The sequence below is a fragment of the Amblyraja radiata genome, chromosome 1, assembly GCF_010909765.2.
Source record: "Amblyraja radiata isolate CabotCenter1 chromosome 1, sAmbRad1.1.pri, whole genome shotgun sequence".
Lineage (NCBI taxonomy): Eukaryota > Metazoa > Chordata > Chondrichthyes > Rajiformes > Rajidae > Amblyraja > Amblyraja radiata.
The window spans coordinates 91,090,703-91,379,060 of NC_045956.1; the positions used below are offsets into that span (position 1 = coordinate 91,090,703).

The 288,358-nt window shown below is 44.3% G+C and overlaps 1 protein-coding gene and 1 non-coding gene across 3 annotated transcripts; both read left to right on the plus strand.

Moving 5' to 3' along the window:
• The first annotated feature begins 69,398 nt into the window (after positions 1-69,398).
• stim2 (stromal interaction molecule 2) lies at positions 69,399-220,963 on the plus strand. Of its 2 annotated transcripts, none has more exons than XM_033026653.1 (13): positions 69,399-69,884; positions 70,328-70,521; positions 98,102-98,232; positions 164,605-164,719; positions 183,351-183,462; positions 188,912-189,027; positions 195,984-196,161; positions 202,081-202,258; positions 208,377-208,544; positions 209,082-209,182; positions 214,134-214,372; positions 216,391-216,583; positions 219,829-220,963. In XM_033026653.1, the coding sequence occupies exons 2-13, from the start codon at positions 70,371-70,373 to the stop codon at positions 220,289-220,291; spliced, it is 2,145 nt and encodes a 714-aa protein (XP_032882544.1). In that variant the 5' UTR covers positions 69,399-69,884; positions 70,328-70,370; the 3' UTR covers positions 220,292-220,963. The 2 variants fall into 2 exon arrangements, with proteins under 2 accessions (XP_032882544.1, XP_032882550.1); XM_033026659.1 differs by having other exon boundaries at positions 70,338-70,521.
• LOC116983822 lies at positions 100,305-100,462 on the plus strand. The gene has a single exon (XR_004414821.1). It is a non-coding gene; the product is annotated as a U1 spliceosomal RNA (small nuclear RNA).
• Positions 220,964-288,358: the final 67,395 nt, after the last annotated feature.

Here is a 288,358-nt window from a genome sequence, read left to right on the forward strand (position 1 = left end):
AAACAGTCCATAGATCATCAATTAGTGTGGTGTAGTACTCAATGATTGTTGTGAAGAGGCTATTCTTGAACCTAGTAGTCAAGGTTTCCATTGAAATTGCATTTATAAAATATCTTTCCATTCAAATTGTATCTTTCTTCTCACCTTAATCCTATGCCTTCTTGTTTTTGACACTTCTGCCATGAAAAAAGAATCTATGCCCCTTGCAGGCACGGAAATCGCTATCAAAATGGGGGAGGACACAATTTCTTGGTGAGCCCTGTGAACGGTAACATTGGAAGCTAACCTGGTTGGTGACCGACTCCGAACTCCAGCAACAGGAGCTTAGTCCGCCCCGAATCGTGGGGCTTGAATCGGCCCGTTCGTGGGGGCTTTCATCGGCCGGTGGGGACCAACATCGGGAGCCTCGATCACCTCGATGCAGCAGTTTGATTTTAAGCCATGCCGGGTGCTAAAAGGCCCCGCAAACAGGCCGATTCAGCCCTTAGAAAGCGTCTGATAAAGTCCGGATTACAAAACATGGGAATTGTCCCCCACCTCTCAAAGGATGGGGGAGACATGTTCCCCCGTCCCCCCCCCCCAGGATTTCCACCCATGCCCCTTGTAATTATTATATACTCTATTAGATGAACTTTCTGCCTCCTTTGTTCCAAGGAAAACAAACCCAGCCTAGCTGATCTCTTGCCATAACTAAAGTCCTCTAATTGAAGCAACACCTTGACGAGTTGCAATTGCATTCTTATCCCACACTGTGGCGAGAAAAAACAAATCTGCAGACACTGCTTGTAGATTAACCCTTATTAAACCATGTCATTTATAATCTCCACTACACATACATGCATGGTATTACGGTACTACACTAATGAGGACAGCCAGCTGGCAGAAGGTATGCTGAACTTGGAGCTGTGCAGTTTAAATGTTGTGTATTGCTGTATGGAATAAAGACCTATGTTTCACCATGTATGTTGTAGTGGATCATATACAAACATCGTGTCAGAAGTGGGATCATTGTTTTTGAACAGTGGGTCAGATAGAGAATATGTTATGGCTGTCTTCTTGTAGGTGTTGCGATTTTGGCTCTGCTGGTGCTAATATTTCAGTCAGTGCCTCGTGGGAAAGTGTGGGCTCGAACACGTAGAAAGATTGTTGTGGCTGGGCCCTGTTACCACGAGCACGGCAATAACGAATGAAGTGGTTTTTCTTTTTGCAGTTGTGGCGAGTATTGCCGTAAGGGAGGTATTGCTCACAAAATTTCGGGTGTGAGCCGCACATTCACCTCCCTGGGGCTGTTGGTGGTTGCGCGGAGACCTATAGAAGGCTTGGGCATTGTAGGCAGAGTGGCACCCAGTCCATACTGGGTGGCATCAAAAACTCACTCACCACTTCTCTGTCCACGGAGCCCCCTCCAGCTACTCTCAGACAATGGAACTCAATTCTCCAGTCAGCTCTTCAAGGATTTCGCGACCCGCTGGGACTTTCACCACACCACCAGCAGCCCCGAGTACCCGCAGTCCAATGCGGTAAGAAGCGCAAAACAACTAATGGAACGCTCACACAGGGCCGGCTCTGATATCTATCTCGACCTACGTAACATCGTCCGCGACCCTCTCCTGGGATCTTCAGCCGATCGACTCATGTCACAGCGAACCCGCACCACCCTGCCTATGGCCAAGCAACTGTTAGAACCACAATGTCCTGCACCGTCGGCGATCCAATCTCACCCCCACACCGCCGAGACACACAAAGAAAATACTATGATAAATCCAACTCTCCGCTTCAACAAGGGACATGTTGTCTGATTACAGTCACTCAGAGGCTATGACTGCCTCGGTGTCGTTCTGGGGGCAACCGCGGAGCCACGCTCATACCTGGTAAGTGTTGACAACGGCATCTACCGACGCAACCGTCAACTCCTCCTCCCGGTTAATGAACCGGCACCTTCCCGTCTTTACCCTGACCAGTCAGTCGGCTTTCCCCCACGTTCCACGAATTCCACTCCAGCGACTCCTCTATCGGTGCCAGCACCATCCCAGCCTTCCCCGGTGCCCCCATCTCCACCGGTGTCTTCTCCGCGTTCACCCGATTAGGGGCTCGTTTCCTCAGAGAAAGATGAGGGGCACGAGGGGTACTACCGTACACGTGCAGGTCGTGTCTGCAAGTCAAACCCGCTGATTGGAAAATTAACCAGCTATACTTGAACTGTGCATGACAAGCATAAGCTAAAGATGGCTGCAATACAGGCCTGGCAGAGCATCACCAGAGAAGACACCCAGCAACTGGTGATGTCCATGAATCGCAGACGTCAAGCAGTCATGCATGCAAAGGGTATGTAACAAAATACTAAACATAACTACTTAAAGCGGCTGGGTTAGAGAATGGAGCAGCTGGGCTTGTACACTCGAGTTCAGAAGGATGAGAGGGTATCTTATTGAAACATATAGGATTGTTATGGGCTTGGACACGCTAGAAGCAGGAAACATGTTCCTGATGTTGGGGGAGTCCAGAACCAGGGGCCACACTTTAAGAATAAGGGGTAAGCCATTTAGAACGGAGACGAGGAAATACTTTTTCTCACAGAGAGTTGTGAGTCTGTGGAATTTCTGCCTCAGAGGGCGGTGGAGGCAGGTTCTCAGGATGCTTTCAAGTGAGCTAGATAGGGCTCTTTAAAATAGCGGAGTCAGGGGATATGGGGAGAAGGCAGGAACAGGGTACTAATTGGGGATGATCAGCCATGATCACATTAAATGGCGGTGCACCGAATGGCCTACTCCTGCACCTATTGTCTATTTATTGTCTACTTTGGGACACATTGCAGTGTCCCGAAGATTATGGTGCCCTGAAATGTGGGGACTATGTATAAACACTGCTGTAATTTCCTCATGGTGAAATCAAAATGTATAAAAATGGCCTTTATTAAAATCTGACAATGTGCACTTTAACCACGTGATTTATTTCTATCACAAATCTCAAATTGTGGAGTACAGAGGCAAATAAATAAATGATGGGTCTTTTCCCAAAATTTCTATCACAAATCTCAAATTGTGGAGTACAGAGGCAAATAAATAAATGATGGGTCTTTTCCCAAAATTTTATGGAGGGCTCTGTATCTTTGGTTTAAACCAGCATCTGCAGTTCCTTCATACACATATCAACTTTTATATTCTATGCCCCAATCAAGGCAAGCATATTATGCTTTCTTCACCACCCTAACTACCTGTGTTGTGGCTTTCAGGGAACAATGGAGTGACTTAAGATCCCTCTGTTCATCAACATTCCTTAGTGCCCTACAATTTCCTGTATATGGCTTACCCTTATTTAACTTCCCAAAATTTGTCACTTTGACTTGTTGAGATCAAATTCCATTGCCAACGCTCTGCCTAACTTTCCATCGGATCTATAACCTGCTATTGCCTCAGACAATCTTCTTCACTATCCACAGCATCAACTTTCATGTCATCCACAAACTGATAATCATACCACCATACCTATCCTCCAGGTTATTTGCATACAGTGCATTCAGAAAGTATTCAGACCCCTTCAATTTTTCCACATTTTGTTACATTACAGCCTTATTCTAAAATGGATTAAATTAATTTTTTTAAATAAATCTACACACAATACCTCAAAATAAAAAAGCGAAAACAGATGTTTAGAAATTTTTGCAAAATAATTAAAAATAACTGAAATGTCACATTTACATGAATTCAGACCCTTTGCTATGACACTCAAAATTGAGCTTTGGTGCATCCTGTTATAGACAATAGGTGCAGGAGTAGGCCATTTGGCCCTTCGAGCCAGCACCGCCATTCAATGTGATCATGGTTGATCATCCCCAATCAGTACCCCGTTCCTGCCTTCTCCCCATATCCCCTGACTCCGCTATCTTTAAGAGCCCTATCTAGCTCTCTTGAAAGTATCCAGAGAACCTGCCTCCACTGCCCTCTGAGGCAGGGAATCACTGTGAGAATAAGTGTTTCCTCGTCTCCATTCTAAATGGCTTACCCCTTATTCTGAAACTGTGGCCCCTGGTTCTGGACTCCTCCAACCTCACATTTATCGACATTAAACTGCATCTGCCATGCATCTGCCCACTCAACCAACCTGTCCAAGTCACCCTGCATTCTCATAGCATCCTCCTCACAGTTCACACCGTCACCAAGCTTTGTGTCATCTACAAATTTTCTATTGTTACTTTGAATCCCTTCATCTAAATCATTGATGTATATTGTAAATAGCTGTGGTCCCAGCACCGAGCCTTACGGTACCCCACTAGTCACTGCCTGCCATTCTGAAAGGGATCCGTTAATCCCTACTCTTTGTTTCCTGTCTGCCAACCAATTTTCTATCCAAGCCAGCACTCTACCCCCAATACCCTGTGCCCTAATTTTGCCCACTAATCTCCTATGTGGGACCTTATCAAATGCTTTCTGAAAGTCCAGGTACACTACATCCACTGGCTCTCCCTTGTCCATTTTCCTTGTTACATCCTCAAAAAATTCCAGAAGATTAGTCACCCCTTCGTAAATCCATGCTGACTCAGACCGATCCTGTTACTGCTATCCAAATGTGCCGCTATTTCATCTTTTATAATTGACTCCAGCATCTTCCCCACCACCGATGTCAGGCTAACTGGTCTATAATTCCCTGTTTTCTCTCTCCCGCCTTTCTTAAAAGTGGAATAACATTAGCTACTCCAATCCGCAGGAACTGATCCTGAATCTATAGAACATTGGAAAATTATCACCAATGCGTCCACGATTTCTAGAGCCACTTCCTTGGTTGCAGACCATCAGGCCCTGGGGATTTATCAGCCTTCAGTCCCATCAGTCTATCCAACATCATTTCCTGCCTAATGTGGATTTCCTTCAGTTCCTCTGTCACCCCAGTTCCTCTGGCCACTAGTATATCAGGAAGATTGTTTGTGTCCTCCTTAGTGAAGACGGATCCAAAGTACCTGTTCAACTCATCTGCCATTTCCTTGTTCCCCACAATAAATTCACCTTTTTCAGTCTTCAAGCGTCCAACTTTGGTCTTAACTAATTTTTTCCTCTTCACATACATAAAGAAACTTTTACTATCCTGCTTTATATTCTTGGCTAGCTTACCTTCGTTCCTCATATTTTCTCCCCGTATTGCCTTTTTAGTTATCTTCTGTTGCTCTTTAAACATTACCCAATCCTCTTGCTTCCTGCTCATCTTTGCTACGTTGTACTTCTCTTTTATTTTTATACTGTCCCTGACGTCCCATGTCAGCCACGGTCGCCTCTTACTCCCTTTGGAATATTTCTTCCTCTTTGAAATGAACTGATCCTGCACCTTCTGTATTATTCCCAGAAATACCTGCCATTGTTGTTCCACTGTCATCCCTGCTCGGGTATCTTTCCAGTCAACTTTGGCCAGCTCCTCCCTCATGGCCCCATAGTCCCCTTTGTTCAACTGTAACACTGACACTCTTCTCTTCACTGATCTACTCTTCTCCCTCTCCAATTGTAGATGAAACTTGACCATATTATGGTCACTACCTGCTAATTCCTCCATAACATCAAGTTCCTTTATTCATAGAAACATAGAAAATAGGTGCAGGAGTAGGCCATTCGGCCCTTCGAGCCTGCACCGCCTTTCAATATGATCATGGCTGATCATCCAAATCAGTATCCTGTACCTACCTTCTCTCCATACCCCCTGATCCCTTTAGCCACAAGGGCCACATCTAACTCCCTCTTAAATATAGCCAATGAACTGGCCTCAACTACCTTCTGTGGCAGAGAATTCCAGAGATTCACCACTGTGTGAAAAATGTTTTTCTCATCTCGATCCTATAAGATTTTCCCCTTATCCTTAAACTGTGACCCCTTGTTCTGGACTTCCCAAACATCGGGAACAATATTCCTGCATCTAGCCTGTCCAACCCCTTAAGAATTTTGTAAGTTTCTATAAGATCCCCCCTCAATCTTCTAAATTCTAGCGAGTACAAGCCGAGTCTATCCAGTCTTTCTTCATATGAATGTCCTGACATCCCAGGAATCAGTCTGGTGAACCTTCTCTGTACTCCCTCTACGGCAAGAATGCCTTTCCTCAGATTAGGAGACCAAAACTGTACGCAATATTCCAGGTGTGGTCTCACCAAGACCCTGTACAACTGCAGTAGAACCTCCCTGCTCCTATACTCAAATCCTTTTGCTATGAATGCTAACATACCATTCGCTTTCTTCACTGCCTGCTGCACCTGCATGCCTACTTTCAATGACTGGTGTACCATGACACCCAGGTCTCGTTGCATCTCGCCTTTTCCTAATCGGCCACCATTCAGATAATAGTCTACTTTCCTGTTTTTGCCACCAAAGTGGATAGCCTCACATTCATCCACAATATACTACATCTGCCATGCATTTGCCCACTCACACAGCCTATCCGTCACCTTGCAGCCTCCTAGCATCCTCCTCACAGATAACACTGCCCCCCAGCTTCGTGTCATCTGCAAACTTGGAGATGTTGCATTCAATTCCCTCGTCCAAATCATTAAAATACATTGTAAATAGCTGGGGTCCCAGCACTGAGCCTTGCGGTACCCCACTAGTCACTGCCTGCCATTGTGAAAAGGACCCGTTTACTCCTACTCTTTGCTTCCTGTCTGCCAGCCAGTTTTCTATCCACATCAATACTGAACCAATACCATGTGCTTTAAGTTTGCATACTAATCTCTTATGTGGGACCTTGTCGAAAGCCTTCTGAAAGTCCAGATATAACACATCCACTGGTTCTCCCTTATCCACTCTACTAGTTACATCCTCGAAAAATTCTATAAGATTCGTCAGACATGATTTACCTTTTATAAATCCATACTGACTTTGTCCAATGATTTCACCACTTTCCAAATGTGCTGCTATCGCATCTTTAATAACTGACTCTAGCAGTTTCCCCACTACCGATGTTAGACTAACTGGTCTGTAATTCCCCGTTTTCTCTCTCCCTCCCTTTTTAAAAAATGGGGTTACATTAGCTACCCTCCAATCTTCAGGAACTACTCCAGAATCTAAAGAGTTTTGAAAAATTATCACCAATGCATCCACTATTTCTGGGGCTACTTCCTTAAGTACTCTGGGATGGAGCCAAACTGGCCCTGGGGATTTATCGGCCTTTAATCCATTCAATTTACCTAACACTACTTCCCGGCTAACCTGGATTTCACTCAGTTCCTCCATCTCATTTGACCCCCGGTCCCCTGCTATTTCCGGCAGATTATTTATGTCTTCCTTAGTGAAGACAGAACCAAAGTAGTTATTCAATTGGTCTGCCATGTCCTTGTTCCCCATAATCAATTCACCTGTTTCTGACTGCAAGGGACCTACATTTGTTTTAACTAATCTTTTTCTCTTCACATATCTATAAAAACCTTTGCAGTCAGTTTTTATGTTCCCTGCCAGTTTTCTTTCATAATCTATTTTCCCTTTCCTAATTAAGCCCTTTGTCCTCCTCTGCTGGACTCTGAATTTCTCCCAGTCCTCTGGTAGGCTGCTTTTTCTGGCTAATTTGTATGCTTCATCTTTTGTTTTGATACTATCCCCGATTTCCCTTGTTATCCACGGATGCACTACCTTCCCTGATTTATCCTCTACACCTCCCCTCTCACATCGCAAGCAATTGGCCCTGACCTTACTCTCTTATCCCTTCTCGAACTTTCCGTCCCATTAATTCAAGAGTCTTTTGTAACTTTTCCTGTACTCACTTCCCCTTCAACTCCATCTTTATATTTGACGATCCCTCCCTCCCACTATTTAGTTTAAACCCACACGTGTAGCCCGAACAAACCTGCCTGCCAGAACGTCAGTCCCCTTCCAGTTAAGGTGTAACCCGTCCTTTTTGTACTCGTCACCCCTACCCCAGAATAGCTCCCAGCGGTCTATAAATCTAAATCCTTGCTCCCTGCACCAGCCCCTCAGCCACACATTCAGATCCCCTATATCCCTGTTCCTGTCCTCACTAGCATGAGGTACTGGAAGCAATCCAGAGATAACCACCCTAGAAATTCTGCTTTTCAGTCTTCTTCCTAACTTTCTGAACTCACGTTGCAAAATCTCCTCCCTCTCCTTCCCGATGTCATTTGTGCCCACGTGCACAACTACTACCGGCTGTTCACCTTCCCTCTCGAGAATGTTCTGAATTTGGTGCATGACATCTTGCACCCTGGCACCAGGGAGGTAACAGACCTCCTCGAGTCTCGCCTGCCTCCACAGAACCTCGGACAATGGAGTCATCACTATGGCTCTGCCCAACGTCGGGCTCGCCGGTCTCATCTCATCTCATCGATTGGAGCCATCGACGTGTCCACTGCTCGGACTCAAAACTACCCCGACAGTTCCCAAGAGGGCGTACCTGTTTTCATTAGGCACAGCTGCCTGGGTCTCCTGCACTCCACGTTTACGACCCTTTCTCTCAGTCACACACCTTAATTCTTCCCGTATCCTCGGCGTGACCATCTCACTGTAGGTCCTGTCCAGGAAACTGTCGTTTTCCCGGATGGCCCTGAGGTCATCCAGCTGCTTCTCCAGTGCCCCAACACGGTCCATCAGTATCTGAACGCACTTGCCACAGTTGTAGCAGCCAGAGGCTCTATTTGTGTCCATGGGCTTCCACATCCTGCAAGCATCACACTGTCTCATCTTACCTGTCATGTGTTCACCGCATCCCGTCCTCTCCAGCTTTTTGCGTAGTCTCCTCTCTGAAGACTCTCGAGCCAAAGACTCACACTTTTCTCTCAAGGCACTTCCCTCACAAAGCCGCTCCCCTAGAGCAGCCTTGCTGATATTGGCTGATAAATTGCCTAATTTGCCAATTTACAAATCAAATTCCTCAGTTTAAAACTGTTTTCCCCCTCTGACTCACTTCCCACAGGTTTCAGCCAATAAGCTCTTCTCCTTGCTTCTCTTTGATTGATGCTTCTCAGAGCTCCTGTTTCCATTGATTATCCTTGAGGTGTTTCTGCAACTTGATTGGGGTCCACAAGTGGTAAATTAAATTGATTGGACATGATTAGGAAAGGCACAAACCAGTCTATATAAGGTCCCACAGTTGGCAGTGCATGTCAGAGCAAAAACCAAGACATGAAGACGAAGGAATTGTCTGTAGACCTCCGAGACTGGATTGTGTCGAGACACAGATCTGGGGAAGGGAATAAAACAATTTCTGCAGCATTGCAGGTCCCGAAGAGCACCGTGGCCTCCGTCATTCTTAAATGAAAGAACTTTGAAACCACAGGGATGCTTCATAGAGCTGGCCACCCGGCCAAACTGAGCAATTGGGGGAGAAGGGCCTTGATCAGGGAGGTGACCAAGAACCCGATGGTCACTCTGACAGAGCTCCAGAGTTCCTCTGTGGAGATGGGAAAAACTTCCAGAAGGCCAACTATATCTGCAACACTCCACCAATCAGTCCTTTATGGTAGAGTGGCCAGACAGAAGCCACTCCTCAGTAAAAGGCATATGACAGCCCGCTTGGAGTTTGCCAAAAGGCATAAGAAACAAGATTCTCTGGTCTGATTAAACCAAGATTGAACTCTTTGGCCTGAATGCCAAGTGTCACGTCTGGAGGAAACCAGGCACCGCTCATCACCTGGCCAATACCATACCTACAGTGAAGCATGGTGGTGGCAGCATCATGCTGTGGGGATGTTTTTCAGCAACAAGAACTGGGAGACTAGTCAGGATTGAGAGAAAGATGAATGGAGTGAAGTACAGTTTGATGAAAACCTGCTCCAGAGTGTTCAGGACCTCAGACTGGGACAGAGGTTCACCTTCCAACAGGACAACGACCCTAAGCACACAGCCAAGACAACGCAGGATTGGCTTCGTGACAAGTCTGTGAATGTCCTTGAGTGGCCCGGCCAGAACCCGGACTTGAACCTGATCGAATATCTCTGGAGGGACCTGAAAATAGCTGTGCATCGACGCTCCCCATCCAACCTTACAGAGCTTGAGAGGATCTGCAGAGAAGAATGGGAGAAATTTCCCAAATACAGGTGTACCAAGCTTGTAGCGTCATACCCAAGAAGACTTGAGGCTGTAATCGCTGCCAAAGGATCCTCAACAAAGTACTGAGTGAAGGATCTGAATACTTATGTAAATGTGATATTTCAGTCATTTATTTTTAATTACTTTGCAAAAATTTCTAAACACCTGTTTTCACTTTTTTTATTATGGGGTATTGTGTATAGATTGATGATAAAAAAAAATAATTTGATCCATTTTAGAATAAGACTGTAACGTAACAAAATGTGGAAAAGGTGAAGGGGTCTGAATACTTTCTGAATGCACTGTATCACCTGTCGCATGGACGAGGCTGAGATGGTCTATGTCAGGCAAGAACACTCCTTGAGGTAGGAGAAGAAATACTGACTGAAAAAAGGACAAATTTTACTCTCCAGTATTGCAGGCTGTATATCCATTGTGTTATCAATTACATTACTATCATCAAAGCCTGTGCACTCTATCAAGACACATCGATTCCTGTTGTCAACTCACTGGTACTGAATAGTAATCGACTTTCAGCTGACACCATGCAGCATCTAAATGGCCTGCTGTTCCATGAAGACAGGAAGACTTTGCATGATCTCTGCCTGTTGCCCTTTGTAAGTTTCCAGTAGTACAGAGGTTAAAGAAGGGTGAGCTTGAGGCACTGCATCACTGATGTAACTTTGCCTAGGAATGTGCTGGCAGGTGTACTGAAATGCAGTACTAATTGTTGGAACCTTACAGATAGCCTTTTAAGGCAGTGTTATGCACTCCAAATTCATCTGCACATTGCATAGATATGTCACTTGAATCTCAAACTAACGTAGCTTGGGCATGAATATGTGTGGGTTAACTGCATAATGTGGGATTAGCTGTCGTATTGAGCAATTCAGTATCTAGGCCTTTGTGCTAAGAGGAGAGAGCAACAGAGGAGTGATATGACAGAGGAGTGAGAACATGGAGTGATGAGCTCATATGGAAAACAAAGTACAAATTGTCTGATTTTGTTAAATAGTTTGCCCTGACTAAGAAAATCATGTTACACTCCTGCCTGAAAATCTGCATACAAATTGCATTATTCATGCCAGGATATTTGTTTTAAATTTGAGTTTCATTTGAATTTTATCATTCCAGAAAGATGCTGTAGATCTATTGAAGCAACAATTCAATTGCCCTGCACTGAACTGCTTGACAGAATTTGCTGGTTGATGGTTGCATGGTCAAATCAGCAACCCTCTGCTTGACAAAAAGACACATTGGATCACATAGGCCTGAAATTTAAGACAGAAGAATGTAAATTGTAACATTTATGGGAAGACTTAAGAGAGGCAATATAAAAGGTGGATGCAAGAACAGAGATAAAATCGCTAGAAAAACATAAATAATTAAAAAAAATCCTAGCAAAACAAAAACAATAAACCTTTCATTCTTACCTTTCTTCCTTACACCTCTAGAAATCCTCTGCAAGGGCAACCTGACTCAAGATGTAGGAACAGATACCCCAGCAATATTATATTGGATCAATGTGTGGCAGGAGTGTGGTAGGAATTGAAGTAATGGAGGATTCAAATTCCTGTGACCTAGCTACTGCTTCTGGCAAAGGTGGGACCAGCACAAGCTGCAACACTTTGACTATTGTGAGTCTAAAGGGTGAGGGGTAGAGCTTTGGTCGGCAAATTGTTTGTCATGGACACATTGGGCTGAAGGATCTGTTGCCATGCTGTATGACTCGAGGACTCAATGTGACCAATGTCCTTGGTTGTTGGGGAGGGAAGGATGGTATGTGCTTGTGTGGTCTTGAAAGAAAAGCTGAGCAAGGAGACAGAAGAATGGAAGAAACAGAAGTGGAAGGCAGAGAAAACAAGGGTAAGAGGAAATAGCGCCATTGATAGATTGGGTTGATGGTGAAAGGCAATGGATAATATTTAGAGAATGTGTACATGAATCAAGATCAAGTTCAAGTTCCATTTATTGTCACATGCACCAATTGGTGCAGTGAGATTTGAGTGCCATACAACCATACGAATAAAAGGAACACAATACAAGATAGAATTTACCATGAACAACCCTCACGACAGAATCAATGTTTCCCTCTGTGAGGGAAGGCAATAAAGTTCAGTCATCTTCCTCTTTGTTCACCCGTGGTCGGGGCCTTTGAACTATCCGCAGTCGCCGCTACGGACGGCCCGATGTACCGGCCCTCTCGCCGGGATGATCCAAACTCCGATGTCGGAACGGATCGCAACACACTCGTGGCTTGGAGTTTCTGAATCGCCGCTTCCTACCGGAGACCGCGGCTTCCGAAGTCCACAGGCCGAGCTGGGCGGGGCTCCAACACTAGCGATCCCCGGCAAGAGATCCCAGACCTCTGCGATGTTAAAGTCAGCGCCACCCACGGCTAGAAGCTCCGCAAACCACAGCTCCACATTGTTAAAGTCAGCAGGCCAAATCATAATAATTGTCTGGCACAAAAAATGTTCGGGACAAAGTACACAACAGGGACTTACGAAGGAATTAGGCATAGTATTAGATGCAATGAGGAGGCCCATAAAAGATGCAAGGCAGATGCAGTTTAATGTGGATAAATGTGAGGTTATCCACTTTGGTGGCAAAAACAGGAAGGCAGATTATTATCTGAATGGTGTCAAGTTGGGAAAAGGAGAGGTACGATGAGATCTGGGGGACCTTGTTCATCAGTCAATTAAAGTAAGCATGCAGGTACAGCAGGCAATGAAGAAATTGAATGGCATGTAGGCCTTCATAACAAGAGGAGTTGAGTATAAGAGCAAAGAGGTCCTTCTGCAGTTGTACAGGGCCCCAGTGAGACCACACCTGGAGTATTGTGTGCAGTTTTGGTCTCTAAATTTGAGGAAGGACATTCTTGCTATTGAGGGAGTTCCAGCTTAGGTTCACAAGGTTAATTCCCGGGATGGCAGGACTGTCATATGTTGATCGAATGGAGTGGCTGGGCTTGTATACTCTGGAATTTAGAAGACTGAGAGGGGATCTTATTGAAACATGTAAGATTATTAAGGGTTTGGAAACGCTAGAGGCAGGAAACATGTTCCCAATGTTGGGGGAGTCCAGAACCAGGGGCCACAGTTTAAGAATAAGGGGTAAGCCATTTAGAACGGAGATGAGGAAAAACCTTTTCAGAGGTTTGTGAATCTGTGGAATTCTCTGCCTTAGGAGGCAAATTCTCTGTATGCTTTCAAGAGAGAGTTAGAATGAGCTCTTAAAGGTAGCGGAGTCAGGGGATATGGGGAAAGGCAGGAACGGGGTACTGATTGTGCATGATCAGAAATGATCATAGTGAATGGCTCGAAGTTCGAATGGCCTACTCTAATTGTACCTATTGTCTTTTGTCTATTGTCTATAAAATTGCTTATTAAAGCAGCTGTCCAGGAAATGGATGCAGTTTAGAATTCAGTAAATGAAGTCAAAATGATGAACTAAGAGCAGCATTGTTACAAAATTTTGAGATTTTTAAAATCTAGTCTGTAATTTATCCCATCAGATAAAGCATAAAAAGAAGTTTAATTTGACACCTAATTCACTTTCATATCTTCAGTATTAAAAACGTTATGGCCATTTTCATACTCGGAAATTAGCATCTTGTTCCCTATTGCTTTTCCATTGACTTAACACAAAAGCTGTGATCGAGGACAGTCAAAAGCCCATAACTTTCTTATAAATTAAGAGAACTGAAATAAATTTTCAGTTATTATAGATTGAAGCATTCTGAAACAAATATGAAACAATCTTACTTAGATGACTTGAAATTAAAGCATATAATTAGTTAGTTACCTAATTGTAGCTAATTACAAAATTCAATTACTAGATCTAAACATCTATCAATTTCTTAAGAATAGATTAACATTTTTAAATAGCCTAAGTGTCCAAATAACATTCACACAAGAATTCACAATATAACATAATTTTTAAATCTAATTGTCATGGATTTATAGGCCAAATGGAAGGAATTTAATGTTTAATACCTATAAATTAATGGCCATTTTAATCATCTTGCGAGTGGGTTTTTCTGGAACCCAATCATTTGGAACGTTGCGGTTTGTGGTGATTTTATACCCCATATCAGCAGGCAAAATACTGCCGGTTCGTATGGGGAAAAAATCACCGTTTCGCATTTTTAAAATGTGAATTAAAGGCATCTTAAGGACCACTTTTATACATAAAATAAACGGCTTTCTTTTACCTGTCCCGTACCTGAAATCTGTCCCCGTTGTCGGCGTTGACGGCTTTAGAAACTGTTTTCAAAATTACTCCATCGCTGAACTTGTCGGGCGATTTAAAAAAAAAAAATAATAAATAAAAATACACAGAACGCCCGCCGGAACGATTCTTCAGCAAAAGCTTCCACTCCAACCAAATATATTCCTGGACAAGGTAGGAAAAAAACACGTTTTAACCCTGCCCCCCCCCCTCTCAATGACGCCAAAATCGCGCATACGGCCAGTGGCAGAACTACAGCGCCACTGAAGGTAAGTTTTGTAACATACCCATTAAGAGGGAGAAGATGGCCAAGCTGGCCATCCGCGAGTCAAGGCTCCAGACGGTGGAGGGCTCTACCCGAGCCGGCTACCTGCCCCTTTTCCGGGGATACGTCCTTGCCCGGGTGCGGATGGAAAGGGAATACGCCCTGTCTACGGGCACCCTGAGGCAGTTCCACGACCGCTGGGCAACGAGGGGGGTTGAATGTATCCTGGACAAGGATTGCAATATAGTTGTTTAGCAGTTGCTTAGCATATTTGTTCGTCTTGTATTATGGTGGTGTTTTGTTTTATTGTATTGTAAATACTATTTTAATATTTGAATAAATATTTTTGATTAAAAAAAATAAATAAAAATAAAATAAAAATAAAAAGAGGGAGAAGATGGAGTTAGCTTGCAGGGAACATATAAAAGCAGCCTGTACATTTTTGAAGACAAAAGGGATCGTAACAACAAATATCTTAAAGCCAGAAACGCAAATTATATTTAGGAACTGAAATTATAAATGGGAATAATGAAATGTCAGAACAATTGAACACACAGTGTGGTTCTATCTTCACACTGACCTCCCATATATGTTAGGAATCCAAGGTTCCAGAGAGGAAGGAATTAAAATAAATGTGTTTATATTAAAAAATTAGCATGGCGGAAATTATTGAGGTTAAAGATCAACAAATCTGCAGAGCCTAATACTCTAGATTCAATAAAATACTAAAGGATGTGGTTCTGGAAATAAGATATACTTATCTTGGCAGCATGTTCACAGCAGATGGAGATGTAGAGATCGACATCAACTCCCGAATTGGTAAAGCTGCAGAAAAATGCAGCCAATATGGTCCAGTGGCGGGATATCCAAGATGCTAAAAATCAAGCTCTTCCAGTCCGTGGTCCTCCGCTATGCCAGTGAGACATGGAAAATCTATGGAAGATGAAAATGAAATTGGATGCATTCAAACAATGCTGCTTGAGGAAGATCCAGAAGACTAGCTACTGAGACCACATCGGTTCCCAGTACCATCTCAACGAACTCCCTGTATCTGAATCTGGGTCCTCTCAGGGAGAGACCAGCGTTTTTTCTGTGTTGGATGTACCTGCAGACCCTTCAGTTCGTGTAACTGTGAACAACTCGACCTTCACCGCTAAGTTAGATACCGGAGCTGTTGCGAATGTTATGTCAACAATCCTCTTCAATAAGATTAGGTCTAATGAGCAAGTTACTTCTGATCGCTCCACTTTGCACGCATACGGGGGAGGGGTGCTTGTTCCTGTGGGAAAGGCAACTCTGCGCTGCAAGATACTGGAGACCTCTCGGCCTCTCACTTTCTATCTTCTCGATTCCAACTGCATTACCCTGTTGGGCAACCAAGCATGCCAGGACCTGGGCCTGGTCTCCTTCCACCGTGACATCCACAAGGTGCAAGCCCTAATGGACCCGTTGGCTGAATATCCTGACTGCTTTGATGACGAGCTGGGCAAGCTGCTCTACAACTACAAGATTGTCGTCGACCGCAAGGTCGAGCCAGTGGTCCGTGCGCCACAACCTGTCTCCTTCGCCATGAAGAAAAAAGTAGAATCGACGCTGCACAGCATGGTAAAAATGGGCATCCTAAAGGCGGTCTCAGCGAACCCATCAAGTGGGTCTCCACCATGGTTGTTGCCGCGAAAAAGGACAAAAGCGAAATACGCATTTGCATCAACCCCAAAGACCTAAACCTTGCCATCAAACGCCCGCACTACCCCATGAGAACAGTAGAGGACGTCGCTGCACAGGTTGGTCCGGCCACAATCTTTTCTGTCCTCGATGCCAAGAGCTCCTTCTGGCAGATACCGCTTGACGAGCATTCCTCCAACCTGACAACTTTCAGCACCCCCTTCGGCAGATTTAAGTTCCTCCGAATGCCATTAGGAATCAACTCTGCCAGCGAGGTGTTCCAACGGACAATGGAGCAACTGTTTGCCGGTCTACCGTGTGCCATCATCGTTGACGACATCCTGGTCTACGGTAAGGATGTCGCTGAGCACGATTTCAACCTCCGCCAAGTCCTAGACCGGGCCCGGAAGATCAACTTGAAACTCAACCCCAAGAAGTGCCGATTCCGCGTCCCCGAGGTCACATATGTTGGACATGTATTCACAGCCTCGGGGCTGAAACCCGACCCACAGAAAACGGCTGCCATCTCCGAGATGTCATCACCCACTGATGTGCCCAGCCTGCAACGTTTCCTGGGCATGGTAAACTACCTGGGGAAGTTCATCCCCGACCTCAGCGAGCTGAGCGCACCCCTGAGGGATTTGATAAAGAAGGACACGGCCTGGGCCTGGTTCCCTCAACACCAAAAAGCCTTCGACATTCTTAAGTCCAAGCTGATCAGTACCCCCACACTTAATTTTTTTGACCTGCAACGTCCCATTATTATCACCTGCGACGCCTCTCAGTTCGGGCTCGGTGCCGCTTGTCTACAGCTCCATGACGGCCTGCAACTGCCAGTCTCCTACGCATCCCATACCATGACCCCTGCCGAACAGCACTACGCACAGATCGAGAAGGAGCTACTGGCCGTGGTGTTTGCCTGCTCCAAATTCAAGGACTATATACTATGCAACACTTTCACCATTGAATCAGATCACCAGCCACTTGTCACCATCCTCAACAAGTCGATCCACGTTGCCTCATCCCGACTGCAGCGCATGATGCTGCAGCTCCAGCGTTTCACTTTCAACGTCGTTTTCCGAAAAGGCAAAGACATGTTCGTGGCCGACACGCTATCCCGCGCCCCTCTAAAATCCACCGATCGCCACCCCTATGAAATGTCTGACCTGATGGTGCTCAATGTCAATATTGTCCCTTCACAGCAGATGCAGTCCCTGGTCGAGCACACTGCCGATGATCCTGCCCTGCAACAGCTTGCTGCCATCATCCAGCAGGGCTGGCCTGACCGTCGTTCCGCTCTGCCGGCTGGCGCCATGCCCTACTTCCTGGTCCGTGATGAGCTCGTACTCCACGACGGCGTGGTCGTGAAAGGACACAAGGTGGTAGTGCCTGCTGCTCTGCACGACCACTATTTTCAGGCTGCTCATAACGGTCATCCTGGGGCCGAAGCCACCTTGTCTCACGCCCAGAGCCAGTTCTACTGGCCTGGTATGGCTCAATACATCTGGGAGAGGGTCTCCTCGTGTTCCACCTGCAACAGCCTCGCCCCCACCAGCAACGACAGCCGCTTCTGCAGCAGCCTGCACCCGAACTGCCCTGGATGGCGGTTGCCACTGACATTTTCGAGTGGCGTGGCAAACACTTCCTGGTACTTGTCGACTCCTACTCCAACTGGTTCGAGGTAGACCAGCTGCATTCCCTCACCTCTTCGGCCGTTGTCGATAAGCTGCGCCGCCATTTCTCTACCTTTGGCACCCCGGCCAGCCTGCAGTCGGACAACGGCATCCAATTCACGAGCTCCGAGTTTAGGGATTTCGCAACCAGCTGGAACTTTCGCCACTTCACCAGCAGCCCTGAGTACCCGCAAAGCAACGGTCTGGCCGAGCGCGCCGTTCGCAGTGCAAAGAACTTACTGGAACAATGTCGTTTGTCCAACTCTGACTTCTTTCTCGCCCTCCTCAACCTTCGCAACATATCCCGTGACCCTGCCATGGGCTCCCCTGCTCAGCGGCTCATGTCTCGCACTACCAGAGCTCCGATCCCGGTGGCCCAGCGCTCACTCATCCCCTCTGTCCTCAAGCCCGCTGCTGTTCAGGAGCGCATTGCCTTTAAGCGCAATGTCCAGAAACGTTCCCATGACAAGTCCTGCCGCCCCCTGCCGCGCCTTTCCCCCGGTCAGGTTGTCCGCATGCAGACCCCCACTGGTCACTCCCGCCTCGCTACCGTAGTCGCCTCTGCTGGGTCGCCTCGGTCCTATCTCGTCGACCATGCAGGAACCATCTACCGCCGGTCCCGCCAACATCTGCGGCTTGTCAACGAGCCGCGACCACCACCCGCAGATCCTTTTGCTCCCCCGCTGCAATTTCAGCCTCCAGGCAATGCTCGGCCCATCGCTCCTCGCATGCCACGGTCTCTACCCTCCCAGCTCTATCCGTCCGATCCTCCTCCGGTTCACCCTCCCTCGCCTGCCCGCGCGCAGTCCACTGCGAGCCCCGCATCCCCTCATGCCCTTCTGCCCTTGTCTTCTCCGTCCCCTCCCGGCTCACCTGTTCCAGTTCGGCCGTCTGCACCTGTTGCCGTACTGCCTCCACTTGTTCCTGCAGGGAGGGGAGATGGCGAGATGCGAACCTGGTCGGGACGTGTTGTCAAGCCGCCTGTCCGCTATGGCGATTTTGCTTAACCATTTCTAGCGCATGAGACGTGGTCGCCCTGTCACTACTTTGTTTGTCTTTTGTTTCCAAGGGGAAGGATGTAGATGACATATGCATGTGACCCTTAATATAGTTACCTCATCATTACTAACCACTCCCCATATCACAAGTATAATTACTACCTCCCCACCCACATATCGCTCTCTAGTTTCCGTGACAGACCACGTACAGCTAGTGCTCTCTGTAATGCCACAGTATGAATAAAATAAGTAAAGTCACAGTGTGTTGATAACACTTCTTTACAATAGGCAAATAAATATATACAGATAAAAGGGTATAAAAGATAGTTAGCGTCGGGCCTGTGAGTTCAGCAGGGTAATGGTATTTTGGAAGAAGCTGTTCCTCAGCCTGCTGGTGCGAGACCTAAGGCTCCTGTACCGCCTCCCTGATGGGAGGAGGGCAAATAGTCCATGGTTGGGGTGTGAGGGGTCCTTAATGATTTTCCCGGCCCGTCTCAGACACCGTGTGCGGTGACGGACAGCCATGGCAGGGAGCGGGGCACCGATGATGTGATGAGTGGTTTTCACCACCCGTTGCAGTGCCTTCCTGTCAGCTGTTGTGCAGCTGCTGTACCATACCGTGAAGCAGGTGGTCAGGATGCTTTCTATGGTACAGCGGTAGAAGTTGGACAGGATCTGGGGGGACAGGTGAGCTTTCTTAAACCTCCTCAGAAAGTAGAGGTGCTGCTGCGCCTTTTTAATCAGTTTGTCGGTATTGAGGGACCCAGTCGGCCCCTAGTCCGAGCCCTTCACTGTGGAAACGGGGGTCAAACAGGGATGCATCACCCCAGCTTTCTCACTTTTTTCACCTATGGGTGTTTAAAAATAAATGGATGACTTTGGAAATATGTTGTTAGTGTAGCAAACATTAGATTGCTGTCAAGGTAAACTATGCTTTGTCACCAGATTATGTGTTTGTATATACAAGAGAATCATATAACACATCTATCAAAATCAATAATATCTTCCAGAGCCGGGTGAGGGAGCTTAAGAACTCCTGGTGGACAGACAAGGCTCTGGAAATCCAGAGACTGGCATTCTCGGGTGACACCAGAGGCTTCTTCAGCACTACTAAGGCCGTCCATGGTCCAAGCTACCGCGGCTTAAACCCCCTGCGCTCAAAAGACGGACAAGAAGTGCTGAAGGACAATGAGTCCATTAACACCCGATGGAAAGAGCACTTCCAGGAACCCCTCAACCGTGACAGCACAACTGAACCAGGCATTACTCACCACATCCCCCAGAGTCCCATCAGAGAGACATGGAAGAACCTCCCACGATGACAGTGGTTCAAGATGCCATCAAGAGCCTTAAGAACAACAAGGCCACTGGTTCAGATGGGATCCCAGCTGATATCTTAAAGGAAGGTGGACCGGAACTCCAGTACCACATCCACGCCCTACTCCTCAAGGTCTGGGGAAAAAGAAGAACGTCCCTCAGAACTCAGGGATCCTCTAATAGAGACCATTTTTAAGAAGGGGGAGAAGGCTGAATGTGGAAACTACAGGGGCATCTCGCTCCTGCCAACAACAGGCAAATTCCTTGTTCGTGTCCTTGCAAACCGACTTCTACCACTGTCTGCGAAGGTACTCCCAGAATCACAGTGTGGCTTCCGCCCATCCAGAGGTACAGCAGACATGATATTCGCAGATCACCAATTGCTGGAAAAATGCTGTGAACAAAGGCAGCCTTTGTACATGGCCTTCATAGACCTGACAAAGGCTTTTGACTCGGTAGACCGCCAGGCACTTTGGAGCCAACTACCAAGGTATAGTTGTCACGACAAGTACATCAGAATATTGAGGCTTCTACATGATGGCATGTCGGTCACAGTGCTCAGCAACTGCGGCTCCCAGTCCGATCCCTTCACTGTGGAAACGGGGGTCAAACAGGGATGCATCATCGCACCCACCCTGTTTGTCGTCTTCATTGCTGCCATACTTCACTTCATTGGTGAAGAGCTGCCACAGGGGATCCCAATCCTCTACAGAACTGACGGTGGGCTCTTCAACATTAATAGGCTGAAGGCCAAGAGCAAAGTCAGTAACACCGCTATCATGGAGCTTCAGTATGCGGACGACTGCGCCATTACAGCACACTCTGCAGAAGACCACCAGGGCATCCTGAATGCATTTGCCAAGGCATACAGAGCCATGGGCCTAGCCTTAAACATCAAGAAGACCCAGGTCCTACATCAACCTCCATCCAACCAGCCGTCTACCCAGCGCATTATAAAACTGGACCACACCACTCTTGAAAACAATTGAAAACATTGACCACTTCCCCTACATTGGCAGCATTCTTTCCTCAAAAGCTGACATAGACTCTGAGGTCAACCATCGCCGGAGTTAGGCCAGTGGAGCCTACGCCAGACTCAGGAAAAGAGTCTTTGAAGGTTTAAACAAAACTGCTGGTCTACAGAGCCGTTGTCCTCTCCACCCTGTTGTATGGAGCCGAGTCATGGACCAGCAAAGCACGCACCTGAGCCCTGGAACAATACCATCAAAGATTCTTATGAAAGATTCTGAGGATCAGCTAGGAGGACAAATGCACCAACATCAACGTTTTGGAGGAAGCCAACATGACCAGCATCACCACCACAATAATGCAGCACCAACTTCGATGCACTGGCCATGTCATCCACATGTCCAACACACGTCTCCCTAAACAAATCCTGTGCTCGCAACTGAAGGAAGGTCGGCGAGCCCCCGGCGGGTCAAAAAAACGCTTCAAGGACAACATCGAGAACAGTCTGAAGAAATTCCACATCACATCGAACAACTGGGAGCACATTGCACTGGACAGGTGCTCCTGGAGGAAATCCATGCAGGAAGGAGCTGCACCTCGCGAACTGGAACTACGACGTGTCGTAGAAACAAAACGACAGCACCATAAGGAGAGAGAGAGAGAAGGGGGCTCGCCGACTACCAACCACCGCCAGTCTCCACTGCCCACGTTGCACCAAGGTGTGTGGATCGCGGATCGGCCTCTACAGGCAACTGCAGACCCACAAGTAGACGACTCTATGGAGATGAATGTCGTACTCGTTTCAAGTGAGCGCCGATGAATGTGTTGTAAGAGAATCCTATAACACATATATCAAAATCAACAATAGCATCAATGGAAATACCTGTTTGAACCTAGCGCCTCAAACACAACTCCCTGTTTGTAGCTTCCTGCACTGATTTTGTGAGGCCCAAAATAAGCTTGTAAAAAGCACCTCATCTTCAGTTTCAGCCTTCTGGACAACATTGAATTCAAGGCAACTTCATGCTTTGTGCTACTTTACCCAGATAGAGGGGCTCATGTTGTCGACCTCCCCGTGGCAACTGACCTCAGTCAGGCGACAACAAACAGATACAGCAGCTCAGTCGCCACAGCTTGGCACCAACCCGGAGCATGCTCCCTTTTACGGGCGGGCACCTACGGATGTCGAACCGGATGGCATCACCCTGCTGCAGCTGAATTCTGCTGCCTCAAACGCAAGAAGACCCAGACAGTCTATCTTCTCCCTCTTTACAACTTTTAGTCAGACTTTGTAGGTCTAAGTTTTTCCCCCCCAATTTTCTGACCTACTAATTTTTATGGCATTTTATGCTTTATCCTTCAATTATATGTGGCAACTAAACACTTGATTCTGAACTCAGTTGGATGTATTTCAATCTGAAGAAGGGTCCTGATCGAAAACATCGCCTTTTCATGTTCTCCAGAGATACGACCTGACCCGTTGATTTACTCCAGCACTTTCTTATCAACCAGCAACAGCAGTTCTTTGTATCTCCTTGTCACTGTTCCATTGTGAAATCTAGTCAAGGTATGTCTACTTTGAAATTCTCTCTCTGACGGAGGTTCTGTGTGACCCTCTCCCGCTGCTCCCACTGTGATTCCTGCTGTTCTCCAGTTCTATGACCATGTTCTCACGCGGAGTCGCTGCCACTGCCACATGTGTTTCCTCAGCACTCGCCTGCACCTCCATCTTATGCCATGTGGCTTCGTTTCCAGGCCTCCCAGTTCGAGTCCTACCCCGATTTCAGATACTGACACTCAGTTCACCGCTTCTCACAACAGCCCTCCTTCTGTGCCCTGTGTTCTGCAGTCTCCACCATGCACCAGCACCAACACTGTCTCTCCTGCAACTCTGGGCCCACCGACCCCCACACCACTACCAACCCTCACAGCTTCATTGGCCGCTCCCAGGCCGAGGCCATTAACTTTGTAGGTCCTTACCTGCATCCAGGCCACCTGCGAGCCACTGACTAAGCTGATTCTTACCTCCCCTCACGGCCGCCAGTAGCCAGGGTCGTCGACTCAACTGGGTTCCAAACCTAATTCCAGGCCAATGTCTTCACGGATTCCCAGGACCAGGGTGGCTTCTGTTTCCTAGGCCTGGTAATTGTGATCTCTAAGGACCAGTGCCTGGCTTAAGGGTAGCCCTTAGGAGATGGTTTATGTTTACAGCCAGGGGTAGGGGAGGCGAATTCTTAGCTCGAGTCTTCATCTACAGTCTCCGCATTGAGAATGAAAAACTGCAGATCCTGGAAATCCCAGCATCACATACCCCAGTTTGCATTGACGGCTTCCTGAAGTCAATCACTATCTCCTTTGTCTTGCTGACATTAAAAGGTTGTTGTCACCAGGACACGAGGTTCTCGTTCTCCTTCCTGTACTCCGCATCATCATTATTATTTGATATCCGGCCCACAATGGTGGGGTTGTCTGCGAATTTGAACATTGAATTAGATTTGTACATGACTGCACTCAGTGACGGACTGGCCAGGGTGTCAGCGTGCCCGATGGCAAGTGGGCCCCCTTTATCAAGTGGGCCCCTGATGAAGTGAGCCCCCTTTGTCTCCTGGCAACCAATATTTTTAGACCCAGTCCGCTACTGGCTGCACAGTCGTGTACAAAGAGTAAAGAAGGGGGCTGAGAACGCAGCCTTGCAGAGCACCAGTGATGAGGATTATCGTAGAGGATGATGTATCTCAAACCGTGTGTGGATAATGAGATGAGATCTTTTCATTTTTTTACCACTTAAGAGTTTCTACAGTTAACACTCTGACAACCAACTGCTGCAATGCACAAGCTGTAATACGTCATGCTGCCAGTGTTAGCTACAGCTGTGTAGTTTGACATCAGGGGAACAAAACAAATAATTACTGTCCTTGGAGTCATAGAGCACAGACACAGGCCCTTTGGCCCAACTTGCCCATGCCAGCCAATATGCCCCATCTACACTAGTCCCACCTGCCCACATTTGGTCCATATTCATCTAAAGTTGTCCTTATCCATGTACATGTCCAAATCCTTTTAAATATCGTTATAGTGCTTGCCTCAACTACTTTTTCTGGCAGTTCGTTCCATCATGCTCTGTGTGGAAAAAGTTGCCCCACAGATTCCTATTAAATCTTTCTCCTCTCACCTTAAACCTATGCTCTCTAGTTCTTGATTCCCCTATCCTTGGAAAAATAATTTGTGTATTTACCTCATGATTTTGTTCACCTTGAAAAGATCACCCCTCTGTGGTCAAGGAATAAAGTCCTAGCCTTCCAACCTTTCCCTATAGCTCATGCCCCTGAGTGCTGGCAATGTCCTCGTATGTCTTCTCTGTACTCTTTCCGGCTTAATGGCAAATTTCCTATAGCAGGGTGACCAAAGCTGAACACAATACCCCAAGTTCGGCTTCACCAACATCTTGTAAAACTGTAATATAATGTCTAACTTCTCTACTTAATTCGCTGATTAAAGCCAGCATCTCCAAAACTTTCTTCACCGCCTGCAATGACACTTTCAGGGAACTATGCAATTTTTAACCTAGATTCCTTTGCTCTACAACTCCCCCAGGGCCCTACTGTTCACTGCAAATATCCTGCGCCGGTTTGACTTCCCAAAATACAACACCGCACACTGAATTAAACTCCATTAGTCATTATTCGGCCAATTGCCAGTTACACATTGAGTTCAACACTGTTGTGAGAATAAAGCTGTATTTTGTCCTAGCACTGCCCTTCTTTGAGGAATGCTAGGTAAGGACTAGGGGGACTCTGTCTCTGTTGCAACTAGGGGGAAGGGGAGCAAGGGCAGATTTGCGGGGTACTGAGGAAACACGAGTGAGAGCCTCATCTATGATGGGAGAAGGGTTTTATCGCGGCCTGATTAGGTAACTCGAATGCCCAGGAATGAAGAAGATGATAAAATATGGCGGATATTACCTCATCCGTCATGGGTACTGACCCCCCCCCCCCCCCCCCCCCCCACCATTGAAGGATCCTCTAATGGGCAGTCAGCATCATCAATGTTCCACATAACTCTGGCCATGCTCTCATTTCACTCCTGACATTGCAAAGTAAGTATACGAATCTGAAAACTTTGATCTTCAGGTTCAGGAACAGCTTCTTCCCAACAATCATCAGACTATTGAACACTACAACTAGCAACTAAACTTTGAATTGTGAACCATCTTGGTCGCAACTTATTGCACTATAGCTTTTTTATTATCTATTGAAGGTTTTTTTTGTTTATTATGTAATCTATTGCATACTGTGTTTACAAGCCTGTAGTGCTGCTTGTTCTTTCTGCTTGTTGCACCAACATGTTGTTTTCAGTAACTGGTGAACAAGAGCACCTGCTGCACCTCACCACATGCATTTCCATTCAGACAATAATACCTTTTTTTTCATCCAGAGGAGATAAGCTGATATCTATTCTCAATAAAACAATTTGCCAAGCATTTGCATAATCTCCAACCTGTGTAAATTGTATTCTAGCATATTTGATCCTCTTTGCATTCTCTTCATGCTCTCATACACCCTTTCATTTTTTGATGTGAGTTTTGCACCATTCCAAATTTGAAGATGTTAAATTTAGTTCCTGTATCTAAATCATTGATATGTTGCAAATAGCTGGGAATAAAGCATTGAATCCAGTGGTACCTCATGGTTATTAACTCCCACCCAGAAAAATCCTCATTTATTCCTGCCTCCTTCTCAATCAATCAAGCAATCAAGCAAATCACAATTCCTTCAATCCATGTGTGCATTAATTGTGAATGTGGGATGTTAACCAAAGTCTTCTGAAAGTCCAAATACACCACAACTATTGGTTCTCCTTTATCTATTCTATTGGTTGCATCTTCAAAAAAAAACAAAAAAACTCCAGGAGATTTATTAAGCATTATTCCCATTTTAAAAGGGCTTTCTCACTGTGCGACCTGAAGCAAGACTTAACAAGATTTAACATCGTGGGAACCTTCTGCGATAGCAGTACGGCATTCGTGGACCACCGAGGACCTCCGTGGCGCTAACGGCAGGTAGTCGTGTGACTTGGTAAGGTCGGGAGAAAATTCAAACATTTTTGAATTACTCCAAGAGTGCCTAGAGCACTTTTTGGTGAGCGTTGCAACATTGTATGAACGCAGTGGCCCGTGCGATATCCGTAATAACTCTTGCGGGTACCGTGGGAACTCCTGCGAACGGTGAGTAACTGAGCAGTTTGATTGTCAGTGCTTGTTTTACCTCATTGTTAAATAAATATATTTTTTACTATCAGATTGATGTCTGCAATTCTTCATTAACACATCACTACAAGATGAATGTCTCTAATGTTATAATCCCTCTCATGCTGAAACACAAAATAGTTGAAGGGAGGTGAAATAATCACATTTTCATTCTTTTTCATTTTTGAGTGTTCAGGTACCTCACTTGCTGAGCTATTTTACTCCAGCAGTTTGTGTCTCTTTTTGTCTAAAGCAGTTTCTTTTTTTTTTTTCTTTTTTTTCTCTTTTTTTTCTTTTTATTTATTTATTAGAAGTAGACATATTATAAAATGTAGTTACATATTATAGTAAAAAAAACTTTTCATATACATCAGTCATACATTATTAAAATTTTCCATTATCAATTACTTCTGCTTCTAGTGTTTTTATTTTTTATAGAAATAGGGAAAAAGAAAGGGTAGAAAGTTACAAATAAAAAAGAAAGCAAAAAAAAAACACAACAGAAAAACAAGGGAGGTGGAATGGGTTACCTGTAATACATAGGTTCGTAGGTTATAAAGTATAGCTTTTCATCTATTCCTGAGTTCAAGTTTCAGCTGGGTCCTCGTGCTGTACCAATCTATCCCTTCAGATAGTTAATGAATGGAGCCCAAATTTTATGGAAAAGATCTTGTTTGTCCATTAAGACAAGTCTAATTCTTTCTAAGTATAGGGTCTCCGACATTTCCGTAATCCACATTTTAATTGTGGGGGTTGTAGGGCCTTTCCAAAATTTTAATATTAATTTTTTTCCGGTTATTATACTGTAATTGAGGAAGTTTCTTTGGTTTGTTGTGAGTGTTAAGCTTTGTTCTGATATTCCAAGTATTATTAATTTTGTGTCTGGGTCCAGTTTTGTATTAATAATGTTTAAGTTTTATACAGTTTGCAAACGTATGTGTTAAATTAGCCTCTAAATGTAGACATTTATCACAAATAGGAGAGATTTGTGGGAAGATTCTATTTAGTTTTATTTTAGAGAAGTGTAGTCTATGTAAGACCTTGAATTGTATTAAAGTATGTCTGGCATTTAATGAACATTGATGTATTTGTTGTAAACTTTCATCCCACATATCTTTCGTGATAGGATGACCTATTTCATTTTCCCATTTGTATCTATATGGTTCGGTCGGTGGTACCTCGTTATTTAGTAGGGTGTTATAAATATAAGCTATTAGTTTTTCAGTATTAGGATGCTTGTTCAGACATTCATCAAGAATTTCTGATTCCCTATTCCTGTAAACTTGTGTGTTAGATTTAACATAATCTCTAATTTGTAGATATCTGAAGAAATTATTTGAGTGCAGTCCATAAATCTGTTGTAACTCTTGAAATGAAAGAAAAGTACCTTTCCCATAAAGATGTCCTATATTTTTGATTCCATAATTTTTCCATTGTGTGAAACCTTTGTCCATAAAGGATGATTTGAATAAAGGATTATTTACAATGGGAAGGCAGAGTGGTATATTATTCAATTTTAAATCTTTTTTTATTTGTTTCCAAATTCGTATTCCACTATGTATTATGGGGTTTTCTTTATAGGTTTTTTTGTGCCGTTTTGTGGGGGCAAATATGATCGGTCCAATTTCAAAAGGTAGACAGTCTTCCTTTTCCATCATTAGCCAATCTGGTTGTTGATCCATTTCTTCCAGCCAAAAATTCATGTTTTTAATATGGACTGCCCAAAAATAAAATAAGAAATTTGGCAAAGCCAGACCTCCATTTATCTTTGATTCACATAAATGTTTTTTACTTATTCTACGATTCTTATAATCCCAGACAAAACTTGTAACAATGGAATCGACTTTTTTGAAAAAAGTTTTTGGGATATATATCGGAATTAATTGAAGCAGCAGTTGCGGTAAAAAAATCATTTTTATAGCATTTATTCTCCCAAGCATAGAAATGGGGAGTATTTTCCAGTATTGAATATTCTTATGTAGTTTATTCAGTAAGGGTGGGAAATTTAGTTTAAATAAAGAGGTATATGTCTTAGTTACATAGATTCCTAAGTATTTAAATTTATCTTTAACTATTTTAAAAGGGGATTGTTGTATTGTATGTAAATTGAATTTTGTTATTGGCATGATTTCGCTTTTATTCCAATTGATTCTATATCCCGAAAACTGACCAAATTGAGTTATTAGATTTAATAGGTTTGGAATACTAGTTTTTAATTTTGTAATATATATTAGTATATCATCTGCATATAAGGAGATTTTATTCCTTGTGTCTCTAGTATTGTATCCAAATATTCCTGGATGGTTTCTAACGCTTTCTGCTAGGGGTTCGATTGCAAGAGCAAATAATAGTGGGGATAGTGAGCATCCTTGTCTACAGCCTCTAGAGAGATTAAATTTAGTTGATAACATTTTGTTTGTTAATATTCTAGCTGTTGGATTAGAATATAACAATAAAGCAGTTTCTAAGACTGGAGGAACTCCGCGGGCCAGGCAGCATCTACGGAGGGAAATGGACATGCGACCCTTTCTTCAGGCTGCCTTATCTCCCCCCCCCCCCCCTCCCCCCCCAACTCCCACCCCCACACACAAATGCTGGAGAAACTCAGCGGGTGCAGCAGCATCTATGGAACGAAAGAAATAGGCAACGTTTCGGCCCGAAAAGTTGCCTATTTCTTGTGCATGTGTCGGAAGGAACAGCAGATGCCGGTTTAAAGAGAATGCTGGAGTAACTCGACGGCAGGCAGCATCTCTGGGGAGAAGGAATGGGTGACATTTCGGGTCGAGACCCTTCTGATATGCTGCTTGTCCCGCTGAGTTTCTTCAGCATTATTGTGTACCTTCGATTTTCCAGCATCTGCAGTTCCTTCTTAAACACAAATGCACCGAGTTCCTCCAGCACTTCGTGTTTTGCTCAGTATTCCAGTATCCGCTGTCTCCCGCGTCTCCAATAAAACAAAACTACTGTCAAAAGGGTGAAGAATAGGGGCAGAGATAGATACATTCCTGATTAGTGCGGCTGTCAGGAGGTTATGGGGAGAAGGCAAGAGAATGTGGTTGAGAGGGAGTGCCCATCTGTTACTATTAATTGGACAGTTCGGTCTGTGAAACGCAACACGCCAGCCCCGACATCCAGCCCGGTGGTCAGTCCTTTGAAGATAGACACCAGTTGCTTGGAGCAACTCAGCGGGACAGGCAGCATCTCTGGAGAGAAGGAACGGGTGGCGTTTCGGGTCGAGAGCCTTCTTCAGACTGAAAGTTTCACCTCTCAGTAGATAATAAAATAAGACAATCATCACGGTCAATGTGAGACACAGTCTTTATTCCTATTTGACAAAATAAAAAGACGACTTCTTGCACATATTGAGAGAAGGTGCATCACACCAAACAACATTTGTCTAAATAAAAACAGATTATTCTTCAGCTCATTAAAGAGCTCAGGTGAAAAAACCCAATATAGTGTGTGAAAAAAAGTAACATCATTTGTGCCACGTGATTAACAACACTACAGTCCACGATGTTCATTCAAGATTAACGGGAAAGATCGGGAGACGGACAAGTCACTCGCACAAATAACAGAAATGCCGAGTACCGTGGGAACTCTTTATCGTGAGAACTCTTTATCGTGCGGAACTCGTGCTGGACCACGACCACTTCACTCGGGTGACATCTTGCTTCAGGTCGCACCGTGAGAACTGGCCATAAGTGTGGAAGTTGACCAATTGTTCCACTATTTCCAGCGTTGCCTGCTTAAGTTCTTGGGAATGTAGGTTGTCAGGCCCTGGGGATGTGTCAGCCTTTAGCTCTATTCTTTTCCCAGGCTCTATTCTTTACCTATACAGGTCTCCTATTGCTTGATCCAGAGCAGCTGAAGTAAAGCTTCAGAATAGATTGTGTGTCCATTGACTTGCTCAGAAAAAGCACATAATCTTAGATATGACATTTAAAAAAAAACTTAGCAAAAATGTTCATTTCAACTTCTTCAATTAAGGTGTTACTTTTAAATAACTACTTTCATATTCATACAACTTTGCAATGACATTCATTACAGTGACTGTAAAATATGGTTGCTAAATTTGAGAAATGAATAATTTTCCCTGATACTTTTGCATTGGCTAATTGCAGAGATTGTGGGGTTCGGAGAGAGGTTGGGCATTGAGTGGAATTTTATCTTGGAGTTTCAAATATAAATCGTGAACTGTACAATGGAGTGGTGGGATGAAGATAAATAATTCACTTCCTAACAAAGGTACCAGTCCAGTGCTAAGCTGGAAATCTGTAGTCTTGGATGTGCCAAATTAAAGGTACTCCTGAGACTGGTTCCACATTTCCTTGCAATATTCCAGTAGCATTACACGGAGAATAATATTGCAACCCTGACGTGGAAACTGTACCATAAGCGCAAGGAAAATTCACATGTGGTTAACTGCTGATGTGATATGAAATGTCATAGGACTAGTGTGATCATTTCCACTCTTTGGTAAAAAATACTTTTCATTAGCTTAATGCTGAAGAAAATGTTGTGCAGTTAAATTTGTTCGCAATAAACCGATTAAGTTTCATGTTGATGTCTTTTGAAAACTGCCATGAACAATGAAGCAATTTTACAGCCACACAAGGACTTGTTTATTTGAACTGTATTTAACAATCGTAAACAAAAAAGCAAGATAATTTCTGATACAATCATGTATTAAACACGACTTTTTAAAATATGAGTTTCTCTGTAAATAAAAGTTAAATAGTTTTATCTCATGAGAAAATATACATATAAATATAATCGTAGTTTCAAATACAAAGCGTGAATTTCTATTTAAAAAATATTCTAATACAACATTGTCATTATATAACTTGGCATGCCATGGACAATTCTTTTCAACGGCTATTTTCTTCAGTTTACTGTTCAAAGATAGTTTGTCATGTGAATTCTGCTCATCAGATAATTTGTGACAAAAATTATGAGCAGTTTCAGTAATACTATAGTCAGTACTTTCAATATACGCTGGTAACTAGAAATTACTATCATCCGCGAAGAGAGCTCACTGAATGTGGTGATTGGCTGAGAAGGCAATCTCTTGGGGAGTTTGCTAGTGTTTTTTTTCAGGAGCAGCTGATTTAAAAACCGGTCTGGGCCAGCCGATAACACATACCTTCCAGATCAGCAGAGGAGTGGCAGCTGAAGGAGCTGAGGAATTTAATTTGCAAATTGGTAAGTTAACGAATTCATCAATTTATCAGCTAATATAAGCAATGTTTGTTCTAGTGGAGTGGCCTGTTGGGAGGGTCCTTGTCGAGAGCAGTGGCTTGTGAGAAAAGTGCGAGTCTTTGGCTCGAGAGTCTTCGGCGAGAAGATTACGCCAAAAGTTGTAGAGGGTAAGACACTGCGAAGAAATGACAGGTAAGGTGATTCAGTGTGATGCTTGCAGGATGTGGGAGGTCAGGGACACTGCTGGTGCCTCTTGCTGCTACAACTGTGGAAAGTGTGTCCAGGTTCAACTCCTGAAGGACTGTGTTGGGGCACTGGAGAGGCAACTGGATGACCTCAGGATCATCCAGGAAAACGAGAGTTTGTCATGTGAATTCAGCGGGAGGGGGGGGGGGGGAGGAGAGGGGGGGGAGGAGGGGGAGAGGGGGGAGAGGGCGGGGGGAGAGGAGGGAGGAGAAGAGGGGGGGGGGGGAGAGGAGAGGGGGGAGAGGAGAGAGGGGGGGGGGAGAGAGGAGAGGGGGGGTGGGGGAGAGAGGTAGGGAGAGAGAGGAGGGGAGAGAGAGAGAGAAAGGGAGAGAGACAGGGGGGGAGAGAGAGAAAGAGAGGGATAGGGGGGGAGGAGAGGGGGGGAGGAGAGGGGGGGTGGGAGAGGTGAGGAGGGATAGGAGAGGGGGGGAGAGGAGGGGGGAGAGGAGGGGGGGAGAGGAGAGGGGGGAGAGAGAGAAAGGGAGAGAGACAGGGGGAGAGAGAGAGGAGGGGAGGAGAGGGGGGGGGGGAGAGGGGGGGTGCGAGAGGAGAGGAGGGGGGGAGAGGAGGGGGGGGGAGAGAGAGAAAGGGAGAGCGACAGGGGGGGAGAGAGAGAGAGAAAGAGAGAGGGATAGGGAGAGAGAGAGGTGGGGAGAGAGAGGAGGGGAGAGCGAGAGAGAGAGAGAGAGAGAGAGAGGGTGCCTTTTTACTTCAACCCAAACCCCCCAAACAACCATTTGCAGGCAGTGCTTTTTTCCCTCAAACTAACCATATTTTCATTTTCAAACCACATTATGGGTACTCACAGCTGTGGAGACATTTGTTCAGTGTCATTCAGAGCTCTGATTGAGGCACACCACTTGCAGAGACTGATTGAGGCACACCACTTGCAGAGACTGATTGAGGCACACCACTTCCTGGTTTTATAGTCCCTCCCCCTCCCTCCAGCAGGGGCAGCAGAGAGAATGGGGAATTTTGTAAAAACATTAATATCTCTGTCATTTTTCATCGAAGGGAAAAATCCTCGGCACACATGCGGCGGAGGGGGTCTCTGAGCGAGGTGACCAAAAATGACGGCCATCGGTGGCGGCGTTCTCTCGGAAATCGCAGCACAGAAGGCCAAAAGCGGTCAAGAACAGAGATTTAGTAATATAGATAGAAGATACTTAAATGTTTAACAGAGAACTTGTATATATTAAAAATAAAGATAAAAAGTAAAAGAAAAAAAAGAGAAAAAAGAGAAAAACAAAACCCCCAAAACTAAAATAAGCAAAAAAAAAAACAAAACAAAATTTGGGCCGCAAAGAATTTCAACAATTTAGATCCCTGTTTGTCGTCAAGTCCGTTCCACCATATAAAGGTAAGAAAATTATTATAACGGTTGGAGAGGGAACAATTTATATTGTGTGAAAATATTGAATCAAGCTTCCCCAAGTCCTTTTAAATTTAACCAAAGGTTCAACAATGTCACTCCTAATTTTTTCTAAATTTAAACATGATATAATTTCAGAGCACCAATGGAGTGTGGTCGGAAGATTACTTTCCATTTAAATAAAATAGATCTTCTGGCAATTAATGTAGTAAAAGCAATCAACCGATGGGCGGAACGGGACAGATGACTAGAATCTAACATTGGTGGCCCATAAATTGCTTTTAACACTGTCATCCCCGCCAGCTTGATCACCAAACTCAGCGGACTTGGCATCTCCACCTCCCTCTGCAACTGGACACTGGATTTCCTCACCAACAGACCACAGTCTGTTAGGGTCAACAACCTCACCTCCACCACTATAACACTGAACACCGGCATGCCACAGGGCTGTGTGCTCAGCCCTCTCCTCTACTCCCTCTTCACCCACGACTGCATCCCTAAGTACGGATCCAACGCCATCATTAAGTTTGCTGACGACACCACGGTGGTAGGACTGATCAGTGACAACGATGAGTCAGCCTACCGAGAGGAGGTCCAGCACCTGACAACCTGGTGTGCCAATAATAACCTCGTCCTCAACTCCAAGAAGACGAAGGAACTTATTGTCGACTTCAGGAAGGTCAGAGGGGGCAGACATACCCCCATCCACATAAACGGGACTGAGGTGGAGCGCGTCTCCAGCTACAAATTCCTCGGGGTATACATCTCGGAGGATTTGTCCTGGTCCCTCAACACCTCCAAGCTGATCAAAAAGGCACAGCAGCGCCTTTACTTCCTGAGGAGGCTCAAGAAAGCCCACCTGTCCCCCCAGATCCTGACCAACTTCTACAGGTGTACCATCGAGAGCATCCTGACCGCCTGCTTTACGGTATGGTACAGCAGCTGCACTGTTGCGGACAGGAAGGCACTACAACGGGTGGTGAAAACCGCGCAGCACATCATCGGCGCCCCGCTCCCTGCCATGGATGCCCTCCACCGAAAATGGTGTCTGAAACGAGCTGGGAAGATCATTAAAGACCCCTCCCACCCCAACCATGGACTGTTTGCCCTCCTCCCATCAGGGAGGCGGTACAGGAGCCTCAGGTCTCGTACCAGTAGGATGAGGAACAGCTTCTACAATCATACCGTCGCATTGCTGAACTCGGAGTCCCGCCGATAGATTCCACCGGTCCCTCCGTCCCCATTGTTTAATTATTCTGTATTTTTTATTATTCTGTATCCTCTTTTTTTTATTTAATTTTCTATATTGCACTACTACGGACTGACGCAAAACTGCATTTCGTTGTACCCATACTCAGTATTTGTGCAATGACATTAAAGTTGAATTGAATTGAAAATTGCATGTTGTAAATCAATACATAAAACTACAGAAATAGTATCAAAAGTTTCTTTCCAATATTTTTCCAAAAGTGGGCAAGACCAAAACATGTGAGTCAGTGAGGCCACTTCAGTTACATCTGTCACAGGTAGCATTTATATGACCATATAAACGAGCTAACTTATCTTTTGACATATGAGCTCTGTGAACCACCTTGAATTGTATCAGAGCGTGTCTGGCACACATTGAAGAGGTATTAACTAATTGAAGAATCCACTCCCATTTCTCTATAGGTAAAGAAATTTGAAGTTCTCTTTCCCAATCATTCTTAATTTTATCAGATGTACCTACTTGTATTTTCAAAATCAACTCATAAATAGTCGTTATTAAACCTTTCTGATAAGGGTTCAAATGTAAAATTTTTCCCGGGATTTTGGTTTGATGTGGTAACGGAAAAGAGGATAGAGTAGCCTTCAAAAAATGTATAATTTGTAAATATCTAAAAAAATGTGAGTTAGGTAGATTATATTTATTCGAGAGTAGTTCAAAAGACATAAAACAACCATCCAAAAACAAATCACAAAAAACTGCTAATCCCTTCCTCTTCCATAACAGAAAGGCTCGATCAGTACTAGAGGGTGGAAGAAAAAATTAGATATGATAGGACTCGATAAGATAAAATCATTCAATCCAAAAAACTTATGAAATTGAAACCATATTCGCAATGTGTGTCTAATTATTGGGTTAATCATATATTTATTCAATCTCGTAATTGTAAAGGGTAACGAGGCCCCCGAGGATAGGAACCAATGATAGCCCTTGCGTAGAATCATGTTCAAGATTTATCCATCCTGGGGATTGGGTATCTTCTAAATTTTTGGTCCAAAACGTTAAATAACGAGCATTAACTGCCCAATAATAAATCTAAGGTTCGGCAATGCCAAACCACCGTCTTTTTAAAAAATTTCTGTAAGTATTTTTTACTTAGTCTGGGATTTTTATTCTGCCATATATATGAAGACATTTTTGAGTCAATATCAAAAAAAGATTTAGAAATAAAAATTGGTATCATCTGAAATAAATACAAACATTTAGGTAGGATAAACATTTTAATAGCACTGATTCGACCGATTAGGGATAAGGTCATTGGTGACCATTTAGTAAACTGTTGTCTGATGTGGTCAATTAAGGGCGTAAAATTGGCTTTAAATAGATCCTTGTGTTTCTTGGTAATCTTAATGCCTAAATAAGTAACAATCGGTAGTCAATCTAAATGGAAACTGTTCATAATTTGAAATTTGATTGTTTAATGGAAAAAGCTCACTCTTACAGAGATTTAGTTTATAACCAGAAAAACTACTAAATTAATTAAGTAGTGCTACTATTGCAGGAATAGATTTCTCTGGGTTAAAGATAAATAATAACAGATCATCTGCATAGAGAGATAGCTTATCTGTCTTATTCCCACGGACAATACCAAAAATATTGGGGATTCCCTAATAGCGGTGGCCAAAGGTTCGAGAGCGATATCTGTCAGCCCTGTCTAGTACCTCGAAAGAGCCTAAAGAAAGGGGATCTCTGATTATTGGTAAGTACAGAAGCTTGATGTATATGATATATCAGCTTGAACCAAGAGATAAATTTTGGACCAACCTTAAATTTTTCAAGTTTATTGAATAAGTATTCCCATGCTACTCTATCAAATGCCTTCTCAGCATCAAGTGAAAAGACACATTCTGGAGTTTTATTTGACGCTGTATATACAATATTCATTAATCTAACGTTAAAGTATGAGTAACGATTTTTAATACCAGAAATAATTTGCGGTAAAATATTTTCCAATCTCATACCTAATATTTTTGAAAGAATTTTTGAATCTACATTTAACAGTGATATAGGTCTATATGATGTCAATTCAGTAGGGTCTTTATCTTTTTTAAGAATTAAAGAGATAGATGCTTCATAAAAGGATTGTGGTAATATATTCATTAAAAAGGCTTCTTTAAAAAACATGCATAGCCAGGGGGACAGTAAACTTGAAAAATACTTTATAAATTCCACTGTAAACCCATCTAAACCGGGAGCTTTACTAGAATTCATCGAAAGGATTGCTTTCTGTATTTCTTCCTCCGTGATGGGTTCATCTAATACCAGAGACTCAATATGTGGTAAATTTGGCAAGTTCAGTTTCTTTAAAAACTCATGCATTATATTGGAAACAGTAGGAAATTCTGATTGGTATAGGGAGGTATAAAATTCTTGAAAGGATTTATTAATTTCATCATGATCTACTGTCAGTGTACCATCCCGTTTACTCACTTTAATAATCTGATGTTTGGCTAACACAGCTTATCACCATGTATATAAAATTGACTGGTTTTAAGTAGCTGATAATAATAATAATAATAATAATAATAATGATAATAATATATTTTATTGTCATTGCACATAAGCGCAACGAGATTTGGTATGCAGCTTCCATCCGATGTCATAACATAAATAACTAATAAAATATTGATTTAGATATTTAGATACCCCGAGAACATGGATTGTAAAAAGAACAGTAAAATAGTCAAAACAGTTCAAACAGACTAAAGTGCAGATGTGTCTGTGCGACGTGACCATCTGAGGGAGACAGTCCAGGGGGGGTGGGGGGCACTCAGCAGGGTCAGTTCAGAGCCGCTATAGCTCTGGGAATAAAGCTGTTTCTGAGTCTGGAGGTTCGGGCATAGAAGGCCTTGTAACGTCTGCCGGAGGGAAGTAGTTCGAACAGTCCGTTACAAGGGTGTGAGGAGTCTTTATGGATGCTGACGGCCTTCCTGAGGCACCGTGTGTGGTAGATGCCCTCCAAGTCTGGTGGCTCTGTCCCAATAATCTTCTGCGCTCTGTGGACGACGCGCTGAAGAGCTCTCCTCTCCGCCTCCGTGCAGCTGAGATACCACACAGAGATGCCATACGTTAATATGCTCTCTGTGGTGCAGCGGTAGAAGGTTGTCAGCCGCTGTTGGGGCAGACCAGTCTTTTTTAATGTCCTCAGGAAGAACAGTCGTTGCTGTGCCTTCTTCACCAGCGCAGCGGTGTTGGTGGACCATGTGAGGTCCTCTGAAATGAGAGTGCCCAGAAACTTAAAGCTGGACACTCTCTCCACTGTCCCCGTAGATGGAGATTGGGACGTATTCTCCATTATGTGACCTCCTGAAGTCAATAATCAGCACCTTGGTCTTGGAGATGTTTAGTGACAAGTTATTACGTGCACACCAGTCCGCCAGGTTCTGCACCTCCGCTCTGTATTTTGTTTCATCACCGTCGGTGATCAGCCCAATCACTGTTGTGTCGTCTGCAAACTTCACGATGGTGTTGGTGTCGAATGCAGGAACACAGTCGTGAGTGAAGAGGGAGTAGAGCATGGGGCTTAGTACACAGCCCTGTGGTGTGCTGGTGCTCAGGGTGATAGTGGAGGACAGGTGCGGGCCCAGTCTCACTGCCTGCGGTCGCTCCGTCAGAAAATTCAGGATCCAATCGCATATCGGCGAGCTGAGGCCTAGCTGGTAGAGTTTGGTGGTGAGCTTGGTGGGGATGACCATATTGAATGCAGAGCTATAGTCTATGAAGAGCATCCTCACATACGTGCCCTGTCTATCCAGGTGAGTCAGAACAGTGTGAAGAGCCAGAGAGATGGCATCCTCTGTTGATCTATTTGCCCTGTATGCAAATTGATGAGAGTCCAGTGAGGCAGGGATGCTGGATTTGATGTGGGAGCGGACCACCTTTTCGAAGCACTTCATTGGTATTGGAGTTAGGGCAACCGGGCGGTAGTCATTCAGGTTGGTGACTTTAGACTTTTTCGGCACCGGCACTATGGTAGCTGTTTTCAGGCACTGATTCTCAATCGGTGATACTAATAACAAACCATGTCTCATTTGAAGTTCAACTCTATTCTTATAGAGCTCTAAACTAGGAGCTTTGAATATTTTTTATCAATTTCTTTAATCTCATCAGCCATGATCATATTGAATGGCGGTGCAGGCTCGAAGGGCCAAATGGCCTACTCCTGCACCTATTTTCTATGTTTCTATGTTTCTATGTAATATACGTATTTCATTTTTAGTTTTTTTTTTAATCCCACAGAGTACGAAATAATTTGACCATGAATATATGCCTTAAAAGCATCCCAGACTACACCATTGGATATTTCTTCAGTAGAGTTTGTTAAGAAGGCAATCTGATCTTTAATAAAATTAACAAAATTTAGATCTTGAAGCAAAGTAGTATTAAATCGCCATTGTTTAGCACTAAACTAAGAATCAGATAGTTTGATTGATAGTTTCAATGGTGCATGATCAGAAATAACAATTGCATCATACTCACACGCAGTGACCGCAGAACCAGCCGGAAATCTATTATAAAGTAGTCAATCCTGGAGTAACTATGATATACATGAGAGAAAAAAGAAAATTCTTTGTCATTTGGGTGTAGGAATCTCCAGACTTCTAACATTCCAGTCAAGTAAAAAGGAATTGATAAAACTAGCGGATTTATTTGGAAGTGCATGATTAGATGCAGATCTGTCCATCGAGGGATTCAAACAACAGTTAAAGTCTCCACCCATTATCAAAAGATGTTCATTTAGATTGGGAAACAATGCGATTAACTGTTTAAAAAAAACTCAGGGTGATCAATATTAGTTGCATAAACATTCACCATAACAACTTTTTGGTTATGAAGTAAACCAGTAATCATCAGTAATCTACCATATGGATCAGAAATTGTTTCATAATGAACAAACGAGATTGAGGAGTCAATAAAAATAGAGACTCCTTTCACTTTCACCTGTGAATTTGAATGAAATTGCTGTCCTCTCCAAAACATAAAGAAACGTTGATTATCATCCTTCCTTACATGAGTTTCCTGAACAAAGATAATCTGAGCATTTAGTCTACGAAGAGCTTTAAAAAAAAATGTTCCTCTTAATGGGGTGGTTCAAAACATTAGCATTCTATGAGAGAACGTTAATAACTTTATCCATATTGCTTGTAAAAATCATGTGGAATGTAAAGGGTTAATTTCGTAGACCATAGTAGTTCATGATACTGGAAGGAGAAAAATCGAAGGCGGAGCCGGAAGTTACGACATTTTAAATATTTTTGTAGTTCTAATTTTGCCCAGATTGAAAAAACTAAACTAAAAGCAAAAGTCCCCACCCACGCAAAGCCCAAAACTGACCAGTAGGCAGTCAGTACACTAACTAACCCCTCCCCTAGCCCCATCTCTCTAACAGCAGCTCCAAAAGTAAAGGAATGATATATTTACCACTCAATAGCCAAAACAAATTGATATTATGGTTAAAATGTACATGCAAGCTGTGAAAAACAAGAACTGCTTCACATTGTTTATCCAAGGAAAGGAAGAGAAACACTTCGGAAGACATTTTGAAATTGGAAGAACTAACAAAGTAGATCTTAAAAGTTAAAGTGTAATACCATCTCATTAATATCCCCAAAACAAAAACAAAAACAGAAGGGAAAAAAAAAAAATTAACAATATATTAGAGAACTTAAAAGTTATGATATGCTACCGTCATACTAATATTCTAAAAAGTATTAAAAAATAACTCATCCGGTTAAATTCTTAGTCATTTACAAAGCGTTGTATTGTCAAATCAAATTGGGAGCAATAAATCTCAGATTGTTACTCGGGGGGGGGGGGGGACACATTAATCATTGTCCACCCCCAGACACAGCGATGTTGGGAGCAGTGTATAAACTACTCAGTAAATTGTAAGTTCAAGGGATACCAGCAGGATCTTAATAAGCCTCCAGAAAGCGGGAAGTGTCTTGCGGATTGTTAAAGAATTGGCTGTTACCATCAGGGAGTCGTATTCACAGTCTGGCTGGGTAGAGCAAAGCAGGGTGTAGCTGCTTCTTAAATAACTCAGACATTACCTTATAGAAAGGCAGTCTTAGTCCCATAAGTTCACGGCTGTAGTCAGGAAGAATCCGAAACTTGCATTCTTCCAATTCAACCATGCCCGGCTTTTTTGCTGCTCGGAGGATATTTTCCTTCATCTGCAAAAAGTGGAACCGGACAATCAGATGTCTCGGTTTGTCTTTGAAACCGGGTTTTTTCCCAACCCTGTGCGCATTATCCAAAATTGGAAGATTTCCAAACTGCTCGGTCGAAAGTCTCCTTTAACATTCTAGAGACATAATTTATAGCATTGCCACCTTCCCGACCTTCAGGCAAACCAACATTTTGCAGATTCTGCTGACGACTTCTATTTTCCAGGTCCATGTTTTTAGTCTTGTATTGCTCGAGTGCCCGGGAGTTTTCGGTCACTTTCCGTTCCAGTGTTTCAATCTTCGTATCTCTTTCCTGACCCAAGATTAGCAAATTAGCAATTTGTTCCTTCTGTTCACGAGATTCAGCTTGTGTTGAACTTCCTTCAATTTGCTCCAAACTCCTTTCATAATTTCTTCCAAACCGCAGAATCTTCTATCTATTTCTTCACTCATTTTCGATATTGCTTTTAAGGTACTGGAACCAGACGCCGCACCTTCACCACGATCCTTCTTTGGAGAAGTTTTTTTTCCTCTTGTCTCCATCCTTTGCACGGATGAAATGTACAAAAGTGTTATCAACACTTTAAAATAGGTTATTCCGTGTCTTGAAATCAAGTAATATTGAAAGGGTGGTAGCAAGGGGTTAAAAGTTAAGGGAGCAAGCGATATGCAACCTTACAACATGGCGCCACTAGAGAGTCTCCAGACAGGGGTTTCTGTGGCACCCCTTTGGCAAAGGTTGAAGGTTCGGGTGATATTGTTTTTCTCCGGGTGCTCCAGTTTCCTCCCATGCTCCAAAGATGCACAGGTTTGTAGGTCAACAGACTTCAGTAAAGATTGCAAACTGTCATTGGGGTGTAGGATAGTGTTATGTACAGGGATCACTGGTCATCGTGGACTTGGTGGGCCGAAGGGTGTGTTTCCCTGCTGCATCTCCAAACTAAACTAAAACTAAGATCTTGATTTATAATACCAAGGGGGAGTTTTGCAATTTCAGGGCAGCACGACTTGCTTTTATACAGCTCTGTGTAATTGGGTGAAATTGCGAGAGCTTGTGTTCATGAGGATATTTGGAGTGTTCTGCATGCAGAGCTAGTTTTCAGTTTCATGACGGGTCCATTCTGAATGAATGCTTTATTGTCACATGTGACAATTCAGTGAAATTCTTTGCTTGCATACCCAAGGTTTACAATAGTCGCCACATAAAGAATGCTTACAAAGTATCCCGTGCCAGGCCCACCTTTGCTTTCCTCTCTGTTCTTCTCCCTCCCTCACGAGGGTCCCCCACACTGGGTCCTTCATTGTTCTTCCCCCTCCCTCACGGCAGTCCCCCCCACACCGAGTCCACCTTTGTCCCCGTCCCCCCCCCCCCCGGCTGCAGTGAACTCAATTCCACGTGGCCCATCCTCGTCCGTCGGTTGGCGCCATCATCGATCGTCGCACCGACCTTTCCACTATCGCTGTCCAGGTCCCCTCCTGAGGCCTCTGTGGCACTGGCTCAGGCCCCAGCCGCGGGCTCTGTCGACCCAGGCCCTGTTGGCTGTGAGCTCTGTAGTTCCTAATTCTGTAGTTTTCATGGCTAAAATCCCTTCTTCTACATTCATCTTTCTTGTAGACATGTGAATCTTGTTCCATTCTCAACAGCTGCATTACTTTATGAAGAATTACTCTAATGTCAGAGGAAAACACGCAGGGATGTTAGCAGAAAAACCTTGAAATAATCTACATACCACACCATCCCATGAGGAACTGCAGCAGTTCACGAGGGCAGCTCTCCTTCATCTTCCGAAAGGCAATTAAGTAAGGACAATAAATTGCAAACAGTACCCACATCCCAAAAGACAAATAGAAGAAGTTCTGAACTTTGAGCTTTTAAATAGTGTTTGCCAATAAATTAATCAGGGCCTAAAAATAATTGCTATGAGTACTCCACTTTAATTCTTTGAGAGCACATTGATAATTAGAAGTAAACATATGTTTTAACTGAAGCTCAATTGATGAGCTACTCTGAACAAGCATTGCTATCATTCACGACACTCAGTAATTACAATCATTTGCAATGTTTTTGCTGGGTTTTATACTTGTCTTCCAATTTGTTGTTACTTTCCTACCAATTAATCAGTTGGCAGTTTTCTACCATTTCTAATATTGATATATCTATACTCATCTGTTTGGCTGACGACCCAGTATTTTAATTATCAATATTTTGTCTATGAGGAAAGCAATAACAGTTGTGATGATAGCATTGATGGTGTCACTCACTGCTTGTGTATATTCTGTCATTGATCTGCTCAGGATGCTGGAGCAACTTTACCTTGTATATTGTAGAACATAGAACAGTACTAGGCAGTGCAGCGTAGGTTCACGAGATTGATCCCTGGGATGGCGAGACTGTCATATGAGGAAAGATTGAAAAGCTGGGCTTGTATTCACTGGAGTGTAGAAGGATGAGGGGGATCTTATAGAAACATATAAAATTATAAAAGGACTGGACAAGCTAGATGCATGTCAAAAATGTTCCCAATGTTGGGTGAGTCCAGAACCAGGGGCCACAGTCTTAGAATAAAGGGGAGGTCATTTAAGACTGAGGTGAGAAAAAACTTTTTCACCCAGAGAGTTGTGAATTTGTGGAATTCCCTGCCACAGAGGGCAGTGGAGGCCAAGTCACTGGATGGATTTAAGAGAGAGTTAGATAGAGCTCTAGGGGCTAGTGGAGTCGAGGGATATGGGGAGAAGGCAGGCACGGGTTATTGATAGGGGACGATCAGCCATAATCACAATGAATGGCGGTGCTGGCTCGAAGGGCCGAATGGCCTCCTCCTGCACCTATTTTCTTTGTCTCTATATCTACTGCACACAAAGAGGCCATTTGGCCCTCAATGTCAATGCTGAACTATCTCTGCACTGAGCTGTGCCAAGATTATCTCTTATTTCCCTGCGTATCATCCATATCTCTGCATATCCATATGCCTATGCAAAAGCCTCCACGCCCGTGGTTGAGGCAGTGCATTCTAGGCACACCATTCCTCTGTTGTCCCACTCATCTCTTTTAAACTTTGTCCCTCTTACCTTAAAGCTATGCCCTCTAGTATTTGATTTTTCCATCTTTGGAGAAAGATTCTGACTGTCTGCCCTATCTATGCCTCTCATTTTGTGCATTTATGTTAGGTGTCTCTGCAGCCCCTTTTGTCCCTTTTGGCCCATCAAATTGCCCGCTGGAGTTCTTTCCTTTTTTAATATTCCTCAATGGCCCTGCCTGATTGCATTGTCGCAAATCATGCATGTGCTCCATTTTATTATTTTTGACACCATAAAATGATAGCAACATCACAGGAAAAGTTCTGAAACATTTCTATGATCAATATTTCAACGTGTAATTCTGCTTTGAGAAAACAACTCAACTAAATAAATCATATTAACATACATGGTTGAAGTATGACTAAGCTCTAGCATTCTTAGGTTTCTAATATTGCCAGACAGATAGATGTTCTCGATCACTGGATGTCGCTCCAGTTAATATACCAACACTCTTATATTCACTTTTTTTTTTAATGTTACACAATAGCATAATACATTTTTAAGTGAACCGGTGAATTCAAAGGTAGCATAAGAATAGGGGGTTGATGAGTTTAACAGGAGCATGGGCAACAGAGTCCTGCAAAATTTACAGGGGTATAAAGTTGGTGCCTAGTGAGTTTAAAAACAGCGTGGAACTGGGAATAGACACAAAGCTGGAGTAACTCAGCAGGTCAGACAGCATCTCTGGAGAAAAGGAATAGGTGAGGTTTTGGGTTGAGACGGTACCACAGTTAGTTTAACGGGAACAAATGAATAGCACCCTGTTAATCTTAATAGGGCACAGAAAATAGGACCTAATAGTTTTGAAGGGAGACTTGCTGAGTTCGTAAAGAACATGGGAGATGTGACAATGGTGTTTTTTAAAGGGAACGGAGGCAATGGAGGAGGTTAAAGGAGGCTGCAAAAAGAGTTCCACTGAGCTTAAAAGGAGCCTGGGAAACAGGATCCTGGTAAGTTTACAAGGAGTGCAGGAAACAGGATGTGAGCGGCGAGTATAAAGAGACAAGAGAAACAAAACTAGATGAGAGATTCACACCATGGGGATTGAAAAAATGGTTGGCAGATTATGTGAGTTTTGCTGTGTCGCATGTATGATTAAAGCAATGCCTCGCCCCAATTTGTTTAATTCTACAAGGCTGGGTTAAAAGCCAATCAGCTTAGCTGCTTGCAATTTGTAATTTTCATCTGCCAAATCCTCACTATAAAAGGCTCAGGTTCTGGCATGGAATAAAACATAGAAATTAATATTCTTTCTGCAGTTCCATTTCACTGGCCACTTTACTTATATCGCCTGATCACTGATATTTTTCTAAGACTGATATTTTGAAGCAGACAAATTAACAAAACTATTGAGAGTGGATACAGGCTCTTTAATTAGCATTGGAGTGTATTGATAACAAGTAACAACATCTTTGACATCAAAAAGCATTTGCAGGTAACTTCCACAGACCTCGTCCTGCTCCCAGGCTGTGGATTCACTGAAAGCACAGTGGAAATCCTGTTTATATTTGCAAGCAGCCTGTCATCTGCTTGATGCGTTTATGCATCACAGTTTGGCCGCGGTCCCCAACGGCAGGCTGAAAAGATCAGGTCGTAAAAAGACTTAAGGGATAAAGTGATCTCAAATGCCATTGACAACGAAGCTATGGCGGCATTTGCTCAGAAGCCACTTGGTGCCACGGAGCCGGATTTTGTTAGCACCTCTGTTGTGAAATACAGTCTATATCCCACCGCTTAAACTGGCCGATCTCCCAGTGTGATTCATACAGAGTATTTTAGCCAGCATAGGGGCGAGCAATAGTGCCGCTTTGGTAGGGTACGGGAAACGAAACTGGGAATGGAGGAAAATATTGCAGCCGTTACAGTCCTGATCTTGCAGCGACAGTCCTGACTAAAATACCAACGTTTCATTGTTTAAGAACCATTAACATCCCTCAGAGCTTTACAGGGGTACATCAGACAACAATTCTTGCAAATATTATAAGACCAATAGACTCATTCGGCTCATCGGGTCTATGCTATCTGATCATGGCTGATCTACTTTTCCCTTTCAAACCCATTCTGCTGCCTTTCCCCCCCATAACCTTTGATGCCCATCAAATGCTCCTCATATGTTAATGTGCAGGACAATAGCTCCTATGGTGTATTTTATTTCATCAATATAGATGAACAAACGGTGGAAATATTAGGTTACAAATATTCCTTATCTCAGTCTGCAAGGGGCCAATCAACAAACATTAGTGCCAATCAATGTTCTAAAAATACTTCACCAAATGAACGGACACAAAAAGGGAATTACAAACTCTGCAGTAGAAATAGCTGGCAAAAACATTCGTTCTTACACTTTGAGGTTCTAAAATTCTCAGTTTTGATCTGATTAGGGTTGAATGAAATCCAGAGAAATGGTCTATTTAGGTCACCTCTACTCCCTTTGTGGAAGTTCATTTGTTTCCTGACAAAGCATAGTTGTTGACTTTGCAAGATATTAAGATGACCTCACCTGCGTTTCATGGGAAGTTAAAGATTCCCATGGCATCATTGGATAAAAGTAATGTTGATATTGCTCCTGGTGTCTTGACTTAAAACCATGCCATTGATTTTGCTTCTCCATTCAATGCATCACTGGTTCTGGAGTTAAAACTGAAGTGCTTCAGATAATCAGTGGAGCTAATTATTTAAACTGGTGACCATGCATGGAAAAGCTTTCTGATGAAAGAAAGCTTCATCTGAAACAGCTCGTCAAGTTTCTTGCTCCATATTTGCCGTCTGACTTGCTGAGCATTTCCAGCAAATTCCATTTTAATTTTAATTTCCACGATTTCCACAGATTTGTTGCTGTCATTTCCTCTGTAACAACCTTCATTCCACATTAAATAATATCATATTTATAATTCATATATAATAATCCAAAGACTTATTGAAACTTTTTGTATTTTGGTTATACATTTTAATTTTAAACTCCAAATGTGCAGCAGAAAACAAAATTTAAAATAATTCTGCAGGCTAAATAATTTGCATGAGGTAATCGCAATTGGATGTTGCAGCTTCAGTGGGAGAAACATGGAAACCCTGAGGAAATAATGAAGGATTTCCTACCAAAATCATGAGGATTATTAACTATGAAGACCCCCTAAGAAATTAATGCAGTAGCTACCAATAATTGTTGCTCACAGTTCAATTGACAATGCAATAATAATGTGAATGCTGTATTACTATTAAGTTTCTGCAGTTCAATTGTAACCCTCAATCCACTGTCCATAGTGTGCAAAACCCAATTCCATTATTGTTATCACAGTACCATCAAATGCAATTTACTGCTTGCTGTGAAATCAATTAACTCCTTACACCAACCTATATAATCATAAACACGGCTGGTGGTTAGAGGAAGAAATGTGATTTGCTATGAGCATCACAAATAAATGGTTTTATTTGCTTGTTTCATAAGTTAATAACCCTAATATTATGAGAACAGTATTCCCTTATTTACAACATACCATGCCATAAGCAAACTGCAAGCAATATCTTTAGTAAGTGAAATCTACAGTATATCATGAAACTATCTCCAATAAGCATTACTAGTTTGATGGCCTTTCAAATGCTGTGAAACAGTACTTCTGCTTAGTATGGCAAAGATCATAAGTGATAGGTGCAGAATTAGGCCATTCGGCTGATCAAGTCTACTCCACCATTTTATCATGGCTGAACCCCGTTCCTGCTTTTTCCCCATATCCCGATTCCTTTAGCCCTAGGAGCTAAATCTAACTCTCTCTTGAAAACATCCAGTGAATTGGCCTCCACTGCCTTCTGTGGCAGAGAATTCCACAGATTCACAACGCTCTGGGTGAAGATGTTTTTCCTCATCTCAGTCCTAAATGGCTACCCCTTATTCTTAAACTGTGACCCCTTGTTCTGGACTCCTCCAACATCAGGAACATTTTTCCTCCATCTAGCCAGTCCAACCTTTTCAGAATTTTATGTTTCTATAAGATAGCCTCTCATCCTTCTAAATTACAGTGAATACCAGCCCAGTCGACCCATTCTTTTATCATGTCAGTCCTGCCATCCTGGGAATTAACTTGGCGAACCTACACTGCACTCTCTCAGTAGCAAGAATGTCCTTCCTCAAATTAAGAGACCAAAATTGCAAACAATACTCCAGGTGCAGTCTCACCAGGGCCTTGAACAACTGCAGTAGGACCTCTACGGGAGTCAAGATCGCCCCGTCAACGGAAGGTTAGAGGCCCCCGACTGCGGGAGAACACAGAAGGGAAGAGATTGAACTTTTTTTTCGCCTTCCATCACAGTGAGGAATGTGGAGGAGTCACTGTGGTGGATGTTTACATTAAAATGTATTTTGTGTGTTCTGTTGCTTTTTATTTGTATGACTGACTTGGCAAATGAAATTCCTCATATGTTGCAAAACATACTTGGCTAATACGGTATTATTGTGTTGTATTGTATTGTATTAATAACTAATAAGGTGCTGCAATATCGGTTGTATTTAATCATTTTATATAGTGGCCTATAAAAACAGATGTGAACAATAAAGTATTACTTATGTTAACATTTGTGCCATGTGTCATCATTATTTGCTCCTAGTCTGATAACCACCAATTGTTGGCCATTACAAAAATAGATCTCACATTACATAATGCAACCAGGCATTTGTTTTTAAAGGTCCACAATAGTTGGGTAATAGATTGACAAAGGACAGGTGGATTAGCTTTCTAACAGAAAAGAGTAAAGGACAGTGTGGTAACTTTACCAAATCATAATCAGAAGATAGACACAAAAAGCTGGAGTGGATCAGGCAGCATCGCTGGAGAAAAGGAGTAGGTAATGTTTTGGGTTGAGACCCTTCTTCAGGCTGAGAGTCAGGGGAAAGTCTCAGTCTGAAGTGATTTCCTTTCCCCTGATTCTCAGTCTGAAGAAAGATCTCAACCCGAAATGGCACCTATTCCTTTACTCCAGAGATGCTGCCTACTCCAGTTTTTTGTGTCTATCTTTAGTTTAAAGCAGCATCTGCAGTTCCTTCCTACACAGTAACTACAGTGCGCTCCATTATGCTTGGGATAAAGACAATCATTTATTTATTTGCCTCTGTACTCCACAATTGGAGATTTCTAATAGAAATATCATGTGTGGTTAAAGAGCACATTGGCACTTCAAAGGCCATTTGTATACATTTTGGTTTCACCATGTGGAAATTACAGCTATTTATCCATATTCCCCCCATTTCAGGACACCATAATGTTCGGGACACCTGGCTTCATAGGTGTTTGTAATTGCTCAGGTGCGTTTAAATGCCTCCTTAATGAAGGTATAAAAGAGCTCTCAGCGCCTCGTCTTTCCACCACCTTTGGAAACTTTTACTGCTGTTTAGCAACATGAGGACCAAAGTTGTGCCAATGAAAGTCAAAAAAGCCATTATGTGACTGAGAAACAAGAATAATACCGTTAGAGACCTCAGCCAAACCTTAGGCTTACCAAAATAAACTGTTTGGAACATCATTAAGAAGAAAGAGAGCTCTGGTGAGCGTACTAATCACAATGGGACTGACAGGCCAAGGTAGATCTCCCCAACTGATGACAGAAGAATTCTCTCTATAATAAAGAAAAATCCCCAAACACCTGTCTGACAGATCAGAAACACTCTTCAGGAGTCGGGTGTGGATTTGTCGATGACCACTGTCTGCAGAAGACGTCATGAACAGAAATACGGAGGCTACATTGCAAGATGCAAACCACCGGTTAGCCATAAAAATAGGATGGCCAGGTTACAGTTTGCCAAGAAGTACTTAAAAGAGCAACCACAGTTCTGGAAAAAGGTCTTGTGGACAGATGAGATTAACTAATATCAGAGTGATGGCAAGAGCAAGAGAAGGAACTGCCCAAGATCCAAAGCATACAACCTCATCTGTGAAACACGGTGGTGGGGGTGGTATGGCCTGGGCATGTATGGCTGCTGAAGGTACTGGCTCACTTATAGCCATTGATGATACAACTGCTGATGGTAATAGCATAATGAATTCTGAAGTGTATAGACACATCCTATCTGCTCAAGTTCAAACAAATGCCTCAAAACTCATTGGCCGGCGGTTCATTCTACAGAAGGACAATGATCCCAAACATACTGCTAAAGCAACAAAGGAGTTTTTCAAATCGAAAAAATTGTCAATTCTTGAGTGGCCAAGTCAATCACCTGATCAGAACCCAAATGAGCATGCCTTTTATATGCTGAAGAGAGAACTGAAGGGGACTAGCCCCCCAAAACAAGCATATGCTAAAGATGCCTGTAATACAGGCCTGGTAGAGCATCACCAGAGAAGACACCCAGCAACTGGTGATGTCCATGAATCGCAGACTTCTAGCAGTCATTGCATGCACAGGATATGCAACAAAATACTAAACATGACTACTTTCATTTACATGACGTTGCTGTCTCACAAATTATGGTGTCCTGAAATGGGGGGAATATGCATAAACACTGCTGTAATTTCTACATGGTAAAACCAAAATGTATAAAAATGGCCTTTATTAAAATCTGACAATGTGCACTTTAACCTCATTTGATTTTTTTTCTATTACATCTGACGATGTGCACTGTTAAGTACTTCTTGGCAAACTGTAACCTGGCCATCCTATTTTTGCAGCTAACCAGTGGTTTTCATCTTGCAGTGAAGCCACTGTATTTTTGCTCATGAGGTCTACTGCGGACAGTGGTCATTGACAAATCTACACCTGACTCCTGAAGAGTGTTTCTGATGTCGGACAGGTGTTTGGGGGTTTTCCTTCATTATAGAGAGAATTCGTCACACCTGTGAAGCCACATGTCCCAAACATTATGGTGCCCTGAAATGGGGAGACTATGAAAAACACAGCTGTAATTTCTACATGGTGAAACCAAAATGTATAAAAATACCCTTTAATAAATTCTGACAGTGTGCACTTTAACCACCTGTGATTTTTTTCTATTTCAAATCTCAAATTGTGGAGTAGAGGCAAATAAATAAATGATGGGTCTTTATCCCAAACATTTTGGAGGGCACTGTAAGTGGGTTAGTTACAGGGATCATTGCTGCATATGACAACTCTATGATTATAACATGTGTTAGCTAGAGCAGCAGCTGATGCACACCACAGTGTATGAAGTTGGTGCTTGATTAATGAATGGAAAATAATTGTTCCATCTCTTGGAGTCTGGCACCCTGGCTACTCCCTCTTCCATTAGGCAAAACGTATAAAAGTGTGAAAACGCCCACCACACGATTCAGGGGCAGTTTCTTCCCATCTGTTATCAGGAAACTGAATCTTCCTACCAGATCCAGAGGGCAGTGCTAACTACTATCTACCTCTTTGATGACCCTCGGACTATCCTTGATCAGACTTTGCTGGCTTTACCTTGCACTAAACGCATGTATCTGTACGCTGTAAATGGATCGATTGTAATCATGCTTTGTCTTTCTGGTTAGCATGCAAAAAAATCTTTTCAATGTACCTCGGTACATGTGACAATAAACTAAACTGAAAACTAAGAGATTGCTTTAAGAATCTGAAGCAATCAAAATGTATGTAACAAAGCTTTCACCTCGAATTTTAAAATAACTTGTTTAGGACATGTGACTCTAGTTCATTGCTTGCCTAATTTAAATTCTATTTGTAAATAAGCAGTTTTCTTGCACAGTTAGACTATGATGAATTAGTTTATATTATTGAATTGGATAACAGGACTTAGCGTTACCCTAGCCAAATTTGCTGATGATACAAAGGCGGGTTCGTTAGCAAGTTGTCGGGATGACAAAAAAGTATAGAGGTAGGTTTTGTCTTTGGGCCAGAAGTTGGCAGATAGAATATAATATGGAAAAATGTGAGGTTACCCACTTCAATTGTGTAGCAGCGGATTTTTATATCGTTCAAGGGATTACTCCCTCTAGCCACTTTTGATGCGTAAATTCTTTATTGTTGATGAAAAACAATAAGATACTTCCAAACTTCTTCCGACTCGTTACTATAATCTTCATCAAACCAGCTTATCATTTTAAACGTTAGAAAACACCTCGTGTCTCCGTTACACTTCGCATGGTCAAAGGGCATGATCAAACCTTCTCCATGCTGGTTCCAAACTAAACTAACAACTAAGCTTTTGCGCTAGAAATTTAGCTGCAAACACGTCATAAATCCCACCCACAATATAATGGGCGATCTAAAATTTTAAGACGCATGCCATAATTAATTGCTATTAAGAGAGTGCAGCGTAGGTTTACAAGGTTAATTCCCGGGATGGCGGGACTGTCATATGCTGAGAGAATGGAGCAGCTGGGCTTGTACACTCTGGATTTTAGAAGGATGAGAGGATATCTCATTGAAACATATAAGATTGTTAAGGGTTTGGACACGCTAGAGGCAAGAAACATGTTCCCGATGTTGGGGGAGTCCAGAACTAGGGGCCACAGTTTAAGTATAAGGAGTAAGCCATTTAGAATGGCGACGAGGAAACACTTTTTCTCACAGAGAGTTGTGAGTCTGTCAAATTATCTGCCTCAGAGGGCGGTGGAGGCAGGTTCACTAGATGCTTTCAAGAGAGAGCTAGATAGGGCTCTTAAAAATAGTGGAGTCAGGGGATATGGGGAGAAGGCAGGAACGGGGTACTGATTGGGGATGATCAGCCATGATCACATTGAATGGCGGTGCTGGCTCGAAGGGCCAAATGGCCTACTCCTGCACCTATTGTCTATTGTCTAATGACACACAAAACAAGCCAAATGGCCACTACAAATTGAAAACAAAAAGACAAATCAAGAAGTGAATTATTTAAATAGAGTAAACTACAAAATATTACAGTGCAAAGAAATCTAGGCGTCAAAGGTCATGAAAGACAAATTATTTAGGAAGGCTAATGGAACATTGATCTTTATCACAGGGGATTTGAAATACAAAAGTAGGTAAGTTTTGGACATTTTCAGAGGGCACTGGTGAGACTACCATGTGAGTCTTCCACATTAATGGCCGGGTGCTCTTGCTGTGGACTCTGTGCAAAGAAGGTTTTACTATGCTGACTCCTGGGATGAAGGGGTAGATGTACGAAGGGAGGTCAAGCATATATTCGTAATAATTTGGAAGAATGAGAGGTTATGTTGTTGAAAGATATAAGATTTTGAGCAGAATGACATGATAGATGCTGAGAGAACCCAGCAGGGGTATGTAGAACAAGCGGGTCTAGTTTCAAAATAAGGGTTCACCAATTTAAGACAAACAAGGAGAAAATTCTCCTATCAGAGGGATGACGCTCTTTGAAATTCTCAACCCCACAGAACTTTGGAGACAGTTATTGAATTAATTCACAGAGAAATTAACAGTTCAACTAAAAGGGAGTCAAATGGCAAGGAGAGAGACAAGGAAGTGATGTTAAGACCAAGACTGGTTCAGTTATGATTTTACTGATGGTCAGGTATGCTTGGGGTACCAAGTGACCAACCCCTGCCCTTTATTATTTTTAAGTAGCTGCTTGCAGCGTAGCAGCTGCTGCTGGCGCCGCCGATGGCGGCCACGGTGTACTGCTCCTTGCTGTTTTGTATGTGTTTGTTCGTTTGTGTCGTCTGTGAAAAGCCTACAAAGATTACTTTCACGAGAGAGGTACTCATTAACATCGGACATACGGTACCTCCAAACATCGTTCCGGATTTCTCTCACTCGCTGGATTATTTGGTCATACTCGTCAGCGGGGCTGTGGCTGCGTTCAAGGTCTTGAGACGGAGGACCCGTGGGAAGCGCTCTGGAGCACTCACTCGACTCCGGCGACGAGGATCACGCACACCACTCCCGAGCATATTCCTGGCAGACGTACGTTCTCTCAAGAACAAAGTGGACGAACTGCAACTCCTGCGCCGGACAAACAAGGACTTCTCTCGAGCTGCTGCCCTGTGTTTCACCGAGACCTGGCTTTGTGCGTCGACCCCGGACAGCGCGCTGCAACTGGCTGGCTTCCAACATCACAGAGCGGATCACGAAGTGGAGGCAGCGGGGAAATCAAGATGCAGTGGAATATGCTTCTATACCAACCAGGACTGGTGCAGCGACATCACGGTAATGTCAAATTTCTGTTCTCCCAACCTAGAATCCCTCTTTATAAACTGCAAACGCTTCTACTCTCCGAGGGAATTTAACTCCTTTATTCTCACTGGAGTTTACATTCCCCCCCAAGCCTGCGGACGTGAGGCGCAAATGCAACTCGCTGACCAAGTAATAAGGGTAGAGAGTGACTTCCCGGACTCCATGGTCATTGTTTTGGGGGACTTTAACAAAGCTTACCTCAGCCGTGACCTTCCAAAATACGGACTTCATGTTACCTGCCCCACCAGATGGGAGAGAACACTTGACCACTGTTACACGTCAATCAAGAACGCATATCGCTCTGTTCCCCGTGCGGGTCTGGGTCTCTCTGATCATTGTCTAGTTCACCTTATTCCGACCTACAGGCAGAAACTAAAAGCTGCTAAGCCTGTGGTCAGAACAACGAAAAGGTGGACAAGCGAGGGCATTGAGAACCTACAATCCTGCTTTGACTGCACGGATTGGAATGTGTTCAGGGAAGCAACCACAAGCCTTGATGAGTATACAGACACTGTATCATCATATGTCAGCTTTTATGAGGACAGTTGCATTCCATCTAAGACCCGGACATGGTTCAACAACAACAAGCCCTGGTTCACTGCAGAACTCAGACTGCTCTGACGGTCTAAAGAGGAGGCCTACAGGAGCGGGGATGCCGACCTCTACAGGCAGGCCAAGTACAAGCTGAGAAGAGGAATCAGAGCTGCCAAGGAAAGGTACTCTGAGAGGTTGAGGAGCAAGTTCTCAGCTAATGACTCTTCTTCAGTTTGGAAGGGCTTGCAAGAAATTACCAGCTACAAGAGGAAAGCCCCCCGCTCTTTGGACAATCGTCAGCTGACCAACGACCTGAATGAGTTTTACTGCAGGTTTGAAAATCAGAAACGTAACCCAGGTACTCCCTCCCCGCCTCCCCAACAAACACAGCCAGACCCCAGTCTACAAAGAATGGACCCTGCACCCTCTCCTTCCCATTCACCACTTCACACCTACTTAAGGCAAGACTCCAGTATGAAAAGACTGGACCATTTCCCACCTCAACCAACACTTCAATCCACTCACAGCCTGACCTCATTCTGCAAAGACTGGGCCCTTCTACACCCACCCCCCTCCAATCACCACTTCACACACAATCACCCACACCCTCTGTGCTGCACAATATCACATCCAAAATCAACAATAAAAAATAGAGGAGGTGGAGAGGCTTTTCAGAGGACAAAAAAAGCCGGAAATCTCCAGGACCTGACAATGTTCCCCCCTCTACTGTTAAGCTCTGTGCCAAACAGCTGGCACTGGTCTTTACAGACATTTTTAACAAGAACCTGCAAACATTAGATTAGATTAGATTCAACTTTATTGTCATTGCACATAGTACAAGTACAGGTACAACGAAATACAGTTTTGCATCTAACCAGAGTGCAAAGCAGTAAAGTGCTGATTAAGACAATATATACAAATGAGGATATATTGGTGTATGTACATAGTTGTTACGGTGCAAAAGATTGACATGTGCTATATTCTGGTGAATAAGAGCGTAACTATAAATTATATAAACTATAAATAATACTGATGAGGAGGGGGTGGCTAGCGTCGGGCCTGTGAGTTCAGCAGGGTAATGGTGTTGGGGAAGAAACTGTTCCTTAGGCTGCTGGTGCAAGACCTGAGGCTCCTGTACCGCCTCCCTGATGGGAGGAGGGCAAACAGTCCATGGTTGGGGTGTGAGGGGTCCTTAATGAGTTTGCCCGCCCGTCTCAGACACCGTGTGCGGTGTCAGACAGCCATGGCAGGGAGCGGGGCACCGATGATGTGATGGGCGGTTTTCACCACCCGTTGCAGTGCCTTCCTGTCAGCGGTGGTGCAGCTGCTGTACCATACCGTGAAGCAGGTGGTCAGGATGCTTTCAATGGTACAGCGGTAGAAGTTGAACAGGATCTGAGGGGACAGGTGAGCTTTCTTAAACCTCCTCAGAAAGTAGAGGTGCTGCTGCGCCTTTTTAATCAGTTCGGCGGTGTTGAGGGACCAGGACAGATTCTCAGAGATGTGTACCCCGAGGAATTTGAAGTTAGAGACGCGTTCCACCTCAGTCCCGTTTATGTGGATGGGGGTGTGTCTGCCTCCTCTGGTCTTCCAGTAGTCCACAATGATTTCCTTCGTCTTCTGTGTGTTGAGGACAAGGCTGTTGTTGGTACACCAAGCTGCCAGGTGCTGGACCTCCTCCCTGTAGGCTGATTCGTTGTTGTCACTGATCAGTCCTACCACCATGGTGTCGTTAGCGAATTTTATGATGGAGTTGGAACCATGCATAGGGACGTAGTCGTGGGTGAAGACATGTACTGTCCCTGCCTGCTTCAAAGTCTCCACTATTGTCCCTGTACCCAAAAAGGCAAGGATTACTTGTCTTAAAGACTACAGGCCTGTTGCACTGACCTCTGTAGTCATGAAGACACTCGAAAGGCTTGTGCTGGCCAAACTGAAAAATATCACAAACCCCCCGCTAGACCCTCTGCAGTTTGCATATCGGGCCAATAGATCTGTGGATGATGCAGTCAACCTGGGCCTGCACTTCATCCTACAGCACCTAGACCGCCTGGGGACCTATGCGAGGATCCTGTTAGTTGATTTTAGCTCTGCATTCAACACCATTCTGCAGAGCTACTACACTCCAAACATTCCGGGTTGACTGTGCCTGAACCCCTCTGTCAGTGGATCACCAGCTTCCTGACAAACAGGAAGCAGCATGTGAGGCTGGGAAAGCACATCTCGGACCCACAAACGCACAGCATAGGAGCACCGCAAGTCTGCGTACTCTCTCCTCTCCTCTCTCTACAACAACGACTGCACCTCCACTGACTCCTCTGTCAAGCTTATCAAATTTGCGGATGACACAACCCTGATTGGACTGATCCAGGATGGGAAGGAAGCTGCCTACAGACAGGAACTGTCACAGCTGGCATCCTGGTGCCATCGCAACAACCTAGAGCTCAATGCTCTTAAGACAGTGGAATTGATTGTAGACTTTAGGAGAGCTCCCCCTCCCCTCACCCCACTCACCATCAACAACACCACAGTCACATATGTGGAGTCAATTAAGTTCCTGGGAACCATCATCTCCAAGGACCTTAAGTGGGGGGCTACCATCGACTCCACAGTCAAAAAGGCACAACAGAGGATGTGCTTCCTACGGCAGCTGAGGAAGCACAATCTGCCACAGGCAATGATGGTCCAATTCTACACGGCCATCGTAGAGTCTGTTCTCACCTTCTCCATCATGGTCTGGTTTGGCTCAGCCACCAAGCACGACACCTGGTGGCTGCAGCGAATCGTCCGATCAGCAGAGAAGGTTATTAGCTGCAACCTTCCCTCCATTGATGAACTGTACACTGCAAGGGCCAGGAAGCGAGCGGGCAAGATCATCTCTGACCCCTCTCACCCTGGCCACAAACTCTTTGAATCACTTCCATCTGGAAAGCGACTCCGGATTGTCAAAGCTGCCACAGACAGACATAAAAACAGTTTTTATCCATGAGTAGTTGCTCTACTCAACAGCAAAAAATCTGTAGCCTCCCTTTGAACTGGTATTTTGATGGTTCACATGCTTGATCAATGGTGTTTCATCATTAATATTTTATTATTATTAATGTTTAGTGTTTTCTGAGTCATTCGTAACTGTCACTGTATGTCATGTTGTTACTTATGGGTGGAGCACTAATGCAAATTCCTTGTATGTGAATACTTGGCCAATAAACTTACTTACTTTTTTAAACTTGCATTCAAGTTTGTAAAAATGTCTGCATGAAAAATCTAACCCTCCCCAAATTGATCAAATCATATCATATGTTTCTTATTGAATGCAGAACAGGTTTGAGGAGCTTCTGGTGTACTGTCTCAACCAGGCATGAGACAGGAAAAAAAAGAAAAAAGAAGAGAGATGGGGGGGAAAAAAAGAAAAAAAGAAGAGAGATGGCAACGTCCCTGGGGGGGTAAAAAGGGGCAGTACCCCTTTATGTATAATTTTTGGATAATTGTACCTTGAAATTACACTGTTTTCTTGCCTGCTTACCCTTAATTTATACTGTGATTTCTTTTTAATTGTACCTTAAAATAGTAAGATTAAACGAGAACTTACCAGTTTGAAGTTTGATCTGTATTTTATGAGGAGTTACGATGAGGGATTACGTGAAGAACCCGCTCAGCACGCATGTGCGGCATACTTCAAAGCAGCGGTGTGGAATCACAGATAGACAGTTATTGAAGTAAACATAGCAAAGAAAAGGAGACATCAGTTTAACATTTTGACCCATATTAATGAGGGTGGGAGCGGAGGGCACGTAATCCCTCATCGTAACTCCTCATAAAATACAGATCAAACTTCAAACTGGTAAGTTCTCGTTTAATCTTACTATTTTACTTCGTAGTCACGTAAGTGACTACGTGAAGACTTCAAAGCTCTGTGATTTCAAACCGTGTAACAGGTATTATTTCACGCACTGCCGAAGTCCTTGAGGGAGGAAGTGTGTTATCGTAATCAACCAATGAATCTGTTTGTAGAAAAACACAATGGTATTTTTTAACAATAACAACAAAGAAATTAAATAGCTCCCCTGGGCTTAAATTAAATATTTGCAGTCTGTAAAATCTTTTCTACAAATAAAAGAGGTTTTGCCAACGGCTTTTTAAAAAAATTCTGAACGGTCTTTCCCCCGACCATCCTGCTGTAGCCAGGATGTGGTCTATAGGCACGTCCATTCTTTTAGCCGTCGACGTGGATGCTGCCCTGGTGGAATAAAATTTGTACATGTTAGTGTTTATCCCAGCAGCTTTTAGCACCTGCTTGAGCCATTTCGAAATGGTTTGGCTCGTCACCCGACCATAAGGTTTTTTATGACTGACCCACAAGGCTTTTCATCTCCCTCGAATATTTTGGTTGTGTCTATGTAGGATAGTAGGTGGGTCATGGCACATAACCGTGGTTCTGGCGGGTAAGCCCGGAATTCCACGACTGGATTAGGTGTTCCTGGTCTGCTCTGTTTGATCAGTCCCTGGATAACGACAGAGATCTGGTCTGGAGCTGTGAGCATGCTGTCCAGTCGCAATAGGTGTAGCGACTGGACCCTCTGTGCAGATACAAGTGCCATCAACATGAGTGATTTGAGCATAGATTGTTCCAGGTTGAGGGATCTGGCTGGTGGCTATCCCCTGAGGTATGTCAGGACCACACTGACATCCCATATATGGGTGTACCTTGGTCTAGGGGGTTAGAGTTGTAAATACCCTTCATTAGTTTGACCATCAGCGGGTGGGACCCCATGGCCTGTTGTCCTGGAGCTGGTTTTAAATAGACAGGCAGGGTACTTCTAGCTGTGTTGATGGCTCTGTAGCTGAGTCCTTCATCGTGGTGAAGGTTCGCCAGGAATACCAGTACGTTGGTAACTGTAGCGGTTGAGTAGGTGGTCCCTGTATCGAAGCAGTACTTCTCCCATTTTTTGATGCTGGACAAGTGCTGTTTTTAGTGGATGTTCGGAGGGATGCTGACATGGTGTCGACGGTTTGTTCTGATAATCCCAGCCCCAGAAGTGGTTTGTGCAGAATCTGCAACCCAGGAGTTTGATTTGTTCATGGCACGGGTGGCTTGTGCCCGACACTGGGTGTTAATAACTCTGGGTCACTGGGGAATACCATCGGAGTTTCAACAACCATGTCATGGAGTATTGGGAACCATGGCTGCGTAGGCCAGTCGGGTACTATCAAAATACCTGAAGCAGAGTCCATTTGTATTGTATGTAGTCCCCAACTGATGAGGCAGAAGGAGGAAATGCATAGAAGAAGAATTTCCCCAATCCAGCGCGAACGTATCTACCGCTGCTGCCTCAGGGTCTGGTTCCCAAGCGACATACATAGGTACCTGGTGATTTAGCCTTGATGCAAATAAATCGATATCTGGCGTGCCATATTGCTTGATAACTTTTGCAAATTTTTTGGGGTTTAACATCCATTCGATGTTGTCATTAAATTTACGTGACCTGGTGTCTGCCACTGTATTTAGCTTACCTGGCAGGTAAGTTGCTGATAGCCAAATTGCGGGGCCTACATCACCGCCCCGCGCGACTTGGAATGGCTGCGGGACTCTGCGAGCGCCCGCCGGGGGCTCTAACATCAAGAACCCGGTGTGCGGCCTTGCATCATCCGGCGTGGCTTTAATGGCCGCGGGACAATCGCCATCGCCCGCCGGGGGCTCTGACTTTGACTCTGACATCGGGGGGGAGAGTGCAGTGGAGAGATAAGTTTTTTTGGCCTTCCATCACAGCAATGTGATGGATGTTTATGTAAATTATGTTGTGTCTTGGGTCTATTTGTTTGTAATGTATGGCTGCAGAAACGACATTTCGTTTGGACCTCAAGGGGTCCAAATGACAATAAATTGTATTGTATTGTATTGTATGTCTTTCGACACACCATTGCCAAATTGTGTTGACCAACTTGTCGCATGATACCGATTTTATGCCGCCTATATGGTTAATGTAGGCCACCACCGTAGTATTATCTATTTGTAACCATACATGCAAGTGATGCATATTTGTGCATATGCTTTTAACCATACCGCGCATGCGTGCTGAGCGGGTTCTTCACGTAGTCACTCACGTGACTCCGAAGTAAAATAACACATTTTATTTGCTTATCACTTAATTTACACAGAAAATTTGCGATAATCCTACCTTAAAATGACACCAACTCTTTGCTTGTTTACACTTAAGTCATACTAAAAATATTTTATATTACACCAGGGCTCGAAATTAGTGGTTGCCCGGGTGCCAATGGCGACCAAAAGTGCTGCCGGGCAACCTAAATGCCATACCATTTTGCCCGGCTTGGCAAGCAACCGGGGCACCTATCATTTAATTCTGAGCAGGCCTGCTCTCTATCTCTCTCTCTGTGTCACTCTCCGTCTCCGCCCACCATCCATATCCGTGTCTGGGTCCGGATCTCGGGTCTCCGCTCTCCGCTCGCTCCTCATCCGCCGGCTCGGCCGGCCGCCTTACACATGCGCACTGCCGCGGCCTGCACGTCCTCCCCCTGCACATGCGCACAACCATGGCCAGCACATCATCGGCCATGGTTGTGCGCATGTGCGGGGGGGGGCATACTGCATCACACACATTAACCACCCCCACACACACACTAACTACCCCCCCCCCCGCACACGCGCTAACCACCCCCTTGTCAATATGTTAATATTATTAATTTGCTCCTTTTACCCCATAACCGCCCTATCTACTGACGCATAGCCTCAACTCGCAGGCCTGTCTAGAGAGGGGGGGGGGGTAGAGAGTGAGGGCAGAGTGAGAAGGTGGGGAGAGGGAGGGGGGGGGAACGGGAGGGGGGAGAGAGAGGGAGAGAGATGTGGGGGAGAGAGCGAGGGAGAGAGGTGGGGTAGAGGGAGGTAGGGGAGAGAGAGGGAGGAGGGGCAGAGAGAGGGGAGGTGGAGAGAGAGGTGGAGGAGAGAGAGGTGGGGAGAGAGAGAGAGGAGGAGGGGAGAGAGAGGAGGGGGAGAGAAAGGAGGGGGGAGAGAGAGAGGTGGGGGAGAGAGAGATGGTGGAGAGAGAGAGGGGGGGAGAGTTTCCCAGACGCAGTAATGGCCGCCAGGGCCGCCTTCTCATCTCGTGCCCCACCATGTTCTACCATCGACCGGGGGATACGTAAAGGATTGAGAAGCAAGCCGGTGGCCTCCAGTGACCGGCTGTAACCTGCTGTGACCTCCCGATCTGCAGAACGCTCGTTCTTTCCGCGCATCTGTACGGGGGACGGGAGGGGGCGGTTGGAGCGGGCGGGCGAGGGAGTCCAGCTGCGGGAGGCGTGGAGCGAGCGTACTCACACACGGCTTTCTGGACACTCACTCAACGACTCACGACTTTCCGAACTCACTCACGACTTTCTGGACTCTCTCACTCACGGTTCTCTGGACTCACTGACTCAAGGGGAGGAGGGGTGCGGGGGGAGGGGTGCGGGGAGGAAGGGTGTGGGGTGGAGGGGAGTGGGGGTGGAGGAGGGGTGTGGGGTGAGGGTAGGAGGGGTGTGGGGGGAGGGGAGTGTGGGAGTGTGTGGGAGGGGTGTGTGTGGGAGTGGGTGTGTGGACGCGGGTGGGGGGGGTGGCGTCACTCAGCGCCTCCCAGCCGCACTCCCTCGCGGCTCCCGGCCGCACTCGTTCCGCAGCCGCACTCACTCCACGGCTTCGGGACTAAGCGGGTGCCGGAAGGGGCGTTGACAGGCGAGAAGACCAATCGGCTGATTTCACGATTTTTTTAACCTTCATAACTTCACGATTTTTAAAACCATAACTTTTGTAATACTCCACCGATCGGAACAAAACTTGGTGCGCTTGGAGCAGAGAAAGGTGAGTAAGGTGGCGAAAAAATCCTAGAAATATAGCGCAAATTTAAATACAACGCAGACCGGAAGTGGTCAAGATGAGAGTTTTAGTAATAGTATAGAAGATATCAAAGACGGTGGGCCTGCACCCGCGTACCGCTAAAATCGACTTTGCGGATTTCCGCGCACTCAATCATCGGCGCAGCAGCTCAATGTCTCGCGTAAAGCCATTCATAGCGGAGATTTAGACATTTAAAAAAAAATTGTAACCATATTTCAAAATCTGCAGAGAATCTCATGCCTGTCCAACCTCTGTTTCCATGTAGTGTAATTGTAGGCAGTGCATGAAGTTGGTCAATATTTTTGCCCCCAAAACTGAAGCACTTTACCATTAAAATAAGTTTTGTATCACCAAGAGAGATTAATTGAAGAATCTGAAGCAAACCAGTTGATGTTGTAAGGCTTTCACTGCTCAAGTTTTTGGAAAGATAAAGAAAGGCTTATTTGGGATTAGTGGGCCTAATTTTGTTTACTCTATTTCAAAATAAATCGGAGTTTTCTAACACAATGAAATTGTATCTGATTTATTTCCAGTGCAGTGCCACTCTCCCTTTCCCCAACCAGTATAACAAACACTTGAATGGCAGCAACACTTCTTTTGAAATCTACTTGTGGATAACAGTTAAATTGGTATTGGTTTATTATTGTTATGTGTACCAAGATACACATGATACACAACGCACAAGTAATGCAAATAGATAAAAGAAACAGGCTGTCGAATAGTATTATAGTGATGGAGCAAATGCTGCTACAACAACTTGCAAAGGCTGCAAAAAGATAGATTGGAAATTATTTTATAGGATACGGGAGGGAGGTCTGCTCAAAAGTCCGATAATAGTGGGGAAGAATTTGGTACTTTCAAGCTTTTGTATCTTTGTTCAGTGGGAGAAGGGAGCAGAGAGAATGGCAGGGATGTTGTGAGTAGTCCATGATTATGTTGGCTGCTTTCCTGAGGCAGCATGACGTATGAAGTATTGGTGGAGTCATGGGGTCGATGGGGGGGGGGGGGGGGCGTGGCGGTGGTGGCTTGGGGGGGGAAACGAGAGGGGAACGGCTGGTTTGTATGATAGACTGCCAAATCGTTCTCCTGGGTAAAACAGTTCAACAAGGACACACTGTTGGCGATATTCACATCAATAGACAATAGGTGCAGGAATAGGCCATTCGACCCATCGGGCCAGCACCGCCATTCAATGTGATCATGGCTGATCATCCCCAATCAGTACCCCGTTCCTGCCTTCTCCCCATATCCCCTGACTCCGCTATCTTTAAGAGCCCTATCCAGCTCTCTCTTGAAAGCATCCAGAGAACCTACCTCCACCGCCCTCTGAGGCAGAGAATTCCAGACTCACCACTCTCTGCGAGAAAAAGTGTTTCCTCGTCTCCGATCAAGGAACATGAAGATCCTCACCATCTCCACTTCAGCACCATGTTACAGAGCATGTACTCCACCCTGCTTCCTGACAACAGTGACCAGCTCATTCCTTTTGCTGACATTGAGAGGTTGTTTTCACACCCTGCTACTAAGCTCACCATCACCTTCATGTACTGTCTCGTCATTATTTGAGATCTAACCCACCACGATGGGTGTCATCTGCAAACTTGTAAATGGAGTATGAGCAGAGTTTGGCTGCACAGTGGTGAGGGCGTCGAGATATAGTAAGAGGCTGAAATTCCGCTGTTCTTGGACACTGATGTAGAGAATTATCATGGAGACTAGTTTGTTGACATTTTTTATGAGGCGTGATAAGCAGAGGACCTAACACCCTCGACCACTGCTACACCACCATCAAGAATGCCTATCGTTCTATCCCTCGCCCTCACTTCGGTAAGTCCGACCATACCGCGGTGCTGCTTCTTCCTGCCTACAGACAGCAATTGAAGAGCGCACCCCCAGAAGTGAGGACAGCACAGAGCTGGTTGGGGGGGGGGGGGGGGGGGGGGCAGAAGAACAACTCCAGGACTGTTTGGAGTCTGTAGACTGGGCAATGTTCAAGGACTCGGCAACGGACTTGAACGAATACGTCACAGTCGTTACAGACTTCATAAAGAAATGAGTGGAGGACTGCATCCCTACAAAAACCTTCCGAGTGTTTCCCAATCAGAAACCTTGGATGAACTTTGAGATCCACACTCTTCTAAAGTCCAGACACATGGCATTCATGTCCGATGATACAGTGGCCTACATGAAGTCCAGATACGACCTTGGTAAGGCCATCAAAAAGGCCAAAAGGGACTTCTGCTCCAAACTGGAGGATGAGACAGATGTTCTGCAGCTGTGGCGGGGCCAGAATGCAATCACCTCCTACAAGGCGAAACCAGGAGGCAGCTCGAATGTCGGTGAAACATCACTCCCTGACGAGCTCAATGCGTTTTACGCACACTTTGACAGGGAGAATACTGATGTGCCTTCCCGATCCCCCAATCGCTGTGATGGCATTTCAGTCTCAGTCACAGAGGCCGACGTCAGGAAATCCTTCAGAGGGGTGAACCCCCGAAAAGCGCCTGGACCTGATGGTATACCCGGTCGTGTTCTAAAAACCTGTGCGGACCAACTGGCAGGAGTTTTTACGGACATTTTCAACCTCTCACTTCTGAGGTCTGAGGTCCCCACCTGCTTTAAAAGGGCATCAATTATACCAGTGCCCAAGAAGAGTAAGGTGACGTGCCTCAATGACTATCGACCAGTGGCACTAACGCCGGTGGTGATGAAGTGCTTTGAGAGGCTGATCATGGAGCAAATCAACTCCTACCTCGACATAAACCTGGACCCACTGCAGTTCGCTTACCGCCACAACAGATCCAACGGTGGATGCTATCTCGCTGGCCCTCCACTCCGCACTGGACCACTTGGACAACAAAAACTCATATCTCGGCATTCAACTCAATCACCCCCTCCAAACTGATTACCAAACTCGCAGAGCTGGGTCTCTGCGCATCCCTCTGCAACTGGATCCTCGACTTCCTCATCCACAGACCACAGTCTGTTCGTATTGGTGGAAATGTGTCAGCCTCAATAACAATCAGCACGGGAGCACCTCAAGGCTGCGTGCTCAGCCCCCTGCTGTACTCACTCTATACCCATGACTGTGTAGCCAACCACAGTGCGAACTCCATCATCAAGTTCGCTGATGACACCACTATTGTGGGGCGTATCACTGATGGGGATGAGTCAGAATATAGAAGGGAGATCGAGCAACATTCCAAACATTCCAATATGGTGCCAGCACAATAACCTGGCCCTCAACACCAGCAAAACCAAGGAACTGATCGTGGACTTTGGAAGGAGTAGGAGGGGGACCCACAGCCCCATTTATATCAATGGGTCGATGGTTGAAAGGGTCAAGAGCTTCAAATTCCTGGGCGTGCACATCTCTGAAGATCTTTCCTGGTCCGAGAACACTAACGCAATTATCAAAAAAGCTCATCAGCGCCTCTACTTCCTGAGAAGATTACGGAGAGTCGGTTTGTTAAGGAAGACTCTCTCTAACTTCTACAGGTGGATAGTAGAGAGCATGCTGACCGGTTGCATCGTGGCTTGGTTCGGCAATTTGAGTGCCCTGGAGAGGAAAAGACTACAAAAAGTAGTAAACACTGCCCAGTCCATCATCGGCTCTGACCTTCCTTCCATCGAGGGGATTTATCGCAGTCGCTGCCTCAAAAAGACTGGCAGTATCATCAAAGACCCACACCATCCTGGCCACACACTCATCTCCCTGTACCTTCAGGTAGAAGGTACAGGAGCCTGAAGACTGCAACAACCAGGTTCAGGAATAGCTACTTCCCCACAGCCATCAGGCTATTAAACCTGGCTCGGACAAAACTCTGATTATTAATAACCACTTTCTGCTATTTGCACTTTATCAGTTTATTTATTCATGTGTGTATATATTTATATCATGGTATATGGACACATTTATCTGTTTTGTAGTAAATGCCTACTATTTTCTGTGTGCTTAAGCAAAGCAAGAATTTCATTGTCCTATACAGGGACATATGACAATAAACTCACTTGAACTTGATCTGTGGGTCAAAAAGTTAAAGATTCAGTTGCAGAGGGTGATGTTGAGTCTTAAGTCCAAGAGAATGGAGATGGATTTGGTTGGAATTAAGGTGAACGTAGAAATGGGAGCCTGATATAAATGCTCTTGTTATCGCAACATTCCAGGGATGAGTGTGGAGCCCGTGTAATGGATGAAGGCCAGTTGGGAGGCCATGACCTACCTCTTGATGAACTTTATTATGGTGGATGTCAGAGCCACCAGATGGTAGTCATTAAAGCACATGTTTATCTTTGGCACTTGGATGATAGTGATCTTCCGAAAGCAGGAGGAACCCGCACGTTGCTGTAGGGAGGGATTAAAGATGTCCGTGAATACTTCTGGCAGATGGTCTGGGCAGGATCTGAAGACACGACCCAAGTCTCCATCTGGGCCAGTCGCTTTCCACAACAGTGATTTTGAGGAACATTAAGTTATTCTTAAGGCAGGCAGGCTTTAAGGGCCAAATGGCCTCCTCTTGCACCTATTTTCTGTGTTTCAAACAGCCTACTCTAAAAGACCAGACAGGATGTATATATTGCTGCAGGAAATTAAGATTTGCTCCTGTAGCTGACACAAACTGTAGTCACATTCACAGAATTGTACATCATAGACTCAGGCCCTTCAAGCCAACATACATGCTGCCCCTTTTGCCCATCTACACTAATCCTATTCCCCTGCACCAAACAAACCTAAAGATAAATAGGTTTGTACCTTTCTAACTCTTGTCTATTTAAGTGCCTGATGTCTCTTAAATGTAGTGAATTTTATTTTACTTTACCACCTGCTCAGGCAGTCAGTTCCAGATATCAACTACTTGCTGGGTCTAAAAATAATTCCCTCAAGCTTCCTTTAAAATTATTTCCTCTCACCTAAACCTAGTTTCCTGTTTTTGTTATCCTTGCCACAGGAAAACTATTCAGACTATCTACTCTATCCATGTCCCTTTTCACTTTTAATATCCCTCTATCAGATAATCCCTCAGACTACCCCACTCCAGGGAAAATAAACCAAATCTCTCTCCTAAACTCAAATCCATGCAACATTCCAGTGAATTGTTCTCTGCACACACTCCAGTGTAACCAATAGTTGCTATGGTGTAGTGACCAGAACTGCACAACATTCCAAATCCAATCTAACCAGGGATGAGTGTGGAGCCCGTGTAATGGAAACTTCGATTCCAGTTTCTCCCCCCACTCCAATCAGTCCGAAAAAAGTTCCCAACCTGAAACATCACCTACTCATTTTCTCCAGAGGCTACCTGACCCACTGAGTTACTCCAGCATTTCATTTTGATCTTTGGTATAAACCAGCACCTGCAGTTCTCATTATTACATATACCCAACCTCTATTTGATTTCCCAAAATGCATCACTTAGCAGTTTTCAGGATTAAACTTCATCTGTCATTCTGCCCATCTTTCCACATGATCTATGTCCTGCTGAGACAGGCAGCATCTCTGGAGAGAAGGAATGGATGATATTTCGGGTCGAGACCCTTCGTCAGACTGAAATATCGCTTGGGCAGCTTACAGCCCAGTGGTATGAATATTGATTTCTCTCACTTCAGGCAGCCCCGGCATTCCTTCTCTCTCTATCCCTCCCCCAGCTAAGTCACACCAGCTTCTCATTTTCACCCTGCAAACAACTTACAATGGCTTGCTTCCCTCATCATCATCATTACTTTTTTGCATGCCTTTCATTCATTGTTCTTTATCTCTCCACATCACCGTCTATGTCTCTCGTTTCCCTTATTCCTAACCAGTCTGAAGAAGGGTCTCGACCCAAAACGTCACCCATTCCTTCTCTCCAGTGATGCTGCCTGTCCCGCTGAGTTACTCCACTTTTGGTGCCTATCTTCGGTTTAAAACAGCCTCTGCAGTTCCTTCTTACACAACCCTCTCACTATCCACAACACAACTAACTTTCTTGACGTTCACAAACTTACTGGCCATATTTTTGCATCTTCATCCAAGTTGTTGGCATATAGACAGACACAAAATGCTGGAGCAACTCTGCAGGTCAGGTAACATCTCTGGAGGAAAGGAATAGGTGACGGGTGTCTGAAGAAAGGTCTCGTCCCAAAACGTCACCTATTTCCTTTCTCCAGAGATGCTGCCTGACTCGCAGAGTTGCTCCAGCTTTGTGTGTCTATCTTCGGTCTAAACCAGCATCTGCAGTTCCTTCCTACACACTTGATGTTAGCCCTTGCTGTCTCTTCCCCTTCCTCAGCCCTCGGGCTCCTCCTCCTCCTTTTTCCTTTCTTCTCCCCGCCCCCCATCAATCTGAAGAAGGGTTTCGGCCCGAAACGTTGCCTATTTCCTTCGCTCCATAGATGCTGCTGCACCCGCTGAGTTTCTCCAGCATTTTTGTGTACCTCCGTTTTAATGTTGTTGCTTGGCTTGGTCCAGGGCATTACCAATTACTCAACTACAAACAGAAAGCACATTTGCGCACACAAATAACTCAGCATCTCTGAAGAGGTGGAATGGGTGACGTTTCGGGTCGAAACTCGACTCATGTTTTACCTACTTCATACGGAAAGGCAGCTATGGTTGCAAAGGTCACGAGCTGCCAGCAGGATGCAGTGCTGTAGGATCTTTGGTGCTAACCTTCAGTAACCGGGCCGAGCGTTTGGAACAAGACAAACTCGTCCTGCAAGTGGTTCATTTAACGACTCCAGCAACGCCGGTGAAATGCTGCCATGTTACGACAAACCTCGATCTTTAATGATCAGCGGCAGAAATAGCGGAGCCGGTGCAAGGGCTACTATACGCCCGCCCGCCGCATTTACAGAGGGTCCACTCCGGAGCACCCGGGTCGATCTGGGGAGAGAGTGACACGCGCTCTGGGCTGAGCTGGGCGCTCAGGCACAACGGGCTGGGCAAGGCGTATGTCTGTCTGCAAGCTCCTCCCGGAACCGCACAAAGCAGGTGTCGGAGCGCAGCAGAAGTGCAATAAACTTTGCTGAAGCACTCACTCACTCACACGTCACGGTGCCTAATTAAAAGAATCTTGGACCGGGCGGGGGGGACTGAGACGCGCACATTAATTGTCTCAGATTCTTTATTTAAAATAAAGAACTGAGTTGTAACGAAAAGGTTATATTTTAGCAAAATTTAAAAAAGAGTTCAAACAGTTCTGCGCCACGCAGCTGCGCTCGGACGACGGTGATGTCATATTATTTGCATAGTGACTTCCTCCCCCGCCAACACTTCAGCTCAAAGAAATCGGATATGAAAAGTAACGAAGCCGGAGATGGGAGGGAGAAGAAACTTACTTGTCAGATGTTTCTGCTGAAGGCGAAGGCGACGAGACGCTGTTTGCAGAGATGCTGTGTGGGGGTTTGCAGCGTCCAGCTGAGAGGGTGTGAGCCGTTTCCTGCAGCTTTCCAACTGAGCTACTGACTGCGACTTCAGATCCCTGCCGGGGAGGGAGGTACACGACAGCGGCAGGAAATTTTGGGTCTTTTTTTGCTCCGTGAATCGATGCCTTTCAGTTACATTGACGACTAACTTTTGCGGATGAAGACTTGTATTTAAAGTTTTCGAGAGAATAAAATAGCCAACGAAAACTAGAGACCAAGCCACAGACGAGGCATTATTAAGGTGAGGAGCGTATTTTTATTTTTCCTTCAGAAGAAGGCTTTTTACAATAGATCAGTTTTGTTGAAGCTTTCCTTATATGCCGACCGGATCTTCAATAAAACTGACCGATCGACTGAATAAACTGGAGGAGATATTTTTTCTTCAATTGCGTACGTTGAATGGAAATGTTTTCTTATTTCCTCGGTTGCAAGTCATTTTGCCGACGGGAAGCCGGGGTACACGACCGGAGCTTGATCATTTTGTGGTGGAACTAGGAAACGCTCCGGGTGACATTCGAGTAATCGACACAACGGAACAGCCACGTTCCATTCCAGTGGTTACTTACGTGGTGTTTGCAGTTTCACGCTCCAATGTTGCAAACATAATATGCTCGCCGGACATAATTTATTCTCCCCGGAGAGTTTCATGTTTTGATACTGAGGGCCTTTTATTTGCATTTTAGTTTTTTTCTAGGTATCGGGGCGTTTGTCGGTGGTGAAGAGGAGAATGGATTGGAGCCGAAGTGTGTTGCTGTCTCTGATCTGGATTAGTTTCTGCATTCCCACCACATGCCTCAGCTCTGGAGCCGGATCTCCAGCGGATTCAAGCGCCAAAGAATTCGCGCAGCCGGCATCCGGAAATCCAGATACTCCTGCAGGTAAACTCCATACGACACAGTATTTTACAATTCAGGTTCATGAACAACATCACATGTCTCACGATAGGCACAATTGGTTTGTTTGTTTTAGGTACATCTGATAAGGAAAGCAATAGGTTAAATACCAAGATCCGGCAAGTTGTGTTGTATTATTTTTAAGAGAGATTGGTGACGCCAGTTACAACTCATGTTACATGGGATCATAGAATTCTTTTTTACTAATATGTAGGGGTATGAACTCTGCAGTTCTGACCCACTATTATTAATGTAACTTAATAAAATAGATGGAATCAAGCACAAATAAGTTCACTAGAAAGCTGAACGATCACTTTGACTCGGAGAAAAAGTAATCAAGATATTTTCTAGATGGTGACAACGTATACTGTGGGGAAGACTAAAGGGCATTTAGTTCAATATGCACATCACTAAACGCTGTTTCACAGTATTCCGAAAGGTGCATTTTGACTTGAGGGTGAAAGGCTAGCATTTAGAACTGATGTTGAGAGTTGAGTTGCACAGTGCCTTGGTTAGAGTCCAACTGCGGTGCTGCCATCGGCTTTCAGAACCTCAACTTATCTTTGATCCTTGGGGAATGTCAAGTGCTTATTCTCTTAAGTGAGGTCAGAGATTCAAAAGATTAAAACTTGGTCCATATTCTTTTTGGTTTTGGTGATGTGAAATGTGATCTAACTGAGATGTGAAAATAATAAAAAATAGTTCAATTGGGTTCATGCGGACAAATGATTTTGCTGGGGTGGAAAATCCAGGACAGGTGGACATAATGTTGCAGCTCAGCTTTCAGGGAACGAAATCAGGAAGCACGCTTTCACGCGGCGGAGAAGCTGAAATCTGAAACTCACTTCCCTAATATCAGGAGGTGAATTTCAGGTTCGCCATCAATAGACTTTTAACGAAGAAGGATATCAAAGGTTACGGAACCGGATTGATAAATGGAACTGGGTTACAGTTACAAGACACAAGGAACTGCAGATGCTCAAGTTTTTAGCAAAACACAAGTGCTGGCGTAACTCTGCTGGTCAGGCAGCATCTGTGGGGGGGGAATAGATAGGCAATGTTTCAGTTACAGGCCATAGTTTTTTTGCCAACGTGATTTATGAGTGATTTAGTTGACAAGTAAATAAATAAATAGTTAAGGAGATAGGGAACTGAGTAACATGATGTCAGAACAACAACCTCTTCCTCAATGTCAGAAAGATAAAGGAGCTAGTTATTGACCAGGAAGCCTGGTGGAATACATGGCCCTATCAGGTTCAATGGTGCCAAAGTGAAAATGGTTGAGAGTTTCAAGTTCCTTAGCGTAATATTACCAACAATCCGTTGTGGACTAACCATTGATTTGTCAGCCAAGAAGGCACATCAAAGCCTCTATTTCTCGCAAACTGACAGATGCACCATCGAAAGCATATTGTTGGGTTGCATTACAACTTAGTTTGGGAACATCTCTGCCCAAGACTACAAGGAATTATAGAGAGTTGTAGATGTCGCCCAGTCCATTACACAAATTACTCCCCACCATTGACTCCATCTGCACCCCGTGATGCCTCAGAAAACCAACTAATGTAATCGTAGGTACACAAAAATGCTGGAGAAACTCAACGGGTGCAGCAGCATCTATGGAGCGAAGGAAATAGGCAACGCTTCGGGCCGAAACCTTTCTTCAGACCTGTCCCACCCTGGTCATTCCTTCTTCTTCCTGCACCCATCGGGCTAAAAGTACAGAAGCTTGAATTTTGTTTTTATTTTGCTCTACCTATTGCACTGACTTTGACGATTGTATTTATGTATAGTATCTGATCTGATTGGATAGCAATTCTTGGACATTTAAAAAAAATCCCTTTACAAAGGCAACCATTACATTTAAAGTTTGAAGGGTGGGAACATTCCAGATCAGTGGCGGTGCCAATTTATTTTTCACGGATGGGGTTAAACTAAAAAGTGGGAGGGTGGAGTCAACAACGTGGACGCGTATCCGTGCAACTAACGGGAAAGAGAGTGTAGGTTACGTTTAAACTAGCAGGGCAGGGGGATGGGACCCAATGCAAGGAGACAGAGGGATATAAAAGGAGGACAGAAGCAAAAGATAGATGGGAGATTAAAAAAAAACTAACCTGAAAGCTTTGTGCATTCGAAAGAAGGTGGATGAATTGAACGCGCAGTTAGTAGTCAAGGGATATGATATAGTTGGAATTATGGAGACATGGGTTCAGGGTGACCAAGGCTGGGAGCTAAACATGCAGGGGTATTCGATATTCATGAAGGATAGACAGAAAGGAAGAGGAGGTGGGGTGGCATTGCTGGTTAAAGAGGAGATTAATGCAATAGCAAGGAGAGACATTAGCTTGAATTCTGTAGATTCGGTATGGGTAGGTAGAACTGCGATATAGCCAAGAGCAGAAAGCGCTTGTTTAAATTATAATGTTTTATTTTTAATTGTTTACTGTATATCGTGTTGTTACTTGTGAGCAAAGCACCCAAGGCAAATTCCTTGTATGTATACATACTTGGCTAATAAAATGTATTCATTATTCAAGCAGGAAATTAGGGAAGCCTGTAGCAAAGGTACAGCGGTTATCATGGGTGACTTTAATCTACATATAGATTGGGCCAACCAAATTGGTAACAGCGCTGAGGAGGAGAATTTCCTGGAATGTATACGGGATGGGTTTTTAAACCAATATGTAGAGGAACCGACTAGAGGGCAGGCCATCCTAGACTGGGTATTGTGTAATGAGGAAAGATTAGTTAGTGATCTTGTCGTGCAAAGCCCCTTGGGCAACAGTGACCATAATATGGTGGAATTCTGCATTAGGATGGAGAGTGACATGGTTCATTCATAGACTAGGTTCCAGAACTTGAATAAAGAAGACTTTGAAGGAGTGAGATGGGAATTGGCTAGGATAGACCAGCAAATTATACGTAAAGGGGTGACAGTGGAGATGCAATGGTGAAGATTTAAAGACCGCATGGATGAACTCCAGCAATTGTTCATCCCTGTCTGGCGAAGAAATAAAACTGGGAAAGCGGCTCAACCGTGTCTGACGAGGAAAGTCAAGGAAAGTGTTAATGCCAAGGAAGAGGCATATAAATTGGCCAGAAGAAGCGGCAAACCAGAGGATTGGGAGAAACTTACAAATTCAACAGAGGAGGACAAAGAGGGGGGGGGGGAAATGAAAGAAAGCTTGCGGGGAATCTAAAAACTGACTGTAAAAGTTTCTATAGGTATGTAAAAAGGAAAAGATTAGTGAAGACTTACAGTCAGAGACAGGTGAATTTATAATGGGAAGCAAGGACATGGCAGAACAGTTAAACAAGCACTTTGGTTCTGTCTTCACTAAAGAAGACACAAGCAATCTCCTGGAAATACTAGGTGACCGAGGATCTAGTGGGAGGGAGGAACTGAAGGGAATCCACATTAGTCATAATATGGTGTTAGGTAAACTGTTGTGACTGAAGGTAGATAAATTCCCAGGGCCTGATGGTCTGCATCCCAGAGCACCCAAGGAGGTGGTCCTAGAAATTGTGGATACATTGGTGATCATTTTCCAATGTTCTCTCGACTCTGGATCACCTTCTGTGGACTGGAGGGTAGCTAATGTAACTCCACATTTTAAGAAAGGAGGGAGAGAGAGAAATGGGGAATTATAGACCAGTTAGCCTTACTGGTACTGGGGAAGATGCTGGAGTTGATTATTAAAGATGTTATAGCAGCGCATTTGGAATGCAGTGACTGCATCGGTCAAAGTCAGCATGGATTTATGAAGGGGAAATCATGCTTGACTAATCTTTTGAAATTTTTTGAGGATGTAACAGGTAGAATGGATAAGGGAGAGCCAGTGTATGTGGTGTATTTGGACTTTCAAAAAGCCTTTGACAAAGGTCCCACACAAAGATTAGTGTGCAAAATTAGAGCACATGGTATTGGGGGAAGGGTATTGACATGGATAGAGAATTGGTTGGCAGACAGGAAGCAAAGAGTAGGAATTAACGGGTCGTTTTCAGAATGGCAGGCAGTGACTAGTGGGTGTCGCAAGACTCGGTGCTGGGACCCCAGTTATTTACAATATATATTAACGATTTAGACGAGGGAATTAAATGTCACATCTCTAAGTTTGCTGATTACACAAAGCTGGGTGGCTGTGTGAACTGCGAGGAGGATGCTATGAGGCTGCAGGGTGATTTGCATAGGTTGGGTGAGTGGGGAGAAGCATGGCAGATGCAGTATAATGTGGATAAATGTGAGGTTATCCACTTTCGTGGCAAGAACAGGAAGGCAGATTATTATCTGAATGGTGTCAGATTAGAAGGGGAGGTGCAACGAGACCTGGATGTCCTTGTACAGTAGACACTGAAAGTAAGCATGCAGGTACGGCAGGCAGTGAAGAAAGCCAATTGGCCTACATTGCGAGAGGATTTGAGTTTAGGAGCAAGGAGGTCCTACCGCAGTTGTACAGGGCCCTGGTACTGTACCTGGAGTATTGTGTGCGATTTTGGTCTCCTAATTTGAGGAAACCCATTATTGCTTTTGAGGGCGTGTAGCGTAAGTTCAGCAGGTTAATTCCCGGGATGGCGGGACTGACATATGATGAAAGAATGGTTGACTGGGCTTGTATTCACTGGAATTTAGAAGGATGAGAAGGAATCTTATAGAAACATATAAAATTCTTAGAGGATTGGACAGGGTAGATGCAGGAAAAATGTTCCCGATGTTGGGGGAGTCCAGAACCAAATTTAAGAATAAGGGTTAGGCCATTTAGGACTGAGACGAGGAAAAACATTTTTACCCAGAGAGTTTTGAATCTGTGGAATTCTCTGCCACGGAAAGAGGTGGAGGCCAATTCACTGGATGTTTTCAAGAGAGAGTTAGATTTACATGTAGCTCTTAGGGCTAAGGAAATCATGGGATATGTGGAAAAAGACAGGATGTGGTACTGATTTTGGATGATCAGCCATGATCATCTTGAATGACGGTGCTAGCTCGAAGGACCGAATGGCCTACTCCTGCACCTATTTTCTATGTTCTGTTTCTAAGTTCCTGTGAAACACTTTGACGTCTTCATTACACAAGGCACAATATCTCTGTTTTAGTTATTATGTACTAAAAACAGGGCTCTGCAGTTGAGATTAAGAGCTTTTAATTTTTTTGTTTTGACATCTTGAGATAAGCATTGTGGATTGACTAGCAGGAATTGTACTTACCTGAGTTTCTGTCAATTAAGGAAATAAAGTACACCTACAGGTCTTTCTAGATTTGTCAGCCCCACATTGATTAAAGTGAAAAGAAACTGCTCCATGGCCACCTCTCTCTCTCCATCCCCTCCCCCTTCCCAGTTCTCCAACCAGTCTTATTGTCGCCGACTACTTTTTATCTCTCTACTGCCCACTCCCCTGACATCAGTCTGAAGAAGAGTCTCAACCCGAAACGTCACCCATTCCTTCTCCAGAGATGCTGCCTGTCCCATTGAGTTACTTCAGCATTTTGTGTCTACGAATGAAATTCTTACTCGATGCAGCTTAATGCAATATTTCATAATTCATAATTCATAAATGCAATATCACACAGATAATTTATTATAAAAAAATCAAATAAATAAATGAGCGTCCTGCCAGCTAACCATTTTAGTGCAAATGTCGAAGTCTGCTGTGCATCCAGAGACACAGTCCAAGGAAGATCATAGTTGCAGAGGTTAATGTTGTGTAGCGTTCAAGACCCTGATGGCTGTTGGAAAGAAGCTATTCTTGAGCTTGGCGGTTACAGTCTTCAGGCTCTTTTATCTTCTCTATGATGGTGGTGAAATGAGAGCATAGCCAAGATGGTGTTGTCCTTTGACAATATTGGCTGGATTTTTCTGAGGCAGCAACTGCTATAGATCCTTCAGGGGTGGGGAGGTCCGTTCCTGTGAGAATAATCAGATTATCAATCTTCCTCCTGTATTCTGTCTCATTGTCAGTCATTGTTCATCCAATAACATTGGTATTGTCGGTGAATTTAAAGATTGTGTTGGAGCTGTGTCTGGCTACACAGTCTTGAACGGGGAACTGAGTTCATAGCCTTGAGGTGGACCCGTGTTGATGCATATTGAGGAGAAAGTGTTGTTTGGAAGTATTGAAAGGCTGGCGACATTATCCAATTCCTCAAAGATAGACACAAAGTGCTTGTCAGGCAGCGTCTCTGGAGAAAATGGATGTGTGACGTTTCGGGTTGGAACCCTTCTTCAGATCTAACACCTCCCTAGATTATAAACACCCAACTTTTGGGAACCATGCAAATACCGGCGAGCGTTTGAAAGGCCGGCAAGATGGATGGGATGGATTTGATGGATGCTGCGAGGCTGCATGCATCTTCCCCATGGGAGTGGGGCATTCCCGCCAACCTAATCTCGCCTCCTCCCAGCAGTAGCAACATTCAGGGGCTGGGGTGAACCGAGTTGAGCTGGGAGTGCTGAGCAGACCCGCTCGCACACACACTGAGAAGCTGAGGCCGACTGGTGGCCACACTGCTCGCTTTCCCGGCATGGCTGTTTCTGTGATCCTATCCCACCCACTGTTTTTGTTCACTTCCACTTACGAAAAGTTTGTGCCATAAACAGTTCTCAGGAATGGAATCCTGTTCGTAACCAGGGTAATCCTGTCTGTAATTGAATAAATGCAATGCCCGGTGTTTTCCAATGCTCTCAGTATAAATTATAACAGATTGCAACATTGCATGAAACATGATCGTTGCAAAGGTAGCAAGATGATGGAACCACCGTAGTTATGCCCCTGTCCCACTTAGGAAACCTGAACGGTAACCTCTGGTGACCTTGGGCCCCACCCATGGTTTCCATGAGTCGCCAGAGGTTTTGGTCACTCGCCTGGAAACCCTCGACCGAGGCGTGAGCTGCATCTACTGACCAAAGATCCTACAGGATCTTTGCTACCGACCACACACACACACACACACACACACACACACACACACACACACACACACACACACACACACACACACACACACATCGTGAAGGTGGGGGCCAGGGACAGCGGAGGAGCACTGTCTGCGCGATGAAGAGGAAGGTAAACGGCTGCCACAGAGCACGGTGAGTCCTTTAGAGAGCGCGGGAGGCGGGGAGAGAAGGACAGAGAAGGGGGGGAGAGAAGGGGGGAGAAGAAGAGAGAAGAAGAGAGAAGGGGGAGAAGGGGAGAGAAGGGGGGGGGGGGGAGAAGGAGTGGAGACAGTTTTAAGAAGTTTAATAAAGTTAGCGGGCATTTTACCTTCCGGCGGATTTTCTAGGTCCTGAAAACCAAAGATCCTTTAGGATCTTTGCTGAAAATTACAATGAGCCAATCAAAATGGCCGGTCAGCAAAAGAGATTGCCTTTGACTGCCTGTTAGTAAACAGCGACCCCACTCCACTGGCTTCGACCAAACGGCAACCTATTTTTAGTCGAGGCTGGTTTTGATTTTATTGAAATATAATCGCAGGAACATAGAAGAAGCCTCGACTACGCGGAAACCACTTTCGACCATTAGGGAGAGTGACCAAAACCTCCAGGAACCTCAAGGAAACCTTGGGTGGGGCGCAAGGTCACCAGAGGTTTTCGTTCAGGTTTCCTAAGTGGGACAGGGGCATAAGGATTGCACACGAGTCACACTCTGACTTTGTTCTCCTTTCCATTTACTGGAAAACCCATTGTTAATTTAAAGACACATTGCTCAATTTGGAATTAGGAATTTCCAGAATGACCTCCCAGCAGATAAAGTAATGCATTTGGGGCACAGAAAATTCATTCTCTGCTTTTGGTTACATGAAGTAGGAGTATTGGCTGACAGCTTGCTACTGCTGAAGAGCTGGTAGCTTCAGGAACGACAAAGCTGCTTTTGTTTCAGGATGATCATGCCACTCTGATGTGTTCCAACACAAGTGGATCATTGTATACCTTCTAACATGAGTTAAGTAGCTTCGAGTTATGCATTTAGGGGTCAGAGAGAAAATTTAGATATTCACTGTCTACATTACATAAAAGTATCCTGGACAGCAATGCCCTCTTTTTCTGCCATTTCATGTTCATATAATGAAGCAGGCTAGAAGGTTAAGACATATTCTTCTTGGTATTCTGGAATATTTTTTTTGCTGTGTGTTACCAGGTTTTTAATGTTGAGGTTTGATACTTGTTTATCCTGGTACTTGGCAACATCTTGGAAGGAAACGGACAGATGATGTTTCGGGTGGGTTCAGAGACTGAATGGGGGTCCCAACCTGAAATCTCATCTGACCGGATCCGGTCACAGAAGCTGCCTGTCCCACTGAGATCTAGTAATTTGCTTTTGACTTAATATTCCAGTGTCTGCAGTGTCTTTAATAAAAATGACACCTCAGGAAGTGGAGGTGATTGTTTTAGTGCAGTACTCTAATCCTTCTGGATTACAGTGCTTACAGAGAGCTTGCAGCCACTTGGTGGGCAGTATACTCCTTTCCTTGTGCCTCCAGATATGAATGTATCCAGAGGAGTGAGGCATGATCAAATTGAACCCTTCCGTCTCTTGCATGGTCCTGTTGATAGCAACTTAAGTTAGCTTCGGAGAATTCCAGCAATAAAGTTCCTCAATCTATGTGATCTACGTTTTACAGCAGACAGGATATTGGACTGAAGACCAGCTCAGAAAATGTGGGGCTTCCCTTTCGGTTAGTGGAGAATTGCATATTTGTTTTTTTACAATACTGGAGAGATTTTGAGGAACAAGATTATTATTCAGTTTTTTACACCAATACACTGTTCTTAACAAAAATCTACCCATCATGTGAAACCTTACAAATAACAGATATAAATTAAATAACTTCCAAGACTGAAAATCAAAAACCTTTTTCATAACAGACAAATTTTCATCGTTTTATCACCATTTTGGACAGCAAAAATTTGACATTAAAAACTCTGCCACATTTAGTTATGAATATTTAATTCATAAATAAACTTCATATGGGCCCACATACGTTTTGATAATGATCTAGGGAAATATCTTTATCAATACCAGGAGAAAAATACAGTAACATGTCTGGTATTCCGCCAAGCAAAGATCCCGTAACAGTCGTTGTGCTTGGTGTCCATTGTGACCGTTTTCGGGGTCCGTACTTCCGTAAGTTAACCCACGGAGGCTCCAAACCTCCAATGCTTTTCAAAAACCCAACGAGGCATCCTATGGTAGTAGCGATTTTTGGGCGAGTTAATTATTTTTTCTTATTTTCCAATTTAATATATAAAAAATATTTAATATATCAACATAGAAACATAGAATATAGGTGCAGGAGTAGGCCATTCGGCCCTTCGAGCCTGCACCGCCATTCAATATGATCATGGCTGATCATCCAACTCAGTATCCTGTACCTGCTTTCTCTCCATACCCCCTGATCCCTTTAGCCACAAGGGATCCCTCTTATATAAAGCCAATGAACTGGCCTCAACTACCTTCTGTGGCAGAGAGTTCCGGAGACTCACCACTCTCTGTGTGAAAAATGTTTTTCTCATCTCGGTCCTAAAGGATTTCCCCTTTATCCTTAAACTGTGACCCCTTGTCCTGGACTTCCCCACCATCGGGAACAGTCTTCCTGCATCTAGCCTGTCCAACCCCCTAAGAATTTTGTAAGTTTCTATAAGATCCCCCTTCAATCATCTAAATTCTAGCGAGTACAAGCCGAGTCAATCCAGTCTTTCCTCATATGAAAGTCCTGACATCCCAGGAATCAGTTTGGTGAACCTTCTCTGTACTCCCTCTAAGGCAAGAATGTCTTTCCTCAGATTAGGAGACCAAAACTGTGCACAATACTCCAGGTGTGGTCTCACCAATACCCTGTACAACTGCAGTAGAACCTCCCTGCTCCTATACTCAAATCCTTTTGCTATGAATGCTAACATATCATTCGCTTTTTTCACTGCCTGCTGCACCTGCATGCCTACTTTCAATGACTGGTGTACCATGACACCCAGGTCTCGTTGCATCTCCCCTTTTCCTAATCGGCCACCATTTAGATAATAGTCTACTTTCCTGTTTTTGCCACCAAAGTGGATAACCTCACATTTATCCACATTATACTGCATCTGCCATGCATTTGCCCACTCACCCAGCCTATCCAAGTCACCTTGCAGCCTCCTAGCATCCTCCTCACAGCTAACACTGCCCCCCCAGCTTCGTGTCATCCGCAAACTTGGAGATGTTGCATTCAATTCCCTCGTGCAAATCATTAATATATATTGTAAATAGCTGGGGTCCCAGCACTGAGCCTTGCGGTACCCCACTAGCCACTCCTTGCCATTCTGAAAAGGACCCGTTTACTCCTACTCTTTGCTTCCTGTTTGCTAGCCAGTTCTCTATCCACATCAATACTGAACCCCCAATACCGTGTGCTTTAAGTTTGTATACTAATCTCTTATGTGGGACCTTGTCGAAAGCCTTCTGAAAGTCCAGATATAACTGGTTCTCCCTTATCCACTCTACTAGTTACATCCTCGCAAAACCACAAGAGGTAGAAACATACTGGACCAAGTTTATGGCAACATCAAACATGGGTACAAAGCATCACCTCTCCCCCATCTGGGCCAATCTGACCACATCTCCCTATTTTTAACTCCAGTATATAGGCCACTCATCAATACGGTCAAACCAGCTGCTATGGACATTCAAGTGTGGCCCGAGGGAGCTTCTGGGCAATTATAGGACTGCTTTAACCGAACCGACTGGGACTTGTTTGAGGACGAGGACTTTGAGACCTACATCTTCACTGTACCTTTTTATATAAAAAGCTGTGTAGACAATGTCACTAACACCAAACGCATCCGTATTCCTCCCAACAACAAACCATGGATGACCAAAGGCGTCCGACTCCTTTTTAAAGCCCTCAATATGGCTTTTCGGGCCGGCAACACAGAGCTGTATAGTGCGGTCAAGTCCGAGCTGAAGAGGGGCATCAGGAACACCAAAGCAGTCTATAAGCGAAGGATCGAGAGTCCTTCAACAACTCAGACTCCCGTCGCGTATGGCAAGGTATACGGCACATCATCAACTACAAGAACAATGCCCACTCATCCACCAGCAACAGTGCCTCTCTGGCAGAACAGCTCAACCACGTCTTTGGCCACCATGAGAGGAGAGAGACGGTCATGCCCACTAATCGAGCTCCAACACCCAGACACTCATCATACGGACTGCTGATGTCACACACACACACCGGTCCCAATGTTAACCGGTCCGGACGGAGTCCCAGGCCGGGTTCTCAGAGATTGTACTGTTGAGTTGACTGTATTTACAAACATTTTCAATCAATCCCTGGCACAATGCATGCTCCCCACATGCCTAAAAACATCGGAAATAGTGCCCGTTCCGAAGCAGATAGCCATAACCTGCCTCAATGACTACAGGCTGGTTGCACTAACACCAATAATTATGAAGTGCCTGGAGAGATTGGTCCTTAAGCACATCAAGGCCGCTCTCCCATCAACCCTGGATCGACACCAATATGCGTACAGAGCAAACAGATCAACAGACGACACCATTGCCACTGCTCTCCATACTGTGCTGCTCCACCTAGAACAACGGGGAGCATACGCACGACTTTGTGTGAAAACGTTACCCCTCGGTTTAGATCACATTGGTGAAAATGTTTGGTTTTCGCTTATAATGTAACGTTCGTTTTCTGGGACACCAAACCTTTGAGTGTCCACCGCAACGTACTTTTGTGTGTATGATGTGTAAACTGCGTTGAGTTGTCCACTCAGATGGATGCAGTGTTCTACTACATGATCAGGTGAATAAATTGAAAATAGTGTTTGCAATTTTATTTTTCCATGTGGTATTCAAAAACATAGAAAGGAATAAGAAATACGTGTGCCAACTTACTGTGCCAACCAGGTCACTGGTGGACACCGCACGACAACCGTTACACAAAATGTATTTGTGTATTCTGATGCTATTTTCGGAAACTTGCCATCAATATGCTCTCTTTTCTTATTTTTTGTCGATACAATGTTACTCATGAACCCAATAAAGTGCTTGACAACTTTATTGAAAGAATTTGAAATTTGACCTCCTTTGTCACATTATTGTGTGCACTATTGTAAAAAGACATATTGCATAGGGTGGCAAATATTGTGCCTCTTTTCAAGAAGTGAAAATGCCGGGAACTATAAGCCGGTGAGCTTAATCTGTATTTGGAAAGTTACTAGAGAGTATTCTGAGGGATAGATTATACAAGCATTTGGATGGGCAAGGGCTGACTAGGGATAGTATGTGGGTTTTGTATGTGGGACGTCGTGTTTCACAAATCTGATTGATTTTTTTGAAGACGTGACCAAAAAGGTCGATGAGGGAGGAGCTGTAGATGGTGTGTACATGGACTTCTTTAAGGCGTTCGACAAGGTTCCACATGGTAGACTGCTCTGGAAGGTTAGATCGCATGGGATCCAAGGAAAGATAGCTGAATGGATAGCAAACTGGCTCCATGGAAGGAAGCAGATGGTGATGGTGGAAGGTTGCTTCTCGGACTGGAGGCCTGTGACTAGTGGTGTGCCTCAGGGTTCGGTGCTAGGCCCGTTACTGTTTAATCATGAGAGGAATAGATCGGGTAGATGCACAGACTCTCTTGCCCAGAGTAGGGGAATCGAGGACCAGAGGACAGGTTCAAGGTGAGGGGGAAAAGATTGAATAGAAATCCGAAGGGTAACTTTTTCACACAAAGGGTGGTGGGTGTATGGAACAAGCTGTCAGAGGAGGTAGTTGAGGCTGGGACTACCCCATCGTTTAAGAAACAGTTAGACAGGTACATGGATAGGACAGGTTTGGAGGGATATGGACCAAACGCAGGCAAGTGGGACTAGTGTAGCTGGGACATTGTTGGCCGGTGTGGGTAAGTTGGGCCGAAGGGCCTGTTTCCACACTGTATCGCTATGACTCTATGACCCTCACACTTCAAATAAAAATGGAACATGGATTATTGCAGGCAGCAGAGGCAACGGGTGGCGTTGGGAGTCTTTGAAACTAAATAAATGCTTATTGCGCATTCAACACCCTTCTTCTGAAGACTATTTTGGAAAAGGGGAAGATTCTTGTGTTGTGGAATCTCTGCTGGCTACCCCTGTTATCTCCAGGCAGCAAAATGGTCTGGATGGTAGGCAGCTTCAGGAAGTTCGAGTGTGTACAGAAGAAGGAGAGGAGAATGGAAATGAACCACACAGAAGAGAATGGAAATAAAACTGCTTCTGATAAAATGCCCTGGGGTGTCTCCTGATGAAGGTTGGTACCTGGTTCTTTTGAAGAATCCCGCGTAAGCAGGAACCATCTGTCCACTGTACATTGTTTAGGTTTAACTTGTACTACTGTCTACCCTCGTTATTACAGACTACTTTATAATGGATTTTGTTTATAGCGGATAAAGCGATCCCACTGTAATCAGACACCACTGTCTCTTTAAGGGCTGTTAGTCACACTGCAGGAGGTCATTACATTTAACAAGAACTCTGTTAAGCAATCTAACAAACAGCCTTTAGTGCTTTTAGCTTGCAGTAACAAAAAAACATTTTTAGCTGTTAAAATGTACCCCAACTTTGTATTATTCATCTATTTGCAATAACCTTTCAGGCCCTTATTCGAGAATGCAGTTCCTGCAGACTTTGTGCAAGAAGGAACTGCAGATGCTGATTTAAACCGAAGATAGATACAAAAAGCTGGAGTAACTCAGAAGCGGGCCAGGCAGCATCTCTTGTGAGAAGGAATGGGTGACGTTTCGGGTCAATACCCTTCTTCAGACTGGTTAGGGATAAGGGAAACGAGAGATGAATGACCTGTGGAGGAAGGAACTGCAGATGCTTTTTATGGATGAAGGGAGAGAGGGAGGGATTGACTGAGGGTAGGGTAAAGGAGAGGGAGGGAGAGGTGAGGGGGGGGGGGTATTGGGGGAGGGGAGGACGAGAGGGGAAAGAAGAGGGAGGGTGAAGAGGAGGGGGAGGGAGTGCTGGGGGATGAGGGGAAATGAGCCGTGCCTGCGTAGTTGGGGGCTATGTGTGAGTAGTGCAATATTGCGTTGGCACGGGTTGCGTTGGGGGACCAGGCCTCCCGTGTGACAGGGACACAACGGACCCCACTTTGTCTAGTGCCTTTTGTATGCTGAATAGAAAACTGAAGGGGACTAGCCCCCAAAACAAGCATAAGCTAAAGATGCCTGCAATACAGGCCTGGTAGAGCGTCATCAGAGAAGACACCCAGTAACTGGTGATGTCCATGAATCGCCGACTTCAAGCAGTCATTACATGCAAAGGATATGCAACAAATACTAAACATAACTACTTTCATTTACATGACATTGCTGTGTCCCAAACATTATGGTGCCCTGAAATGAGGGGACTATTTATAAACACTGCTGTAATTTCTACATGGTGAAACCAAAATGTATAAAGATTGCCTTTATTTAAATCTGACAATGTGCACTTTAACCACATGTGATTTTTTTCTATTACAAATCTCAAATTGTGGAGTACGGAGGCAAATAAATAAATGATGGGTTTTAGTCCCAAACATTATGGGCACTGTAACTCTGTTTAGACCAGTGCCATGGCAGAAATGCAACGAATATCCTCTTTTTATTCGGACCTGTGGCAGACGGTGGTACATTGCCTCAGAGGAGGAGTTACCGAACACCATGTTACCTGCAGTAATATGAGACTTGCACAATTCAGGAAGCTCTAAATTAGGGACAGTAATACATTCTTCTCTCAGAACTGAAACTAATGGTTAAATACCAGCATGTTTGGGACTTTGGTGCATGGGCACTCAGAAACATTGGGGGGAAAATAGAGCAGTTTTGTGATTTGATTCCCCTGGCACTTTGCAGGGCCTCATTGGTAAGAGCCAGCAAGTTTGAGCAACGTAAGTGTGGGGTGGTTGTGTATGTGAGTCGAATCTCAGCAAAATCCAGGGCAATAATATTGTTGGATTCCCTGGAGTTACAAAACAGAAAATAACAAAGCTACTTCAACTCGGGTTATCTAACCATTCACTTCACTTTCATGTGCCTTTACCATTGAATCAAATTCACTTGCGTATCTAACTTGACGTGAACAAATATTGACCAAGTATTAATTCTTCATTGATATAATTCCTGAATAAACCTGAAGATTTTTAAAATTTGTTTTGTGAATAATCATTTCCAATGCAGTTAATTAATGTTTAAGTTTAAGTGTTTATGTTTTAAATCAATCATTCGAGCCATTTTCTCTTCTCCCCAGCACTGAAATACTGACAATATTTCTGAGCTGCTGGAAGAAACTTGACCTGAGTTGACTCCTATTTCTGTTTTCGTTCCCACTCCCATCTTGCATTGGTGCTCCTTCTGACCTTTTGACCCCAAGATGCTAGAAGAGAATTAATGCATGTGGGGGAAGTGAATTGGTAGCACAGATGTCCTCATTTCAAATTACTGATTAATAAAGTGAGTTGATCTTTTTAATGTGTCTTTTCATTGTTAAGATTGAATTGAACAAATACAAAGAAGGAAAGAGTTCCAGGGATTAAAATTTAATGTTAGCGGACTAATTGTGGTGTGCCTTTGAGAAAGAAAATTGGGAAGAGTAAAACGGTTGGCTGTCTCACTAACTATTAGTTTCAGCGGCAGAAGCTGAATGCTATCGCCATGGTATCGGCATCAAAAATTCTCACAGCAAGATGTCAAAACAATAAAGTTGTCTCTGCCAGTTTGCTTAGCTCTGAGCCCAAAGGAACAGTCAGAAACAGCAAAAACTTAGCTAGCTGTTTTTGCTGGTCCCAGAATTTATTAATTTGGTGGTTTGAGGTATTATTAATTTAATTACAAGACGTTGTTTAAAGTTAAGATATGCTTTATTATTCCTCAACTGTGATCCATAAGTTTTTATTAGCTTATTTATTCTGAATTCCTGGTTACTGCTGTCAACTCAAATGTTTTACTGCCATTCACTTAACATGAGCAAGTAACAGTTAGCTCCCTTGTATGCCACAGTTCAAATAATGCAAAAAAAGGAATTAGCAGAAATTCAGTGATAAGTGGTTTAACAGATTAATGTTCTGGTTGTTTGAAGTTTGATGATGGTTTTAAGAAGGATGATGGTCAACTATCTGATGCCGGCCTCAGTGACTGAGATTACAACGCCCCAGGCGACTATGGGGGCCTGAGAAAGCAAATCAATGGTCTCCCTTGTCAGCAGTAGCCGAGTGCTGACCTTTAACTTACACGTATTGTCATTGGTGGCTCTTGTTGAGATTTTCATAGAATAGGTGGATATTTTATTTGCAAGCAATGTGACTAGTCAGATTTACAAGAAACCAAACGTGGGTGCTATGAAAAGTCGAGTGAGAATATATATCTGTTTCCTCATTGTTTCCCCCCTTGATCTTCCCTTGCCATATTTCACATCAGTGCTCACATCTTTTTGACTTTCAATGCATGCCTCTATTTTGTTGTCTGGCTTCCCGGAAGCATATTATGTTGATAGTCTTCCCTGATTTGTTTTGAAATGCTTGTAGGCGCTTCAGTGGAACCTGATGTTGTTAATAGGAAATGAACAGTAGGAACAACTATGCTGATCAGAGTTGAACAACAATGTGCGAGGTGTCCAAGCTTACCTCCTTTTGAGAGGACTAAGCTGGACAGGTCTGGGAAGTACATTGTACCACTGCATCACGTTGACACTATGTACAACTATTATGTAGATCAAAACAGAGATGACGTTAGCAGTCAGGCTGTTTACACTAAATGTTCCACCCATGTTAGAAGTTGCACTAACACCTGTGAGTCAGTATGCTGTGAGTTCAACTCTTTCTTGTCCCTCATTATATTTTAGGGAGTTATAAAGTCATACAGCATGGAATCTAGCCCTTGGGCCAAACTTGCCCACACTGACCACATGTCCCATCTACACTAGTCCCATCTGCCTGCATTTGGCCCATATCCCTGTAAATCTATTGTATCAATTTTATTTGATTAGAATGTTATGAATTCTGAAATGCTTATGTAATATAACAATAAAAAACAGAAATATTAATGCCAACCTGACTCAGATTTGTAGCATCAAAGAAGAAGCTTTCCAGATGTTCCCAAGCAGTTTAGTTGATATGAAATAAAATTTGCATCCTTTAGCACGTAAGTCGAGACTAAAGGCAGGGGTTTTGACGAGAAGTTCACTGGTATGTTTATATTTTTTATTTTAAAAAGTAATCAACCTTGAAAGAGAAAAAAATCCTGTCCATATGGTGGCCTTGTCTTGGGGTTTTTATGTGTGCTGTCAGATTGTGCTGTCGATAGAATTAGGCTTTGGAGGTTTGAGGCTTTGATGTAGTACCATATCTTTGATGATTCACGCCATTGTTCCCTGCCAGCTGCAAGTTCAGTCGTCTTTGCCTCAATCCCTTGTTTTTAATGCAGTCCTGATTGACCATAAACATGACTCTCTGTGACGCTGAGATTCTGAACTCCTGCCAGAAGCTGTTTCACTTCTGTTGAGCTGTTAATTGTTACCTTTCACTCTGAATGTAGATTCTCCAACCATGTAAAATGATCTTTGATGTTGAATCAATTGGATTTATTGCATAATCAGCAGTCCGTAGATCCCTGTTTCTATTTACATTAAATATCTCTGAGAAATCTGGAATTAATGTGCTTTATTGCTTTAAACCCAAATGTAATTTGTTAACATTGATTATTTTTTTAGATAATTCTGTCCTCTAATAAATGTGAATCAGAGGCCTGTCGCCAGCTATGAAGTCACAAAGCTAGATTTCCATGTCTTTCATTCATTTGTTCTATATCTCTCCACATCACCGTCGACATCTCTTCACCCTGACTCTAGTCTGAAGAAGGGTCGCGACCCCTAACGACACCCATTCTTTCTCTCCAGAGATGCTTGCCTGTCCCTCTGTTACTCCAGCATTTTGTGTATATCTTCGGTTTAAATCAGCATCTGCTGTTCCTTCCTACACACATACTTGTACATTTATGTGCCAAATGTATGAGAAAGTGGTAAAAGGAAAATCTTCTATTAAATATGCATCTGCAGAAATGATTGACCTACTTTAAGGGCTGGGTCCATTAACAGTGGCAAAGCTCCTGAGTTTGTCTCACATCCCTGTTTTCTGATATCGATGCAGCCAAAAGAACTGCCCAGACTGTATAATTAATCATTATTTCAGACACTCCCTTTTTCAAATCCCTAGTACACCTTGATTACAATTATAAACACTGTTTCCTGGTGACCAAAGTGACTGTATTCTCTTAATAATCATAAACCACTGGAGGAAATGAACATTACAAATCTCCTTCCCTGCACAAAGTTTTAAGAAAAACCCGAAAAGATGGTATTCACTGATGTGCATAATATAATTTGAGAGTGATTGGGATGAAAAGGGCATGGTTGCTAAGAAATCTGATCTATCCAGGAACTATCTCAGGGTTTAGTTGCGCAGTTGCTATTCCAATTGGGAGTATTCGCAATATTGCTCCCTGTTTGTATTCACAAACTCACCAGCTTTTACTGCTCTTGTAAGAACTTCCACACTCAGTCACAATAGACAATAGACAATAGGTGCAGGAGTAGGCCATTCGGCCCTTCGAGCCAGCACCGCCATTCAATGTGATCATGGCTGATCATCCCCAATCAGTACCCCGTTCCTGCCTTCTCCCCATATCCCCTGACTCCGCTATTTTTAAGCCCTATCTAGCTCTCTCTTGAAAGCATCCAGAGAACCTGCCTCCACCGCCCTCTGAGGCAGAGAATTCCACTGACTCACCACTCTGTGAGAAAAAGTGTTTCCTCGTCTCCGTTCTAAATGGCTTACTCCTTATTCTTAAACTGTGGCCCCTGGTTCTGGACTCCCCCAACATTGGGAACATGTTTCCTGCCTCTAGCGTGTCCAAGTTCTTAACAATCTTATATGTTTCAATGAGATGCCCTCTCATCCTTCTAAACTCCAGAGTGTACAAGCCCAGCTGCTCCATTCTCTCAGCATATGACAGTCCCGCCATCCCGGGAATTAACCTTGTAAACCTACGCTGCACTCCCTCAATAGCAAGAATGTCCTTCCTCAAATTAGGGTACCACAACTGCATACAATACTCCAGGTGTGGTCTCACTAGGGCTTTGTACAACTGCAGAAGGACCTCTTTGCTCCTATATTCGATTCCTCTTGTTATAAAGGCCAACATGCCATTCGCTTTCTTCACTGCCTGCTGTATCTGCATGCTTAATTTGCCCTCGTTCTTTGCAAACTACAATATTTCAGCATTTCATATTTCAAGATTTCATAACATAGGACGCTACTCAGCCCATTGAATCTGCCAGCTTTCAAAACATTCCCATCAGTCCTATTCCCTCACTTATTTCCCTGTAACAGGTCATGTCAGTACTTTAGACTGGACTGGACTAACGCCCAGAGTTTTGTACCATTGATCAAGAGATGTGGATTTGAATCCCAGCACACAAACTCCAATGCAAGTAATGAAAGAAAGATGGAATTTAAAAAAAACTTTTCTCAGTAAAATTAACCCTGAAACCACTGGATGGATGAATAAACCCATCTGATTCCCTAATCTCCTTCAGGAAAGGACATCTGCCACCATTACCTGGTCTGCGTTACATATTACTCTAGATCTATTAATTTGGTTGAATGTTAACAGCCTCGTCAGTTCAGGGACAACTCGGGATGGATAATACCTGCCGGAAACATAATAGCCTATGAATTGATATTTTTTTAAGTTGATTAGAAATTGAACTGAACAGACACTTGAATGCTTCAGCTAGAATCGCCGCAATTACTTTTAACAAATAAGTGGTTGATGGAATACAACTCCTCTTGCCTTAAGAAGCAAGGTCCAGGCTAAACCTGAGCCAGCAATCAGCATTTCACCCTGTGGCCAAAGCATCCAGTCTTCGCCACAACCATATTGTACTCGATGGTGATATTAGTGTGAATGATGTGAATAGTGCTCCATGTGAGATGCTCCACACCCCGTTTTTGCTGTTAAAACAGTGCTATGGGTCAACCTGATGCTGTTGGGGAAATAGACACAAAGTACTGGAGTAACTCAGCGGGTCAGGCAGCATCTCTGGAGGAAAAGGATGGGCGATGTTTCGGGTCCGAACCCTTCTTCAGACTGAAAGTAGAGGGGAAGGGTTTCAGACTGAGAGTAGAGGGGAAGGAGTTTGGGAAAGTTGCATGACGAACAATATATTTGAATGCGAGGTCTAAACTGCAGCGTTGTTGAGTTTCCAGTGTAGCGCTGTGCAGCACCTCACATTCTTGGTTTCAATTCGGAGCTCTGTTGACTAGTGCACATTCCTATGTGTTATTATATAACGTACCTTATGCTGCAATGATTGGGATGTTTGCGAAGGTGGAAGTGGCTTTGGGTCAGCACCTGGTGAAAGAAAGTGCCTGTCTATTGAGCAAAGGGACATGGAAATTTCCCAGGCCCACAGCCAGGGGCTCTTGGCAGGAGGATGCCGGGAGGTCTCCGTGATGGCACAATAGGCATATTGGGGAAGTATGCCATGCAGCAAAATGTCTCTGCTTGCTCGGGCTGCTCCTTTGGCTGGACGACAAAGAAGTAATTTTCTCACCCTGTGTGGAGCTCGATGATCTGCCTGAAGCAGCAGTGAGCTTCAGTGAGGACCTGAGATTAGTGGCAGCAGCTTGGTATGATGCAGTTGTTAACATGCTGAGAGCAGCTGGGACATCGACCACTGTGGCAAAGCAGTTTCGGGACATATGAGATGACGCCTTGGATTTCCATTTGAATAAAGAATGCAATTTAGATGTTGGTCCTTTATCATGTGGAGTGGAGGGGAGGGGGGAGGTAGTTCTGAAAATAAATAGGATTCTTGTTTTTTAGATCAGTGAGGTTGAAAATCCAACTGTAGACATATTTGGAACATTTTGTTTTGCTGCCGATGTCATTTTAGGAAGTTTAACTGGGGGGAGGGTGAGAGAGAGGAAGAATGAGAATCATGCTGAAAAAGAACATCAGAAACATGCACAAAATTACTGTGCTGCTGGTTATGCTGATTTTCAACACATTCCAACGTTTCAGGCGTATGGCAGCATTATCTAAGGTCATATTGTTTTGGATGGTTGCAAAGCACCCTGAAAATAATGGGACAGTTGGGCTGGATGTTCTCTATTCCAGAACCCTCGGGGTGGCTGTGAATTGGAAAGTTTTGGTGAAATTGGATGCCCGTTGTGTATGTGCCCTGTCTGTACCTTTGAGAGCTTACTGCACTTTGAGGCCCAGGTCACCACAGACCAATTTACTTCAACATTGGTCGAAGCAAAGATACTCAGGAGGATCAACATATAAAAATATGACTTGTGTGAGGTCCCCATTATGGTGGACGATGAAAGTCTTGGGGGGGGGGGGGGTTACGTGCTAGGAATACTCATAAATTTGATTTTGGTTCATCAGGGTTGATTAGTATGGTGGGGTGTCAGAGGTTATGGGGAGAAGGCAGGAGAATAGGGTTGAGAGTGAAAGATAGATCAGCCGTGATTGAATGGCGGAGTAGACTTGATGGGCTGAATGGCCTAATTCTGCTCCTGAAACTTATGAACTTGGTTTGTTACACTCCCCAGTAATGAAAGGGAATTTTGGAGAAAAACCTTCAAAGTAAAAAAAAAAAGAACTTGGTTCTAATAACAACAACTCTGGTTATTAGATATTTGCCAAATATCTAATGTCCTAATAGGTCATACATACCTCATGTAAGCTACAAATTATTAATTTAATTATGTTGTTATAAATTGTACAACAATGTCAGGGTTTATGGGAAGAAGGCAGGAGAAAGGGGTTAGGAGGGAGAGATTGATCAGTCATGATATGTCAGAGTAGACTTGATGGGCCAAATGGCCTAATTCTGCTCCTATCACTTATGACGTTATGACAATGGTAGGCAGGAACTTTAATAGTGAAGTACTGAGATATATACTTGAATAATTGTATCTCATTCACTACTTGCACCAAGGCGAAGAAATAGAATAAGTGATGCACTAGGATTGTTCCCAAATAAAGGGAAGGGGAGAGTTGAAGGAAGGTTACATTTTATGGACTGTGGTTCAGAACGTAATTGACTCAGTTGGTTTGGTGGCCATGTCTGACCTACACCATTTCAATTCCTCCTGAATGGTTTTCTCATCTACACCTGTAATTGTTGAATGAAACGTTTGATCATTTGAATGCAGTCCTGTCCTCTTTACTAATCATTAAAACCGTATGAGCACCATATTTGCTGTTATTTTATATTGTTCAATAAAAAACATTGCACAATATGGATTAGGATAAAAACAGGATTTGAAATCTTATTTGAATTTGAATTCCTTTATTGTCATTCAGACCTATCGGTCTGAACGAAATTTCGTGCTTGCAGTCATACATATAATAATAAATAACAAAAACACACAATAAACACAAATTAACATCCACCACAGTGAGTTAACCAGGCACCTCCTCACTGTGATGGAGGCAAAAGTCTTAAAGTCTTTAATTGTTTTAATTGTTTCTAGGGATATTGTTTTAATTGTTCCTGGGGATATTAGCCATAGAATGCAATGCATGTCGAGGACTGTGTGCAGTGGGAAAGGAATCATGACATTTATGCCTCAAAAGGAGACTGTTGTTTCCATCACCCATAAATGGAGTTGATTTAAATGATTACCATTTCCTAGCTCTTAGTTTGCCGCCTTTATAGGTTACGACTCTTCGAGAGATCATTCAGCTTATTGTTTTTAGAGTTTTACATGCAGTTAAAATTCTTCTCTATTTCCTACAGTCCAAAATGGTAAAACAGTCCAAATTGGTATTCAGCCCTGAGAACATTCTACCCAAGAGTATTTTCTCTTGTGTTACCACATCCTTCCTGTGGCGTGGTGATCAGAAATATACGCAGTTCTAGATGTGCCATAACTTACATAGTTCTAGCATGATCATCCTGTCTTGACTGACAAAAGGCAATATCTCAATGAGTTCTGTACCACTTTATCTACCTGTCACTCTATATTCAAGTTCCTGAGGACATGCCCTTGAAGTTGCTTTTCTTTCTCCATGTTTCTTGCTCTGCCACTAATCGTGTATTCCTTGCCTTGTTTGTCCTCCCCAAGTGTTTAAGTATTCAAGTTCAAGTACGACTATTCAAGTATTTCTCCCCACGGATCTCCATGCTGAGTTTCATTTGCCAGTTTTCTGCCCACCTAACCAAGGTGTGGACACAAGAAACTGCAGATGTTGGTTAACAGTAAGAGACACAAAGTGCCAGAGCAACTCGGCATTTTGTATTCTCCAGAGATGCTGCCTGACCTGCTGAGTTACACCAGCACTTTGGGCAATTAATATTTTCCTGTGGCTTTGAGCTATCTTCCTTTACCCAATACATTGTCAATTTAAAGCATCTCAATCACGGCGCTTAAATTAAATCCCAAGAAATACATCACTAAATTCAGCCCTCTACCCATTTACCTTGTGTTTGGTGTGGGTGACCAAGGTTGGACTAACGATTGGAACAGGGCGGAGAGTATGGTGGTTTGGAGAGAGTAAATTCAGTGATAGAGTGGGGGGCAGGAACTGTGCAGATGAGGTAAGGACTTCGATACTTTGAGTTCATCGAGGGAGTGATGGAACGAACAAAGGAATAAAAAGAAAAACTGTGGACGTTGTGGGGCTTGTGGTTAGTCATTTAATTTCCTTAACAACAATTTTAATTGAAACTATACCTGCAAACATTACGTTTAAGCCAAAATGTTGTGCAGTAGATTTCAACGTGCCACATAGGTGTAAAGTTCAATTTCCTTTCGAACAACTGTGTACATAACAACATTTTCCTTTGACTTTATCATTGGCATTTGTTTGCATATCTTGTTATGCTTGAATAAGATTCATTAGAGTTTATTCATCACATGCACCGTATATGAACTGGAACAATGAAATTCTCACGCTACAGTTTTACAGGCACATTAACAACATCAAATAAATATACAATAAATTATAAGCTATTCTAATTAATCTAGACCATAATAGTGCAAAAATCAAAGTACGTGGAGCATCTATAGCAATGCAAAGTCCGCAGTGATTCAGTGCTGATCTAGGGATGTGGTTAGGGCTGTGCAGGCTCAAGGGCCAGGTGGGTGATAGGAAGAAGCTGTTCTTGTACCTAGATTTCACTGTCCCTGGCCACTTGCCCTTCCTCCCGATGGCAGCAGTGAGTGTGGCCAAGGAAGTGTGGGTCATTGATGATATTAGCTGCATTTTTAAGGGAGTGTTTTCTGTAGATTCCTTTGGTGATGGGGAAGTCAGTACCCATGGTAGACTGGGCATTGTCCGCCACTTTTTGTAGCCTCCTTCGTTCGAGACAGTTCGAATTTCCGAACCTGACTGTGATACAACCAGTCAGTTTACCTATAAAAGTTTGAAAAATATTCAGTCAGTACATCTATAAAAGTTTGAAAAATATTCTAAATCTCCTCAATTGTCTGAAGACATAGTAGCATTGGTAATCTTTCTTTATAATCACAGCAATGTGTTGGGCCACGGGCAGATGATCAGAGATGTCTCCACCCAGGAACTTGTAGCTGTTTACTCTGTTCACTGCCGTTCCACCCATGAAGTCAGTTGCATGGTTCCTCGACTTCCTTACTGAAATCAACAAATCAGCTCCTTGGACTTATCTCGGTCTTGCTAATCTTGAGAGCAAGATTGTTGTTTTGCCACCACTCAACCAGATTATCAGTCTCCCTCCTGTACTCTGACTTCTTGTTCCCCTTTATTTCTCCAACGGCATTGTTATTGTTGGTAAATTTAAAGATGGCATAGGAATTGAGAGTCAAGAGTGTCACGAGTCAACAATCAAATATATATATATATAAAAAACACAAACAAACAAACAATAATGCAAAGACAATGAAAGGCGGGAGACAATGAAATAAGAAAGGCGGGAGAGAGAAACCAGGGAATTATAGACCAGTTAGCCTGACATCGGTGGTGGGGAAGATGCTGGAGTCAATTATAAAAGATGAGATAGCCGAACATTTGGATAGCAGTAACAGGATCGGTTCGAGTCAGCATGGATTTACGAAGGGGAAATCATGCTTGACTAATCTTCTGGAATTTTTTGAAGATGTAACTAGGAAAATGGACAAGGGAGAGCCAGTGGATGTAGTGTACCTGGACTTTCAGAAAGCATTTGATAAGGTCCCACATAGAAGATTAGTGGGCAAAATTAAGGCACATGGTATTGGGGGTAGAGTGCTGACATGGATAGAGAAGCGGTTGGCAGACAGTAAACAAAGAGAAAGGATTAACGAGTCCCTTTCAGAATGGCAGGCAGTGACTAGTGGGGTACCGCAAGGCTCGGTGCTGGGACCGCAGCTATTTACAAAATACATCAATGATTTGGATGAAGGGATTCAAAGTAACATTAGCAAATTTGTAGATGACACAAAGCTGGGTGGCAGTGTGAACTGTGAGGAGGATGATATGAGAATGCAGGGTGACTTGGACAGGTTGGGGGAGTGGGCAGATGCATGGCAGATGAAGTTTAATGCGGATAAATGTGAGATTATCCACTTTGGTAGCAAAAACAGGAAGGCAGATTACTATCTAAATGGCGTCAAGTTGGGAAAAGGGGAAGTACAACGGGATCTGGGGGTACTTGTATATCAGTACCTTACTTTCATAAAGTAAGCATGCAGGTACACCAGGCAGTGAAGAAAGCGAATGGCATGTTGGCCTTTATAACAAGAGGAATCAAATATAGGAGCAAAGAGGTCCTTCTGCAGTTGTACTGAGCCCTAGTGAGACCACACCTGGAGTATTGTGTGCAGTTTTGGTCCCCTAATTTGAGGAAGGACATTCTTGCTATTGAGGGAGTGCAGCGTAGGTTTACAAGGTTAATTCCCGGGATGGCGGGAATGTCATATGCTGAGAGAATGGAGCAGCTGGGCTTGTACACTCTGGATTTTTGAAGGATGAGAGGGCATCTCATTGAAACATATAAGATTGTTAAGGGCTTGGACACGCTAGAAGCAGGAAACATGTTTTCGATGTTGGGGGAGTCCAGAACCAGGGACCACAGTTTAAGAATAAGGAGTAAGCCATTTAGAACGGAGACGAGGAAACACTTTTTCTCACAGAGAGTGGTGAGTCTGTGGAATTCTCTGCCTCAGAGGGTGGTGGAGACAGGTTCTCTGGATGCTTTCAAGAGAGAGCTAGATAGGGCTCTTATAAATGGTGGAGTCAGGGTATATGGGGAGAAGGCAGGAACGGGGTACTGATTGGGGATGATCAGCCATGATCACATTGAATGGTGATGCTGGCTCAAAGGGCCGAATGGCCTACTCCTGCACCTATTGTCTATTGTCTCTCCTCAAACGCCGAAACGTCTATTGACAAAAGCAATGTATGGCTCACATGGGTATATAAGAGAGTGGAGGTGTGGCCTGAGTACGTGGCCCCAAGGCATCCTGTGCTGAGGGACAGTGATGATGAGGTGTTGCCAATGTGTACTGATGAGGGAGTTGACGATCCGGTTTCATAGGGAGGAGCAGTGACCTGGTTACCTTTAAGGATGATTTGGAAGGGATGTTGGTGTTGAACTGTTGATCTGTAGTCGATGATCAACAGCCTGCCGAACCAAGTTGTCCAGTGCAGAAAGGAGAGCAAATGAGATTGCAACCACTGTCGATTTGTTGCTGCGGTATGAGAATTGAACTGGGTCCAGGTCATTTGAACTGGATCCCGGTTGGTAATCGTTGATGCACGACATCTTGCTTTTCTTGGGCTTATGGATGTATTTTTAAAGCAGGTTAGGACCTTGGATGGATAGTACTGATAGGGTGAGGGTGACAGTGAAAACTCCAGTCAGTTGGTCTGTGCAGCTTTTGAGAACGTGTCCATGAACATTATCAGGACCAGCAATTTCCAGGGGTTCACCCTCAAATAGGATCTTCTGATGTAGCCTCGGTGACTGAGATCACATGGTCGCTGGGGGCTGCGTGGGCTGGTGAAAATATTCTACTCCAGAACGTCATTCTACTCCAGAAATACTGATGTGCGAAGTGTTTACAATGACAGATTCTATTATAAATTTGGACTCATATTTTTGCTTATAAAAGAAGAGCTGTCTTAAAATGAGAAATTAATTACATTTGCAAGATCTTGGTCTATGCTTTCTAATTTGCTCCACTTAAAATCTACATTTTCTGTAGAATTCTCACGTAGAGTGGTATGGGAAATCGACTACAGGCGACCTCTGTGTTACGACTGTTTAGGTTATAGAAACTAGCCCTTAACAGAATCTATAAATCACTGCCCAAAAATATGGGAATACAATTTATGTGGGGGGAAAAATGTGAATAAATAAACACAAAAAGTAACTTTTTCCAATTGGTGTCTCTTGACGTGGCTTCACAACATGGCCAGTATTCAGGGAATGCAACAAACCCTTCCGTGACATGCTGTATGGAAAAATATATCACAGCCCTTGTTCCTCATTTCAAGATCATAGTCTGACCTTTTACCCTTTACTTAAAGATAACTGCATGACCTTCAGCCCAGCGTGCCTGAATGAAGATGATCGGCATTCGCTCGAGGCTATTCGAATGATACACAAACAAATGGATGATGATGCTGATGGCGATGTTGATGTAGAGGAGAGTCACGAGGTAAGACACATTTTTGAACAAAGACCATCTTAAAGTAATAAATTCTGAGCTTTTGTAATGCAGACTTCATACCCCATTTGTGATTCGTGTTTGTGATGTAAATAGAGATCAAATGAACAGGGTGTTAAACAATTAAAGATACTATGATGCAGTCTATACCTTTGGATAACTTGAAGATCCTTTGTCTTAAGGAAATGTTGATGGACCTTGTGAAGGAGTACAGATGCCTATGTGCTAAGTCGTACACAACAGAAAGTGGTGGTCCTACCCTCAGCCAGAGACTTGGTTAACCTGAAAATTATAATTGGTAATTGTGGGGCAAGGGAGGGGGAAATTAATGAAGGTGTCCTGCTGTTGCTCCCTGCCCTATGAATCCATACATTGATATTCAGGAAAGACAGAATTGTATTTGGTTTTGTTGCTATGTCTGCAATCACCTATTTCTGTTTTGACATTTATTGGTGGGAGACCATGAAGTACTACAGAATAAATCATGTCAATGGGAAGTGTTTTGGCTCCATTTTTCGTGAACCATGGTGTTTTGGAATCATTCTTATATATACATATTGAATTTATATGTATGAGAATGACATTTTCAGAAAGGATCTACTTGCTATAAAGAAAGTGCAGTGAAAATGAACTAAATTCTTTCCTGGCATGAATGTTTTATCCTTTGGGGAAAGATGAAACAGACTGGGTTTGTGCTCTATGGAGTTCAGAAGAATGTAAACCGATCTGTGATTGAGGCAGTGCAGCGTAGGTTCACGAGATTGATCCCTGGGATGGCGGGACTGTCATATGAGGAAAGATTGAAAAGACTAGGGTTCTAAGACTGGAGTTTAGAAGGATCTTATAGAAACATATAAAATTATAAAAGGACTGGACAAGCTAGATGCAGGAAAAATGTTCCCAATGTTGGGTGAGTCCAGAACCAGGGGCCACCGTCTTAGAATAAAGGGTTTAAGACTGAGGTGAGAAAAAACGTTTTCACCCAGAGAGTTGTGAATTTGTGGAATTCCCTGCCACAGAGGGCAGTGGAGGCCAAATCACTGGATGGATTTAAGAGACAGTTAGAGCTCTAGGGGCTATATCAAGGGATATGGGGAGAAGGCAAGCACGGATTATTGATTGGGGACGATCAGCCATGATCATAATGAATGGCGGTGCTGGCTCGAAGGGCCGAATGGCCTCCTCCTCCACCTATTTTCTATGTTTCTATGTTTCTATCTCTTTGATGCATCCAAAATTCTTAAGCGGCTTAATAAAGGTGTACAGGTAGGTGATAATTCACCTGCCTTGGCTGTCCAGAACTAGGGGTCACATTCTTAAAACCAGTCTTGGCCACTGAAGGTGAGGATGAAAAGAAAGCTTTTCACCCAGGAGGCTAGTGAATCATTTGTATTATCTTCCCAAGAAGACAGTGCTGATTATATCGAAGGCAGATATAGATTGATTTTTGGATATTAAAGGATTCAAATGATTATGTGGAAAATTGCCACTGGGTGGAATGGTCAGCCACAATCTTATTGAATCCTTTTTTCTGCAATTTAAAAAATCTATTCCTGTATAACTTGCTCGTGGTTTCATCTTCAGCTAACTTTCTCCTGATGCCACCATTATTTTTTCTGTGCATGTTCTGACTCAAGAAAACACTTAGTGGCATCACAGTGGCACAGCTCTTAGAACGGCTGCCTGACAGCACCAGAGAGATGGTTTGATTCTGATCTTGGGTGCTGTCTCTGTAGAGTTTGCACATTTTCCTTGTGACTGTGTGGGTTTCCTCCGGTTGGTCTACTTTCCTCCCCCATCCCAAATATGTGTGTGCTTATAGGTTAATTGGTCTCTGCAATATTGCCCCCTCGTGTAGGGAGTAGATGCTAAAGTGAGATGACATAGAACTGGTGTAAATGTGTGATTGATGTTGGCATTGACTCTTTGGGCCAAAGGGCCTGCTGTATCTATAAACTAAACTAAACACAACTTTTAGCTTAAAGAATGTTTCCTAAGCTTATTATTTTCTTGGATGTTGAGATTTGTATTCACCGCTATGAATGGTGTATTTGCACCCATCCATAGTTACCTGGCAGTGGTGTCGGTGGTCAGAGAGGCCGATCTTCCTGGACGAGGCTATCCCATTGTACTATGGGTATGCTGACGCCTGCTATGTCCCCAAATGCGGGAAATTGAATTGATTTTTTTATTAGGGACAGTGCATATTAATAAACATTTGCATGTAATATGCAAGATTGTAGCCAGTAGCTAATTTCCATCTTTTGTCCCAACACAAGGTAAACACATCCCAAACAAGGTAAAAACAAAAGACAAAAACAAAAACAAAACAAACAATAAAGTAAAAAAATAGCAATTAAAGAGTACCAAAGGTTATTTTTAATGTAGATTATGATTGCAATTTTGGTTTTGCAGTAACCATATTTTTAGATGTTTGGTAAATGAGGTAAGGGTTGGCAGATCCCGTATGACGCATGGTATCGCGTTCCAGTTCTGCGACGCTCGATATGAAAATACTGACTGCCCAAAGACACTTTTCCTACTGCAGAATTTGTGGTAGTGGGGGACTGCGTTCGTGTTAAGAGTGGCACGGTAGAGCAGTGGTCGAGTTGCTGCCTTACAGTGCTTGCAGCGTGGATACCAGGGTTCGATCCTGACAATGGGTGCTGTCTGTATAGAGTTTGTACGTTCTCCACGTGACCGCGTGGATTCACACAGAGAGTGGTGAATCTCTGGAATTCTCTGCCACAGAAGGTAGTTGAGGCCAGTTCAATGGCTATATTTAAGAGGGAGTTAGATGTGGCCCTTGTGGCTAAAGGGATCAGGGGGTATGGAGAGAAGGCAGGTAAGGGATACTGAGTTGGATGATCAGCCATGATCATATTGAATGGCGGTGCAGGCTCGAAGGGCTGAATGGCCTACTTCTGCACCTAATTTCTATGTTTCTCCAAGATCTTCGGTTTCCTCCCACACTCCAAAGACGTACAGGTTTGTAGGTTAATTGGCTTGGTATAAGTGTAAATTGTCCCTAGTGTGTAGGATAGTGTTAATGTGCGTGGATCGCTGGTCGATGCGGACTTGGTGGTTCGAATGGCCTGTTTCTGCGCTGTGTCTCTAAACTAAACTAAAATAAACATATCAATTCAGCGTCTGTTCGTCTGAAATTCTTGCAAAGCTGACCTCTTTCCAAAAATGTGGAGACGGAATTTGGAAGTAGTTTTGTAGGAACAGGTCAAGTTCTGATAAAGCTGGTCACTTAAGAACATGGAGTTTATTGATTGCTCAATGTCTGGAAATAGAAATTGACCCTAAAGTGTAGGAAGATCATAATAATGTAATAATGCCCCACAAGGTCAGAAGGAGACTTAGGTGACCAAGGTTTGTAAGCTCATTTAGATTTAGGTGCACTGCTGTTGACCAATCACCAACATTTCCATGCCAGTAACACATCTAATATTTGTGGCCTTTTCCATGTGATGCATAAGTTTCCCCAATATATCATACATTTTTGTAATTATGCCCACATTTTTATTGCGTAATTTCAGTCAGTTGATTTGTTAGAGGAAGTGTTGTAGAAGTGAAATACTGCAAGTAAGAGATCGAGACTAAGCACAAAGCCTTGACTGTTTTAAATTTTAGTTCATTTATTGTAATCTATTTCCTCTTCTGAACTCTTGCTTGGATTTAAATCTACCGTTGTCTGCTGATCTCTGATATATCCAAATAAGAATGGAAGAGTATTTTGTAGGCGTTTTAATCAATAGACAATAGGTGCAGGAGTAGGCCATTCGGCCCTTCGAGCCAGCACCGCCATTCAATGTGATCATGGCTGATCATCCACAATCAGTACCCCCGTTCCTGCCTTCTCCCCATATCCCCTGACTCCGCTATCTTTAAGAGCCCTATCTAGCTCTCTCTTGAAAGTATCCAGGGAACCGGCCTCCACCGCCCTCTGTGACAGAGAATTCCATAGACTAACAACTCTGTGTGAAAAAGTGTTTCCTCATCTCTGTTCTAAATGGCTTACCCCTTATTCTTAAACTGTGCCCCTGGTTCTGGACTCCCCCAACATCGGGAACATGTTTCCTGCCTCTAGCATGTCCAAACCCTTAATAATCTTATATGTTTCAATAAGATACCCTCTCATCCCTCTAAATTCCAGAGTATACAAGCCCAGCCACTCCATTCTCTCAGCATATGACAGTCCTGCCATCCTGGGAATTAACCTTGTGAACCTACGCTGCACTCTCTCAATAGCAAGAATGTCTTTCCTCAAATTTGGAGACCAAAGCTGCACACAATACTCCAGGTGTGGTCTTACTAGGGCCCTGTACAACTGCAGAATGACCTCTTTGGCGGTGTCAAAATTTTGGGTCAAAATGGCGGCACTGCCTTAGCAGCTGCGGCTTGCCTGCAGTCCGTTTGTTTTTTTCTTTTTTTGTTTGTTCTTTTGTCCTGTTTTAGTTAATTTTTGGTTTTATTTTTATTTTATTATGCTGTGTGTGGGGGGGTGGGGGGGGGGAGAAACGTGATTTTGGTCTCTTCTTTCGGGGGGGATGCGACTTCTCTTGTCGTATCCCCCGTGTCCGTCTCCATCTGCGCCGAGGCCTAATGGCGGAGCTGGCGGCCTCGGAGCTGGGGCAGCGTTCCAGCGGCCACATCGGAGCTGTGGCGTTCCGGCGGCAGCGGCAGTGGCGACCCGACAACGGAGCTGTGGCGTTCCGGCGGCAATGGCGACCCGACCTCGGAGCTGTGGTGTTCCGGCGGCAGCGGCGACCTGACCTCGGTGGACGACAGCGTCGGGAGCTCACAGGTCGCCTCGGAGCAGAGGGAGAACAAGGAGGGAAGAGACAAGGACTTTAAGATTTTTGCCTTCCATCACAGTGAGGAGGTGCCTGATGAACTCACTGTGGTGGATGTTAAATTTGTGTTTATTGTGTGTTTTTGTCAGTTTTATTATATGTATGACTGCAAGGCAACGAAATTTTGTTCAGACTGAAAGGTCTGAATGACAATAAAGGCTACTTTACTTTACTTTGCTCCTATACTCAACTCCTCTTGTTATGAAGGCCAACATGCCACTCGCTTTCTTCATTGCCTGCTGTACCTGCATGCTTACTTTCATTGTGGTAAGCTTACTTTCATTGACTGATGATCATGGAGGGGATGACAGCGGATTACAATTTTGTTCTCGCCCGATGAGACCAAACATGGGTGCAATCCCGTAGGTTCATTGAACCCCTCACTCTTTCCTTGGATCTCACTGCAAACTTCATTGGCAGAACTGGGTCAGCAAACCAACTCCAGGCTGTACTGAAATTACCATTAGTCCAGATCAGAAATCCCTGGTGCTTTTCCAGCCTGCTCATTCAATTCCACTTTTTCTGTGATGTATGGTTGGTAGCTAAGAGACACACAGAAAATGATTTTAATTGTCATTATTTCAAATCCCCTCTGGCATTTCAGTATAAAACCTAATATACCTTGATCTTGCAGAGGTGTAGATCCAAAGTAGAATGATTCTTTGGATCGACTGCTAAACTGTAACTTGCTGTGTTGCCAGATTATATGTATTTATGGCAATGTCCTATTGCTTCTAGTCAGGAGACTATATGAAGTAACACTTGACTTTTACCTTCCTTACACTTACACTTGACCTTTACCTTCCTTAGAGTCATACAGCACAGAAACAGGCCCTTCGGCCTAGGTGCCCGTGCCGACCAAGATGACTCATCTACGCTAGTCCCACCTGCCCATGTTTGGCTCCTATCCCTCTAAACCTTTCCTGTCCATGCACCTATCCAAATGTCTTTTGAATGTTGTTATAGTACCTGCCTCATACCTCCTCTGCCTCCATAAACCCACCACCTATAGGTGACATTTGCTTGTCTTTTTGGGAATTTTAAAATATAACAGTGGTGCAGCTGATAGAACTGCTGCTTCACACCACCAGAGACCTGGGTTTAATTCTGACATCTGGTGCTGTCTGTGTGGAGTTTGCACATTGTGCCCGTGACCGTGTGGGTTTACTCCAAGTGCGCCTGTTTCCTCCCACATTCCAAAGGAGTGCTGGATTTGTTCAAGATACAAAATACATTTATTTGTCACATGTGCCAGATGGCACAGTGAAATGTGATCACCATACAGCCATACAATAAAAATAAAGAACACAACACACGATAGAGTTCAACATTGAAACATAGAAAATATGTGCAGGAGTAGGCCATTCGGCCCTTCGAGCCTGCACCGCCATTCAATATGATCATGGTTGATCATCCAACTCAGTATCCTGTACCTGCCTTCTCTCCATACCCCCTGATCCCTTTAGCCACAAGGGCCACATCTAACTCCCTCTTAAATATAGCCAATGAACTGGCCACAACTACCTTCTGTGCCAGAGAATTCCACAGATTCACCACTCTCTGTGTAAAAAATGATTTTCTCATCTCGGTCCTAAAAGACTTCCCTCTTATCCTTAAACTGTGACCTCTTGTTCTGGACTTCCCCAACATCGGGAATAATCTTCCTGCGTCTAGCCTGTCCAACCCCTTAAGAATTTTGTAAGTTTCTATATGTTAAATGTTCTATATTTCTATATCATAAAATCATCCCCACACAGCAGAATCAAAGTTTCCCACTGTGAGGGAAAGTACCAAAGTCAGTCACCAAAGTCAAAGTTTGTTATTGGTGTCTTTAACTTGCCCTCAATGTACAGGGAGTGGATGCGCAAGTGGTATAATATAGAATTTGTGTGAACGGGCGATCAATGGTCAGCATGGACTCGATGGGTCGAAGGGCCCGTTTCCATGCTGTAACTTTCAATTAATAATGACAGGATGACTTTTCAGAATATAATTTTAAAATCAACTGTGAAATAAGTTGATGACTGGTCTCACTGGCACTTAGGTTGATTAATGGGTTGACTAATGGGTTCTGGCAACGGACCTGTAACTTAAAACACCTCTTGGTTTCAATTTTGTCTCGTTTTCTTCACAATATTAAAACATTTCAGGTATTTAAAAAAAAGCTTAACCTTGAACATCAACAGGACTTCCTGTAATACAGTTTTTAATTTTGGAGGGGTATCGCTGAATAGCTTTTCTGGATTTTAATATGATGTGTGCTGCTGCTTAAATTGAATGGGAAACACCGTAATTACATGGGGCTTAAACACTTCAAGTTCTGTGACGCCAGTTTCAATAACAGTAAACACCATTTAAAGATATTTTGTAGACTCTGTGCACATTGGTTGTGTGCTTTGGACATCGAGTACTCAGTTACCATAGAGATGACATAGACACATGTAGGTTTGATGTGTAAAAGCAATGAAGTAAATGTCAAGGTAGTCAACTGAATATGATAGCTCTGAACCAAAACCTGGATATGAGCATGCAAGATATTCATAGTAAGGAAATTACAAATTAACAGTGTCTTTTCTGCAGCATGTTTGATGATCTGATTAAATGTTGTGTAAGACTATAATGTTTTATTTGTAATCAGATCTATATCACAGATCCTAACACTTGTAACGGGTGTGTCTGGTAACAAGGCTTTCTCTGAACACAGAAAACATTAGGATTTTTTTAGTTTAGTTTAGTTATACAGCGTGCGGAACCAATTTTTACACATACACCAAGCCAATTACCCTACAAACCTGTACGTCTTTGGAGTGTGGGAGGAAACCAAAGGTATCGGAGAAAACCCATGCGGTCACGTATATGCTCCGTACAGACATCATCCGTAGTCGGGATTGAATCTCTGGCGCTGCAAGCGCTGTAAGGCAGCAGCTCTATTGCAACTCTACCTGTGCCAATTGGTGCAGGTCTGCCTGCAGCTCTAATCACTTTGTCTGAAGAAGGGTTTCGGCCCGAAACGTTGCCTATTTCCTTCGCTCCATAGATGCTGCTGCACCCGCTGAGTTTCTCCAGCATTTTTGTGTACCTTCGATTTTCCAGCATCTGTAGTTCCTTCTAAATCACTTTGACCATCTGGTTTTAATTAAAGCTCTGCATCCATTCAAGGGATCACCTAGAGCTCCTCTATCTGTCCTTTTCCCCATCAACCCCTTATTGTAGCAATGTTACAACATTTTGAGATTTAAAAAATCGTCTGCAATTTATCCCATCAGATAAAGCATAAAAAGAAGTTTAATTTGACACCTAATTCACTTTCATATCTTCAGTATTAAAAAAGTTATGGCCATTTTCATACTCTGAAATTAGCATCTTGTTCCCCATTGCTTTTCCATTGACTTAACTCAAAAGCTGTGATCAAGGACAGTCAAAAGCCCATAACTTTCTTAAAAATTAAGAGAACTGAATGAAATGTTCAGTTATTATAGATTGAAGCATTCTGAAACAAATATGAAACAATCTTACTTGGATGACCTGAAATTAAAGCATATAATTAGTTAGTTACCAAATTGTAGCTAATTACAAAATACAATTACTAGATCTAAACATCTATCCATTTCTTAAGAAAAGGTTAACATTTTAAATAGCCTAAGTTTCCAAATAACATTCACACAATAATTCATAATATAACATGATTTTTAAATCTCATTGTCATGAATTTATAGGCCAAATGGAAGGAATTTAGTGTTTAATTCCCGTAAATTAATGGCCATTTTAATCATCTTGCGAGTGAGATTTTGTGGAACGCGATTGATTGGCACTTTGCGGTTTGTGGTGAATTTAAACCCCATATCGGCAGGAAAAACACTGCCGGTTCGTATATTTACATAATCACATTTTCGCTGATGAAATTTTGATTAAAGTCATCCTAAGAAGCAAGTTTATATGTAAAATAAACGACTTACCTTATGTTTTGTCCCATACGGGAGATCTGTCCCGTTGTCGGCGTTGACGGCGTTAGAAGTCGCATTTTAATTTTACTCCAGCGATTAAATTGTCCCGCGGTTTAAAAAAAAAATTCCGAGAGCGCAAGTCGGAACGATTACTCTGCATTACGTAGCAGCCCGAGAAAATATATCTTGGACAGGCAGGAGAAAACAGAATTTTAATCCCACACCCCCCCCCTCCCCCCCGGCCAGTGACAGAACTGCAGTGCCGCTGAAGTTACGTTATGTAACATACCTACTTATTGGCCATCTGCTGGCTTCTTTAGTTAAAATGTGAGATTTGGCGTTGAAATTGGCCCTTCGGCCCACCGAGTCTATGCCGTATGCTAGTTCAATGTTATCCCACTTTTACATCCCGCACACTAAATTTACAGATGCCAATTAACCAACAAACCTGCATGTCCTTGGAAAGTGGGAGGAAACCGGAGCACCCGGAGAAAACCCACAGTCAGGATCAAACCCAGGTCTCTGACGCTGTGAGACAGCAGGTCTCCCACTGCGCCCCCATGCCTCCCTGTTCTCTTTCCTGTTATCAAACTCTCTAATTCCTTTCACCCGTGCACGCTCCTGGTATCCCTCCCCCTTTCTCCTTCCCCGGTCGGTCCCCTTTAAACTACATCCATTCCTCTATCTTCACATTTCACTCATCGTCTCTCCTTTCCTCTCCTCTACATTCTGCTCTCTCCTCTTTTATCTCTCTCCTTTGTCCATCTATTGGCCAATCAAACCCCCTCTCACCTGTATCCACCATCACTTGCTGGGTTTTGTCCCACTCCCACCTCTTTTCCAGCTTTTCCCACCGACTACAATCAGATCCTTGACCTGAAACATCTCGTCTCCATGTCCTTCAGAGATGCTGCCTGATCCGCTGAGTTACTCCAGCACTGTGTCTTGCTGAAGATTCCAGCATCTGCAGTTACTTGTTCCTCCATCTCCCTAGTCTCCTCTAAACATTGCATTTATGTAGTTCCTTGCATGTTTCCTGCTGTGCAGCAGTGCTTTACAACCTATGAGTTATTTCTTGTTGAGTAATGAACATTGTAATATCAGAAGCATAACTGCTAATTTGGATACAGCAACCTCCAACATAGAGCAATGTGATAATTACCGGATATATTTTTATGTTGCTAATAGAGAGAGAAATTTTGGCCAGAATACAAGGGAGAATTCTCCTACTCCCCTTCAAAATAGTTCTGTGCAGTCTAATTGGAGGAAAACTAACTCTGTCTAATTTCCCCATCAATAAAGAGGGGAATGTACAGCAATTGTTGCCTGTGCCAATTTGGAACTGCAATAGAAAGAAATGTACAGAATCTTTGGTTTCCCTATTTGTCTTTCTTGAATGTTTGGCTGCAATGTGCCAAATCTGTAAATTATCGGCAGCAATTAACAATGAGTGTTGACATCACTAGTCTTACAGACTATGCTCTGAGTCCTCCGGTTCTTCCATTTCTGCAGCTGTGGCATCATAGTACTGATCTATGCTCATTCCACTTTGCATAGCAACAAAACAGGCACAAGGCAGGCACTCCCTCCCCTGCGTTGCCCAATTGTAACCAGGAAGTGGACCAGGAAGAATTGGAGGGTATAGTTTCCTAATTCTTTAGGAAACGGGGGTTTCCCTCTCCATTTATTAATGAGGCTCTCCTTAGTAGTCTCCTTGATATCCCGCAGCTCCGCTCTTGTTCCCCCTCCCCCCATTCGCAACAAGGACAGACTTCCCCTTGTCCTCACCTGCCACCCCATCAGCCATCGCATAGCGCATATAATCCTCGAACACTTTTGCCACCTGCAACGGGATCCCACTACTGGCCACATCTTCTCATCTTCACCCCTTTCTGCTTTTTGCAGAGACCGTTCCCTCCGCAACTCCCTGGTCAACTCATCCCTTTCCACCCAAACCACCCCCTCCCCAGGTACTTTCTCCTGCAACCGCAGGAGATGCAACACCTGTCCCTTTACCTCCCCCCTTGACTCCATCCAAGGTCCTCAACAATCTTTTCAGGTGAGACAGAGGTTCACTTGCACCTCCTCCAATCTCATCTACTGTATCCGCTGTTCCAGGTGTCAACTTCTGTACATCGGCGAGACCAAGTGCAGGCTCGGTGATCGAATCGCTGAACACCTACGCTCAGTATGCCTTAACCTACCTGATCTCTCGGTTGCTCAGGGTCAACTCCCCCTCCCATTCCCAATCTGACTTTTCTGCACAAATTGGAGGAACAGCACCTCATATTTTGCTTGGGTAGCTTATACCCCAGCGGTATGAACATTGTTCTCTAACTTCAAATAGCTCTTGCTTTCAATCTCTCTCCATCCCCTCCCCCTTCCCAGTTCTCCCACCAGTCTTACTGTCTCCGACTACATTTTATCTCTGTCCCGCCCACTCCCCTGACATCAGTCTGAAGAAGGGTCTCAACCCGAAACGTCACCCATTCCTTCTCTCCAGAGATACTGCCTGTCCAGCTGAGTTCCTCCAGCATTTTGTGTATAGTTTGGAAGGTTGATACTATATGGGGCGGCACGGTGGCATAGTGGTAGAGTTGCTGCCTTATAGCATCAGCGACGCGGATTTGATTCTGACCACGGGTGCTGTCTGTACGGATTTTGTATGTTCTCCCTGTAATCGCGTTGTTTTTTTCCGGGTGCTCTAGTTTGTTCCCACACTCTAAAGATATACAGATTTGTAGGTTAATTGGCTTTGGTAAGTTCTAAAATTGCCCCTAGGGTGTAGGATAGTGTTTGTGTACGGGCTAATCGCTGGTTGGCGTGGACTCGGTGGGCCGAAGGGCCTGTTTCCACGTTGTATCTCTAAAGTATAAAGTAAAATCTACAAGGTCTTGTTGGTCACTTGTTGGCTTCCAGTAATGTACATATTTGGCACAGGAACGCAGATGATTAACCTGTACAGTGCCACCCCAGAATATACTCGGGTCATGGCCAATAGTAAAAAAGACTTGGCAGTGAACAGGTTAAAACATAAATTAAGGAAGCCAAAACCATGATTCTCCCCATTTTTATCTATTGTATTTGGAGACTGGTTCAAACAAGTTCTGCTTCTTCCTATCTTTATTGCACGGACAACCACTAGCAGTGTCAACTGTGAAGGCAGTTTAGAGGAACATTGCAGCTTCTGCTGATGTGCATGCCTCTCATTGGTTAGGGCGAAGTAGCTTGATGTTTTGGAAACTTTTTTTACTTTGAGAATTGGATGGTTTAGTAGTGAGACCGACTGTTGGAATACCGGGAATTAGGAAAATGAATACAAGCGTTTCAGGTGGTTCACTTGCTTCACCCAGTCCATGATCCATAATATTCTAACCTAACACTCATTTATTGATGAATGTCGGTTCCTCAAAATACATTGCTTTTCCATTTTATCAATTTGTTTTATATGCTAAGTACTTCTGTTATTTATATTCCTTCTGCATTTCCTATTTTGCATTGTTGGTCTTTACTGCTCTTAATTTGTGAACATGACCACTTCCACTTCAATTTTTACAAGATAGGAAAGTCGTAAACATGAAATGCAAGGGGTCATATTCATAAATTAAGAGCAGAATAACAAATAATTTGCCAGAATTTTGAAGAAGAATGAATAATTTGTAATGGTATTCCCTTATCAGTCTCAAGAGAGTAGACATGCTGCAATGATTCTCTCATGTTCCCTGCTCTGTTCCATCTACCATCTCATTAATAATTGCAAAATACGAGAGGCAAAACTGCACAAGTTCGTTGAGAGGTGAACTTGCCAGAGTCATTTTTATAATTACTTCCTCAGGTTTACATTTTGCTGTGGAGGCCAAGTCATTGAGCATTTTTAATGCGGAGATTGACAGATTCTTGATTAGTACGGGTGTCAGAGTTTACGGGAAGAAGGCAGGAGAATTGGGTTGAGAGGGAAGAAAGATCAGCCATGATTGTCAGGGTAGGCTCTGGGGTGGATAGCCTAATTCAAGCTCCTATGGCTTATGAATATATGAACATTTTGTGCCACACTTCTGTGATGATCACATCAAATTGTGTGAATTAGTAATGTTATTTGCCTGCTACCGCTGCTGCTAATGTTTCTGAAATCGGGGGTGGGTGTGGTCATGCTACCGATGTGGTTGTTGCTGCTGAGGTTAATCGGGTGTGCTCTCACTGCAGGCTCTTCTGTTTCTTGATGTTCCAGGTCAGTTCACCAATTGCTCCAATAAAGGGTGATATTTGAAAAAAAACAACCCTTGTGAGAGTGTGCATTGTGGCTGCTAGTTTAGTTTAGTTTCGAGATACAGCATGGAAGACCCTTCGGCCCACCGAGTCCATATTAACACCATCCAACACATTCTAGGGACAATTTACATTCATACCAAGCCAATTAACCTGCAAACCTGTACGTCTTTGGAGTGTGGGAGGAAACCGAAGATCTCAGAATAAACCTCACGCAGGTCACAGGGAGAACGTACAAACTCTGAACAGCAACCGTAGTCGGGATCGATCCCGGGTCTCCGGCACTGTAAGCGCTGTAAGGCAGCAACTCTACCACTGCACCACCATGGAGGTCATTGCACTAGCCGGTAGTGTTTCGGGCCTTTGCAAGATTTATAGGCACTGCAAAAAACTCCATATTTAATTTATTATACGTATGTCTAAGGTGAATGAAGCAGCTTTAAAACTTAAATACTCACCTTGTAATGTGTTATGCATTAGAATTGCAAACTAACTTATTTCAGAAAAAAATGGCAAAGCTGCACCTCTGGAAAATTACTCACTGAATAGGAACATGAATAGTGGACAATTGAAGGCAATAAAAGTCCACAATAATTCCCTGGAAAAGGTAGATGACTTTCTGTATCTCCAGAGACACCTCTTGACAAAGACCAGTGTCAATTGCTTTTGGTGTGCCAGTGCATCCTTTGGTATTTCAAGATCGAGACCTCAATCCTTTCTCAAAATGTGTGGTCTACAAGGCAGCAATGATCCCCCACACACTCCAGTGACATGGACTATCTACAGTAAGCACCTCTAAGATTGAAGGTAGACAACAAATCTAGAGAAACTCAGCGGGTGAGGCAGCATCTATGGAACGAAGGAATAGGCGACGTTTCGGGTCGAGACCCTTGTTCAGACTGATGGTGGTGGGGGGGAGGGGGCGGGAAAAAGAAAGGAAGATGCGGAGACAGTAGGCTGTGGGAGAGCTGGGAAGGAGAGGGGAAGGAGGGAGAAAGCAAGTACTAACTGAAATTGGAGAAGAATTGGAGGGATACCTTCAGTGCTGATTCTACAAAGGTCTAAAAAATCCACTGATAGGAAAAATGAAGCAACATCAGCATCTTCTCCCAGGCCAAATTTCCAGCATCGAGACTCTGGTTACAACCAGCTTGCTCTGACGTCCAGGTCATGTCTCGTGCATCCCCAACATTGCACTAAAATAGACACCCTACTCCCTACTCCAAACTCTAAGGCAGCACAAGATTATCAGGGAGGACAGGGGAAATGATTCAAAGATGTTCCAAAACCTCCTTGGGAAAAGGGTTTAAAGTCATCGCTAACTCCTTGTGAATCCCTTGACCGAGAACCTCGATTCTGCATGAATGGAGCTTTTGCAAGTTTCCCTGTTGGACATGTTCTGTCTCACCCGAGGCAGGGTCTGGCACTTCCACATCGGTGCCATCAGCCATGCCATTGGCCACAGACCTGGAGTGGAAGTGAGTCATTTCCAACTCTGAGGGACTGGATAAGAAAGGAAGCATGAATCAGAAGATTGGCATAGTCATGATAACACATCTCTGAAGTGCATACTCATTTGATGTGACTGCTTGCAAAGCATTCTCCGGCTAAGTTTGGCCTGGGATGACTATGATCATCCAATGCGTGTGCCTCATATTGCCAACGTTTATTTTTAGTAAATTACACAACTTGAATGTTCTTCAAAAACAACAGTAATTTTAAGAAGAGAGGATTCTTGAGATATGGGTGACAGCATATTGCCATTCATGAGGGCCCTTGTGAGCAGTGTTTCTGAGATGCCGTGCATGCTCATCAATAACGTTCATTTCCCAGGCCTTATCACCTCATTTTTCCCATGGACCTCCAGCCCCTTCACATCTTCATTCTTCACGAGGAAGGTCTCGGGAGCCCTCCCTTTCTTCCTTTAACAGAGACCCAATCAGTTCCCTTCTATTAACACTTCTTACCTTCAACAACATCTCCTTAGTCAAAGGTGTAGCAATGAGCATTCGCAGTGGCACCAGTTATGTTTTTGGTGGTTGCGTTGAATAGTCCTTGTTCCTAACGCCTCCTGCCCTAAATCTTTAACACAACATTGACAAATGTATCGGGGCTGCCTTCTGCACCTGTGCGGAGCTTGATGATTTTATCAACTTTGCCACCGACTTCCAGCCTCTCCTCATTGGACTATCTCTAACACTTCTCTCCCCTTTATTGAACTCGCTGTCTCCATCACAGGAGACAAATTATCGACTGACATCGACTATAAACCCACTGATTCTCTTCCCACCCTGCCTCTTGCAAAGATGACATTCCCTATATTTCCACCCCTGCCACATCTGCTCTCAAGATGAAACTTTCCTCTCCAAGACATCCAAGGTGACCTCTTTCTTTAATAAACATGATTGCTCCCTTACGGTTGTGGATGGATCCCTTCCTGTGAGTCCCAGAGTTCTGCTCTCACTCTCCCTCTCCCCAGACGGAACAAGGATATAGAGTTTCCCTGGATCTTACCTTTTACTCCACTAGCCTCTGCATTCAACACGTCATTCTGCGACATTTCTGCCACCTGCAATGTGATCCTACTGCCAGTCACATCTTCCAGTCCCCACTCCAGTCCACTTTCCTCAGAGTCCACTCTCTCAACAACTCATCACTTCCCACCAATTCGACCCCACGCCAGGTACTTTCCCCTGCAGCCATAGGAAATGCAACACCTGTCTTTATACCTCCTACCTCACAGCCGTCCAGGGACCTCAGCAGCCCTTCCAATTGAGAGACGTTCACATGCACCTCCTCTACATTCATCCATTGCAGTGCTCCCGATATGGCCTCTTTACATTGGCGTGGCCAAGTTTAGACTAGGCAACCATTTCACCCAACACGTGTGCTTGGCCAGCCAAGACCTGCTGGATCTCTTGATTCCTAACCATTTTAATTCTCCTTCTCATTCCCATACCGACCTTTCTGTCCTGAGCCTCCTCTATTGGCAGTGTGAGGTCACACTCAAACTGGAGGTACAGAACCTTGTATTCTGCTTGGACAGCAAATATCCAAAAGCAGGAACATTGAGTTCTCTTATTTTTGGAAACACTGTTCCTTTTTCCCCTTTTTCCCACTTTTCCTCTTTCCTGTGCCAACTGCACTACTCCCCCCCCCCCCGCCCCCACCCACATCCATTCCCTTCCACCTATATCCCTCCCTCTGGCTTTACATTTCACCTCTCTTTCACTCCTCGCCTTATCATGCATTATTTGTCTCTTTTCTTCCCTATCCTTTGTCTACCCATCTGCTATTCAGAACCCCCCACCTGTATCCATCGCAGTTTCCAGGCTTTGTCCTGTCCCTACTTATTTTCCAGCTTTCTCCTCTCCCCGCTTTCTGCAATCAGTCTGAAGAAGGGTCCCGACCTGAAATGTCACTTATCCGTGCCCTCCAGAGATGCTGCCTAACCTGCTGAGTTACTCCAGCACTTTGTTGTTTATGCAAGATAACAGCATCTTCAGTTTCTAGTGTCTTTTGCCACTCACGGTTGCCTTGAATTAGTGCAGAAAGGTCATACTGAACATTAAACATCTTTGAGTAGTTGATGCACCCTCACTTGAGTCACAGCTAAAGCCTTCAATGAGTAAAAGAACAGAAATGGACCTATTCAGGTTGTGTAAGGCAGTGCCTGTGTCATCGGCTTGGTTGTATTTGTTACATGTTCCACAGTTCAGCTTGACAACTGTCGCTTCTATTTTCAGTGCAGTTTTGGAATGTGATGCTCTAAGAGATTTCCTTGAGCCTGATCCTGGAAGTGCGAGATACCTGAGAACTACAGGAGGTTTCATTGATCTCAGGCAGCCCAATTTGGTTGCCCTTTTTGTAGTGCCTGGGTATCTGGGGAGCTGACACAAAGGCATACGCCAATGACAGGTCACGTAAATTATTCCATTAACCCTTTCAACTGTATATTAAATAGTCAGAGTTTATGATATAGAGCCACGTATTTAAAACATCTGTGATTCCCAAGGTTGCAAACGAGATGTCAGAAATTGGAAACCTATGATACATATCTGAACATAAGTCAAACAGCATCTGGGTCAGAATATGATTGAACAGCAAGCTGTTTGGGACCACTCCCGACCTGAAACATCGCCTGTCCATTTCCTCCCCAAATACTGCCCAACCTGCTGAGTTCTTCCAGCACTTTATATTTTGCTCTGAAACATAACATTGCTTTCTATAATATTATTGAAACATAATTGTTTTGATATTGGTCATAATTAATTTCTAAAGAATGCAGTTACTACCTCAGCTAGGAAATCCAAGGATCTTAAATTCCCATGTGTTTCACAAAGTTTGCACGTATGATATGAAGAAATGTAACTAGAAAATTGCACGATTTGTTCAGTTCATTGTTGTTTTTAAGTGCCCCTCGTTTGTGGAGTGCTAATGAATGGAGTAATCCAGGCACACACAATGGTATGTATCCACTGCAAGTTTAGACACTGCTTCTGCTAAAATCATTCATGCAAGTATGGGATTTATTGAGATTTAAAGGGAACTTGTCCACTCAGGTTCAAGACCGTAGAACCTTGCACCTCATCAAGAGATGATCTCAGCAACTTATCAAGGCAACCCCGATCTCACCTCTTTGCAGGTAGAAACAAGGAACTCCATATGCTGGTTTTACTGCATTCTTTAGAAATTAATTAGAATCAATATCAACACAATTTTGTTTCAATAATGCTATAGAAAGTCATGTTATGTTTCAGTGCTGGAAGAACTCAGCAGGTCAACCAGCATCTGAAGATGGAATGGACAGGCAATGTTTTGGGTAAGGACCCTTCAGAGTGGCCCCAAACAGCCTGCTGTTCAACCATATTCTGACCCAGATACTGTTCGACATGTTCAGATATGCATTGTAGGCTTTCAATTTCTGCCATCTCTTTCGCTACCTGATTTGGTTGATGCTGGTTTAAAAAAAGACACAAAAAGTGCTGGAATAACTCAGCGTGGATAATATGGAAAGGTGATATTTCAGGCTGGGACCCTTCTTCAGACTGATTGACATTTCGGAGGTATTCCCTTTTTCCTATTCATCGCTTTGTCACATTCATTGATATAAAAAACAAACTAATTTTCACTCTAAAGGACAGAACGTGCAGGAGTAACTCAGCAAGTCAGGCAACAGTGATTGAATCCAATCCAATCCAACATTTCTGGAGGACATGGATAGGTGATGTTTTGGGTCGAGACCCATTTTCATACTTCATAAGTCCTCGTTTTTCCTCGTTCCCAGTTCTGACGAAGAATCCTTGACCTGAAATGTTAACTTTGTTTCTATGTCCACAGATGCCGCCTGGCTTGTTGAGCATTTCTGGCATTACCTGTTTTCTCATTTCCAATTTCCAACATCTGCATTTGGGATGATCGTGTGTGAAACATGGCTAAGATGTCTGCCGAGTTTTAACTCGCTGTGGACTGGCAAGCTGATGATGTTGTAAATGTGGTTCGAAATGTTACACAAACTTCTAAACCAATATTAAGTGGTGAGGTAGAGAAGGTCAACCATCTAACAGTAGAGACAGAGAAGAAATTCTTGAGATAATCTGCAAAAAATGCTATATACAACTTAAGCCAAGGTCAAAGATAGACACAAAAATCTAGAGTAATATGCCTGTCCCACTAAGGCAATTTTTTTCAGCGACTGTCGGCGACTGTCAAAGTCGTAGCAGGTCGCCGAAAAAAACGGCGATTGGACCCCCCTACGACAATGTTTACAACAACCTACGACCTAGTCGACGTCAAGCTACGACCTATTAGGACGTCCACCTACGACAACCTACGTCCACCCACGGCAAGCTACGACAAGGTAAGACAATTCAGTTGCCGGTACCTGTCGCCGGTTGACGGAGGTTGACGTAGGTAGTCGCCAATGGAATTCACCAAAGTTAGCACAGGCGACAACCTACGTCATCCTGGCGACAACCTACAACAGCACCTACGTCAGGAGAAGTCAAGCTACGCTCATTGGTGTCAAGCCAACTGTCGCTGACTGTCGCTGAAAAGTTTTGAACATTCATAATCCAGCGGCGACCAGAAAAACGCTATGATTCTTTAGGCGACTGAGGAGACTACCCACGACCATACAGGCAACCCCCCGGCGACAATGTGGCGACAGCCTAGTCGCCTGTAGTTGCCAAAAAAATCACCTAAGTGGGACAGAGGCATAACTCAGCGGGACAGGCAGCATCTCTGGAGAGAAGGAATGGGTGACGCTTCGGGTTGAGACCCAAAGTCAAATCTTCTCATGAATTCTAAAGCCTGAGACAAAAAATAGGTGACACTGTCGATTTCTTTGCACTTTAAAAATACATTCAGAAAATGTACATTTAAAGAAATGGGGGAAAAGAACAGAAAAAGGTGCGGCCAAAATCACTAACTTCATTGTGGTGAGACAGATACTTTATTGCTGTCTAAGCTTATACCTAGGTTCCAAAACATGGACCGATCAAAAGTAACCAATGCCCAATTCCATTTCCAAATGGAATAAAACCAGTGTTGACAGTGGCCAAGGTTTTCAGCAGATCTCTTGCCAGAAACAGATACTGGTATGAGGTCTAATGTTTTACAACTAAAGATATTAGGAACAGAATTTTCTTTGGCAAAGTTAAATTAAAACAAAAGCTGATAAGTAGCACGTAACATTCATGTCATAGTGTGTCAGGCAGAGAATCCCTTACTGAATCCTTTAATGATTTGTGCCAGGCAGCGACCATCTTCAACAAGAGCCATCCAACTTTGACATTCAATGGCATTACTGTCTCCAAGTTCCCATGCTAACAATATCCTGGCGGTCCTCATTGACCAGAAACTCAACTGAACAGCCACATAAATAGAGCCATCACAAGAGTATGTTTGAGACCTTGTACCCTACAGTTTAGTTTAGTTTATTGTCATATGTGCCAAGTGGAAAGCTTTTTTTGAGTGATGTCCAGTCAATGGAAAGACTATATATGATTACAATCAAGCCGTCAACAGTGTACAAATGCAAGATAAAGGGAATAGCGATTGTCCAATAGGCTGATAACAGCTGCAACTGAAACATCCTGCCACCAACTAGAGAGTGGTCCTGACCTACCATCTACTTCATTGGAGACTCTTGGACTATCTTTAATCAGACTTTACTTGACTTTATCTTGCACTCAACGTTATACTTTTTCCAGAAGATAGACGCAAAATGCTGGAGTAACTCAGCAGGACAGGCAGCATCTCTGAATAGAAGGCATTTTATCCGGTATCTGTGCACTCTGGACGACTTCATCGCTGACTGGATAGCAGGCAGCAAAAATCTTTTAACTGTACCTTGGTACACGTGACAATAAACTAAACTAAACTGTAGGATACCATGCCTCAAACATACTCTTGCAATCACTCTATGTGGTTGGTTCAGTTGAGTTTCTGATCAATGTGTAAAGGGCCTGTCCCACCTGCATGCGATAGCATGCGTCTAGCGCGACCAAACGTGGTCACTTGAGGCATACGGCCTCGCGGGGCCGGTCCCAATTCGAATCACGGAGGTGTGTGGAGTTGTGCGGGGCTAGTCCCAACATCGCGTGGGGCTCCGAAAATCCTGCACTGTCCGAAAATCCCGCGCGACAACGGCCTGTCGGCCCGCAGCCACATTGAGGCCGTACGCAGCCGCATCGAGGCCGTACGGAGCATCTTGACGTCGTACTCAGCGTCTTGACGTCGTACGCAGCGTCTTGACGGCGTACGCCTAGCTCGTGGCGTTGCGCTATGACGTCACCGCCCGGCGTACCGTTGCGCGATGACGTCACCGCCTGACGCCGTGCGACGTCCAAATTCAGTCGGCCCGCCTCCTGCCCAGCTGATTGGTGAGTTTGATGTTTAACTATATGATTAACTATATTGAAATGTGGAAGTATGCTACTTGCAGCACACATTACTCAAGGATATTTGCTATTTTCTTATAGAGCAAGTTGATTTAGATTTAGAATCAGAATCACACTTTATTCGCCAAGTATGTTTTGCAACATACGAGGATTAGCTCCGATGTTAAGTCCACGCCCCGCGGTGGGGCTCACGACAGTCCAAGGAGACTTCCAGCTCCATCGATGGTAGGCCGCAGAGCCCGGAGAATGTGATCCGAAAATTGATCACACCTCCGGGAAGGTAAGAACCTGAAAAAAAGTTTCCCCCGATCCCCCCCCCCCCCCACATAAAACAAACCGAAGAACATTAAAACAAAACTTTTAACAAACTAAAAAGTAACAAAAAGATGAAAAGACGAACAGACTGCCGGCAGGGCAGCCATCTCCCCGGCGCCCCTGGTGGTCTTTTTTGATTAATTAACCGTTGAACGTAGGGTTTGAGGTGGAATGATAGACATATTGTTAAGTCAAAGATTGATTGGTCTTGCAGTCTAGTCTGTCTAACAAGCAGTGCCCTTTAGCCGCAGTTACAGCTCTGTCAACCTTGGAATGTAATCAAGACATTACCTCATTGGGGCCTTAAGGAAAGGGGCAGACTCGGATATTCTGGTTTGTTGAATCCATTATTCATCAGGTGAAAAGTATAAGGAGGGATTGTAATGGTGAACTGAAATTTGGCTGGGCAATGCTGATCTGTGAAGATGGTGGGATGGAGGCAGCAGGGTTCCTAGCAAAGCAGTCCTATTAACAGATTTTTACCTTAAGGTGGTGGGGTCCAGGTGTACAGCTGCACATGTATCTATGCTGGCTGAATGGTTTAGTTTAGGTATAGAGCATGGAAACCTCAGTCCACACCCATTCACACGTGTTCCATGGTACATTCGCGCCCATTCCCTACACATTTGATGCAATTGAATTTACAGAAGCCAATTAACCTAGAAACCCACATATCTTTGGTATGTGGGAGGAAACCAGAGCACCTGGAGGTTAACCCACGTGGTCATAGGGACAATGTGCAAACACCACACGGACAGCACCTGAGGTCAGGATGGACCCGGGTCTTTGGCGCTGTGAGGCGGCAGCTCTACTGCCTTGGTTTGTGTTCGCCTGTTTCTTCATTGTTCCCAGCCCTTGAAATCTGACCAAAACTATTAATTAATGGTGGTTCCTTGTAGGCCATCTAAAATAAAGTATGTTCCAACAGCCTTTGTTGTAGCTGCTGTATGTACTCTTATTAAATTGTACATTTTTTATTTTAGTTTTGCTTGCATGAGGTTTTTTTCCCCTCATTAAAGTTGGCCTTGTCTGTTTAACTATCCAGTTGAATCTCTGAATGCTGTTTGAGAGATTATCACAAATATTATTATATATAAATTTGTGATAAATACTATTGCATCCGCTGCTCTAGGTGTCAGCTGCTCTACATTGGTGAGACCAAACGTAGGCTTGGCGATCGCTTCGCCCAACACCTCCGCTCGGTTCGCAATAACCAACCTGATCTCCCGGTGGCTCAGCACTTCAACTCCCCCTCCCATTCCGAACCTGAACTTTCTGTCCTGGGCCTCCTCCATGGCCAGAGTGAGGCCCACCGTAAATTGGAGAAGCAGCACCTCATATTTCGCTTGGGTAGTTTACACCCCAGCGGTATGAACATTGACTTCTCCAATTTTAGGTAGTCCTTGCTTTCTCCTTATTTCCCCTCCCCTTCCCAGCTCTCCCATAGCCCACTGTCTCCCTCTCTTCCTTTCTACTTCCTGCACCCCCCCACCCCCATATCAGTCTGAAGAAGGGTCTCGACCCGAAACGTCGCCTATTTCCTTCGCTCCATAGATGCTGCCTCACCCGCTGAGTTTCTCGAGCATTTTTGTCTATCTCAAATATTAAGGTATGGTGAAACTATTTTCACTTTCAAATGCTAAGTCACACCCATTTTCTTCAGAAGAACTGCATTTAGTTCTGCTTTTAAGTTCTTTTGGTTTTGGAGTTTGGATTTAAAAAAAAACCTTTAACTGGTGTATTTTTTCAACAGGAGATGGACCAAATTAACAAGAAACTAATTGGTAACAGAATTGGTGAAACCGCTTAGAATAAATTGACAGATTAATTTTTGCTTCCGGAATGCAGTTGATGGTGATAGCAATGTGCTGTCCACAATGGCTTGTTGTTGTTCGCATTGGGGGAGGGGAAAGGAGAGTGGCTGCTGCATACAGTTTCTCAAGTTCAAGTGAGTTTATTGTCATGTGTCCCTGATAGGACAATTAAATTCTGGCTTTGCTTCAGCACACAGAACATAGTAGGCATTTACTACAGAACAGATCAGTGTGTCCATATACCATAATATAAATATATACACACATGAATAAATAAACTGATAATGTGCAAATAACAGATAATTGGTTATTAATAATCAGAGTTTTGTCCGAGCCAGGTTTAATAGCATGATGGCTGTGGGGAAGTAGCTATTCCTCAATCTGGTTGTTGCAGTCTTCAGGCTCCTGTACCTTCTAATTGGTCGGTGGGGGCGCTGCAATGGTGGCAGCCCTGTCAGCAGCGCGTTAGTTATTTTCAACTTTTTTTATGTTTTTAGTATGTTTTAAAGTATGTTTTTAATGTTTCTTTGTGTGTTTTGTGTTGGGGGTGGTGTGGGGGGGTGAGGGGGAAACCGTTTCGGTCGCCTCCTCCAAGGAGAGGCGACTTTTTCCAGGTCGCCTCCCCGTGGCCTAACAGCGAGGATCGGCACGGCCTTTCCCGGAGACGCGCCCGGGGCTCGGGGCTCCGGCGGCGGGTGCAGCGTGTACTGTCAACGCGGAGCGGGCGAGCCCTCGCTGGAGGGGAGCGCTCCGTTTTGTTGGCCCGCAGCAGCCGGCAGCCTGAAGCCGCGGTCTGCACAGCTCCAGCTGGCGCGGCGTCTACAGCCCGGGATCCCTCGTGGGGGACCCGGGGTAAGAAGAAGCCATCACTGCCGGCCCGCGGCCAACTTCTACCGCGGGCGCGGTATGGACTTAACATCACCCCTGGAGGGGAGCTTCGACCGCCGGCCCTGCAGTCTGCGGTGCTTCTGGCTGCGACGTGGAGGGAACTTTAAATCTTCGGCCGCCGGCCTGCAGCCTACACCAACTTAAAGCCGCGGTCTCCGGTGGGGAAGAGCCGACTCTGGACTTACCTGGACTCGTCGTACCTTGTCCGTACCATCTGGACGCCCGCAGCGGCGGCTGCGGAGGGTTGAGGTCCCGACCACGGGGGAAAATGGAGGAGGACTGGCCAAATTGTGTGCCTTCCACCACAGTGATGAATGCTGTGGTGGATGTTTATGTTAAATTTTTATTGTGTTTTTGTGTGTGCTCTTTATCATTGTATCGCTGCTGACATATCCATTTCACTTGCACTTTTTGTGCAATGTGACAAATAAACCGTATTGTATTGTTGTATTGTATTGTATTGTAGCAGGGAGATGAGTGTGTGGCCAGGATGGTGTGGGTCTTTGATGATACTGCCAGCCTTTTTGAGGCAGCGACTGCGATAAATCCCCTCGATGGAAGGAAGGTCAGAGCCGATGATGGACTGGGCAGTGTTTACTACTTTTTGTAGTCTTTTCCTCTCCAGGGCGCTCAAGTTGCCGTACCTTTCTAGTAAAGTTTCTTTACTTAGTGGGAAGCAAAGTTACTTATTTAACAAACACATCTTCCAACTGCGCTTCAAATATGTAAAAGCACAGTATACCTTCTTCCAGTGCCTATGACTCAACTCAATGTCTATTGACAAGCTGTAACAGACATAAAGGAAAAAAAAGTTTTCTGAAAATATCTTTGTAGTTTGTCTGATCCAAAACCATCCCCACTTGTACTTCGTAGAAATAAAGAATTGCACAAAAGGACACAAAGTTCTGGTGGAGTAACTAAGTGGATCAGGCAGCATCTCTGTAGAACCTGGATAGGTGACTTTTCGGGTCCACTTCTACTGCAGCAGATTTCCCAAAGTGGCATTACCTGCAGTAGCAAAGGGGTCATAGGATGAAGGTAAAATTGAGCAAACCCGGGCTGACCTCAGGATGGAAGGGAAAATGATGGAAATCAGCATTTGTGGGAAGAGAAACAAGTAGAAACAAGAGTTTCAGTTTGGAGACCCTTTGTCAAGAATTGAGAAGGAGACAAAAGCTTGTTAAGATGCAGAGAGGATGTGTGAGAGGGTAAACGCAGTGACCATGGGGATAAGCTGTAATCAAGGTTATCTGATCAGTCAGGGAATGGGAGCTCGGACAAACAGCTTGAGAGATTTTCCTGACATATTATCCCATACTCTCTACATCTGAAAGTTGTTTCAATTGCCATGTTTATGAATGAAGAGTCATACAGTGATACAGTGTGGTAACAGGTCCTTTGACCCAACTTTCCCACACCGGCCAACATGTCCCAGCTACACTAGTCCCACCTGCCCGCGTTTGGTCTATATTCCTCCAAATCCATCCTATCCATGTACCTGTCCAACTGTTTCTTAAACGTTGGGATAGTCCCTGCCTCAACTATCTCCTCTGGCAGCTTGTTCCATACCCCCACCACCCTTTGTGTGAAAAGAGTTCCTGACTTTGCTTTTGGCCAGTGCAGGTCCAAATCACAACACGCTTCTATTGAGCAATAATTTATCTCTGTTATATACGAAGGCAAGATAAATATTTGGCAGAGGAAAATAAAATGTCACCCTGTCACTTTGGCAGTGCTCTTCAGAGGGTGGAGTTGAGATGGATGACATTTTATTAGTGGAATTTGTTCTGACCTAACCTGTTATGTGTTGATTTGAGGTATGTCTGCGTTGACTTTTTATTAAAATGCCCTTCACCAATTCTCATTCTGTCAAGCATCAATCCTGCCAACCTCATAATTGAAGCTGCTAAGTTGCCTCTTATCATTATCATTCAAAGAGAAGGGCTCACATCATGTTCGGCACAGAAATTGTGGGCTGGAGGCCCATGTCCCTATGCTGTATGTTCTACTTCACCTTTCTGTCGCAGAATCAGCCACCTACATTCCACGACAACCAACTCTCATTGAGATTTCATCAATCTCCTTCTGGTCTCGACCCAAAACGTCACCCATTCCTTCTCTCCAGATATGCTGACTGACCCACTGAGTTACTCCAGTTTTTTGTGCCTATCTTCGGTTTCAACCAGCATCTGCAGTTCCTTCCCACAACTCATTACCAGTTCACTCTCTGCTTCGAAAACTCACAACCACCCTCAAAAACACTTTCAAGCAAAGCATATTCAGGAGTCTCCCTTTGCAACGCAAGGGCAACCAGAGAGCCATAAGGTGCACTGGAATTCCAGTGTGTGTGTTTGTGAATGTTACCTCTATACTATTTGGTCACCCCCTCCACATCTCTGTCCAGGGGCATTGGTGATGTAGTCTCTGCTCCCTTCAGTTAAATATTGAGAACACTCAAGTCATGGCTGTCGGAATTCCAGCTGATTCTGCGACAGAGAGCTCGAGTAGAACATAGAATATACAGCACAGGAACTGGGTCTGTGCCGAACATGATGACAAGATAACTAATCTCATCTCCCTGCACATGATCCATATCCGCTCCTTTCACTGGATGTTCATGTGCCCATCTTAGATTTAGTTAAGGTAAGAGATACAGCATTGAAAGAGGCCCTTTCACACCAACCAACCAACCATCACCCCGACACTAGTTCTAGCCTACACACTAGGGGCAATTTACAGAAGCCTGCACATCTTTGGGAATGTGGGAGGAAACCGGAGAAAATCCACGCGGTCATAGGGAAAATGTACAAACTCCGTACAGACAGCACCCATGGTCGGGATCGAACACAGATATCTGGCGCTATAAGGCAGCAACTCTACCGCTGCGCTATTGTGTCGCCCATGCCTGGCGTAATTAGCACCAGGCTCTACCAATTGAGCTCGCCAGCCCCATTTCTAAAAGCCTCTTAAATGCCACTATTATGTCTGACTCCAGCACCAGTCTTGCCATCACATTCCAGGAAACACCTGTATGTAAAAAAGAACTTCTCCTGCACATCTCCTTTAAACTTTGCCTCTTTTACCTAAAGGTTATGCCCTCTAACATTGACATTTCCACCCTGGGAAATAGGTTCTGACTGTCAACCCTATTTTTGCCTGTAATATTTGTATCTTCTGTGGGCATAATTATATAGTACTGGACCAAGTGCAGACCCGTTGGGTCTGCTCCCCCAACGCAGCCGTCCCCTACCTGTAGCCCCCATGAGAGACGTGGGGGGCAGAGAGAGAGCGGGAAAGGGGCAAAGAGGGAGGGGGGTAGAGTTTGAGGGGTGAGTGGGGTTGTGGGGGGAGGGAGGGCGCGGGCACATCGTCACAGGGGAGGGCTGGTTCCCGTATGTAATATTTCCTCGCTCCAGGCTCCCCCAACGTCCTCTACCCATAGCCCCCATGGGAGGCTGCTCCAGGCTCCAGGCAGGGCCCGAGTATGGGGGGGCGTGGTCGGGTGGGAGACGTCACTTGCAGTGCGAGCAAGACGACAGCGTTTTTTTTGTCAAAGTCTTTAGATTCTTGAACATTTTCGTTAATAACTGGAGAAATAAACCATGAATTTTTCAGAAAAGGCGATTTCGGACTCCAGGGGGAAAATCTCTAGCCGAATATGTAAAATTTTAACTGTTAGCGCGTCATTTAAAAAAAAAAGGTGTGATTATACACAAACAAAAACACACACGAACAAACACACACACGAACAAACACACACACACATCCAATATCAGATTTTTAATAGGTACTAGACCAAGTGGGACCTGTTGGGTCCCGTCCCCTCATTGCACGGCTGAGGGGGGAGGGGCGGCCTGCGGCGTCACACACACACACACATTAACCAACCTCTCACACACACACACTAACCACCCACATTGATATCTATATTACTAAAAGTCTGATCTTGACCACTTCCTGTTGTTCTGTATATTGATTTTAGAAAAAACGCTGCCACTTATGGTTGTGATCTTTGTCCCCCTCCGCTGCGCAGAACAAGAGGATTTTTCCCATCTATGAAAAATAAATGAGTTATTAGTGTTTAAAAAATGTTGAGATTCTCTCTCCTGAAGTCCAAGCCCCTTCCGGAGGGACTATAAAACCCAGGGAGTGTGGAGGTACCTCAGATCTCTGCAAGATGGGGGAGCGAGAGGTCGCAATTCTCAGTCTGAGCTGTGAATAACACTGAACACATGTCTACTAAACTGTGAGTGGTTTTACTGACCTTAATGTGGTTTGAAAATGTAGTTTGAAAATGCAAAAGTGTGTTTTGGTTTGAAAGTGCTAAAGCTGTGCTGCCTTTGGTTTTGAAAGTGCTAAAGCAAGCTGCCTTGCCTTTGGTTTTGAAAGTGCCAAAGCGAGCTTCCTTGCCTTTGGTTTTGAAAGTGCTAAAGCGACTGCCTTGCCTATGGTTTTGAAAGTGCTAAAGCGAGCTGCCTTGTCTAATTAGAGCTGCCTTGCCTAATTGGAGCTGCCTTGCCTAATTATAGCTGCCTTGCATAATTAGAGTTGCCTTGCCTAATTAGAGCTGCCTTGCCTTCTATATAATTAAAAGTCTAATCTTGACCACTTCCTGTTTGCGCTTTATATTGATTTTAGAAAAAACGCTACCACGTACGGCTGTGATATTTGGCCATCTTACTCAGAGTCCCCCTCCGCTCATCAGGTGCCGAGGATTTTTCCCATCAATGAAAAGTAAAAGAGTTATTAGTGTTTAAAAAAGGTTGAGATACTCTCTCCTGTCAATCATGCCATGAAGGCCACGCCCCTTCTGGTGGGAGGGGGAGGGCCTATAAAACACGGACGTGTGGGCGTGGCTCAGTCTCTGTAAAGGGAGAGCCGAAGAATCCATTCAGCCCACAATGTGCATACTAGCCCTCTGGAAACCAGTCCCTTCAGCGCACAACACCCATACTAGCGCTCCAGAAAGCCCCCCCCACCCCACTGGCCACCAATATTGGAATTGGTGGAGAGGTGGAATATTGCGTTGGGGGACCAGCCCTCCCGTGTGATGCTGGGACCCCTCGGGTCCCACTTAGTCTAGTTGTATTAATATTATTAATTCACTCCTTTTACCCCATCCCATGCCCTATCCACACACATATAGCCCCCAACTCGCAGGCGCGGCTAGAGAGGGAGGGGATAGAGAGAGAGGGACACAGAGGCACAGAGAGGGACACAGGGGCACAGAGAGAGACACAGAGGCACAGCCAGGGACACAGAGGCACAGAGAGGGACACAGAGAGGGAACGCAATAGTCCCTCGCTCCTGGCTGCAAAACGCACCCATCCCCTACCCGTTGCCCCCACGGGAGGCAGAGAGGGAGCGTGAGGGGAGCAGAGAGGGAGTGGGGTAGAGTTTGAGGGGAGGGGGGTCGCGTCGTCAGAGGGGAGGGCTGGTTCCCGAACGTCGCTCCCGGCTGCATGCTGCAGGCTCCGCTCTATGATCATTGGCAGGCAGGGCCTGAGAATGGGGGGAGTGGTCGGGGGGCGAGCAAGAAGACTCTATGATCTTTGGAGAGCGGGGGTTTTTTCAAATGTTTTCGGCAGTGACGGACGGGAGCCGAGACGGGCCCGAGAGCTCTAATTCAGGGCCCGACTCGTTCTTCACTTACAGCGCGTGCCGCAGTCTTCAGCGATGGTCTTCGGTATTCGGTCGACGGGGCGACGTTTGAACAACGGGGGGAGGAGGGAGGGGTGGGAGGGGACGTCAGTCGCAGTGCGAGCAGATGGCACGGCAGACAGGCAGATCCATTGTCACATCATCATTGTCACGTCATGTCATTGTCAAGCGCCTTGAGTATTAGAAAGGCGCTATATAAATCCCATCCATTATTATTATTATTATCAGCGAAAAAAACGGGCGTTTTGAATTCAAATTTTGATCGGATTTGTGAAGATTTTTATTAATAACTCAAGACATAAAGCACAACATTTTCAGGTAAGCCGAATTTGGACTCCAGGGGGTAAATCACTACCGGAATATGTAAAAATGTATCTGTTAGCGAGTCGTTACATCGAATAGATGTGATCGCACACAAGCAAATAAACACACACACACACACAAGCACTCACACACACACACACACACACAGATTCAAGATCAAAGATTTATAGTTATAAGGATATGATACAGCAATAGTCTCCTAATGTATAGCTTGGAGTTAAGATACCTTTTTGAGGATCTGGGATCCTGGACTGGACTGGAGTTTAAGATGTCAGGATGTGAGTTGGGAGGAAGGGGAGTTGTGGTTTGGAGATCAGGAGGCTTGGGAGTGTACGGGGATGGTTGCTGGGTGGAGTCGTGGGCTGTGGCATAAGGATGTTTGGCATGGTCGATGGCTTTGGGGTTTGAGAGCAAGATCAGTTGGTTTGGAAGTTTCAGCACCATCTAGGATGTGGGCTTGAAGGGTTAAAAATATGATTGGGAATTCTTTGCAGATAGCTTCATCTATATTCAGTTTAGAGATACAATGCGGAAACAGTCCCTTCGGCCCACCGAGTCTGCGTCAACCAGCGATCCCCGCACATTGTTTAAAAAGGGTTCTAAGAGTAAACCTAGCAATTATAGACCTGTTAGTTTGACTTCAGAGGTGGGCAAATTAATGGAAAAGATACTTAGAGATAATATATATAAGCATCTGGATAAACAGGGTCTGATTAGGAACAGTCAGCATGGATTTGTGCCTGGAAGGTCATGTTTGACTAATCTTCTTGAATTTTTTGAAGAGGTTACTAGGGAAATTGACGAGGGTAAAGCAGTGGATGTTGTCTATATGGACTTTAGTAAGGCCTTTGACAAGGTTCCTCATGGAAGGTTGGTTAAGAAGGTTAAACTGTTGGGTATAAATGCAGGAGTAGCAAGATGGATTCAGCAGTGGCTGAATGGGAGAAGCCAGAGCGTAATGGTGGATGGCTGTTTGTCGGGTTAGGAGGCAGGTGACTAGTGGGGTGCCTCAGGGATCTGTGTTGGGTCCTTTGTTGTTTGTCATGTACATCAATGATCTGGATGAAGGGGTGGTAAATTGGATTAGTAAGTATGCAGATGATACCAAGATAGGGGGTGTTGTGGATAATGAAGAGGATTTCCAAAGTCTACAGAGTGATTTAGGCCATTTGGAAAAATGGGCTGAAAGATGGCAGATGGAGTTTAATGCTGATAAATGTGAGGTGTTACACCTTGGCAGGACAAATCAAAATAGGACGTACATGATAAATGGTAGGGAATTGAAGAATACAGTTGAACAGAGGGATCTGGGAATAACCGTGCATAGTTCCTTGAAGGTGGAATCTCATATAGATAGGGTGGTAAAGAAAGCTTTTGGTATGCTAGCCTTTATAAATCAGAGCATTGAGTATAGAAGCTGGGATGTAATGTTAAAATTGTACAAGGCATTGGTGAGACCAAATCTGGAGTATGGTGTACAATTTTGGTCGCCCAATTATAGGAAGGATGTCAACAAAATAGAGAGAGTACAGAGGAGATTTACTAGAATGTTGCCTGGGTTTCAACAACTAAGTTACAGAGATAGGTTGAATAAGTTAGGTCTTTATTCTCTGGAGCGCAGAAGGTTAAGGGGGGACTTGATAGAGGTCTTTAAAATGATGAGAGGGATAGACAGAGTTGACGTGATCAAGCTTTTCCCTTTGAGAATAGGGAAGATTCAAACAAGAGGACATGACTTCAGAATTAAGGGACAGAAGTTTAGGGGTAACATGAGGGGGAACTTCTTTACTCAGAGAGTGGTAGCAGTGTGGAATGAGCTTCCAGTGGAAGTGGTGGCGGCAGGTTCGTTGGTATCATTTAAAAATAAATTGGATAGGCATATGGATGAGAAGGGAATGGAGGGTTATGGTATGAGTGCAGGCAGGTGGGACTAAGGGAAAAAGGTTGTTCGGCACGGACTTGTAGGGCCGAGATGGCCTGTTACCGTGCTGTAATTGTTATATGGTTATATGGTTATATTAACACTATCCTACACACACAAGGGACAATTTTTACATTTAAACCAAGCCAATTAACCTACAGACCTGTATGTATTTGGAGTGTGGGAGGAAACCGAAGATCTCGGAGAAAACCCACGCGGTCATGGGGAGAACGTACAAACTCGGTACAGACAGCACCCGTAGTCGGGATTGAACCCGGGTCTCTGACGCTGCAAGCGCTGTAAGGCAGCAACTCTACTGCTGCGCCACCGTGCTGCACTATATTGTGCAACTAAAACATGCATGTCCAGTGAAAAGTTAAAGATGTGACACCTGGGACAGACACAAAGTGCTGGAGTAACATTGCCTCTCCATGTTCTCCAGAGATGCTGCACTGGGTTACTCCAGCACTTTGTAAACCAGCATTTGCAGTTCATTCTGCCTACATAATTCCTGGGACAGCTTGGTTGAAGTTATGTGGCAATGTCGCAAGCGGAAAGAAAGTAGTCTTTTGCACAACCAATGTGAGAATTACATCTGCTGCCCAAGGGTGACTAGTATTGGGAAGCGCATGAGCGAATTTTAAAAGCACCATGAAATAACACTAACTGTTGTTTTTGCGCTTTACTCTTGGTTGAGCGTATTCTTCCCAATTGAAGAGTGCTGAAACTATGATGGCACCCGCTCCATCCCAGCATTTTGTAATCAAATCTCAAAGAGACTCATTAACCTTTGCCACAAGCTCTGTGTCCTTCACATGACCTTAGACCATATCCCTGCACTCTTTGATGTTGATGTTGATTGTTGGTGACTGCAGGGTTCTAGTGTCAAGTCAACATGGACTTTCTCAGTGCCACAGTTCTTTTGGTATTGAAAATCCTGCCCTTTCACTCCTGGACTTGCTTTTGTAATGCTGTCTTGGCTGGTTCAGCGTACTTCTTCATCCAGAAATATGACCTCCTCTGAGAACAATGTATAAACACCTGTGCAAAATCCTGTTTGTTCACCGTCTCTCCGTGTCACCTCTATAGTCGCTGATCTGTGCTGCTTTTCTACGTGGAACCAGCTGTACAAAAGCCAGATGCTGTTGACATACCTCGCCTTATTGCCAAACAATAATTTCCCTCCCTGAAAACAAATACTTTAGAGTCATAGAGTGATGCAGTTTGGAAACAGGCCCTTCGGTCCAACTCACCCACACCGGCCAACAATGTCCCAGCTACACTAGTCCCACTTGCCTGCGTTTGGTTCATATCTCTCTAAACCTGTCCTACCCATGTACCTGTATAACTGTTTCTTAAACGATGGGCTAGTCCCAACCTCAACTACCTCCCCTGGCAGCTTGTTCCATACACCCACCACCCTTTGTGTGAAAATGTTAGCCCTCGGATTCCTATTAAATCTTTTCTCCTTCACCTTGAACCGATGGTCCTCGATTCCCCTACTCTGGGCAAAAGACTGTGCATCTACCCAATCTCTCATGATTTTGAATACCTCTATGAGATCTCCCCTCATCCTCCTGGCTAAGCCAATTGTGGAAATAATAGTTAAAGTGGAATATCAAGCTTCTTGGTATGAACACTTGAAAAAAACCCAACTGGAACTGGAAAGGGGGGTGTTAGGACAGTATCTGTGGAGGCGTAGGGAAAGTTGACGTTTCAGTTCAAGATCCAGCATCAGAACTGAGAGTGTAGAGGGGAAGTAGCCAATATAAAGAGGTGAGTGAGTGGGGCTGACAAGTGAAAGGTGGAACCAGCTGCGTAGATCGATGAAGCTGAGAGGAGGAAGGGTGGAATTGTCAGACAATGGCCAGTGGGTGATAGGTGTACTCCACAGTGAGTTGATTATAAGGCTCGAGTTCAAAGTCCTTATTGGGACATGGATGTGTTTAAACGCTCCATATATTTCAGCCATCATTGCTGGGTCTCAGGTTATGGTATCTAAGCATGACGTGGTCTGTGTAGTGTGATCAGTGAGCGACCATTGAGGGACTTCTACCATGGAAGGGGCAAGGAGTGAGGCCACACACTGATGAGCTGCACCCTTTCTCTCTGGATTTTCCCACATTCCCATGGCAACCTTGAGCACTGTGACTTCAGAGTTCTCTTAATAACTGGCAATGGATGGGAAAAGTTTAGAGAGGTGTGGGTCAAACACAGTCAAATGGGACTTTCTTTGATTGGCATTTGGTCGGCTGGGACATAGGTCCTGTTTCCACGTTGAATTCCTCTGACTCTATGAGGAGAACTCTGCAGGATGATATCTGCCATTGAAATTCACACAGGTCATGGTTCAACATGGCAACCATGATAGAAGTAACCTTAATTAATTTTTAACGTTTTTTTCACTTTTGTAATTTAGTTTTGGCCTGCGGGAGGACTGTTCCCTGGAATACAATTAAGGTATACCTGGCTTAGTGTAGCTTATTTTGGAGATACTGCTAGGAAACAGGCCCTTCGGCCCCCTGAGTTCGTGCCGACCAGCAATCCCCTGTACACAACTAGTTCTATCCTACACACTAAGGACAATGTACAGAAGTCAATTAGCCTACAAATCTGCACGTCTTTGGAATGTGGGAGGAAACCGGAGCACCTGAAGAAAACCCACGCAGTCACAGAGAGAACGTACAGACTACATACAGACAGCACCTGTGTGGAGGACCGAACACGGGTCTCTGGTGCTGAGAGGCAGCAACTCTACTGCTGCACCACTGTGCCAACTAAGAGTGAACTCTAATTTCAATGCAAAATTGTTTTGTTCAGTCGGTTAATCAAGCCTGTTAATGCTGTAACAAAAATAGGTGAAGGAAAAATATTGAGCAATGTTTTGAACAATCTTGTGATGAGTCATTTCTGAATTATTTTTCTCAACATTCTTAGGCAGGAAAATGTTCATTAAAAAAATCTTGTCAAATAGGTTATTCAATGTACATATGTCAGGAGGAAGAAGAACTTTTTCAATTATTTCTGTGCTTGGCAAATAAATGGTATAATTGATTTATTTTTGTCATGAGTACCATACCAATATACAATGGGAAAACTTTGTGTGCTGTTCAGGAAAATCATGCCCTACATGGATACAATAAAACCACACATGAGTACTTCTGGTTGTTCAAAAGAGAAAATAAAAGAATGCAGTAAATATTGTTTCAGCCACTAGAAAAGTGCAGATAATACAATTGTGCAACAGCAGTGGTGAGGTAGATTGTGCGAATGGGAATGAATCCTTAACTTGTGAGACATCCGTTCAAGAGTCTGATAACAGCAGAGAAAAAGCTGTTCTTGAATCTGATGTTATGTGTTTTCAAGCTTTTGTATCTTCTGCCCCACGCGCGAGGGGGGAAGAGGGAATGTCTGGATGGGAGTTGTCCTTGATTGTTTTTTCTGCTTTACTAAATCAGTATGGTGTAATTGGAGTTGATGCTGGGGAAACTGGTGTGCGTGATGGGCAGGGCTGCATCCACATTTCTCCTGATTTCTTGTTGTTCTCGTGTGAGAACAGTTGCCATACCCAGCTGCAATGCATCCTGATGGGATGCTTTCCATGGAACATCTGTAGAAATTGGTAAAAGTTTTAGTTACAGCATGGAAACAGGTCTTTTCGGCCCACAGAGTCCATGCTGACCATCTATCACCCATTGACACAAGCTCTATGTTATCCCACTTTCTCATCCACCCGTTGCACACTAGGGGCAATATACAGATTAACCTACAAACTCACACATCTTTGGGATGTTGGAGGAAACCCGGAGGAAATCCACATGTTCACGGGGAGAACTTGCAAACTCCACAGAAACAGCACCCGATGTCAGGAACGATCTCGGGTCTCGAGCGGCCCCTGTAAGGCAGCGGCTCTACCAGCTGTGCCATTGTGTTACCCAAGTCATTAGAGACGCCCAAGGTCTTCTGGGGAAGTAGAGGCATTGGTGTGCATTCTTGGCCATGACAGTATTCTTGGCCATACTGTTAGTGTGGTTAGACCAAGACAAATTGTTGGTGAATTTTACCCTTAGGAACAAACTGGAAGAAAAAGATGCCCAACGGACCTTATTGTCCATTGTATTTAGCTCCAACTGTTAACTTTCCATTACAACATTTAAACTGAATGGGTGAGCAAATCACAGTTAATTATATTTCAAAAGCAGATCACGTGATTCAAATCAAATTGCATTGATAGTGCAGAAATCCGATACTCGAGATTTAAATTTGATTTGAATCACGTGATCTGCTTTGGAAGAAAATTCGATAAATCTGGGCTGAATTTCAATATTTGGCAAAGCTAGCGCTGTTTCAATGTTTACTGTGCATTTTGTTATTTTTTATAATAAAGGAAGAAATAGAAAAATTAAAAAAAAAAAATCCACTTATGGTATATCATAAGACTTGGAGCACCCATAAATTGTGGTTAGTGAGGGTGATATTTTTAATTGTGTATTGTGCTAAGTCGTAACTATGGGACAGTTTAGCTATACACATTCTAGGATTGTCTGATTTATAGATGTTAACAATCAGAACAGGAATACAGGAGTGGAAATGAATAATACGAGACATTTGACCTATTCCACTGATTAATATAAAGTCCTAGTTCCATTGTGAACAGCTTTGCTCTCCACTGCCCTTGCATCCTCCCTACCTCCACCTCAGAATTGTAGACACACAGAAAATAGGTGCAGGAGTAGGCCATTCGGCCCTTCGAGCCAGCAGCGCCATTCAATATGATCATGGCTGATCATCCAAAATCAGTACCCCGCTCCTGCTTTCTCCGCATATCCATTGATTCCTTTAGCCCTAAGAGCTATATCTAATTCTCTTTTGAATACACCCAGTGAATTGGCCTGCACTGCCTTCTGTGGCAGAGAATTCCACAGATTCACAACTGTCTGGGTGAAAACGTTTTTCCTCATCACAGTCCTAAATGGTCCACCGCTTATCCTTAAACTGTGACCCCTAATTCTGGACTCCCAACATCGGGAACATTTTTCCTGCATTTAGCCTGTCCAATCCTTTAAGAATTTTACGTTTCTATAAGATTCGCTCTCATCCTTCTAAATTCCAGTGAATATAAGCCCAGTTGATCCATTCTGTGCTACAGTTCCATACTACTGGCAGCATTTTTTACGTTGTCACTTTCCAACAGTGGCCTAGTATTCCTTCATACTTCTCAAAAAAAAGCCTGTTGCTGTTGTAAATGAGTTTAACCAGGTGCAGAACAATCCTCTGCCCATTCTGGATGTCCTACTGTCAGACAATTTTACTCCCATCTCTCTGGTGGGAATTTTAGTTGGCCCAGCCGACGATTTCCTTTCAGCATAAACGCTAGCAAATGATTTCAGTATTAGTGCACACCTAGAATTCATCTCCAGTTGGGTTTTGAATCCCAATGGTCTGAGAAACAGTTGGTTCTTATTTACTCATAGAGTATTGAGGTTTTTCCTGAAATCGAGCCATTTGAAAGGGGAGCACACAAATAGCAGACTTCAACTTTACTGAGATCTGTCACTTGCGACTCTCATCTCAAGTCTGCCTTAACTGCTTTCTCCACAGAGGTCAAGATCCCAGTCACTAAGCTTTCTGACTTCTGGACCATTCCATGCTGCTGCTGCTGATCTCTGCCGCATCTAAGTCTGTTGCTCACTGATTCATCCGGGCGGTTCGTCAAATTCCACACTCAAAGGGAGAGGGCTTTGCCTTGTTCCTCCAAATGAGGCTGCAAAACGGGCATAGTAATCTATCTGTATCACATGTCCATCCAAAGTGCAGGCATTTGTAGGCTCCGTTTGTGTTGTGTTTCTCTTGATGCAGCGCCCCTGGCCACATCCTGTTGGGGGGGGCTCTGGCTGTTGTTTGGCGAGTCCCTGGGACTGTCTTCCACAAGGAACACTCCTCCTCTACTGTTCTTCAGCAATCTGCGCAGGTTCATGTGGCACCCTTGGACCTGTACCCCGCAGGATGGACTATTTTATGCTGCATGCATGCTGTTGCGCCCCTTGAGAGCTGGCTGCCGAGATCACAGCTGTGGAACTAAGTGCTGGCAACTGTGAGGAATGCAGTTTTCTGCATTTAAACTGACAGCGCGGTCTTGCACAGCGAAACCTGACCTCACTGCTCCTTGAACCTCTCAATTGAATGTTGTGTGCTTCTGATTTAAAGCTGGTAAAATGCAGTAAAGCAATTGACAGGGCAGTTAGTCTAAAGAAAAGAAAAGGCAAGGTGCCATTCTAAAACTCCAGGTCCCCACAGTTACGGGCTCCTTGTTCTTTTATGACTTTGGCCTGAGCCAAGTAGTTGATTTGAGTTCAGTTCAGCAGTGGAAATTTGAACCAAGTGCAAACTAAGCACACTTCATTGGCTCAGTTGAAAGTCAGGTCATAAATTTATCAACTTGAGGAAGGTTCAGATTATAAAAGAAAGAGGACAGTTATGAGAGGAAAGGTTTAATTGAATTGAATGGTGATCCCATATTTGATCATTAACATATAAAACTCTAGTCAAGAGAATTCAATGTACAAAACATTTGTAGATTTCCTTTACTAAATTAGACTGTAATAGATCACCCTGCAACTGTTGGGATTTTGTTATACTGGATTCATGAATGTTATTAAGCAATAACGTTCATTAAAAATATTTCAAACGGAATTCTCTATGGGTGCATGGATGTTCTGCAATTGGGTTTGTGAAAGGTTGAGATCACTTAGTTTTAGAACAGCACAAAAAAGGAGTATATAAGCTCTGGAAAGAATCTGGGCTTGATTTATTCGACGTTGGAGCAGGCTCAACCCAGGGTTTCTTAAATGGTCTTTCATCATTAAATGAATGAATGAATTTGAAGAGATATTTCAGGATATGTTTAGGGGTTGTTCATAAAGTGGGAGCAACGTTTAAACGAAAGGGCAAGTGGTTGCAGCATTCATTATAACATTATGTACAGACAGATGTATTTCATAAGTTCTTAAATTATAGGAGCAGAATTAGGACATTTGTCCCACCTACTCTTCTCCGCCATTCAATCATGGCTGATCTATCTTTCCCTCTCAACCACATTTTCCAGCCTTCTCCCCACAATCCCTGACACATGTACTAACCCATACTAGGGATGTAATGCTGAGGCTCTATAAGTAGCAATGTTACAAAATTTTGAGATTTTAAAAATCAAGTCTGTAATTTATCCTATCAGATAAAGCATAAAAATAAGTTTAATTTGACACCTAATTCACTTTCATATCTCAAGTATTTAAAAAGTTATGGCCATTTTCAAACTCGGAAATGAGCATCTTGTTCCCTATTGATTTTCTATGGACATAACAAAAAAGTTGTGATCATGAACAGTCAAAAGCCCATAACTTTCTTAAAAATTAAGAGAACTGAATGAAATTTTCAGTTATCATAGATTGAAGCATTCTGAAACAAATATAAAATAATCTTACTTGGATGACCTGAAATTAAAGCATATAATTAGTTAGTTACCTAATTGTAGCTAATTTCAGACTTCAATTACTAGATCTAAACATCTATCCATTTCTTAATAAATGATTAACATTTTTAAATAGCCTAAATGTCCAAATAATATTCACAAATAATTCACAATAAAACATGATTTTTAAATCTCATTTACATTAATTTATAGGCCAAATGGAAGGAATTCAGTGTTCAATTGCTGTAAATAAATGCCCATTTAAATCAGCTTTCCAGTGGGTCTCTGTGGAACGCGCTGGTTTAGAACGTTCACATTGCGGTAGATTTGTGCCCCAAATGCCCAGAAAAATACTGCGCGATATAATGGGGCCAAAATGAGCTACTCGCAATATTAAACTTTGTATAAAGGGATCTTTAGAAGCCCTTTTTAATGTAAAAATATACAACCCACCTTCTGCTATTTGCTTTATGAGACCCTGCGGTTGCTGGCGGTCGCGGGTTTAGAGATTGATTTTTAAACTACTATAACTATTATTCAAGGCCTTTAAACCTAATAATAGCTTTTGCGACGGGGTCTTCCAGCGATTTTTCGTTAATAATTAACTAGGCTGAACATCTTCGATTTGAACAGCCTAGAGAAAATCGCGTTTTAAACCCGCCCCCTCTAAACGGCGCCAAAATCGCGCACACCCGCAGCGGCAGATTTTCAAAGACGCTTCAGGTAGGCTTTGCAACATACCTACTATAAGTCGCTGGTCAGGCTGCTTTTGGAATATTGTGAGCAATTATGGGCACCATATCTGAGGAAGGATGGGCTGGCTCTGGAGAGGATGATCCCAGGAATGAGTAGGTTAACATATGATGAGCGTTTGACGGCACTGGGCAGATACTCGCTCAGTGTTTAGAAGTTTAGAAGAATGAGGGGGGACCTCAGTGAAACGTACAGAATAGTGAAAGACTTGGATAGAGTGGATGTAGAGAGGATGTTTCCACTAGTGGGAGAGTCTAGGACCAGAGATCATAGCCTCAGAATTAAAGGACGTTCTTTTAGGAAGATGAAGAGAAATCTCTTTAGTCTTTAGAGGGTGGTGAATCCGTGGAATTCTTTGCCACAGGAGGCTGTGGAGGCAAAGTTAGTGGATATATTTAAGGCAGAGATAGATTGATACTTGATTAGTACGGATGTCAGAGGTTATGGGGAGAAAGCACGAGAATTGGGTTAGGAGAGAGAGATAGATTAGCCATGATTGAATGGCGTAGACTTGATGGGCTGAATGGCCTAATTCTACTCCATCACTAATGACCTTATAATCAAGTTAGTGACTGTGCTGTTGTACTGAGAGCCCAGCATGAACCTTGGTCCTCCTTGTCACTGCACACGGCAGAGTTGGTATCAAGGTTCCGGGCTTTCCCCTCCTCCAGCCTTCCCCCAGCGTTGAGTTGGTCAAAGCGATTTCATCATTGATAGACACAAAATACTGGAGTAACTCAGCAGGTCAGGCTGCATCTCTGGAGAAAAGGAACAGGTGCCGTTTCGGGTCGGAACCCTTCTTCAGACTGATAGGGAGAGAAGGCCCAATGCATCATTACGTGTTCTCTGAGGTGACGCACAGAGGCTGCCTGTGAGGGTTGATGCCGAGGCTGCTCCACGCGGTCGTGCAGGGCTCAGGGCTGCACCCTGGCTGGTTGGCATGGAGAGTGTGACCGTTGGTGCAGACTGGTTGCACCTGCTGCGTGTGTTGACAGACTGCCCGGATCCAGACTGGTCACCTGCTACTGGAAGCTGCATCTCACTGTCTCTTTGCTTGGCTGACTCCAGGCTTCAGAAGCCAGGATCAAGAGCGCAATAAATAATTTATTACTCGGCAGAAGGAATTAAGTGGGATTTAAAACGTTCCTTAGTTGATGGAAAGAAACAACATGGAAGCAGGCTCTTCGGCTCTGAGTCCACGCCAATCACCCGTTCACGTTGGTTCAATGTTATCCCCACTTTCTCATCCACTTCCTACATGCTGAGGGCAATTTACAGAGGCCACAAACCTGCACTTTTCGTGACATGGGAGGAAACCGTAGCACCCAGAGGAAAGCTGCGTGGTCACAGTGAGAACATGCAAACTCCACACAGACGCCACCTGAGGTTAGAATTGAACCTGGGTCTCTGGCACTCTGAGGCAGCAGCTCTACCCACTGAGCTTTAATGCTGTTTGTTGTTGGAAGTAATAGCATTATGCTTTGATTTTCCTTTCTTGTATCATAATAGGATCAAAAAAATAAACGGCGAGACAAACTAACCGCAGAGGGATTGGTTTGACAGATGACATTTTCCAACGAGGATAATGTTGTCTTGAGTACAGGAAATGAGTTAAAGCACCTTAATCCTATTTCTGTCTCCTACCTACGTCAAAAAAGAACTATGTCTTTTTTAGCATCATTAGCTATTTACTCTGAACATAACTATGCTCTGCAATTGAATATTGTGCTAGCACGCAGGTTTAAATTTAACGTGCATGCTAGTTTGCTTGTGTTAATTTGGAGACTTGGATAAGAGAATTTGAATAAACTTTACCTGCAATTTGCTTATTGCTTTTGAAATGACCTTTTTAAACAAATGTTCTGCTGATTTGTGGTCTCCTACCTTGTTTATCATCTGTTTTGCTATCACAAGATTACCACTTGTCCATTAAATAAGTTACTTTCGAGATGTGGTGAGTTTTCACTTTGATTAAATTGGCATCTGTTTCTGTTAAAGTAGGAGATGACTAACAGTAATTATTCCATCGTCGGTAACGTCAGGATACAGACCCCCTCTCTCAACCACACCCCCCATTCCATACTATCCCCCTCTCCAAATTTTAATTTGAACCTTTATTTTCAGGCAAGGCCTTTATTGTGGCCACGAAACGTCTCATTTGTTCTCTGTGTGCTGAAGATTTTCATGGCTTGCAGTCCTCTCTGTGTTTAGTTTAGTTTAGTTTAGAGATACAGCATGGAAACAGGCCCTTCGGCCCACCGAGTCCGCACCGGCCAGCGATCCCCGCACGTTAACACTCCTACACACTCTAAGGACAATTTAAACTTATACCAAGCCAATTTACCTACAAACCGGTACGGAGAACGAACAAACTCTGTACAGACAACACCCGTAGTCGGGATCGAACCCGGGTCTCCGGTGCTGCAAGTGCTGTAAGGCAGCAACTGTGCCACCATTTTACATGTGTGATCTTCAATGTGGCAATGATTGACAGTTCCACAATAGTGTTAGGGATGACAAGGAAGGCTAATATATGCTCGATTATCTCATCACTGGGCGACACACTATCCTCAGATCTGCACACTGGCAAGGTTAGCCCTTGGCTTCACCTCAGATTTTTTCTGGAGGCAACAAAGAAATGGTAATGGTAACTGCACTCACGAGGTTGATTGAGGCCAGTTTGGGATGGAGTGAGGTAAGGGCGTGCTGCGGGATTATGGACACAGCGTGTTGCTGGAGTGTGGACAGGGTGTGTGACTGGAATATGGACAGGGTGTGCTGCTGGAGTGAGGCTAGGGTGTGTTGCTGGAATATGGACACAGTGTGCTCCTGGAGTGAGGCTAGGGTGTGTTGCTGGAGTATGGACACAGTGTGCTGCTGGAATATGGACAGTGTGTGTAATAGGGCTGTGCTCGTGGAGTGTGAACAGGATGTGTTACTGGAGTATGGACACAGTGTGTTCCTAGAGTGTGAACAGGGCGTGTTACTGGAGTGAGTGAGGTTAGGGTGTGTTGCAGGAGTGTGGACAGGGACTGGATGGGCAATGGTATGTGGACTGGGTATACAACGGGAGTGTGCTGCTGCAGCGTGGACAGGATGTGCCAGTGGAGTGGTGTCTGGAGTGGGGCTTGCATGTGCTATGGGATGGAATCTGTAATGCTGGTACATTTGAGCTTGGTTTTCGTGGCTTCGGCATTTTCCTTGTTATCTGCTAGAAGTCTGTGCCCCTATTCCTCATGAATGTCGAGGAGAAGGTGATGCTTTTTTTCAAAGAGTAATGCCATTATCTACAGATATTTCCACGTTACTGAAACTCAGATATGGGTCTAATTTTTTTTATGCTTCTCAGATTACCGAACTATGTAAATGCTGCCAGTGTTCTCATTAGTTAAATGAAACTACTTGAAACCCAGTGTTGGGCTGAACCCACCTGGTTATTCTTTGCTGTGATAGCCAAATTACCTGTCGTTTTTAAATGAGCCTTGATATGTCGGAATGATAATGAGGACACTTCCCTGAGGTTATTTACAATACAGGTTATCTCTCAGTTTGTGTGGGAAGGAACTGCAGATGCTGGTTTAAACTGAAGATAGACACAAAATGCTGGAGTAATTCAGCGGGACAGGCAGCATCTCTGGAGAGAAGGAATATTTAGTTTAGTTCAGTTTAGAGATACAGCGCGGAAGCAGGCCCTTTCGGCCCACCGGGTCCATGCCGACCAGCGATCCCCGTACATTAACACTATCCTATACCCACTTTTTTAAAACATTTACCAAGCCAATTAACCTACAAACCTGTACGTCTTTGGAGTGTGGGAGGAAACTGAAGATCTTGGAGAAAACCCACGCAGGTCATGGGGAGAACGTACAAACTCCGTACAAACAGCACCCGTAGTCAGGATCGAACCCGGGTCTCCAGCGCTGCATTCGCTGTAAGGCAGTAACTTTACCGCTGCGCCACTGCACCACTGTGATGTTTCGGGTCTGAAGAAGGGTCTCAACCCGAAATGACACTCATTCTTTCTCTCCAAAGATGCTGCCTGACCTGCTGAGTTATCTTTCAGTTTACCAGGAGCACAAAGCAGTGGTAGATTAGTGTGTCAGGTTGTTGTGGGTCTCAGATATTTGGACTCTCCACTGCAATTTAACATGAACAAAACATATCTGTCCAAGCTTTTCTATCTATGTACCTGTTCAAGTGCCTTTTAAATGTCGTATTTCTACCTGCTTCCACCACTTACTGTGGCAGTTCATTCCGTACATGCATCACCCTCAGTGGGGAAAAAGTTGCTTCATGGGTCACCTTTTAAAACGTTCCCCTCTTACCTTAGACCTATGCTCTCCAGTTTTAGGCTCCATTACCCTGGGGAAATGACCACCTTATCTGTGCCCCCTTTGATTTTGTGAATCTCGAGAGTTGCCACTGAGCCTCCTAAGCTACAGGGCAAAAAGTGGCATATGTACCAGCACATTTATCTCTTTCGTGGCTGAGAGGGATAATTTCGAGCCTGAATAACTCTCCATAATGTTTACTGAAAGGTTATCAAAATTACAGGAAGAAGTTAAGTTTGCCTTTGGCTTATCATGTAAAATATCCTTAGCAGAATTAATTTGTGAAACCTGGCAACTGGAATCAGTGAAGGCAGTGACATTCTAATTGCCAAATGTAAGCACCATTCGGGTATCCTGTTTCATAACGTCCCTAAGCAACTTCTAACTGCATTGCTATATTGTGTATCAAATGATTTTTTGAAGCAATAAAAAAGATGTAGAGCACACACGACTTTTAAAGGCATCTAGGTCACACTGATTTTAGTAAATAGAACATAAAACATTTTGAAAAATATTTGGTAAATGCATGGCACAGTGGTGCAGTGGTAGAGTTGCTGTCTTGCAACGCTAGAGACCCGTGTTGGTTCCTGACCAGGGGTGCTGTCTGTACGGAGTTTGCATGTTCTCCCTGTGACTGCAGAGGTGCTCCGGTTTGCTCCCACTTCTTAAAGACGCGCGGGTTAATTGATTTCTGTAAATTGCCATTGTGCAATTTCTTAATTTTTCATCTTCATTGCTGAGATTGGACATTTTCTTTGGAACTATTACACTACAATGCTGAGAACTATATTCTGCAGCCTGTAGCTTTCCCTTTGCGCTACCTATTGTACCTGTGTTTAACTTGATCGTATCTATGTATAATATTAACTGATTTGATCGGATAGCATGCAAAGCAAAGATTGTCACTGCACTTCGGTACATGTGACAACAATGAACTGAAAACTAAAAGGATCCACCTCTCGGCCTCAAATCCAAGATTTTCATTTTTGTTCTCTATCCCTCTCCGCTCCTTTGCATCTTAAATCCTGTTTATCCAAAGGTTTCTCCCAGTTCTAATGAGAGATCATTGAGCTGACAAATTAATTCAGTTTTTCCCTCTCCACAGTTGCTGTCTGACTGCAAATAATTTTTAGCATTATCTGTTTTTATTTTAAAGAACCAGTTGTACATTTGAAAGACTAACAAGACTTGGTTTTTAAGATTATCCTGCTTTGGGCTTTGTAATGCAATGTTATGGCAAAGGATAATTGATTTGCAATGCGATTTTGTTCAGCTCTAAAGAAAGCGTTTAGTTTCCAGCACAAGGAAGAGAATGAAAAAACAAGAATGCATTTAAAGCCTCTATGCTGCATATGTTGGTGCTAGTACCCAATCGAAGCAGGTTGATGAGTGCTGCATCACGATGAAGGGATTAAGTGGACCAGCACTGTGTTCTTTAGAGTTTAGAAGAATGAGAAGAGATGTCATTGACAATTCTAAAGGGGCTGGACAGGCTAGATGCAGGAAAATTGTTCCCCATGTTGGGGGAGTCCAGAATCAGGGGGGTCACAGTTTAAGAATAGGCTATTCAGGACTGAGATGAGGAGAAACTTTTTCACCCAGAAAGTTGTGAATCTGTGGAATTCTCTGCCACAGAAGGCAGTGGAGGTCAATTCACTGGATGTTTTCAAGAGAGAGTTAGATTTAGCTCTTAGGGCTAACGGAATCGAGGGATATGGGGAAAAACAGGAATGGGGTGCTGATTTTGGATGATCAGCCATGATCATATTGAATGGTGGTGCTGGCTCGAAGGGCCGAATGGCCTACTCCTGCACCTATTTTCTATGTTTCTATGAAACATGCAAAATTCTTCATGGTCTTGATCGGCTGGGTACACTCAGAGGAAGTTGAACCTTGAAATCTCTAGTGGCTTGGTCATGGTGTCAGTTCAAAGTACAGATGAATAGATTTGTGGAAAGTAAATGGATGCAAGGGATAGTGCTGGAAAATGGCCTAGAGATACAATATCAGTTATGATTTTGGTCAATGATAGAGCAGGATCACGGGGCCCATTAATTGTTCTTGTATAACGATACTCATTTCCATCCCGTCCAAAAACGGATTCATTGTTGTCAGATGAGTGTCACAAGACATGCCGGAAGTGGCGGCGCTGCCCTGCAGCTGCGGCTCGCCTGCAGTCCGTTTGTCTTTTTTTTTGTTTTCTTTATTTAGGTTGTGTATGTGTGGGGGGGGGGGGAGGGGGGGGTTGGGCGAAACATGTTTTTGGTCTCTTCCTTCGGGGGGGATGGGACCTCTTCTTGTCGTATCCCCCTTCTCCGTCTCCGTCTGCGCTGAGGCCTAATGGCGGAGCTGGCGGCCTCCAACTGAGACCGACCTCGAGGCTCCGGAGGCAGTGCAGCCAGGGCTTACTAACGCGAGGCTGGCCAACTTCGGGGCTGTGGTGGCGTTGCGGCGGCGGCGGCCCGACGTTTGAGGCTCGGCCGCGGGTCCAGTGGACGACAACGTCGGGAGCTCGCAGGTCCCAGGTTGGTGACCGATTCTCTGAGCCGCTACAACAGCTTCGTCCGCTGGACTGGAGGGTGGCAGCTTCGTCAGCCCCGGGCCGCGGAGTTTGAACCGGCCCGTTCGCGGAGCTCAGATTCGGCCGTGGGACTTACCATCACCCGGCAGGGTCCCAACATCGGAAGTCTGGATCGCCTCAACGCAGAGGGAGACAAGGAGGGAAGAGACAAGGACTTTAAGACTTTTGCTTTCCATCACAGTGAGGAGGTGCCTGGTAGACTCACTGTGGTGGATGTTAAACTGTGTTAAGTGTGTGTTTTGTTATTTTATTCTCTGTTATGATTGCAAGGTATACAATTTCGTTCAGTCTGAATGACAATAAAGGATACTTTAACTTTAACTTTTTAATGCCCTGATTTTAAATATAAACTAGACCAAGTGCAGACCCGTTGGGTCTGTTCCCCCGACGTGCGGTTGCGGTGGGGGGGTGGCATGCGGCGTCACACACACTAACCACCCCCACATACACACTAACTACCCCCCCCCCCCGCACACACGCTAACTACCCCCCTTGATATATTAATATTATTAATTTGCTCCTTTTACCCCATAACGGCCCTATCTACTGACACACAGCCCCCAACTCGCAGGCACGTCTAGAGGGAGGGGGGGGGGGTAGAGAGAGAGGGCAGAGAGAGAGGGGCAGAGCCAGAGAGAGGGGCAGAGACAGAGAGAGAGGGGAAAGAGACAGAGGGAGAGGGGGGTGGAGGGGAGGAGGAGTGGGTGAGGGGGTGAAGGTGGGGTTGGAGGGGAGAGAGAGAGGGGAGGAGAGAGAGGGGGGAGAGAGAGGGGGGCGAGAGAGGGGGGCTGAGAGGGGAGTTGAGGGGAGAGGTGGGGGGAAGGGAGGGGGGAGGGTGGGGGAGGGGGTGGAGGGGAGGTGGTGCAGGGAAGGGGTAGGGGAGAGGGTGGAGGGGAGGATGGTGGCGAGAAAGAGGGAGGGAGAGAGAGAGGGGAGAGGGCAGGTCGCAAGGATTTTTTTCAAAAGACTGGTAGCGCGTTCAGTTTGCAGCGGGAGGGAGGGGCGTGACTTCACTCGCTGTGCCGGGGGCAGATTTCCCAGAGGGAGGTACACAAAAATGCTGGAGAAACTCAGCGGGTGCAGCAGCATCTATGGAGCGAAGGAAATAGACGACGTTTCGGGCCGAAACCCTTCTTCAGACTGATGAGGGAGTATTGGCCACGAGGGCCACCTTCTCATCGCGTGCCCCACGGGACGATATCGGCCGCTACCGCCATGTTCTACTATCAGGCGGGGAAACGGAGAGGATTCAGAAGCAGATCTGCAGAACGCTCGTTCTTTCTGCGCATTTTGAAGAACGGGGGGGGGGGGGGAGCTGGGTGAGTGAGTGGGCTGCGAACAACGGAGAGAGACTCTCTGGAAACCGGCAGCTGAGTGAGCGGGCGGGCGGGGGAGGGGAGCGGCGGGGCTTCGCGAAAACTTCCCTCGCTCGAGGCGTCGCTCACGGCCGGAGGCCACCAGCTTGCTTCTGAATCCTCTCCGTCTCCCCTGTCCGATCGTAGAAAATGGCGGTACTGCCGTTACCGTCGCGCGGGGCACGCGATGAGGAGGTGGCCCTGGCGGCCATTACTCTGGGAAGCCCACTATAGGATCTTTGGTCCGCAGCACAGTGGGAGGCGAAAAAATGAGTGGGGGGGGGGAGGGTGGTGGAAAGTGCGCCTGCGCGTTGAGAACATCTGCTTTATTCGATAGTGGGCGGGGGAATAGGCGGTGCCGCGAGCAAGGGCATTGTGACGTCCGCAGCTGGGCAGTGGTTTGATTTTTTTAAAACAGTCCTTTTTGTGAACAGTTTTATTGAAAATTTTGGGAGAAAAATGACCGAATTTACAGAGGAGTGGATTTCTAAAATGATACTGAATCGCTACTGAAATATGTAAAAATCAGCCCGTTTTGGCGTCTGGTTTTCGAGGAGATACGTTTCAAAGGCAAAATGACCCACACACACACACACACACACACACACAGTTTTAAAAGTATACTAGACCAATTAAAAAATGTCAGTTTGGTTATACATTTTAGTAAATATCTCGGGAAATAAGTGACCAAATGTATTGAGGAGGGGAGAGAGGGAGGGGGGAGAGGGAGGGAGGAAGTGGGGGGGAGAAGGAGGGGGGAGGGGGAAGGAGGGTGGGAGGGAGGGGGAGAGAGGGAGGGGAGAGAGGGAGGGGGGGGGGGACCGGGAGGGGGAGAGGTGGGGAGAAGGGAGAGGGAGAGGTGGGGGAAAGGGAGTGATGAGGAGGGGAGGGGGTGAGAAGGGGGAGGGGGTGAGATGGGGGAGGGGTGAGAAGGGGGTATGGATGGGAGGAGCGAAGGGGTGGGGGGGGGGAAGAAGGGGGGGAGTAAGGGGGGGGTTGTTACCGAACTTAACTCACTGTGAAATGAATCCATTAACGGAGCCACTCTGCCGCTGGATTCAAAGTTGTCCCTGCCTTCCCTCTGGAAGCCTCGTCGTCCCCATCAGATGCTGAGTTACCAGAGCCCTGGTTAAACGCGAGGGCCGCTCATGGTTAAGTCTGTGAAAGCGGCCCCATCAGAGACTGTGAGGCCTCGCATCCTCGGCGCTTCAGACCCCGAGTACGGGGAGGGGGAGGGGCGAGAGAGGGAAGGGTGTGGGGGAGAGGGAAGGGGGGTGGGGGAGAGATGGATGGGGGGTGGGGGAGAGATGGATGGGGTGTGAGGAGGAGGGGGAGGAGAGGGAGAGGGGTGAGGAGAGGGAGATGGAGAGGGGGGAGGGGAGGAGAGAGGAGAGGGGGAGAGAGGTGTGGCGCTCACTCCAGCTCCAGGCTCTGCTCCAGCCCAGGCAGCAGCCTCCCCACCAGGCGCTGGGCGGCGGACATGGACTGGATCGACCTGAGGACCCCGAGCGAGGCGGCGGGCGGGCGGGCTTTGAACCGGTCTTGGCCCGCGGCAGCAGCCTCCCCACCAGTCGCTGGACCCGAGCGAGGATGTGGATGGGCGTGGACCCCAAGCAAGGCCGCGGCGGGCGGGCTTCTACAGAACTTTCTGGATATTTCTGAGCTCCATGGGCTCGCATACACAGCGCTTCAGACCCTGAGTACGGGGAGGGGGGGGGGGGGGGAGGGAAAGGAGGGGGCGAGGAAGGAGAGGAAGGAGAAGATGTGGGAGAGAGGTGAAGTGGGGGGCGGGCAGGTGGGCGGGCTGGAGTCCAGCAGCGCGAGCCGTGGCGCGAGCGTACTTGGAGGCAGGTGTGCCTGGATTGGTCGACATGTTGGATTGTGACGTCAGCAGCTCGTTTTAGATTTTAAAATTAGTGAGAATGGGGGGGGGAGGATTTTATTTAAAAACGTGTACATAAAAATGTCCAAATGTTTTGAGGAGTGGATGATTGAATGTAAAAGTGAAATCGCTAGCGAAATGGAAAACATCTCTGAGAATTTCGGAGTTGTTTTGGCGTAGCAAGGAATTAAAGGCAAAATGACACACACGCGCGCGCACGCACGCACGCACGCACGCACGCACGCACACACACACACACACACACACACACACACACACACACACACACACACACACACAAACCCACACACACACACAGTTTTAATATATAGATAGATAGATAGATATGATAGATGTAAGTGCTTGCAGGTGTGCCAACAAACACTCGAAAAGGATATTCGGGCCTTCACAGTGGTTACTGTTATTGCACAAACATGGCATTGATTTTGAATTCTGTTCCAGGTACGTATGAGATTATGTCACCCTCTTCCTGGTTCTGTAGGATTTTGGATATACTTCCATTGATATTCAGGTGTTGCGGATATCTGGCTAAACCTAACTCAACTCCTAGTCCTTACAGGGAAGATTTATGGGTCTTCTTTGCTGGTTCTGATTCCTCAGCTTTGAAAGAGATCTTTCAACTTCTGCTGTAGTAGTCAACTTCAAATGCTGGATATCTGAAAGAAAGCACATGCCCCTGACCTACTGGGTTTCGGGTTTTGGCCCTGTACACTACGGAACTTTCAGAATGCTCGCAAAATCCTTTCTGGAGTGATGGACTCCTAAAAATGGACTCCTAAAAATACTTTTGAATAAGCTATTCATTGTATGCCTTTTAAAGAATGCCATCACATGCTTTGGTTCTTCTCTAAATGCCGATCATGGCCCAAACACCAAAGGCCCCTCCTCACTGAAAGCTTAGAACAAACTCAGCTAATTCAGTTCCTGCTGGATGGAACACCTTGAAGATCTCTCCAACTGTGACTATTGCATTGATTTGAGTATAACTGACCCATATCCACAGAAACCTATCCAGGCCAGCCTTGCCACCACTCCTTACCCACAAGAGGTCGAGAAGGTCAACTAAAAAGTAATTAGATCCTGGCAGCAGATGACATTCCTGCTGCAATCTAAAGCTCAACAACGAAGAGCTTTGTCTACAATTCTGTGCCTCCACGCACACCTGGGACGAGGAGAATATTCCAGGGACTTTGGAGATACCTACTCATGACCGTGTAAAGAAAGGAGACAAGTGTGACTGGTAAATATAAAGGGATCTTCCTGCTGTCTGCCACAGGGAAGTTACGACTGGGATCCTTCTCAATTGCCTCCTCACAGTTGCGGCTCTCCAGTCCAACTCCATCCATCTTGAGGTACAATGGAAAACGGTTCAACATATGACAACCCCCTAGAACCCAGGTTTCCCAAGCATCATGCATTATAGAGATGACATATACATGCGCTCAAAGGCTGAGCTCCAAAGGTAACATCGATGTTTTCTCTCAAGATACAAGATACATTTATTTGTCACATGTGCCGGATGGCACAGTGAAATGTGATCACCATACAGCCATACAATAAAAATAAAGAACACAACACACGATAGAGTTCAACATAAAACATCCCCACACAGCAGAATCAAACGTTTCCCACTGTGAGGGAAGGCACCAAGGTCAGTCATCTTCCTCTAATGTTCCTGATGTTCAGCCATGGTCGGGGCCTCCGGAGCCCTCTGCAGTTACTGCTACGGGCAGCCCGCCGCTCAGGCCCGCTCGCCGGGATGTTGTAACTCCGACGTCGGAACGGGAGGCCAATGTCAGCGGTTTGGACCTCCAAATCGGCCGCTTCCCACCAGAGTCCGCGGCTCCCGACGTCCCCAGGCCGCGCCGGGCGGAGATTCACGCTGGCGGCCCTCGGCAATGTCGGTCAGCGCCACCCGCGCTGGGAGCTCCGCGAACCACAGCCCCGCGATGTTGGAGCAAGTATACAAGATGATGGGCCTTGCATTCAACTCCTGTCAAAGGTGCAAAGGTTCTCTGTTAACTTGCCCCTCCTGCACTGCCCTTCAACACTAAAGGCTCATGGTAAGGCTCTTGAAAACGTGGTCCATATCCCACATATAGGAGCCATCTATAAAGGCAGATATCAACGATGAAATTCACCATCAATTCACCAGCACAATCAAAGGTTGTGTGACATAAAAGGTATTTAATGATCACATCCTCTGTCTTGGTACAAAACCCAGGATGCACCAGGCAGCAGTACGCCTTGCCATCCTATATGCCTCTAAGACCTGGAGTATTTACAGCAGATGTCTCAAGTTATGGGCAAAATACGAACAAAACCTTCCAGCTTTACAGGAAGGGAAAGTGAATCAACATCAGTGTCCTCTGCCAGGCAAACATCCTCAGCACTGAGGCCCTAATACATTCGGAGCTATGTTAGGCAGGCCCTGACGTTCGCATGTCTGGTATCAAACTCCGGAAGTAGACATTAATTTGAGCCATGTCATTTGAAGAGGTTACCAGATGGACAGAGGAACAGATCTAAGGATGTGGTCAAAGCCTTCATAGGAAAAAGTGCCAAAACCTCTCTGGCTCCTGGGAATCTCCAGCCCTTAGGCCACTCAAGATGGAGACGCAGCATTGGGGAAGGTGTTGCATAGCTCAGCTAAGACTCGTGAGCATACAGGTGCTCTGTGTGAGTGGCAGAAGGAGTGCACCACCCCACAAATGCCCCCATCTACTTACTACCCACAAATGCCCCATCTACTAACTTTCAGCCCCATCTATGGCGTTCCCACATTGGCCTCATCATGCACCCTAAAATCCACAAAATCAGAATGGGAACAAGTCATCCTGGAGCATTGATCCTGAATTCTGAAGAATTGAAAAGGCTAGCCTGCTAATTTGATTTTTAGGGAATACAAGTCGATCGGTGTGGAAGCGATTTAGGAGAAATCGAATTTCCACATCAGCTATGGATCATGCAAATCATAATTTTTTATACCAAAAATGAAAGGAGTGGGGGTACATTTGAGGTTGTAATGTAATCATGAAGATGGTTGGTTCTCGTGATTTATTTTTAACCTGATATATTGAGATGCATCAGTAATCTTTAATTGACTAGCAGTAATTACACTCCCCAGCTACCCATATTGCAGTCCAAAAATAAATTTGTATTTCCCCTCCTGTACTGCAGAAGGGCACCTCCAGCTCGCACATTTATGTATGTTTGTCAAAGTAAATATTTAATAAATGACTTTTAAACAGAGGCTGGATTCTATTTGCACACTATCCCAATTACTTTCTCTAATCTGCTGTTGGGTTAGTGTACACTTACCATTGTTTCACTTAATTTTCACCTAAATGTTACGGACACAGTATTAGTGGAAAAGTGGATAGCATTCTAACACCTTCTTCTGAGTAGATGTCGTCGGTTCAAGCCCCTCTCCAGAGACATGAGCACAAAAATCCAAGCTGAAGCAGTACCGAGGGAGAGCTGCACTGTTTGCGGCCCCCAATGATAAATTTGGTCCTATCATCTGTCATGTGGGTGTCAGAGATCCCATGCCACTATTTTGAGTATAGGAGTTATCTTGGGAAGTTCTTGGCCAAAATATATTCCTCAACCAACATTTAAAATGTTGATAATAATATTGGTCATTATCAAATTTAGTTTAGTCCCTTCACCCCACTGAGTCCACGCCGGATAGCAATCACCCAATCACTAATTCTATCTATACACTGCGGACAATTTTGCAGAAACCAATTAACATACAAACCTGCACATCTTTGGAGTATGGGAGGAAATCTGAGCACCCGGAGAAAGCCCATGCGGTCCCAGGGAGAATGTACAAACTCCAAGGTACACAAAATTGCTGGGGAAACTCAGCGGGTGCAGCAGCATCTATGGAGCGAAGGAAATAGGCGACGTTTCGGGCCGAAACCCTTCTTCAGACTGATGGGGGGTGGGGAAAGAAAGAAGGAAAAAGGGGAGGAGGAGGAGGAGCCCGAGGGCGGGCGGATGGGAGGAGACAGCTAGAGGGTGAAGGAAGGGGAGGAGACAGCACGGGCTAGCCAAATTGGGAGAATTCAATGTTGATGCCATAAGGACGCAAGGACCCCAGACGGAATATGAGGTGCTGTTCCTCCAATTTCCGCTGTTGCTCACTCTGGCAATGGAGGAGACCCAGGACAGAGAGGTCGGATTGGGACCAGTACAAACTCCATACAGGCAGCACCCGTAGTCAGGATTGAACCCAGGTCTCTGGTGCTGTAAGGCAGCAACTCCACCACAGTGCCAACCCAGTGTTTAGTTTGTCCCCATGTTGTCTATAGAGGCTTGCTGTGGTAATTAGGTTGCTCCATTTCCTTCATTTATGTGCCAACACAAGATATACTTGATCGGGAGTAACATTTTTGGTGAAGTCCTGAAATGACAAAGGACAGTATGTATAAATAATTATGTTTCTTTTGTTTTTACTTAATAGTTTTATTGCCACAGTGATTCTGATTCTGTAGACATAGTGGCCCTTCTGAGCTAGATGATTGGAGGTTGCCCATGTGATGAGCATCTTGTCATTTTTCAACATTAATCCTTTAGTAGATAAAAACATTCATGGGTAGTGCAGCAAAGTCTAACACATTAAAATAAAATATGTCGAGTTGTTTCGATTTCAATAGAAATTCCCACCCTCGGTAACAATAGTTAATTTCTTAATATTCCTGGAACTCATTTGCGGCATTTAATCTAACATTACTCCCAGTGGTGCAGCAGTAGAGCTGCTGTCTCACAGCGCCAGAGAACCAAGTTTGATCCTGACTATGGGTGTTGTCGTGTGCAGTTTGCACGTTCTCCCGGTGACCGCGTGCGTTTTCTCTAAGTGTTCCAGTCCCACATTCCAAAGACGTGCAGATTTTTAGGTAAATTGGTCTCTGTAAATTGCCCCTATTGGGTATGATGTGAAAGTGGGTTAGCATAAAACTAGTGTACTAGTGTTTGATGATCGGTGTGAGTGGGCCGAAGGGCCTGTTTTCACGCTGTATCTCGAAATGCTAAACTCCATTAAGTGACTATTAGACGAGAACATAATTTGTAAATAGCAAACTGAGTAAAGTAGATTGCAGTAGAATCGCCAAGACATAGAAGGTTGTGGGCCATATGCTGGTAAATGGGATTAGTATATGTATGGTTGCTTGATATGACATGATGAGTCAAAGTGCCTGTTTCCATGCTGCATGGAACTATGACTCTTTCAAACATTGGAAGAGAGCTGTAGGGAAAGACGTGCATTTGTAAAGACATGAGATAAACAATGGATCTGTCTCTCTGTGTGGCTATACACAAACATCGCAGCAACATTGTGAATTTTACTTTGCTATTGCAGAGATTTATAGTTTCCAAGATTGGATATTAGCAGTTATAAGCAGCGCATTTTTTCCAAGTCATATAAGGGTAAATATGTAGTAATGGTATTTCTCCAATTGAAATTTGCTTTTAATAACACATTCTGAACAATCTTAAATAGTTTGAGATCAGTCAGTTCTCAGGTCTGAGATTAAATTCAGCATCGTGAAGCAGAAACTGTCTGATACAAAACAGTTATACTGAATGAAGATAAACACAAAATGCTGGAGTAACTCAGTGGGACAGGATCTGGAGAGAAGGAATGGGTGACGTTTTGGGTCAAGACCCTTCTTCAGACTGAAGAGATTCACAAAATCAAATGGGGCACAGATAAGGTGAATAGCAACAGACTTTTCCCCAGAGTAATGGAGCCTAAAGTTAGAGAGCAGAGTAAGGTAAGAGGGGAAAGTTTTAAAAGAGGACCCGTGAAGCAACTTTTTCCACACTGAGGGTGATGCATGTACAGCATGAACTGCCAAAGTAAGTGGTAGAAGCAGGTAGAAATACGACATTTAAAAGGCACTTGGACAGGTACATAGATAGAAGAAGTTGGACAGATATGTTTTGTTCATGTTAAATTGGAGTGAAGAGTCCGAATATCTGAGAACGTCAACAACCTGACACACTAATCTACCACTCTTGGTAAACTGAGAGATAACTCAGCAGGTCAGACAGCATCTCTGGAGAGAAAGAATGGGTGACGTTTCGGGTTGAGACTCTACTTCTGACCCGAATCGTCACCCATTCCTTCTCTCCAGAGATGCTTGCTTGTCCCTCTGAGTTACTCCAGCTTTTTGTGTCTATCGTCGGTTTAAACCAACATCCTCAGTTCCTTCCTACACAGTTATACTGAGTGAAGTGAGTCTCTTTTGGAGAGTTCCTTCTGATCCTCATGCATTCTGCAGAGCCATCTATTCTCTTACCAAAGACTAATTCAGATAAAACATACCCTTACTGCAGTGCCTGCAGATCACCGTGTTTCACTTCTCAGTTCCAAGCGGTAGGCAACTTTCGCAGAGCCATCGCTCATGTACCAACTCGATTCTCCTCGGCTTATTTAGAAATGGGAAAAGCGACTAACTGGTCGGTCCCATTAGTCGAACAGAGGATTTGGGAAAGACATTGGTCCAAATAAAATATGGTGATTGCTTCATAGCCTGAAGCGAGTTCAATTTATTTATTTAGTCAAATGAAAGAATTATGATTTTTCTCTCTCTATTGACACCTATTTATTCTTCTACGAACTATTCAGAAGTACAATCCTAGGTATTTCAACTCAGTGCAAAAAGAATCTAAGGTCTGATTTCACGAAGCAGCCTTTCTCATTTTTCTCTCTTCCTGATTGTTATTATCAGTGAAATGTGCTTGTCAGATGCCCAATTATCCTCCTATGTTAATATATCCTCCCTCAAATACTGTTGGGAGAACAAGTGTACAAAGATTCATAAGTTGGGCAAGCTGGTGCAAATTACATGCAAAGTTCCAGTCATTAAAAATGTCATTTTCAGATTTGTGTGTTCTGCTCCACGCTTTGATGCCCTGGCAAAAAAAATCCCTGTGAGTATGCTGGATACCAAACATTTGCAAATGACACCGGAAACTCAATACTTTAGAGGGCTCATTGCTCTCCTTTTGCAAACGACAGGCTATTTAACTGGCTTGCTACATGATACGAGACAACGGAGAGCTCAGGCAGAGCTTTGTGAGTTAATTGCTTTATTGCAGTAACTGGAGACATAGAAACATAGAAAATAGGTGCAGGAGGAGGCCATTCGGCCCATCGAGCCAGCACCGCCATTCATTGTGATCATGGCTGATCGTCCCCAATCAATAACCCGTGCCTGCCTTCTCCCCATATCCCTTGATTCCACTAGAGCCCCTAGAGCTCTATCTAACTCTCTCTTAAATCCATCCAGTGATTTGGCCTCCACTGCCCTCTGTGGCAGGGAATTCCACAAATTCACAACTCTCTGGATGAAAACGTTTTTTCTCACCTCAGTCTTAAATGGCCTCCCCATTATTCTAAGACTGTAGCCCCTGGTTCTGGACTCGCCCAACATTGGGAACATTTTTCCTGCATCTAGCTTGTCCAGTCCTTTTATAATTTTATATGTTTCTATAAGATCTCCCCTCTTCCTTCTAAACTCCAGTGAATACAAGCCTAGTCTTTTCGATCTTTCCTCGTATGACACTCCCGCCATCCCAGGGATCAATCTCGTGAACCTACGCTGCACTGCCTCAATCACAAATCGGTTTACATTCTTCTGAACTCCATAGAGCACAAACCCAGTCTGTTTAATCTTTCCCAAAAGAATAAAACTTTCATGCCAGGAAAGAATTTAGTTCATTCAGTTTTAATAGTTGACTCCAGGGTACATGAGGAGTAAATAAAGATAAACAACGCCTTTAGAGAGCATTTAAACAATCTAGCAAAACAAGGGCATCAGTTCTGGCCACAGAAACAAAAGAACAAAAGAAATAGAAGCAGGAGTAGGCTATTAAGCTACTCAGACCCATTACACCGTTTATTATAATCATGGTTGATTTTTCTGTATTTCAATAACAGCTTCCTGCAACAACACTGACTCCTTTTATTCTCTTAATACTCAAAGCCTAAAAATTTGCCTTCTTGAATATATTGGGAAACAGGTCCTCCACAGTCTTTGTGTGTGAACTAATTGCCCTCTGGTTGCAGAGATCTCTTTACATCTCAGTCCTAAATGGCCGACCTCCCCTTTTAGGTATGTGATCCCTGGTTGTTTAGGCACCCAGCCAAGAGAAACACGCCCCTCTCCTTCCCTCCCACCCTCCATTTCCCATGTAACGCATATTAAAGTTGCATAAGAATTACAAAACTTCCAGGCCAATACTGAGCAGTTAAATGTCATTCTGAAAATTTGACTGGTCTCTTCTCCCTTCACCATTGTGCCTGTGGAGGTGGGAGAGACAAGGAAGTTTGAAAAATAGATTTGGACAATTGGGAGTGGCAGTATTTCTTGGGTGAGGGAGGCAGGGATGAGTTAATTCCCTCCCCACACACATGTGCACCTCTAATACCATGGGGTCACGCCTTCTTTAGTAGCCTAACATACGGCACCTTATCAAAGGTGTAGTCAGGGAAGATATCTATGCTTCCCTGAAGTAATGGTTATGCCGTTATTGAATATATGCAGAGTGCATCAGTGACGGTGCCCATGTGAGGCTAATGATCCTGATTTACCATGTTGGAATGTAATGAGTATTAGATTCTCTTTATAGCTTGTGTCAAACTTTTAGGAAGGGTATTTTGAAACTTCTACTGATATGCATGAGATTGAATGATGCGTATGACATTACACCTCTCCCCCCCATCTCCCCGTTGCCCCTGTTTCAGGGATTAGGGATGCGAGCCCTACCTTTATGAGATAACGTGTGCTATTCCTATTGAACTTGGCTGCCGAAGTTCCAGATATATAATTGTGCTCTTTTTTCTTTCTCGAGAAATGGCTTTTGCAAGCTTGATTAATTCCCTCGCACTGAACGTTTGAGTCTATTTTTGAGTTTCCTTCCTCCATCACTGCTAGAAATAGCAAACCCTTGGAGGCACATGGTGAAATCAGAGCAGTTTTATAAACAAAATTAGAAAGCTTGCAAGATTGATAATAATGTACCTATACAAAACCACCATTTCCAACATATTTACAGCATGTTGGTGGTCTGGCTCCATTTGACTCCCGGCTCTGAATCAGAATTTCAGCGCTCCATTCAGGTGGATGGGAGAGATTCAATAGTACTGTTAAGCGGCCTTTTCACGGGGCGACTTGACGCAAGAGTTAACCGGAGTTTAACATCGTGGGAACCTCGTGCGATAACAGTACGGCATTCGTGGACCACCGTAGCGCTAACGGCAGGTCATCGTGTAACTTGGTCACTCGGGAGAAAATTCAAGAAAGTTTGAATTTCTCCAAGAGTGACTTGTACACTTGTGGTTGAGTATTGCAACATTATATGAACGTAGTGGCCAGTGCGATATCCGTAATAACTCTTGCGGGTACCGTGGGAACTCCTGCGAACGGTGAACCCGGAAGCTGGACAGAGGGGACAGAAGGTGATTAAAAATTATCTTCTGTGGGATTGAATTTAAAAAATAAATAAAAATAAAGATTTACATCCGCATATGGACATCAACTTATTCATGAGTTATGTTAATGAGATTCAAGAAAATAACTATAATCTTTAAAAGGGACTTTAAAAGGGACTTTACTGAAAGGTTACGCATTTTTATGGTCCGTGAGAAATTTTTCACATGTACTTCTTTGAGAGATACAGGTCGGAGTCCTCGGGTCCAGGTGTCCGGAACGCTACCAATCAATGTTGTACAGAGACCCGTGTAAGGAGTGAACTGCACATGCTGGTTTAAACCGAAGACAGACACAAAAAGCTGGAGTAACTCAGCGAGTCAAGCAGCATCTCTGGAGAAAAAAAGCTGATGTTTCGGGACGAGACACATCTTCAGACTCAATTCCGATTAGGCTGTCTGAAGAAGGGCTCCGATTCGAATCGTCACCTATTCTTTTTCTCCAGAGATGATGCCTGACCCGCTGACTTACTCCAGCTTTTTATGCTTTTCTTTTTAATTAATCTCTCCCTTCTGCCTTCAAGCAAGCGTTTTCGATGCACATAGTGGGCAGCTGCATGCAGCGCGTCAATGAAAAAAACCAACATCCTGTACTCGAAATTATTTAGTATAGGCATGTCTCCAAATGAGCCGATTCAACCAAGGGAGGATATATATAGTGTGTGAAAAAAAAAGTTACATCATTTGTGTCACGTGTAGTTCACGATGTTCATTCAAGATTTAACGCGAAAGCTCGGGAAACGGCCAAGTCACTCGCACAAATAACATAAATGCCGAGTACCGTGGGAACTCTTTATCTATCCCCGTTATATCGTGCGAGACTCGTGCTGGACCACGACCTCTTCACTCTTGTGACATCTTGCGTCAACTCGCCCCGTGAAAAGGCCGCTTGAGAAAAGCAAGAATTTGCTTCCTTCTCTCATCAACATTTCTCAAAATAACTTTCTCAATTCTTTCTGTTCTTTCTCAAAATTGCTGCAGGACTAGCGGCTCAGTACCCCCGTCCCCCCCCCCCCCCCCCCCCCCCCCCCCCCCCCCCTATTGTAAATCTCGCAAGCATTCTGCCTGCATAAAGAATAATGCACTTCAAATAAATCAATTGTAATTGGACCACTTTGAATACGCCTCGGTAGAGTGACAGTTTGTGATATTGAAGTCTTTAACAATTCCCTTGGGAATTGAACCTCACCTCATCACTGTTTCACACCTCATCACTTTCACACCTCATCACTGTTTCACCAGGTTTCTGTAAAATTGTTGCGATACTTGAGGAATTGCACTGGAAATGAGAGTAATTCTCTGCAAAGCATGGCATTAGAATATGCAAAAATGCATTTTTCAATAAAGAATATCAGGTATCCCTCACTTGTAGAGATTATGGTATTGTCACTGCAACAATAAAGCAGGACAACTGTACAATTCTTCTGAGCTGTCGTATTTTGCAAAAGAACAAGTTCTTAACTTAGCAGTAAACAAACTAGGAGTGACTTAAAAGCCACTTACCAACACTGTCTGACGGAAATGCTGGTTAGGTTGATTTGGATATTTGTGGATTTGAGCGGTATAAAATGCCCACACCTGTGGTGACAAGGCCCTTCCTTCATGCGTTTTGATGGCAGACCTTGTTTGGATCAGGCCAATAAAGTGGAGTGCCAAGCAGACTGACTTTGCTGCACGGAAATGCCAGCCGCAAAGCACTGCTACTAGAGTCAGGAGTGTTTTATTGTTGTATGCCCCGAAACAGAACAATTAATTTATTTTTTACAGCAGCACAACAGATATGTAAACATAATACTGAGGCGAGAAGGCTACATTTGAATCGGTTCTGTGTGTGTCCGATATTTAAACTTGCGACTTATTGCAGTGCAGAAGGAGGCTATCGGCAGCAGAGCAGGGAATAGGTTTCACTCAGCTCTGTGAGTGTGTCCCATTCATAATTGGTGATTTTGTCTACTGATGTAATGGCAGGCAAGTTGTTACACTGTCTGTCTTGCAGGATGTGGGAAGTCAGGGACACTGCTGGTGCCTCTGACAACTACACCTGTGGAAATTGTGTCCAGGTGCAGCTCCTGAAGGACCGTGTTGAGAAACTGGAGCAGCAGCTGGATGATGTCAGGACCATCCGGGAAAACAAGTGTTTCCTGGACAGGACCTACAGTGAGGTTGTCACACCGAGGATACAGGAAGAGCGATAACGAGGAAGAGATGTAAGCATGGAGTGCAGGAGCCCCCAGTGGCTGTACCTATAGAAAAAACGTACACCCTCTTGGGTGCTGTCGGAGTGGACGACATGTCAAGTTTGAGTGGCAGCCATGGCTGTGACTCCAAACCTGGTGCTGAGGCTCAACGGGGAAGAGTGACGTCAGGCAGAGCCATAGTGGTGGGGGACTAGATAGTCAGAGGTGCGGACAGGAGATTCTGCGGCAACAGGTGAGACTCCAGGGTGGTGTGTTGCCTCCCTGGTGCCAGGGTCCAGGACATCTTAGAGTGGCTGCACGGCAATTTCAAGAGTGAGGGGGAGCAGCCGGAGATTGTTGTGCATCTTGGCACAAACAATATAGGTCAGAAGAGGAAGGAGGTTCTGAAACACGAGTATACGGGATTGGGTAAAAGACTGAAAAGCAGGAGCTACAGGGTAGTGATCTCAGGATTATTTCCATTACCTCGTGCTAGTGAAGGTAAAGGGCCTGCCCCACTTAGGCGACTTTTTAGGCGAGTGCAGGAGACTCTGCGCTCGCCTCATGATCGCCACATGTTCGCTGGTGACTCTCCTTCATGGTCACGAGGAGTTCCCGCATTCTGGGAACTAGTCGCGGCCTCAGTATGGTCGCTACAAAATTTTCAACATGTTGAAAAGTTTTCTGCGACCAAAAATTGGTCGCCATGGAGAAAATCGATAATCCTGTAGTCGTAGGTGCAGGTGTAGTGGGGTCGCCATGTAGTTATGGGTAGTCGAGGTAGTCGTAGGTAGTTTTAGTCAATTGCCTTTGCTGACCGGTTATTTTCATTGGCTCATTGGGGGAAAAAATTGTAAGCACGAGTTTTCAGAACCAAGGAGAACCGACCTGTAATGTTAAATGTCCGCCGAACTTCACAGATGTGTATCTCTGGCTTATTAAAAGTTGTCCGGCTTCTGAAAAGTGGCTCCACTCCTTCTCTCCCCCCTTCCCCCTCCCCTTCTCCCCCCCTTCTCTCCCCCCTCTCCCCCTTTTCTCCCCCCTCCTACCCCCATTCCCACCCCTCCTCCCGCCCTTCTTCCCCCTTCTCTCCCCTTCTCTCCCCCTCTTCTCCCCTCCCTCCCCCCTTCTTCCCCCTTCTCCCCTCCCCCCTTCCCCCTCTTTCCCTGGCCCCTGCCTTTGCGATGTGTTTGCGTGCGTGTGTGTGCTCCACTCTGTCATTCGCTGTTCCAGTTCCCGGTTTTTCAGGCGAGTGCCGCGAACCTGACAGTCGCCGGCAGTCGGCTGAAAAATCGCCTAAGTGGGACAGGCCCTTAAGAATAGGATGATAGAGGATATGAATGTGTGGCTGAGGATGTGGTGGAGGGGACAGGGATTCAGATTTCTGGATCATTGGGATCTCTTCTGGGGCAGGGGTGACCTGTATAAAAGGGACGAGTTGCACCTAAACTGGAGGGGGACCAACATCATAGCGGGCAGGTTTGCTAATGCTACACGGGATGGTTTGAACTAGATTTGCAGGGGGGTGGGATCTCGTGCAGGACAGAGGCACGTGAGAGGCCAGAAATTAGTATGGAGGATGGTGTGGGAAAGGTTAGTGGACAGAATAGGCAGGTGAAAGGTGGAGAGCGAGGAAGGCGGGTTGGTTTAAACTGCACATATTTTAATGCACGGAGCCTGACAGGTAAGGCAGATGGGCTTAGGGCATGGATAGGTACGAGCGACTGGGACGTTGTAGCCATGACTGAAACCTGGTTAAGGGAGGGGCAGGACTGGCAGCTCAATGTTCCGGGGTACAGGAGCTTCACGAGAGACAGGGGTGAGGGAAAAAGAGGAGGGGGGGTTGCATTGTTGGTTCAGGAGGATGTCACGGCAGTGATCAGAGGTGACATTACGGACGGTTCGTCTAGTGAGGCTATATGGGTGGTGCTGAGGATCAAGAAAGGGATGATCACCCTGTGGGGGTACAGACTACAGACCCCCGAATAGTCAACGGGAATTAGAAGAACAAATTATTTAACCTGCAGACAGCTGCAGGTCCAATAAGGTTGTGGTAGTAGGGGATTTTAACTTTCCCAATATTGACTGGGAAAATCATAGTGTGAAGGGTTTAAATGGGATGCAATTCCTCAAAGGTGTTCAGGAGAGTTTTTTTAAGCAGTGTGTGGAGGCCCCCACGTGTGAGAGGGCAATGCTGGATCTAGTATTGGGAAATTGGGAAGGGCAAGTTAATGAAGTGTTTGTGGCGGAGCCTTTTGGGACCAGTGACCACAGTTTGATTAGGTTTACGATGGTTAAGGGTAGGGTCGGAGAGGGTCCATGTGTTAAAATTCTCAACTGGGATAAAGCCAATTTTGAGGGTGTGAGAGAAGGTCTCGCTCAAGTTGACTGGAGCAGGTTATATGATGGGAAAGGAACATCAGCCAAGTGGGATGTTTTTTAAAAGTTTGCTGACAAAAGCTCAGTATATGTAGGTCCCCGTTAGAGTGAAGGGCAAAGCAGGCCAATGTAAGGAAGCTTAGCTGACGAGGGAAATTGGGCGTTAGTCAAAAACAAGAAGGATGCATGGGACAGGTATCGGCAGCTGGGATCAAGTGCATCCCTTGAGGAGTTTTGGGAACTAAGGAGTAAACTGAAAAAGAAGATTAGAAGGGTGAAAAGGGGCCAGGAGATAGCTCTGGTGGGTATTGACAATCCCAAAAGATTTTATAAATACATAAGGGGGGAAAGGGTAACTAGAGAGAGAGTGAGACCTCTCAGGAATCAAAGTGGTCACCTTTGTGTCGAGCCACAGGAGATGGGCAAGGTCCTCAATGAGTATTTCTCGTCTGTATTTACCGAGGAGAAAGACAGTAGGATGGAGGAACTTGGGGCAGTCTATGGAAGTGTCTTGAGAGCAGTCAGTGTTGCCGTCAAAGAAGTACTGAAGATACTATCGTGTATGAAGGTAGACAAATCCCCAGGGCCTGATCAGATATATCTGAGGACATTGCTGGAAACTAGGAATTGCGGGAGCCCTGGTTGAAATTTACGAGTCGTCCTTAAATACAGGAGAGGTGCCGAAAGACTGGAGGGTGGCAAATGTTGTGCCTCTTTTCAAGAAGGGCTGCAGGGAAACTGCTGGGAACTTTTGGCCGGAGAGCTTAACATCTGTAGTTAGAAAGTTACTAGAGAATATTCTGAGGGATAGGTTATACAGGCATTTGGATGGTCAGGGCTGATTAGGGATAGTCAGCATGGTTTTGTACGTGGGAGGTCGTGTCTCACAAATCTGATTGATATTTTTGAAAACGCGTCCAAAAAGGTTGATGAAGGCAGAGCTGTAGATGTTGTGGACATGGACTTCTGTAAGGCATTCGACAAGGTTCCGCATGGCAGGCTGCTCTGGAAGGTTAGATCGCATGGGATCCAAGGAGAGGTAGCTGAATGGATAGCAAATTGGCTCCATGGAGGGAAGCAGACGGTGTTGGTAGAAGGTTGCTTCTCAGACGGGAGGCCTGTGACTCGTGGTGTGCCTCAGGGTTCGGTGCGGGGCCCATTACTGTTAGTCATCTACATCAATGATGTGCAAGATTAGCAAGTTTGCTGATGATACAAAAGTGAGTGGTTTTGCAGATAGTGAAGATGGTTATGAAAGATTGCAGCAGGATCTAGCTTGATTGGCCAGATGGGCTGAGGATTGGTTGATGGAATTTAATACAGAGAAGTGTGAGGTGTTATATTTTGGGACATCGGTCAAGGGCAGGACCTACACAGTAAATGGTAGGCCTCTGGGGAGTGTTGTGGAGCAGAGGGCTCTTCCCATTCCCATATCGGGCCTCCTCCATTGCCAGAGCTGGGGGAACAGCACCTCACATTCCATTTGAGTAGCTTACAGCCCAACGGTATAAACATTGAATTCTCCAATTTTAGGTAGCCACAGAACCCCCCTCCCCCACCCCCTTCTTTCTCCACAACCTTCCTCTTCTTTCCCTTCCCCCTCCACTGGGCCCCACCTAGACTCACACCTATTGCCTCTCACCTATATTTCTGAAGAATGGTCCCGACATGAAACTTTGCACAAACAAGTAATTTCATTGCACCCTGGCGTATAGGACAATAAACTAAACTGATCTGAGTAAGATTTTTTAAACAAATGGTTTTATTTACACAGCATTGGTAGAGAACTATTGTACATTTTCTTTACTTTAATTATCTTTAATATCTTTAATATCTTTAAACCAATCATTGCCCTCCCTCTATTTAATCATTAATCCTTGTCCATGACTTGGTGTTTAAGTACAAAACTTTACCTGAGCTTTAACAAGTAAAGTGTCCAAAATGATGTATTACATTGTGGCCCCACATTATCTGCTCTAAAGATTCACTTTGTTCGTTTTATTTTCCTGCAGTTCATTAAAGAAGATATGAAGGACAAAGATCCGACCAGTAAAGGCAATACATTCCACAAGGAAGACAAACACATCACTGTGAGAGATCTGTGGAGCCACTGGAAAAGCTCACAAGGTGGGAACTTTAGTGGCTAAAGGAGAGCAACTCTTACGAGTCCTCTGTTAAGTTTATCGTCGAAAGAGTCGTAGGCAGCACAGCAAACAATCTACACAAAGTGATAAAGTGACCTGGATTCAGTACCCAAGTGCACTGAGAATACAGTTATGCCCATAGGAAAGTTTAATAGGTTCATGGATAGGAATTGTTAATACGTCATCTTTTTGATGCTAACGCCTAAAAATGTGTCTTGCTAAGGACAACATCAAAATCAAATCAAAATCAAGTGGAGCTTTCTCTATGCCAGCTTAAGGGCCACCAGTACCAGCCTCGTCTGCTCCACTGTAAGTGCTTTGAGCATTTATTAAACTATCTGTGATGCAGCCTCTCTATTAGATGCCGTCTGATCCTGTGGCTGAGGCTACCTAAGCAACTTGATGGTGGGTTTTAAACAGAGAGGTAAAAATGACATTCCATCTCCTCCTCCATCTGAGTTCTCCGACCACTATGACTGTCCTCCTGATTAAATTTTATCTTTATGGCTCGTTGTTGACTTCCCCTAGCTTACAATCATCTATTCTCAATTTTCCGTTCCTCATCCCCTTTGATCTCTTGTTTTCACACCTTACCCTTGCATATCTCTGTGTCCCCCTCTCCCCTGACTCTCAGTCTGAAGAAGGGTCTCGACCCAAAACGTCATCCATTCCTTCTATCCAGAGTCACTGCCTGTCCCGCTGAGTTACTCCAGCATTTTGTGTCCTGCTTCGGTTTTCAACTAAATATGGTTAAGACTGAGAATTGTCATCCTCTCTTTTGATTACTGAATGAAAGTGAGGGGTTATAATGGTAGCAGCGTTTCAAGCCGTCCACGTTAGGACCATTCACCAGTACAATTGATCTTTGTTTGGATGCGCACAGTAGCTCTTGTCAGCTATCTATATTAAAGGGTTTTGAGTTTCACACTGACTGCAAAAGAACTCTTGCCAGAATATCTAAAGACAAAAACATTTTATAATGAAAGCTTTGTGCAACAAATTTAGGACGGTTCCTTTCTACATTGACCTAATTTCTGCAAATTTAAAACAAATGCCACAATGTTCTGAAGACACCTTTCAAAATACGAATAAACCAATATATTTAGAACGGCAAATACTTTGGCATGGCACTCAGAACTTTTTCCCAGGATGGAAATACCAAATTCTAGCAGTGAGAGGGGCAAGGTTTAAAGGAGATGTTGGGGGGGGGGGGGCAAGCTTTTTTACACAGAGGGTGGCGAGTGCTTGGAATGCGTTGCCTGGGGTGGTGGTGCAGCTAGATGCGATAGTGGCATTTAAGAGACTTTGGATAGGCTCGTAGATATGCAGGGAATGGAGGGATAGACATGATGTGCAAGCAGATAAGGGTTGGTTTGACATCATGTTTGGCACAGACATTGTGGGCTGAAGGGCCTGTAGCTGTGCTGTACTGTTTCTGTGTTTTATGATGACTTCCTTTTGTGTTGAAATGTCAATGCACTCTAAAGAATGTGCTAGAATGGTGTTAATGTCATGGAACAACGACTTTGTCATTCACAACTCACCACATCAAAATTAATCAAACTCAAACAAGGCTTGAAAAGGTGCCATCCAGCACTCCTCTCGCAAGACTAGGCTAAGGAGTCAGTTGAAAAGGTTCAGAGAAAGTCAAGCCAAGTCGAGTTTATTGTCATATGCACAAGAACTGTGATGTACAGGTGCAATGAAAATCTTGCTTGCAGCAGCATCGTGGGCACATAAACTCATACAACACTCAAAAACAGAAATCATACACAAATTATCCAAGACAGCAAGTAAAACCATTGTGCAAAAAAGCAAGATATCAGTTTTATTTTTAGATTTAGTTTTAGGGATACAGTGTGGAAACAGGCCCTTAGACCCACCGCGTCCATGCAGACCACCGATCGCCTGTACACTAGTTCTATCTTACACACTATGGACAATTTACAGAAGCCAATTAAGTTCATAAGTAATAGGAGCAGAATTAGGCCATTCGGCCCATCAAGTCTACCCCGCCATTCAACCATGGCTGTGCTATCTCTCCCTCCAAACACCATTCTCCTGCCTTCTCCCCATAACCTCTCACACCCGTACTAATCAAGAATCTATCTATGCCTTAAAAATATCCACTGACTTGGCCTCCACAGCCTTCTGCAGTAAATAATTCCACAGATTCATCGCCCTCTGACAAGATATTCCTCCTCATCTCCTTCCTAAAAGAACATCCTTTAATTCTGAGGCTATGACCTCTAGTCCTAGACTTTCCTAAACTAGTGGAAACATCCTCTCCACATCCACTCTATCCAAGCCTTTAATTATTCTGTACGTTTCAATGAGGTCCCCTTCAGTCTTCTAAACTCCAGCGAGTACAGGCCCAGTGCCGTCAAATGCTCATCATATGTTAACCTACTCCTGGGATCATTCTTGTAAACCTCCTCTGGACTCCCCAGAGCCAGCACATTCTTCCTCAGATATTGTGCCCAAAATTGCTCACAATATTCCAAATGCGGCCTGACCAGTGCCTTATAGGGCCTCAGCATATAATTCCTGTTTTTGTATACCAGCCCTCTCAAAATAAATGCGAGATTTTGCTTTTGTTTCCTTTACTATGGGATACATATACATTTACATATTTAAATTTCGACAGTCACATCAAATCAGTAACAAAATCGGCCTACTATCACCTCAAAAACATAGCAAGATTAAGAGGACTCATGTCAGCTCAAGACTTAGAAAAACTTGTACATGCCTTTATTAATAGTAGGCTAGATTATTGTAACGGTCTCCTTGCAGGTCTTCCAAAAAAAACTGTCAGGCAGCTACAGCTTGTTCAGAACGCTGTTGCTAGAGTTCTAACAAAGACCAAAAAATTTGAGCATATTACACCAATTCTTAAATCCTTACATTGGCTCCCTGTATGTCAGAGAATTGATTTTAAAATCCTGCTGCTCACCTATAAATCACTACATGGTTTAGGGCCAAAGTATATCACTGACATGCTTCCACTATATAAGCCTCTAAGATCTTCTGAAACCAATCTGCTAGTGATTCCCAGAGTAAATACAAAACATGGGAAAGCAGGATTTAGTTACTATGCAACAAATAGCTGGAATAAACTTCCTGAAGATTTAAGACTTGCCTCAACTTTGACCACTTTTAAAACAAGACTGAAAACTTTTATGTTTACTTTAGCTTTCAGCTAAATCTTAACTACATTGCACTTTTAACTTTTGTACTTTTTATAATGCATGTTTAATTTTGCTTTTCTTTTCTTTTAGTTCTTCTATTTTATTTCATTTTATTATTTCATTTATTGTATGACATGTTTTTATGTGAAGCACTTTGAGTCTGCCTCGTGTATGAAATGTGCTATATAAATAAAGTTGCCTTGCCTTGCCTTGCCTACTACCGATTCGACTTGCAGGTTACCTTTTTTGGGAATCCTGCACCAGCATTCCCAAGTTTCGTTGCACCTCCGATTTCTGGATTCTATTCCCATTTAGAAAATAATCTACCCCTTCATTCCTGCTACCAAAATCCACACTTTGCTACACTATATTCCATCTGGCACTTCTCTTCCAACCTATCCAAGTCCTTCTGCAGAGTCCCTGCTTTCTCTATACTACCTGCCCCTCCACCTATTTTCGTATAATCCGCAAACTTGGCCGCATAGCCTTCAATCCCCTCGTCTAAATCATTAATATACAATGTGAAGAGCAGCGGCCCCAGCACTGAGCCCTGCGGTACTCCGCTAGTCACTGGCAGCCAACCTAAACAAGCTCCCTTTATTGCCACTCCTTGCCTTCTGCCATCCAGCCAACCTGCTATCCATGCTAGTATTTGCCCTTTGGTACCATGGGCTTTCATCTTCCTTTGCAGCCTCCGATGTGTCACCTTATCAAAGGTGCCTTAACCAACCTTATCAATCAATGAACTTATAAACCTGCACATCTTTGGAATGTAGGAGGAAACTGGAGCACCCGGGGAAAACCCACGCGGTCACAGGGAGAACATACAAACTCCATGCAGACAGCACCCCTAGTCAGGATCGACCCCGGGTCTCTGGCTTTGTAAGGCAACTCAACTGCCGCGCCACCGTGCTACCCTCCTTTAATGTAAAAGCATAATTAATAAACAAATCCATGTTTGTGCAAGAGGTAGTTGTTAGTGTTCCATTGCTGAGGTAGGATTAGAGTTGTGCAGAACGGTTAAAATTGATATTTTAATATCGCCCAATATTAGACAAAGGCCAATATTGATGGGATGGGAAGTTCTTGGATAGACTTGCATTGTGTTAGTTCATCTCAGCTGGTGTGGCTGTGCAAATGTATATACTAGTTTGACCCTGTCTTTTTTATTCACTCCCGGTCCAGTCACCCACCCCCATAGACAGCTGAGCATGTATAAACAATCAAGGCAAGATTGGGTTTGATCGATCAGAACCCCCCTCACAAGAGTGAAATGACCTGCTGTTACTGTCTGGATCCCCTCAGGAGGAGAAGGACATGAGGTGGCCCTTCCCCCTGAAACCTTACCCCATAGTCAGCATGAATCAGCATATTTAGCAGTGGAATGAGGAAGCAATTGCAGGGAACTGCTCCGATTCAGATCCGATCACAGCAGCACTGACTGTTTGTTTTGGAGGGAAAATAATGATATTTGAAGTTATGCAGTAAATATGGATGTGGATCATATGCAGACAGGTGAAATTAGCTTAGCTTGGCATCATCTGCGGCACAGACATTGTGGGCTGCGGGATCTGTTCCTGTGCTGTACTGTTCTAGGCTCTATAATTCTTGATCTTTTGTTACTAACCATGAAATGCATCAATTCTGTGCCTGCTGGTGGTTAAATGCGGAATCCATAGCTCTGATGGTGCAGTTACGTTTGCACAAGTGGTCTGAGGGGTAATATTGGCCAATATCAGTAGCAGTAAATGGGCTGATAGTGAATTGGCAAAACTGTAGTATTATTTCCATTAAAGTCAGCAAGTGATAAACATGCTCCAATCTTTTCATTATCTTTGGAAATTTAGGAATTGACTAGAGAGTACATGCTACGATGGAAGTCAGTGACTGAAGTTATGTGTACCTCGTGCTAGTTGTGCAAAACTGAACGATTTTCCGCATCAGATATAAATAAAGAAATATTCAGTGTGTTTGTACATTCTTGCTTCTGCCCGACAGCTACCACAGAAATGGAATGGATCAATTTTGCTGTTGAAAAATTGAAAATATTTGCATTTGGCATTGGGTAGCAGTCAGCTGATCCTTTTATCCCAGTAATTACATGTCTGCTGTACATCTGAACAATTTGAGTGAGCTGCATAGCTTGACACTAGAGTTGTGTAATACCCTTAGTCATTGAGAGGGGGAAGTGTCAAAACAGCACACCAGGTCTGTGAAACTTAACCCACTTAGGGGCTGTTTGAGTCTGAAAAGGGTTCCGATCCGAAACGTTGCCTATTCCATTTCCCCAGAGATGCTGCCTCACCCGTTCAGTTACTCCAGTTTTTGTGTCTATCTTCAGCATCAACAGTCCTTTCTTACACTAGGGGTAGTTTATGTTAGAAAACGTACAAGAAAAGTAAGAATATAAACGTATGCTCAGCTCTTCAGATGTTCTTGCTGTTCTTGTAGGGCTGTTGCCAGGCGTCTAGAAAACAGTTCACTGCTTCTTCAGAAAATGGAGGAGTGGTAAACCATACGACCCTCTGAGCCTACTTGCCATTAAAATGAATGGCATCATCAGGTGCCTATGGGAGTGGGAGGGTGGCTGATGGATCGTTCTGTGTGTGCAGATGGAGGGCTTTCATTCAAATACATGGGAGCCGTTGTAGGAGTGGGGAGAATAAAAGCATATATGTGCTGTATCACAAGACTTAGGTTTGTGGAGAATGGGATTACAGTATAAACGAAATCAGAAACAAACCTGCTTTCTCCACGAACCTGCATGTGTCCATTTGTCAACTTTCTCTCTTAACCTCCAGCGCCTGAAAGAGGTGACCCAAAGATTGTTGTTGACTGTAAAGGGGCTGATGCACATCAGGAACAGGGTAAAATCCTTGATATAAATTGGAAGTCTGACTAAGTGTGTGGCAGAGTAGCCCTATGGTAGTGCTCTACAGCACCAGCAAACAAATTTATCCTGAACTTTGGTGCTGTCTGTGCGGAGTTTACATGGTTTTCCTATGACTGTGAGTTTCCCCCAGAATGCTCTGGTTTTCTCTTGTACCCCAACGAGGCCGTGGTTGGTAGATTAATTGGCCTTCATAAAGTACAGAGGTAGGACAACCAGGATGCTGCTCACGAGAGAGAACAGCTTACAGGGAGGTTAGTGGGGGAATGGGACAGATAGGATTTCTTTCAGAAATGCCATAGACATGAAGGGCTGAATTTTTTTCGTCTAAGTTGCAAGGACAAGGAAAAATATGAAATATAAATATGTTCCTATATACTTGGTGTAATCTGCCTCAACTTGAACTTTCATGTCTATCACCTCAAGCTATTGATATTTCTTAAACATGACTAAACCCTGCTTCTTGGAAGAGGATTTTGTCAATATTATTGTCAGTAATCTGTCCAGCAGTTGCACTTCATAGAGATCATGACTTGGGTCAGTCATATTAACTGAGCTTTGTAAACAGTGTGAACGTCGCAGTAAGCATTTCACTTCGGCTTTCATGTGTCTAGTGAGTAAAGTTATAAGTTTGGTACTTCACTCTTTACATGGGATAATTTGATGAACTATCTTTCTTCATATAACCCACTCACTATAAAGCTCTGGTTAAACATGTGTTACCCTTTGAGTTAAAATTCCCTTGTACTCTGATCACATGGAGCTTAGATCAGAATGTTATTCTAATTTTAATGTAAAATGTGCAAGTTTATGACGATTAATTGGCCTTAATTGTCAACTATTCCCCTCATGATTTTATACACCTCTATAAGATAAGCCTTCTGCGCTTTAAGGAATAAAGTCCATGCCTGCCCAACCTCTCCCTATAGCTCAGGCCTCGAGTCCTGCCAACATCCTTGTAAATCTTCTCTACCATCTTTCCGACTTAATGACATTCTTCCTATAGCAAAGTGACCAAAACTGAATACAATTCTCCAAATGTGGCCTCACCAATGTCTTGTACAACTGCAACATAACATTCCAACTTCTATACTCAATATCCTGACTGATGAAGGTCAATGTACCAAAAGCTCTTTTGACCACTCTACTTGTGACACCACTTTCAGTGAACAATGTACCTATACCCCTGGATCCCTCTACTCTACAGCACTCCACAAGGCCCCACCGTTCACTGTGAAGACCCTGAGCTGGTTTGACTTACCAAAATGTAACACCTAGCACTTATCTGCATTAAACGCCATTAATCATTCATCAGGCCACTTGCCCAGCTGATCACGAGCCTGCGGTAATTGTCGATCATCATCTTCACTATCTACGATACGACACACTTTTCTAAACTTACTAAGCATGCTTTCAGTCAAGTTGTTAATATAAACCACAAACAGAAACAGGGTCAGCACTGATCCCTGAGGTACACCACTCGTCACAGTCCTCCAGTTTGAAAAACACCCTTCCAATCATCATCCCACTCTGCTTTCTTCCCTGAAACCAATTCTGTATCCAGTTGGCTAGCTCTTCCTGGATCCCATGCGATCTAACCTTCCAGAGCAGCTTACCATGCAGAACCTTATCAAAGTCCTTGCTGGCCCACATAGACAATGTCTACAGCCCTGCCCTCGTCAACCTGTTTAGTTACCTCTTCAAAAGAACTCAATGAAATTCGTAATATACAATTTCCAACGTACAAAACCATGCTGACTATTCGTAATCAGCCTCTGTCCATCCAAATGTTTATATTTCTTATCGCTAAGAATACTATCCAGTAACTTTCCTATGACAGATATTAGGCTCACTGGAGTATAGTTGCAAGATTTTTCTTAGTCTCCTTCTTAAAAAGAGCTACAACATTACTCACTCTACAGACATCCAGCACCTCACCCGTGTGTATCGATGATTCATATATCTCAGCCAAGGCCCATGTAATTCCTTCTCCAGCCTCCCACATATGTCTAGGACCTCCTCGACCATAGTATGGATTGTCCATTGAACATCTCCATTAACTGTCCCGTTCCCGAGCCTCCATGTTTTTCTCCATGGTAGAAACAGAGGAGATACACTCACCTTGTCCACCTCCACACATAGATGACCACTTTAGTTTCTGACAGGGCCTTTTCTTTCTTTAGTTATCCTCTTTCTCGTCTTCTACATAAAATCTCTTTGGATTCTCCTTGATATTATTTGCCAGAGTTACCTTCTGAAGTATGCTCTTCTGTCCCCTATACACCTTGAGGGATAGATACATCATATCCCAGCTGCCTACACCTGGCCTATTCATCCTCATTTTCCCTCACCCGACCCTCAATTTCTCGTCATCAAGGGATCTTTACTATCAGCCGCCTTGCCCTTTACTCTAACAAGGACATGCTTGCTTTTTATCATCACTCTTTTAAAAGCAACCCAGTTTCCAGATGTCTCTTTGCCCGCAAACATTCCACTCAAATCAACTTTAGCAAGTTCATGTTTAATACTATCAAATTTGGCCTTGTCCCGATTCAGAACTTTAACTTGTCGGCCCAAACTGTCCATAAATATTTTAAAGCTAATGAAACTATGGCCGCTGGTCCCAAAAAGCTTCCCCCCAACGCTTCAGTTACTTGCCCCTCTCAATGTCCCAAGAGATCAAGCTTTGTCTTCCCAACTTATAGGGCACTCTATATATGGGCAAATTGTGTAGGAAGGAACCGCAGGTGTTGGTTTAAACCGAAGATCGACACAAAATGCTGGAGTAACTCAGCGGGACAGGCAGCATCTCTGGAGAGAAGGAATGGGTGACATTTTGGGTCGAGAACCTTCAGATTGATGGACGTTTTGGGTCAAGACCCTTCTTCAGACTGATCAGTTTTAAAATGAAGACTTTGAAGAATCCAGCTCACTGATTTTGAACTTGTTTATTAATAATAAGGAGGTGGGGTGGTGGGGGAGTTGTCCATTGTTCACTACTGGCATAATAATGAGTTGAAAAAGGGGCCTGATTGTGCAAGGAGGTTAGTAATTTTTCCACCACTTCAGTTGAATGGGCTGATGCAGATTATACGGTCCTTTAGGAGACATTTGCATTTAGTCTCATTAAGGCAGCTACTTTTTTTTAATTAATTGCTTCAGTTAATAGATCTTAGAACAGTACAGCACATAAACAAGCCCTTTGGCCCACAATGTCCATGTCCAACGTGAGGCCAAGTTAAACTAATCTCCTTTGCCTTCACGTAATCCATATCGCCATTTCCAAGGGCCTATCAAAAAGCCTCATTTTGATCTCTGGTATTGCTGCCATTGTTTAAAAACTTTTCTCTGAAGACAGAAACAACAGATTATTTCATTTTGCCATTTCCTTAATCCTCATAAATTCAGCTGTCTTTGCATGGGATCCATATTTCTCCTCATTGGTCCTTTTATTTTTAGATTGCCGTAGAAGCTGTTAGAATCCATTAATTATGCTTCTTGCCCATTTACTCCCATCTTGTTCATCCTTGTCAAATTTGCTTAATTCTAAAATTAATTCCAATCTAGAGCTCTGATGCTAGTTCTGCCAGCTTTATAGCCCTCTTCCTTGGTTTTAATACTACCTTAAATTCCTCTGGTCGACCATGGATGAACCACTTTTCCTGTTGAGGTGTTTGTGCCTTAAAAGGATATATCTTTTTTTCTGCAGAGTTTGCATGATTTTCAGAAGGGTGACTGTGATCACATACATTTTGTGAGAAGGAAGCTGATGTGGCAGAAAGGTTGATGGCATAGTTGCAAAAAGTCATGCACTTCTCAGAAGATCTTTGCCAAGGCACTGCTTGGAAGATTCGTTACAGGAGCTTAGCGGTTTCAGAAATAGGGAAGGGACAGCAAACTGACTAAAAATATATATAAGGGACAAAGGAAAGAGGCCTGGGGCTGAGAGTAGCTTTGCAAGATTTGACCTGGTTTGGGCTATGCAGTTGCGTCCAGTTCAAGGGCTCTTTCCACTCGGTGAATGTACCCTGTTTTGGAGAGAGTGGTGTCAAAATTGCAGAAGAAACCAAAATAGAAGAGAGATGAAATTCTTTGGAAGCCAAGAGGAATTTGCAAGTGATATTGATAAGATAGAGAACGGCCTTAAAGTAGCAGTTGAAATTCAATGTCAATAAGTTGGTTTAAAAAAAACTGGAGTAATTATATCTGGAAGTTGGCTTGATGCTGAAGGCAAGCAATGGGTGGTCAGAGAACTGCTGCATAGGAGTTTAAATATAGATTCTCTAATGGGGATGGCCATAAAAATGCAGTGGAATTCTTGTTTATCACAAAAAAAAATGAATGGGGAACTAGAATTTAAGATAACATAAAATATAATCTCAGTGTGTGCTGTATTGGTCTTTACAGATCTTAAGACTTGAGAGAGATTGCAACATGTTCACTGGGAAGCTGTCTGGTCTGAGGAAATTGAAATAATGGAGATATTGGTAACTTATGAATAATAAGATTCTGGAGTGATAAATATTGATGTTTTAGTATTGTGGAAGAGTGCTTCAGAGCAGTTGCAAATAGATTCTTCAGATGAGGCAACAAAAAATGTTTCCTGAATAAATATTTAAGTAGAAGAGATTTAGAATTGAGAGTGTTGGTAATTGATATATTTGGAGAGTACTAAAGTGGTAGAATCCCCTTCCATGGCTCTCAGTTGGGGCAGGAATGTTAGTCGCTTTTAAACTCCTATGCCCAAGGAACTCAAAAATTAGATATCTCATCTTCCAGCCAACTGGGACATAGTGTTTTTTTTATCCTTAGAGTTCAGAAACCACACGAGTGTCTCATTGCAGACATGCAGGGCCTTGTAGATATCATGTTCAGCCCAAATTCACGAATTGGCACCTGCCTCGATTATAAGGTGGCTCAATGGTGCTTTATTTGACATATGCAACTGCATAGTGAAATTCCTTTTGCATATATTACACATGCTGTCACCGCCATTTTTGGCGCCACTATTCAAATTGTAAAGTCCGGTCGGCCCGCGCGTTCGATGTACTGGACCAGTTCCCGTGAACTGACATCACTCTCCTCTTTCCGCCATCTTTGTGTCCCGGGGGCGCCTCCTCTGGCCTACCTTGAAAGTGCTGGAGGCATTACCCCGGTTCAACCTCCTACCGGCCCAACACCTAGCTCCCGATATCTCCAGCTCCCTTCCAGTCCCGCTGACCGATAAACCTTTGGGCGGGTTTCTGGTCCCGTTGACCGACAAGCCTCCCAGGTGGGCACTGCGGCCGTTGGGGGAAGCCTTGCGCCATCTGGCAGCAGACTTAGGAGAGCGTTGAAAAGTACATTACTTCGAATATGTCATATTTCCTTGTAGATGGGGAGGGAAAACAGGGCTTGGCCAAGCAGTTAAATGTTATCACTGAGTAAAACCTGTTTTACAGCAAATAACCAGGAATGCATCATTTTATTCACACAGCTTTGGAAAAATTATTTTTCAATTTCAAAGACTTTTTATTCAACTGATTGAAAGATACAGCATGGAAACAGACCCTATGGCCCAACGAGTCCATGTAGATCATCATTCACCCATTCACACTATGGAGACACAAGCAACTGCAGTTGCTGGATTACAATGAAAACTCAAAGTACTGGAGAAACTAAAGCAGAAATGTAACTTGAGAGGATGGTTACGGGCCAAATGTGGGCAGGTGGGACTAGTGTAGATGAGGCATGTTGGTCGGCATGGACAAGTTGGGAAGAAGGGTCTGTTTCCACGCTTGATGACAGAGAGGTATGCCATACAATACAATACAAATTTATTGTCATTTGAGCCCCAGTGAGACTCAAACGAAATTTTGTTTCCACAGCCATACAAACAAAAACAATGTCCTACAGACATACACACAATTAAGTTCACACAAACATCCATCACAGTGAACCCACTGTGATGGAAGGCAAAGTCTTTTCTCTCCCCTGCTCTCAATCTCTCTCCCGATGTCCAAGCTCCAGGCGGGTGATGATAAGTCCCACGGCCATTTTAGGCCGCGCGGGGCGATTTACGGCCCCGCTCCCGGTCTGAAAGTACAAAGTCGGAGCCCCAGCGTGCGATGGTGAGTCCCACGGCCATGAAGCCGCGCCAGGTGATGTACGGTCCCGGTCCGGGTCGTTCCAACCCCGCGACACGGGCTGGAGAAGTCGCGTTGCAGGAGCTCCAGGAAGCGGTCTCTCTCTCCCCCCGGACCCGCGAGCTCCCGATGTCCCGACAGTCCACCGGACCTGCGGCTGCGTTGCTGGAGCCTCCGAGCCCCAGGAGTCGAGTCGCAGCAGCGAGTCACCACCGCTCCCCACGCTCCGAGGCCGGCCAGCCCCACGATGGTGAGTAGTCCGCTGCTCCGCAGTCTCCCGAGCCCCCGGGTCGTTCAGGTTGGAGGCCGCTCCACGGTGCTAGGCCCCAACGACAACGGAGACCCGACAGGGAAAAGGTCGGGTCTCCCGAACAGGGAAGAGATTTAAAACGGTTTCCCCCTCCCCCCCCCCCGCCTCCCACATATACACATTTAAAACCAAGCTCAAAAAAACACAAACACTACATTTAACTAGACAAAAATTAAAAAAAGACAGACAGGCTGTAGGAGCCGCTGCAACGAGTCGCGCCGCCACCAGGAACCCTTGTTATGGAGGGGTTGCATTTATAGGAAGCTGTCTGTTCAGTGATTTTCATGTAACGCAAACAAATTGACAAGGGAGTACACTATGTTAGATATTTTCATTTATGTATTACTATTAGTCATTTGCCTTAAATAATTAAAACAAAGTTTGAACTGAAGTAAGTTGACCTATTGAGTCTCCATTTTGGATAGAAGCAATCCTGTGGATCTCCAGATTGCTCCAGATTCCAGCACATGCAGCCTCTTCATTCCTCCTGCCCTCTTCCTCCCCCCGCACCCCACAGGTGCTGCCTGACTCGCTGTGTTCCTCCAGGAGATTGTTTGTTACTCTGGATTCCAGTACCTGCAGCCTCTTCATTCCTCCTGCCCTCTTCCTCCCCCCCCCCCCCCCACCCCACAGGTGCTGCCTGAACCGTTGAGTTCCTCCAGCAGATTGCTTGTCGCTCAGGATTCCAGCACATGCAGCCTCTCGTGTCTCCAATCCCCTGGACGTTCTTTAGTAATTGCAAAAACGAATTGACCAGGGTTTTGTGGCATGAAGCAGCCCACAGCACAGAGCGAAGGTGCTGGGCATGCTAGAGTGGTCAGCTGCTCTAAAAAGGGGCCGACCGGTTGTGGTGGAATGTGTTCTGCATGATGGATTTGTTCATGAAACAGATTTATATTACAAGTTATCGCACTGTGAAAGCAGTCTAACTGGGTTACATTTTAGGGCAGGAGTTTATGTTCACCCGTCTGTACCAATGGCTGCATCATACGATTGGAATGAGGAAAGTTAACAAATTGGTTGCTGAGGGCCATGTTGTGGTCTGAGAGATAAAAAAGTTATCTGTTATGTTTTACAGAATAGAAATACACTTGAAATTTATTCCAGGTTTTGCAACATTTTATTGATTGTACAATCATCATAATAACCATAGCGATGTCCCAGCAACTAATAGGTTCATTAGATGTGTCTGGCCTTTCTCATGCTCAATAGATTACAAGAAAGCTACGGAAATGAAAGTGCCATTGTTTAGGATTATATAAAGAAGATGTATGATTTTTTTCAAAATGGACAATGAAACCCTTGGTAAGAAGCAGACTAATTAATATCACGAGGTGACAATTATGTGTCTGCTATTAGCAATGTTAAATTGTGAATTGCCATTTGGTTTCAAAAATACGATCAGCTTCAGCTTTAGTTTCAGATTAATTTATTGTCATTTACACTTTGAACAGTATACCTGGCAGTGATAAATACATACACTAACGCGTGCAAAACTGTAGGATGGTGCGTTGACTGTAGGGCAATGTGAAGTTGTGCAAAAGAATAACATTGTACTATCATTGACTTACAAATTCGAAGGAGAAAATGGAGTTGGATTGGACACACCTCAGGAAACCTGCCACAAACATCACCTGGGAAGCTCTGAAATGGAACCCCAAGGAAAAAGGAAAATAGGTCGCCCCAGGAACAGCTGGAGAAGAGGTGCCCAGACAGAAATGTCTGAATAGGCTCAACTAGGGAGATCTCGAAAGAACTACCAACAACCGAGTGAGGTGGAGGACATTTGTCAATGGCCTATGCTCCCTAGAGGAGCAAAGGGCTTAAGAAGAAGAAGAAGAAGATCATGGAGCAACCAACTGAGGTGGAGATAAGAGTAAGAGCTTGTGGCAGTACCTCCGGGAGGGGGATTGTGCAAGAAGTGATTGTCACAGAACAGAGAAGATGCTGTTCTTAAATCTGGATGTCTGGGCTTTCAAGTTCCTGCATCTTATCCCAGAAAGAAGAAAAGAGAAAGGGGAATGAATGGCCAGGGTGGTAGGCATCCTTGACAATATTTCCAGCATTCTTGGTGTGAAACACCATGAGGATGAAGTGGACGGAGGGAAGTGATGGGCATGCGACGGACTAAGCTGTGTTCATCACGGTCAATGCAGGTTCAAATGGTTAACAGCAGAGCAGTTGGCTGAGATGCTTCCTGTCAGAATACTTTCTATAGTGCATCTGTAGAAGTTCAAGTGAATCCTTGTACACATGCCAAATCTTCTCAGACGCCAAAGAAAGTAAAGATGCTGACGGTTTTTTTTGATCACCGCGTCAGAGTGAAGGGATCAGGTTAGGTGGCTGGTGACATGGATGGCTCGGAACTCGACGCTGTTGACCATCTCTACAGCTGTTCTGTTGACGAGGACAGGGTTGTGTTTACTCCTGCTCTCTCTTAGTTTAACATTTTGAAACTGAGATGTAAATTGTGGCACAGAATGATAGACTAGATGAGTCTCATTCTTTTTGAAGTCATATTAGGTGTCTTTAATATGTCAGTTGAAGACTGAGGGAGGGATTGCTAAAACAGGGAGGGAGTGAGGGTATGGGGTGTGAGTGAAGGGGCCAAGGAAAAGTGACCAAGGAAGAGAGGTCGGCACGGTGGCGCAGCGGTAGAGTTGCTGCCTTACAGCTCCAGAGACCCGGGTTTGATCCTGACTACGGTGCTGTCTGTATGGAGTTTATATGTTCTCCTCGTGACTGCGTGGACTTTCTCCGGTTTCCTCCTACACTCCATAGACGTACAGATTTGTAGGTTAATTGGCTTCGGTAAAATTGTAAATTGTCCCTCGTATGTTGGATAGTGCTAGTGTACAGGGATTATTGGTCGGCGCGGACTCGGTGGGCCGAAGGGCCTGTGTCCGTGCTGTATCTCTAAACTAAACTAAACTAAGGGAATGTGTTCTTATGTACATCTTTATGTGTTTGCGTACGTGTGCGTGTGTGTTTGTGAGGGTTTGTGAGTCTATGCAGTTGGACCAAGTTATTTTGGTGGGTAGTATGCAGTGGTCACCCCATGTAAAAAAAAAAATCATACACAGGCATGGTCCCCTCCCCTGACATAGAGTGAAAGTAAGCCATCCTCTTGAGGAATTGTCTAAGAAGATGATTGTAAAATAAGTTTGATCATAAATAAAGCACACATGGAGACGCAAGAAACTGCAGGAGTCTAGAGCAAAACACAAACTGCTGGAGGGTTTCAACACGTCAGGCAGCTGTGAAGGGGTCTATCCATTTACAACAAGCATCCAAGGTTCATCTTGGGATAGAAACATGGAACTGCAGATGTTGGGATTACAGAAAAAATACACCATGTGCTGTAGTAACTCAGCAGGGCAGGCAGCATCCCTGGAAAACATGTACTGTTGACGTTTTGGGTCGGGACGCTTCTTCAAATTCATGGGTCATTCTCATCAGTCTGAAGAAGGGTCCCAACCTGAAACGTCGCCTAACAACGTTCTCCAGAGATGCTGCCTGACTCGCTGAGTTACTCCAGCATTTTGTGGTTCATCAAGGTATTGGCCTCCCTCTGCTGGTTAATGTTTATATTGCGGTTTCTTACAATTAGCCAAATCTGACCAAGGGACGCCATCACTCTTTAGTCAGTGTGGGTGTGTGTGTTGCATGCATGTATGTATGTGTGTGTACATATATGTGTGTTTGTGTGTACTTACCATATCTCCGAAACAGCAAGGCACCCCTCTTCTAGAGGTGAAATGTTGGAACCTTTGAGCAAGATTATCTAATGACCACAGTTTTATTCCTGTGTAGCAGTGATCACAAAGCCCTTCCTCCACACAACCAAGGCAATTTGTCGCTATGCTGCCCTTTTCTTTCATCGCTCTCTTCCCCACTCCAAATGCTTCTTAAGTTCCCTCGTTACTCTCTCCCTACTCTGCGCCAGCAGTGACCATGTGATACTTTATTGTGTCATTGTGTTCAATAAAATATTAGAAACATAAACAGAAAGTACTGGAAATACTCACTAGATGGGGCCACATCTGTGCAGAGAGACACCGTTACTTTTTCACATCAATGACCCATCAGAACTGTAAAAATAGACATCAAAGCAGTTTTTTACCGGGGAGGAGGAGGGGTAGGGAGAATGAAGTGCAAGAATGAAGCAATTGGCTGTCGTGCTGGCTGAGATAGGACTGGAGACATGCGCTGGAGAAAGTTAGTCATTCACAGATGATCCATGGGGAGGAGGTGGGAGTGGAAAGAAACAAATGAAAACAAAATAAAATGCTGAAACGACATGAGACACAATGGAGAAGCGAAACATTGCAGGTGCTGGAACTGACCAGCTCTGATACAAAATGGAAAGGTAGATTTTCAGAACTTTTATTCAGAAACTGAGGACTGCAATGCAATGAACGAAGATAAGTGGAGGGGCAGGTAGGGTCGAGGAAGCAGGGACTCTGCAGAAGGTCTTGGACAGGTTTGGAGAGTGGGCAAGTCAGGCAGCATCTTTGGAGAACATGGATATGTGTCATTTTGGGTCGAGAGCCTTCTCTGAGAAGAGTCCCCACTCGAAACGTCACCTATCCATTTTCTCCAGAGCTGCTGCCTGACCTGCTGAGTTATTGCAGCACTTTGTGTCCGTTTGTGTTTTAGCCAGCATCTGCAGGTCTTTATTTCTGCATTTCCTCAGACTTAAGTATTTTCTATTTTTAATAATAGATTTTCAGTATCTGCTGTTTACTACTTTTTAATTAACAGCTGTAGTTCTTCCCTAACAGCACATGTGGATTTTTAAGATAGTCTTTTCAACTCCAATAATTTTTTGGTTGAGAATTGCAACATTTGAATCAATGTTTTTTAATTGCCATTTAATCTTTTCGTTTTTTTCATTGTATCAATTTTAAGATTGTTCTTTTATCTGCCATCAATAATTTGTATTATAGATTATAATAAATCTTTGGAAATCTACCCGGGAAGATTGTGGATGCTCAGGCACTGATTATATTCAAGGAAGAAAATCATATTTTATTGGATATTAACGGAATGAAGGGATGTGGTTTAGTGCAGGAAAGTGACATTGATGTTAAAGGTCGGGTGATCTTATTCAATAAAAGGACTGGGCAAGCTAGATGCAGGAAAAAATGCCCCAATGTTGCGCAAGTCCAGAACCAGGAGCCACAGTCTTAGAATAAGGGGGAGGCCACTTAAGACTGAGGTGAGAAAAAAAGTTTTCACCTAGAGAGTTGTGAATTTATGGAATTCCCTGCCACAGAGGGCAGTGGAGGCCAAGTCACTGGATGGATTTAAGAGAGAGTTAGATAGAGCTCTAGGGGCTAGTGGAGTCAAGGGATATGGGGAGAAGGCAGGCACAGGTGATTGATTATGGGACAAATTCAGGCAAATGGGATGAGTTTAGGGATCGTCATGGACAAGTTGGGTGGAAAGGACCGTTTTGGCACGATATAACTCTATTACTCAAAGACAACCCCCAGAAGTCAACAACAAACCCAGCAACTACAGAGAACTATTTGTTCCTCCAAGTATCAGAAATTCCCTATAGCTATTTCCCTCGCGAAACAAATACTGCCTGAAATGCTGAGAATTGTCAGCACTCTCTTATTTCACATTTCCAGTGCCTTGTTTTGAGTATTCCAGCAATCTATCTATCTCTCTGCCCATTCTCATTCATTGCTTCCTATTTTTACTTCTTCTAGAATGATCAGTGATAATTAATTTTCTTCTTATCGAGTCCACACACCAGATTAGAAATTGTTCAGCCAGAGCTGAACACACTCATCGGCATCTGCATACAATGGTGCAGATGTCTTGTCGCTTCTTGCGCGTGATGGTGGAAAGATTAGTGGAAACAGGGCCGTGACGTGAACGCTCTTTCTTCGACCCCAGTGATACTTAATAAGACTTCATCAGTCGGCACTTATGCCACTTGTATTGTTCAACGCGTAACATTTACTGGGCAAAATTAAATGGAAAAATGTTTTTTTTTTTCATTGCAAGGATTCAGAACAATTCCTCACTGCTACGTAATATGTTGATCATTTATTAATGTTTCATTATGTCTATTTTGTTATTTGCAGTACACAATTGGACCATGGATGAAACGTTGGACTGGTTAATTTACTTTGTGGAATTACCACAGTATGTAAAGAATTTCCAGGAAAACAAGATTCAAGGAACAGATCTACCCAGGTGGGTTTTGCTGCAAATGGTTTTCTTCGCCATGAGTGAAGGGAACATCCATGAAACTAAAAATTAACCTAACAGTGACAAAAATGACATGAAATCATCTTGTATTCATTTTTCACGTGAAATATGAGCTTCCCCACTATTATTAAATGAAATCAAAAGATGACGTAAAATGGTCTTAATTTAACAGACCATTTTATTCAGTTGTGTTCTGCCAGCTGAGCAGTTGGCTTAATGCTGTGTGTCTAAGTGATATAGAAATAAGACCAGACAGGAATTTGAAGAAAATCAGGCTTGTTCTTGTGACCATTGAATAGCAATGTTACAAAATGTTGCGATTTTAAAAATCAAGTCTGCATTTTATCCCATCAGATAAAGCGTAAAAAGAAGTTTAATTTGACACCTAATTCACATTCATATCTTCAGTATTAAAAAAGTTAAGGCCATTTTCATACTCGGAAATTAGCATCTTGTTCCCTATTGCTTTTCCATTGACTTAACACAAAAGCTGTGATCGAGGACAGTCAAAAGCCCATAACTTTCTTAAAAATTAAGAGAACTGAAAGAAATGTTCAGTTATTATAGATTGAAGCATTCTGAAACAAATATGAAACATTCTTACTTGGATGACCTGAAATTAAAGAATATAATTAGTTAGTTACCTAATTGTAGCTAATTACAAAATTCAATTGCTAGATCTAAACATCTATCCATTTCTTAAGAAAATATTAACATTTTTAAATAACCTGTGTCCAAATAACATTCACACAAGAATTCACAATATAACATGATTTTTAAATCTCATTGTCATGAATTTATAGGCCAAATGGAAGGAATTTAATGTTTAATTCCCGTAAATTAATGGTCATTTAAATCATCTTGCGAGTGAGATTTTGTGGAACGCGATCGATTGGAACATTGCGGTTTGCGGTGAATTTAAACCCCATATCGGCAGGAAAAACACTGCCGGTTCGTATATTTACATAATCACATTTTCGGCAGGGAAATTTTGATTAAAGTCATCCTAAGAAGCAAGTTTATATGTAAAATAGACGACTTACCTTATGTTTTGTCCCCTACGCGAGATTCGTCCCGTTGTCTGCGTTGACGGCGTTAGAAGTCGCTTTTTTATTTTACTCCAGCGATTAAATTGTCCTGCGATTTTTTTTTTAAACTTCCGAGAACGCAAGTTGGAACGATTTTTCAGCATCAGCTAGCAGTCCGAGAAAATATATCTTGGACAGTCAGGAGAAAACGGCGTTTTAATCCCGCCCCCCCCCCTCAAAGGCGCCAAAGTCGCGCACACGCCCAGTGGCAGAACTGCAGCACCGCTGAAGGTAAGTATTTTAACATACCTACATGGAAGTTAGAACAGTAAAGCACAGGAACTGGTCCTTCGGCAATGATGTCTGTGCCATACAGGTTGCCAAATTAGACTATGCCCTTCTACCTGCACATGGTCCATATCCCTCCATCCTTTGCATACCCTTGTGCCTATCTAAAAGCCTCTTAGACGGTACTATTGTATTTACTTCCACCACCATGCAAATAGTAAAGACTAACATATAATATTTACTTTCATTTGTTAAAAGCCATTATTTTCCTAAATTTAAATCTTATCTAAAAAATACATTTTTTGAAACAATATTTAATAAATTTTGTTTTGTAATCCTAAAACTACCAATTGTCTTCTGGAATGCAGAGCTAAGCAACTGTCTCTTTTCTGAATATAGATAATATTATGCATATTGGATCTCATCTGCCCTGACCTATTCCATGTCTTTATATTTATATTCACAAGAGGCATTTCATAAAGCCTGAAGTTTTATGCAGTTTTTAAAGGTGCTGACAAAAGCTCAGGATACAGTATGTACGTCGCCGTTAGAGTGAAGGGCAAAGCAGGCAAACGTAAGGAAGCTTGGCTGACGAGGGAAATTGAGGTATTGGTCAAAAACAAGAAGGATGTATGGGACAGGTATAGGCAGCTGGGATCAAGTGCATCCCTGGAGGAGTTTCGGGAACTAAGGAGTAAACTGAAAAAGGAGATCAGAAGGGCAAAAACGATCCAGGAGATAGCTCTGGTGGGTAGCATTAAGGACAATCCCAGAAGATTTTATAAATACATAAGGGGGAAAAGGGTAACTAGAGTGAGTGGGACCTCTCAGGAATTAAAGCAGTCACTGTGGAGCCACAGGAGATGGGCAAGGTCCTCAATGAGTATTTATCTTCTGTATTTACCGAGGAGAAAGACGGTAGGTCGGAGGAACTTGGGGCAGTCTATGGAAGTGTCATGAGAGCAGTCAGTGTTACCGTCGAAGAAGTACTGAAGGTACTATTGTGTATGAAGGTAGACAAATCTCCAGGGCCTGATCAGCTATATCCGAGGACATTGCGGGAAACTAGAGAGGAAATTGCGGGAGCCCTGGTTGAAATTCACAAGCCGTCGTTAAATACAGGAGAAGTGACGGAAGACTGGAGGGTGGCAAATGTTGTGCCTCTTTTCAAGAAGGGCTGCAGGGAAACTGCTGGGGACTATAGGCTGGTGAGCTTAACATCTGTTGTTGGAAAGTTACTAGAGAGTATTCTGTGGGATAGAATATACAGGCATTTAGATGGGCAAGGGCTGTTTAGGGTTAGTCAGCATGGTTTTATACATGGGAGGATTTCGCACAAATCTGATTGATTTTTTTTGAGGATGTGACCATAAAGGTCGTTGAAGGCAGAGCTGTAGATGTGTACATGGACTTCTGTAAGGCATTCGACAAGATTCTGCACGGTAGGCTGATCTGCAAGGTTAGATCACATGGGATCCAAGGAGAGATAGTCGAATGGATAGCAAATTGGCTCCATGGAAGGAAGCAGAGGTTAATGGTGGAAGGGTGCTGACGAGGGAAATTGAGGCATTGGAGGCCTGTGACTAGTGGTGTGCCTCAGGTTTTTGTGCTGGACCGGTTACTGTTGGTTATCTACATCAATGATTTGGATGAGAACACAGGGCAAAATTAGCAAGTTTGCTGATGATACAAAAGTTAGTGGTTTTACAGATAGTGAAGATGGTTGCGAAAGATTGCAGCAGAATCTGGATCGATTGGCCAGGTGTGCAGAGGAATGGTTGATGGAATTTAATACAAAGCAGTGGGGACGTCGAACAAGGGCAAGACCAAAACAGTAAATGGTAGGCCTCTGGGTAGAGTTGTAGAGCAGAGGGATCAAGGAGTACAGGTGCATGGTTCCTTGAAGGTCGAGTCGCAGGTGGATAATGGGGGGTCAAAAAGGGTTTTGGCACTTTGGCCTTCATCAGTCGAAGTATTGAGTATAGAAGTTGGAAGGTCATGTTGCAGTTGTATAAGATGTTGGTGAGACTGCATTTAGAATATTGTGTTCAGTTCTGGGCACCATGTTATAAGAAAGATATTGTCAAGCTTGAAAGCGCTCAGAAAAGATTTACGAGGATGTTGCCAGGATAGAGGGCGTGAGGTATAGGGAGAGCTTAAGTAGGCTAGGTCTCTATTCCTTAGAGCGCAGGAGGATGAGGGGTGATCTTATAGAGGTGTACAAAATCATGAGAGGAATAGATCGGGTAGATGCACAGAGTCTCTTGCCCAGAGTAGGGGAATCGAGGACCAGAGGACATAGGTTCAAGGTGAAGGGGAAATGATTGAATAGGAATCCAAGAGGTAACTTTTTCACACAAAGGGTGGTGGGTGTATGGAACAAGCTGCCAGAAGAGGCAGTTGAGGCTGGGACTATCCCATAATTTAAGAAACAGTTAGATAGGTACATGGATAGTTCAGGTTTGGAGGGATATGGACCAAGCACAGGCAGGTGGGGCTAGTGTAGCTAGGACATGTTGGCCGGTGTGGGCAAGTTAGGCCGAAGGGCCTGTTTCCCCTCTGTATCACTCTATGACTATTAAAGTGGAGACAAAGGCATGTCCAGGCTTAATCCTTTTGGTGGGACTTTCCCCAACTACATGCTTGTATTGGCAATATCCTGTCTTAATACTAAGCCATCCAAACTTACATTTTATTTTTAGAAACAAAGAACTGCAGATGCTGTTTTACACCAAAGATTGTCACAAAGTGCTGGAGTAACTCAGTGGGTCAGGCAGCATCTCTGGAGGAAAAGGATAGGTGACGTTTCGAGTCATGACCCTTCTTCAGGCTGGTGTGAAGTCTGAAGAAGGGTCCCAATCCGAAAGATCACCTATCCTTTTCTGCAAGAGATGCTGCCTGGCCCACTGAGTTACTCCAGCACTTTGTGGCTATAAAATGTTTAAATAAAAAATAATTTAGTGATAACATTCACTGGAACAAGGTTTTATGGTTCAAAGTAGAACATTTGAAAGTTGATGCTAAGTCAGGTGCTCATAAATGAGGGTGGAGGGCAGTGTCGAATATGGTCAGGTAGGAAAGTGTCAACCAAGTACCCTGGAGGTAATAATAATCACCAGACGTGGTTGTGATGGAGGCAGGGCAGGGGTTAAAAATCATATATTGGGTAATCCAGCCTGCAATCCACCCCATACGAAGGGTTTCGGCCCGAAACGTCGCCTATTTCCTTCGCTCCATAGATGCTGCTGCACCCGCTGAGTTCCTCCAGCAATTTTGTGTACCCACCCCATACGCTGCCTGCTTCTAGTCTGAAAATCCCCTTTTCCCCTACCTCACCGCCTACATTTCCTGCCTTCTAGTTATGGTTGGGCTGCTGAATTTTAATAGGCAATTCATTGATTCAGCTGGGAAGTACATCTTTGCCGATTAAACAGATAAAATGGTTCAGAATTAATTGTCATTGGTAATTAGTACGCTGATAATCAAGTCAAGTCAAGTTTATTCGTCACATACACATACGAGATGTGCAGTGAAATGAAAAGTGGCAATGCTCGCAGACTTTGTGCAAAAAACAAACAAACAAACAAACAAACAAACAAACTACAAACAGAATGGAACAGAATCACATATTCTTTTACATAATACATATTGTGGGAGGAAGGAAAAAGGAAAAAAAACAGCAATTTAAAACAAACAGTAGAATGGTACAGTAAAGTTAGTCCCTGGTGAGATAGGAGTTTACAGTCCTAATGGCCTCTGGGAAGAAACTCCTTCTCAACCTCTCCGTTCTCACAGCATGGCAATGGAGGCGTTTGCCTGATCGTAGCAGCTGGAACAGTCTGTTGCAGGGGTGGAAGGGGTCCCCCATGACTCCCATAATTGCTCAAACCCAGCAATGGTGTGCTCCACATGCCATTCAGATGCCAAAGCTCGTCTTGCCTCAAGAGTAGTCGCTGTGGTGAAAGATTGGCAACCTGGTTATGCCCAGTGAAATTTACCGTACAAGGGGAGAGAGGACAAAGCAAGTTTTAGGAATAGCAAGTTGTACCTCGTTGTTCCTCTTCTACAATGTCAAAGCCATCATATTTCTAAGGCTGCATTGTGTGTGTGTCTTGCAGGCTAGCTGTGAATGACATTCCTTTTATGGTGAATAATTTGAAAATCACTGACCGGAGTCACAGACAGAAGCTTCAGCTCAAGGCACTGGATGCTGTACTCTTTGGAGCACCCATTCGTGAGTATCCGATTTTTAAAAACAAGTGTATTTCATGGTCTTAAACATGTTCACCAACCATTTTATGAGTTAACTCGGAATTGTTGTCTTTGAATTGCTCAGATCTATCATTGAGTTAACCTCCAAGACCTAGTCACAAGGCCTTCCAACTAACGAGGGGTTGTCAGTCTTGTTTATCACCAAGCTGAAGCCTCAGTGTGGGTTGGCAGCTAGTCGCTTGGAGTAGGAACCTTGGATTTTCTTTTCCATGCTGGGAGCTAACGTTGATTGTAAAATGTCTTTCCCACTGCTGAGGCTAACATCATCTGGCTTAGAATATTGATGCAAAGGGATCTATCTGGGTGTCGTTGTGCACAATTCGTGATTGGGACAGTGATTGGGAAACGTACAGAAGTCAGATGGTTCTTCACAACGTGGATGTTTCAGGATACTTCCTCTTGAATAAGTATTTAGTACTCAAGGTTACTGTACAGTTAGAATAAGGTGAACATTGAAGCAAAGGAATCTGGGAGTCCTCGGACACGATTTGTAAAATGATTGCAAGTGATTGGGAAACTTCACACAATGTTTTCATTCATTGGGAGACTAAGAGTATATAATAGCAGTGAGGTTATGCCTCAGTTATTCGGGGCATTGGTGAGACCACATTTGGAGAATTATGCACATCATTGGTCTGTGAATGAGAAAGTCGAGGATCCAATTGCAGAGGGATGCACAGAGACCCAGATCTGAGAGCTTGGTAACCAGCTTGGAGGGGATGATGGTATTAAATGCCTAGCTGTAGTCAATGAATAACAGCCTGACATATGAGTTTTTGTTATCCAAGTGGTCCAGAGCGGAGTAGAGAGCCAGCGAGATCGCATCCACCATTGATCTGTTGTGGCGGTAAATGAACTGCAGTGGTTCCAGGTTTTTGTCGAGGTATGGTTGATTTGCCCCATTATCATCCTCTCAAAGCACCTCATTACCACAGATGTTAGTGCCACTGGTCGATAGTCATTGAGGCACGTCACCTTGCTTTTCTTGGGCACCGGTATTATTGATGCCCTTTTAAAGCAGGTGGGAACCTCAGACCTCAGAAGTGAGAGGTTGAAAATGTCCGTAAAAACTCCAGCCAGTTGATCCGCACAGGTTTTTAAAACACATCCGGGTATACCATCAGGTCCAGGCGCTTTCCAAGGGTCCATTCCTCTGAAGGATCTGCTGACGTCGGCCTCTGTGACTGTGACCGAAATACCAATACGGCAAATAGGGGCTCGGGAAGGCACATCAGTGTTCTCCCTATCAAAGTGTGCGTAAAATGCATTGAGCTCGTTAGGGAGTGATGCTTGTCTGACATTTGAGCTGCCTCCTGATTGCGCCTTGTAGGAGGTGATGGCATTCAAGCCCCGCCACAGTTGCCGAACATCCGTCTCATCCTCCAGCTTCGAGCAAAAGTCCTTTTGGCCTTTTTGATGACCTTACCAAGGTCGTATCTGGACTTCTTGTAGACCACTGTATCATCAGAAATGAATGCCCGGGATCTGGTCTTCAGAAGAATGCGGATCTCATGGTTCATCCAAGGCTTCTGGTTAGGAAACACTCGGAAGGTTTTTGTTGGGATGCAGTCCTCCACACATTTCTTTATGGTCTGTAGCGACTGGTGTATTCATTCATGTCCGTTGCCGAGTCCCTGAACATTGCCCAGTCTACAGACTCCAAATAGTCCTGGAGCTGTTCCTCTGCCCCCCCCCCCCCCCTCCCCCCAACCAGCTCTGTACTGTCCTCACCTCTGCGGGTGCGCTCTCCAATTGCTGCCTGTAGGCAGGAAGAAGCAGCACCGTGGTATGGTTGGATTTACCGAAGTGAGGGCAAGGGATAGAGCGATCGGCATCCTTGATGGTCGTGTAGCAGTGGTCAAGGGTGTTTGATCCTCTGGTCACTGGGAGAATGTGCAAACTCCGTACAGGCAACACCCATCATTATGATCGATCCACGGGTCTCTGGCGCTGTAAGGCAGCAACCCTACTGCTGCGCCACCATGCCGCACCACCATGCCGCCCCAAATATTTCTATGCTGTCTGTTCTGATTAATTGTATACCTGAGAAAGGCTGAAAATAATCCCAGGATGGCTTAGTCAAGGTAATTACTTCCCCATTAGATGGCAGTGTCGCTACATGCCTTGTTCTTTCACTGTCTTATTATAATGTGCTGGGATTGCTGCAGGTCTCCTTCTGTGGCGATGTAGTGGCAACTCTGGAGCTCCCACCAAGTGCCATTTTGAGTGAGCAGTTTAAAATTGAAGTGTGCATTTTTTTAATGAAAGTATCTATTTGTAAAAGCATGGTGTAGAACCAAATGAATGACAGGATCTGAGTCTGAAGGGTTCCGAGCCAAAGTGTCACCTATCCATGTTCACCTGACCCAGTGAGTTACTCCAGCACTTTGTGTCTTTTTTGTACAGCAGCATCTGTAGTTCCTTGTTTATGAATAACAGGATAGTCCACTTCATTCACGTCAGCACAGTTTTGAAACACTGGGCAGATCTTCTACCTCAGTGATTGCTGGATACTGAACCTACCTCTGGCTTGAACCCAGGTCTGCATTCGCTGTAAGGCAGCAGCTCTACCGCTGCGCGACCGTGCATGTAAACAATGAAACCATAATTGTGTTATTTTCCATTAAACAGTACAGAGACCAATACACATGCCCACACAGCATACCTATCACTAGAATTACTGCTCTATTAAAGTGGTTTTTTTGCAATTTTCTCATCATTTATTTAAAAGTTTTAAAATGCAGATGTTTGCATTTCAGTCCCACATCAGACCTGACTGCATTGCAGTGTCACGGAGCTAGTTTAGTTTTACTACAACTCAACGCTCCAGCTCGTGCAGCTGCTGCATTGACTGTGCCTGCCTATTGACAACCTCAGAAACTGAATAGGTGAACAGGACATTACAGTCATAGAATTGTATGATAGAAACAGGCCCTCCAGCCATTGTGTCCATGTCGACCTGAAAGCATGGATACCAGATGCTACACTTTTCAAGAGTCATTGAGTGATACAGCATGGAATTAGGCCCTTCAGCCAACATGTCCCAGCTATACCAGTCTCACCTGCACACGTTTGGTCCATATCCCTTCAAACCTGTCCTATCCATGTACCTGTCTGACTGCTTAGAGTCCTAGAGTGATACAGTGTGAAAACAAGCCCATCGGCCCAAGTTGCCCACACAAGCCAACATGTTGCAGCTACACTCGTCCATATCCCTTCAAACCTCTCCTATACATGCACCTGCCTAATTGTTTCTTAAACAATGGGATAGTCCCAGCCTCAACTACGTCCTCTGGCAGCTTGTTCCATACACCCACCACCCTTTGTGCGAAAAAGTTACCCCTCGGATTCCTATTAAACCTTTTCCCCTTCACCTTGAACCTATGTCCTCTGGTCCTTCATTCCCCTACTCTGGGCAAGAGGCTCTGTGCATCTACCCGATCTATTCCTCTCATGATTTTGTACACCTCTATAAGATCACCTCTCATTCTCCTGCGCTCTAAGGAATAGAGACCCAGCCTACTCAACCTCTCCCTATAGCTTACACCCTCTAGTCCTGACAACATCCTCGTAAATCTTTTCTAAATCCTTTCAGGCTTGACAATATCTTTCCTATAACATGAGCACAATATTCTAAATGCGGTCTCACCAATGTTTTATATAACTGCAACATGACCTCCCAACTTCAATATTCAATACTCTGACTGCTGAAGGCCAATGTGCCAAAAGCCTTTTTTGACCACCCGATCTACCTGCGACTCCACCTTCAAGGAACCATGCACCTGTACTCCTAGATCCCTCAGCTCTACAACACTCCCCAGACCTCTACCATTCACTGTGTAGGTCCTGCCTCTGTTAGACGGCCCAAAATGCAACACATTTCTCTGTATTAAATTCCATCAACCATTCCTCCGCCCACCTGGTCAATCGATCAAGATCCTGCTGCAATTTTTCACAACCATCTTCACTATCTGCAAACCGCCCCCTTTTGTATCATCAGCAAACTTGCTAATCTTGCCTTGTGTGTTCTCATCCAAATCATTGATATAGATGACAAACCGTAATGAGCCCATCACCGAACCTTGATGCACATCACTAGTCACAGGCCTCCAGTCCGAGATACAACCTCCATCATCACCCTCTGCTTCCTTCCACAAAGCCAATTTTCTATCCATTCAGCTATCTCTCCTTGGATCCCATGCGATCGAACCTTCCAGAGCCGACTTGTGGAACCTTGTCAAATGCCTTGCTGGTCCATACATACAACATTAATTTGTGAGACACGACCTCCCACGTACAAAACCATGCTGACTATCCCTAATCAGACCTGACCATCCAAATGCCTGTATATCCTATCCCTCAGAATACTCTCTAGTAACTTTCCAACTACAGATGTTAAGCTCACTGGCCTGTAGTTCTCAGCATTTTGCCAGCAGCCCTTCTTGAGTAGAGGTACAACATTTGCACCCTCCAGTCTTCCGGCACCACCTGTATTTAAAGACGACTCATAAATTTCAACCAGGGCTCCTGCAATTTCCTTTCTAGTTTCCCACAATGTTCTCGGATATGAGGCCCTGGAGATTTGTCTACCTTCATACACGATAGTACCTTCTGCACCTCTTCTTGTTGGATAATGCATCTTACCATGAGCTAAATTTCAGGTAGTCCTTCAGTGTTGCGAAAAACATTTGAAACTCGTATATTTCAAATCATACAAACCATACCTTGCATTAATGTTGAATGGATTACAAAATCTTTGTAATTAATAACAGTTATAAATCTAGAAAGAGAAAATCAGTTGAAGAAATGGAACCTGTTCAGCCTTCAGTATAAAAACTGAGATCTTCACGAGGGAGTCAGCGTGTTCTGAATTTGCAAAAGTCTCCAAACTGTTCAGTATTCACACTAAAGCTTTTTCTTCAGATGCTTTAAACATTATTCAGTATTTGAGATCGATTTGATAAAAGCAATAGAATGATCCATGTCCACACCTATTTATAACTCTGCCAGTGGGATGCAATGGACTGATCTTGTGCATTTAACCCTGCCCTCCATAGACCAGGGATAAAATGGGCCCTTGTGACCTGTTCAAGGTATAAATCTCCAGCCATAAATTTTAACGGTAACAATTCTGCCATTGCCATTTTATTCAGTCACATTCATTGACGAGTACATTTAATCACTCGCTAACAATAGCAGTGATCTTTAGGTAAGATCCAGGGAATTGTTCACAGAAGTACTGGACAGGTTTAAAAAGACCTTGAAAACAAAATGTATTGCTGCTTGGCTATTGGCTTCTTTTTTCCAGTGTGATTAGGTGAATATGCTGTCTTTTTGTTTCCCTTTTTTTGAGCAGGAAAGGTAGTTGTTTTGTCTTCCATCCATCATGCCCACAGGTTGCCTCCACCACAATGGACCCTGGCTTCTAAATGTTCTCCTCTCTCTTAAAGGAGAAAGGAACAAATGCTGCCAGATAAATCTTTCTTTAGTCACTTGAAGAATGCATGTACCTGTACCTGACTTTTGTAAAAACTGCTGCTTGATAAATTTTCTCTGCCATGCTACAAAATTGGACTAATGGATATTGGAAGATTCCAGTTTAAACCAGTTATCCAGGTTGTTGTAACAACTTAGCTCAGCCAAAGTGGACAAGTCAGGGACGTCCATTTTTAGAGGTTTATCCAAGGCTGTTGATAGAAGGAAACACATCAGAGATCTTTGTGCACAATGCACATGGTCCAGAGTTTTGTGATCTGGATTTTCACCAGATTCCACATTGCTACTATGTGGTTTTAATAATGTCCCTGATAGCCAGGCAATAATGCAGAGCCTGCACAATTTTGAAACCATAGGTTTAAATCTCACCATGCGTCCAAGGATTGAAATTAAAAGTTTAAAATATAAAACATTAGTCGCCACAAAGCTGTGGTGCGGCTTCATTTAATTCCACAAGAGTCCCACGTCAAGGTTGTTGTTTCTGAAGTGTTCAGATCTACCAAACCTCCAGGTGCAGTGGTTTCGGAAAGTCACCTCTTCAGGATGACTTTGCAACTGGGTAATAAGTACCAGGTTTGCCTGCAAGACCATCCCGGGAATTAAAACAAAATACTCGTGACATTCCTCAAAAGAAACAAGATCTAATTTAAATTTGAAAATCTGTGGTTAAAGGCAAATATATTTTGAATTTATTCAAGTCTTGCATTGTAAAAAAAAAAACGTAATTGTCTTGCCCTTGTGTTAAGTAAGGCAATGAAGTAAATGAGGCTGGGTTTCGATCTGAAATATCAACAATTATGAGCAGCTCAGTGGAGGCACACAATAGAGCTGCTGCCTTACAGCACCAGAGACCCAGCCTCGGTCCTGACTGCAGGTACTGTCTGTACAGAGTTTGTACGTTCTCCCTGTGACCACATGGGTTTTCTCCAGGTGCTCCGGTTTCCTCTCACACCCCAAAGACATGTAGGTTTGTAGGTTAATTGGCTTCTGTAAGTTGTCCCTAATGTGTAGGATAGCAATCTATAGAAACTAGTGTACAGGTAATCGTGGTCAGCGTGGACTCGGTGGGCCTAAAGACATGTTTCCACACTGAAATAAATTCCTTTCCCCTACAGATGCTGTGGACCTGCTGAGTTCCACCAGAATATTGCTTGTTGTCGACTGAAATAAATGTGGTTGATGTCACAGCACGAACATGAAAATGTTTTAAAAAATATATATTTTTCATTATGCCTGATTGAAAAATAGCCTGTATATTAGCAAGGGATCTGAGAGGTTATTGTGACTTTAAAAAATGCCTGTGGAAATGGATCCAATGTTGAGAACATTATAACAAATGCTCCATTATGGAGAACTTACTATTTAGGGCGTCTAACATAATGGCTCTTGAACTTTGCGTGAGAAATTATTTCTGTTTTTCAGGACCTCGTCACAATTGGTTGAAGGACTTTATCCTCGCTGTTTCAATGCTAGTTGGTATTGGGGGCTGCTGGTTTGCATTCCATCAGAACAGGAACTCCAAAGAACACATTACAAAGATGATGAAAGAACTGGATAGCCTGCACAAAGCTGAGGAAAGCCTGATGGAATTTCAAGAGAGGTGAGGACCGAGTGATAACTGGAGCAAAACCAAAGTGTTCAAAATTAGCTTCCCAAAGATATTTATAAATGACCGAGAGTAAAAGATGATTTTCCTCACTACCACTTTAAGCTAATCTTAAGCCTTGACATTTGGTACTCCTCCAATTTGGTTTATGACTAAGTATCCCCTTTATGGTCACAGTCTTAGACAGGGGCTACAGTCTTAGAATAAAGGGGAGGCCATTCAAGACTGAGGTGAGAAAAAACTTTTTCACCCAGAGAGTTGTGAATTTATGGAATTCCCTGCCACAGAGGGCAGTGGAGGACACGTCACTGGATGGATTTAAGAGAGAGTTAGATAGAGCTCTAGGGGCTAGTGGAATCAAGGGATATGGGGAGAAGGCAGGCACGGCTTATTGATTGGGGACGATCAGCCATGATCACAATGAATGACGGTGCTGGCTCGAAGGGCCGAATGGACCCTCCTGCACCTATTTTCTATGTTTCCCCAAAATGCTTTGTACAACTTTGAACCGTTTACTTTACCACAACCATTCTGTTGTGTTGCATTAACAATCTGATAGATTAGGTCAAAAGATACAGGGACTTTGAATGTGGGTGCTGCTCTTTGAGAAATGTGACAAATCTGGTTTGTCCAGAGATGTCAGAGTTCATACTAAACTAAGTAAACAATGGAGTAGGGCGGCACGGTGATGCAGCGGTAGAGTTGCTGCCTTACAGCGCCAGAGACCCGCGTTCGACCCTGAATACGGGTGCTGTCTGTATGAAGTTTGTATGTTCTTGCTGTGACTTGCGTGGGTTTATTCTGGGATCTCCAGTTTCCTCCCACACTCCAAAGACGTACAGGTTTGTAGGTTAATTGACTTGGTATAATTGTAAATTGTCCCTAAGGTGTGTAGGATAATGTTAATATGCGGGGATCATTGGTCGGCGCGGACTCGATCGGCCAAATGACCTGTTTCCGCGGTATATCTCTACTCAAAACTATTCATGATAACCCAGTGATAAAAAGTTGTAGCTACTTCTGTAATGCTGTAAATGGACAATACAAAGGGATTGGATTTCTGATTAACATGATTTCCTCCACAGATACTTCCTAACAGCACCTTGCATTGAGAGCATGTACTCTAATTGAGGGAATTTATCCCATTATTGTATTTGGGAATTTTAGGGTGTTCCTATTGAAACATATAAAACCCTAAGGTGGGAAGACATAGATGTAGAGAAATTTCCACCAGTGATAAGCACATGGATAGCCAGAGACAGGAGGGATATAACCATATAACCATATAATAACCATATAACAATTACAGCACGGAAACAGGCCATCTCGACCCTTCTAGTCCGTGCCGAACACATAATCTCCCCTAGTCCCATATACCTGCGCTCAGACCATAACCCTCCATTCCTTTCCCATCCATATAACTATCCAATTTATTTTTAAATGATAAAAACGAACCTGCCTCCACCACCTTCACTGGAAGCTCATTCCACACAGCTACCACTCTCTGAGTAAAGAAGTTCCCCCTCATGTTACCCCTAAACTTCAGTCCCTTAATTCTCGTCATGTCCCCTTGTTTGAAGCTTCCCTACTCTCAGTGGGAAAAGCTTTTCCACGTCAACTCTGTCTATCCCTCTCATCATTTTAAAAACCTCTATCAAGTCCCCCCTTAACCTTCTGCGCTCCAAAGAATAAAGCCCTAACTTGTTCAACCTTTCTCTGTAACTTAGTTGCTGAAACCCAGGCAACATTCTAGTAAATCTCCTCTGTACTCTCTCTATTTTGTTGACCAAGAGGACCAAGATATTGATCAAGAGGAGATTAGTTTAAGTTAACATCAAGTTCAGCACGGGCATTGAGGGCTGAACGGTCTGTTCCTGTGCATACTGTTTATGTTCTAGTGAGATAATTTCCAACGGCGATACCTAATTGTAGGGGTGGTCATTTAAAATTCCCCTATCTCTAAGAGTGTTTTGGAAGGAACTGCAGATGCTGGTTTAAACCGAAGATGGACACAAAATGCTGGAGTAACATGTCTGGAGAGAAGGAATGGGTGATGTTTTGGGTCTTCAGTCTGAAGAAGGGTCTCGACCTGAAACGTCACCCAATCCTTCTCTCCAGAGATGCTGCCTGTCCCGCTGAGTTACTCCAGCATTTTGTGCCTATTTTATCTCGAAGAGCATTGAATCCCTATTCCAGAAGGTTTTCACTGCTGGATCATTAGGGGTATTTAAAGAGGAATCAGATATATTTTTGAATTGAAGCAATGAGGAACTGGTACAGAAGAGGAGACAAGATCCAGGGAAGATCAGCCTTAATCATATTGAGTGGCAGGTCAGGCATGAGGGACCAAGTTTAGTCAAGTTGTGTTTATTGTGATATGCACTAGTATGGTGAAGTACAATGAAAATCTTGCAACAGTCGCACAGGCATATAGACTCAGACAACACACAAAAACATAAATGATTACAAAAAAAGATTGTGCAAATCCACAATTGGAAAACAAATCCTTCATTGTGCAAGAGGTGGTCTATAGTGTTCCATTGTTAAGGTAGGATTAGGGTTGTGCAGGCCAGTTCAAGAACCTGATGGTTGTGGGAAAGTAGCTGTTCCTAAAGCTCATAGTTCATAGTGTGGGTCATCAGGCTTCTTTGCCTCCTGCCCAATGATAGCAGCGAGAAAAGGGCATGGTTGGGATTTTTGATGGTAGATGCCACCTCTTGAGGAGGCCCTTCATCTAGATAGATGCCTTAGATGGTGGGGAGGGCGGTACCCATGATGAACCTGGCTGAGTCCAGCCTCTTGTGTTCCTGGGTGATGGAATTGCTCTTCCTTGCTATGATACAACCAGTTAGAATACTTTCCACAGTGCATCTGCAGAACTTTGCTAAGAATATTTAGTGACATACCAAATCACTTTAAACTTCTAAGAAAGTAAAGATGTTATCGTGCTTTCTCCCTGTTTATATTTATGTGCCCAGGATAGGTCATCCATGATGTTAAAGCCCAGGAATTTTTAAATTGCTAAATCTCTCCACTGCCGACCCACCAATGAAAATCTTCAGTACCTATTTCCTTTCTGCTCACTATAGGTGTTAGGAACAAAGCCAATTATGATTGATTGTGGACCTTGTTCGGTTATATGTTGAAAATTTCCACAGAGATACTCTGGAGTATCGAAGGATGAGAGGGTATCTTATTGAAACATATAAGATTATTAAGGGTTTGGACACGCTAGAGGCAAGAAACATGTTCCCGATGTTGGGGGAGTCCAGAACCAGGGGCCACAGTTTAAGAATAAGGGGTAAGCCATTTAGAATGGAGACAAAGAAACACTTTTTCTCACAGAGAATTGTGAGTCTGTGGAATTATCTCCCTTAGAGGGCTGTGGAGGCAGGTTCTCTGGATACTTTCAAGAGAGAACTAGAAACATAGAAATTAGATGCAGGAGTAGGCCATTCGGCCCTTCGAGCCTGCACCGCCATTCAATATGATCATGGCTGATCATCCAACTCAGTATCCCGTACCTGCCTTCTCTCCATACCCTCTGATCCCCTTAGCCACAAGGGCCACATCTAACTCCCTCTTAAATATAGCCAATGAACTGGCCTCGACTACCCTCTGTGGCAGAGAGTTCCAGAGATTCACCACTCTCTGTGTGAAAAAAGTTCTTCTCATCTCGGTTTTAAAGGATTTCCCCCTTATCCTTAAGCTGTGACCCCTTGTCCTGGACTTCCCCAACATCAGGAGCAATCTTCCTGCATCTAGCCTGTCCAACCCCTTAAGAATTTTGTAAGTTTCTATAAGATCCCCTCTCAATCTCCTATATTCTAGAGAGTATAAACCAAGTCTATCCAGTCTTTCTTCATAAGACAGTCCTGACATCCCAGGAATCAGTCTGGTGAACCTTCTCTGCACTCCCTCTATGGCAATAATGTCCTTCCTCAGATTTGGAGACCAAAACTGTACGCAATACTCCAGGTGTGGTCTCACCAAGACCCTGTACAACTGCAGTAGAACCTCCCTGCTCCTATACTCAAATCCTTTTGCTATGAAAGCTAACATACCATTCGCTTTCTTCACTGCCTGCTGCACCTGCATGCCTACTTTCAATGACTGGTGTACCATGACACCCAGGTCTCGCTGCATCTCCCCTTTTCCTAGTCGGCCACCATTTAGATAATAGTCTGCTTTCCTGTTTTTGCCACCAAAATGGATAACCTCACATTTATCCACATTATACTGCATCTGCCAAACATTTGCCCACTCACCCAGCCTATCCAAGTCACCTTGCAGTCTACTAGCATCCTCCTCACAGCTAACACTGCCCCCCAGCTTAGTGTCATCCGCAAACTTGGAGATATTGCCTTCAATTCCCTCATCCAGATCATTAATATATATTGTAAATAGCTGGGGTCCCAGCACTGAGCCTTGCGGTACTCCACTAGTCACTGCCTGCCATTGTGAAAAGGACCCGTTTACTCCTACTCTTTGCTTCCTGTTTGCCAGCCAGTTCTCTATCCACATCAATACTGAACCCCCAATGCCGTGTGCTTTAAGTTTAATCTCTTATGTGGGACCTTGTCGAAAGCCTTCTGGAAGTCCAGATACACCACATCCACTGGTTCTCCCCTATCCACGCTACTAGTTACATCCTCGAAAAATTCTATAAGATTCATCAGACATGATTTACCTTTTGTAAATCCATGCTGACTTTGTCCAATGATTTCACCAATTTCCAAATGTGCTGCTATCCCATCTTTAATAACTGACTCTAGCAGTTTCCCCACTACCGATGTTAGACTAACTGGTCTGTAATTCCACGTTTTCTCTCTCCCTCCCATCTTAAAAAGTGGGGTTACGTTTGCTACCCGCCAATCCTCAGGAACTACTCCAGAATCTAAAGAGTTTTGAAAGATTATTACTAATGCATCCACTATTTCTGGAGCTACTTCCTTAAGTACTCTGGGATGCAGCCTATCTGGCCCTGAGGATTTATCGGCCTTTAATCCATTTAATTTACCCAACACCACTTCCCGGCTAACCTGGATTTCACTCAATTCCTCCAACTCCTTTGACCCGCGGTCCCCTGCTATTTCCGGCAGATTATTTATGTCTTCCTTAGTGAAGACGGAACCAAAGTAGTTATTCAATTGGTCCGCCATATCCTTGTTCCCCATGATCAACTCACCTGTTTCTGACTGCAAGGGACCTACATTTGTTTTAACTAATCTCTTTCTTTTCACATATCTATAAAAACTTTTGCAGTCAGTTTTTATGTTCCCTGCCAGTTTTCTTTCATAATCTATTTTTCCTTTCCTAATTAAGCCCTTTGTTCTCCTCTGCTGGTCTCTGAATTTCTCCCAGTCCTCCGGTATGCTGCTTTTTCTGGCTAATTTGTATGCATCATCCTTCGCTTTGATACTATCCCTGATTTCCCTTGTTATCCACGGATGCACTACCTTCCCTGATTTATTCTTTTGCCAAACTGGGATGAACAATGTTTGTAGTTCATCCATGCAGTCTTTAAATGTCTTCCATTGCATATCCACCGTCAACCCTTTTAGAATTAATTGCCAGTCTATCTTGGCCAATTCACGTCTCATACCCTCAAAGTTACCTTTCTTTAAGTTCAGAACCATCAGAACTAGATAGGGCTCTTAAAGATAGTGGAGTCAGGGGATATGGGGAGAAGGCAGGAACGGGGTACTGACTGGGGATGATCAGCCATGATCACATTGAATGGCGGTGCTGGCTCGAAGGGCCGAATGGCCTACTCCTGCACCTATTGTCTATTGTCTATTGTTTAGAGGATGTCATGGGTCTGGCAACGGAACACATTGGTTATGATAAAGACTGCATTCCATTCATTTCTATTTATTTTTATTTTCCCTGCTTTTCCTTGCCTTAATGAAGACTTCAAAAAGCTCAAGAAGAGAACAGAACCGTTGAAGTGGAGAAGCAAAATTTGGAGCAGAAAATGAAAACTGAAATAAACGACGCCAAGCGTGAGGCTTATCGCCTGAGGGAACTGCGGGAGGGATCAGAGACGGAGCTCAGCAGGCTGAAGTATGCGGAGCAAGAGCTGGTTCAGGTAGAGCGTTCAAATTCCTGTTTGTGCAGAGTTGGAGCTCATGAAGTACAACGTCTGAAATGAATCATTAAAAAAATCACTCGCGTTTAATAATTCTGACATTTGTAGACAGCACAGGCTCGTTGTGTGTACAGGGATTTTGAAGCAGTGATTACGCACACTAGGAACGGTAGGGTCTTAAGGACCTGTCCCACTTACGCAACCTTTTCGGCAACTGCCGGCACCCGTCATCGGTCGCCAAAATGTTTCAACATGTAGCGGGTGCCCCGGGGTGTCACCAGGGGGCATGTCGCCAGGGGGTCGCCTATATGGTCGTGAGAGGTCTCCAGGGGTTGCCTGTATGGTCGTGAGAGGTTGCCAGGGGTCGCCTGTATGTTCGTGAGAGGCTTTTAATCACCCAAAGAGTCGTAGCGTCTTTCTGGTCGCCGCTGAATTTTCAACAGGTTGAACATTTTCGGCGACCTATGACGGGTGCTGGCAGTCGCCGAAAAGGTCGCGCAAGTGGGACAGACCCTTTATGGAGTATTGAAGAACTGAGGGTCCTTGGAGATTTGTCCAAAGATAGTGTCTTCCGAAATAGGTATAAAAGAGAGGTAACTCAGCGGAACAGGCAGCGTCTTTAGATAGAAGGAATGGGTGACCTTTCGGGTCGAGATCCTTCTTCAGACTGAAAAAAGGGTCAAGACCCGTAACGTCACCCATTCCTTCTACCCGGAGATGCTGCATGATTTTGTGTCTATCTTCGGTGGAAACAGCATCTGTAGTTCCTTCCTACCCATGTAAGAGAGGTTGTAGTGACCAACAATTGTAGTTATCTAAATATTTTCTGTTGACTTACTTACCTATCACGGCCGCGAATTGGGAAAAGATAGCAGACAGAGGGTAATATCACAGTCTGTACCACATTCCCATCTACCTGAAAGTGCATCCATTGTGGAACAGGCCTGTAGTCTATTCTTGTGGAACCAGTGGTATAACGCTTGAGTGGACTCCAAACAGGCCAGCAGTGCTCTCCTGTGAATTACTGCTCAGATGGAGGATGGGAAAGTCACTTGCTACATGATGAATCTTCTTTGCCACATGACTGGCAACACCTTGTTTTCTCACTGTCTCTGGATTGATTCAGTTACAAACTGGTTTTCTATTAAGACTCCCAGGCAGAACACAACAGTTAATTGAAACATCATTTTGAAACCAGTAGCCTGGATATGGTTTGTTGCCTGGGGCCACTTTTATTGAAGACATAGATCCACAAATCATGTCTCTAGGCAAGCAAAGAGAAACCAGAAATGTTCTCATCTGTGAGCAGAAAAATATACTTAAATTGCGCATGAGCTTCTTTCCTTTTAAATCCTGATTTATTCTTTCCTTGGCCAAGCATTCATGATGAATGTGCTGTTTGCTTCAACGTTGCATGGGGCAACAAGTTTCATTATTCTCCCCACACTCTGTGCAATGAATTTGTACCTAAATACTTTATTTAATATTAAGGACTTATTTTTGTTGAACTTTGATTACCAATAAATGGAAGCAATGATTCACATCCACCATTTGAACCCTATTAAAGATTCCTGTTACATCTCCTTTCTTGCAGTTGAAACTAAGGTGTTTTAGATTTAGTTTAGTTTAAATTCAGGTTAATTCTGAATTAATCTGAATTCAGATTAGTTGAGATTCAGATTTGTTTTTTGTTATATGCACCGGGGTGCAATGAAATACCTCGTTCACATGAAATTCACAGAGTAAACAGTATGCACACAGTAATGACGTTCTGCAAAACACCAGAATGGTGCAAGATTGTATTGCAAACCCCGAGGAGTGCAAAAAAATATTAAAGTACAATAACGGAATAACCGAATGAGGTAGAGATAAGTAAGAGTACATAGCATCATCCTTGGGAATGGGAGGTAAAAGAGATGACTGGCCCAGGAGGGGAAGAAGCTGCTCTTAAATCTGGACGTCTCAGCTTTCAAATTCCTGTATCGTCTCCCAGAACATAGAAAAGAGAATAGGGAATGGCCAGTGTTACAGGCATCCTTGCTGATACTTCAAGCCTTCTTGATGCAATGCACAATAAAGATGGAGCCTGTGATGGAGTGGGTTATTCTGACCACTCTCTGTATGTTCAGGCAGTCCAAGGCAGAACAGTTGGCAGACCATGCATTCCATCAGAATACTTTCTATAACACATATCTGCTAGAAATGTAATTGAACTCCTGTGGATTTGCCGAAGCTTCTCAGACGCCTAAGAAAGAAAATACACCAATGTGCTTTCTGGATCACTGCAGATGCTTGTTTACAAAAAATAGGCACAAAGTGCTGGAGTAACCCAGCGGGCCAGGCAGCATCTCTGGAGGACATGGATAGGCGACGTTTTGAGTTGTGACCCTTCTTTTGACTGATTGTAGAAGGGGAAAGCTGGAGGAGGGGTGGGGGCGGGGCAAAAGCTTGGCATGGGACAGAGGCGAGGGAGGTTTAATTGACAGGCTGGAGGACATGGGGCAAAGATGAAAATAAGACAAAAGGTTGTGCGATTAGGAGAGGTGTTAAATGTGACGCCAGCAAATGAGATATAGGTGGAAGGGGACAGGGAGAAGAGGAAAAGGGGGAGTGACAGTGGGTGAATGGAAGGAAGGGGGGAAAAAAGGGAGGAGGGCTGTTGGTTAGTTACCCAAAATTGGAGAATTCATTGTTCATACCCATATAATCTGCCCAAGGCGAATATGAGGTGTTCCTTCAATTTGTGGTATTCTCACTGACAAAGGAGGATGCCCAGGACTAACTTGTTGGTATGAGAATCGGAAGGGGAGTTAAAATAGTTAGCAAGCGGGAGATCTTGCAGACCTTGGCAGACTGAGCATGTATTCAGCGAAATGGTCACATAGCCTACTCTTGGTCTCGCCGATGTAAAGGAGGCCACATCAGGATCACTGATTGCAGTAGATGACCAATTCTTTCCAATCGTTTTGCTGATGAAAGGTTTGGTTGACATTATCTTTCTTCATTTCTTTCTGAAATCTGGTAATGTCCTTCTAATGCTAATACTAATGCTAATGTGCTTTTTCGAGTGCTGTGCAGAGTGCCTCAATTATCGGTTAAATTCTGTGAAAAATTATAATTATCTTTCTGCCTTTACATTCTATTCCTCTAGAAATTAATTTCAACACTTTGCAAGCTTAGCGGCCTTATCAATTTATGTTGTGGCTTTCGTCATTCTTATTTCCAAATCTCTTGGCTTCCAAGGAATAAGTTACTTCCTCAATCCTCTGATAAAAATTCACACCTTGCACGCTGTCAGTTTGCTCACACTCAGAGCTGTATGTCCTGGGTTTTGGTGCAGACTTTCACATATATGCTAGAAACAAGGAACTGCAGATTTATCACAACGTTTATCACGGTAAGACACAATACTGGAGTAACTCAGCGGGTCAGGCAGCATCCCTGGAGAACATGGATAGGTGACATTTCGGGATTGGGACACTTCTTCCAAGTCCCGACCTGAAGCGTCGCCTATCCATGTCCTCCAGAGATGCTGCCTGAACTGCTGAGTTACTCCAGCATTTTGTCTCTTCACACATAACCGCTTCCTCAGCTAACGTGATATTAGCTGTAACTTATGCTGCAATTCCTTCACTTCCTAAATTCAAACCATTTTATGGACCTGACAGACAGCACAGACTCCTTTGCTGTATTACACTCCACTTTCAACTAGTCTGAGCAGCTGCCCTTAACGTCTATTAATTTAACTCGTACTGGAATTTCATTTTTGCATGCAATTTCTATCAGTGCTGCCCAATGAAATGTCTCATTCGATGTTTAGAATTGAAACAGCCAGTTAAATGTGGAAGCGTGAGCAAGAGCTATTGTCGATTCAAACCCTCAGCCCTGTTCCACCAGTCACTGGTCTGTAGCTCAGCCCCTTTTTCGTCCTCCAAAAGTGAATACAGTAGTTGCTGGGAATTTAAAATAAAGCCAACTATGTTGGAAATAATAATAATAATAATAATAATAATAATAAACTTTATTACGGACTCGAGGTCCAGACAAGGGGCAACATTACATTAAAAAATGCATTGCATATTAAAAAAGATATCATAAAGTACATATAAAATCTTAGTATATCACATAAAAGCATCATAAATTTTATTTAAAAAATAAAAATAAAAAACACAATACATAAGTTAAAAATCCAGATTAAAAGAATGATCAATGTCCTACAACGAGACAAAATACACAACAGATCAGGCATTTTCCTTGAAGAGTGAAACAGATTTAGCATTTCAGCTCGATGAATGGTTGCTTCCCTATCCTGGGGTATTCCACCTCTCAAAACAAAGTCCTGCACTTAAAAGTTCCAAGTGGCCAGAATGCGCTTTCAAATTTTGCTCCCAAGTATCAGAATCTCTCATTCTTTTGAAATTATTGGTGGTGAGGCCAAACTTGAAATATTAAATGCACATCCAGAGGAGATCACTCACAAATAACTTTAATAAGTGGCATTATTTATAAACACTTTAACATGCATCATCAGTTCACCAGATTTTCTAAGATAACATGGCAACAATAATCACAACATTAGTAGTTCTGTTCAGGTTTTTCATGAAGTAACAGGACAATATTTTCCAGCAGTTTAGCTGCCTATGTTACAGCTGGTTTGGGACTAAAATGTGAGCATGACATATGGATGGGAAGTGGGTTGCTGTGACAAGTAAGAAGATTATTTGAAGTAATAATGTATGTATGATAATGCAGATAGTTTTTTTTAACTGAAAATGCATCTTAAAATAATCCTCTGCATACTAATTTGGATAAATGCACACATTACCTACATGATTTTAAATTAGTAAATTGAAGATCCTACTGGACAAAATTATTTAAGTTTCCATCTTTTAAACTAAAATGTATGTTCTATTTACCTGGGTGGTGTAGCTGCACTTAGTTTAATGTTCATGTTCTACTTTAGTTTGTATCAGGATGGTGCTCTTTCCTCTCTCTCTAACATTATGCCACCATTAAAAGTTCACCCTTGTGAACTTTTTTGTTCATATTAAGCGAAGATCTAAAAAGCGAATCAAAATGTACTTAATGCAAAATTATTTTAATCACCAGAGTAGCTGGTTAAATCAATGGTAATATGGATAACGCACACAGAGCTGAATTTCTGTTTAAATTCATAGAGTCAGTCATACAGTGTTGAAACAGGCCCTTCGACCCAACTTGCCCACGCCGACCACCATGCCCCATCTAGACTAGTCCTACCTGCGTGCTTTTGGCCCATATCCCTCTAAACCTACCCTATCCACATACCTGTCTGAATGTTTCTTAACTGCATTATATCCTTGACTTGTTGCCTTTGAGTTATGTTTTGCTGAGGTCAGCCATTGTGGATGCAGGGAATTGCAGATGCTGCTCACAAAAAAAGTGCTGGAATATCTCAGCGGGTCAGGCATCATCTCTGGATACATGGATAGGTGACGTTTTGAGGTCAGGACCCTTCTTCAGACTAGCTACTGGATTCCAGCAACGTGCTGGAGTAACTCAGCGGGTCCCAATCTCTAAATCTTCTCTGTCAACATTGGTCCAATTTCTGTTCACAACCATATTTACTAACCCCAAAATAGTAGTGGAGTACTGGGAGATGGTGTTTGTTTATTTTTCATGTTAACAAAACACACATTCCTTCTTTGTAAGACTGTAATCGGTTTTGGTGTTTTGTGCATTTTGTGTTTTTCCCTTCCCACTCCCTGTACCTGGCTTCAAATATCCGTCATCCATCTCGCCTCCTTGGTCTACAGTCACCTCTGGCTGCTGTCACTTCACCCCACCTCTTTATACTGGTGACCTCCCCTTCCACTCACAGTGCTACTGCAGGGTTTCGACCTGAGATGTCAACGATGCTGCTCGACTCGCTGAGTTCCTCCTGCTGATTATTTGCCAGTGTCATTGTGTTGCGTTATCGTTGCGTGCTTTATAGCGGCCATCAAAGATTATGAGTGCTGAAGACAGGGAGTGAGAATGAAGCAATCGAATCTCTGATGGTCATTCTGTCCACTTTACTAAAACCGTGCGCAATTTATACTACACGTGAATGTGACCAGTTTTAACCTGTGATTTCTAGGTCCGCATGGCCCTGAAGAATGCAGAGAAGGAACTAGAGGGTCGCAGTGGCTGGACATTGCCAGAACCTCTCCAGAAATGGTTGCAGCTTACCTATGAAGTGGAGGTTCAATACTACAACATTAAGAAACAGAGCGCCGAGCTACAGCTCAATGGTGTAAAGGAGGAGGTATGTTTAATTGTTTTCTTCTTGAAGACCATGTGGCAAAAAAAGTATTCTAAAGATGAGTCAAAATGACCTTTATTCCGGAACAAAGGAGGCAATGAGCATCTTGGAATTTAATATCAAGACAAAATGTTTTCTAGATAAGCCTGTGCAGTTAATACGTTAATACATCAGTCTGATGAAGGATCTCGACCCGAAACGTCACCATTCCTTCTCTCCTGAGATGCTGCCTGACCCGCTGAGTTACTCCAGCTTTTTGTGTCTATCTCCGGTTTAAGCCAGCATCTGCAGTTTCTTTCTACATAGTTAATACATTATACCAGTCATACTCATTAGTACATCTGTTTATAAAAGCAGTTATTTAAAATCTGAAAGAAGGACACAATGTTCTCGAGTAACTCAGCGGGTCAGGCAGCATCCCTGGAGAACCTGGATATATGATGTTTTGGGTTGAGACACATCTTCAGAATTAAAATGTAATTTACATTTTAAATCTCGTTTGTCTTATAAGACCTGTTAAGACTTCCCTGCTGTTTTTAGGCAGAGAAGATTAAGAAAAAACGCAACACTGTCTTTGGAACATTCCACGTCGCCCACAGTTCCTCCTTGGATGAAGTTGATCACAAAATCCTGGCAGCAAAGTAAGTTTCTTGTTCGCTCGCTTTACTGAGTACTATTAAACTTCCCTGATCCATTGCACAGCCTTGCATTAACAATGCCATACTGTAAATGATGCTGGAAGGCTCTCGAGTGATGAAACTGTTGGATTTGTTGAGCATGAACAAATAGTACTTTTCTGCATTAGCTTTACAGGAACGGTGACAAATGGATCTGAACGTTCTCTTGGGTGTACATATTGTTCAGCAGGTAGAAAAAGATAAAATTACAGGATCTTCATAAACATTAGTTGGAGGATAATCAAGAATCAGGCTTTTTGTTTCCTCAAGTGGTGTGTCTGGCAGAGGTCCACAGTCTGTTGAAGCCCCACGTCACAATCACAGATGAATTTTACTGCCTTCTTGAAAGAGAGCTGTGGCTAAGGAGCAGGATCAGCACTTAATTGAGGCTGGTTTATGCATATAAAAACAAGGAAGTATTTACTTGGGGGATAGAAGATTGATGTGGAAGGGCTAATGGCTTTGAAAGTATATTAAATTACATAAACACACCTTAGACTTTTAAAAATGGCATTTGGATTTAACGATAAATTTAGTACAATAGTACAATTATTGGGGAGAGGTATGGAATGTGTCTATGTTATTATTAAAGAATAGATGGGGTCCAATGCACAGTTCTGAGTTCAATGCTTTAGGAATGATTTTGAACCCATTGAAAATGTATGGCACAGATTCACTCGGATGTCACCTTGCCTGACGAAATGCAAGCAAGAGAAATTGGGCTATCTTTATTGAGGGTAAGGACCAACTGATATTCTCCTCCGCATAGCAGAGTTGGTCCTTACCCTCAATAACTTCTCATTTGACTCCTCCCATTTCCTCCAAATACAAGGCGTAGCTATGGGCACGCGCATGGGCCCCAGCTATGCCTGCCTCTTTGTCGGTTACGTCGAACAATCCTTGTTCGAGGCATACCAGGGCCCCATCCCTGACCTCTACCTCCGCTACATCGACGATTGCTTTGGTGCTACCTCCTGTACCCACACACAACTGACTAACTTCATCTGCTTCACCACTAACTTCCATCCGGCACTCAAATACGCCTGGACCATTTCCGACCTTTCCCTACCATTTCTTGACCTCACTATCTCCATCGCAGGTGATAGACTTCTGACCGACATCCACTATAAACCCACTGACTCCCATGACTATCTAGACTACTCTTCTTCCCACTCTGCTTCATGTAAGGACTCCAACCCCTACTCCCAATTCCTCCGTCTACGCCGCATCTGCTCCCAGGATGAGGTGTTCCACACCAGGGCATCGGAAATGTCCTAATTCTTCAGGGAACAGGGGTTCCCCTCCCCTACTATAGATGAGGCTCGCACCAGGGTCTCTTCCATAACCCGTAACACTGCTCTCTCTCCCCATCCCCCCTGTCTGTTTCCCACAAAGACCTCTCTCCATGTCTCCCTTGTCAATTCTTCCCTTCCCTCCCGCACCACCCCCTCCCCGGGCACTTTCCCTTGCAACCGCAAGAGATGCGCTTTACCTCCCCCCTCGACTCCATTCAAGGACTCAAGCAGTCGTTCCAGGTGCGACAGAGGTTCACCTGCATCTCCTCCAACTTCATCTATTGCATCCGCTGCTCTAGATGTCAACTGATCTACATCGGTGAGACCAAGCATTGGCTTGGCGATTGTTTCGCCGAACACCTCCGCTCGGTCCGCATTAACCAACCTGACCACCCGGTGGCTCAGCACTTCAACTCCCCCTCCCATTCCGAATCCGACCTCTCTGTCCTGGGCCTCCTCCATGGCCAGAGTGAGCACCACCGGAAATTGGAGGAGCAGCACCTCGTATTCCGCTTGGGCAGTCTGCACCCTAGTGGTATAAACATTGAATTCTCCCAATTCCGTTAGCCCTTGCTGTCTCCTCCCTTTCGCAGCACTCCCTCAGCCCTCGGGCTCCTCCTCTTCCTTTTTCCTTTCTTCTCCCCGCTCCCCCCCACCCTCCATCAGTCTGAAGAAGGATTTTGGCCCGAAACGTTGCCTATTTCCTTCGCTCCATAGATGCTGCTGCACCCGCTGAGTTTCTCCAGCATTTTTATCTACCGATGACTTGTGTTTGTTAGCTTTGGAGCATTCACGTTAGGCCTGATCTTGTGCCCAGAACGTTGCTGCATGCTTGAGCAACTGCATCCAATTCCTAGGCCAATGTATAAGAATATATTAAATACAGTAAATCCCTGCATTACAGAAATTCACCCCTACACAATTCATAAATCACTAACCAAAAACTTGAATAAAATCTTCTGCCTTAAAATTTATGTTAAAATTGTATATAAATAAATAAAATCTTTATTTTTCCAATACACATTTCTTAACCCGTGTGAAATTTTTGGCTTTGCGTTGGACGCAAAATCGCAATGGACGGCGTAATCTAAAAACGCAGCCCCCCTCCTCCCATATAATGTGGGTTGTCTCCAGCTTGTGAAATGCTGTAAAAGTGGCCTGGCTTAGTCATTGCCTGGCTTTTTCTTTTGATGAGGCATCCTCTTGCTATTATCCCTCTGGATTTATTCTCTGCATGGCAACAAGCTGTGCAGATACTTAGCAGCCTGTTGTGCACTGCCAGTGGTGGCTTGGCCCCCCACACAATACATTATACTCCATCGTACACTCCTGCTGTCAACTCTCAGTTGCAGGACTCGTTCCTGGCTTAGAATTGACAATCATCTTTCATTCCTCCCTAAAGGGCTCCGCACACCTGCACTGACCTATTATTTATGCTGATTAAGTGGCTATTGGCCAATTCAGCAGCAGCATTGCAGATGCCATTGAGTTGTGCCTCGGATTTAAGCCCTCAACCTCTCACAAAGTGCAGAGTGTGATTTTATGTCCATTTTCTTGTAACTAATTATTGTAAAATAGAATGAAAGTAAATTAAATTTAGGAGCTTCAAGTTTTTCAGTTAATTAAAATGGTAAATCATTTCAATTCAATTCAATGATTCAACGATACTTTATTGTCACATGTACCCAAGTCCAGTGAAATTCTTTGTTTTTGCATACAGTCCGGTGAAAGCATACAGCAGACTTCGCCTAGGTAATACACAAAGAGTCGCCACGTTTCTGGTGCCGACAAAGTTTCAAAAGTTCTCGGTACAGTCTTATCTTCTCGCAGGGGCGAACCAGGCCTACTACCAAACATGGCCACCGGCGGCCCCCCGCCCCCGCCGGGTCCCTCTTCGTTCTGGTTCTTGGTTCGAGAAATGGCAAAGATAGAATAGTTATGCCTCTCAGAATACATCATAGCTCCGTTTGGCAACAGCTCTGCCCAAGACTGCAACAAATTGCAGAGAATTGTGGAGGTTGCTCAGTCTATTACACAGACATGTCTGCTCACCATCGACTCCAACTACATGCCATGCTGCCTCGGGGAAGCAGCCAAGATAATCAAGGATCTGTGTCACCCTGGTCATTCCCCCACTTCCCCTCTCCTTTCGGGAAGAAGGTACAAAAGCTTAAGAGGACACAGCACAAAATTCAGGAACAGCTTCTTCCTTGCTGATAAAACAATGCTGAACTTTCCTCCGATAATAGACAATAGATAATAGACAATAGGTGCAGGAATAGGACATTCGGCCTTTCGAGCCAGTACCGCCATTCAATGCGATTGGCTGATCCCCAATCAGTACCCCGTTCCTGCCTTCTCCCCATATCCCCTGACTCCGCTATCTATAAGAGCTCTATCTAGCTCTCTCTTGAAAGTATCCAGAGAACCTGCCTCCACCGCCCTCGGAGGTGGAGGCGGAGAATTCCACAGACTCACAACTCTCTGTGAGAAAAAGTGTTTCCTCGTCTCCGTTCTAAATGGCTTACCCCTTATTCTTAAACTGTGGCCAGGGTGTAAACTAAGCAAGGGTCTTCCAACCTGCTCATTGCAGACCTTGGACTTTATCTCTGCAACTATAACACCATAACAATGTAACACTATATTCTGCACTCTGATATTTTTCTTTTTGCACGACCTGTTGTACTCATATATGACTTGAATGCACTCATTTGCAGTATGTGTGGTCTAGGCAGCATGCAAACAGAGCATTTAAATTTATCACTGTATCTTGGTACACCATGCAATAACAAGCCAATACCAATGCCAATATTACTGAAGACAGTTTTCGAAATCATCTTCATAAGTCATAACTGTAAACTGTTAGTACTATTTGCAAATTACTTCATTTAGAACTTCATAAGCTCACATAACATTAACATTGAAATTAGGCATGTGATGTGCAGGCTACTAGTCAGGGAAAACCATTATTATCATCCTTCACAGACTCAGTGGGAAAGGGAGAATAGAATAACAACAATAGACAATTTCTGGTCACTATTGTCCACTCTCTTTAATCTCTTGACAGCTCAGATGTTGCAGCATGAAAATCTTTCTTGTTGGGCACATTGCAATGTTAGTTTCCAACCATTGTGACAATAATGTCATGATTAATTTTTAAATAAGCACAAACCATTGTATTTAGTTTGGTTAATATAAGTAGTAATTGTTTTGATGCAAAGATCAGCAATAATGTGGAATTCCTTTCCTGGATAAACGCGAGAATGAATTAAATAGTTTCACCAGTTTTAGTTTAGTTTAGGTTAGAGATACAGCACGGAAACAGGCCCTTCGGTCCAGCGAATCCGCGCCGACCAGCGATTCCCACACATTGCCACTACCCTACACACACTAGGGACAATTTCACATTTATACCAAGCCAATTTACCTACAATCCTGTACATCATTGGAGTGTGGGAGGGAACCAGAGATCCCGGAGAAAACCCACGCAGGTCACACGGAGAACGTACAAACTCTGTACAAACAGCCAACGTAGTCAGGATTGAACCCAGGCCCCTGTAGGCAGCAACTCTACCGCTGTGCCGTAAATTCCTTTTGATTCCTTCTCCGCTCTATTTCAGGCAAGCTTTATCCGAGGTGACAGCAGCACTCCGTGAGCGACTGCACCGCTGGCATCAAATAGAAATGATCTGTGACTTCCCCATTGTGCATAATGTGGGATTGTCAAGCCTCACCTCCATTCTGTATTCGGATCACAGCTGGGTGGTCATGCCACGTGTGTCTCTCCCGCCGTACCCAATAGCTGGCGGAGTCGATGACTTGGATGAAGACACACCGCCGATCATTCCACAGTTTCACTGTAAGTTACAAATCTCATTCCGTGCCAAGGCAGAGAGAAAAAAACAAGCAACTTAGGCCCTGGCATCTCAGTTTCCCAATATTAGAACTTGGCATTTGGCCAAAGGGAGGGTGTTGATGCCATTGGCTTCCAGAAGACATGAGGAGCTGCAGACGCTGCAGTTTTGAGCAAAACACAAGGTGCTGGAGGAACTCAGCTGCACAGGCAGCATCTATGGACGGAATGGACAGGCAAATTTGAGTCTGAAGAAGGGTCCCTACCCGGAACATTGTCCGTCTGTTCCCCCCATAGATGGTGTCTGGCCCACAGAGTTCCTCCAGTACGTTATGCCTTGCTATTAGTTTCCAATCTCCTTCCCAAGTCATCTCTGAGTCAGTTGAATACCAGCCATTTTACATTTCAGAATGCGTCATTTGAAGCTTTTATTTACTCTCACATCGTAAATTATTTTATTGTTCAGTGAATATTATTTAATGATTGAAATTGAAAATATTTTTTAAAGATAAGTAGAAATCACCCAGGATATAAAGTGTAGAACCTATAACCATATAACAATTACAGCACGGAAACAGGCCATCTCGGCCCTTCTAGTCCGTGCCGAACACGTATTCTCCCCTAGTTCCATCTACCTGCACTCAGACCATAACCCTCCATTCCTTTCCCGTCCATATAACTATCCAATTTATTTTTAAATGTTAAAATCGAACCTGCCTCCACCACCTTCACTGGAAGCTCATTCCACACTCTACCGCTGTGCCACTGTGCCACCCATAACGGTTCATTATTTACATTATTTTGTTCTTATAACTAATGAACTTGAACTACTATAAGTACAGTTTCTTACATTACGTTTTCAATTTAACCTTTTGCTTAATTCGGTTTCTTAATGTATGTTCAACAAATTTTTTCTAATTTTAATTCTTCCTCTTCGATCCCCATCTCTCGTGTAGTATTTCTCTCTCCCTCCTCTTTCCCTCCCTCTCACTCTTGTTCATATTAACTGCATCAAAGCAATAATGACATTGATTTCTCATGTTTTTCACCTCAACGGCCAGTTGGTTTAAATGACTTATCTTGTTCTCATTAAAATTAGAAAATGAACAAGGAATATAGGAAGAGAATTAACCATTTCAGTCTCCTGTCTTGTCTACCATTCATTCAGATCGAGGTTGATGTGCACCCAAAAATCTATGAGGCTGCCTTAGTTCTCTAAACTGTGATCATAAGGTCATACATAAATGATAGGAGTAGAATTAGGCCATTTGGCTCATCAAGTCTACTCCACCATTCAATCATGGCTGTTCTATATCTCCCTCCTAACCACATTCTCCTGCCTTCTCCCCATAACTTCTGACACCTATACTAATCAAAAATCTATCTGTCTCTGCCTGAAAAATATCCACTGACTTGGCCTCCACATCCTGTGGCAAAGAATTCCGCAGATTCGCCACCCTCTGACTAAACTGTCCCTACTCAACAAAGCTCTGTTGATCAGATTGAGAGTTTCAAGACATATGCAGCCTTTTTGGAGAGAGAATTCCAGATTATAATGTACCTTCATGCAAAAAAAATATTGCTTTCTTACTTTTCTTTGTTTGTGAGCTCCAATATTCAGATACAACACCAAAATACAGTGGATTTTTGAAATACAAATAGCAGATTCTGGGAGTGTTCACCAGGTCAAATCGCACCTGTGAGATGAGAAACAAATAGGATATCATGTCAAAGATCATTATCAAAGGTGTTAGTTTTGGCCTCTAATATTAAGATTATATCCCCTTGCAATTGATTTCCTCACACCCTCCATTGGAAACATTTTCTTCATATCTACACCATGTAATTTGTTTAACATTTTGCACAAAGTTGATTATGTCTCCTTGCAAGTCATCTGCATTTATGGAGAGGCAAGTTTATACAATCTATTGTATTTTAGCCTAAATGTGGGTGAGTATTTGTAGGGTAATATTTTAGATTGTATGTTTATATTCAGTATTTGACTGTGCATGTGTGTTTTTTAGCACTCAGTCAGGGGAAACTCGCATACACCTTGGCAAAAGGCAGTAACCCGAGTCGCTGTCGACGTGCCAATGTGGTTGCATCTAGCATTTCGTCTGCCTCCAGCCCCGACATCTTTGTGATGAACAGCAGTTGCAACATTCACCGTAGTGAAGAGGAAGAAGATGCCATATTCTTCACAGCTGATAAGAAGTGGTAAGCAGATTGGTTTGTGTTTATGGAATGAACCATGTGTTTTATCCTGCAGGAGATTGTTCAGTATTCTCACATCTATGACATTAAATGGCCTTAGAAGGGTGGTACAATGGTGCAGCTGGTAGAGCTGCTACCTCAACGGCGGACACTGGGATTAGATCTCGGGTGCTGTCTGCGTGAAGTTTGCACGTTCTCCCTGTGACCATGTGGGTTTTCAATGGGTGCTCTGATTTCTACCTACATCCCAAAGACGAGTTTGTAGGTTAATCACCCTTGGTAAATTGCCTCTAGTGTGTAGGGAGTAGATGAAAAAGTGGGATAACAGAACTAGTGTGAATGGGTGATCAATGGTCAGCATGAAGGGCCTGTTTCCTTGCTACATCTCTAATCTAAACTAAACATAGACAGTAAACACAGGAACAGGCCCTTTGGCCCACAGTTTGTGTGCTAACCATGATACCAAATTTAACTAGGATAGTTTAGTTTATTGTCATGTGTACCGAGGTACAGTGAAAAGCTTTTGTTGTGTGCTAACCAGTCAGCAGAAAGACAAAACATGATTACAATCGAGTCATTTACAGTGTTTCGATACATAATAAGGGAATAACGTTTAGTGCAAGATAAAGCCAGCAAAGTCCAATCAAGGACTTCGGAAATGTCCTCGTCCTTCAGGGAACGGGGATTCCCCTCCGCCACCATAGATGAGGCTCGCACCAGGGTCTCATCCATACCCCGCAACACTGCTCTCTCTCCCCATCCCCGCACTCGCAACAAGGGCAGAGTACCCCTAGTCCTCACCTTTCACCCCACCAGCCGGCAAATACAACAAATAATCCTCCGCCATTTCCGCCACCTCCAACGTGACCCCACCACTCGCCACATCTTCCCATCTCCCCCTATGTCTGTCTTCCGCAAAGACCGCTCCCTCCGCAACTCCCTTGTCAATTCTTCCCTTCCCTCCCGTACCACCTCCTCCCCGGGCACTTTCCGTTGCAACCGCAAGAAATGCAACACCTGTCCCTTCACCTCCCCCCTCGACTCCATTCAAGGACCCAAGCAGTCGTTCCAGGTGCGACAAAGGTTCACCTGTATCTCCTCCAACCTCATCTACTGCTTCCGCTGCTCTAGATGTCAGCTGATTTACATCGGGGAGACTAAGCGGAGGTTGGGCGATCGTTTCGCCGAACACCTCCGCTCAGTCCGCAATAACCTACCTGAACTCCCGGTGGCTCAGCACTTCAACTCCCCCTCCCATTCCCAATCCGACCTCTCTGTCCTGGGTCTCCTCCATTGCCAGAGTGAGCAACACCGGAAATTGGAGGAACAGCACCTCATATTCCGCCTGGGTTGCTTGCGTCCGGATGGCATGAACGTTGAATTCTCCCAGTTTTGCTAGCCCTTGCTGTCTCCTCCCCTTCCTTCACCCTCGAGCTGTCTCCTCCCATCCCCCCGCTCTCGGGCTCCTCCTCCTCCCTTTTTCCTTCCTTCTCCCCCCCACCCCCCATCAGTCTGAAGAAGGGTTTCGGCCCGAAACATCGCCTATTTCCTTCGCTCCATAGATGCTGCTGCACCCGCTGAGTTTCTCCAGCATTTTTGTGTACCTTCGATCTTCCAGCATCTGCAGTTCCTTCTTGAACACAAAGTCCAATCAAGGATAGACCAAGGGTCACCTATGAGGTAGATAGTAGTTCAGCACTGCTCTCTGATTGTAGTAAGATGATTCTGTTGCCTGATAACAGCTGGGAAGAAACTGTTTCTGAACCTGGAGGTGTGTGTTTTCACACTTCTATACCTTTTGCCTGATGGGAGGGGGGAGAAGAGGGAGTGGTCAGGGTGCACTAATCTCCCCTCCTGATCTAAACTCCTCTGTTATCTAATCTCCTCGTGTGATCTGTATCCCACCATTCCCTGCATATCCGCATCCTGTCTAAAAGTCTCTTGAAATGCCACTATTGTATCTGATTCCATCACCACATCAGGTAGCTCATTCCAGGCACCTACTATCGTATATATAAAAAATCCTGCACTGCCATTTAAATGTTGCCTCCCTCACCTTAAATCTATGCCCTCGATTCTGACTATATATTGTATATTTGTCATAAAACAAATGGGTTATTCAGGATTATCTTGGGCTGTCTAAATTCAGGCAAAATTTGGGTTTTCAACAGATTTTTCCAATTTACATTTGTACGGATTTTAAAATCATATGCTGTTTGCAAACTGGTTGGAATGTTTATACATCGCAAGATCTATAAGATCAGTTTTGAGCACCTTTCAGCTGAAATTAGCTTCAGACGTAATTGTTCGCAGATAGGAATTGCTCCCAAAACAGTGGCAGTAGAAACAGTTGCATGGGAATAATACCTCTGGTTACTAACTCACCACTTCTCCTCATTTATTTCATGAGGCAACATTGCATGGGTGAACTAGGATCATGTACATAAGCATTCCAATTAAGAAATGCCTATATACATGAGTTTGAGGTGAGGGGAAATATTTAATAGGAATCTGAGGGGCAACTTTTTCACGCAAAAGGGGGTAAGTGTATGGAAAGAGCTGCCGGAGAAGATAGTTGAGACAGGTACTTTCTCAACCTTTAAGAAAAATTTAGACAGGTACATTTAGACTAGTTTAGAGAGATATGGGCCAAAAGGAGGCAGGTGGGGTTAGTGTAGATGAGACATGTTGGCTGGTGTGGGCAAGTTGGGCCGAAGGGCCTGTTTCCACGCTGTAAGACTCTATGACTCTTTGATTCTAACTCTAAGTAGTGGACGTTTGGTTTCATTACCACTCCTGGAGTGATCAGTGCCATTTCCAGTGTTTATAACAAACCAGCTCAAGGTTAATGTTTCTGCCCGAGTATACCTGATGAATAGTCCCTGCCTTTCAAATAGGCTAAACAAAATAGTTTCTCTTAAGGGCCTGTCCCACTTGGCGATTTTTTTCGACGACTGCCGGCGTCATATCAGTGTCACCAAAAGATTTTGAACATTTTGAAATCCAGCGGCAACAAAGAAAATGTTGCGACACTTGAAAAAACACCTCATACGTCATCACGCCGCAAATCTTTCGGTGACCTGATAGGCCAGTCTATGATGTCGGCAGTCGCCGAAAAAATCGCCAAGTGGGACAGGCCCAGTACTGCTTCCCTGGTGAAGACCTTTGTAAAATTAGTCCCTTCATTACACTTTTGCTTACATTGCTTACAAATGTTAATTGCCTACTTGTTGTTTGTCATTACATAGGGAGGCACAGGAGACGGCTTCAGACTGTGACTCTTCTTTTGGATCATTGAATGGAAAGAAAATGTTTCAATTGTCAAACTGTGAGGCAGCCAGTACTCCTTCGTTCAGTCTCTCCAAAAGCTCCCTGGACGATTTGATTGTTGATTCATCAGTGCCTCATGAGCGGTTAACTGCAATGCCAGATTCCCTGGGATCCGCCGATACCAGAAGTCTGATCCTGAGCCCTCTAAAGGCCAGCAGACCCCTTCAGAATGGCCTTGAGAAGTCGAGCAGCATGGGACACCTATCAGCAGCACAGGATCATCGAGTCTCGGAGTTTGACACCCAGAGTGAAAATAGAGCATTAAAGGATCTGAAGAGCCTATCCAAGAGACAAACAGCATCCCAAGATTTGATTTATAGCACCGACAGAGTAAAAAAGTCATCCAAGTTAAAAAAAATCTTCAAGAAAATATCGAAATGATTGAAGCCAAAGAATGATGATGGTGAAGCTTGAGTCACCGTAATATCTGTTTACGAACGCTGCATTTTAGATGTTACATGGAGTCCAACATTCTTTTGGCCAAATTACAAATGTAGAACTAAATGTTGCACTATTACCTTCCTGATCAGGAAGATGCCTCTAATTATATAAACCGTGTATAAAGTTTCTAGGGACATTACTGCAGAAGAGTCTATGTTTTTACTGTTACATGTAGAGCTTTCGTAGGATTTTTAAGGATTCCAATTTCTAATGATTTAAAATACAGGAATTTCTACAGGAAAGAAAGCGATTTCTATTTCTTGCAAGTCACATTTCTTAAACGTTTTACAAATCTGCTGTACAGATGATTAAATCTGCCTGGCAACTGCGCAGCCTTTTGCTCATGACATGTTTTTGAACTTTGAAGATCGTCCTTGGACTTTACTAAAGATTTGTGTCAGCTTTCAACAATCAGCATTGCTGGTTTCCTCGGCATCTCACTTGGCTGTGGTGGCAGTGGGGCCTGGCAAAATAATGAACTCTTACTTCAAGATTTCTTGTTGCAGATTGGCAGTGGAATCAAATTCACCGGAATTTAATTAGGGTTGTTGGGATGTTGGGAACTTCTTGAATGTATTGAAAAAAATAAAATGAAGCATTACGTTACTGAAATGAGTGCCATGTGTTTCCTTACTTATCAAAGGTAGACAAAAATGCTGGAGAAAATCACTGGGTGAGGCAGCATCTATGGAGCGAAGAAATAGGTGACGTTTCGGGTTGAGACCCTTCTTCAGACTGATGTGGGGGTGGGTGGGGCTGGAAGAAGAAAGGAAGAGGCGGAGACAGTGGGCTGTGGGAGAGCTGAGAAGGGGAGGAGAAGGAGGAAGAAAGCAAGGACTACCTGAAATTGGAGAAGTCAATGTTCATACCACTGGGGTGTAAACTGCCCAAGCGAAATATGAGGTGCTGCTCCTCCAATTTGTGGTGGGACTCCTTACTTATCAATTCACTTGAGTTTTGCACTGCATGGTGAGGTTCTGCGGGACCAATGTCAGGGTCTGTGGTGGGTGGAATGTATGCTCAAGTTTGAGAGACTAGCATAGAACAGCACAGCATAAGCACAAGCCATTTGGTCCACAATGTCTGCAGACCATGAAGCCGATTTAAACTAATCCCATCTACCTGTGCCTAATCTGCATCCCTCCACTCTCCGCATGTTCACCTGCCAGTTTAAATGCTGCATAAATGTCACTCTCGTATCTGTTTCCAACTGCATTTTGTGGGGAAAAACTTCCTTCACATATCTTGTTTAAATTACCCCCCCCCCAATTAGAACAATGTGCAAAAACAAAGAAGTGAAGATGCTGGTTAATACTTTAAAGGACACCAAAGTAACTCAGCAGGTCAGGCAGCATCTCTGGAGAACATGGCTAGGTGACGTTTACAGTTGAGACCCTTCTTCAGACTCAAGAAGGGTTTTGACCTGAAATGTCACCTATTCATGTTTTCCAGAGATGCTGCCTGACCTGCTGTGTCGCTCCAGCACTTTGTGTCCTTTTTAGAGCAATGTGCAACACATACAAGATTCTGAGAATGATTAACAAGTGACCATCTCGTGAGTCTGGAGAACGCGCCATTAATGATTTGAGATGAGAGCAAATCTCTCGAAATACAAGGTTATAAACCTTTTAAGGGTCCTGTAACTCAATGCTCAGTAGATAACATTCATGTCTAAAAGTGACAAATATTTGAGTACTAAGTAAATGAAAAGATGTGAATAATAGCACAGAAAAATGAACAATGAAGATTGGACATCTCTTTAAATTTGCAGAGAAGATTAGAGGCACCATATGGTATAATCCTGGTGTGCTTTTAACCTTCTATGCTTTTTTTACTCATCGTTTAATTTTGCGTGGAGCACCATGGATAACTCCTTTAGAGGTAATATTGTTGCCTCCTTTGTATCCATCTATAAGAGAGCATGAGTCTTGGTTTAATGACATGCCTCTGGCCTCTGAGAGTGCAACACTCTCTTAAAACAGCTCTGGGGTGTTAGCTTACATGATTATGTTTATGGCAGATGGCTTGAACCCGCTTACTTCTGATCAGGGATTATCACCATTCCTGAGACTGAAAGCTAGGGAGAAACGGGGTCTGCAAGGATTGTTGTTGGAATCTAGAATCAAACCATTCTGCTTTGGGAGCTGGAAGTACAATTTCAACGTTTTATGATTGTGCCAAACTGACGGATTTGGAAAATACAGAGAACTATGGAAACATACAGGAAGAAGACATTAATAACTTGGAAAAAAGAAATAGTGATTACAAAATTAATCTCAATATAGGTAATGCTGTACATTTTAATAAAAAGAATAAGAAGCTATGTATTCCTCAAAATTAATTTAAATATTAATAAGGGCACCTGAGGAGGCAAATTCAGAGAGATTTTTTTTTTAAAGCTGGGGCTCATGTCAATGTGATAGGGTGGAAATGCTGGGAATATCCGTTAAATGTGTGTTGGATATTACTCGAAAAATGCAGAGACTGGGATCATCACAGTGTCATCTGGTCACAGACATCTGTATCAGGTCAATGGAAGCCACAGAACAGCAATGGTTATCAGTGGAATTTCTCCCAATACATGATGGGTGTCTTGAAATATGCACAATTCACTCCCAAAATAACGCCTGAAGGTGATCTTGAAGTGTAAACTTTGTAAGATCATTCCTTAAATATAATATCCCTAATCAGAAGGATATGGGTTCAAGCCATCTGCCATAAACATAATAATGTAAACTAACGCCACTTAAATTCCAGAATACTTACGCTCCGTGAGTATGTTGCTCTGTGCCAACTCTTTGCCCATTTACTTTATCCATTAATGTAGACTAACCCTTATTAATCCATGCCATTTATAATCTCCACTACACATATATGCATGCCACCCATTCCATGGTACTACACTAACAAGGACAGCCAGCTGGCAGAAGACATGCGGAGCTTGGTGAGCACGGCTGTGCAGTTTAAATGCTCTATTTCTGAATGGAATAAAGACTTATGTTTCACCATGTATGTTGTAGTGGATCATTTACAAACAATTAATATCTCCCTAAAAACTCTCATCCTTAACCTACTTTACCACCTATATTCGTGTCTTCCACAATTTGACTAATGACTTTCCTCCAAGTCATCGCGTGTGTGTGTGTGTGTGTGCGTGCGTGCGTGCGTGCGTGTGTGTGTGTGTAGTAATTTATATATAGCACCTCAGTAACCATCTCTAGTACGTCACTGGTTGCAGGTTGGCCAAGGTGAAAATGACCTCCTTATCCCTCACTCACTGCTTCATGCCCTTTAGTCACTCAATGCTAATATATTGCCTCCAACACCATGAATTCTTACCTTGTGACTCCAAACCTTTTGTGAGGCACCTAGTTGAACGTTTGCAAGTCTTCATACTGGATCCCCCATTTAATTCTAGCTGAGACGAGAACAATAAATACATTTGTCAGACTCTACTTCCCTTTCATAAAGCCTCTACTTGATTAAATTATGATTTTCAAAATCTGTCTTTACCCATTATCAGATATAAGATAGATTGTTTCCTGGATGGCTCCATGACATTGCTTTGGGAAATTTCTAAACTTTATCAACCCTATCTACATGAAGTTAAAAGTCTTCATTTATACCTTTTTGCACAGTTTGACTACTGTTAATCAGGACTCCTGCCAGTATCTCCTCTCCCATGCTGTTTTCACCTTCATTCAAACGAATACATCTTCAGAGTTTAGATCATCCCTCACGCTGATAATTATTTCATCACTTCATTAATGTGTTATCCCACCAGCTTTTCCTTCATGCCAGTCTTTCTTAAAAGCCCTTGCATATTAAGTTCCTCTTGTCTCTGTTTCAACTATCAGCTCATATCTCTTTTTGTGCTGTTAATTCATTGACCTTATTACGAATACTTTGTACACAAACGTTCAAAGCATTTAGTTGTGCCTTTTCTAATCATCGTACCCACCAGGGGGGAAAGAACTTTGGACCACTGCTACACGCCGTTCAAGATCACTGCTACAAGGCCGTTTCGCTGCCTCCTTTTGGAAAATCTGACCACGCTGCCATTTTCCTGCTGCCAGAGTATAAGCAACGGACAGTACGGGAAGCGGCAGTGACGAGGGACGTAAAGCGGTGGGCCATGTCAGAGGCCATGCTACAGGATGCACTGATCGATGTTGACTGGAATATGTTCCAAGCAAGTTCCAGTGATGTCAGTGAGTTTGCGGAAGCGGTCACGGATTTCATTGCAATAATAGCCGATAACATCGTCCTCACGGTAAGGGTTAGCATCTTTCCTAATCAAAAACCCTGGGTGGACAGGTCCATTCGCGTTGCCTTGAATGCTCGCACCACTGCGTACACATTGCTGCTTACACCTGGCATCCGGCAATATGGATGACTTCAAAGTAGAGTTCTACCGACTGCGAAGGGCGGTGATGGACGCAAAAAGGAGGCACAGGGACAGGATGGAGTCACAGATGGAGCAGCAGGACACCAGACGCCTTTTGCAGGGGCTACAGACTAATTAACTACCGGAGCAGCCCCCCCTCATCCGGAAGTGCCGGCACCTAGCTGATGACCTGAACTATTTCTACGCACGATTCGTGACGGGCAACATCACCCCTGGCTCGCTGGCTAGCGAGGCTGGAGGGAGGTCTACAGCCGAACGCCCCCCTGCAGGAACTATATATCAGAAGGTGCAGATCCAGAGCCAGCAACATTATGGGGGACCCCTACCACCCCAGCAACGGATTGTTCCAGCTACTACGATCAGGCAAATGCCTCCGCTGTCATGCTGTGAAAACAGAGAGGATGAGACGGAGTTTCTTCCCACAGGCCATAAGGACTGTAAACTCTAATCTCACCAGGGACTAATTTACTGTTCCAATTTACTGTTGTGTTGTGTCTTTTTAAAATTGCTGGGGGTTTTTTTTCCTTTTTTTTCCTAATAATGTAAATACTGGTTCTATTCTGTTCTGTAGTTTTTTGCACAATCCGCAGGCATTGTCACCTTCATTTCACTGCACATCTTGTATGTGTATGTGACAAATAAACTTGACTGGACTTGACTTGACTTGACTTGACTTGACTTGACTTGGTTTGACTTAACCGTGGCCCTATTTGGCTCTTGTTTTCTTTAATTTTTTTGCCTTCTACATTTACAATCCACTGTTCTTTCTTTTACTTATGTCCTTTCTCCTTGCGCAAAAACGGTACACGATAGCGCTACGATTTTTCACCAGCTCACTCACCGTTCCCCTGTAACGTGAGTGCAACAAATTTAATTCTGATCGGTGGCATATTGTAAAAGTTAACTAGATTTTAAAAAATTTTAAACCGCACGTGCGCAGATCGATCTCCTCTCCTACCAGTCAGCGCCGCACGGATTAGTCTCTTCTCCTGTCACTTCCAGGGACGGTCCGCCCCTTCCTGCGCAATCGCGTCTTTACTGGGGCTGAGGGATGCTCTGGATGCTGGGCGAAGGTCTACAACAATATTCGGAGGGACCAGAAGCGGCCCAGCCCAGCACGGCCCGGAGGCAGAGATGTTGCCGATGTTGCAAATTGAAAAGCGGAGACTCTGATCCCGCCAGAGGAGAACGACCAGCGACCAGTGCCCACTGTGAGTCCCCATCGCACCGCCAGCTCCAGTCCCTTCCCCTCTGGTCCCCCTTGCTGACACCTGCCCCCCTCCCCCGTGATACCTCCTCTCCCCATGGGACTTCCCCATCTTTTCACCAAGCTCTCCCCCCCCCTACCCCCCAGCCCACACACCCCTCTACCCCCACAAACCCCCCATCCGCGCACACACCCCCTTCCCCCCACATTCCCCCCGCCAACACACTCTCGCCCCACAACCCCCCCAGCCCACACACCCCTCTACCCCCACAAACCCCCCCTCCGCGCACACACCCCCTTCCCCCCACATTCCCCCCGCCCACACACTCTCGCCCCACAACCTCCCCCCGCCCACACACACCCCTCCCTCCACACCCACTCGCCCACACCCCCCCCTCCCACACCACCCCTCCCACACATCCCCACACACACCCATCTGCCCACACACCCCACTCCCCCACATTCCCCCACCCCACACCCCTCCCCACATCCCCCCGCCCATACACCTCCCTCCCTCCACAACCCTCCCCGCCCACACCACCCCTCCCCCCCACAACCTCCCCACACCACAAACCCCCCCCCCCCACAATCCCCCCTGGCCCCCACACCCCCTTCCCTCACCAAACCTCCCCATCCCCACATACCCCCACAGGCCCCACAACCACCCCCCGCCCACACACCCCTCCCCCCGCCCACACACCCCTCCCCCAACAACCCCTCCCCACCCACACCACTCCCCCCACAATCCCCCCGCCCACCATCCTCCCACCCACCCATACCCCCTTGCCCACACACACCCCCTTCCACAACCCCCCTCCACATCCCCCCCTGCCCACATACCCCTCCTCCCCCACAACACCCCAAACCCCCACACCCCTCCCCCTGCCCCCACATCCTCCCCGCACCTCCACACCCCTCCCCCAACCCACGCACCCTCCCCCCCAGCCCACACTCCCCCCCGCCCACACACCCCACTGCTCTCACCCCTTCCCTCCTCCCCTCCCACACATGAAGAGGGGGAGGGAGTGCTGGGGATGAGGGGAAATGAACTGCGTCTGTGCATTTGGGGGCTATGGGTGATTGGTGGAATATTGCGTTGGGGAATGGGTTGTGTTGGGGTACCAGTCCACCTGTGTGACTGGGACCCAACGGGTCCCATTTAGTCTAGTTTCATTTAAATGTCTTTGGAGGTGAACATCAACTGATGGTGTTATGGTAAACATTTATGAAAGATTCTCTATCGTTAACATGTTTGAGTGCAACGTAATCATTTTAAAACGATGGCTGGCTTATATTATCCGACAGAATAGATAGGATCAGGAGTAGGCTATTTGATTCTGGATCCTTCAATAAGATCTTGGTCCCAACTCAATTCCCCATAATTCTTGATACCATATAAGAATATACCATCTGTCTAATTTAATTTTGAATGTATTCAAAACTCAATTATTATTTTATTAATTCTCTGAGTGATTCCATATTAGCAATGAAAATGATGTACATATGCGTGGGTGTGTGTTGACTCTTGATATGTGTGAGTGTATATTTTCCTTTCACTGGTTTCAATAGAAAGTTTAGTGCTACCAAAAGGATCACTTTGCTATGCATGGTAGACAAAAATGCTGGAGTAATGTGATGAAGCCAGTGATATTGTTAGAGATCATGGCCTGGAACTCATCTGTGGGGTCATGGTCCAAGGATGAGTAGGAGGAGTGTCTGAGAGTTGGCGCGTGGCCTCAGCCTTGTAGAGACCTTAAACACGCCCGCCTCCAGGCCGCTCCTGCCACCGACACTCCGTGACTCGACCGCCTGCAGGCCCTGGACCCCAACACTGGCCCGCGCCGCCTGCCCGAACACCATCAGGCCGAGTCCCGCGTCGCCACAAGGAGTAGCACCAGTAATCACCGCCTCCCGTGACCGACCTCAGGCCCGGACCACCGAAGACGCAACCGTCGCCGACCTCCACGTGGATGATGCCGCCAACCTTCACCCACCCAACGATGACGCCGATCCTCGCTGCCTCACCGGCAACTCTGACTATCGCCCCCTCACCAATTACGCCGACCCTCCCTACTTCCCCGATTCCTCCAACTATCGCCACCAAAATCGGATCGCCGGAGATGTCCTCATTCTTCAGGGAACGGGGGTTCCCCTCTTCTACTATAGTTGAGGCTCTCACCAGGGTCTCTTCTGTAACTCTGTATACCCCGTAACTCTGCATTCACTCCCCATCCCCCCACTCGTAACAAGGGCAGAGTCCCCCTTGTCCTCACCTTCCACCCTACCAGCCGTCACATACAACAAATAATCCTCTGGCATTTTCGTCACCTCCAACGGCATCCCACCACTGGCCACATCTTCCCATCTCCGCGTACGGGGATTGGCTCAGCGATTGATAGAAACAGCCCTGACAAAGAACAGTGCTGCCACCATAATGGCCTTCAGAACTCAGTATGACCAACGAGAGGAGGATAGGGAGGTGAAGAATCTGCTGCTAGCATTAGAAAAGGAGGAGATAGTGTAAATCAAGGGTGCGTAGCAAAAAGAAAAGGATGGATTTTGAGGAAAGAGTTAATAGACATGGTTGATTTAGACTAGGGATAGAAAAATATAACTTAGAAAGAAATAAGATGTCAGCAGAAGCCAGACTGCTAGTAGAATAGAAAGTAACGATATAAAGAACAGAGAGAAATTCTAGATAAAAAGTAGCAATAGAAATACTTCAGTAGAAGTTTGGGTGGGCTTCCACGATGTTCTCGTGGGAATCTGGGTTTTATGTTATGATTGGAAGAAGCTCAATGGGTGTGAAAACAGTAAAAAGAAATGTATAAAGATAGAAGACATCCCGATCCTCGGTGTGCCTCTAGGGGACATCAGAGGAGAGGCACCTATTCTGCAGAATATGAACTTAATAAATCTCACAACCACATCTTCCCATCCCATAACTCCCTGGTCAATTCGTCCTTTCCCACCCAAACCACCCTCTCTCGTGGCACTTTCCCTTGCAGCAGCAGGAAATGCTACACTTGTCGCTTTACCTCCCCCCTTGACTCCATTCAAGGACCCAAGCAGTCTTTCCAGGTGCGACAGAGGTTCATCTGCACCTCCTACAACCTCATCTATTGCATCCGCTATTCTAGGTGTCAGCTGCTGTGCATCGGTGAGACCAAGCGTAGACTTGGCTATCGCTTCGCCCAACACCTCCGCTCAGTTCGTAATAACCAACCTGATCTCCCGGTGGCTCAGCACTTCAACTCCCCCTCCCATTCTGAATCCGACCTTTCTGCCCTGGGCCTCCTCCATGGCCAGAGTGAGGCACACCGCAAATTGGAGGAGCAGCACCTCATATTTCGCTTGGGCAGTTTACACCCCAGCGGTATGAACATTGACTTCTCCAATTTCAGGTAGTCCCTGCTTTCTCCTCCCCTTCCCAGCTCTCCCTCAGCCCACTGTCTCCGCCTCTTCCTTTCTTCATCCCGCCTCCCCCACCTTCACATCAGTCTGAAGAAGGGTCTCGACCCGAAACCTCGCCTATTTCCTTTGCTCCATAGATGCTGCCTCACCCGCTGAGTTTCTGCAGCATTTTTGTCTACCTTCGATTTTCCAACATCTGCAGTTCCTTCTTAAACACTTTGCTATGCATGATATTTGATGCAATGGCCATTAAGGAAGGATGATCAACCAAAGCCTGACTGTGTTTCTGCCAAAGATTATTTCAGTTAATTATGGAGGTTTGAAGTTTATCACTGAGCCAAACTACCATTGCAGCGACACCAAAATTGGCAGAGTTGCGGACAATGATCAGCGCTGTCAAAGTATTCATTTGATATAGATCAGCCACAGAAATGGGCAGAAAAATGGCAGATGGAGTTTAATCCGAGCAAGTGTGAGGTGTTGCAATTTGGAAGTCAAATATAAGGAGAATATATACAATTAATGGCATAACCCTTAAGAGCATTGATGTACAAAGGGATGTTGGGCTCTGAGTCCATAGCTCCCTGAAAGGGGCAATAAAAGTGGATGAAGCGGTAAAGAAGGGGTATGTTCTGGATGGCTTCATTAGTCAGGGCATTGAGTATGAGAGTCAGGAAATCATGTTGCAGTGTAGTTTAATTTAGTTTAGAGATTCAGCGCGGAAACAAGCCCTTCGGCCCATCAGGTCCGCGCCGACCAGCGATCCCCTCTTATTAACACTATCCCACACACACTAAAGACAATTTTTACACTAACCAATTCTATCTACCTACATACCTGTATGTCTTCAGAGTATAGGAGGAAACCAACGATCACAGAGAAAACCCACGCGGTCACGGGGAGAATGTACAAACTCCATACAGACAGCACCCATAGTCGGGATTGAACCTGGGTCTCCAGCCACCCAGTTGTATAGAATTTTGGTTAGCCACATTTGGAGTATTGTGTACAGTTCTGGCCATCCCATTACAAGAAGGATATGGAAGCAATGGAGAGGATGCAGAAGAGGTTTATGCTGCTTGTATTACCTAGTAGAAGCGGTTGGACAAATTTGGTTTGTCCCCCTTGGAATGTCAGATGTTGAGTGAAGATCTGATAGAAGTAAATAAAGTTATGAGAAGCATAGATAGGGTAGACAGTCAGAACATGTTCCGCAGCTTGGAAATGTTAAGGGCAAGAGGACATAGCTCTAAGGTGAGAGGGGCAAAGTTTAAAGGAAATGTGCAGGGCATGTTTTTTTATACGGAGAATAGTGGGTGCTTGGAACACGGTGCTAGGGGTGGTGTTGGAGGCAGAAACCATAGCAGTATTTAAGAGTCTCTAAGATAGGCACATGGATGGAGGGATATGGATAGTTTAGTTTCATATATTGTCACGTGTACAGAGGAAAAGTTTTTGTTGTGTGCTACCCAGTCATCAGAAAGACAATACATGATTACAATCGAGCCATCCACAGTGCGCAGATACATGATAAAGGTAATAACGTGAATAACACATAGTGCAAGATAAATTCCAGTAAAGCCCGATCAAATATAGTCCGAGGGTCTCCAATGAGGTAGTGGCTCTGGTCTGCTCTCTAGTTGTTGGTAGGGTGGTTCAGTTGCTTTATAACAGCTGGGAAGAAACTGTTCCTGAATCTGGAGGTGTGCGTTTTCACACTTCTATAACTCTGGCTTGATGTGAGAGGGGAGAGGAGGGAGTGGCTGGGGTGCAACTCGTCCTTGATTATACTGGTGGCCTTGCCAAGGCGGCATGAGGTGTAAATGGAGTCAATGGAAGGGAGGTTAATTTGTGTGATGGCCTGGGCTGCATTCACAATTCTCTGCAATTTCTTGCAGTCATGGATTGGATGGATCGTGCGCTGACAGAGATTAGTTTAACTCGGCATCATGTTCAGCACGGACATTGTGGGAGAAACTTGCACAATACAGGACAGTGCACAGTACTGTTCTATATTCAGCATTTATAATTCTAAAATCTCAGTTGATCGAGTTGTAACATGCTCATTTATCTTGCGGCAGCTAAAATGTTTCTCCGTTTTCTGCTTGCAAGTTCAGCCCAGAAGTAAAGCAGCATTGAAGGTTATCATATGTACTGTTATCAATTTAGCTGATTCTCATTATGAGGTACATCCTTTACAAAACCTTTCAAAGCTTGACTGCTAAGTTGGTCTTCTCTGTGTAAGTTATTGGGGCAAATCCTCCAAAATTATAGAAGAACTCGGGGATGGTGACCATGGACATTTTTAAAACAGACTTGCTGGCTGCAAAGAAAAAACCCCCAATCCACAAAGGAAGAACCAGTTTCGAACCTGTCTGTGGGCCTGAGCATTACACCACTATGCAAATGGTGTGAACAGGAAAGACTGAGACGGAGATAACGAGATTATCTTGGAAACACAAAGGAAGGAACCGAGCCTCAGCAGACGGCAGTGAACAGCCCAACAGCAAGCCAATCACCATCGTGGATGACCCATTCATCAGGACAATGGGAGCCCATCTAGGCGATGGGATAACGATCAGGCTGAGGTATCATGACCTCAGCAAACCCATTATCATCGGAAGCCTATTGTTCATGCCAGATCGAAACTGGGAATCATCGAAAGACCCTTTAGTCCAGAGGACCACCTGGGGGGTTTCAAGGGAGAAACTCGGGTATAAAAAGCAGGAGTCAAGCCAGAACTCGTTCTCTTTTCTGCTCTGTTGGACGCCTCCTGACCCTGTATCGATCCAGCTGTAAGTACCCCCAGAAGATTTGGTGAAGTTTCCGAAATAGGATAGAGGTTGAGGGAAGAAGGGGAAAGGGGGTGTACTTGTAAGTAAAATTGTGTAAAGTAAGTTTTACGACGTGCCCGATAATTTTCCTTCCATAGTCTTAGTTTTAAAGCATAAGTTTAGCCACGTATTATGTAGTGTTGGTGAGATTCGATTTCTCATTGTTTAATAAAGCCTGTAAACTTTAGACTTGCTTTGAGTCCGTCTTGGTTTCTGTTTTCTCTCATCAGCACTCTCTGGTAAAGTCAACTTTTTTTATCATATCCCACCATAATTCCGAGGTCTAGAACCCAGGGGAACCCTTTGTTTTGTATTCTCTCTTGGGAACCGCTCGAGTGGAGTGATGGCCGTTTGACCCACCGACAGGGGAGATAATCATTCGGGCAGTTGGGCCCGAAGTGGAGTAAAGAGAAACTAAACCCCTACATCTGTCCCATTTATGGGAACTCAAATTAAGCTGCTCAGCCAAAATACAACTATAATATTCTGAAAAAATCAAGTACAATTCTGCACTATATGCACTATGCAAAAGATGCAGGCTTGAAGGGCCAAATGGCCTCCTCCTGCACCTATTTTCTATGTTTTAAGAATGCCTATCAGATATGGCACAACCACTACACGGCGGCTTTCTTTCTTTAAAACATCGCTACTAGTCACTAATAAAGAAAATAAGCTGCTCAGGAGGTCATTAGAAAGACTCCCAAGCCTTAACTAAAGGCATGCTGACAAAAAAGTATTTTCACCATTCAACAATAATTCAACTGCCTTATATTTGAAGATTAATTTAGGTATTTTTAATTTCTGCCTTTGCCATTTTCTGACAGGGGTTGGAGTGGCCTCTGGGGTTGAAGTTGTTATAAATAGAGTCAGGTGATTCACGTGTGTTTGCATGTCCTTGACACCCCTTTCCTCAGGGATCTTTTTCCCTTCTGTCGCGATGAGCCAGATAGATCCTCAATAACAGAACAGAGAACATTCAGGTTCAAATGCAAGGATGGCTCACACAAAAGAGCCAACTCTACATTATGTAAGAATTCATGTCTCACAGGCATCATTACATTTTCACAATGCGGATGAAAAGTCAGATACTGAGAGGAGAATGTGAACAAAAGTAACAGCGGGATGCTAGATATTTCAGGTGGATTTGAAGTAGAACAAACAGTACAGGATAGTTTACCATGATTAATGGGAGAAAAGCTGAGCATCTAAACAAAGTTTTTGCAAAAATGGTTTAAATGGACACCTCTAACAACTACCAGCCTTTTAAAAATGAGATAAGAAGCTAATGAAAATTAGTTCTTTTATTTACACCATTTGCCACGTAATCTGCCAGTAGCACTTGCATTTAAACTTCTGAATTGGAAGATATACGTGATTATATCACGTACTGATAATTACTCCTACCAAATTATTCTCTTCCAGCCTTATCTCCAGGTTCTGCTTGTTCTTTAATGCCTCACCTTAAGCAGAATTAGCTACTTTATTTCAAGTGAAATGGCCGACAAGACACTAAGGCATCTGAAGATTCACAAAGCAGCATGCCTTTATCAGATGACATTTCACAGCACAATGTTCAACGAGGTTAGAAGAAAAAGGCAGTAATTCTGCCGCTGCACCACCGTGCCGCCCTGTTGCGATGGAACTTTTGCAAAACGTTTAGATGCTTGAAATATGGCAAATAGCTAATGTGATTCTGGCTATTCAAAAAAAAAACTCAGTTATCTTCAAAGCATCGTGGATAATTACTGGGCTCCACAGAAAAAGAATCAATTTAAAATTGAGAATAGATGGGGCAATTTAGAAGTAAGAATGCAGAAAATGAAGTCAGTTTGTGTTTATGAAAATTAGGTCATGCTTAACAGATCTGGAATCATTTGAGGATACATACAAGCTCTGCAGTGTAATGTATGATTTGATCATTTCAAACTCAGAAAAATAGATATGCAGATTAAATTGAAACAAGGTTAAAAAGAGCAGTGATGTGGAACAGTGAGCTGGTAGTCTGCATGGGGATAAATACCAATGGGAGAAATAATTCCTTCTGGTGTCACTGTGGCACAGTTGGTAGAGCTGCTGCCTCACAGCGCCAGAGACCTAGGTTTGATCCTGTCTCGGATACTGTTGGTGCGGAGTTTGCACGTTCTCTCTGTCACCACGTGGATTTCCTCTGGGTGCTCTGGCTTCCTCTGTCATCCCAAAGACACACAGGTTTGCAGGTTAATCGGTCGCTGTAAATTGTAAATTGCCCCTAGTGTGTAGCAAGTGGATGCAAAAGTGTGATAACATAGAAGTATTGTGAACGGGTGATCGATGGTTGGTGTAAACTTGATGGGCTGAAGGGCCTATTGCCATGCTGTATCACAATCAATCATTTATGCATATCAGGGTCTAGTTATGTCTCGGGATTTTATGCAAGATCTTCCACTAGCAATATCAACATCATCCATCAAGAGCACACATTTAGTTCCCCATTATCTATGTGGGAAAGTGATTGAACTTGTTACTCTGCAGCAACTTATTGGGTTTTAAGTGAGATTTTTTCATTCTCCTGAGATGTGAAATTCTTATTGAATTTATTATTAATGATAATTACTTTAACTATATTATTTATTACAGCTGAGCAACAACTGCCTGACACAAAAGAGCATTGTTATTAATGGTGGCGAAGTCTGGAAACTTAGTGTAAAGGATGCTGTAATGTATTCCTGCTGCTAATAACAGCAGGATTCATTTGAAACAGGAAGAATTAATGGTGAAATAAAAATGGGGAATGAGCACTATTTGCAGTCCATAGAACCAGAATCCCACAACAGAAAGCTTTTAACAAGTACATCCAAGACCAAAGACTGATGCTGTTGTTTGGATCTTAAAGTTTAGTTTGATATTTCTTGAGAAAGATAAAATAACCAACTCATAAGTTCATAAGTGGTAGGGGCAGAATTAGGCCATTCGACCCATCAAGTTTACTCCACCATTCAATCATGGCTCATCTATCTCTCCCGCCTAACCCCATTCTCCTGCCTTCTCCCCATAAACCCTGATGCCCGTACTAATCAAGAATCTATCTATCTCTGCCTTAAAAATATCCATGGACTTGGCCACCACAGCCTTCTGTGGCAATGAATTCCACAGATTGACCACCCTCTGACTACAGAAATTCCTCCTCATCTCCTGTCCACATCCTCTCTACCCAGGCCTTTTATAATCGGTAAGTTTCACTGCGGTCCCCCCTCATCCTAAACTCCAGCGCGTACAGGCCCAGTGCCATCAAACGCTCCTTACTCCGCTGTTTTGAATAAATCACAAAGCATGGGTACAGGCATGGAGACAGGGCCTTTGGCCCACTGAGTCAACAATGACCATTGAGCACTAATCCTAATCTCATTGCATTTTTTTCTCCCCACATTCTGTCTACTCCTGCCAAATATTGCCACTCACATTCACACCAGAAGCGATGAAAAGTGACCAATTAACATGCCTGTCTTTGGGAGGAAATCCAAGAAGCAGGGAGAAACCCATGTGCTCACATGCAGACCATGCAAGTTTCACACGGACAGTGCTGGATCTTAGCTTTGTACCTGGATCACTGGAGCTGTGAGGCAGCCGTGCCAATGAGCCAATATATCCCAATAGCTCTATCACTATTTCCATTATGATTAGTTGTTCAAGGAGAACTCTGTATCATGTAGAAACAAAGAGCTGCAGCTGCTGGTTTATACCAATCCTCCCTCTCCCCCCCCCCCCCCCATCCCTACTTTTAGTCTGCGGAAGGGTCCTGATCCAAAACATCACCCATCCTTTTTCTCCAGAGATGCTGTGCTGAGTTACTCCAGCACATTATGTTTACCTTTACTGTAAGCATAATTGTAGCAATTCCACAAATGCAGAATGTGCCAAGTCCCATCACGTAGGAAAATGCACCTTGCAGACAGAAAATAGTAAGATTAAACGAGAATTTACCAGTTCGAAGTTTGATCTGTATTTTATGAGGAGTTACGATGAGGGATTACGTGAAGAACCCGTCCAGCACGCATGCGCGACATACTTCAAAGCAGCGGTGTGGAATCACAGAAGACACAATAATTGAAATAAACATAGTAAAGAAAAGGAGAGCTTAGTTACCAGTTTGATCTCTATTATTGAGGGTGGGAGCGGAGGGCACGTAATCCCTCATCGTAACTCCTCATAAAATACAGATCAAACTTCGAACTGGTAAGTTCTCATTTAATCTTACTATTTTACTTCAGAGTCACGTGAGCTTGTGATTGAGCTTTAAAGCTCTGTGATTTCAAACCGTGTTACAGTTCATACTTCACTCGCTGCCGAAGTCATTCGAGGGAGGAAGTATGTTATCGTAATCAACCATGAATCTATTTGTAAAAACAATAATGGTGTTTAGTAAACAATAACAAAACCAAAAATGCTCCCCCGGGCTTAAATTATATATTTGCAGATTCTAATACTTTTTCTGCAAACGATACAGGTTCTGCCAGCGGCTTGTTATAAAAAGTTTGGAACGTTTTCTCCCTAGACCACCCCGCTGTAGCCAGGATGTGGTCCATAGGCACGTCCATCCTCTTAGCCGCCGATGTGGATGCTGCCCTGGTGGAGTGAAATTTATACACGTTAGTATTTACTCCAGCAGCTCCCAGTACCTGCTTGAGCCATCTTGAGATAGTTTGGCTCGTCACCCGACCATAAGGTTTCTTGTGGCTGACCCATAAGGCTTTTTCTCTCCCTCAGGGATTTCTTGTTGTGTCGATGTAATTCAATAAGTGGGTCATGACACATAACCGTGGTTCAGGTGGGTATGCCCGGAATTCTATGTGGACCTGATGTTCCTGGTCTGCTCTGTTTGACCAGCCCCTGAATGGTAAATGAGACACGGTCTGGTATTATGACCATATTGTCCAATCGTAGTAGATGGAGGGACTGGACTCTTTGTGCTGAGATAAGTGCCATCAGCATGACCGTCTTCAGGGTTAGCTGTTCCAGGGTGAAGGACCTGGCTGGTGACCATCCCCTAAGGTATATTAGGACCACACTGACGTCCCAGATTTGGGTGTACCTAGGTCTGGGGGGATTAGAGTTGAATATGCCTCTCATGAGTTTGATCACCAGCGGGTGGTACCCTATGGCCTGTTGTCCTGGTGCCTGAGTTAAGTAGGCTGACAGAGCACTTCTGGCTGTGTTAATGGTGCTGTAGCTGAGTCCTTCATTGTGGTGAAGGCCTGCCAGGAACTCCAGTACATTGGTTATTGTAGTAGTTGAATATGTAGTTCCTGTATTCGACCAGTATCTTTCCCACTTCTTGATGTTTGACAAGTATTGTTTCCTTGTGGGCATGCGGTGGATGCTGTCAACGTGTTGATAGTGTTGTCTGACAATCCCAGGCCCAGCAGTGGTCTTTTCAAATTCTGCAACCCAGTAGTTAATTTATCGTGGCATGGGTGGCTTATGCCTGATACCGGGTGAGTTTAATAAGTCTGAGCTACTGGGAAAGTCATGGGGTTTCGATGACCATGTCGAGGACCACTGGGAACCATGGTTCTGTAGGCCAGTCGGGTACTATCAAAATGCCTGAAGCAGAGTCCATCTGTATTTTGCATAGTACCCGACTGATGAGGCCGTAGTACCTGACTGATTAGAAATAATTAGAAATAATTAGAAATAATTAGAAATAATTTTATTGCCACACAACCAAGGTCGGTGGTATTTGGGTTGCCAGCAGCGGTACAATAATAAAGAACACAACCACATTAAAATTTTACACAAACATCCACCACAGCATTCATCACTGTGGTGGAAGGCACAGAGCTTGGCCAGTCCTCCTCCATTTTCCCCGTGGTCGGGACCACCACCCTCCACAGCCGTTGCTGCGGGCGTCCAGATGGTAAGGGACAAAGTCAAAGTCAAGGTGAGTCTAGGATCGGCTCTTCCCAACCAGAAACCAGAGATGAGGTAGAAAAGGGGAGAAAACATAAAGATTAGATCCCCCCCCCCCCAGTTCAGCGGGAATGTATCCATTGCCGCTGCCTCAAGGTCTGGTTCCCATGCGACATACATCGGTACGTGGTGATTCAATCGGAATACAAAGAAATCGATATCTGGTGTTCCATATTGCTTTGTAATTTCAGCAAATACTTTGGTTTAATATGTCTGCCACAGTATTTAGCTCACCTGGTAGGTAGGTTGCTGATAGTCAAATATGTTTGACGACATACCATTACCAAATTGTTAAACAAATTGTCACATGATATCGATTTTATTCCGCCCATGTGGTTTAGTATATGCCACCATGTGATATTATCAATTTATAAACGAACATGCAGAATGGTGCATTATTGAACAATATGCTTTTAACCCATAGAACGCACCCAACATTTCCAACTAGGTTTTATGTCCAGTGTCTGTAGTGATGATGACTCCAGATTAGTCCATTTACCACCTGTCTGGATATAGGTTATTTGGTTTAAACACTAGCACCTTAGCTCTAATGGAAAGGTTCAAGTTAAGTAGCTGGTAATGCTGGTACTAATTTCCCAATTACTCTTGCCACTTTGCCGAATGGTTGGTTGATTGTTAACCATTAATTTGTTACAGGTTTGTGCCAGATACGCTGACTCTCCTTTTGGCAACGTTATAGACAAGTCGATTGAGTTAATTGAATACCAGATAGTCCATAGTTGTGGATGGTGTCAATGTAGATTTATCTGGATAGTATGATAGAGCCCAGGCTAAATAAGTTTTTAGTAGCTAATGCTGCTGATTTAGCTATTTCCATGGTTTTGTCTGTCGTTAAATATCGTCGAGACATACCATGACAATATGTTTCCTTAATAGTGTCAGGGCTGGTTTGAATATCTTGGAAAACAGTTTTGGCTCATATTTGGCCCATTAGTCAATAATTTATACTGCCATAATTACCCCATTCAGGTACATTTTTGGTATCTCCGAAGATCTTATGAATGGGTACTGAATAGTATGCATCTTTTAAGTCGATGCCTACCATAAAGTATCCTAAGGAAATCCACGTTTGGCAGTTACAAAGTTTTCCATTAAAGTGTGTATACCTGGTGAAAAATATTCAAGTGGTCAAGTCAATGATGGTGCGATATTCACCATCTTTGGGTTTTTTGGTAAATTTTAATATGGTTCCAAAGGTTCATATTAAGACTTCTTTATGACCCCTTTGTATGTCTTCTCCAATTCAGCTTGTCCCTCATGTTCCTTTTTAGTGGGAGGGAAAAACCCCTTTGGGGTGCATGCTGAACTGGTGGCAAGTTTTCTTAATTCAATTTTTGTCCTTGAATACTTTTGGTATAACTACCAAGTGTGATAGTTCTTCATGCTTCCAAAACCAGGTGCGGTTCCCCCCCTGTTAGCACAAACCCTTCACCTTTTATGTGATGGTAGGAACCATACTCACCTACCTCCACTGTTGTTTAGTAGTGTTCACATTTCTTCGGTTTCTGGTTCCTTGTTTGTCAGGATGGTATTGTTGGGGGTGGCGCATTTTCCATGGGGCCCGCTCTGGGCCCTGGCCTGAAAAGGCTTGCGGGGACTGGCATGCGGGCCCCAATCTTTCACCAGTACCATAAGTAGACGCCTACTGGTGGATGCATGGAGGTACTGCTGTCTGCTTTTGTGTGGTTTGCTCATTCCAGGTCCTGCCCTCATGATGCCGAATATCTTGGACACTTCGTCCAGTTTTTAGGCTTGGTTTGGTAACTTTGCCAGATAGCAGGATCTGTGGTTGTGAGGTCGGCGTTCTCACAGTCCTGTGAATTTTTTAGGTTGAGGGCAGGTTCTATGACTTCCTTCGAGAGGTTGCGGATCGCATACTGTGTTGAACAGTAGGGTCAGGTGTTTTGCCATACTACCCTGCCCCTCTGGAATGAGCATGCAAAATGATAGCCGACGTCAGGGGTATCAATATTGCAAATTAAGATTTTGGGTTTTTAAAAGCCCTGCTCAATGTACCCCCAACAATGGTAGGCACTTCGAGCAGATGTAATTATGGGGAGGTGTGATAAAGTCCAACGCCTCATGACTACCTGTCTTGGAGAGGTTTTTAGAAAAGACAGGTAGTAAGCTGGCCGCCAGCTTAGGCTGTAACGGCCATCTCACTCGTGGTGTAGCCACGTAGCGGTACTCACACCCAGCAGCTCTTCCTGGTCCTGTACCTCAAGCATACTCCCGATGTTGTTCAGCCAGTGACCCCTCTTCGTGACCAGCCCAGCCCTGGTCGCCATCGACCTCCTCTGATGAGGGAGATGGCCAGTGCTGTTAGTGCACTGGAGCGGGAGTGTTTGTGCTCCCTTGGCGAGCTTGCCCCAGCTCCCGAGGCAAGTCTCGCTGGAGTTTTTTGCTCCATGACCTTTGTCTAAGGCTTGGAGACAGACACTTTCTCGCTTTCGGGCGGTTGTTTGAAGTGCCGGCTCTCTGAATGAGCCTGGCTGTCCGTCTTCTGTGTGTCTGTCTCCAGCCCGATGATTGGTTTCGAACTTTGCTCAAGCGGCTGCCTGTTCTCGGGCGGCGAGCCTCCTTGTCGGAGTTGCAGGGATTACCGGCCGGTTTGTATGTTGATTTCCCTCCAGTCCGCTGCTGTTGGTCAGGCAGCTCTAGCGGACTGGGCTTCGGCTCGGTACCCGTGTCTGTGCCGGTGCCGCCTCTCGCCCCCTCCACTAATGGGACGCTCCTTCCCTGGAGCCGAACGGGGCTGTTTTCCTCGCTGCTGCTTTGCTCTCTCCAGTTTTCCCCTGGAGCACAAAGAAGAGCAATGTTTGGCAACTCGAACCTGTGGGTAAGTACTTACCTAACGGTCCGTTCTTTCAGCTTGTAGCGGGAGCGCCCGTACTCCTGTTCGTCGCTGTTGCACTGCGCGAAAGCTCATGTCGCGCATGCGTGCTGGACGGGTTCTTCACGTAGTCACTCACGTGACTCCGAAGTAAAATCAACAATTTTTGTGATTGAAGAAGTATCCCAACCTGAAATGTCTATTATCTAAATGGCGTCAAGTTTGGAAAAGGCGAAGTACAACGGGATCTGGGGTCCTTGTTCATCAGTCTATGAAAGTAAGCATGCAGGTACAGCAGGCAGTGAAGAAAGCGAATGGCATGCTGGCCTTTATAACAAGAGGAATCGAATATAGAAGCAAAGAGGTCCTTCTGCAGTTGTACAGAGCCCTAGTGAGACCACACCTAGAGTATTATGTGCAATTTTGGTCCCCTAATTTGAGGAAGGGCATTATTGCTATTGAGGGAGTGCAGTGTAGGTTTACAAGGTTAATTCCTGGGATGGCAGGACTGTCATATGCTGAGAGAATGGAGCAGCTGGGCTTGTACACTCTGGAGTTTAGAAGGATGAGAAGGCATCTCATTGAAACATATAAGATTGTTAAGGGTTTGGACAAGCTAGAGTCCAGAACCAGGGTGCACAGTTTTAAAATAAGGAGTAAGCCATTTAGAACGGAGACGAGGAAACACTTTTTCTCTCAGAGAGTTGTGAGTCTGTGGAATTCTCTGCCTCAGAGGGCGGTGGAGGCAGGTTCTCTGGATGCTTTCAAGAGAGAGCTAGATAGGGCTCTTAAAAATAGCGGAGTCAGGGGATATGGGGAGAAGGCAGGAACAGGGTACTGATTGGGGATGATCAGCCATGATCACATTGAATGGCGGTGCTGGCGCGAAGGCCCAAATGGCCTACTCCTGCACCTATTGTCTATTGTCTATTGTCACCCACCCATGTTCTCCAGGGATGTTGTCTGAGCCAAAGATAGACACAAAAAGCTGGAGTAACTCATCGGGACCCTTCTTGTCTCGACCCGAAACGTCACCCATTGCTTCTCTCCAGAGTTGCTGCCTGTCCCACTGAGTTACTCCAGTTTTTTGTGTCTATCTTCGGTTTAAACAAGCATCTGCAGTTCCTTCCTGCACATATTGTCTGAGCTGCTGAGTTACTCCAACACTTTCTGTCTACCCTTGATGAACCAGCATCTTCAGTTGCTTGTTTCTGCAGTACATTATTATTAGTACATTTGCTCAAGGGATGCAAATATTGCTGCAGATTGTGGCATTTGTTGTCCATCACTACCTGACAAGTCAGCCAGCTGGTGGATCAGGAGTTACACCTCAGCCAAACTGTGCCTGGAAGGCAGATTCCTTTCCTTGAATGACTTAAGTGAAGCAGATTAATTTTTATGGCTATTTCCTGGTTTAGTAATTAAATTCTCCTGATTTTGTAATTGTTGTTGCTGAATCTCACAAATTCAATTTTTCTGGAATTGCTTGAATTTAAGCTCCTCAGCTATAAGGGTGAGAATCAAATTCACATTGATGGATCAGTGATCCATAACACTAATGATCAGTGATCCATAACTCAGGCTGTTTCAGACTATTGACACTCAAGGTTCTGTCACTGTTGTCCTGCTAGTTTCACTGATCGTGTCACTCCAATATCAGCTCTTCCAGAGCCAACAATCGAGCCTGGTGAGCACCACCTTTCCTTGGTGATTGGTGCTGTCTCTGATTGGTCCTGTACCTTTTCATACCTCTAATTTCCCTCTCCCTTGACTCTTATTCCGAAGAAGGGTCTCGACGTCACGTATTCCTTTTCTCCAGAGATACCCCAGCATTTTGTTCTATCTTTGCTGTTCACCAGCATCTGCAGTTCCTTCCTACTACCTAAAGGATAAATTCCATAACTTAATCCTTTTGCCACCGCACTACCGTAGTAATGGTGAGAATAGTAAGATTAAACGAGAACTTACCAGTTTGAAGTTTGATCGTTATTTTATGAGGAGTAACGTTGAGGGATTACGTGAAGAACCCTGCCAGGATGCATGCGTGTCATTCTTCAAAGCAGCGGTGTGAAATCACAGATAACTGTAATGACTAAACATAGTAAGATTAGAGAAGAGATACCAGTTGAGTATATGATCAAGGGTGGGAGCAGAAGGCACGTAATCCCTCAACGTTACTCCTCATAAAATAACGATCAAACTTCAAACTGGTAAGTTCTCATTTAATCTTACTATTTTACTTCGGAGTCACGTGAGTGACTACGTGAAGATTTTAAAGCTCTGTGATTTCATGCCGTGGAAACGAGTCCATGCATCACATCTGCCTTGATTATGGGGAGAATAGTGTTAACATCATTAGACATCAATACGATATTGAAAACACAACGATAAATATATTAACACCAAATTATAGCCCCTATTTATGGGGTAAAATTATATTACAGAACTTAAAATTGTTTCTGCAAATGTTCCAGGTTCAATGACTGGTTTGTTATAAAATCGTTGGAAAGTTTTCTCCGTTGACCATCCTGCTGTCTTGAGGATTTGGTCCATAGGAACATCCAACTTCATAGCTGCCGATGTAGCTGCAGCCCTGGTGGAGTGAGATTTAAAAATGCTAGTGTCTACTCCAGCCTTTATTAGGATCTGTTTTAGCCATCTAGAGATGGTCTGGACTGTCACTTTTTTGAGTGGCTGTTTGTAGCTGATTAAAAGTGACATTTCTTTGCCTCTGATGATCTTAGTATACTCCATATATAATAGTAAGTGTGTTACAATACAGAGACGATCATCTGTCGGGTAGGCCCTGAATTCTGTTTTTTAGGCCTGCTGACCCCTGTCTGTTCTGTTTGACTAATTCATTGATGTGAAAAGTTAAATTTCCAGATGAAAAAGTCATGTTGTCCAGCCTTAGTTTCTGTAGCGACTGGACCCTTTGTGCCGTGACCAAGGCCATCAGCATGACTCAGCTGCTGCACCTGCTGAGTTTCTCCAGCAATTTTGTGTACCTTTGACTGTTTTCATAGTCAGTTTCTGTAGGGACGGAGCTGTAGCTGGAGACCAGTTTCTTAACATGGTCAGTATAATGCTCACATCCCATATTTGGGAGTACCTGGTTCTTGGGGGATTAACATTAAAAATGCCCCTCATGAGTTTGGTTACCAGGGTGTGTCCCAACAGAATGCCGCTCTGTTCCTTGCCACAGGTATGTTGACAGAGCACTTCTGGCGCAGTTGATGGCACTATGACTGAGCCTCTCATCGTAATGGAGGCTTGCCAGGAATTCCAGAACAGACGGGATGTTCATAGATCTGTGGGTGATGTTATTGTTGTGACAGTACTTTTCCCATTTCTTGATGACACCAAGTACTGTTTTTTGGTGGACTGTCTGTGGGCCGCTGAAATATTATCCACTGTTCGGTCCGTCAGTCCCAGGTGTAGTAGAGATGCTTTCAAACTCTACAAATTAATAGGTTTATATAATTATGACATGGGTAACCTCCCCTTGTTGCGGGATGAACCAGTAAATTAGGTCTATGATGGATGGTGATGCATGGTTCTAATACCATGTCGAGTATCACCGGGACCCATGGTTGAGTAGGCCAATCGGGTACTATCAAAATACCAGACGCGGAGTCTTGCTGTATATCCCTTAATACCCGACTGATGAGGCAGAAAGGAGGGAATGCATAAATAAACAATATCCCCCAATGCAGCGAAAATGCATCTGTTGCCACTGCCCCCGGTTCTGGTTCCCATGAACATAATTCGATAACTGGTGTGAGCCTGGATGCGAATAGGTCGATATCTGGTGTTCCATACCGTGCTGTAATTTCAGCAAATACATTTTTATCCAACATCCATTCAGTGTTTTCTTTGAATTTGCGTGACCTGTAGTCTGCCCCTAAATTTAGTTTACCTGGTAAGTAGGTAGCTGATATCCAAATATCTCTCTGGATACACTATTGCCAAATTGTGTTGGCCAGATTGTCACATGATGTCGATTTGTTTCCACCCATATGGTTGATATATGCTACCACGGTGGTGTTGTCAATTTGTAGTCTAACATGCTGGTGATATAACCCAGAACAATATGACTTAAGGCCATGGAATGCACTTAACATTCCCAGGTAGTTTATGCCCAGTGTTTGTAATAATGATGCCTCCTGTGCATTCCATCTCCCCCACAGCTGGAGATGAAATTGGTAGCACCCCAACCAAGTGCACTGGCATCAGTTTGTAGTACCATAGACGGGCTGCTGATAATGTTAGGATTGGAACAATGCCTAATGTTATCTTTCCACAATTTTAGCTCCATTATGGCCTCTGTTGGTAGCTTCATTGGTCTGTCAAAATGACCACCATAATTTTTGAGTGCTCGTATTTTAGCCCTCTGTAATTTTTGATAATGTAAAGGTCCGATTTGTGTGGCTGGAAACGCAGCCACTATTATGCCAATTATTCTTGCTACCAGTCTGATGTATGGTTTTGTGATGTCAATGATTTTGCTGCAAGCCTCCATTAAGGCTGTAACCTTTTCTTTCGGCAAAGTCACTGACATGTGAACTGAGTTAAGGGTGAACCCCAGATGATCCATTGTGTTAAATAACATCTGTGGTCACCTCTAATGGGTACTGTATAGTAAGCATCTTTTAAATCGATGCTTCACATGTAGTAACATTAGGAAATCAATTGCATAGCAGTAACAAAGGTTTCCATCTAGTAATGAATATATAGTACGAAAGTATTCAAATTAGTCAAATCTATGATGATGCGGCAACCACCATCTTGTTTATGATAAAGATTTTGCACACGAATTCCTGTGATTCGTGTTGGGTTTCCTCCATTATTCCTTTTTTATAAGGCCACTGTAGTTCAGCATGCGCTTTTGATTTTTCTTTGCCTGTAAGCACGAACATTCGGTTCGGTACATGCTGAACTGGAGGGTTACGTTTTTGTATAAATTCTATGGTATAACCCTATACTTCTGAAAATATAAGTGTCGGTAGTTAATTTATTCCATGCATCCAGATAGAATTGTAATCTCCCACCAACCTCGTAAGGAACCAGACCCACCTACCTCCATGGTTACTATTGGTAGGTTTGTTACTTTTTTGGCATCCTCCGTGGACGTTGAGGCGCCGGTGTCTGGATCTGTAGTTGGGTCGGTGTTGAGGGTTAGCGCATTCCCCAGGAAGGCCGGTCTGGGCCATGGCCTAAAAAAGACCGATGTTGAGTGTTCCTGGCCTTTGAGCTTTCACCAGTTTGTCTTGGCCGACTGGTGGTGCGTAGGGGTGCTGTTTCTGGCCGAAGTAGTTTTTAGACGTTGCTTTAATGAGCCCCAGGGTTTTACCCTCTTCGTCAAGTTCTTTTACCTGTTTTGATAAGTTGCCTCCAAATAGTAATATTGGTGGTTTGGAGGTTCCAGGTTTGCATAGGCCTGCAAATTAGGGTCTAAAGCCGCTTGGATGGCACTCTTCCTAATGCTGTTTACTCGTATTGGTAGTTGCAAAATAAAGCCAGTGCATCCTGGTGATCTTGTGTCATGTCTTTTTCGTTTATTGTGCGGGCGAAAACCGTAATTCCCGCTGTTAGGACTTTCAGAACTTTCTGTAGTTTCAAGTCCCTGGCTCTGATTGAGGCTCTGACATGTTTTCAAATACACTGGTTGACACTGGGAACTTTGAGTGTTTTGCAGTTCCCTGGTGGTAAGTGTCTTGCTGTGGTGTCCAATAATGCCTGTCCTTATAGCTGGTTGAATGACAAGTAGTCGATACTTGCAACTATTTTAGGTTCCAGGTTTTGGCCAGTTTGGTCGGGTTGAATAAACTGGGACACCATATCCAATAGGTTTTCTTGCACCCCATGCGCACTAGGGGTATGTTCTGCACCCCCTCTTCAGGATCAGCCCAGAATTGACCCCCTGTACTCTGCTCTGATGAGGGAGAAACACTGTGCAGCCCTACAAGAGGTACTGCTGTAGGACTTACTAGTTGCCCACTATGACTAGTCTCCATCTCCCGGAGCCTGTCACTTTGGAGTATTTGCTCCAACAGCCGCTCCAACCGGCTCCAATGCTCTCGGGCACTGGCCACTCGCGGCTGCTCCTGTCCTGAAGCCGCTCCAACCGGCTCCAATGCTCTCGGGCACTGGCCGCTCGCGGCTGCTCCTGAAGCCGCTCCAACCGGCCCCAATGCTCACGGGCACTGGCCGCTCGCGGCTGCTCCTGAAGCCGCTCCAACCGGCCCCAATGCTCATGGGTACTGGCCGCTCGCGGCTATTCAGAGTCGGACTCATCGGAGTCAACGATTCTGTTAGTTTTTTGCTTCGCTCTACCGCCCGGCCGTGGCCGGTGCGGGAGCGAAGTCGGGCACAGCTGTTCCCATTACGGGAGATTGGCGTGCCGTTGGCTGCTGCTGCTGGCTGCCCGCAACTCCGCAGTTCTCCCCCGCCAGCTTTTTCGCAGCCTTTGTGGATCTGGTCCATGTCTCCACCTGTAAGGTAAGTGGAAGGAACGCAGAGTCTCCTTACCTGCTGTTCCCGGCTTTCAAATTCTGCCGCTAAGGGAACGTCGTTCCCCCTGCTGTGACTCGTTGCAATGCGTGTAGCGATATGACACGCATGCGTCCTGGCGGGGTTCTTCACGTAGTCACTTACGTGACTCCGAAGTAAAATGATAAATATTGGTTGCAACACCAAAGATAATTTTCAATTGTGATATCAGATTTTTTCATCCATTTATGAAAGCATTGTAATCTCAGTTTAACGTCCCATCTGATAATATAATAATACTCATTGTTGAGCTTCTGCTGTTGGAATAACTTAAGTCACACACAGTGATTGAGATCCAAAGACTTTATTAAAGTTACAGCATAGGTAACTTCATTTTAGCACATAATCCAAAAAGTGAGAGAGGGCATAGCTACAAAGTATGACTCATAACATGAGTGACACTGATCTACACTCATCTAGCACAGATTTGCTTGCCCGGATTATTTTGATGATATCTTGCATAGTCTCTGGATGTTCCTAACTGAGCCATAGGCAACTGCGTACTTTGGAGCAAACTTCACTGTTGTAAACTAGGCAATGTGGTGGTCTGATTGCAAGCAGCAATCTTGCAGAAGCATATTTTACATAAAGGATTCCTGAATGCAACACTCCTTCAGGTCAGCATAGTCTTGACTTTTTACGCTCATCTCTGGACTTGAACTTGAACCTCCAACCATCCCATTGAGAAGCAAGGAAAAAGATATATGTCTGAGGGATTCATACCCAGTCAATAGCACTAAAAGCAGGATATAGTCATGTCCGTGTGTTGCATTATGTCTCAAAAATTAATTCCATCAGATCAAATTTCAGAGACAATGCAACAAGCTGAATCAATTATGTGGCATGTTTCGCACTACCGACTGGAGATACATTTCTTGGCATATAATGTGTTAAAGTGTTGTAATATCGTAATATGGTCATGTTTCCTCCCAAACTTTTTGGAATGCTGCATTGTTGTGACATTAAGACCAAAGATATTAAGGAATCTTAGCTGGAAAGAGAGGCTAGAAAATGTGAGATTATTTATAGTGAATGTTAGGGAAGACTTTCAAGAGATGTTTAAAACTATTATTAGATTTTACAAAGTGAATAAGGAGAAACTGCCATATTCAATCAATACAGATTTAAACTAAGTGGTAAAAGGATAATTGTGGGAAATACATTGAGACATCTTCAATGGGTAACTTCAAACTCATCATTATATTTCCTGTGTGTGGAATAAAGCTGTGACAAAATAAACCCATCTTACCTCTAGATGGCAGAAATGCACAATAGTTGAAAAAATATGAAACCTGTTTAAGGTACATCTCTGCACATTAACACACGGGATCTACATGTGTGTAGATCTAAATGTGTGGTGTATTTTCCTAATTATAAACTTGCATCTGTGAAGTGGAAAATGTCCGGAAACAAGCGCATTACATCCCAGTGTTTTAAAGGATAACAAAAATATCAGATGTATTAATTTTGAAATGTCAGAATTCCCAGAATGTTAGTATGTCAGAATGTTAGAATAGGCCCGGTGGGTTGGAAAGCAAATGTAACTGTTCTATTCAAGAGAAGAGAAAGAGAAAAGGGGAGACAAAGTGGCTCAGCAGAGACCTAGGTTTGATCCTGACCTTGGGTGATGTCTGTGTGGAGTTTGCATGTTCTCCGCTGTGACTGTGTGGATTTCTGCTGGGTGCTCCAGTATCCTCCCACATCCCAAGACGTGGGGGGTTTTAGGTTAATTGACCTCTGGAAAAAGTGTCCAGAATGTGTGGAGAGTGGATGAGAACGTGAAATAACATACAAGGGGTGATTGATAGTTGGCATGTAGTCAGTGGGCTGAAGGGTCTGTTTCCATGCTGTATCTCTAAAAACAAAAACATAAATTAAACAGGAAACCTAAGACAGATTAGCATAATTAAGTGTGGGGAATGGCCGCTATCATCAATAGTGAAGTGGTAACAAGACACTTATAAAATTATTAAAAACTCATGAAAATATTGTTTAACAAATCCATTGGGAACATTTTGGAATGTTAACTTGTAGGGCTGAGAAATGATAATAAAATGTATTTGGGTTCTTAAGAAACATTAGACAGGTTCAAACAGAAGTTTACTGCACAAAGTTAGGATTTATAGAATGGGGTTCATTAATCAATACGGACTGAATATTGATTAAAGAATACAAAATAGAGAGTAGGAATACATTTATTTTTTTGCCAGGCTATATCTGGTAGACTACCATCAGATGGTGTCAGGACCTTAAATATTTGCAATTAGATTGGTTGTTTAGATGAGGGAAATAAAATGTATCCAAATTTGATCAGATTACAATCCACAATTGGAAAATAAACTGTGAAGACCCAGAAGGGAAAGAGGTGGGTCTACTGAGTGGACAGTAATGTGGTAGGTAGAATAAAACACTGAGAAATGTTATCTACTTTGGTAGATAAAGTACTTGTTCATGTTGTGAGAGACTGGAGAATGTTGACATTCTGGGGAATGTGCTTACTCATGGAAATGAAAAATGGAAAATTGGTATCCAGATTCAGCAAACAATTAGGAAAGCCAACAATGTATGTCTTAAATCTAAAGGGATTTGATTATGTTTATTGCATTTATGAAGGACCTTGGTGCACTGTTCTTCTTCCTTCCACATTGGAAGGATCTGCATTCCTAGGCTCAGAGGGAGTGCTTTAAAGAATCACTTTTCCTCTAGTTTCCAGAGATGGGAGATGGTGGTGGAAGCTATCCAAGGGGTAAAAGAGGATGGACAAGGCTTGTATCTTCTGGAGTTTAGAAACATACATGGTGATGTTAATGTCATGGTTTCAGTGTAGAAACAAGGAACTGCAGATGCTGGTTTACAAAAAATGACTCAAAATGGTGGAGTAACTCAATCCGTCAGGCAGCATCCCTGGAGAACATTGATGTCTTAAGTGGTTTGAGAGGGTGGAAGGTGGGGGAAGCTTACTCTTGCTGGGGAGTCTGGAACAACGTGATCGGCACAATGCCTACAGGTGCTGTCCAGACGGAGGTTGTACATTCTCCCTGTGACCGCAGGGATTTCTCCTAGTGCTTTGGTTTCCTCCCACATTCCAAAGATATGGTGATTTGTAGTTTAATTGTCCCTAGTGTGCAGGATAGAACTATTGTTGGTCGGTGTTGACTTGGTGGGTGATGGGCCTGTTTCCATGCTGTATCTCTAAACTAAACTGAAGTACCAACGTTTCAGAATGAGGAGCTGGTTCATAGGAACAGAGATGAGGAGAGATTTTGGAACTGAAAAAGTTATGAAACTTCAGAATTTTATGCCATAGGGAATAGTGCTCAGACAGAGACAAAAGACAGCGGTTTGTCATTTTATGGATACTGAGGAGTATGAGGTAAGTGGGAAGACGAAGAAGAAAAGCCCACAAGATATTTGCTGAAATGGTGAAACAGATTCAAAAGAGACAGGAGTCTTCACCCATTCCTAACCTCAGACCATTTCTCACAACTATTGTACCACTTATTTGAGAGCACGTGCAGAGACATCTTTATCTCAACTTCGGCTGATAAATACAAAGCAGCTGTCGAGGGTGCAGCATTTGTATCGTAGCTGTTCAGATGAACTGTTCCAGCTGGTGAGCATACATCTGCGAAACACCAGCGAGATGCTTGCTGGCACAATTCCTACATATTTGTTTCTCCTTCCCAAAGGATCGTGTAAGACATAATTAAATCAATTTGATTTATAGAAGCCTCTGAAGTTTATTCCAAAAAAGGGCAAAAGTCTCACAGGGTCCAGATGATAATATTTTCTGCAAATATTCACCTGTATAAAGCAGGGCAGTTTTGATATTGCAACAATTTCAACCTGAACTAAATCAGATTCAGATTCAGATTCAGATTCAATTTTAATTGTCATTGTCAGTGTACAGTACAGAGACAACGAAATGCATTTAGCATCTCCCTGGAAGAGCGACATAGCAAATGATTTAAATAAATAATAATAAGTGATAATAAGTGTCCGGGGGGTGGGGGGGTGATTGGCAGTCACCGAGGTACGTTGTTGAGTAGAGTGACAGCCGCCGGGAAGAAGCTGTTCCTGGACCTGCTGGTTCGGCAACGGAGAGACCTGTAGCGCCTCCCGGATGGTAGGAGGGTAAACAGTCCATGGTTGGGGTGAGAGCAGTCCTTGGCGATGCTGAGCGCCCTCCGCAGATAACGCTTGCTTTGGACAGACTCAATGGAGGGGAGCGAGGAACCGGTGATGCGTTGGGCAATTTTCACCACCCTCTGCAATGCCTTCCGGTCGGAGACAGAGCAGTTGCCATACCATACTGTGATGCAGTTGGTAAGGATGCTCTCGATGGTGCAGCGGTAGAAGTTCACCAGGATCTGAGGAGACAGATGGACCTTCTTCAGTCTCCTCAGGAAGAAGAGACGCTGGTGAGCCTTCTTGATCAGAGTTGAGGTATTGTGGGTCCAAGAGAGGTCATCGGAGATGTTGACTCCCAGGAACCTGAAGCTAGAAACACGTTCCACCTCCGTCCCGTTAATGTGGATGGGGGTGTGCGTGCCGCCCCTGGACTTCCTGAAGTCTACAATGAGCTCCTTGGTCTTCTTGGAGTTAAGGGCCAGGTTGTTGTCAGCGCAATCTTGAAACTATTTCTGTACAGGGTTTTCCAAAAATAACCGTGCATTGAAATTAGAGCCACGTGATTTTCTTTGAACCTCCGTTGATTCTTGAATTGAACGATGGTTGAGTATTGTATCTTGAGGCACTGAGGGATCACATGGTGCAGTCACAGGATTCCTCATGCACAGCAAACAAAACTAAAACTGCAAAAGCAAAATAAATGCACAATTCAAAAAGTGTAAACCTGGCATGTCACCTGACAGGAAAAGTAAAGAGACGGTTTGGGGTACCGCCAATTCACAAAGGCACAGTGGCGCAGCGGTTGCTACCTTACAGCGCCGGAGACCCGGGTTTGATCCTGACTAAGAGTGCTGTCTGTGCAGAGTTTGTACGTTCACCCCGTGACCTGCGTGAGTTTTCTCTGGGATCTCCGGTTTCGTCTCACACTCCAAAGACGTACAGGTTTGTAGCTTCATTGGCTTGGTATGGATGTCCCTGGGGTGTGTAGGATGGTGCTGGGGTACAGGGATCACTGGTCGCCGCGCACCCGGTGTGCTGAAGGACCCATTTCCACGCTGTATCTCTAAACTAGGAGCTGCTGCTTTTCCAGCAGTTTCTGTTTTATTTTGCTATTTCAGATTTACTGTTCTTTTGGCCTCTCTCCCCCCACCAAACCTTTCTCTCTCCCCCACCTAGCACATAATGAATTGTTTGAAGATTCTTGATCAAACCTGAAGAGCTGTATTTACTTCAGCAACGTTAAAGCTGCAGCTTTGCTTTGATATAAATCCTTCGCTGCCTGCAGGCACACACATACAACAGTTGAATGCTTAACAGCGCCCTGCCGCTGGCCAGAAAGTGGTTCAATCTGTAGGACTATCAAACCCCATCGAGAACAAAGCACACAATAAAATATATGTTTAAAAAAATGTATTACAGCATACACTTATTTCAATTGAATCTATTTGCTTTTCTATATTGTAATCAATGATATATGTTTGAGGGAATGTAATAACCCGAGGGACTGTGTCACTTGGCATACTAACTACTGCAGCCATACTGAAGCCATTTATCATTACCCAACTGAGGTCAACAGCAATATTTTTGCTGCACACCACTAAATATGAAAAGAACAACCTTCTCCATCATCTACGTGTAAGAAGGAACTGCAGATGCTGGTTTAAATCGAAGGTAGACACAAAAAGCTGGAGTAACTCAGCGGAACAGGCAGCATCTCTGGAGATAAGGAATGGGTGACGTTTCTGGTCGAGACCCTTCCTCAGTCTTTCCAGAGATGCTGCTTTTCCCTGATCTCCTCTATTTCTCTCCCCCCCCCACCTAGTTTATTTGTGGAAATCAGTGCTTTGTCTTTCTGCTCAGCATTCACCTCTTCCTTTCTCATTATGTTCTCAAATTCTATGCTTTGGCACAGATGTACATCTCCTGTGGGCCACAGGATAAACGTTCTTGTGGGTCTAATAATGTCCTCTAATTTCATGCAGAAATAATTTAGAGCGACGATGCACAGGACTTTCAAAGAAGCTTACTGAAGGATGCAGAATCAATCTCCTCCACAACCACCCGTCTCCTTGTGGTGAAGACTAAACCTGAGTACGCGCATGGTGATTTAATCTGCTCGATCAGTGAGTTCAAGTTCAAGTTCAAGTTCACATTTATTGTCGCATGCACCATTTAAGGTACAATGATATTTGAGTTACCAAACAGCCATACAAGTAAAAAGAGCACAATACATGATAGAGTTTAACATAAACAGTGTTCGGTAAGTAGACGGTGCATGCTTGCTGGAAAGATAAAACGGCTGGAGTTCAATTGAAGGTGTTTTCCAGTAATAATCTATTAACATCATTCTTTATCTTGAGTTTCCCTGATTTCTCGCTCCCTCATGTGTGAGATGTCTCAATAGGACACCCAATATAGCTGTGACCTCTACCATGCCAACATTTGACTTTCTCTCAGCAGACCTGACAAGCTAAGCCTATCAATGCACAGGGTCTAACAGAGGACACTTCACTGGATACTATTTATGAATTGAATACTAATCTTTTCTTTAACTGGTTGGGAGTGAATGTAAGTAGGACAACAGTGTGATTGTGCCTTTGCTATAGACTGGAAGGAGCATGCTATCTTCATATTAAGCAATGGTAAGCCATATTATAAAATACTAGACTGTCACAGGAGGCTTGGTCCCCCAACGCAATATTCCACCACTCACCCATAGCCCCCAACTGCACAGGCGCAGCTCATTTCCCCTCATTCCTAGCACTCTCTTCCCCTCCTCTTCACCCTCCCTCTTCTTTCCCCTCTCCTCCTCCCTTCCCCAATCCCTCCCTCACCTCTCACTCCCTCTCTTGCTTACCCTCCCCAATCACCCCCTCCTTCCCTCAATAATTCCTATTCCCTCCCTACCCCCCTCCTATCCCTCTCTCCCCCACTCCTCACCTACCCCACTACCCCTCCTCACCTCCCCCACTGCCCTCCTCTCCATCTATTCCTGTGGGGGCGAGGGGGGGGGGGGGGCTGTGGGAAATACACATACAGAACATCTTCGAGATGTGGATTTTCATGTTATTTTCATATTTTCTTGCAACATAGTGAAAGGCCATTTGGCCCAGAGAATCCTAGCCAACTCGCAAAGCAACCCAATTCATCTCATTGCCTCATTTATGTTCCTGTATATTATTCCCTCACTCATACCCCTTAGCACTCCCCTCATCTCACTCAGCGCCCATCTGCACTTGGGGTACTTTACAGTAGCTAATTCACTTAACAACCGGTCTTTGTTTGGGATGTGGGAGGAAACTGGAGCAGCTGGGGAAGAAGACCTATGGGGTCACAGTGAAAATGAGCAAACTCCACGAAGGCAGCACCAGAGGTTGGAATTGAACCCGTGTTCCTGGGCTGAGGTAACGGCACTACCTGCAGCGCCATTGGTCTGCCAATCCTGCAGCAATAATGCATTTACTAATGCAACATTAAAGGGGTCAGCAGCATCGTAATGGCAATTTCACACATTTTGTAGAGTGACTGCTCTAGTTTCATATCCCGGTATTCCTTAAGGAATCAAGGACATCTAATGTGCTTGCAAAGCAGGCTGTGAGCTGAAGGATATGCTGGAAGACCAGTTTTGTTCTTTGAACCTGTGTGGTTTGGCTGTTTCCAGGGGCTTTAGATCCACAGGACTGGATTCATCCCCGGAAGCCTGAGGAAGTGCCGCTCGGATCATTGCTGGAGTGAAACCCAGTCTGCTGGCCTTTGAAATGCTGATGGAGCTAAAACATTTCCCATGAATAGATCTTGTTGTGAGAGTGGTCAAATATCAAACAAAATGACATCTCCTTAATGGTAAAAGACTAGGTTAAGCCAAACCTATTATAATACAGTAGAAGGCTATTCAGCCCACTGGATCCATGCTGGCTCCCAGCAGAACAATCCCATCAGGTCTATTTCCACTCTTCCTACCTCCCTGTAGGTTCGAACGAGAGTCTTTCAAAATCGTGACATCCGAACAGACACTAAAATGTTAGTGTACAAAGCAGTGGTGATTCCAACGCTCCTGTATGTATTAGAAACCTGGACAACATACTGATGCCATCTGAAAACACTTGAAAAGTTCCATCAATGAAGCAGCTTAAATATCAGCTGGAAAGATAGAAGAAACAACGTCAGCATGCTGAATGAAGTGAAAACATCTAGCATCGAAGTCTTCGTCATCAAGAACCAACTAAGATGGGCCGGTCATGTTGTTCAGATGGAAGACAAGCATCTACCAAAGCAAACCTTCTATTCCCAGCTTAAAGAAGGCAAACGTAAAAGAGGCGGACAAAAGAAGAGATTCAAAGACGCCAGCAAGAAGAAATGTCAAATTGACATAGACAATTGGGAAACCAATGCCACGGACAGGAAACTGGCGAACCAAGAAGGGACAGCGACCTTCGAAGCCAAGAAATGCGCAGAATTAGAAGAATAGAGAAGAAAACGGAAAGAGAGGCAGCAACAACCAAAGCTCGATCTGCCATATGGAATTACCTGTCCTGAATGTCGAAGAACTTTCAAAGCCAGGATTGGACTCATAAGCCACCTGAGAGTCCATAAGAACGTAGACCATCATTCTTGACCTCGAGGGATAGCCATGATCTCCCAGTAGCCCGGCTACTTTATCCTCTCCAAAATCTCCATCACTCCCGCCCCTTTGATTTGGTATCACTTACACATCCTGAGAGGTAACATGCAGCTGCCGATTAACCTGGCACATCTTTGGGATGCGGAGGAGGAGGTGGGAGAACATTCCCCCCCGAAGGTCAGTGTCAAACCCAGGCCTCTGCAGCTGTGAGCTCGGCAACGGAAAGAACAACTGCACCACTGGGGCAACACGCGGACAACACAACACAATATCTGTAGCCTGAAGACTTAATGGTGGCACAATCAACAGCTGGGGGACGAGGGATAACAAAGTTATAGAAACATAGAACTGCAGATGCTGGTTTACAAAAAATTACACAAAGTGCCGGAGTAACTCAACTGGTCATGCAGCATCTCTGGAGAACATGGATAGGTTATGTTTTGGGTCGTGACCCTTCTTTAGACTAAGAATCAGGCAGGTGAGTCTAGTAGTTCAATCTGAAGAAGGGCTCTGACCCAAAATGTCACCAATCAAGGTGGCGCAGTGGCACAGAGGTAGAGATGTTGCCTTACAGTTTGATCCTGACTGCAGATGCTGTTTGAATGGAGTTTGTGCGTTCTCCCCGTGACCTCGTTGATTTTCTCCAGGTGCTCTGGTTTCCTCCCACATTCCAAAGACATACAGGTTTGTAGATTAATTGGCTTCAATAAAAATTATAAATTGCCCCTAATGTGTCGGATAGTGCTAGTGTAAGGGGATTGCTGGTTGGCGCACACTCGTTGGGCCAAAGGGCCTGTTTCCGTACTGTATCTCTAAACTATCCGTGTTCTCCAGAGAATAACACAGTTGATTGTATTCAGGAAGTCATGTGGATTGTACTTGTACTGTGATAAATGTGATGTTGGCACAAGATAACGTGCTTGAAGCTGAATCATTGAGCACTTAAATTTGCACCGGACAAGCAGAGTTTTCAAGCTGTGGTTGAAGAGGGAGGGGTAGCACAAATATTAGCGGTTCATGTAAATTAATGGAGAATAAAGAACTGCTGATAATGGCCAACAGAGTTTGGCCTTGAAAGCACAGACTCAGCTATGAAGGCACTGGACTCAGTAAGGGGCGAGCTGATCAGTTACCAGTTGACTTACATCACCAGATTGTTGATGTCTTGATCGATTTAGTCTGAGAAAGGATTTGAGATTGAGATTGTAGTCACAAGGAACTGCTGATGCCACAGAAAAAACGCACAAAATGCTACTGTAACTCAGTGGCTCAGGCAGCATCTCTAGACAACAGGCATAGGTGGTGTTTTGGGTTGGGGCCCTTTTTCAGATTTACTGTCGTGGGAGAAAGCTGGAGGAGAGGTGGGGTTGGACAAAGCCAAGCAATTGATAGGTGGATGTAGGTGAGGGGGTTAGATTGGTAGATGGTTGGACAAAGGCCAGAGATGAACAGCTCAAAATGGTGTGTGATAAAGGGGTTAGAGGCATGAAATGTGAGGCCAGAGGAAGTGATATGGGTGGAAGCTGACAGAAGGGTAAAGAAGGGGGAGGGGAGGGGAGCAGGATTGCAGGAGAAATGGGTGTGCAATCAGATGGGGCACAGGGAAGAGAAGGGGATTAAAAAAAAGGGGAATGGCTTTTACTTAGATAATTGGAGAATTCAATGTTCATACCATTTGGTTGTAAGCTACCCGAGGTGAGGTGCTGTTCCTCCAGTTTGCATGTGGCCTCACTCTACCACGGTGGAGGCATTGGACAGAAAGCTCCATATGGGATTGGGAGGGGAGTTAAAATGGTTAGCAAATGGGAGATCCAGCACGCTTTGGTGGACTGAGCGGAAGTGTTCTGTGAAACGGTGCCTCAACTATCCTTAAACTCACCACATCTGGAGCACCGAATCACTAGATGATGTTAACAGATGTGCATGTGAACTTCTGTCACACATGGAGGGCTGCTGAGGTCCGTTGATGCAGGCCAGGGAGGAGCTGGAGGGACAGGTATTACATCTCCTGTGGGTTGCAAGCTGGGGAGGAGATGATTTGGGTGAGAAGAGATGAGTTAACCAAGTAGTTGTCGATGGAGCAGACCCTGCAGATAGCAGACTCTGCTGAAAGTAGAGGGAAGTGGATGTGACTGGTGATGGGATCATGTGTAGGTGGCAGAAATGTCAGAGGATGATGTATTGGATGCAGAAGCTGATGGGTTGAAAGTGGAGGACCTGGGGAACTCTATCTTAGTTCCGTCTGGGGGAGGGGAAGGCAACTGCAATACACAGAGGAGACACGCGTGAGGCATCCATCTGCGACAACGGAGAGAAAACACATTTCCTAAAGGAAGAGGACATCTCGGATGTCCTAGAATGGAAAACATCATCTTGGGAGCAGGTACAATGGAGATGGAGAAACTGAGAGTAGGGAATGGTGTCTTTGCAAGAGGCAGGATGGGAGAAGGTGTGGTCCAGATAACTGTGAGATTCAGAGAGTTTATAGTAGACATCAATCCCTTGTGATGGAGACAAAGATTGAGAAAGGGGTGAGAGGTGTCAGAGATAGTCCAGGTGAATTTGCAGGCCGAAGGGAAGTTAGTGGTAAAGTTGGTGAAATTAATGACTTCTGGGGTGCAGGAGGCAGCCCCGATATAGTAAGCAGAGAAAGAGTTGGGGGATAGTACCACAGTACGTCTGAAATAAAGACAGTTCGATCGATGTAACCATCAAAAAGGAAGGCTTAGTTGGGCCCCATGTGAGTGCCCATGACTACACCTTTAACTTGAAGAAAGTGGGAGGACTCAAAAGAGAACTTGTTGAGGGTGAGGTTTAGTTCTGCCAGGCGGAGGAGAGTGTTAGTAAAGGGGGGCAGGTTGTAGTGTCGGCCAATCTTGTCAAACACTTGTCCAGCCACCAGTAACTTGATCATCAGACTGAAGAATGGTCCAGACCCGAAACGTCACCCATTTCTTCTCTCCAGAGATGCTGCCTGACTCGCTGAGGTACTCCAAAATTTTGTGTCTATCTTTGGTTTAAACTAGCATCTGCAGTTCCTTCCTACACACTCCCTCCACAGTAGTTGTAGTCAGCACTTGAAATATATGCAGGTGTAATCATGATCCTTAAATCCTATTTAAATCCTATCCTTAAATCTGAAGCACTCAGCAAAGTATAATTCCAAACCCGGGCGAAGGTTCATTTAAAAAAAAGATGAAACTTGATTTATTTCTTTGCAAAACCTTTATTGCTTTGTGCACTGTTGTATGAATAGGTTGGTTATTGTTATAAAGATTAAATTAACCACTGAATAATTCTGCATTCTGATTGTATGGATCTCAGGGAGGTGGGGAATAGATTGTGCTGTACTGGGCCAAATAATGCTGTGATCAGGATATTATAAAGCTGCATGATATGAAGGCACACAAGATTGCAGGTGCTGGGTTGTGAAGCCATGAAGGAGGGCTGCTGGAGGAACTTAGCAGGACAGCGGGGGATGCGCCAGCCTCTCTTTGAATAGCGCAGTGCAATACCTCACTGAATTGGCAGATGAGGAACGCCACCTGAATGGCAGCACCTACAGCAGGGCTGAACTAACTCAAAACTGTATTGTACTGGGCGACACGGTGGCCCAGCGGTAGAGCTGCTGCCTTACAGCTCCAGAGACTCGGGTTCACTCCTGACTACGGGTGCAGTCTGTACGGAGTTTGTACGTTTTCCCCATGAACACATGGGTTTTCCCCGGGTGCCCTGGTTTTCTCCCACACTTCAAAGATGTACAAGTTTGTAGATTAATTGGATTTGGTAAAGATTGTAAATTGTCCCTAGTGTGTAGCACAGTGCTGGTGTGCGGGGATCGCTTGTTGTCTGAAGGGCATATTTCCACATTGTGTTTCTAAACTAAACTAAACAAAACTACTTGATCTACTGGAAGAAAAGGCAGCTAAAAATGGGCACAGCAGATTGGGGAAATTCCAGCTTGCTTCAACCTGGAGTCAGTGCAAACATCACAATACAGGCCTAAAGCTTTGATGTGTACAAGAGCCTGATTGAAGTGAAGCCTGGTACTCATTTAGCTGTTTGCCAGAGCAGCCTAAAAATAAAAGATCTGACCATTGAAGATCGAGTCTGTGCTTTTTAAAATGTCTGGAGCCATTAATGGACCAGGAAGATGCTGATTAAAGGATCAATAAGCCAACTATAACACGAGTGCAGAGCAGATAAACAAAAATAGATGGAGAAATGGACAAGAAAAGCTACTTTTATTTAACAAACTGCGTTTGATGAGAACCAACAGGCAAGGTTTACATCTTGTGAGTTATATGTACTTGTATAAAAATAAATAGTCCCAAGGTTGGCATAGAAATCGTCCAGTCAAAAAATATTTGTGCTATGGCCTATCAATTAAACAGATGGTTTAATATACTTACTGCACCATTCGCAAGGAGTTGAATCTTAATCCTTGTGGTTCATAGCTGGTGTCAAGAGGATCTCACTTCTGCCTGGTCTGAAACACAATGAAAGATAATTAAAGTGATAGTTGGAATGAAACACAATGAAAGATAATTTAAAAATGGCTATGGTTGTACTTGTAATGGACTGGCAAAATATAAATATATTTAAATTTGCTTTATTGCTTTTTTACATGCGTCCTCCTTTTAAAAAAAGGTCCCGATCCGAAACATCACCTGTCCATATTCTCCAGGGATGCTGCCAGACCGGCTGAGTTACTCCAGCCTTTTCTGTCGTTCTCTGCTATTTTACCAATAGTTTTCAGACAACTGAAGCCCAGGCTATGATTTTTTTTACAGAAATGTAAAGCACACTTAACAGCGGAATTGGCAAAGGTTCCCCCAGTTATATCAGTTAAGTGTCCCATTAGCTCCTTGAAGGGTGTTGAAGGCTCAATAATAAGACATGTTGTACTGGTCGACTTTATGCTATGACTGGTCAAAAATAACCACCTTGCATAAAATTACTCAAATAAATCCATTCATGTCACCTTTTTGTTAGATGACTAATAAAATACATTAAATAAAATCTATCCAGCTTTCCTAATAAAGCAGAAAAACTTAGCCTTTTATATTTCAGTTTATGTTCTAAATTAAGTGATGTTAGTCTTTAGTCAGAGGGTGGTGAATCTGTGGAATTCATTGCCACAGAAGGTTGTGGAGGTCAAGTCAGTGGATATTTTTAAGGCAGAGATGGATAGATTCTTGATTAGTACAGGTGTCAGAGGTTATTGGGGAGAAGGCAGGAGAATTGTGTTAGGAGAGAGAGATAGATCAGCCATGATTGAATGGCGGAGTAGACTTGATGGGCCATATGGCCTAATTCTACTCCTATTCCTTATGACCCTATGACCTTATGTTAACTTCAAATCCCCAAACCGGTACTATTTCTTTCATCTTTACAAATTAAATAGACACTTCAGATTCCTGCAAAATTTATTTTTATTTTCTCCACAGCAATTTGCAGCAAGCTGAATTCTGCTGCTACATCAGATGCTATATTTCTTTCTAGAAATCTTTTTGTGTGTTTATTTACCAGGCTCTCCAAAGGCATCTCCTAAATTAAAAAGAAAGTGGCACTGCCTGAAGAAGGTTTACAGTGAAATAGCTGTGAACAATTCACAGCACAGCATGTAATTTGAAGAGAAAGTCAAATAGGGAAATCTGACATAGTGAGCATGTGGACAACATTAGTTATCTTTGATTTTACTTCGGAGTCACGTGAGTGACTACGTGAAGAACCCGCTCAGTGCGCAGGCGCGGCATTACGCCAGCAGTGCAACAGCGGCCGCAACGGGAGTTAGGCACTCCCGTTACAGATGAACCGGACCGTCAGGTGAGTACCCTGAGGTCGGGGTTTCTTTTACAGGTGAGCCTTTTTTCTGCTTGTGTTTTTTACAGGCAGAGAAAAAGGCTCTGGAACAAAACTGTCCCCCGTTCAAGGAGGAACGTATTCCCGTCGGGGAGGGGGGCAGCAACAGGCGGTAGGAGCGACCCGGTGTTCCGTAATTCCCCGACACCGTGCCGAGGCCAGCCCGCTAGTACCTGAGCAGCGGGCTGGATGCATAGCCACTCGAGAGGCATCCGGCTGGTGTTCCCGATTGGGACGGGACGTCTCTCCACCCGCACGGGGGGAGAGAGAGCCGCCTGAGCCGCTGGAGCGGCTCACGGAGCAGGTGCCTGCGAGACGCGCTGCTTGAGGGGCGCTCTCGCTACTACAAGGCACAGAAGCTCTAGAAGAAGGCGGTAGGAACCGGGCGCTCCGCTATTCCCATCACCGCGCCGAGCCCAGTCCCGCTAGTACCTGAACTGCGGGCTAGATATCTAGCCATCCGAACAGGCATCCGGCCGGTGGCGTCCGATTCGTCAGACGGGGACATGTCTCTACCTAAAATGGAGGAGAGACAGCCGCCTGAGCTGCATCCAACAGCTATTGGAGCAGCTCCAGCGAGATGCGCAGAAAGAGCGCTCTCGCGAAAAGAAAAAACAAGACTTTCGAAGAAATCTGCCCCCGTCCAACTCCACAAGAGGAGAAGGGGGGGCAGCAACAGGCGGTAGGAGCGCTATCCGGGCGCACCGCTATCCCCGACACCGAGCCGAGTCCAGCTCCGCTAATGTCTGAACAGCGGGCTGGAGGCAAAGCCAAACGGAAGAGCAACCGGCCGGTGGCATCCGACTCGTCGGACGGGGACGTCTCTCCACCCAGGAGGGGGAGGGACAGCCGCCTGAGCCGCATGGAGCGGCTCTTGGAGCAGGTGCTCCAGCAAGGTGCACCCCGGGAGGGGAGCTCTTGCAGAGGGAGGTCAGGCACTCCCTCTACAGTGCCTCCTGCACTGTCCATTGCATCCTCCTTTCCAGAGGATAGCTTTGGGGACCAGGACTGGGCTGGTCCAGAACAAGGGGTTATGGCTGAAGATTTCGGGAGTATGCAGGGGGTGCAGGACCAGGAACAGCTGCTTGGTGCAGTGGGCCGCTACGTGTCAAAACCCCGTGCAGGGGAACCGCTAGAGGCCAAACTACCGGCAAGTATCAATCACCTTTCCAACAGAGCTCTGCAGGGGCAGGTGATTAATGAAGCTTTAGATACCTATACGGCGCCGGAGCACTGTGAACCTCTAAAAAGTACCAGCGGTGAACAGCCAAATCTGGGGACACATTGGGGCAACCATCCGGCACCACGAGCTAAAGCTGCAGCGGATACTCCGACTATTGACAGCAGGCATCACTTCGTTTGCTCGTTCTATAAACAACACCGAGATGACCACCAATCAACAGGATACACTTGCGTTGTTGTGTAACATGCAGTTTGAAATTAATAATCTGCGGAAAGAAATCATCAAACCTGCCATCAGTCCTCGATTTGCCGGGCTGTGTAAAACACCAGACGATAAGCCAGACAGGCTGCTCTTCGGGAAGGCAGGGTATAAAACGAGCAAACTGAAAACACACACCACCAAGTGGCAGCACCCCGCCGCATCCACCAGTAAACATCCGCCATTCAACACTGGTGAAAGCTCGGGGTCCGCTTACTTTCACCGTAAGTCTTTTTTAGACCAGGGCCCAGAGCGGACCCCATGGAAAATGCGCCAACCCCCAACAAACACGCCACATCAGACACCTCGCAAGCCTCGTCCGACCAAAGGGAATCAGAGGAAATACCCGTAACCATGGAGGTAGGTGGGTCTGGTTCCTATCACCTTTTGGGAGGTGGAGGCTTAATACTAACAGGAGGTAGATTGCACCGGTTTGAAGCATAGTGGATATAAAATACAATTCATGTCAGAAAAAACGCTGCCAGTTCAACAATGGCCCCAAAGGGTATTTCTCCCTCCGTCAAAGAGAAACGTGAGGGACAAGCTGAACTGGTGAGACTTATCACAAAGGGGGTCATCGAAAAGACCAAACATGAACCTTTGGAATTTGTATCGAATATATTCACTAAAACCAAAAAAGATGGTGGCTGTCGCATCATCATTGACTTAACATCACTAAACAAATTTGTTAAGTATATACATTTCAAAATGGAGACATATGTTACTGCCAAACAACTGAATTCCAAAGGATATTCGACAAGTAGCAAGAGTAATTGGGAAAATGGTAGCAGCATTTCCGGCTACTCAATTCGGACCTTTGCACTATCAAAAGATTTACAGAGAGCAAAGGTACAGGCAATAAAACGACATACAGGTCACTATGATCGTGTCATGAACTTACCCACTGAAGCAATATCAGAGCTACAGTGGGGGGCAGAAAACGTTTGGCATAGTTTCAGCCCTATCTTTATCACTAACCCTACTTTAGTTACTAAAACAGATGCCAGTGCTCAAGGCTGGGGAGCGACTAACTCCATATCCAGCACAGGTGGTAGATGGACTAACCTAGAGTCATCATTACTACTACTTACACTGGGCATTAACTATCTAGAGATGTTGGGCGCCTTTTATGGTTTAAAAGCATATGTATCTAATATGCAGCACTTGCATGTTCGGTTACAAATTGATAAATACTACGGTGATGGCTTATATTAACCATATGGGTGGCATAAAATCATTGTCATGCGACAAATTGGTCAACATGATTTGGCAATGGTGTGTCGAAAGACATATTTGGCTATCAGCTACTTACCTACCAGGTAAGCTAAACACCCATGCCATGAGAAAATTAAACGCCTGGGTTGCAAGTTTGAACAGACCTTACCTGGAACTGGGATTGTCCAAACAAACCATCACCATGTCGGCATCCCTTCGAACATCCACCAGAGGCAGTACTTAACCAGCATCAAAAAAGGGAGAAGTACTGCCAGGAAACAGGGACGACATACGCAACAGCTACAGCCACCAACATACTGGAGTTCCTGGCCTATCTACACCACGATGTAGGGATCAGCTACAGTGCCATCAACAACCAGCGCCAGGACAACAGGCGATGGGATCCCATCCACTGGTGGTAAAACTGATGAAGGGCATTTACAATATGAAGCCCTAAGCCCAGGTATACCCATATTTGGGATATCAGTGTGGTCCTGACATATCTCAGGGAATGGCCACCAGCCAGATCCCCCGGCCTCGAGCAAGCTACACTAAAGACGCTCATGTTGATGGCACTTGTATCCGCTCAGAGGGTCCAGTCACTACACCTATTGCGACTGGACAACATGATCACAGCTCCAGACCAGATCTGTCGTTATCCAGCGACTGATCAAACAGAGCAGACCAGGAACACCTAATCCAGTCGTGGCTTACCCACCAGAACCACGGTTATGTGCCATGACTCACCTACTATCCTACATAGACACAACCAAAATATACGAGGGAGATGAAAAGCCTTGTGGGTCAGTCACAAAAACCTTATGGTCGGGTGACGAGCCAAACCATTGCGAGATGGCTCAAGCAGGTGCTAGAAACTGCTGGGATAAACACTAACATGTACAAATTTTATTCCACCAGGACAGCATCCATGTCGATGGCTAAAGAATGGACATGCCTATAGACCACATCCTGGCTACAGCAGGATGGTGGGGGGGGAAAAGACCGTTCAGAAATGTTATAATAAGCCGTTGGCAAAACCTGGTTTATTTGCAGTAAAGATTTACGAACTGCAAATATTTAATTTAAGCCCAGGGGAGCAACTTAATTCTTTGTTGTTATTGTTTAAAAAATACCATTGTGTTTTTCTACAAATAGACTCATTGGTTGATTACGATAACACTTCCTCCCTCAAGAACTTCGGCAGTGAGTGAAATGAAACTGTTACACGGTTTGAAATCACAGAGCTTTGAAATCTTCACGTAGTCACTCACGTGACTCCGAAGTAAAATAGTAAGATTAAACGAGAACTTACCAGTTTGAAGTTTGATCTGTATTTTATGAGGAGTTACGATGAGGGATTACGTGCCCTCCGCTCCCACCCTCATTATATGGATCAAACTAATAAATTGATGTCTCCTTATCTTTACTATGTTTACTTCAAATAACTGTGTCTATCTGTGATTCCACACCGCTGCTTGGAAGTATGCCGCGCCTGCGCACTGAGCGGGTTCTTCACGTAATCCCTCATCGTAACTCCTCATAAAATACAGATCAAACTTCAAACTGGTAAGTTCTCGTTTAATCTTACTATTTTCTTCTATGGTTGATTTCTGCTGTAGTCTCAGTAAAGTGGGGAAGCATCTTTGAAAGTAGAACAGAAGGTTGATTTCAGGCATCGCCATCGGATGAAGGCAAGGTTATAATAGTCCCTGTGACAACCAGCTTCCTCTTCTAAACTCCTTGGTTTCTGTTAGTGTGAACAGCTGGGCTATTTTATGCTGCTACACAACAACAAAGTTTATCATTTTCATTGTTCCAACTATCACTTTAATTATCTTTCATTTTCAATTTCAGACCAGGCAGAAGTGAGATCCTCTTGGCACCAGCTATGAACCACAAGGATTAAGATTCAACTCCTTGCGAATGGTGCAGTAAGTATATTAAACCATCTGTTTAATTGATAGACCATAGCACAAATATTTTTTGACTGGACGATTTCTATGCCAACCTTGGGACTATTTATTTTTATACAAGCACATATAACTTACAAGATGTATACCGTGTCTGCTGGTTTTCATCAAATTCAATCTGATGAATAAAAGTAGCTTTTCTGGTCTATTTCTCCAACTATTTTTGTTTATCTGTTCTGCACTAATGTCAGAATCGCCTTATTATTCCTTCAATCACCATCTACCCACTGTTAGTACTGGCTTGACTTTCCAAGCTGTTTGTGTGTGCAGAGAGAGGGAAAATTCCATTGGTAACAAGTTGAAAGATGGCATTTAGTGTTCCATGTGTGCCACACGGTGGCATTTAGTGCTTCATATTTGATTGGAACGTTTGTTTTCATAGTCATAGAGTGGAAACAGGCCCTTCGGCCCAACTTGCCCACAACTGCAAACATGTCCCAGCTACACTAGTCCCACCTGCCTGTGTTTGGTCTATATCCCTGCCAACTTGTCCTATCAATGTACCTGTCTAACTGTTTCTACAATGTCCCAGCCTTGACCACCTCCTCTGGCAGCTTGTTCCATGCACCCACCACCCTTTGTGTGAAAACGTTACCCCTCAGATTCCTAATAAATTGTTTCCCCTTCACTTTGAACCTGGTCCTCGATTCCTCCCACTCTGGGCAAGAGATTCTGTGCTTACCCGATTTATTCCTCTAATCTGAGGTACACATTGTATGTCACTCTTTGGACCACAGGTGATAGTGTTAGCTACGAACTCAGTAAGTATCTTAGTACGATTTGATCTCAATGGGATTTTGATCAATTGCCTCTATGGGCCAAAGAATACAAGTATACAGTTCCATGAAAATGGCGATACGGGTAAACAAGGTGACGAGGAAGTCTTTTGGCATGCTGGCTTTCATTGGTCAGTATATTGATTACCAGAATTGGGATGTCATGTGACGGTTACAAAAAACGTTGTCATTACACTGGAATGGTGCAAAATATATTTATGAAGATGTTACCAGGTCTGGAAGGTTTGCAGAGCTGCCAACTCTCATGCATTGAGTGTGAGTGTCACGCATTTTGCCCAATTCTCACGCTCTCACATTGATCACAGAATTTCTCACACTCTGTCATGAGAAATTCTGTGATCAATGAGAATTTCAAAACTAATATCAACTGCATGGGCTGCGGGTGTTGGAGAGCCGGGGCGGAGGGAGGGATGGAGTGGTGGGGACAGATGTGGATGCAGAGCCGGGCTGGCGAATGTTTGCCGGGCTGGCGAGTCGCTCGCTGCAGCTCCGGCCATGGAGTAGCCTCAGTGCAAGAGTCCCGGGCCGTCGGAGGCGTCGGAAGCATTGCGTCGCTGCCGTGAGAGTCTCTGTGCCGAAGTCGCGCTGGTGACCGGCATGGACCAGACTGCGGCTCGGTGCATCCTGGAGGACAACCAGTGGCTGCTGGAAGTAGGTACCAAGCACTGGGTAGAAGCGGTGGAAGATAGTGGTCTTCAAATGGTGGTGGTTGGAGAAAGCATCCTGCTTGCCTGCTAGATTTTCATTTACTGTAACTGCAGGAAAAATGTTCCTGATGTCGGGAGAGTTCAGAACCAGGGGTCACACAGTTTAAGAATAAGGGGTAGGCCATTTAGGACTGAGACGAGGACAAACGTTCTTCAACCAAAGAGTTGTGAATCTGTGGAATTCTCTGCCACAGAAGGCAGTGCAGGCCAATTCTTTGGAAAACAGGAAAGAGATACTGATTTTAGATGAACAGCCATGATCATATTGAATGGCAGTACTGGCTCGAAGGGCCGAATGGCCTATTCCTGCACCTATTTTCTATGTTTCTCTGCTTGAGTTTCTGGCAATAAAACTCAACCACTTGATTTTTAAGCATTCATGTATGGTGGAGGTATAATGTAGTCATAGAGTGATACAGTGCGTGGGCAAACTTGCCCACACCCACCAACATGTCCCAGCTACACCACCTACTTTTGGTCCATATCCCTCCAAACCTGTCCTATCCATGTATCAGTCTAACTGTTTCTTAAATTTTGGGATAGTCCCTGCCTCAACTACCTCCTCTGGCAGCTTGTTCCATACACCCACCACCCTTTGTGTGGAAAAAGTTACCCCTTAAAAAGTTACCTCTTAAAAATACTTCAAACAAAAAACACTGAAATCATACTTCTACAATGCTCCAAAACATGATTTTAATACATCAAATTACAAAAAGTCCCTACCGTGCAAGGGGGGGCAACCCCCTCCCACCCCCTCCCCCGACTCAGTCACTCCACACTCTCGACAGGTACCCCAAAGTCCAGTGATCACTCAGCCCCCCCACTTTCAAAAACACTCCTCGGCCCCTGGTTCAGATGGAGAGCACTGCCAGTTGTGAGCGGCGATCTGAAGCCAGTTGTCCGTGATGTCTGGATCCCCAATGCTCAGCGCTTCGTGTTTCGGAGTTGGCTAATGTTATTGATTTGTAATTAGCCTGATTTGTAATCAGTTGACTAAACCTTAATTTATTAATCCGGAATATCCAGGGGGATGGGATAAGTGTAATATTAAAATGACATGCAAGGTGTCAGGCTGTCTGTTACAACATTCTGCCCCGATAACCCATTATTTCCTTCAGTTAAATATTGGGAAGGTGGCACTATTGTCATTTGCCACTCAACTATTATGTTTGTTTACCTCACTGACTATTTCTCAACCCCTCAACTCCCCAAATTCCTTTGACAGGTTGAATAAAAATGTCCCCAATCTCGTTGTTTTATTAATTGAACACGTAGATGAACATCCTCAAGGAATGTAATCAGATGGAAACTGATTCAGATGCGATGTTTAAGAGCTTGTTCAAAGAAGGGGCATATTTTAAAGGAGTGACAGAGATACTTGCAGGGGAATGGCTGAGGAGGTTATTATTTGTCTTTAGTTTTAGCTTGAACCAGGACATCTGAAGTTTCAAAGTTTAATATAGTATTTGTGCTGATACTGACTCCAATGAATGAAGATCATCCATTCCGGAGGTTTTACTTTTCTGATGCCATTTAAACTTCACTTGGATTTCAATCACTTCAATGTCAAAGTAATTGGGAATGGGGAGCATTGGAACAAAAATTTGCCCTCAGTACATATTAACTGTAATATAATAATGTATGCATGTTGGTAGGTGCAATCAAAACAAAGATCTTTTTATCATTGTTGTGTTATGAATATGACAGAAAATATTATGTACTCTCAAGATCACATTAAATAGAATATTATGGCTTAAATACATAATTAGTGGACTTTGCATTTCGGAAAAGTCGCAGCTGAGAGGAAGACAGCAAAATACTGAAAATATTGGGGGTGAAAATTACTTCAGGACAATTTGTTAGGAAAACAAAGGAAATGGTAACAGAATACTTATACAGCTGAGTGAGTTTAATTTTATGGATGAGAAATTGTGTTCAACCAATTGATGACTTCTTTGACAAAGTAACTAGCATGTTAGATAACAAGGAAGCCAATGGATGTAGCAAATTTTGTTATGCAAAATTTGGTCCGTGAAATGCCCCATAAAAGATTACCACATTAGATAAGCACCTGTGGACTTGAACATAATAGGTTAAGTCTAGGGGGTCAGATATGGGGCTTTATGTGAGGGCCAGATATATTGTCAGTGCAGAGCGGTTAGGAGCAAGGCCAAGTGAGCATCTAGAGTCAAAGTCTGGAATAGTACTAGGTGTGCAGTCAAAGCTGGGACAATGGGAGTATTCAGCACTGGGAACCTAACCAGGTAAGCAGCTGTGATCGGTGTACAATAGGGGGCCAGGTGTAAGGCTGGATTCAGGGTCAGGAATGAGAGAAGGTATGCAATTGGAGTCAGGGTCAGGAGTAGTACCAGATGTGCAGTGAGACCCAGGTTGGTCAACATGGGCCAAGTGCTTGATTATAATCTGATTTCCATACATGAATACACTAAGATCATTCATGTGCTACACTGGTTGATCAGAGCCTGGCTCTACTGTGAAATGTAATTAGGAATGTAATTTAGCCTAACCATATTCATAGCTAATCCAATTTAAAGCATAAATATTGCATTCAAGTGTATTAAAAGACTTGCTACAGTATGCACCAGATTGCACAATTTCAAGCTGAAAAATGCAAAAGCTCGGTACCAATGGGAGGGGGGTGTCCACACCCGCCCCCTCCTACCCCCACCCCAATTGGTACCGAGCTTTTGCACCCAAATATGCACAGGTTTGTAGGCTAATTGGCTTGGTAAAATTGTAAATTGTCCCTAGTACGTGTAGGATAGCGTTAATGTGCGAGGATCGCTGGTGGGCAAGGACTCGGTGGGCCCAAGGGTCTGTTTCTGCACTGCACCTTTAAACTAAACTAAACTAAACTAAACTAAACTACCTACTCTTGATCCGTAACTAATCCATAAATGTCAGGAACCAGTGGATTTGAGAAGGCTGTAATAAGGAACACTTGGAGCTAGCTTCTACATATTTTTCGTGGTTAAGTCTATAAATATTCTTCAGATAATATGATGCTTCTCTGCTGATGGAAAGAAAATTACAATTGACTCTTTCTTTGTGTTAGAATGCGTAACTAGCGTGTCCTTCCTCTTACCAGCTAAGACTTATTGCAATTTACAAGGAGATTCACAAAATTATGGCATCAAACCTTCCATCATCCCAGAGCACCAACTGCCATGAAACAAGACAAAATATCGGTCCCTACATCATTAACTCGTAAATTTAAATAAACTTTGCTGCCAATATTCCATTTACCCAAGCACGAGAAGGGAATGGAATATGTTACCACCCAACACACGTGCTGCTCCTGATGTTAAGTCATTTAAAAAGGGGATTGAGCAAGTAGATCTCCTCAACTTGGTCAAAAAGTCCCACTTCAAAATGTAATCACTACTCTACTCACTCCGACCTGCACGAGATAACCACTTAAGAGTAATAATCACCTATAACCAGAACCATTTTCCAGTGAATTTGCACAATCTCCAGTTTCATTATTGAGCTGACATCATCAGAGACAAACTAGGCAATGAATAGACTGATATTGTGAGGACCATTGTCTTGCAAGGGTCATGAGAATGGAAATTATTTAAAGCTAATCTTTTGCACAATTTCAGATCTGCTAACTACACTTAGTCTAATCCATAATATGACAAGAATCAAAAATTGCAGATGCCGGAAATCTGTATTTAGAACAGGTAATATGGAAATACACTGCAGCATCTGTGGAGAAGGAACAGGGCTTCAGCGGGGAAGTCTCAGTGGCCAAGTTCTGCCATGCTATAGATGGAGTTACAGGTGAGATTGGGACAGAGCGCCCTGCTGCAGTCAAAGCCACCTAACCAGTGGCACAGATCTGCAGGCATTGTGTGAGGAAGCTGCTCTTTGTGCCTGATGATGTCCAGAACTGGTTGTCACACAGTGGGTGTCTGGTTCTGTAGTAAAAACAAGGCATGAAGCTGATGCACTGTGCTGAAGCATTAACTCTCTTCCAAGGATAGAAAGACCAGAGTACCTTGCATAGGCTTGTAGCCTGGTCAGAATGTTCACCATCTTCTGCACTTTGTCTTCCTCATGTATGAACAGTGCCCTTTCCTCAAAGTCAACTTGAGGGGCGAAAAACTTCAGATTGGATTTGTTGCTCTACCAGCCTGTCCCTGTACGAGATATACCATTTAAAAGAATAGACCTGACTTTAAAGTCAAGGAAGTTGCTGATTCATAACTGCTTGTGGGTTGTCCTTAGAGGGTGCGCGTGCGTGTGTGTGTGTGTGTGTGTGTGTGTGTTGTGTGTGTGTGTGTGTGTGTGTGTGTGTGTGTGTGTGTGTGTGTGTGTGTGTGTGTGTGTGTGTGTGTGTGTGTGCATATGTGTGCTTGCGTGCGTGTGTGCTTGTGTGTGTGCGTGTGTGTGCGTGCATGTGTGTGTGCGTATGTGTGTGTGTGTGCGTGTGTGTGTACCCGCTCCTGTATGTTTGCACGTGTGTACGTGCATGTGTGTGAGTGTGCGTGTGTGTGTACCCGCTCCTGTATGTTTGCATGTGTATACGTGCATGTGTGTGTGTGCGTATGTGTGTGTGAGTGTGCGTGTGCGTGTGTGTGTCCCCGCTCGTGTATGTTTGCACGTGTGTACGTGCATGTGTGTGTGTGTGTACCTGCTCCTGTATGTTTGCACGTGTGTACGTGCATGTGTATGTGTGTGTGTGTGTGCGTGTGTGTGTACCCGCTCGTGTATGTTTGCACGTGTGTACGTGCATGTGTGTGAGTGTGCATGCCTGCCTGATCTGCTGAGCTTCTCCAGCACTTTGTGTCTAGCTTTGTTGAGGAGAGGGTGTAACTTCGGAAGGGAATTCCAGAGTTTACTGCTTTGGTATTGAAGGCATGGGTACCAAAGATGGTTTAAATTCAGGCATAGTCAATAAGCTAGAATGGAGCCGAATCTTCCAGGGCCGGGGAATGTTGTGGAGATATATAAACTTGAGATCGTGGATAGATCTGAGAGTCGGGATAGACATTTTCAAACTGAAACATTGTTTAACTGGAAGTCCGTGTTGGTCAGTGAAGGAGGATTGATGAACAATCTGGGTTTAGTGTAAATAAGCACGTGGGCAGCCGAGTCTTGGATCATCACCTCATCTGCGCGATTAATTAAACAGAGGATGCCAGCCAGGAGGCAAGTATAGAGGGAATAGAAGCATAAATGTGGAAATCATGAAAATGTTTTTAACATCCCTAGACAATAACAGGCTCATATTTTTATTAGGTTGTGAGACTGCATATTAAAATAAGAGGAAAAGAATAATTGAATGATATCAGTGTTCAGTGCTGGTACTCGGCATTGCTCAGGCACAATGCACATACATATTATTCAAGTGCCTTTCTCGTTGATGGAAAACTCACTGGAAATTCTAGCCCAAATTTTCGGAATCATTTTATACTTCCTGAACGCTTCCCTAAGATTTTAGTACTGTTCATAGTTTGATGTAAGCATTTACTTGGAAGATAAATGATGAAATAAAAGAGGAATATGACCTGCAAATCTTGCAATAAGCTCTTAATCCTTAAGTATTAATTGCGAATGAGTGATAGCAAACAGGCATCACTTCTATACATGGTCTTAAATGTAAATAAAAATCACAAGTGATGAATATACTGTATGTGGCAATCATTTGTTATTGTCCAATTTGCTCTTTGTACAACTTCAAAATGATATCCGAGTGTGTGTTCCACCAGGAAGCTCTGGTTTGCTCCACCCTTCATTTCTCCTCGGGCTAAAATCAATCCATTACTAACCACTGCAGCCTTATTGATTTGAAGACTTGCACTTCTGCTTAAGTTGCAGTTTTTAGTGCACTTTTCAAAAATTATGTGCATCATATTCTGGAGAGAATTACTCACTTTCTTACTCCCCAAAGTCTTTGCGCTGTGCACAAGGCTGAGAGTAGGAGTGTGGCGGATATTTCTCCACTTGCCTCGTTCAGTGCAGCTTCAACAATAGTCAAGAGGCTCAACGTCATACACGACATACCCATCCGCTTGATAAGCACCTCATCCACACCCACTCACTCCCCACCACTGACACACAGAGGCAGCTCTATGCACCATCTATAGGATGCACTACACCAACTCACCTAGATTCCCTTAGCAGAACCTTTCAAACATGTGTCCTCCACCAGTTAGAAGGGCTGGGGCAGCAAAAGTGTGGAAAAACCACCATCTGGATGTTGTCATCCAAACCACACACTGTCTGGACTTGGACATACATCTCCGATCTTGCATCATCTTTGGGGCGAAATCCTGGAACCCAACCCCCTCCCCCAAAGGCATTGTGAGTATACCCACACCTCAAGAACTGCAGCAGTTCAAGAAGGCAGCTCGCCACCACCTTCTCAAGGGCAACCAGTGATCAGCAAGTAACTGCTTGCTGAGTTTTCAAAACCTGCATCCCTTGAAAGAATAATTAAAAAAAACCTTTATTGCTGCCTTTTGGAATGGCATGTCTCAATAATCAGAGGTTAGTCATGCAATGAGCTCCATTTCTGACCTCAGCTTGCTGCTTGTTTTGTAGGTCAGTGCCATTAAGTTTATACCTGACAACCAATTACAAATGACCAGTCTGAAGAAGGGCCTCGACCCGAAACATCAGCCACTCATTCTCTCCAGAGATGCTGCCTGACCCACTGAGTTACTCCAGCATTTTATGTCTACAACCAATTGCATTATTTTATTTGTGTGATGCTTTTGTGTTGCCTGGATCTGCTTTGTTGCCTTTTTTTTTTAAGATAGCGCTACTTTTGTATATTTGTAAAATGCCAGGATCTCTCAGCTACTTATTGCCCCCTTAACAATGACTACCAGTTCCTCATAAACCTCTTCCCTTGTGTCTTTTTAAAAAAAGTGATGAATACCATTCATCCTTGTGAATTTATTGTTTTGAAGCATTTCTGTCTGTCTGATGTTCACTAATTCTACTTGAATAATAGCAAACATAACTCTTATCTCTTTAATGAATACTTGTCGGAAATAATTATTTCAGTATACTTACTATTTTATGCTCATTTAATATCTAAGCATATTTTATGGATTTCCTCCTTCTCTGATTACATTCACCCTGGCATAGTACGGGCACTTTTTGCTTTCAATCCTGATGCAGGATCCCGAGGCAAAGTGTTGGCAATCCTTTTGCCTCCACGGGAGCTGCTTGACCTGCTGAGCCCTTCCAGCAAAACAAAAAAAACAGTTGAAGAAACATGGGGAGAAGGCAGGAACGGGGTACTGATTGGGGATGATCAGCCATGATCACATTGAATGGCGGTGCTGGCTCAAAAAGGCCGAATGGCCTACTCCTGCACCTACTGTGTATTGTCTATTCGTTATTAAAACACAGCGGTGCCAGACAGCATCTATGGAGGGAATGGACAGATGATGTTTCAGATCAGGAACCTTCTTCAGACCCTCAAGATTTCAGTGTTTAACTTCTTCCAGTAGTTTATTTTTTGCTGCAGTTTCCACCATCTGCAATCCTTGTGTCTCTGGAGTACTTTTGTATGTGTCATCAGCAGTCATGCGTCTATTCTGGTGCACAAACCATATTTTTAAATACTCCAAATGGCACAAACTTTTTTAAGACGTACAAGACTTGTTTATCTTCTTATTTTGCTTCTGACTGCATTTACGGCCCTGTTTCATCTGTTCCCATTAGCGTTCAAGAATAGTTTTTTCGACAACCATTTCCTTAAATTTGCAAGTTCTCCCTGTGTTTCCTCCGGTGCTTTGGTTTCCTGCCACATCCCATAGATATGCGGGTTTGTAGGTTAATTGGCCTCTGTAAAATTGCCCCTAGTGTGTAGGGTGGATGAGAAAATGAAGTAATATAGAACAAGCATGAATGGTTAGTTGATGGTTGGCAGGGGCTCAATGGGCCGAAGGACCTGTTTCCATGCTGTATCTCTAAACTAAACTAACAAAACAACACAAAACTAAACTAAACTATTCATCATTCTTTTCTGAAATATTGCTGAAATAATTTTGATGCAATGCTTTCAAATTCATAGAAACATAGAAACATAGAAAATAGGTGCAGGAATAGGCCATTCGGCCCTTCGAGCTAACAGCGCCATTCAATATGATCATGGCTGATCATCCAAAATCAGTACCCTGTTTTAACCTTTTTCCCCATATCCCTTGATTCCGTTAGCCCTAAGAGCTAAATCTAACTCTCTCTTGAAAACATCCAATGAATTGGCCTCCACTACCTTCTGTGGCAGATAATTCCACAGCCTCACCACTCTCTGGGTGAAAAGGTTTTTCCTCATCTCAGTCTTAAATGGCCTACCCCTTATTCTTAAACCCCTAATTCTGGACTCCCCCAACATCGGGAAAAATGCTCCTGTCCAATCCTCTAAGAATGTTATATGTTTCTTTAAGATACCCTCTCATCCTTCTAAGAAGGACAAGCCCAGTCGACCCATTCTTTCATCTTATGTCAGTCCCGCCATCATAGGAATGAACCTGGTCAAGCTATGCTGCATTCCCTCAATACTCCCACTGCATTCAATAATTAATTGTTGGAAAATTTAGGCTAATTTACAGGAGATTTTTTGTGCATAAATTTAAGTATAAGTGAGAAAGAATTGAATTGCTTCATCTCTAGCTCCCTTGATGTTTGCCCTTTCAATTGTGATGCAAACACATCTATATTACTAAAAGTCCGTTCTTGACCGGTTTTGGCCATCTGTGCTGCGATTTCCGAGAGAACGCCGCCACCTACGGCCGTCATTTTGGCCACCTTGCTCAGAGCCCCCCTCCGCCGCATGTGTGCTGTGGATTTTTCCCGTCGATTAAAAATGACAGAGATATTAATGTTTTTACAAAATTCCCCATTCTCTCTGCTGCCCCCGCTGGCTGCAGGGGGGAGGGACTATAACACCAGGAAGTGGTGTGCCACACAGTCTCTTCAAGATGGAGGAAGGCAGAGGGTCACGTTTCTCTGAGCTGTGAATAACACTGAACACATGTCTACTCAAATGTAAGTGTCCTTAGTGGTTCTAAAATGCTTGCAGAATGTGTATTGGTTCTAAAATGTTTGCAAAAAGTGTCTATTGGTTCTAAAATGTTTGCAAAAAGTGTCTCTTTTGGTTCTACAATGCTTGCAGAATGTGTCTATTGGTTCTAAAGCTTGCAAAAAAGTGTCTATTGGTTCTAAAGCTTGCAAAAAAATGTCTATTGGTTCTAAAGCTTGCAAAAAAATGTCTATTGGTTCTAAAGCTTTCAAAAAATGTCTATTGGTTCTAAAGCTTGCAAAAATATGTCAATTGGTTCTAAAGCTTACAAAAATATGTCTATTGGTTCTAAAGCTTTCAAAAAATGTCTATTGGTTCTAAAGCTTGCAAAAATATGTCAATTGGTTCTAAAGCTTGCAAAAATATGTCTATTGGTTCTAAAGCTTGCAAAAATATGTCTATTGGTTCTAAAGCTGGCAAAAATATGTCTCTATTGGTTCTAAGCTTGCAAAAATATGTCTATTGGTTCTAAAGCTTGCAAAAATATGTCTATTGGTTCTAAAGCTTGCAAAAAATGTCGAGCCTGCACTGCCATTCAATATGATCATGGCTGATCATCCAACTCAGTATCCTGTACCTGCCTTCTCTCCATATCCCCTGATACCTTTAGCCACAAGGGCCACATCTAACTCCCTCTTAAATATAGCCAATGAACTGGCCTCAACTACCTCTGTGGCAGAGAATTCCACAGATTCACCACTCTCTGTGTGAAAAATGTTTTTCTCATCTCGCTCCTAAAAGACCTCCCCCTAATCCTTAAACTGTGACCCCTTGTTCTGGACTTCCCCAACATCGGGAACAATCTTCCTGCATCTAGCCTGTCCAACCCCTTAAGAATTTTGTACGTTTCTATAAGATCCCCCCTTAATCTTCTAAATTCTAGCGAGTACAAGTCGTGTCTATCCAGTCTTTCTTCATATGAAAGTCCTGCTATCCCAGGAATCAGTCTGGTGAACCTTCTCTGTACTCCCTCTATGGCAAGAATGTCTTTCCTCAGATTATGAGACCAAAACTGTACGCAATACTCCAGGTGTGGTCTCACCAAGATCCTGTACAACTGCAGTAGAACCTCCCTGCTCTTATACTGTTCGAAATAAATAATAACATAAATAAATAAATAAATAAATACTCAAATCCTGTTGCTATGAATGTTAACATACCATTCGCTTTCATGTGGGACAATAGGCCCTGCACCTGTCGATTGCCCAAGACGTAGAAGAGGAACTACACAATTTAGCACTCCAGTGTTAATTTAGGAATAGTGCCAGTAAAAGATTCTGTTTTGATCACTGCTGGATACAGGACATCAAAGGATGTTCCTGTGAAGAGGATTGGTTTCATCTCCATTACCTCTTGTGGAATAATAGACCTGCTGAGCACTCAAGATTAAGTCTTAATGCAAAGATTATCCACGGGAGAGGAGTATTGGCTAAACATTGGAAATAAGATATTGAACAATGGTCACTTTGCATCGAGGTGTGTGGAGGTTATTGAAAGCGGTATGTTGCGCTTCAGATTGGGAGTGGGTAGATTAAAGGAGAATCTGGGAAGTGGGAAGATGGAGAGTGAAGTCAAATGTTCAAGGTTTGGAGGCAAAGGAGATGGTGGAAATGAGGGAAGAGTTTCTAAGGAGATTGTCAGGAAAGTATTGAGAGAGGATGGGGAGAGATCAGAGGAGATACAATGCAACATTAAGTTAAAAAAAAAGATGAATGCTTGTACTGATGTCAGGCCATCCAGCAAGTGTTGTGTCCTTTGGAGCTGGTGTGGCGTCAGTTGATGGTCAGACCACATACAGTCAAACCCTCATCAGTGGTTACGAGGGCCGCATGTGACGTCATGGGTTAATTAAGGGCAGTGCCCTGCTACATAAGCAGATCTCACCTGAATCTCCAGGTAGCTGAGCTCGAGACAACACCCTCGCTCAGCTGCAGCAGTAATGACAATATGTTAGAGGACCAAACGTGTATGTATTTTGAACCTATTATGTCTGAATAAAGCAAATGTTTATTCACCATGTTTGGTGTCACTACATTGGTGACTCGCGATGATCCAAATTGGGATTTTGGATTTCTCCCGACACACGCAGCCTCGGGAGACCTGATGTCTGCAGCCGACAGCCCAGCCCTACTCAACAACGTTGCCGCCAACCCGGCCCTACCGTAAGGTATGCCGCAGGCTGCCCGGGTCAATGGGCGCTGTCTGGGCCTTGTTTGACGCCCGCCAATCTCTCCCACATGACCCGCCCGGAGCTGACCACAGGGCTGAGAGGCCGCTGCTGACACCGCTCCCCCACCAGCTGCTACCCACCGGAGCTGAGAGACCACGGCTGCCGTTCCTCTCCCACCAGCCGCCGCTCCCCCATCAGCTGCTGCAGGAGCTGCGGGTTTAGCAGCTCCCCGCCCCCAGCATCACCGCCATCCGCCCGCCGGCCCCAGGAGCAGGGAGAGAGTGGACCAGCCCATTACCCAGCCGGCCGCTGCTCAAGGCCAAGCCTCCCGATAGAGTGGGCCTACCTGGAGCGGCTGACCGAAGACGACCTCACCGGCATGGACCCCGAAGACCCCCAGGAGCCCAGCAACGGAGTGGAGCCTCGGCTGGTCATGAGTCGGTGGTTCCGCGACGGATTTCCCGGCAGCTTCCAGTCTCTGCCAAGGGCGCGGCACGCAGCTTGGCTCCGACGACACCGGCGACGGTGGGTGGAGTCCCTACCTGCAGCGTTGGGGCGAGGGCCGTCGATGCCGGCTGCCCTGCATGCATTTGGGAATCGCCTCGGTTGGCTGCCTTTAAAGGCTGCCTCAGCCGGCCTCCAAAATGGGCGCTGCAGCCTACTACCACATGGCCACTGCAGCGATTGCAAAAATGGCCACCGCGGCTGGCCGGATGCAACGCTCGACCTGCTCTGACTGTGGTCAACATCGCCACCTTCCGGCCGGATGCTGTTTCTGCAGCCCGACCGCCGTCAACAGTGCCACCTCAGGTCGGATGGTGTCTCTGTAGCCTGACCGCCAGCAACATCGCCATGTCAGGTCGGATGGTGCCACTGCAACCTCCAGTTTTCCAGCACAGCTTCTCATTGGACATTGGATTCCTGAGCCATCCTGCACCATGGACATTGGATAATTTGCAATTTAACTTTCCTACTACTTTGTACTAGTTTGCTCCCTGTAGTTTGTTATGTTTCTTTTCACTTTTTTACACTGTAATGACCTCGCCAGGTTTAGCAATTAGTTTATTCTTATCTCTTTGGTTTGCATTGTTGCCAACGTCTCCCAGCCGTTGCTGGGTGCCTATTTCTCAGGACACAGTCCCCTGCTGGTCAATGAGATGCGAGCTGTGTCTCATTCATCCGGCGGCTTTTGCAATGGTCTCCTCACACCCCTCGGCAGGTAGCTGAGCTCGAGACAACCCTCGCTCAGCTGCAGCAGTAATGACAATATGTTAGAGGGCCAAACATGTATGTATTTCAAACCTATTATGTCTGAATAAAGCAACTGTTTATTCACCACATTTGGTGCCGTTACACTGGCCTCCATCTTCTGTTTGCAAGCCTTGCCAATGATTGATGCTCATACAAATTGGTCAGATAGTATCTGGAAGTGTGCTCTTGCGCAAAAAGGAACAAAAGCTTTTATGTATGGGAAGGAACTGCAGGTGCTGGTTTAAATCGAAGATAGACACAAAATGGTGGAGTAACTCAGCGGGACAGGCAGCATCCCTGGTGAGAAGGTCAACCCGAAACATCACTCATTCCTTCTCTCCAGAGATGCTGCCTGTTCCGCTGAGTTACTCCCGCAATTTGTGTCTATCTTGAAAGCTTTTATGTTGTATTCCCTTCAGCTGTGGATATGTGCCTGTGTTACAAGTGAGATTTTACAGCTGAAGTGAAATTCCGTGGCTCCTGAAGTAAAGTTACGAGATTAGTGAAATGAACTTTAATTAGTAAATATAATGTGAACACTGAGTCGTCAAGAATCCAGACGATTTTTTGACATTCAAAGGAATATTTGCATATTTAAATTAAAAATGTTGACCTTTCCTTCATATCTGTGATTCTTAGATACTGACAGGGCACCTCTTTTCAAGCTCCCATAAGAAATAATCTGTGAAGCAATGATAACATTTTCTTTGGTGAAAAGACAGATTTTGATACCATCTAAGCTAATTTTGTGTTGAGGCCATAAATACTGAGACACAAGTGGCATCAGCAGGAGCAGCCTAGGGCTGTTGGCAGAGAGCATGAGAACCATGAATGAACATTGTGCTGGGCAGCTGGGACAGACAACTCCGCAGCAAGTATTGGACATTTCCATTATACTGGGTGTTGGTTCATTGACCTAAACAGGCCCATTGCCTTTATATGCAAAGCCATCTACTCCATCTCCCCTAGTGTAGGGGAATCTAGAACCAGAGGACATAGGTTTAAGGTGAGGGGGGAAAGATTTATAGGAACCTGAGAGGTAACTTTTTCACGCAAAACGTGTTGGGTGCATGGAACGAGCTGCCGGAGAAGACAAGTACAATTATGACATTTAAGAAACATTTAGACAGGTCCATGGATAGGACAGAGATATGGGCCAAATGCAGGTAGATGGGCCTAGTGTAGATGGGACATGTTGACATGTAGTTGGGACATGTGGGCAAGTTGGGCCAAAGGACCTGTTTCCACACTGTTAGACTTCATGACTCAATATCTTCAGGAGCTGAATTTTCAGAATTGAGACAGAACACAAAACTCAGAACACAAAAGCCAGAAATTAGCCGGCTTTCACAACAGAAGCCCTGGTCTCCAGGAATGAGCCTGAAATATGGTGGTGCCTTCCACACATGGCACTGGATGGTACAGTGGTGCAGCTGGTAGAGCTGTGGTCTCACAGCTCCAGGTTCAATGCTGATCTCAGTTGCTGTCTGTGTGAAGTCAGACTTTCTCCTTGTGAACACATGGGTTTCCGGGTGCTCCAGTTTCCTTCCACAACCCAAAGACGAGTGGGTTTGTATGTTAATTGGCCTTTATAAGTTGCCCCTGGTGTGTAGTAAGTGGATGGGAAAGTGAGATAACTTAGAACTAGTGGGTATGGGTACGTTGACTCGATGGGCCGAATGGCCTGTTTCCGTGTAGCATCTCTAAACCCATCCCACGTATGGCTACCCCAGCCGACTCCTCAGGATCCATCACGGTGGGGGGAGGAAGGTGGGGAGGGGGCGTGGGGTAAATTCCCACAGGTCTCCTCCCAGCTCCCTATCTGGGAAATCTGCCTGTTGAGCCTGTGTGCTAGCACGGCAGGTGACCTACAAAGGTGCCACGGTGGCACAGTATGTTGCCTTATAGTTGTTGCTTTACAGTGCCAAAGACCTGGGTTTAATCCTGACCTCAGGTGCCATCTGTAAGGAGTTTAGTTTAGTTTAGTTTAGTTTAGTTTAGAGATACAGCGCGGAAACAGGCCCTTCAGCCCACTAAGTTCACGCCGAACAGTGATCCCCATACACAAACACTATCCTACACATTAGGGATAATATACAATCTTTACTGAAGCCATTCAACCGACAAACCTCTACGTCTTTGGAGTGTGGGAGGAAACCGGATCACCCAGTGAAAACCCACGCGTTCATGGAGAGAATGTACAAACTCCGTACAGACAACACCCATAGTCAGGATCGAACCCGGGTCTCTGGCGCTGTAAAGCGGCCTTTTCACGGGGCGACTTGACGCAAGAGTTAACCGGAGTTTAACATCGTGGGAACCTCGTGCGATAACAGTACGGCATTCGTGGACCACCGTGGACCACCGTAGCGCTAACGGCAGGTCATCGTGTAACTTGGTCACTCGGGAGAAAATTCAAGAAAGTTTGAATTTCTCCAAGAGTGACTTGTACACTTGTGGTTGGGTATTGCAACATTATATGGACGTAGTGGCCAGTGCGATATCCGTAATAACTCTTGCGGGTACCGTGGGAACTCCTGCGAACGGTGAACCCGGAAGCTGGACAGAGGGGACAGAAGGTGAGTAAAAATTATCTTATGTGGATTGAATTTAAAAAATAAATAAAAATAAAGATTTGCATCCGCATATGGACATCAACTTATTCATGAGTTATGGTAATGAGATTCAAGAAAATAACTATAATCTTTAAAAGGGACTTTAAAAGGGACTTTACTGAAAGGTTACGCATTTTTATGGTCCGTGAGAAATTTTTCACATGTACTTCTTTGAGAGATACAGGTCGGAGTCCTCGGGTCCAGGGGTCCGGAACGCTACCAATCAATGTTGTACAGAGACCCGTGTAAGGAGTGAACTGTACATGCTGGTTTAAACCGAAGACAGACACAAAAAGCTGGAGTAACTCAGCGAGTCAAGCAGCATCTCTGGAGAAAAAAAGCTGATGTTTCGGGACGAGACACATCTTCAGACTCAATTCCGATTAGGCTGTCTGAAGAAGGGTTCCGGTGTTGGGGGAGTCCAGAACCAGGGTCCCAGTTTTACAGTCTACCGTGGGAACTCTTTAACTCAGTAAAGTAAAGTAGCCTTTATTGTCATATCAGCGCACAGGCAGCAGTTGACTGTTGCTCTATTCAGTTTCCCAGGGGGTCGGGACGGACTGGAGTTGGGAGAGAAAGGTGGGGGAGTCGAGGGAGAGGAGGGGGAGACAGATGGGGGTGTCTTCATTTACTGACGGCGGGTGTCTGTCACTGAAACAGGCAGGTGAGATTTCACATCCACCTTGTGTGTGCCTCTCTCTCTCTCTCCCTCCCTCTTACACAGGCTGAGAGACTCTGCCTCTGTGAGTGTACGTCTCTTTCTCCCCCTCTCCCACACACAGTAAGACCGAGGTACTGTGCTCAGTCCATCTGTGTCTCCCACATACACAGTAAAATATGTCTCCAAATGAGCCAATTCAACCAAGGGAGGATATATATAGTGTGTGAAAAAAAAAGTTACATCATTTGTGTCACGTGTAGTTCACGATGTTCATTCAAGATTTAACGGGAAAGGTCGGGAAACGGACAAGTCACTCGCGCAAATAGCAGAAATGCCGAGTACCGTGGGAACTCTTTATCTACTGCCGTTATATCGTGCGAGACTCGTGCTGGACCACGACCTCTTCACTCTGGTGACATCTTGCGTCAACTCGCCCCGTGAAAAGGCCGCTTAAGGCATCAACTCCACAACTGCACCACTGTGCTGAGTTTGTACGTTCTCCCTGTGACCACATGGGTTTTCTCTGAGTGCTCAGAGAAATGGACAGAAAATTGGTTTCATGGAAGGAAGCAGAGGGTGATGGTGGAAGGTTGTTTCTCGTACTAGAGGCCTGTGACTAGTGGTGTGCTTCAGGGTCCGGTGCTGGGCCCATTACTGTTTGTTATCTATATCACTGATGTGGATGAGAACATACATGGCAAGATTAGCAAGTTTGCTGATGATACAAAAGTGGCTGGTTTTGCAGATAATGATGATGGTTGTTAAAAATTGCAGCAGGATCTTGATCGATTGGCCAGATGGGCTGAGGAATGGTTGATGGAATTTTATACAGAGAAACGTGAGGTGTTGCATTTTGGGAAGTCAAACATGGGCAGGACCTTCACAGTGAATGGAAGGGCTCTGGGGAGTGTTGTAGAGCAGGAGGGCAGGTGCATGGATCTAGGAGGGCAGGCGCATGGTTCCTTGAAGGTCGAGTCACAGGTGGATAAGGTGGTCAAAAATACTTTTGGTACATTGACCTGCATCAGAGTATTGAGTACGGGAGGTCATGTTGCAGTTGGATAAAACGTTGATGAGACCGTATTTAAAGTATTGTGTTCAGTTCTGGGCACCATGTTATAGGAAAGATGTTGTCAAGCTTGAAAGGGTTCAGAGAAGATTTACGAGGAGGTTGCCAGGACTAGAGAGTCTGAGCTATAGGGAAAGGTTGAGAAGGCTGGGACTCTATTCCCTGGAGCACAGGAGGATGAGAGGTGATCTGGTAGAGGTGTATAAAATCATGAGAGGAATAGATTGGGTAGATGCACAGAGTCTCTTGCCCAGAGTAGGTTGATCAAGGACGTGAGGACATTGGTTTAAGGTGAAGGGGAAAAGATTTAATAGGAATCTGAGGGGTAACTTTTTCACACAAAAGGTGGTGGGTGTATGGAACGAGCTGCCAGAGGAGGTAGTTGAGGCTAGGACTATCCCAACCTTTAAGAAGTAGTTAGACAGGTACATAGATACGACAGGTTTGGAGGGAAATGGACCAAATGCGTGCAGGTGGGACTAGTGTAGCTGGGACATGATGGCCGGTATGGGCAAGTTGGGCCGAAGGGCCTGTTTCCACACTGTATCAGTCTAAGACTCTATGACACTATGACTCTTGTTTCCTCCCACATTCATAAGATGTACAGGTTTGTAGGTTAATTGGCTTCTGTAAATTGTTCCTAGTGAATAGAATAGAATTTGTGTAAGGGTGATCACAGGTCGACGCGGACCCGTGGGCTGAAGGGCCTGCTACCATGCTGGGTCTCTAAAGTAAACTAAAACTAAAAGGAGTGAGAGACATCAGTACCTGGAGAAAAGATGAGCAATGATGTTTTAATTAATGTCACTGTCAATGCTTGTAATCAATTCTTAGTGTGAGGAGTGCAACTTGCTTTTCAAAATATATAATTTTAAATCGATTTTTCAACAACCTATCTTGACTAGTGGCTCTTTTTTTTAAAACTAATGTCCCCTGTGCTCCTGAAGGTTGTCAAAGTTGTTCAGCATTGTTTAATCATAAGTGATGGAAGCAGAATTGGGCCATTAGCCCATCAAGTCTACTCAATCATGGCTCATCTATCCCTCCCTCCTAACCTCATTCTCCTGCCTTCTCCCCATAATCTCTGTCACCTGTACTAACCAAGAATCTATCTGTGTCTGCCATAAATATATCCAGTGACATGGCCTCCACAGCCTTTTAAGGCAAATAATTCCACAGATTCACCACCCTCTGATTAAAGAAATTCCTCCTAATCTCTTTCCTAAAAGAGCACTCTTTAATTCTGAGGCTATAATCTCTAGTCCTCGACTGTCCCACTAGTGGAAACATCCTCTCCACATCCACTCTATCAAAGCCTTTTACTATTCTGTACATTTCAATGAGGTCCCCCCTGTACAGGCCCAGTGCTGTCAAATGCTCATCATATGTTATGATGGCCCTGATCACGCTGACAATTTTTTCAGAAGGAAAAGGGCCGGGGGGAGGGGGGAAAAGTTCATATGTTCTTAAATTCATAAGCATAGGAGCAGAATTAAGCCATTCGGCCCATTGAGTCTACTCCACCATTCAATCATAGCTGACCTATCTCTCCCTCTCAATCCCATTCTCCTGCCTTCTCCTCATAGCCTTTGACCCTCTTACTGATCAAGGTGATGATGTTGTGTGGGGACACTGGTTGTCAAAGGGCTACTGAGGGCTCGGCCATCTCTCTGGGATATCCCGAAGTGCAGGGATCGGCTCCCAGAGGAAGACTGCTACATAGGGTCAGAATAAGTTTTATCCCTTCAACTTTTTGGCTCCATCTTTCCAACGGCCAGGAGCTTCTCACTATCCATGAGTTGAGAAGCGATTTTTTGCAGCGCCTCAACATTTATGTTTGTGGACTGTGAATCCAAATGTTTGAACAGATAATCCAGAGAATCAGAGTTCGTATCCCAACATCTACAATATGAGAATTTAAATTTGCTTTAATAATTTCTCTCCGAGTAGAATATAGGAGAATATAAAGTGCATCATCATACTGACTCACTGCTATATTATGAGGAGATTATTCCGACCAAACATGGAAACCCATTTAACAGTATGTTCAAAATGCTCTCAATTTCATGAGCATGGTGGCACAGCGGTAGAGTTGCTGCCTTGCAGCACCAGGGACCCGGGCTCGATCCTGACTCTATGGAGTTTATACATTCTCCCCGTGACCTGTGTGGGTTTTCTCCGGGATCCCCGGTTTTGTCCCACACTCCAAAGACGTCCAGGTTTATAGGTCAATTGGCTTGGTATAATTGTAAATTGTCCCTAGTGTGTGGAGGGTAGTGTTAATGTGCAGGGATCGCTGGTCGGCACGGACTTGGTGGGCCGAAGGGCCTGCTTCCGTACTGTATCTCTAAAACTAAAAAACTAAAATCTAAAACGAAATCATCCTTAAACCGATATCACAAAAGCAGATTAGATGCCCATTTATCTATCTGTCTGTGGAAACTTGCTGTGCAGCTATTTCTTGTCTGCCACAGCTCAAATGTAATTCATCACTGTGAATCATTTTAGAACATCCTGAAGGCATAAATGAGCTTTTTCTCCCCTCATTTCCTTGTCTCCACGAGCTTCAACTAGACATGCCAACTGCTGCAGGGGGTGAAGTGCTGCTGCGTGCCCCCGTGCTGGTCTGCACATTCTCCATTAGCAGCTGCCACCTTCTAATCATTGTAAACAAAGCTGGTACTTCATGCAGCGCTGGTTTGTAATCGGGGCAGCACAGCACGAAGATCATTGCCCACTCTTCCAGCAGCAGATACCACTCCTGCTGCTCTATACCATCCTTAAGTCATGCCTTTGATCCTGTGAGGCTACAAGCTTCAGGTTGGCAATGGGATAGTCGGACAAATGGACATAGTGCTGGAGTATCTCAACGGGTCAGGCAGCATCTCTGAGGAACATGGATAGGTGGCGTTTCGGATCGGGGCCCTCCAAATAGGCTCCGAACTATATAGACTTGGGACATTATTTTTGTACTGTTGTCTATTTATTTGTCTGTTTATATATATACTGAACTTTTTTTCTTGTTGTTTATTATAGGTTTTTCAGAGTACTTTGTTTACATGTCTGTTGTGCTGCTGCAAGTAAGAATTTAATTGTTCTGTTTCAGGACCTATGACAATAAAACACTCTTGATTCTCTTGACTTGTCTTCTTCGGTCAGTGACAATACCCTCCAGCAGTAACATACTAAAGACATAAGCTGCCTCTGCCAGG

Excerpts from the sequence above, each read along its gene's own strand:
- stim2 (XM_033026653.1), top strand. The coding sequence starts at position 70,371 with ATGGATTGGAGCCGAAGTGTGTTGCTGTCTCTGATCTGGATTAGTTTC. Across the intron at positions 70,522-98,101 it reads AAATCCAGATACTCCTGCAG|ATAACTGCATGACCTTCAGC; the intron begins GTAAACTCCATA and ends CTTTACTTAAAG. Across the intron at positions 216,584-219,828 it reads TTCACAGCTGATAAGAAGTG|GGAGGCACAGGAGACGGCTT; the intron begins GTAAGCAGATTG and ends GTCATTACATAG.